General features: G+C 39.9%; 3 protein-coding genes across 5 annotated transcripts; all 3 read right to left on the bottom strand.

Moving 5' to 3' along the window:
- Window positions 1-130,236: 130,236 nt before the first annotated feature.
- On the bottom strand, window positions 130,237-136,558 carry FBXO5 (F-box protein 5). Its single transcript, XM_076333833.1, has 5 exons — window positions 136,516-136,558; window positions 133,843-134,579; window positions 133,433-133,523; window positions 132,045-132,206; window positions 130,237-130,488 (listed from the first exon to the last, which is right to left on the bottom strand). Exons 2-5 carry the CDS (start codon window positions 134,562-134,564, stop codon window positions 130,237-130,239), a joined length of 1,227 nt encoding a protein of 408 aa, XP_076189948.1. The 5' UTR covers window positions 134,565-134,579; window positions 136,516-136,558.
- A 2,054-nt stretch (window positions 136,559-138,612) lies between these two features.
- Window positions 138,613-154,045, bottom strand: MTRF1L (mitochondrial translation release factor 1 like). The gene is made up of 7 exons (XM_076333834.1): window positions 153,709-154,045; window positions 150,854-150,933; window positions 149,442-149,625; window positions 143,117-143,280; window positions 142,025-142,142; window positions 140,078-140,214; window positions 138,613-139,619 (listed from the first exon to the last, which is right to left on the bottom strand). The coding sequence occupies exons 1-7, from the start codon at window positions 154,010-154,012 to the stop codon at window positions 139,404-139,406; spliced, it is 1,203 nt and encodes a 400-aa protein (XP_076189949.1). The 5' UTR covers window positions 154,013-154,045; the 3' UTR covers window positions 138,613-139,403.
- Window positions 154,046-160,507: 6,462 nt separating this feature from the next.
- Window positions 160,508-235,049, bottom strand: RGS17 (regulator of G protein signaling 17). 3 transcript variants are annotated; one of them, XM_076333829.1, is made up of 6 exons: window positions 234,925-234,949; window positions 199,741-199,802; window positions 189,177-189,320; window positions 166,577-166,666; window positions 164,422-164,656; window positions 160,508-160,876 (listed from the first exon to the last, which is right to left on the bottom strand). In XM_076333829.1, the coding sequence occupies exons 3-6, from the start codon at window positions 189,293-189,295 to the stop codon at window positions 160,688-160,690; spliced, it is 633 nt and encodes a 210-aa protein (XP_076189944.1). In that variant the 5' UTR covers window positions 189,296-189,320; window positions 199,741-199,802; window positions 234,925-234,949; the 3' UTR covers window positions 160,508-160,687. The 3 variants fall into 3 exon arrangements, with proteins under 3 accessions (XP_076189944.1, XP_076189946.1, XP_076189945.1); XM_076333831.1 differs by lacking the exon at window positions 199,741-199,802 and having other exon boundaries at window positions 234,925-235,049; XM_076333830.1 differs by lacking the exon at window positions 199,741-199,802 and having other exon boundaries at window positions 234,929-234,988.
- Window positions 235,050-262,690: the final 27,641 nt, after the last annotated feature.

The raw sequence follows: 262,690 nt of genomic DNA, 5'->3' as shown, positions 1-262,690 counted from the left end.
TAGTATGGAACTGGAAATCTGCAGCTGATTCACTGTTGCTGTGAATCAGAATCTGGTTGTATTTTATTAAAATTGCAGATTTAACTAATTGGATCATTTTCTAAAGAATTATTTACTGTTGTAAGGACCGATAGTTCCATTGCAGTAAGGAAAGTGCGCGGTACTGCATGCACAACATATGAAATGCATATTCATGCATGATACCAGCCATAACACTCCCAAGACTCCCCTCCCACCTCCTAGAAAGAGATGAAATTCGAAGTAGGAAAACTTATCAGGCCTACTTACAAGTTCAATTTGGAATTTCAAATATACTTATACATATGCACACATAGACAGTGATAAAACTGATTTACAAGTTTAACTTCCAAGTTTACTGTTCTAATTTAGAAGGAAGCTTCAAACAGGATAAAATTTGTGATTTATGGAGACTAGTTCTCATAAATATGTAGCCTTCTGATTTGCAATTTTTTTTTAATATTGGCAACTGCATGTTAAAAGAAAACCAGCTTGCACAGATCAGATGCTATTATTGCTATTTCTGTCTAGCCTTGACAGAATTTATTTTAGCCTAAGCCGATGAATGGTTCACAAAAGTTAGACATAATTTTGAAGTCTTCTCTTGAAAAGTGGTCTTCTAATGGTGGTCCACTCTCAATTCCTATCACGATGAAAATTTGAGTGCAAAAGTGGCTTTGGAAATAGTTGAAGGATACAAACAGACTGATGCTATAGTACTTAACTGGAAATTTTCTTCAGTGTAGTTTGAACTTTGTTAGGATTTCTGTGATAAGTAATCTTTAAAAAAATAAGTGAAAAAAATTAACCAGAAGCAAAGCGGCATGTGGTCTTCATACACAGAACTGTTTGTTTAAATATACATAATGTTCATTCACTCAATTTAAAGTAACAAAATTGGAGTGATCAAACTTTTGACTCTACAATTCCAGAAATCTTTATTTTTTTTTCTAAATTTGCCTTCTTTTATTTATTTCCAGTTTACCCATAAGGCATCTGATGGAAGAACTTGTCTTCCATGCCTAATGTTTAATCTCCCCAATATTTCGTTCTTCACAGAAAACTGCAGAACCTTAGAACATGTATTTTCTCTGTTACAATGGAGATGGAGTGGGTTACAGAAAAAAGGGACGCTTATTAGGAAATCACATATATATATATATATATATATATATATATAAAATAAAATACAAAAGTAATATCCTTATTGTAATAGCTAAAATAATACCGTGATAGCTTCCTCAGAGGTTTAGCAAATAGACAGTCTAAAAGGCGTGCTAAATTTTATGTACATTTTAGCAAAACCTAGCACTGAAAGGAGAGATATTAACCTCCAGAATAATATAGCTGACTTGATATTTGTGTTACAGGATGGCTTTTAACTTGTCATAACAACTTTTGACATTCTATAGGAGATATAAGGCCCAATTAATACATTGAGACTAGTTAATTGTGGAAGATGTAACATTGTTCACCTCAACTCCACGGGCAAGTGGTTATGGTAAGGTTAAATGATAAAATTGAAGAGAAAATTGCAACATTTCATTGAATGAGACAAATTTTCAGTCTGTCAATGAGTCTTGACATGACACCAATCTTACAACCCATCTGCAAAATGTCATGAGTGGAATTAAAGTGTTGCATTAATTAGGAGAATGAAAGGGGCAGCTCCAAAGAGAGTGTCAAGAGGACTGCTAGGAGGAAAACAAATGCCCGGGAGATTTAGAAGAGCATCACTGGCAGAGAGAATGCAACCGCTCGGGAGGACGGAATAAAACTTAACAGTTATTGGGGTATATGTGAAAGAAACATCTCACCATGTTTCTCCAGAATTTCATTTCTAACCCGGGGTAGGAACACCTGCAATTGTAGAGGATAGAACTCATTGTTTTTTGTTTTATTGAATGGGGTTTGCTTTTCGGACCTACCCCATGGAGCTCTTAAAGAAAGGGACAGAATCACCTTTAAGTGCATCTTTACCAGCACCGGAAGGGGATATTTTCTGGTCCTGAATCCACAGGGGGGATTTGCATGCTTGTGTGCATCTGTACAATCATCACCCGCTCAAGAGCAACCCTCAGGATTATTTATAAGACCATGAGAATTACAAAAGTTGACAAAAAATTTTAAAATTTCAGCTGGTAAAAACACATTAAAAATGAATGAAAACCTAACAGCTCCTCTGATATTTTAAATGGGTTTGAGGACCTAGAGTATTTGTTCCACCTGAAAGTCTGAGACAAAATTTCTGCTTAAAAATATGAAAATGGGTAACCTGGATCCAAAGCAGAGGTATAACTTCATGTACAGGAATATTGAATTCTCCCCAAAGGCAGACCTTTTGGGAAGAGATGTATGTATACAGGAACAATATATTTGCTTGCAAGGCATTAGGGAAAGGTAGATGGAAAAGGCTGTCCATTGCCTTTTGTGATACTACCTATGCTTTCCACTACCTCTTTTATTTTTCCTTATTTCTTCTCTGCCTCCTCCACTTACCACAAGCTTCCCCACTCTTTGTTAATACTCTCACCTTCGGCTTGCAAAGCTAGCGTATGAATGTATATCTATGTTTGTGAGAGGAACAATTACAACAGACCTTAAATTTACGGTGCAGCAATCTAATAACTGCCAGCCTTGGTTATGGAGATGAGTGTTGCAGAGAACCTGGCACAACCAGATTTGCAGGAACAACCTGTCCTGCTCACAAACAGCTCCTGACTTCCCACTGGAGATTTCCCATTTGGTTTGTGACTGGTGCAGAAGGCTGACCTTTCCTTGGCTACATCAAACAGAACATGTGGCCTCCTGGGGCTCGCACTGGCTCAGGCAACTACAACATTTTCAGCTTTTCTCCTTTCTGCTTTGGAACCGTCACAGACAAATTGCTTGCCAAGTTGACAAGCTGGTTTAGGATTGGACGTAGGAAACCAGACACCGGTCTTTTTACATCAATCTTTTAAAAAGTCTGAAGAATAATTTGATGCATCTTCTGCTTCTGAAGTAAACAAACGGGAAAAGTTTTACTTCAGTTTTATACACAGATACATGCAGGCCACTTAGTAGGGGAGGGAAAAAACCAGCTTTCCCTTGTGAGGATAAGTATTTTCAATAACTTAATTATCAACATTTGTAAATAAAAATATGACTGAATATTCAAAGATTAAGCTGAAAGTGACATATAATGGTACAGTAAAAAAGAAAATTCTCTTACCTAAATATCAACATTGTCATGGTGAGAACAATATTTTCAATAGAGCGTTTTTTGGGGGAAGAATGGGGATTGTTTCAATAATGAGGGGAAAAAAGGAGAAAAAAGATCTTGTCCTTCCCCACTGAGTGAATTATTTAATACTAGATAGTTTTGCATAGGATAATACACTTAAAAGAGTGTACATGAGGTTAGTGCATAGATCCATTTTCTGGATCTTTTCTGGAACTGTCTTAGGCATTTAGAAGCCCTGTTTCACAGTTCAATGAGACCACAGCATCTAAGAGCCTAACTTATTTCCAAACATGGGATATAAATGCTTTTAATATGTTGATCCTATTACTTAATGGTTGTCAAGCCAGAATTTGCTCTTATTCAACACATATCCTCTTTTTGGCATGGGGGGAAAGCAGAAGAGAAGCTAAAAACAGTCACTGTCTCCTATGTTAGATGAGATTGATCAGTGAAGACCTTTCTACTTAGGGAATGTACACAGAGCAGCAATTTTTGCCAGAAGCGTATGAAATAGCCAGGCTATTGACTGGGTAGGGCAAAGACAGACCAGTCTCTAGTTTTGCTTGTAAAGTTACCTGATAGTATTGCCACTTGGCCAAATGGTAGGAGGTGTCAAGTTCTTGCACATCAGCTTTTTGATAGAGAAGAAATCATTTATACGGAGCCTGGGTGGCTCCCAGTTGTTTGCTTATTTTATATACCATTGAACTGCTTTTTACTGGAAGTTGTCACAAGTATGTTTGACAGATGCCTTATCACCATTTGTTGCTATTCTAACACAGCTCTTCATCTTTGTCTTTCAGCCAATCCCTCTTCCCATAATCACAGCTAGAACATCTGCACACTGTTTTAAGCAAGCAATTTTGCCTCTTATTAGGGAGTATAGAAAGCAAACTGCTGTATTCTAGGAAGACTCTTCATGACAAAGCTAGGGATATATAATTTATGCAGAAAGACTAAATCTTGGTTAAAAAGTAAGAAGAGTTTGAAAAACTCTAGATTTGGTGCCGATGGTTTCATTCCCATCTGGTGATTCCTTCCAGAACAATGCATTGTGCTCGGCATTACAAAGCCGGTGCCAGAGCTCCGGTCTTGAGAAATGAAGCATGTAGTAAGAAAGAAGAAACTGGTGAATGTTGAGATAAAGCAGGTGAAGACTGTGTCTTCAAAAAAGTACCTGGTGTTAAACCTAGTTTATATATGGCTTTTTGTTCCCTGTAGATTTAAGACTCTTGCTTTGAGAAGAAAGAAGGAGTCATCTCTTGCTGTCAGAGGACCTCACATCATGCAAGTCCATTCATTAACTTAAGAAACTCCATCAGGAGCACAGCTGGGTTGTTTGTCCCTTAATTCTGCTGCTGCACGGCAGCTTCTGGATCTAGTGGCTGTACTCGTTGGGACCCTTCTTTTAACTGGCAGCCTAAATGTTTGACAGACACCTTACCAACCCTTTGTTACCACCCTAATGAATGTCCTCATTGTAAGAGTACCATTACTCTTCTCAGGGAGTTGTATTCCTAGGTGTATTTATAGACTGCATTTCCCTCCCAGCCTTTGCTTTGTTAGGCTAAAGAAACAAAGTCTGTCTTGTCTCATCCTGTAAATGACTCTCCATTTCCGAGACTGTGCTGGAGCCCCGTGTGGTGTTAAACCCCAGTGGGGTCATGTTCCAGAGTGAGTTTAACACTCCTAAATTACAGTTTACCAGATGCAGCTTCACCTTCGAAATTACTAAATGACTCTGAATGTCTCTTCTTTATTGCAGTCATTTTGGAAAAGCGACTAGTGATTTTGAGGGCCCCTGTTTAGAGGGCCTTGGAAGAGCTGATTTTTCAGTCTGGATAATTTTTTTTGTTGCTTCTCAAACATTTCTGAGTTTCCAAAAGCTGAGGAAGCAGAATCACCAAGCACTTGAAATACAGTACCTTTTTTGGGGTGGGTGGAGGGGGATGCACTCAATCCAGTCTAATGCACATAAAGGAAAACTGGATTCTGAAACAGGCAGATGCCCAGGTTATTAGGTAGTTTCACCTAGTTCTCCAAGTGCATCCTTTTACACGGCTACAACCTGTATTTCTTAATCCAACTTCCTTAATCCTGCAGCCGAGGGAGATGACAAACACACTCCTCATGCTGTCCTTCTGTCATCTGCGATACTGGGCAGCCGGGTGACAGCAGCAGCACCCCTGGCCCTTTGCTGGCTTTTGCCAGCCTCAGGAAGGGGAAATGGAGGTCAGTTCACAGCAAAACCCTAGCAGGTTATCGAGGAGATTAGGATAAAGAGAGCTATATGTCCTTTGACTTGCTCTGTGAGTAATGAGTGGTATAGGTTACACACTGGCCTGTCAACAGCATTAGTTCTTCAAAAGGAAGAAGGAAGAGAGCCATGCAAACACTCATTTGTGTATTTATGTCATGCGTATTAAAATATTATGCTAAAGTGTAGTGCCAGTGATGATGAGGGGCTGAGGGTCTCCTTTCATCCATAGCTAAAGGATTACAACAGGGATTACCTTCTGGATCATTAGTCTACTGCTGTGCAGGAATAAAGAAATCCAGCTAAGTGGACTACTTGGGTCATCGCTCTTTGATTTACGATTCATTTTCTGTTCAGTACAGGTAAGAATATAAGTGCTTAATGTACCCTACTTTCATAGAGAAGGGGCTTGATTCTGTAAAGATCAAATTTAATTGGGCATTGCACGTTCTGTAACTTTCAGGCTCCATTTAAATATATTTTCCCAAAGAATGGCTAATTCAAAATTTCATTTCCCTGGCCTTAGCCCCATTGAATAGGTTTTGCACATTTATGATATTCTGAAGGGTTCTAGAATCAAATATGAGATAATTAGGTTGCTTTTCGGTGATGGAACAAAAAGAACTTCACCTGGTAAAGTCAGAATGACATTTCAATGGGACTTTTTCTTGGCTATTCTTTATAAATATGTTTACAGGATCTGATTAATAAATAAGTGCATGGCCAATAGACAATTTGTCTCTGTAATAAGGACTAATCCGTACAACTGTTCTATTTTATATTTCTAATTAAATTACTACTTAACAAGTCCCTGAGAGAAATCTATCAGAAATTCTGCTTCAAAGATGTACTGTGTTTTATACTAAATCTGTGTTTGCTGAATGATAAACTTCAGTGTAAAAACAGCATGCTACATAATTACAATGCATACAGATTATTAAATTATTTTCTATTAAAAAGTGAAGAAATCAATGAAGGAGTACCTCTCCTGCCCCAGCTTTACTCTGTAGCTGTAACAGTAGACCACAGTGGAAAAGATTATGGTTTCAAGGGCTTCTACACTGGCTCTGGTAAAATATAAAGCAGATTTTAGGCTGCTGTAATCTAGGCTGTTTGATTACACTTTGAAAGAGCTGTGCATCGATAAAGGAGCTCTGGCAGGCTCAGGAACTATGGTCTTCCAAATTCAACCCACGACATACATACAGCTTAAAGAGCTTTCTTTTAGCTAGCTCTGCACTGGTTGAGGACTTCTTTATACTGTGGATTTCCCTGAGTACCCACTATGATTTTAAACTTCTTTGTATTACTGGACATAAACAAAGGAATTTGAAAGAGCATCTCATTGTAACTTATCTGCATAAAACCACAGTACAAGTGTGACACTACAAGAAAGAGAAAACTTTGTGGAGTATTATTCATTGTGGGAGAATCTGCTGCTGAAAAAATAAGAACAATCCAAGTCAGTCATTTTTAAATCAAATTTGATACTTAATTTAAGAACTGTTAAACGTTTAGATATTTTTTCCAGTTTTTTCCAGTTTCTACGTTATCATCTTCAGAGGCCTGGCCAGGTCTAATTTCCTGAGATTTTCGGCTCAAATGTTGCAAAAAACTTCTGTTTTTTAATGCTTAGATGCACTAGATACATACTACAGACCTCTTGGAGTAATTATCCAGGTATGACATAACTAATAGGAAAAATTAATTCATAATTTTATTTTTGTTTTTTGAGCTGTTTCTTCTATAATGGCTTTTCAGAAATGTACTGATTAAAGAATTTCATTCAGACAATAATTTTAAGTAAATGATACAAATATTAAGTTACCGAGGACAGCTTGTCTAGCTGTCATTTTTCCTTTGCGTTCTGCAACTTAGATACAAGCTTAAAGTGGAACATATTGCTAATGTTTTGAACAAGGAAACAAAATAAAACCAAATAAAAGTAAATGGAAAAAAAGCTTATGTTCTATCTGTACTTGGTAGTGGTAAACTTTTAAGCTGAACCATTCAAACACACATACAAAAAATTATTTAGACTTTTTAAAGCTGGTTGCGCTGTAACCCAGGCAAACGAATGTTTTCAGTCTTGTTTTCCTTTTGCTAGTATTGACTGCCAGCAAACAAGAACTCCCAGAGACTGGGTTTTGAAGAGTGTCTCAAATAACTTGATTTGGTTAGGAGACAATTTGTTTAATTAATGAACCGCTCATCTCCAGCCTAGAAAATATTTGGAGAATGTGTTGCAAGCAAAGTATTTTCCAGATACACCATTATCTTTCTACTTTGATGAAGGACCCAGCATGTCTGTGACTTCTCTGAATTATTGTGGCTTACAGGACTGCATTCACAGCCTGTCAAAGGCATGTGGCACTTCTCTGGTGTTGAACAAATGTGACCCCTTCTCCAGTCATACAATCAATGTACCCACATCTTGGATGGAGGACACTGTTATTACTTATGTCAAAAATAATTGTGTGGAGGTACATATAATTATTATGAAGATTATGATTTCATGCGTTTCCTGACACTTCATATTCATGGTTAAATTTCTTTTAGTTATGGAGATCTTCAAAATATTTCCTTAATCCTATAGATGTAAGTAGCTGTGCCTGTAACTGTATGATGTAATCAAAACCACCAATTTTGTATTTGTTCACAAAGCCTCATATTAAGTACACAATGTATATATATTAAAAAAAGAGTAGCTTGGGGAATCGGATTTTTCTTTTTATTTATTTTTCTTTTAAATACAACTTCAAAATAAAAGGACAGCTTAAAGTTGATATAATTTCCTTCCATAATTTCCATAATTTCCTTCCATAATTTCCTTCCTTTCCTTTTTATTCCATCAGGGATAAACACATAGGAGAAGGAAAGCTATTTAAACAAAAAGGGGTAATGCTTGTGGGAGACAAGTTTGTGTAAATTAGCAAAGAATAAATTTAGGTGAGAAATGAGATGAAGCTTCTAGCTACCATAGAGCTGAAATTCTGGAAGTATGTTCCAAACTGAATTTTAAGCTGGTACTTCATAAATTTAGTACATTTATGAATTTGGTAATTTGATATGGTTTCCCGTGATAGCAAGGACTGGGTCTTGGACATCTAAGGGATCTGAGTGCTATATTCCAATTCAACATATGAGAGAGTCACATATCAGCAAATGGTAAAGCTTTTCATTATGGATGTCTGATTTGGTAATCTCTAACTGAGTTTCATTTTGGCTGGTTTGTTATGTAGATTTACACATACAGAGAAACTTAGGTGGTTGACAATATTGCAGCTGCATTGATTTTACTTTTCTAAAACTATCAGTAAATGCAGATAGGTAGAGAATAATTGATGTTTTGGGTCACAAAATACTTCCAGAGAAACTGAAATCTCATACATATAAAAATATCACTCAAAACTAAGGAAGTCTACATTTTTAGGTAGAAAAATGGAACACATATTACCATTTTCAGTGTTGCATGATAAATCAAATACCATTGGGAAAATGTGCTTTGCTGCATATTTATTAACTCACTCAATGTACATAACAATACATGCATGTATATTCCCACACACACTTGCGTACATAGCTGTTTGTCTAATTATTGGCAGGTTTTGGACTTTCCAGTGGAAATGACAATCAGATAAAAACCCTGCGGCATAAAGCATAAACATGATTAATCTAAACTTTGTTTCCTGCTACCTTCAGGTTCACTATATCATTGAAGTGTGTCACTATATCACTGGAGTTCACCTTTCATTACTCTTTAGAAAATTCCTTATAAAGAAATGTACAACTTTTTCGGATTTTTTGCCTTTGGGTTCCACAGGCAGGAATGCAACAACCGAGGTCTGGATTCTCTGTAGACTTCATAAGTCCTTGCAAGGTCACAGTTAGTTGTTGATAAACAAAGAATATATGACTGGCTCTGTAGATCTACAAAACCTGAAGATATATCCTGATCACATATGATATTGTTCCTGTGAACCCAAAGAAACCTCTGACACTTAAGAAATGGGGATAGATAGAAAGATGGAATAGAGCACTGATTTTACGGGTAAGCCAAAGAAAGGCCCATATAAGGAGAAATACTGAGCTGAATCCCATTCAAGACAACGAAAAATACTGTGGATCAGGATCCAAATGTGCCATTTTGATATGCTGAGAGTCTTCTGTAGAGTGCTATTCATGAATCATTTGCTAAACAATTGTATTGAATTAGTATATTAAAGAAAACAGATACCAGTTTTAGCCACACATTCTGCGTCTAACTGTATTCCCATTTGCATATTACAACTCCATTGCAATCACACCATATATAAATAATACATTGCGCCAAGTAACACCTTTAAACTTGAAACTTATGTCATAATATGACATGGTACAAGAAAAATAATATCCAAATAGTATTTAATCATAGCAGTCAGGGAGTTAGGTTAATTGAAGTCCATTTGATGGAGTTCTCAGATAATTTCAATACATTTAATAGGAAAGAAAAGAATTATCAGGTGAGTCAGTCATCTTAAATTATTTCTCATTTACAGCAGTTTAGGATTTAGGACATGTTAATTAGTTTAGAATGAAAATTCCTGCCTAAGAGCTAGTTGTTACACACAGCCTCTGGCTGTACTGAAGTTCACAATAAGTCCCTACCTACCACAAGATGAGAAATTATTCTGTATCTAAAATGGCCTCTTGACCTAGAGAAAGATCCCAACCATGTGTTTCTGGGATGATTCACATGCATAATTCAGAGGTGATTAGTTGTACTGGTTTCCATACTCCTCAAGGCATAGGAAAGAAATAGAGAAATTAAGGGAGGAAATGTAATTAATGAGCAATAAGGACTGTTAAAAAGGTAGGTCTGATTGTAGCAAGTACCTGGGAAATCTATTAAGATCACAATTAACTTGTTATTTCATCTGATCTGGAAGAGTTCAACTTGTTATAATGGCACTCCTGGACAAGGCATGATTTTACAGATGGTTTTATTACTTTAAATGTCAAGTTAAGCCCCCAAACTGAAAAAAAAAATCTAAATGCCCTTTCCTCAGGTGTTTTTCTCAAATTCAATTCCTACTGAATCTGAATCTTTTCAGAGCCCTCCAATATCTGCTAGCATAAAAATGCCGCTCAACCACGCATACAGATGCCTCCTCTCCTGCTTGGCAGGGATTTTCTTAGCAGGCGGGCCGAGGATAAATATCACCATGGCATTCCCTTAGGAACATTGCATTAGCGTGCATTACAAGACTTTAATGGAGACTGACTTGGATCCCAAGGGCTGCTTGCCTCCTTTGAGGTCATAAAGTACAAGAGCTGTGCTATTTCAAGGTACAGAAGAAATTATTACAACTCCGTTTGCAGATATAACATTGTCTACTCCATGATAATTCTTTGCAGAAACAGCATTATTGGATAAACACATCTACTAAAATTCCAGTGCAAGAAGGTTCTTGTTAAAGTTTATCTGAAATGTGGAACATGAAAAAAAAATTAAAAAAATGTGGAACAGCATGTGGTGGATTCAGCTTTTGCATTTTACAACCTGCTCTATATTTCTTACATTTAAGACTGTGTTCAGGAAAAAGTGGAAGGTTGACTTTCATTTTCTGAAGCCTCTATTTAAGCCTTTAGCTCCATCTGAGACCTTCCCATTAGTCTCAAAGTGTGGGTCAATGATTTTTACGTAGTGCAGAGACAGATTAAGGAACACATTTCAATTCTATAGAGAATATATCTACTTTTGCTTCAGTCAGCCTAGAAAGAAGGGGAATTAACAAAGCAAAAAAGATGCATTCATTTTCTCTTACAACATATAGCATCTGATTTGAAGGAACTTTATAATATTCTCAATTAAAATCTCAGTTTAAAAGGTTAAAATATATGATGATACTAAAATGCACTGATGATATTTTCCTTTGATAATCGAATGCATCAACCATTTTTGCTAACTATAGTCATTTATTCAGGTTTCACTGGTATTTTGTATGTAATACAAATGTGTTCTTACCTGCACCAGCATACTGGAAGAGGAAAGACAGAAAAAGTTTCAATCAGGCAGCAGAAAAAAATCCCTCCAAGCCTTCCACTTGACATCTGGCTCAGCGTTGGAAAGGAAATAAACATGTATTATAGACATTTGGCTAAATAAAGCCACAACTACAGCTGTTATAAAAACTTTGTGGAAACGATGTCTTTGGAAATTGTCAAATCTCTGTGGCCAGAATCCAGGAATTTTGTATTCTTACAAAATGCACTTACATGATCCCAAAAGTTTCTTGGCTTTTTCTGGTTCATACTTTAAGAAAAGCTTGAGTCTGAATGCTTTTCCATGTAAAGTGTAACAGTTGATCTATTAAAAGGTATTGTTTCTCCTTACAAACCTGGCTTCTCTTACTTCCTCAGTCTGTTTTGGTTGTAACAGCTCTGCTACCAAGATTCTGCAGATGAGTTAACCAATGTGGCATAAGAAGTCAAGATTTAAAATTAAATATTTTGTAAGATGTCTGTGGGCCAAACCTGAGATATTTACTTAGTTGAACTTCTCTAAAGTAGGACCAGGAACTTACAGAATGAAATATAGAATTTAATGATCGTTAAGCTGGACAGTTATGGAAAGTCTACAGATAAACATTTCCCTTTCAGGTATCATATAGCTGTAGTTCAAAATGTATTTTATAATAGTAACTTCACTTGGTCGTATTCCTAGAAGGAATATGATGGTTCTTAATACTGTTCTACTATCTGAATACATTTTTAGCTCAGCAGCTGCTACAAATGCAGGTTGTTGATGCGCAGTGTTAATTGGTAAGTACTGGTGAAGAATACAGAGAAAAAAATAAGCTTGCATGAGCTGCCTAATAAAGCTGCATTTGCTTCTTAATGTGAAGGGGATTAAATAAGCAATTGCAGTAATGAAGGTGTCAGATGACTTATAGAGAAATCATTATTTTTACTGTTTACAGTCTATCAAAAACAACTGTTTCCAACTGCATCTGATTAGTTTTCTTTCCAACTGTTGCCTTGCCACAGGAGGCTTCCTAGCACTCATTCTATCTTTTTTTTCCCCCCGTGTCTCAATACATTATTGCAATCAAAACTTTGGTACTCCAGTTCTATGCTAGTTTAACACCAATTCCAATTCACAGGGATTATACCTGTGTGAAACTGCAGTTGTGCACCAGTGAGCTAAGCATACCAGAGGCAAATTTTGAATGTATACTATATGCACTTCATGACCAGTAGTAATGGGTTAGACCCTTGGCATACCTTCCACAGCTTCAGGAGTTTCGATCTAATCCATCTCTTATAAAGCTTGAAATAAGTTTTTATTAGTTTTACTTTAAAAAGTACAGGTATCAAGGGGCTGGTGGAAAATTTCAGCTCCTTTTCCTAGCAGTCTTATACTGTTTTTTTTTTTTTTCCAGGGCAAGGCAACAAATTACAGTGAAAAGAGTACAATTTTAAAGGACACAACACTAATATGTATACTTGAAAAATGATCATGATGTATGTCTTTCTGGTATCACAAATATAAAATGGAGTTGTAGACCTATAATGGAATTCAGCTTTTTAATGCATAGTCAGCTGGGGAAGGAACCATGACACCTTCTACCTCTCCAACATCTGTCCCATAGTTTGGAATAAGTAGACTTAAAATGTTGTAAAAAACATGATTACATTATTCATAGCTAATTGCTTTTATACATTCAGCATGCTGCTGGCGTTTCCACTGTAAGTGGAAGGTATATTAAAAAGTCAAAGAACAAATAGGAGCATCACTATTGATAGCTGAACTCCGACATTTTATTTGATATGGGAAATCTGTGTCAGTTTCAATTGGGAAAAAGGAATATATTTTAACACATTGAAATATATTTCTTCTCTCTCAGTTTCATAAGAACTGAGATAAAGTTAGGTGTATAAAACCCTCCTGGAATTTATATTTGATATAGGGGTTTTGTGTATATGTTTTGGGTGGGTGGAGTTTTTGTGTTTTATTATAAAGATGTTTATTACCTTACTATAAAAATAACCTTCCATTCATAGAATCATAGAATCATAGAATTATAGAATGGTTTGGGTTGGAAGGGACCTTTACAGGTCATCTAGTTCAACCCCTCTGTCTATTTATTCCTAGAGTAAAAGGTTTCATAATGTCATTCTTTTGCTTATTTATACAATGAAGAATGGTTTGAATATGGTTGGTGTCTATACCACAGCAGAACCCTGAAGAGGTGTTACTGTACCATCTTACATAAATTGTAAGATATGCAAAAATGTTTTGCTCTGAGTCATGGTCAGTTGCAACAAAAACCAAAAATAGCCTGTTGTAATCCTGTTTCACATCATTAGACCTCCATTTTGTAACTGTACATCCTCTAGTATCTCCTCTGTCATGAGCTCTGCTTGCACAGAAAAGCTAGAAGAATTATTTGCATGGAAATAAGATTTCCCGCTAAGCAAGTGTTACCTGCTAGTCATTAGCAGTATGGAAGTGAATCTTATTAAACTTTACGCAAGAGGTATTGTTAATTCTGGTTGCCAGAAAACAATGTAAGAAGCTATCACCTCAAAGCATGAGAAATTTTTCTTGAAAGAAATCTGTTTATCAGAATGTTGGCTGAGCACATCATATATATAGGCATATAAACAAGGAAACGAATTATGATGTATAATGTATCTTAATCACAAACCAGTGAGCCTTATTTCATGGAAGACAAAACTGCAATTTGATTCCTTCAAAAGAGAAGAAATCTCAATCAAACACTATTGTTTGTGGTGACTGGTGACACTTACTACAAAAGATTAGTGAGCTTGATGTAAACTGGTTCTTAGACTGATCACACGTTGCAAGGAGGCGTGCTCATCGCCAAGGCAAGAGCAGTGGTGGGGATAAGGCATCTTTTATGGACCCTGCCAGGGCTCAGGGTCTACAGCATTACTAACGTCCTATCCTCAGCAGTACAGGATCTCAACAACCTGTAATCCTGGTGAGCGTGTTTGGCAGCGTGTGCTTTTATTATTTTCTACAGATATTTACATATGCTTTTGAAAAACAGAGAAGAGTCGCTTTTGTGGAAGCGACAAAATCAAGACACAAAGGCAGCCTGGGTTAGCCATACAATAAGTCCGTGTTTCCTAGGCCCTTCTCTTACACCTTCATGGTAGATACTCCTCACCATTAACTGTATAACCTGAAAAAATGACAAATCATAATAGTAATAATAATCATTGAGTTGACTTTATAACGTTTAGTTACATTAGCTGATAACAATGATAGATAATAATACTGCTAGATTCTCAATAAAAATAAAGTTCTATTAAAAAGACTGACATCTGTTTCAGGAGAGGCCAAAGTATAGTTCGTAACTCATCTGCAGATCCCGAACAATGACAGCCTGAGTCCTGCGCTCTGGTTTATCATGGGGAAGAAGCTGTGGTGAGGGAGCTGCAGGGCAACTGGGTCCCTCACTGGGGGAGGATGGAGAAGGACAGCAGACGCAGAGGTTTACCTGGAGCCGGGGAGCCGTGGATGCTGCTGCTGTCCCCACAAGCATGTTGGAGGTGCTTTCTTTTCAGGTCTCTGAGGTCAGTGTTATAAGCCCAGTGACTCTCAAGTGACTTGCAATGTCAGGATAGTTGATCATCATGCTCCATTTTCCCACCAAAACACTCCTTTTCCTGAACAACACCAACCGTTGCGTGCCATGTTATTGCGGCACATAAAGTGCCAATCGGACTTTTTTCTGCCAGAGGTTTAACATTTACTTTGAGCGTCATATGCTGAATGACTGATAATATTAATTAAAAGCAAACAAGGAAATTATCAGTAGACACCGAAAGTCTGATGCAAGATGATGCTCTTGCTGAAAACAAGCTAAAATAAACGGCGTCTTACGTTTTCCATCATAACAGGGAAAAACAAGTAAAGGACTAGATACAGTGAGGGTAAAATATTTTAAGTTTAAAATGGTCAACAGCAAGAATAATTATATACATACATAATGTATAATAATTATGTATTACATATCATTATTTATACAATATAGGAAGTAAAAGTAAAATTAATAAATATTACATAATTTCTTATATAAGTATTCAAAAGACTAATCATAAGGCAGTTAACACTGGATGAAACTGAAACAATGCTGACAAATACTGAGCTCACTGTATTAATTCACTAGTTTTTAAATTTAGGCCTAAGTCCCCAAAACTCATTGATATCTGGGCCAGAAAGTATGTGTAAGATGGTAGCCATTAAAAAAAAAAAAACAACAGAGAAAAAAAAGCCATTTCCACTCTTGCCTGACCCTAAAGAAACCTAAAGACACCTAAGTAATGAAAATTTTTACGTTTCCTCAGATGTCTTAAGTTCTGCTGCTGGAAGAGTCCAGAAGCCCCTCGAGCTGCAACAGATTTGATGCTTACATCTCATCCATATCCACAGGGCAGATGTGCTGCTGCCTGTTGCATCTGGGTGTGTTGAGCCGGGGCTGTTCTCCAAACTCACCTACACATCAGCATCCCAGTTTTCTTCCTACATCCCCAAGAAGTGGTGAATTCCCCCTTTGCCAGCAACCTAGGGGTGTGAGCACTTAGGGGTCCTCAGCCACTGCCAGAGCAGATTCAAGCTCATCTTTCTAGTAAATTGTGCTAACCAGAGGGATGTACGTGTTCAGGCAATGGCCAGGGAAAAGCAATGTTCTTGAGCCCTCCTGTTGAAAATGCTTTGTTATAAATGGGCTCATAAAAACTTCATGATGCCAGAGAAACAGCAAAAATGAGTGAGGATGGGAGGAACATGGATTCTGGGTACTGCTACAAAGACTTCATATTTATTTCATGTGTGTTTAATTAAAATACAGACTCATTCAGTTTTGTAAGAAAGGGAATTGTACAGGCATCTATATCCTGGAATATAAGAAAAATAAAGAAAATAAATCCTGATAGTATTCGGAAAAGTGTTCTAGCCCTTGAGATATCCCCCTGAATTGGGATGGCCTAAATTAGGAAATGCCTTGGTCGGCACATGCAGGTTTTGCAGATGCTCTGTTGAGAGTCCTGCTGTATACAGGGCGCACCGGCACTCACTGCCAGCAGTTTTTGGACGGCCATTTCCATGTAAAGGTGCTGGCAGTCATGTTTTCATGTTTTTTTCAACCAAAGAGCAACAGTGGAGGCAGAAGTCTTTCAGTGCCCATCCAGCAGTGTGCCTCCCACAGGAAGGCTTTATTTAAAGCATGACAACATCAGTTTTCTTTCCGTGACTGCTCGTAACTCTAGCACTTCTGCTGAAAGACTATTAGGAGCCAGGATTTAACACAAGTGTGACAGGTACTTCTCTGAAGTCTGAAGGCCAAGACCGCGGCAATCAAAACATCTTCATGACTCCATTGGGTGGCCATTAGGTGACAATGACTTTTGGCCAATCTGGATGTGAGTCAGTCTCAAACCGAGAATCTGAGGAAAACTTAGTTACATTTTAAATTACATTTAATTAGTTACATTTTAAATCTGGAAGCAGTGAAAACTGTACTGAACAGCCTTGTCTGAGAAAGTAGTAAGAAGGCCTTAATTGACATGAGCTTTTGTGAGAAGCATGAAATTCACTTTTCATAAAATTTGCCCATGTGGGAGTTGGACTTTTTTTTGGTCACCACCTCAGTGATGAATAATATGTTACTTATTAAAAAGAAAATCTCTGACGACTATTGAAATCTCTGAAAGGAACAGAGCTTTTTATCAGAACTAGTTTAGACATGATACATAAAAATAGAGTGGAAAAAAATCTTCAGTTGAAAACTCTCTTCCTCTAGGCAGGTACGGGTATAAAACCGTATTATCTGACATGTAAGCTGCTAACAGAAGACATAAAATTCTATACACTATTAATCTTGTTATTATTAACCTTTTGGGTAGTCGTTGTTTCTCAAATCTAATCATATTTCATATTGATATTACAGTGCATAGGTAAGGAGCTCAGAACACTTTAAAGATATTAATTAAAGCTCATCCACAACACTCCTGGGAAGCAGAGCTAGAATCATTAAAATCATCTGACAGAGGAGGAGGAACTAAGCAGTAGAGAATATAAGTGACATATCTAACATCCCACAAAGCCAGAAATTAAATCCAATATCCTCAGTTGTCAATTCATTGTTGTAGTTGCTGGGAACCAGCCTTTTACATTTAAAACATGTTAAAAGATCAAAAATGTCCACTGAAAGCCCAGCCCCCTTACTGCTTAAACTAGAGTCACAAGTGGACAGGTCCTGCGGAGCAGTACATGGTGTCAACACACCGGAGAGGCATCCTGTGACACGGCTCCACTCCTCTAGCTGGAACAAAAGATAAAAACAAGCTGCAAAATGCCGATTCCTCGGAGTCGATGGCTGCAGCATGACTTGAAATGCAAGGCACCATCCACTTATTAAAATACCGAATTTAGCAACTAATCCGTAGGGATAGTTCACTTAGTGCTCATATACTCAGTGTACGTTAAGGGAACATGGACTGCCTTCCGTGTCTCAAGGTGACTTGCAACTGTTACAGAAAACCACTGACATTGATAAAGTCTGAGTGGAAAGGATTGTAAAGTCATCTAATCCAAGCTCAATGGATTAAAATATGAAGTGTACATGATATTCACAATGAAAAATGAAATTCCTCAACACTGAGTTTTGGATATTTCAATTTCCTTGAAAAACCTACACATTCTTCTTTATGTTTTCTGTTCAAAACTACACTTTTAATAAACTAGGTTCAAATGCCTACAATCAGAAGCGATTAAAAGTCTACCAGAAATGTCTTTCAAAAACTAAAACCAGATTTACACCATTTCAGAATGGTATTCCAAATGAAATCTTTATTTTGGTTTGTTTAATTGTTGCATTTTAAATGAGAATCTTTTTCCAGTAAACCACACACAAAGAGCTACACAGCATTTCAGTCTTTTAAAACACATTTTTAACACACATTTTTCATAATCACATAGATCGCATTTTTATAATGCCTTTAAAAAAGACTTATTTTTTCAATTTTAAATATTTTAAATATTTTTTCTCAAAAAATACAATGTTTCAAAAGTAATTTTTTTCTAAATTAGGAATTTTTACTAGCACTTCTGAAGACACAAGAGCAGACTGAATTCAGGCAGTTCTAGCTGGAACCATCCTTACCAGTGTAAGAAAGTCTGAAGTTATTTGTAACAGAGATATTGAAGTTTTCCTTGTCTTTTATCTTTCCCTTTGCCATTTTCACTTGAAACTGCTTTTTGGTGTAACAGTTTTGTGGAAAAGGGACCTACTCTGCAGACTTTTTCACCTTGTTGTCTGTTATTAAATATAAACGGAGCTAAGTGGTTATGCATTACAAGCCAGATTTAACAATCAGTTTTGTTATTTTTATTTCTGTTGACTGAAATGCCAATGTATCCTTTTTTACGTATTCAGCAGATCAGTTAGTAATATAAATCTTTGAATGATTATTTCTGTGCTAATATTTTGTGGTCAAACTTATAACTGGATTCTAAATATCCGATGAACCTTGACTGTTTACTAACCAAAGAAAACAGCTTTACAGCTTTCTTCAGCAAAGTTGTTTCCAGCAAATTGTAGGGTGCCGTAGATGAGGGAACAGAAACACGAAAAAGATTATGAATAATATTGAAAATAGAATACATTTTTGTGAGCTATACAGAAAGCATACCTGCATCACTAAAAGAGTAGGGCACAACACAGTATCTGTGCATGCTAACATAAAGACATCAGTAGATGCTGGGTTTCCCACAGTTTCTTTCTGTAAGTCAACGTAGTCCCCCCTACTGAATGCATTGGGAAGTATACAAACTCATGTTATCTGGGAAACCACACACTTCTAACTCTTTCTGCATAGCTGTTCTCCCTGGTTTTGGTTTATAAAGAAAAAAGCAATATTCTCCATAGGATGGGCCAACTGAGCAAAGTTATAATAGGCTGAAGAAGACAGGAAATGTTATTTAACTCATTCACTCAAGAGAGCTAAAAAGATATAAACAAATTACATTTGAAATCATCATAATAGAATATCAGTGAATTATCTTTTGTCATAATTCTACAGCAAATAACTCAGATATATTTCATCGAAGTATAAGATACTAGCAAACCAACTTTAACAGTAGCAAACCCCTGGGACTGTGCAAAGTGCAAATTACTTTGGAAAACACCACAGTGATGATTTCAGATCAATGCTTACTGTTATCTCATTCCTTCATCAACGTATAACTCACCTCACTGAGCCTCATAACAGAAGCTTTCCCTTATGTCCCACTGAGACAATAAATAAACAAATCATCAAACAAATAAACTTCAGTATCATGGCTGACCCGATTTGGTTCTTGAATCTCTGTGCTCTTGAATCCTAAATATAGTGTGCTTCCTTAGTTCTTAAGAGCTGGAAATCTCTACATCTTTCTACATCCTGCTAGGTTAAAAAAAAAATCTGGGATGCAATTTATCTGTATCTGGTTCTATGTGAACTTTTATCAGCTCTAATTGCTTTTCTGCTTTGATGTACTCATAAAGTCTTTCAACGCTTCCATTCCCTTCCCTCCCACTTGGGAAAATATCCCAATCCTCAGAATCTGACCTTTGGCTTATTTCATGAAGACGAAAGCAGAGAATTTATTCAGGCTCAGAGCAATACTAACGTCATTAACTAACTTCCCACTTTCTGTACATCCCTCAGTGGCTTCACAGAATACTTGATTGGCTTTTTGCTTGTGTATTTAAATGACATAAGACCAGATTTTTGCTACTGAAGTATCTATTTCCTTTGATTATTTTATTGCATTTGTAGCTTTACCTTTTGCTGATATTTTTTAAATTAAATTTTTTTAAATGCTCATTTGTTTATCTGGCACTCTGCTTTCCAGACCAGTATTGGCCATTTCCAGCCCTCCTTCCACTCCTCCTTCCAATCCAGTTCTCCTTCCTCTTCAGCAGCTGTGGAAAAATTGTGTCACTCTGAAGTTAGTGTGAGCTTTGGCTACTGATATTAACAGCACCAGGAAGGTGTCTTATATGGCATTCAGAAGGTGTCTCACCTGAATGTGTCACCTCTGAGAAGCTAAATTTCATTCTACCATCTCTTATGTCCTTTGGCTTCACAGCAGTATCTTTGCTACGTTTCCCAGAGATATTGCGACCCCAAGCGCTGTAGTATCTTCTGAAGAGATTTTCTGTGCCAATGTAAGTAGCAATTTTGGGCAATATGAACTCTGAGAGTTGAACTGAAACCCTCTAAATCACTTCACATAGGTTGGCAAACAGCAACAGTAGTTTCTATGATGGCTTTTCTGGAATGGGAACAGGCCTCAGTTTCACACCAACCGCATGCTATAAACTGTCTCCCTGTTGCAGTCAATTTTAGTCTTTTTCCAGTTTTGTTGGTATGACCATCCTAGTAGCTCACCTACTATGGCTGGCTTCCATATTTTACTTTTTTTAATGAACCTGTCACTATAGCAATGATGTGCTCTTCCACAAAATACTATGATTTACCTGTTTTAGGCAGGGTAAAGCAGGAAATCCTTTCACCCTCTCCCAGGTCTGCAGACATGTTTAGTTCTTTCTACACTGTCCATGAGAATTGTCCCATGGGATAAAGATGTGGGTTTTTCTGTCTTAAAATGCTCCAACAGTTTTCTCTCCTTTATGTTTGATTTTTTGGCTTTGTTAGTATGGATTGGACAAATAGCTTTCTTCCGAAAGTCCAGGCAGTTGCTACACTGGAGGATGGTAGGGGAAGGATCCTGAGACATCAGCCATGATTCTGACTGAAGGAGGAGTCGATTACATCAATACCGTCCCTGACCGATATTTGACTAACCAATGCTTTAAAAGTTCCAGTGACGAGGATTCCACAGCTTCCCTGGGCAACGTCTGCTGGCACTCAACTATCCTAATGGATCGTTTCCCTGATATCCAACCTAAGCATTCTTTGCTGCAACTGAAGTATACTTTCTCATATACTTCATACCCTTCTCAGTAGACGTGGAGAACAACTTACTACAGTACTATTTGACTTTTTCAAAATCAGCATTTATATTTTATAGATTGTATTTCATAAATAGCTAGTATGTCACTCTTCAGTTTTCTCCATGCCAGGTCTCCCTGTTTTTCTGTGTCAATTATATTTTCAATATCTCTGATCATTCTTTTTGCTCTGGATTTTGTTTTGTGGAGTTTACAACTCTGATGTATCTTTCTTGAAATACAGAAAAAATAATCCATGTGAATTTTGGTAGATTGAAAAGACAACTTCAGACATTTTTCATATTATATATTTTTACACTTATAATTCACTTCCTTTTATACATCTCAATATCATGTGTTTTGTAAATTAAATCATTATACTATCCAGAGCTTTTTCTGTATAATTGCTGCTTAATCTGTTGACCCCCATGAAGTTACTGGAGCTGACTATTCCTATTTAATGTAATGTTTGTACTTGTTCTTAAGTTATATGCTCTTAATTTCAAACCTTTCCTCCAATCTGCCAAGCTCATTTTTCATTCTATTTTTTTTTTCTTCCAAAGTGCTTGCAGCCCCTTTGCCTCTAATCCTATTTGCAATTAATAAGAAGATTTTCCATTCTGTCCTTTCAGTCATTAAGGAAAATACCCCATCCAACATAGCTCTCCAATTAACGGTGGCATACTGACAATGCTACATCAGATACAGTTTTTCCCATGTGCATGGATCTTTCCTGCTCCCAATGTTTTTGTCCAAACTTGTATTTCCATAGTTTGTTTACAAGACTGTCATGGGAGACGGTGTCAAAGTCTTACCAAAGTCAACTAGTGCTTTCCATATACCTCTTCCAGCTTGTCTGTCATCCAGAACTTTCTATGCCTCAGAGCAGATGAACACATCTGTAAGTAACATTTCTTCTTTTCCTCCCTCATATTTCCTTCACATAAGTTATCTACAAAATAAAGAATTATAAGCAAACATTCCAGTATTGAATCACAGTTCTGTTATATCATTTAATGTGTAATTTTTATTTTAATCTAAAACATTTAGTTCCTTTTTTGCCCTCCATCGCTTTTCCCCCTCTATTCTTGCTTTGATCCTAATATGAATTATTATGTCCCCTCCCCCATTTTAGTATATCTGTCTTTATGTCCAAATTGCTTATACCCAGCCTGATGTTGTTTCTACTTTGAATAAAAGGATTGCAAAACCTGACACTCAGAGGCCTACCCCACTTTCAGAATTCAGGAATATCTTCTCAACAGGGGTCCCAAATCCTGCTGGCCTGTGCATGTTTTTAACCATATTTACATGTCAGTATTCTCAGTTTGGCTTGAAAATGTTGAAAGTAGTCTAACCTGTGACGTAAGAAATATGTGACGTTCTGGAGACAAGGCCTAATCATCTGACACAGTAGTTTTCAGACTGTTCTCTACTAACATCTTTAGCATATCTAGTAAACACAGAAAAAGATTACATTTCCCACAGTGTTTTTTTTTCTACATTAACTTTTCTTAATGACTCTGTAATGATTGTATGAAATTACTGTCCTGCAGGTGGTTTAAAGGCAATTTCTTTACATCATTTTAATGGTTCAGAACAGATGTGCATCTTGCCAGCTAGGTGCTGCTGTGATGTCTGTACACGACAGTGCTTTTGACCATGGTCTGCTCTCTATTTCCAATTAACTCTGTGGGAACTTTTTTACTTAAGTATGAGCAGGATCGGGCCCTCTGCTGTTTAAGTGGCTTGAGAGAAGCACAAATACCCTTTCACTGACAAAAATCAAGAGAGGAATGAATAAGCGTCCAGCCCATCATTGGTATCATTAGGAGATTGCCTTAACTTAGCAAGATAATAGTTTCTAGCTTTTACATGAAGGATAATATTGTTATTGCAAGGCAGAGATGATGTATGGTTACCCCTTTAATAGTTTTAAACTGTAGAAAGAAAAAAAACAGTGGCAGAAATTTGGCATAATCAGAACAATTACATGTAAGTTGTTTACATGGCTTACATGTTACTTGGTTCAAACAGGGAAAGGGATTTTTCAATGAACTTTCTGCTACCCACATTTTCCCACAGGTTGGGGTTCAGCAGCTCCTTAATAATGCCTAAGGACAGCCGTGACTCTTCCCAGGCCATTACAACTTGGCAAGGTGTATGTAAATGGAGCTGGAGCTCTTACAGTGAGAAAAATAAGAAGCTGAACACCACACTTGATTTTCTGAGGGATAGGGAACAGAAAAATCAGTTTAAAAGACTAGACTTCCAAAACTTATTGATTACAATTTTAATTATTTGGTATAAATGTTAAAGGTCTTTTTCGTGAAAAGTCAAAGTTCCAAGATCAGATCTTTTGTGGAAGATTTATGCCGCAGTAGCCTGTGTGTCAGAGACAGCAGATCAGAGGGCTGAAGTCCATTCTATACAGCAGCAGTTCAGTCCAGCCCAGGTCACCCTTTCCCATGGTGCTCTGGCTACACATCAAAGACCTCGTTTGGGGAAGAACAGTTCTGGAGGTGGTTGCTCTCCTTCTGTATTCTGCTACGGGCAAAATTTTGGGGGTTCAAATGTTTGGCCTTTATTAAAAAAAAAAAGCAGCAATGCTTTACAGGATTTACATAAATATTTTAAGTGGGAAGTCCAAAGAAAATTTTAAAATATTTTCAGAATTTAAAAGGTAGGTTTGAATTAGTGGTAGTGTTGGTGCTAGGCTCAAATATATATGATATACCGTTCATTCAGGTCTAAATGCAAGAGTGTTTCAGATTACAATGTTGATTCACGTACTGAAGTCAATACTGGAAATACACCAGCCTTCTTCCAGTACTTTTTAATCAACAGTCATTTCCAAACAATTCAATAAATGACAAACTATCTTATTTAATTTCTGTGATTTTATTCAAAAGGAAGTGAACAGACAGCTACGGTCAAGTCTTCATCACTTCCTAATACCATAATAACAATGTTTTTAACTCAAACCAGCCACAAATATTCCAGAAGACTCAAAGCAGAAGATGAATTAGACTTGAAAGATTGGAAAATTCATGTGAATGTGATATTAAACTCAAGTGTCTGGTCTGTGGACAGGTTGCACTTGGTTACTGCTACTGTTACCACTGCTACTGAGAAGGTACACAGTCCACTATAACACATCCATTAAAACAGCGGTCTCCAAAGTATGAGGGGTGTGTACACCCCAGGGGGTGTGCAAAACAATCCATTGGGGTGCAGGAAGAAAATATTTTTTGTGCCATTAATAAGTGATATAGAAGGTTTTAAAAATTAAAAACAGTGTTTATTTAATCTTTATCTCATCCTTTTTTAAATTTCTATTCTTGTGTATGATTTATAATATGCATCATATATAGTACAATAGTACATGCATATAATTTATAAATAAATAAAGGTAGATATATTAGGAGTGCATACTCAAAAGGCTTTTCCTCGATCAAAAAAGCTTGGAAATGGCTGTACTAAAGGACTATTATGAATTCCAACCACAGGAATCTAAAGGACATGCAGCGCACTATTCATTCAACAAAAGAGTTACAGTAAATCCGTGCCAGGCCTGTCCCCTGCAGCAGGAAATGTGCTTTTGTTGTCTTACTAATTCAGTGCTTGTCTCTAAGGAAAGAATGAGAAAAGTGAATTACATGCACGTGCAAGGGAGTGGTTAGGCTTTGCTCAGAGAGTGGCTTATTGGCCCAACCATTGTATTTTAAACATTTATTCTACCTCAAAACCACCACTCAGACATGTACAGACTGGTCCAGCCCTTCACCCTCAATGTGGGAGACTTCAAAACTGGAAATACTGGTTTGCCAATGAATATTAAGTCCTGAGGAGCTGTTTCAGCCTAATATAACGGCACATGAGTTCTCTTCCTTCCCCCTGCTGCTGTGGGCCCTCCTGGGGGCTGGCTTAGGCACAGCCAGCGTTTGCTCAGCGAGGGGTAGAGCTCTCTAGAAGAGATTTGTATGGACCTGGGGTATCAGAAAACAATCTTCACAGGGCCTAGCAGTCATTGGTAATAAAGATAATAATTTAATTGTAACTGCCCCTTATTGTGTTGTGTCTTTTATAATAAAAGACGATACAGTAAAAGAGAATAAGATGAGAGAAAATCCTTGGCTAACATAAGTAGGTATAACCCAGTGTAGGGCAGAGGAAAGATTAAGAAACATTGATGGAAGGAAAAAGGCTGAACTGATTTGTCACTCAGTACTTAGAAGATGTTTAAAGTCTGTTTTTCATATGCAACGTACACAGAATATTTGAAGATTTGTGTTCTCTTGTCTGAAAGACTCTGATTTCGCTCTCCTCTGCCTCACCTGCACTTCCCCTCCATTTGCAACTTCCTTCACTACTGTCTCAGCAGTTAGGAGCAAGCAGTATAGCTGCAGGTTCTGACCTTGACAACTACACCAAGATATGCAGGAAAAGAATTGTTAAGATTAGGAGCCTTGTTTGATCTCAGGCTTCGATGATTTAAAGATGACAGCTAATCTCACTCCTGTCAGATGAGGACTCTGAGGGTTTCCAAAAGGACACAGACACCCAGATTTGTCATTCACATGAGCTTAGGCTGTATTATGCAGCTTTTTTGACCACCATCTATTTGCTAAGTCCTTTAGAGATCCTACTAAAACTACAGAAATGCAATGTCCTCTTTAAATCATTGACATGAGAAAACTGAAGGACAAGCATTAAACTTTGACATCCACCTGATTGTTGTTAGTGTTTTGTTTTCTTTCAAGAGACAGGAAAATGTATTCCTTGGAAAATTATTATTCTAGCTATTGCTTTTGGTAAAGGAGCTTCAAAAGCGGAAAACAGTTCAATGAACTTAATAAACTCTTTAAATTTCTGGTTTGTTTCAGGGATTCTAAATGAGAGATTGTTCATCTACCATATGATGCCAGACAATATCCTTCTTCAACTAGCCTGAAAAAAAAAGATATTGCTCACAAACTAAACAACTCCTCAGGAGTAGGAAAAAATCTAAAAAGCAATAATTTTAGACTCAGCACTGTGAAGTTAAGAGACAAAACTATTGTGATGACCTTAAGCAGAGGAAAGGTGTTTAATGAAGTGGGATGTATGTGTGGGAGGGGATTAATTGTAAATTCAGCGTTTGGCTTTAACTAAAGAAGTTGGATTTGAAGATTGTTTTTTGTCAGAACTTCATACAAAACAATTCCTATCAGAGATTTATATTCATAGTGGATGAATTAGTTTGATATAAATTCTCAGCCTGGAAATGTCACTGAAAAATAGATTAATCCCACACCACGATGTAGTGCTATCGATCTGATCAGGAAGGAGGACACAAGAAATTGTTAATCATAGAATCATTTAGGTTGGAAAAGATCATCAAGTCCAACCGTTAACCTAGCACTGCCAAGTCCACCACTAAACCATGTCCCTAAGCACCACATCTACACCTCTTTTAAATACCTCCAGGGATGGTGACACAACCACTTCCCTGGGCAGCCTGTTCCAATGCTTGACAAACCTTTTGGTGAAGAATTTTTTCCTAAGAGCCAATCTAAACCTCCCCTGGCACAACTTGAGGCTGATTCCTCTTGTCCTATTGCTTGTTACTTGGGAAAAGAGACTGACCCCCACCTCGCTACAACCTCCTTTCAGGTAGTTGTAGAGAGCGATGACGTCTCCCCTCAGCCTTCTTTTTCTCCAGGCTAAACAACCCCAGTATTCAGCTGGCTGTTGACCAACACCCCCAAGTCCTTTTCCACTGGGCAGCCTTCCAGCCACTCTTCCCCAAGCCTGCAGTGTTGTGTGGGGTGGTTGTGACCCAAGTGCAGGACCCGGCACTTGGCCCTGTTGAACCTCATACAATTGGCCTCAGCCCATCGATCCAGCCTGTCCAGATCCCTCTGCAAAACCTTCCTACCCTCGAGCAGATCAACACTCCCACCCAACTTGGTGTCATTTGCAAACTTACTGAGGGTGCACTCAACCCCCTCATCCAGATTGTTGATAAAGATACTGAACAGAACTGGCCCCGAGGTTCAAATGCTGAGGTTCATAAAATCTGTTGGTTCCTCTGTAGTAGAAATGAGAGAAATGAAAAGAAGCAGGAAAGAGAAGGGAGAAAAGATAATTGTGAGCATGCAGACATAGAAACAGGAAAAGAGGAGAATGGAAGTATCACAACAGGGGGAAAAAAAAGTGTGAACATAAGCAAAAAATTAAAAGAACAAAATCAGATTAAATACCAGGAAGAAAGAGAAAAGACCAAAGGAAGTTGTCTATGCTAGAAAAGGATATAGTTTGATAAACAGCAGAAGGCATCAGATAACATGAGCAACCATATGAGGTGGAAAAGACATATACCTAACCAAATATTTGCATGAGAATGTCAGTAGAGTTACTGTGGTTTAAACAGGATGAATGTGGTTGGCAGATAGACTAGGCACTGGTGCTCTGCAAAGCCTGGTACAATGGGAAATGTCCCTGAAGTGCGCCTTACGGAAAAGAGGAGCTGCCTGGCATGGTGCTGGTGAGGTGAATCTCCTGAGATGCCTGCTCGGTCCCCAGGGCTTGCAGGCAGCCAGCTGGCACGAGTCCTTAAGAATAGCAGGTTTTTTTCATTTCAGAGCGAAGATTGTGACTCTCTGTGGTTAGGAATGAGTCATGTGACTACACCACCTCCAGGTTTGATTATCACAAAGTTTCCTATGAGACACTCCCTAGCCATCTCCTGCTGCTGCAGAGCACAGCTGCCCACAATTGAGCTAGGTTTCCAGACTGGCAAAAAAACATCTTTGTGAGAATACCAGTTAGTCTACACTTGGTCCTTTGCCTCCCCTGGCAGTCTAAAAGACGCCCAAGGAGATGGAGAACATGGGAGCTGTACATTGCAAACACAGTTTTGAAAGGCAAGGCTTTCTGAGGATAAAATAGACATTTTTTGCAACAAATATGCCCTTTTCCATCTCTTTTCATGCTATCTCTGCAGCCTACATGTACCCCATGCCATAAACTAGAGAACAGAATGGGTCTTGTTTTGAGCTAAAACAGCTGACTTTACTGCACCTCACCTGAGGTTGCCAATTGACTTTGCACCCCCCTCAGCTTACTCCTTGCACGGGACTGATAAAGGTAAAGCACAGCATAGGGTTCTTTTGTGGTCCTAAGCTGGAAAAGACACCCTAAAATCTTTGTATTAGATTTACCATGCTATTGTAGTGAGCTGTAATGGCCAAAGCAGGAACAAAGCTGGTGCTAGAACCCCTGCATCTGTATTCAGATGAGAATGTCACATATAATGTGCCAAATTAGATAACAGTCATGTCTCTTCAGCAGAGAATTAAACTGACCCGTGGTATTCACTTATGTCCTTGGGAGGTCTCCTAGAACTCAACCTCAATCTCAGCACTCAATTACTTGTGCATTTTATATAGTCTGCACTGAGGGCCTTACTTCTGTTCCAATATCATACTGAAGTTATTCTACACTACTTAAGGTCTACTTTCTGCTTTATGATGATACCACTTCAATCATTCTGGGAAAGGCTGGTTGTACAATTATAAACGATTGAAGGGTAAACAAAACATTGGTCCAGAAAATATTTTTTGAGGTAAATTTTGTCCCCCAAAACTGCTTCTGTTTCTACCTAATAGTTTGCTTCATGAATCGCAAGGTAAAGCGGTTAGAAAATGCAACATATTTCCCAAAGATGTAGATGAAAATAGATACCAGTAAAAAGTCAACCGAAAACAGCAAGATCTTTAAAATCACAACCACACTTGACTGAACAGTTACAAACGTCATTTTAGTCACCCTAAAGCTTCTTATTTCAAAGCTGCAAAATAGACGTATTGACAGTTGCACAGGAATGAACTTTAAAGATACATAAAGGCAGCAGAGGTCAACCAAACTCTGCATAAATGTTAAAGTGCCAGAGGCTCATGAGGAAGTGCAAGAAATTCAGGCATTGCTGCTGTCCCTGAGACCAGGAGAAAGAATTAACAATACTCCAGATGCGGTGTCCTGAAGTCGGAGCAAAGGGATTCCAAGCATTGTCTTGTCCCAGGAAAGGAAGAAAAGAGGTCAGTGCTGCCCAGCTTCACCACTAGTGCCCCAAGGGGAACCTCTGCAAAATCTTAGCTAGAAAAGGAAAGTCTACAAAGTGTCTTCAAATCCTACCAGCCACAGTCTTTTTCCAAAGAAAGGGGGAAGGACTGTATTTTTACCCTTGTTTCCTCATCTGTCTTTGCAATTATTTGTACCTTTATACAAATTGAATAAGTGTGTGCGTATATATATATCCCTTATGCTTTCCAGCAGCAGAGACAGCCTTGCATTTTGCAGTGCCCTCTTGGGAAAGGGAAGCTGCTCCGGCAGCTGGCCCAGGAGCGGGTGCACAGCACACCCGCACACTGCATTTCCCGCCTTCCACAGACACATTCAATGCATGGCACCTGCAACTGCATGGGCCACCTTTTGACTTGACAGCTACACTCCTGAATGACATTTACTTGTGGAAGGGATCTGGCAAGTAAGAGATCGAAGCGGTAGATTTTTTCCTCAGCCTGTTGCACATAATGTTTTATTTTCACTTGTTCTGAAGTGAATGAATGAATGAATGAATGAATTCTGAAACAATGCCATATGTTTCTTCTTTAGATAAAGCTACAAAGCCAGATGGTACAAATAAAATACATAACGAGACTGTCTGCCCTTGTGAGAAGAGATCACATCCTAACATTAGGAATTGCTAACTGTAAGTAGATGCATGGAGCTACAGAAAAAGAGATGGATGCCCAGAGGGATCCAGTTCAGTGCAACACCCGAGGCAGGAAGTTTCTACCCATCAAACAAAAGCCTCTTGGCATGTAAGACTGTCTCATTGAGCATGCTGAACGGCAGCATTAAGGTATGTCTGCTGTGCAATTGCGAGGTGTGACCGCAATGTGCATAAGAAGGCTTATCATAAGAGTATGTCTGCACTGCAGCTGAAGGCATGACTGTAGCATGAGAAGAGCACTGCCACGCTAACTGCACGGGTAACAGTGGTGCAAACGCTGCAGCACCACTTTCAGGGTGGGTTGGGAGAACTTGCATCTGTATACTTTTTGCTAGCTTCCACTAAAGTCTGCGTGCCGTGGCGCTGTTGTATTTCATACACGTACTAACTAGACTGAAAACGGCTGATACGCCTTCTTATGCTGCACTCACACATCCCAGTTGCACAGTACACATATCTTAATGTAGCCATTAATTTTGCTCAGTTGCATGTCCTTCCTGCAGTTTTGACTATTCACCACAACACTTACTTATTTCTAATAAAGTAATAACACTGCACTTTCCACTTTTCATTTAATATGATTCAAAAGCTGTAACTCTTCTGTTGTTTATAGTCATCATTGCTTACAAAGCTCAGCTTAGCAAAGACTAGTTTGATATGTGAGGTTTCAAATCCTAAAAATGGTTGCTACTACTACTAATTATTATTATAAATTATTTGTTCTTTTTCTTTACCTTCTATGTTACTCATCAGACTTGTGATAAAGTCACCTGGGAAGGCAATATTGTAATGATATATAGCAAAAGTTTGGGTTTAAGGACAGATTTGTGTGTTACAAATATAGATATGAAGTAAAAGAAAGAGGGAATTTCTTTGGCAACCCCTCCACTTTGGGATGTGCAGACTACTGCAATTTAGGTTCTATCACAGGGATTTCTCATAGGGAAGATGCTGTTATAAAATGCTAGCTTCTACATTTTATTTCACTGTGTGTTCCCAGCTGTGCTAATGAGAGCTTTGAGCCTGTGTGCCTGTGTTTAACTCAATTTCCATGAAGTCATTGCAGTTCATCTTATGGTCCTACAGCACTCCAGAAATTTGTGAAAGTGTTCATTTAGATTTGAAAATGCCATAATTTCTCAGCCAGAGCCTTTCTAAGAGGAAACAGTCTTTTTATTTCTCTAAACATTTAGTTAGCTGTCCATGATTTGACTTCAGAGGTCTTGCAATTACCAACAGCTGAACAAGAGTAGAAAAGTACTTCTTCAGGTGTTGTCAGTAAGAACACAGTGAGTGAAGGGTGGCTGGAACGTTACTTCAAAACTGTTCTCTTCTTTTGAGTCAATTTTTTGTTATCTAGTTACACTGTCCTTCACTCTTCAATACCAATGTTCTACCACTGAAAATACTTCTGAGCTGACTGACCTGTGGGGAACAGTTGTTCTGTGGGTATTTGACAGGATGCTAACAGTTTGATGCAGAAACAAATTTAGGAAATGTCTTAATTTAAGCACGTCCCAGATAGTTGTTACATCATAGTGATGTGAAGAGCCTGCTTCGTACTGCCGTACAAGTATCCTTGCCTTCAGAACAAAACATGCTACGCATGAATTTTATACTGTGCAGCTCAGAAAGAGACTCCTACAACCACTATGGGAAGGGCAGATCTCAGTCATGTGTAGAAATGATACCTTGGGTCATTGTTTCCCTCATCATCCAGGCAATGTCACAGGAGGATGTGAATGCTTTAGTAGGCAGGAAGGTCCGCTTCTGTAATGTAAAATTACGCAGTTTTGTTTAAACGATTTTTGTAAATGAGATAACATAACTGGAGCAGAACAATCCAAGATTGTTTTTCAGATCAAGAAGTCAGGAAAAGTTGTACATATGTCAGCAACTGCAAGAGAACTGAAGTCAAACCATGGACAGCTAACTAGATGTTAGCAGGGACAGAAAGACCCTTTCCTGTTAAAAAGGCTCTGTCTGGGAAATTATGGCATTTTCAAATCAAAATGAAGAGTGCATTTGGAACTATGAGATTAATAAAATTTGTTACTGCTTCAATGTGTAAACATATCTGAGGCTTGCAGAGTTTCTTCATCCCTCAGTGTCCTGCAGAGATACTCCTTCTCAAGGGTTTCTTTATGGGAAGATAGAATTTAAGCCTCTTTGTTATTCATGCTGTTTGCACTTCTTGTATTTTCCATTCTTATGACACATCTTTCCCTCCAATCATCATATCCAGCTGTGTGTATTTGAGCCATGAGATGGTATAGGCTAGTTTTAGGAGCTGCCGATTTCACGCAATGAATGTCTAACGATTTGAGTTGCGTTACACATTTAGTAGTTTCTAACCTTGTTTTAGGAGGGTTGTTACTGCCCCTTTAGTAGGGCAGATACTAAGTTTAGTAAAATTTCTGCTTTTGACCAACACTTGAGGAATATTGCCCCAATGTTCACTTCTTGTTTACGCAGACTGAGGAAGTGGAAGTAGAATTCGGCATGAAGGTTTCACATTGAAAAAGGATGGGCCGTTGACTTGTGAAAATGCTTAACCAAAATATCTTTATTAAAATACAAGAATCTCATTTATCATTTCTTCGTAGCGAAGAAAAGTACGAAAGATTTGTGCATTATTTATTTATACAATAAATTAACCCAGTAATAAACAGAAATACTTGCCAGCCATCTAGGGCCTAAGACAACACTCCTTTAAGTATTCCAGTGGATCACAAGAGATATATTCTCATACAACTAATCCTCTGATGACACATTAATGGGAATGTTGTAAACATCTACAGAGAGCTCACAGATAAAAGAGGCAGCTTTAAAGATATATAGAAACACAAAAGCTGCAAACGTAAGCTTTGCTTGGAATATTAAGACAGTTTTTCATACTTAATATAAGGTTGTAAATATTTCCTGATGTCACTAGCAAGTGAAATAAATTTGATAAATTTGTAAATAGATAAAACTTGAGACCACTGTGCTATTCCATTAACATGAGGGGAAAGGTCACCAGCATGCACCAGGTAAAGTGTAAGAGCGATCAGAAAAAAATGGCACTGCAATATGAACATTTATAGAGAATTATGAGTATAGTTATTACAACCTCAGAATGTAAGGGGTTATACCATGGGGCTATAGCTGGTTTATATCTGTACCAGTGCTGTTGGAGGCTAAATTCTGTTGGAGCTTTTGAGTGGTTTTATGGATAAATGTAAACTTTTACCCTCTGCAATGCCTGGTATTAGAGGAATAAATTGTAGCACTATGTACTTAATATTAATCTATTTAATGTAAAATAACATTAGAAAAAATTTCCCCTTCAGACAACATTGAAAAGTTAAAAAGATCCTATAAAATGGGAAAAGCATCAGATATTAAGCCAGGTATTATCATAGAATAATTCTCCTGAAATGTGGTTTTCCAACATATATTTTAGGTATACCAGGTAACCAGGGAATCAGCCTTATTCAGAGTAGACTGGACAATCTCAACAGCCAAATGAAAACAGAATTCACATGCAAGAGCACCGCAAAGGAGTGTGGTTGTGCTGTCAGTGTACAGAACAGAACTCAATAAAATGTCAATTATTTTCTTTCCATACTACGTTTGAAAAGTACTTAATTCTATGAAATTTTAATAATAATTATTATTATTATTATCATCATGCTAACTAAATTTAACATCTTATTTCTTTATAATTTTTAGTTTGAAATGCTTCAATTTCTTTTCCCACCTCCTGTGCACATTGCAAGCACTCTTTTTACAGGATTTCCTCCTTACTAGCAATGAGATTGTCTTCATTAGGTTCAGAATATTTTGCCTTTTCAAAACTCTCTCTAAAAAGATTTCCGCTAGAAACCCAAACCAGATAATTGTCTTTCACATTTTCTCATAAATTGTTTGATAAATTTGCCATGGAAACTAATGTGAAAATTCCACGAGTTTTCCTGGGAGTAAGTTCAAATTTTTGTATGGCTGTGTGGTGAAGGACAGAGAGTAAAACTGGAAGAATTGCAAGTATTCTACAGGAGCATAAATAGAACATATTTACTTTGTGAACATGTTAGCTAGCTGTAAAAGTTCAGGAATTTTTTAGCTTGGGAATTATATCTGGGCATAATTTTCAAAGGGAAAACACTAGATTAGCCCGTTCAAGCCTTCTGACACATATATGTCCCTCTATAATTTCGGTAGTATTCTATAGTAAAAACTAATATGGAATTAAGATTAAAGCAGCAGTGTAAGAAAGCAGAATGTTTTAAAACAAGTACATAAATTCAAGGTCAGTCCAGTTAGGGAAAGGAATGTTTTCCAGAAGAAAGGATGTGTCCTATCTCACTAAACCCCATACAAATCTGATCTAGACACTGATACTCCTTTTGGTTACAACTGCCTTTGGTTGATGAATTAAGCCAGTTGGGCTACATCTAGATAGAAAGGATCTACCCACACAGATCCAATTGTGAGACTGAGATCTTTGTTGTAATAGAGATCATGAAGAGATACAACTATCACAGCACTAGTGTTAGTTGCCTGCTCAGCCAAAGCAAAGTGCCTAGATACAGGCACCGTATTTCAAGGGAGATGTGAATAAACCCAAGGCCAAAAAATTAATTTATGAGGAATGGCTGAGCAAATTAGATGTCAGATTAGAGATGAAGGGCCACTGTGCTGCTCTTCAGATGAGAGGGCGCTAACTTTTCAGGCAGAGATAATCTTTTCTTCCAAGTCCACTATGGGTAAAATCAGTTTAGTTTTGCTTTTGGAGGGATCCATACAATTCTACTACATCATGTTGTCAAAAGGTTGTCTAGGGCCACATCTTGCCACAGTCATAGCTTAGCCATAGGTGTAATTACACATTCAGCTACTCTCCACTGCTTTTTTCCAAAGCTATCCTGGGATCTTTCGTCTGCAACCTGTGGGCATAAAGACATCATAACCGTCCTCCACAGAGTGAAAACAGTAGGAATTCAGCTAATATATTTCTTATAAATGGCAAGTAAATTCATTTTTTAAAGCTTAAATTAAATAAAAGAATCAGTATAAATCACCTTTATCTTTGAGAAAAGAGTATGAGAGGTAAGAGTTAAGGAAAAAGAGCAAACACAAGTGATGAGATTTCCCTTCCACCCTTTCAACAACAATGAATATTTTATTGAATTCTGGAAGGCATAAGGGAAGATTCTTTTTTTATTCTAAGGAAGGGAATTTTCAATGGGATTTTATATATTTATTCTAAGAGTAGCATTTATTACAACTGCTTTATTTTCTAGTAAAATTTGTTAAAGGCTACAGAACCACATCCTCTTTACATTATAAAGTGAAGGTGACTATTTAGGGACTATTCTGTTCAGCTGCCTTACTGTTGAGCTACCTGGTCTGAAAGGGTCATATCTTTGCCAGTATAACTATCTTTTGCTAGTGTTAGTTCCAGTGAAATCAAAAGAGGGTGTTGGGTAGCTCTAGCTGAGGACTAGATGAAAAGTTGTGTAGATTCTCAGAACTTGCACAACTCAAGGAGGCACAGCAGACTCCAGGCCCTGACATTACCATTCTCTTAACTGTTACGTTATGATTTTAAAGATTCAAAAAAGAAAGACAACTATGCTGAGAGAACACATTTTTTTTCTTTTCTTTTTTTTGTTTTTGAACTATCTGTATGCAGACTCCCTCCAGGAAACGATTTAAAGCTTGTACTTTTGACCATGCTGTTTATTTCCTTGAAACAACTGTTTGTTCTTGCACTAAACTCAACAAAGGCTCATGAGTCACTAACTTTGAAATTGATTGGGCTTTCTGGAGCAAGCCCCCTATGTATTTCTTCATTTGCTGAAAGGACACAGGCTCACAAGATTTTCAGTGCTTCTGGTAGCCCAGGGGAGAGCTCTTTAATTGGTGAGTGTACCAAAAAAACCCCCCAAAACCCAAAAAGGAAAGATTCCCTTGTAAGGGAAAGATTCCCCTCTGTGGATGCTATGCTTTATTCTTTTATCTGGGTTGAGCCTGTAAGCCGCTGAGCACCTTTAATTCCCTATTGAAATCTGTGGGAGCTGCTAGAATTTCTTCACCACCAATTTGTTTCAAAAGGAATTTAGGGAGCTTGGAACTTCAGAGGGCTGAGCCCTTATTGAACTGGTCAGCTATGGTCCAGAGCAGAAGTTCCTCACCTGGGGGAAACTGTAACTGCTCTAGTGCTGCAGACCACCTGATCAGGGTAAGGAAGTGGGTAAAGCCTTTTTTAACCAGCTCAAGAAAGTCTCTGCATCACAGATCCTGGTTCTCATAGGGAATTTTAACTCCCTGGCATTTGCTAGAAGAGAAACATCACAGGATGAGGGCAGTCAGCAAGATTTCCAGACGGTGACTGGGAATAAATTCTTGATACAGGTACTGAATGGGCCAAACAGATGACACGGATCTGGCTCTGCTAGTCATTGATAAGGAAGAATCAACTGGAGATGTGGTAATCTATGAAATCCCTGTCTGTAGTGGCCATGAAACAGTGAAGTTCAATATCGTGAAGAGAGTGAGGAAGGAGAGTAGCAGACTACAGACCCCAGAGTTCAGGAGGGCAGATTTCAGCTTATTCAGAAGACTGGTAGGTGGGAGCACATGAGAGGCAGCTCTGAAGGGCAAAGGATCTCAGAAAATCTGGAAGGTCTTAAGGACAGCATCCTCCAAGTGCAGGAATTGTCCATCAGGAAAACAAGCAGATGTACCAGGAGACTGCTTTGTCTCAGCAGGGAACTCATGACACAAGCCTCAGTGCAAAAGGGAGGTGAAAGCAGAACAGGCTTTGGAGGATGAATTTAGGAACATTGGCTGACCATGTAGGAAAAAGTGTCAGAAAAGCCAAAGCTGAACTGGGGATCAGAGTCTCAGGGGACATCAAAGGCAAAAAGAGCTTCTGTCACTGTGTTAGTGGTAAAAGGCTGAACAAGGAAAATGTGAGCCTACAGGATGGTTGATTTAGTGACAGCAGACACAGATGAGGCTGAGGTACTCAGTGCTGTCTTTGCCTCAGTCTTCATTGACTAAGTTTCTGTGCTTAGTGAGGGAGGACAACTGCCATCAGTGGATGTGGATTGAGTCTGGTTTTACTTGCAAGAATTTGACCCCTACAAGTCCCATGGGAGAAAATGGGCTTTATCCAAGGGTGCTGAGTGATCTGGCCAATACCTCTGCAATGACTATCATCTTTGAAAGGTCATGGGGACAATGGGAAGAGGGGAATCCTTGATGAGTGGAAGAAGGAAAATGTTGCACCCATATTAAAAAAAAAAGACAAAAGGACAATCCACGGAACTAAAGATTGGTCAGTCTTGGGAGATCATGGAATGAGTCCTGTTGGAAGCCATTTCTGGGTACAGAAGACAGAACTGAGTGATCGGTTACAGTCAGCATGGATTTACCAAAAGTAAATCATGCCTGACCAACCTGACTGTCTTCCATGATAGAATCATTGGATTTGTGAGCAAGGGAATGTCATTTATTTTGACCTTAGCTTTTGACATTGTCTCCTACAATACTCTTGTATCCAAGATATTCCAGTCTGGATGAATGGACAATTAGATGGGTAAAAAGCTGGTTGGATGATTGGTCTGAGAAGCTACTGGCTGAGCCAGTAACAAGTGGAGTACTTCAGGGTTTTACTTTGGGACCTGTCCTGTTTAACAGCTTTATTATTGAGTTGAAGGAGGCAACGGAGTGTACATTATCAAGACTGCAGACAACACCAAACTGGAGGTATCAGTTGATACACTCAAGGGCAGAGCTGCCTTCTGTGGGGACTGAGACAGGCTGTAGGAATGGGCAGATAAGAACATTATGAAATTCAGCAAGGACAAGTGCAGGGTCCTGCACCTGGGAAGGATGAGTCCTCTGCAGCGATGCAGGTTAGTGCTTGACTGAGGGGAGCAGCTTTGCTGAAAAGACCCTGGGGTGTTAGCAGACAGGGAGCTGAGCATAAGTCAGCAATGTGCCCTGGCAGGAAAGAGGGCCAGCAACATCCTGGTCTGTATGACCAGAATAATAGCCCAGAGATGGAGCGAAATGATCATCTCCCTTTACTCAGCACTCCTTAGACTGTATCCACAGTATCACGTTCCATTTTGGGCTCCCAAGTACAGGAAAGATGAATGAACTGAAGTGAGTTTAATGGAGGGCCACCAAGATGGTCAGTGACTGGAGCACTCACCCTGTGAGGAGAAGTTGAGGAACCAGGGCTGGTTGAGCCTTGGGCAGAAATGGCTTCAAGAGGACTTAACAGCAGCTCACCAGCACCTCTGGAAAGGTTCAAACTGTGTATGAAAAAAATCCTTTGCCCCATAAGGACAGTCAGTCACTGGACCAGGTTGCCCAAAATGTTTTACTGACTCTGTCCTTGGAGGTTTTCAAGACCTCACTGGATAAAGCCCTGAACAACTGAGTTTGACCTCACAGCTGACCCTACTCTGAGCAGGATATTGGACTACAGACCAGCTGAGATCCCTTCCAGATTGAATTTTCCTGTGGTCCTAAAACTCCTCTTGGTTTTAGAGAACAACAGCAGAGTTCACCAGCTGCTGGGTAGAATCTGCTCTATATCTAAAATTCTGGGATAGGTGGGACAAAGAGTTTAATAGCCTTAGTTAAATATTAGAACCCTGAGTCATGTTATTCTTTTGGTTTTTGTTTTAAATTTGTCCTCAGAATAATTTTTATCTCGGGAGGAAAAAGAAGAAAGAGCACACTAATGACCTTTATGTTTTGAAAGAGGTGAGTAAAAAGTTATTAAACTGCAGTCAGGTAAAGCTCTTTGCACAGCCAGACAGGGAAATATTTGCAGAGACTACAAGGTGGGCTTTGGGCAGGAAATGGTTTGGATTCATAAAAGTGGAAAAGCGTTTAGCTAAATATTTACCTTGTATGCAGCTTGGAGTGGTCAAGTGAAAACAGAAGGTCTGTATATGACATTTGCAGACATCTCCAGATAATACTAAATATAGGCAGAAGTTTGCCTTTGGGGAAAGGGACCTTTACACTGACATAACATTACTTTTAGAATTTACTTCTGACTCCCACAACACACCTATTACAAGTACTTTACATTAACAGACTATAGGTATGAGACTCAGCTATGCAAACATAGTAATTTATACAACATACAGTATATTTTAAAATAGCACCATGACAGTTAATGAGAATTTCTGAAATGACCAGGAAATATATTAAGTCTTGAACTGGAGAATGCCACTAAAATGAGCAAGAAACAGTTTTGCTGCAGTGTAATAATATCAGAATGTCTGAATGCTAGGTTCCTTTCCTGTCTTATTTTAAAAATTATTTTTTAAGATTGGAATCTATATGAAGATTGGAAGGCTACTCTGATAATCTAAGTTTCTAAGGGAAATGAATTTGCATTCAGTCAATAACTATGATAATTATAAAACATACATTACAGCTAACTTCATAATCTTTAATGCGTTTATCCACAAAAAACCACCCTGTCATGAAAAAAGTATAGTTATGCTCCCTCACCAGTAAAAAACTGAGTCAGCAAGACTTGAAGACTTCAACTTGAATGGCATATAGGTGAAATTTTACAGTGGTTTTGTGGGACTAAAATTAAACAAAAGCCACTCAAAACGTTTAGGCCACTAAGTACCTTTATAAAATTGGCCAAACACTGAATAACTATGGCAATGCATAGATAATGTTGACCTGCATCAGCATTATAACTTCGCATTACAACCTAAGCTACTACTGTAACCGCTCGTACCATCCAAAATTTAGAATGAATTAAATGTCTTCCCAAAGTCCTGGACAGGCTGAATATTGCTGACTAGACAACAGCTCAGGGCACCCTCACAGAGGAGGATGCAAAAGATCAAAATATTTTTGTTGATCACACCCTTCCTTGCTACCATTCACGGCTGAGGTCGCTGATCAGCTGGGGAAGCACCTTGCCTGTGGGGCCTGAACCTGCTTCCTATAGATCCCCATCAGCTTTGGACCTTCTCCCAAACTCAGCCACTGCTTACGTGTGCATCTCCGGCTGCCTGCTTGTCGTTAGACTTGGGGTACTCCACAACTCAGCTGCCCACACAGAGAGCTCTGGAGCCATGTGCCCTAGTGCCACCTGCGGCACTCATGTGGGCTGTCAGCTCCAGCACAGGAGCTGCAGGCTGCTTCAGAACTGGGTCCTCCTCAAAGTGGGAAGTAATTCTGATGCTCTGAAGTGAATTTTTCAGCACAAACCCTTCTCTGGAAGGGCCTGGCTTCCCCTGCTGTCTTTAGGAGGAACATGGTTATTTCATACAGGCCCTAACAGTGGGATTCAGTTCAAAACAAGTAATTTATCTGACCACATTTATATGTCAAAAGGCCAGCTGGAGCCCAGGTCAGCTGCCCATGTACATACTTGCATCCTATACAGCCGCACAGGACTGCCACATAAATGCTGCAGGACCTAGGGGAGATATGTACCCATTGGATCAGCAGATGGAGGCTGGGACTTACACCTCAGAGTGCCTGTCACGGCACAAGGAGTTGGCATTTTGGCAGCTAAGCCAAGCCCACTGACTGGAAAGGGAGCAAGGGCATCTGGCACTCACCTAGACTCCTGCCTCCAGATGCCAACTTTTAGTCCCTCCTTAACCTGAAAATGGATTCCAGCCTGTATTCTTAGATGGCTGAAGTGACATGAGAGGCTGGATTCAGTTGCCTAAAGAAAAGATTTCATGCCATTTTAGGCACTAAGAGTTGTCTTGCATAGCTTCTATCTGCCACTGATGATCCAATTCAAATGACACCAGGGCATCTTAAATGATGCCAAGATCCCTATATCTATTGAATCCCACCCAAGATGGCATCCAAGATCTAGATCTAGTAAGCATTCAATGTTTTAAAAGAAATAGGGAGAGAACCAGGATATTTGATGGATTTGTTGCTAAAAGCTGTGAGGAATGAGGATGGAGAAGGAAAAAGGATGAAAGGAAGGAATTATGATCTCAAACATTTTTTGTTTGCTTTGAGTAAGCATTCAGGATTTTCAATGTTTATTTGCAACAAACATCCAAAGCTACTTAGATATACCTTGAAATTCCTGTTGTTGGCAATCCTTATTTTCCTCTTTGACCTTTGCAATGACTGTTAACTACAAGATAGATCTAATAGTGTCAATAGAGTACAGTTATTACACCTGAAGTTATCAGTAGTAAAGGTCTGCCACTCGGCAAGACAGCTTGTACTCCACGTTTTAAAAAAGACAGTAATTTTTTTACTTACTTATATACTGAGTTGTTATTGATAACAATATAGCAATGTTGATAGCAATCAAAAGAAAGAGGAATGAAAACAACCCTTTTTAGCAGAATAATGTTTAATAATTTATACTTTGAGATAGGTCTTTTTTATTCCTCTTCCTGAAATTCCTTTGTGGATGTGCTGTATCTGCAGTAGTTGATTAACTGACAGTAAATCTAATTATGCAATACTTACAAAGTCTAATTTACCTTTACTTTCAGCTAATTGGCCAATTAGCTTGATTTGGGGAATAATCAGTTTACAGTGCTGAGCACACAAATGGGATTTGGCAAAGGGAGGACAAAAGTACTGAGCAAATGGTGGTATACAGATTTATTTGTAACACTTCTGAAGAAGCTTTGCAGTGGTGCCTGCTAGATTTGAATCCTTAATTATTAAATATCAAACGAAGTGCTCAATATGTTAAAAACTTACTAAATCTACCCCCCCCCCCCTTCCATATATTACTTAGGTGATGGAAAAACTGCTATAGGTCAAGTTTAATCAGGTAAGTAAGCCAAGCCTATGTCATTTTTTACATTCGTGGAACGGTCTGAAGCAATGCGGAGTTTACCTACTATTTTTACACTACAAAACAAACATGCAGAATACCTGAAAGCAGCTGAATCTTCAGTGAGTACAAGTCCCTTAACAGAGTTGGTTATCCAATTTATTTGACTGCACACTAAAAATACTCAGAGTTCCTGCAAAAGGGTGCTATTTGACAAGTTCATATCACGACCATCAGAAAGAGCTCAATTTTCTGCATTTTGCAAATTTTAGCTCTGTATAAAACCAGGACAATTTAATATTTTTCTTCTCTCTGTGATGCAGTTTTCCTCTCCCTCACTCCTTGCAGAATGAGGAACTGTAATTGCAACCTTTTATGTTCAGGCAAATACTATTGCATGTTGCTGAAAGCCTCCCACTGTCTAAAAAAGTTTAATCAATTAGTATTTTTATGGTTGATTGTACTCTTATTTACACCCCCACTTTAGGGACTGGCTAGTTATTGTATACATCATCATTATTATTATTATTATATTTAATAATTTAAGAAAGCAGTCATTTCGCCACTGACTTTGTGACTAGTTTTTGCATGGACACCCATTTTTCATGATCTAGCTGCTGGGTAATAACCTTGTAGAACTGCAATTTGGTAAAATAAAGAAACTGTATTAAGAGAAACATTTTAAGAGATCCTGACATTAACGCTCTGGACACTTCAAGCAAGTTTCTGGTGCTGTTTTAAGCTGATGATTGATTTCAGGAAATAGATAAAAAAACCTTTTCCTCCTCTGAAAAGTATTCATAGAATCATAGAATCATAGAATCATGGAATAGTTTGGGTTGGAAGGGACCTCTAAAGGTCATCTAGTCCAACCCCCCTGCCATGGTCAGGGACATCTTCAACTAGATCAGGTTGCTCAGAGGCCCGGCCAACCTGACCTTGAATGTTTCCAGGGATGCAATCCAGACCAGAAGCACCACCAAGCAGTGGAAGCAGCCTGTCTTCTCCTAATGGTATATATTACATGCCATCATTAGTTGCTGGATAGATAAACTGCTCTGTTTTGGCAGCTCCAGGGTTCCTACAGCCTGGCTGGCAAAAGGAAAGTAGTCTGTCCTGTGTTATGTTAGAAGTGCATAGTATTTTAGAAACAGTGTTTGGACAGACAAGCAGCAGAAGTATATAGCTACTGCTCTGTTTCAATCATATCAGTAATTTGAGACAATTATACCATGAGCTGTGTATCATCAATTGGGTTATCTGCTGCAGTAAAATATGATTAAAAAACTGCACTCAGATTACCAGTCTTTGCTGCAGGTTTTCTGCTGTCTACTTAAATGTTGCTTTTTAAAAGTTATTATTATTTTTTTTTAATTTAGGAATGGATTGAAAATTTCATTCTAATAACAAACCACTTGAACTTCAAAAGCCTGCCTCCCTAACAGCTTGACTGAATCCTTTTTAAGTAAGTGGGAGTCTTTCTAATCCTTTCATTTGGGATTCAATTGGATCATATGTTAGGGTATATGTTTTATTGCCTTCTTGTTAATATGTTAATATTGTTTTAAGAAATGTATATGGTCAGTATTAACTCTTATGAATTCAGCAATAAAAACTAATTTTCATACAAGTTGTTCGATGTAGGATAAAGGACGATGTTCTCCTGTCAACTTATTCCTGAAGAGCAACTACTGTTCTCCTACAAAGGACCTTTTCACTTGACAGAAGTGATTGCATGTTTTTCATTCCGTAACATTCAAAGATGAAAAAGAAGACTGTGTCCTTTATCAGCCTTTCCAGTGCAAACATGATTACTACCACCTTTTTTATTTGTACAGATAATCAAGACATAAGTGTAGATATTCATCGTATCTAGTCAAAATTCCTATCTTTTTCTTACAGATGATCACAACATTGTTGTCCTCTACAGAATGATATATTATTAGTTTTTACATTTTATAGGACTGTTCTGCTAGATGCTGACAGTCAGTGTACTAAGTGTCATTCAGAAGTATATAGAATAAAAAGACACTCCTCAATCCCAGACAAGACAGACTGATAAGCTAGTCAGCAAGGCTGGTAGTGATGTCAGTGCAACTAATTCTTGCCTACTGAGGATTTGGGGAGAATTTAAGATAGGGTATACTATAAGGTATACTTTCTTATTATTTTCTTCAAAAATAAGCAAAAGTGGACACAAGAAAAAAAATAAATGAAATAAGATGCAGAGAAAGTGATTATAAAACGTCAATAAAAAATAGAATAGTCATGCTGCCATGTTATTAAATCAAATACTGAGCCTACTACCTTTTTCCATCATAGGAGCAGTGCTCACAAGCTGCATCTATGTTCACATTTTGCTTCGGAGCAGTAGTGCAATTCTGAAGCAAGTCTTCCAGTCATCCTGACCTGATGGGCATCGGTTCAGTCCAAAGACCAGCTTTGGTGCACACAAACAAAATTCCTTTTCTGAAATCTACATATGAAGATTCACACCATCTACTGACCAAAGAGAAACTACATTGGGAAGATTTATTCCAGCTCCTTCCCCATCCCTAATGAAAACAGAAAAGCCCTTGCAGCTTGTGCACGATGAACATTTGGTGTAAGGGATGTGGCCAAGTCTACTATGAAAGGACATCCCTTCTCAGACTCTCCATATGGAGACATAAATTATAACTGATCTGCTTCTGCTGTGCCAAATTGCTTGCTAGGGTAAGCCTAAGAAATATCTTTATTCTACAGTGACCTACCTTCTGAGTAGTGAAAGGTCTTCTAGAATTTGATATTTCTTCCACAAGAAATAAGGAACTGAAATGAACTGTAGGAAAATGCATTTAATGAACTCAAAACAAGCTTCCATTTATGGTTCCTCAAAAAAAAAATGGGTGAGAATTCACAGCTGAAATGCATTTATATTCTACCCAAACTCTTCTGCTTTTCTCAATCTCCATTTTCAGTAAAATGTCATTAAGACCTACATTTTTAAATAATATGTGGAATCCTCAAAGATGAGATGAATGAAATGTAAAACTCTGTATCACCTGACTGAATTACTCTTATGCAAGCTATAGGGAAGCATTTCAGGTTCCCTGTCTCCAGCATGGCTGCACATTCATGTGAAGTTTTTTTAGCTACAGTAAGAATTAGAAAACCCTGCTGCAAAGCTACTAAGAGAAAAGGCATTCTGCATTCTCCACTCATTTGTCAGCAGTGCAATGCATCTGAAGTATAGCCACCATCTAAAGACACAACAAAAATGGATTAAAGAGTCTGAGTTTTATAAAATTGTACTGTGTCATCAGTACATTGTCACTGTAATAAATACTGGACAGACTGATCTTGCAATTATTAGAGCCGTATTTTCAGTGAACATATACAGATGCTCCAGTTCGAAACCTGCTACCACAGCTTTGACTCATGGCTATTATTACTGCTTTCCTTTCCTACTCTATGTGAGACAAACACAACAGAAATTCTGCTGTTCAACACCTTATTTTAAACTAAAAAGTAAGGTTTTCCTGTATTAAAAGAGGTACCAGTTTAACTTATATTACTTGAAAGAATAACTTAGGTATGCACACACAAAGCCTGTATGGATACATGTATTTAAATTTCAGACTAGTTTACATCAATTAATTTTAAATAAAGAACTGAGCTAATGGACCTTCATATCTGTCATGTTGTGACTAGATTAAGAATATCCCTAAGAACACTATCTTGTTTGAAGTCATGACATAAAGTCAAACCTTTGTTTAGATTGACTCAACTCTGAATAGAGATGAGGCATTGAAGTTATGTTTTAATAGCTTTTCTAGGTCTCTGGCACATTCTCCTGCTTCTTGCAGACCTAACATTAACTACATATACTGAAGAACTGCCAGATTTTGTATAGCAGTGTCAAATGGAAACTACAAACATGATTTCTAGCTCCTGCCAGAAACCAAACTGCACCCAGCATGCACAGAGGGTGAAGAAGGAGATGTGCCATGCTTTGAAGACCACAAAGTAATTTGCCATGTCCTTGCATATGGTCACATTCCTGTTACGTGGTCCCAGGCTTGTGTTCGTTGACCTGGGGACTCAGACCAGACTTTCTCAAGGTGCTTGCCCTTAAGTTGTCCTGCTCTATTGTTTTCCCTTTCCCTACACCAAATGCTAAAGCTGGTGTCCTGACCAGAAGCCTGATGCCTTTCTGCAAGTTCCTCTGTGAGTGCTGAGAATTGCTATGAAAGGAACATTCAGAGTCTGTGTATTTCAAAGAAGGAGAGAGACACGTTTTCTATTTCTCCAGAAGTATTTGGGGAAAATTCAGTGAAAGCTGGTTTTTTTTTCTGCCTTTCAGAGGTACTGCTTGTAAGGAAAGAATGATCCAGCTTGTTTTAGGTATTTATCCAGAAGTTCAGAGTTTGAGAAAACCACCTTTGAGTGGAAAACTCGAGTCAGTCGTTAGCTAATTTGCTGTAAGCCAATTGGTTGCAGTTAAAATAAGTTTTCCATGACTTCTTCATCTAATACTATTCCAGAGCTACTTGTTAATCTAATTGACAACAGTATAATGACTACAATAATCACCACATTGCACTCGCCACGTTTCAACAGTTCAATTTTTATCTCGTGGTTCCCTTTCCTTTTTCCCCTTGGGCTTATCTATTTTTTGACATGGGAACTTCTGTGGTCTTCAATTTTTCCTGAAGAGACAATCTTCAATATTCATCAAGGTACAACAATATGTCATATCTTTCAATCCATCAGCATCATTCCTTGTTCTGGCTGCTGAATATAAACTCTTTAATGATCCAGTTCTTACTGGCTCACAAGATATAGTCAGTCACTTCAGCGAAGCAATGATCTTTTCACCAAGCTTGAAGTAGCTTGGCACAGACATCTTTTAGTGCATATACTCTAAGATGCCATGAAAAAATAATCAGGTATACACCTCACAGCTGGAATTGTTAGCTATCTAAAACGTAATAGGTAAGTTCAAAATACATTGGGCATAATTTTTAAGGGAGCTCAGCACGTTAAAGAGTCAGGCTATATGTTGGCTTATTTTTGTTATTTAATATTGTCATTAAGTAACATCAAGAAAACAAAAGTGGGGGTAGCATTGAAAGAAGCAGTGACAAGATCTAGGTTGTGCCTGTTATAGATTAGTTAGCTCTTCTGTTTTCATTCCAGTCAAGAAGCCTGCCAAAGAAAGAAAATGTTACCTGGTCTTTTTGTGACTGTAATCAAGAGGATCAATTAACAAGTCAAGCTGCAAGTGTAAAGAAGAAAATCCTATTTAAACTCAAATAGATATTTTTTTTCCTGTTTTGTACTCGCTTGGGCTACAATTTGGCTTTTATTCCCCTCCATATTTCCATGAGGTTTTGGAGCAAAGTTTCCTATATCTGGTGCAGTAGCATTATATATTTAGCTTAGCTTTCTTTTTCCATGTAAAACATCAGACTACAAGGAAAAAATAAGATCACTGCAATTTTTCAGATAGGGATGTCAGTCATGTGCATTGCTTCCATCTTCCTCACTATCTGGTATTGAAATTGAGTCTGCGTTGTAGCAGGTTTCATTTCAGATAATAAGGGAAGTTAATAATTAGCTGGTGCTCCTGGATTCACTGAATCCAACCTTAGTTAAGCAGCAGTTTCCTGTATATTAATAGATTTGAAATTATTCAGGAAATTGCTTGAAAATGACAGAGTCACTGAACATTATTTTAATGTCAAATGACTCGAATGATTCTGTTGGAGTCATCCAGAATGCAGAGGTCAATGCTGCACTGCAGCATGGCAGCCGGCGTGCCTCGGGAGCTGAGGACAGTCAACTCCAGTCCGAAATAATTTATAACTGGCAAAGATAAAATGGACCACAGCAAGAAAAGCTTCTTTTAAAAAGCTATATCTTGTTAGCATACCTTAAATGTTCTTTCAAATTCTGTCCAGGTTCAAGTGTGGTTGAGGAGTGATCTGACTGCTACATTTAAGGCCATACTTAAATCAGCTGGTGGAAAGGATTCCTCTGTTTCATATGCAGACAGGCTTTTCTGTTTGAGTATTCATGAGTCTTCTTCATGTCCTACCATAAAGTAAAAAAAAAAAAAAAAGACAAAAAAGACGGTTAGCCATCAAAATAAATTATTGAGTGATACTAATAATATCAAAAGTTCTCAGCACAATGCTTATTCCCACAGACTTATATAAAAAGAAGCTTACATTTCAGATTTACTGATTCATAGTAGCTGAGAAACCAGTTTGTCAAGTTCAATATTAGTTTTAATTCTGCTGTATGAATTAACTGCTAATTAACTCTGAAGAAGTAGGAAATGTAACAGCCTAGTTTACCAACATGTGGATTTCATGTGGAAAACCTAATCCACTGTGACTGTTTTGTAATGAAAAATAACATAAATAGGAACTCAAACAGTGAATTCGTAGACATACCCAACTGTCCAAGTAGTATCACCCATATTTCAAATCACTTCTCCTAAACTGGAAGAGAAATCACAGGCTTGTATGGAATAAGAAGCATATGCTTGTTGAGTCATAGTTGACAAGGTAGAAACTATTGTACTTTCATTCGTACATACTTATTAAAAGTGTCTTTCAAAATTTTGTACTTTACATAGATGATATCAGAGAAAACTTCTTTCATAGAGCATATTTTTCTGAGAAACCTGGCCATGGAATTCAGGATGTGTGCATAGTTCAGCCTACATCATTTAAATGTAATAGCCAAATGGCTGACATCTTGAAAGTTTTTATCACTTCAGCAGATCACTTTCAACAGTACAGTTGCAGCTGGATGATTGTTACAAAGACATTACCATCGGCCTGAAACATAAACGTACAGAATTCCATAGGCTTGTGTGACAGGTAGTCATTTACTTGTGGAACTGGGCAATCTTCCTAAACCTGAGAGATAGATCCTAAATCCTGGCAATGCAGAGGAAATGATATGATTTTTGTCCAGACTCATTGCTTTGTTCACAAGTGGAAGAGTTTTGTTACCCTAGTGTCTTTTATTAGCCTTAAATTTGCCTTCAGAATAGGAAACAAGTGAGAATGCAGTTGCTCCTTCCATGGAACATTAAAACACTATTTAGCTTTGTCTAAAATTCTGCCTAGCTTTGGAGACTCATTTTCAATGGTGTGTAAGCAAATTGTGTAAGCAACATTTTTGTTGCAATGTATTATAACTTTTTGATACCATGGTACATTTACATACCATTGTTTTACATATTATTTATAACGTTCTCTGGTAATCAGTTTGAATTCTGCATTTTCCTTTGCTCTCCTCCCAGTTGTTTTGCATGTTTAAAAATAAGCAGTGTGTATACATCTCAAAACAGCTGCTGAACTTATGAAGACCAGGGCTACTACAATTGTAGCATCTTTTCATTCCAAGCAGATACTGTACGCAGAGTAGAAGGAAAACAGATTAAGTTACTGGAACATGTGCAAAAGATCTATTATACCCAGCATCTGTACCAGTATAAAAAAATAGACTCACTTAGATTTGCAGTTGGTGAAAACTGGCATAACTGATGACAATTCATCTGTCTTTAACAATTTCTTTGTAGCATGACTTCGGACGTTCAGTTTGCTTGATTTCTTAAACAACTGTTTTAAATACTACTTTTTTTGTATCAACTGCTGCTCACAGACCTGGGTGATCCCAACAGGACTGAAGCAACATGCCTAAAAGCCAAAAGGATCCTGGGCAGGGAGACCTGCACCAGTGACTCACCATAGGATCCCTCGGGCAAGCTACTTGTGTTTGAGTTTACCCAGGTGGAAGACTGAGCAGAACAAGAAAAGGGAGAAGGACCTCAGTTAAATTCTGCACCTGAACTGAGCATTCAGCCTGTATATCACAAATACAAACCTCTGCTTTTTTTTTTTTTTTTTGCCTCCAAATAGAACCAAATACAATCTAAGTTGTTTCATTTGTGAATGGGCTTTATTGTAAGTTTGCCATGACATGTTCTTCCTCCTCCCCCCACCACCTTTTTTCAGTCAGAGGGATTTGGAAGAAAACTGTCTGTATGTGGCAATCACAGAAAAAATACTGCTGCTTCAATTTCTTATGAGCTGCAATGTTCCTTTAAGTCACTGAAGCATTCACAAAGCAAAATTTACATGACAAACAGGATCTGATCTTTCAAAGTCAAGATAAAAATATACATTATATAAAAATAGTACCATAAAATAGGTCTTGTCTAGAAGACTGTAATTACTGGCCTAGGACAATATACTTGAAGATGCAATGTAGGCTAGGCTAAGATTCTTATTAAAAGTTGATGTTGGCAGTTCATGGTCAGAATTCACATGCCTGTGCCACATTTCAGATATGTAAACTTTGTACCTTCTGTATCAATGGGAAATATCGATCAAAGCAGAAAGCAGTAAAAAACCCCAGAGGTATGACAGTCCATCTGAACATACTATATTCTTATATCTTAAATAGTATTTGAGGGAGATATGATTTCTGTATAATTTTTATTTATTTATGCTCTAACACTGCCTAGAAGGCCTAATTCAGATTAGAGACTGATGCAAAACACTGATAACTATGTGTTGCCAAAAAAAGTGAAAAAAACCCAAAGCTAAACATTTTTACTTTTTAAGGTAAAGGAAATGCAACAAAAGACCTAATTAAGTAAGCGGTCTGCTCCAAAATGCTGAATGTTCACTACATTTTACTGAAGCTGCATCAGATGAGGATTTCCCTCCGGTTATTCTCGGAAAACACACCATCCCTCCTGCTCACTACTCATGTTCTCACAAAATGATAGGTCCCTCTCCCAACACTGCATGTCTAGCAAAGCATACTGACAGCGCTTGTAAAGAAACAAATCCTAGTACCTTCATATCGCAGGGACTCCGGAGGAGCTTTGGACAGAGCTCCTTCACTAGGAGATTGCACTGAGGACCTGAGAGCTCCTGACTCTCCTTCCCTAGGAGAACTTCTTCTCTTTGTCAGTTATCATCTTGACTCACATATTTCTAGTATTTTTCCCTTTTCCATGGTCTTTAGTTTTAAATTCTTTCTACTGAGGTCTTGCACTAACATTAAGAAGTCCAATAAAGTACAATTAATATATAAAAGTCCTATAACACAAATCTGTCCCAGAGCTTTCTTTCACTGAAGGTTTTCTTTCATTTAAAATTCCCTTGACACCTGATAGGAAACTCTAAGAGGTGCCCTGATACTGCAGCAACAAGAATTTTATAAAAACATTAAAATTGCCACAGTTGCAGTTCAGAGTATGTGATTTCTTCTTGCTTTGTTACAGATCAAGTCAATCACGTATAATTTGATAATCACAATCTATACTCTTAGTTTTCAGCATATCAATAACTATGTAACCTTACATGGTTGAACGCTGTATCGTAATGTGGTTACGCTCAGCTTGCTGTTCAAACATTCTTTTAAACATCTGCTTCTCCGTGCAGGAGGAAAAATGATTATAAGCTTACAGCAAGCAGGTATAGCCTGTTAGGTATAATTAGCCAAGGTACACAGCCTGAGCTCGATAGACCCCAGAAACAGCCATGTGAAAGATAAAGAAAACTATCTTTCTTTTTTGGACACAACTGACTACATTATTTACATCTCCAAATGCTTACAGGTGTTCTTACTGAGCAGTGCCACTGGCATCAGTTGATAGAGACAAAGGCTTGAAAAGCAGGTGACAACTTGCAGTATGTAGTTCATGGTATTCTCTTTTTTCCATCAAAAGTTATATTTAACTTCATGTGTATAAAAGAATCAATTGGCAACAAATGGGACAACCAAACTCATATGATTGTCAGTTGGTTAACCAGTATCTCTGCAAATAATACCCATTTTGGTCCTTTTACAAAAATGAAAGATGAAAGATTGTCCTTTTGAGGAAAAAAAATTACAAAGCTTTGTAAACTCTAGAGGACGTACTTAGTGTCTCTTGCCACAAGTGAGCTGAAAGGAAAGAGTTTGTTAAGCCAGAAGACAATGATTCTTTGAAGTCACCTGTCAGATCCTCCAGTAGGTATAGGTTGTGTCCGTGTTGCTAAAAAAAATAGAGCCGGAGAAAGCATTTAAGCATCAGATCTCTGATTGTCCATATGGCTTACTTCTTAAATTATTCTGCAGAATGTTTCTCTTCAGGACGTACTTATGTGCCAAAGAATTCAAACACTGTCAGTCTGTCTGTATGGTAAGGAAGGGCTGGACAAACTCTAAAGCCTGCACTCTTGATCTGAAAACCCTATGTAAACTTTTCAAATTTGCCAGTGCAGCCTCTCAAATGCTAGACCCAAGAAAATCCTCATGAGCTCGCTGGTGTGCTCTGTGGGGTGTCAAAACAGAGTGTTACAACCTCATGGGCCTCTATGCACATGCGACCTCATAGAGACATATGCAGTACTGCGTGCCAGCTGTTTAAAACTAGTGGTTAACGTGGTTAACCTTTTGGGGATTGCAAGGAACAACTGATAAATCAAATCAATTTATAAATAAAGATAATGCATTTCAGACAATTTATTTCTGTATATTTATTTGCTTTTTCATTGTTATATCAACTTGACCTCAGTATAAGTATGAATGAATATATACATTCTGAATAGTAATCTTAGCTACTGTTAAGAACCCTGAAAACCAAAGTATACTTTACCCGGTGACTTCATCGATATATTAACCTAAAAGAAATTTTATCATTGCCAGGCATTCAAAGAATATTAAATATTAAAACACTTCCATATATGAATAAATTCTAATGACATGCTGTGTTACAATAAGAACAGCTGGACTGAAAAAAAAAAAAATGTTTAAAGTACTTTGTTTTTTGGTATTTCAAACATTTCATATCAGTGTTACTTTCCTGTGGCATTTATCTGCAATGTGACTTTCATGCATGAGAATGAGAATGTAGGAGAATTTTGTGGTTCCATTTCTAGCTCACTTTCTATTCCAGTCCCAAACATTGTCTGAATACTTTACAGATTGGACAAAAAGCAAAAAACACCACAGCATCTCCTAAACTTGTATCTTGTCTTTCCTCCATTGTAACAATAAAAGATTTTGAGCTTTGGGGACTTGAATGAGCAACAAATTGAGACAAAGTTCAGAGGCAGTCTGGCGGTAGTCCTTGTGGAAGTAAATTTCGTCACAGAGCACGTACTTGGCTGCTCTGGCTGCTGCAGGCATGGGTCTTGGGATATCCCCAAACCAGGATCCAGGCTGTCATTAGCATGTTACAGATGGGATACTCAGTGTTTATGCTTCAGTTTAGGAATTACCAAAGGGCGCTCGCCAGCCCCATCTTTTAAAGTGCTTTGCTGTAGACAAGACCGAGAAGTCTTCATGAGTTGGAAGATGGAGTGGCTTACTTGAGAGGTTATAGCTCTCAAGAAGAAAACACTTCTCACCCCTGTTTCTCCCAGGACCTTAGAGAGCAAAATCCAAGACTTTCACCTTAGCCTGAGAAAGGGAAGATGGAGAGCTTTTCCACATGCCTACCTGAGCTGAGATCTCTTTCCCAGAATGTGCAGTCACAGAGGGAATGAGTGGACCCTTTATTTGTTCTTTTGTACTGAGCTTTTAATGATAGAATCCCATCTTCAAAGAAGGTGATAAGAAAATGTACAGATATAATAAAACCAATTAAAAAGAAAAACACGTGTATGGTTTTAGCATATATTATTGTTCTCAAGTCAGCAACTTTTCATGCAGAAAATATAAGTTTTGAAGAAAAAGATTGAGTGGAGAGGATCACAAATTGATTTTAAATGGTTCCAAGAACAAAAGGTACTGTCTGGCTGGCTGGATTTTTTTTGTTTTTAAAGCTTACTGTGGATCAGGCAAGATCTAAAAATAAGAAAGATCTAGCTGAATGCAAAACACATACTGTGTTCATGAGATGAATCTCAAAATGAAATACAATAAAATTATCAGCTAGTAATGAAATAAAGAAATATAGATCTGTGCCAGCTGTTCAGAATGCAAGAAATTGAATCATGACTAGGTTAAGTGAAACAAATATACCAAATTCCTCCAGAGGACCCTGTATATAAACAGTTAAAGGAATGGCATGTGGAGTGTTCTACTGTAGGTTTTCCTAGATGAAAGTAGCATAGCATATATTTACTGTGATGCTATAATACTAAGTGCAATTTGTGAACTAGCTCAGTTTTTCTGATTTTGGGTACAGATAGCATACCTTTTTGGCTTGCAAGTGAAATATTAAGAAACAGAAACAGCATTTAACAGTTAAAGGCCTTCAAGGGGTTCAAAATTCATTTGAACGGTCCTGTCAACAACACTGAGAGTTTACCTTTGATATGAAAGGATCAAGTCTAGAACATACGTATGATAATAACACGACTACGAACACATTGGCAAATTAAAAAAAGCACCCTTTAGGAACCAAGGTTCACCTGGGCTTTTCCAGGTGTTGAACTATAGCATTTTCTTTCATCAAAGGCCTGATGGAGTGCTAAACATCCATAATTGTGGCCAGAGGAGGGTATTGCTACCTGAGAAAATCCAGGACTGAAATTCAGCCACTCCTTCTCTGAAGTATCATGTGGGGAAATGTCACAATTACAGTTATGTGGGTTTTTGCATCTTTTGTTTATCTCAAGAGCACGCATTAGGTGAGAGGTGCAATTTCAGTATCCCTGTTGCAGGTGACGCTGCCTGATCACAGCAGAAGAGGAGCTGTGTGCAGCCAGCTCTGCTTCCTACCTCTCCTTCCAGCACTGTAACGCAACAGAAGCATGTGGCAATGACAGGTACATCTGATAAACCCAATAACATTTGATTTCAGAGGCTCAACACCAGTGTCTGTGAAGCAAAAATGTTGTTTATAATGTCACTCTATGTCTGCCATGCATAAAGCAAAAGGATTAAAACAGCAACGGGCTTCATACTCAGCCCCAATCTTTCCTGGCCAGTTCCTCTAAGTTCCTCTAAGCTTTGTCCACCCAGTTACTTGCTTCCTGGCCTTTGTGAATCTGGCTGCAAACTGCTGCAAACTTTCACTTGCTCCCGGTATCTGTCAGCATGTTTAAAACCCCCTCTCTCTCCCTCCTGCCTACCTCAGCATCTGTAAGGTCTTAAAATTTGTTTTCATCCTAAATTCAGGGATGATGATGCTGCAGGCCACTAGCTTGTTTGGACGCAGGTTATTCTGCTTCTGGTCCGCACTGTTCTCCAGTGCCACTTGAGGATAAATAGCAGCTCACCTTTGTTCTTTGAAGGACCTGGTGTTTGCAGCGGTTTTGTTTTCTGTTGTTTTTGCACTAACAGCTTCCTCTGATTTAGCTCTCTGCATTCAGGTAGGATAATAGCGAGACAGTCTGAAGTCTGCATATTTATAGGAAATAAAGCAGATATCTTCCTCATTCTGTAGAATATATAATAAAGCAAATAACTAATAAATGCCTAACAGCTTCTTGAGTTTCCAACCTTTGGCATGGCTTACTCAGATTTTTATCCAAGTAGGAGGAAAACACTGAATGGAGATTCATTTTGAAAAGAGAGTTCATTCAGTTTGTATGGATCTCTGTTTTTCTGAAGTGTTCGTGTTCTTCAGAAAGCACATTTTCTATATCACTCACTAAGCAAATAAAATAAAGACTCTTGACCCCACACTGTTCTTCAGATGTGAAAAGGAAATGAAATCACACCTCCTCAGTTTTTTGTAATTCAAATTCTTCCCCTGAGGGCAGAGCTTAGGGAGAAAAGGACCTACATACTCTGCTCTCTCCTACTGATGTTACACATAAATGAAATAAGCTCTTTCATTAAAAGCCCACCCAGCATCCATGGAATTGTGTACCTTGTTTTCTTTTTAGAAATTTTGTTGGTATTTTTTTCAGTGATTAAATCTCACATTTTCTCAACAATCCTACTAAGGAGGAACTAGGAAATAAAATAAAATAGCTAAAATAAGAAAAAAATCATTTAGTGATTTTTATTCTCTAGCAAGGAGGGGATCATTGCTATGATACTGCAGGGGATACTGCAACTATTCTTCTAGGTAAACAAATAATAGAGTTGTCAGTAAAAAGATCAGATGAAAATGTGCTAACAACCTAACCTAACTGAGAAACAGCATCCAAGTCAGAAAGAGCCTTGGCATTAATTGTAACAGAAAGAAGTCCAAGGTTGGTAAATTCCTATTGTGCCTTTCTTATAAGCTGCATCTGCAACTTCCCTCGTGACTGATCTAACATGACACCCTGATGAAATGATATGAACTTTAAAGCAAAGACCAAACCTTAGAGTACTGGCATGATTTTCTGTCCTAGTTGTCAAATCTTGGATGCTGAGAGCGCTTGTAGAAAAGTTACATGTCTGCATAAAGATTTACATAGCTCTTGTCTGTTAGAATGTGAAATGAGATATTGAAAGATGAGTTTTCTTGGGTTGTAGGGTTTCTAATTAGATTACATAGACATATATGTTACAAATCATAACAATTAAAAAATCAGCAAGTAGACATCTGAACAAAGCATGCATCCTGGACGTGGTAAGGATTATAAGTAATCAACCACAAGCCAAGATTTTTGAAGTTGCCTAAGCTGCAGAAACGAGGCACCTTGTGATGTTCAATCACCCAAAGATGGACTGGACATCTACCCCAGGAAAGTGCTGATCGGGACGTTTCCATAGTTGTATTTCTTGCCTAGATCTCAGACCTATTATTTTACGTTAAACTTTGCCTCGGCAGATGGTCTCTAGTCTGCGCTTTCTTCAGGTTAACAGTATTATACCTAAACTCTTAGCAGATAATAAAGAGATCAGTTGCCACAGGAACAGAAACAAAACTCTAAAGACCAATCTTGATAACCCTAGCTATACATTGGTATAACTTGAGAGATTTCAGGAGAGTTCCTTCTAATTTCTATGAGAGTAAATACAGATTCAAACTAATCAAATTCCTTCAGTAATATGATTCAGTGTATCTGAAGTCAGTGGAGGTAGATGAATTTATGCCAGGTAAATATCTGACTGACTTCTTGTCTACAGAAAACAAACAGTGTTTGTAACTTCCTACTTCAAAATGTTTCCTGAAAGTTTTCTGATAAAACCAAATGTTTTTGAGGTTTAAACTTATTTGGTTATAAAAAAAGATTGAGAGATAGAAACTGAATCTTCTATTGACGGATTAAAATAAACAAACAAATGAAGTTAAGCTCTGTATATAGTAAAGCTTCCTAGAAACAACTTCATTTTGGGGCACAGCTGAAGTTTTGCTCTCTGCTTACAAAGATGCAAACTCTCTGTGAATGCAAAGGAATCAAAATCGAGACATTCAAGACTTGGCTATATTAAAATGTAGAGAAATGTAGCTTGATGAAATAGTTCGGGACTTTCTGCTTCATGCAGTGTTAACATACCCTTCTCCAGGCAAATTCCAAGATGGCACCTTTGACATAGGTTTCTCCATGAGGCTTAGGTGATGACACATATAATCTGTGAACCGCATGGTATGGGAAGCTATGATTTCCCATATACTTCCGTGTACCGATAGAGCCTCCCGTCCCCATATCACCTCTCTTTCCCAGCATGGCAACCCCTAGCTGGTAAGATGACAAGGAAGGTAGTAAGAAAGGGAAAACCTACCATAAAAGTTTTCAGGAAGAGCTCATGAAATTCAGAACTAATTGTGGAAGGAAGTACTAAATTTTGGACAGATAGACTAATGCTTGCTCTTGTGATGCTTTGGTGATTCGGCATGTGGAATCTTCTGTCCCAGGGTGCACATCTGTCCTCTCCGTCTCTTAGAAATGAGAACAAGCAAAAAGAAAAGGCAGCTTATTTGGGAAAGGCTTCTTAAAAAGAAAGAAATAACTTTCAAAGCTTTGTTCTTTTTTCTTTGGGAAAACAGAAAATCCCCAAAACTGACCTCTAGATTTGAAGGTACTTGGTTTCTTATTACATTATACTACCCATTATATTAATTAATTTGCCATCTCTGATGGGCATAGAGGATATGAACTCAGAAAAGATGCTGAAAAGTAATTGCTTGCAAATACATTGTCTGTATTGAAGAGCACAGATATCACAGCTGCTTCCCTCACTCTCCTTTTGTGCAGTTTCACAATGAGCTGACTAAAGGACATGAGGTAAATGTAGGATATAAACTGCAACTCATTTTGGTGAAACGCGGGGACTAAATTTAATATGAAATATCAGCTGGTAAGGGAGACCGGCTGCTGGTGAAGAATGATTACCCAAGCTCTAACTCTACCTTCTACCTCACTAAGTGACTCAACAGCTACGAATCCTAAGTACAAGTTGACCTCTTATAGTAAATCCCTTTAACAACAGTAGGATTTATACCTAAAAATAAAGCATCAGTTTCTTAGCTTTTCTAAAGTATGTTTTACTATCCATCCAATTTTATACAGGAGGAATTAAATTGTTTGAATTAAGACCAGTATCTTCAAATATGTGTGCTGAAACTCTGTTAGCGTCCAGTTGGTAACAGCCACTGATAAGCACTGTCCCCATTTTCTACTGTCTACAGTTAGATGAAAAGGGTCTGAAAGAAAAGCTGGAAGACTGAGGCCCGAGGCTAACAAGATCCATAAGTTCATAACAGTTGCAATTTTATTTCTCATGAAGCTCTAGATCAGCACTTCCCAAACACACTGTGCTCAGGTGCCTCCCTTAGAGAGAGAATGGGGACAGCAGCGGCCCCTCTGTGCTCTGTGCTTAGCTGCCTGCATGGGCAGGAGGAGACACGTCTCCCGACTGCTCTCCTCACAGATTTTTCTCTGCATAGCTCTCTGGGGTAGCTTTTGTTGCACTGGGCTCAGAGTTGCTGCACAATGAAGCAGTTTGCAGGACCAAGCTTATTCTTTCTTCCCAATACCTTGATTCCTCTGGAACCCTTTAGACATGTTATTGCCTCCACGTACCAGTATTTGCAGTTCAGTATATTGTAATTTCCCAGGACACTTGAAAGTCACTTTTTGCTTTTTTCAAAAAATTAATGATGCTTTATCACCAGAATAAACTGATGTATTATAAATTACTGTAGCTGAATGGGTTGGATGTCTTTACACTCTATCTTTGAACCTGGAACTCAGTGCAAGTTTGTGAGACCATAGGCACACAGATCAAAATGTACCCAATGGGACAATGTTTGTGTTTATATATACATATATATGTGTGTGTGTGCGGTTTTATAGATGACTTTGCAAATGAAAGAATGAATTAGATTTGCTAGTCCCCAGATCCTTGTTGTTATCTCAAATACCACAAAAGTGAACAATTTCATTATTTTCTTCTCCTTCCTGTACCACATGCTTTTTTCAGCCAAATTGAAACTGTTCCTTAACATAGTTCCTCCAGCTCAGAGGAGGTAAATGTACCAGGGGGAGAGGGGAGCTGGGACTCCTTTGTATTCACCCTGTTCTATACTTGGGCCTGTGAATCTCAGAGCAGCAGGAATCAGCTTATCTGGCCCAAGCCTTAGTCGGTCTATGGGTGGGACTGACTCTGCCCACCCTGGACCTGGGAGTATTTCCTCTGTTTGTTCCTCGATCAGGATAGCCCTTCTCCCCTACAGAGGAGGCAAGAGATAAAACAGAAGATTTTAAATCCTCCATTTTAAAGATGAAGGAGCAATTGCTGGGAGAGCAGTCAGAGACGTGGCCTGGGCAAGGGATGGGTAGGACAGGAGGGTGGGCTTGGCTGCGCTGGGCTGCGACACTTCGTTTTTGTCATAGAAAATGCTCTCACATTTGTTACAGACTTCAGCTAATCAGTTTTTATTTATACCGCTTCTCTATAATTGTTATACAAAGCGGGGGTACAAATGGGGTAAAAATCTCTAGGTCATCATTTCAGGACCTACTCATGTGTTTTCCTGAAACAGTGGATCTTAAGTATGTATGCAGGGAACTTTCCCAGGTGAAGATGGATGCAGACGTGACTTTGAACGCTTTTGGGAATCGGAGATAACATGCCTATGAATAAGTTTATTTTTAAAATTAAATAAACAAATATATATAACTAATTCAATGTCTGGGAACTGTGACTACAGCTGTGCTTAATATTTTGTTGCCATTTTGAGCTTATCGAAATAGACAATTAACAGGTTGTCCCCAAAATCTTAGTGAACTTCTCAGCATTCAGTTTTCATTTGATAATTATTTATGGGTTTTGAGGAAGATTTTTTTCCTGAAAGATATAAAAATGTATCTCAGCTGTAAAAGCATGCTTGCTAGTTCAACTTATCTCTAGAGAAAATTTAAGGTCTTCATGGTGAATTCTTCATGAATACAACAAAGCATTTTTGCATTAATTTCCCCTTACCCATTTTCCCTGCTGTCTTACTGGCTCAACACTATTTAGTCTTAGTAAAAAAATTAGTTTCCACAGCTAAAAGTGACAAAGATATCAAGCTCTATCATACAACTTAAATTGATTTAATTACTTTTTATCTTACATTAACATTTGTAGTATGCAGTAACTATACAGTATTATTACTGGGGTAGTTTTCAAATTCATTCTCTTACGGAGGATGCCAGGTAAGTGTGTCACACCAGCTTGACACATGGAAAGAGTTATAAGAACTGGCCTGGATTAAAGACCAAGTTTGGAAAGGGATGATCTTTGCAAGGGTTTCATTTTCTTTTGATGTTGGTAGGCTGACATTGGTAGGTTGAGCATGTGTTGGTCGAAAAATCCTTGCCAGCCAATCTTTCCGCTGATTTTAGTACATACACATAATTTTTCTGCCACATGTCATCAGCAGCAAAGGCCATAGTTAATTAGTGAGAGTTCACTCCTAAAGACTGAAGAACATTGCCAGCTTCCTTTCATGCTTTCCATAAAAACGCCTTCTCACCTGCCAATACGGAGATGCTGTACTACACTATTTTAGGGACCAGGTGGACAAAACCTGTATAGAGGCAAACATCACAACAAAATATTGGAATAAGAGAAATTTAGACCTCAGGAGAACATCTACTCCAGCCCTGTGCACTGAAGCAGCATCATGTCTCCACAGAGATTATAACTAACACAGTGCTTCGTGGCAACTTTGGCAGAAGTCACTAATTCAGAGTGTGTGACCAGTAAGTGTCCACACATGCCTTGCTGTCCATGGCAGGACTTCCATTAAATCTTCAGAAGACACGGGCTGGAAGTCTGTGTGGAAGGACCTTTTGTGTCCTGCCAGAGACTCACCTCATTTAACCCACAGGGGTTTTAGGTTTCCAGTTGAATTAATTCAGCTTTGCCACCATGCTCCCTGTTTTCAGTAAGGGGCTGTTTGAGGAAATGCCTGACAGCACAGGGTCCTGTGGGAAACGGGGTCAGCCGCCTGCAAGATCCTTGGGCAGAAACTCCCATACCAGGGGTTGGCTTCTAGCTCTCAGCGAAATAATCAACCTACACAGTCTTGAATTGGTGTTTCATTTTGGCGATTTCCCAAGCATAAGCAGAATATCTCTGGGTAAATAGCTCTTGTACCCAAGTTTGTTCTGTGGTCCCTTCCCTTAGTCACCCAGAAGTGGGAGCAGAGAAAGCTCCTCCCCAGACTGCCAGGTAAAGGACACTCAAATACAGGGAGGGTGAAGCCACTTTGCCACATCTCTGTGTACAGCCTGAATATTTGGGCTTTATGCTGGTGACATACAAGATATTCAGAAAAGTGGTTATTTATTCTTTTTGCTCAAAAATAAGAAATCTCTAGGCTTATTCAAGAGCTTTCAGAGCATGAAGAGACTTCTGCGCACAGAAGTGTAGTGGAGAAATCAAAGCTAAATGCAGGTAAACAGTTTGAAAAATTTCAATTAAGTTTATTTCCTGTATGTAAAATAAAACTTAGCTTACCCACTTTCTTCTTCTGTCATCACCCCACTGCTTTCCAACCCCGTCCTCAAGTTTCACTTGATCATTCATTTCTTTGCAGTCTGTTTCCAAGAGTGTAGTAATTATTTTGCAACATGGCTGTAATGGTAGAACATTGGACTGTGTGAAATGGGCTGTCAGCAAGGTACTGCTCTGAAACACTAGGGACAAAAATATCAAGGAAACATACATACTGACACAGTAGATATGATTTAGAAATTAAATTAATAGAATTAGCAACTGAAAGGGATAATCAAAATCAATATTACCGCCGATTTAATTTTTTGTGGTCAAAGGTTTAAGCTTTCTTTATCAAATCGCAAATTTGTATCATAAAAAAGGGGAGTTTTCTTGAAAAGTTACAGCTTTCTAGCTTCAAATATGTAGGCTTTAAATTATCAGTGTTTCAACAAACCTGCCTCCCCAAATATTTCAAAGAAAACCGTAAAGAAGAAGGAAAAAAATGGAATAATTTCAATTTTTACAAATGAGAAAAAAATGCCTGGGATTCCAGTGTCCTAGGAAAAGAGCGTAGAGGCAGCACAATATACAACAGCGTGCTTGTTCAGCGCGTCTCCGCAGTGCCTCCCTACAGACCACAGAGAAATTGTAGACATTGATGCTAATAGATAGGGGGCCTGTGTTTACGTGAGGCTGCACTCGCTACAGCTGTTATACAGGTTCTTCGACTGCCCACCACCTCCTACCCTGAACAGCACATTGCCTCCAGGAACCAGCTCACTTCTCTCTGTGCAGCTCTGCCATAATTAGGTCCAGCACACTACTGGAGAAGTAAAGCATAGGACTTAATGTCTGTGGCAGTTCAGATTAGGGTGGATATGTAACCTCGACTGAAAACCACATACAGAAATAAAGGCAAAAGAGGAGAAAAGATAAAAAAGCTTCTTACTCTTAAGAAAAATCCAACTCTGCCCAGCTTTGACAAACATCCATTTATGTTTCTATTGCAATAACTCTTTTAACTTGCTGCTCCAAATAAATATCTTAACACTATATATAGAAAATATACCGATCCACAACCGATCCACAAGAAGTTTCTCTCTTTTCCAACTTCGCTGCAGTATTTTTCCTCACACATCTCTTTCACCAAAGATATTCCCTTTTCTAAATATCTGAGTTCACTGACAGTAATTTAAATATCTCCAATCCTCATTAATTTGCAGTTAGGAAATTAGGCCAGATCTGTATTCCTACTAATGTAAAAAAAATTGCCTTCAGGAAAATCAAAAGAATTTTAATGACATTTCTTTACGTAAATAAAACAGTCATGCAGTTCTTTTTTCCTGTTCTATTTTCATTGTGCTGGTTAAGGAGTGGGAATATACCCCTACAGTTGAGCATGTTTTATATAATATGCTAATTCATAAGTGGTGGCTCATCATCAGCAACGTGAACTTTGAGAACTCTGTAAAGAGTGCAATGAGGACAGGTTTTTCTTGTAGGCTTCCAGTGCACTCCACAAAGAACTGTGTTTCACAAGCATTTGCAGAGACAATGTGCTGCCTCAGCCATGCAAGGCTGGTTTTCTTGCCTGTGCAGACAGGAATAGGTCTAATAATCTTATGGAGCTCTTTTAAGTTCACATCTATAGTTCCAAGACCTATGTATATTTGGTCATAATATTTTCATAATACCTCTTTTTCTGGTACATATGGAGAAGAAAAAAAAAATTTCATTTTTTGAGGAAAAAGAACACTTTAAACCCAAACTGAATATAGGAGGGAAGGAGAGTTTTGTGCTGAGGACTCAGCAATTTAAGCTAAGTACTCAGTAGGATACAGAATTAATGAGTAGCCTGAAGCCTCAACGCTTCATTTGTCAAAAGTGTATAGGTGTCATTGCAAGAGAGTATAAAATGGCAAACAACATTTAGGCAACTGAATTCTGCCCCTGGTCATGCAATTCAAAGGAGCATATGGAGCGACGCAGCTTGCACAAAGCTGGCCAGCTGGTGGCCAGCTGGATCGCTCTCTACACTCCACCAACCATAGACTGGATCTACATTGGCTGTAACGGGAATTTGGACACATATAAACATCACCTTGCAGAAACTTTTAAGATTTGCCTTAACTTTTAAGGTTTTCCAGCCCTTTTTGATGTGCTAAAGTCAGGCAACCTGGCTCCCTGTGCTCTATTTTCCTTATTTATGAATGAAGACAGCAAGGACTACTGCAAAGCAGTGTTGTAGTCTAGTTCAATTAATATTTGAACTTCTCTCTGTGGTAAGTAATTTCAGTAAAACTCATGTTCTCCTCTGCAAAAACATTCTTCATTGGAGGAATTCCTCTCAGTCTCCTACCCTGTAAATTAGTGTCTCAGTTGATGAGGAAAGAATGAGTCCTCCTTTCTGAGAATTAGGCATACTGCCTTCCCCACGCTGTACAAAACTCTTTACATAAAGATTTTAAACTTAGCCAAACATTTTTTTCTATGCAGCTTTTAAGTATCTTTACTATTGTAATGGGAATTTTTTTTTTTTGTAGTGAAATACAGTAATACTTCATACTTCAACTTCCCCGTCTCAGTTTTGTTTTAAAATGCTTTTCACATCTTTTCTGTTTAACTGCAATCATAATAATGAGAATCTTTTCATCTTCACAAACATTAGCCTTCCCCAGTTGCTTATCAATAGAAAGAATAGGAGGGAAAATTTATGATTGTGTGAGTTATCCTAGAAAGAAATATGCCCAAGGAGCTATGATCAAGACAGAAAACCATCATAATGCCGTGTTGCCTGTGTCGGTATCTTGCTAGAAAATTAATATACCACAGTTCAGGTAATTATAGCATCTGTGTGTGATCTATCAAGACACAGTGATTATAAAAAGCTGCTGTATGGAAAATTCCCATCTTCTTATTCCTCCTCCAATTTGATTCCTAGTAGAAAGCTAAATAATTTACACAATTGAAAATTACTTTTTTTTAGATTTCTTTTCACTAAAGTACCATGTCAAGAGATATGATTGGTACACATCCCTCCAGATTAATCAAATTGCAGTGATCTCCAGGATGCTAAGATTTCATTTTCTTTGACTGCTGGATTCCAACTATCAAGAGATTAATCACTGCAAGTTATTCACTTGCAAACAAAACAAAACAAGATGAAAACTAATAATGATTTAAGATATCTGTTCCTAAACAGATGTTTGAAAAACTAACAGCTTCATTCCCCACCCCTTCATAATGCTGTCCACAGTTTTTATAGTGTCATAGCAAGACTCTGACATGTTGGCTTGCTGCAACATGCTTGTTTAGCGTGTACTTGTTCTGACCAAAGCACAGGAGTTTGACTCTGCTGGGGCAAAATACACAGGTAACTGAACACGATGCTTCAGCAGACTTTAAAAGCTTATGCTGGCTACACGGACCGCTCTCCTCTTGTTAAAGCCAGGCCATTGTGTCAGAGGGAATTCAACATCATGACGTTAAAAAGATGGGATAGCCTCTACTTTGTACAAGTGTTACTAAGGGTGTCAAAAGGTTGTTGGAGGCCTACAATTCAAATTTTGGGAGCATATTTATTCCCCTTTCTTGCTCCTGTTTACTCTCTGCTCCAAAGCTCTGAGAAGTTAAAATGTTTCCCAGAGCAGGCAATACTTGCAGTCACTTTAAATTGAGCAGAAAAAAACTGAAATTCTCTTGTGTCAGTGAGTACCAGCGTTCTCATTCCCAAGTGTAATGAGAAAAATCCTGCTGTACATGCATATAAACAGTTTTAATATTCACTCTGTCAGCTTAACTTTTGTCCCTCATGCTCAGCTTTAGATTCCAAGCTGACACTATGAAGATACCAGTTTATCAAAATTTAGTTCAGATGTTGTTGAATTACAGTTTCTGACTGATGATAAATGGACAAATCCTCTTCATCCCTGTGGCTCATGCACATGGACATATACAGACAAGTGTTTGAGATTAAACTTTTAAAATCAGTTCCCACCTAAACTAACATAAAATGTGGAAAATTTCTGCCCCTAAGGAATTTGATACAGTTATAAGCAAACAGGAGGAAAAAAGTTGCATTGCAACAGCAGAAAAAGGCATCTCTAACCTGTAACACTCACTATGCTTGTCACTGCAGAGATCTCAAATGGAGTGAAGCAACAGGCAAGTATATCTTAATATAGGAAATGCAAATGTGTAAGGATTATAAAGTTCTGCTTACCATATTCTGAAAATCATCCTCCCCCCTCTAGATCTGTACTGCATTCAATGCTCTTGGGGAGTGTCAGGCAATTTATAAATCCCAAATGGTGTTAGGCATGAGGTAGGTGCTGCAGTGCTCAACTTCAGCAAGATAGCAATGCTTCTAGGCAGAAAGAACAGCAGACTCTTCAGCATTTACGCATATTTATGAGTTAAAACTTAGGCACTACAGCATACCCAAGTGTGCTAGGCAGAAGCTTGAAGTTCTGTTAATTCTGTTAACATGGACTATTGTTCTTAACAGCCCTATGTATCTTAATATTTGCTTAAACCACTATCATTTATCTCTTTAAAACTGATATGTTAAGTAATGCAAGCAACATGTTTCAGGAAGAGTTTGTTAATACATAATTGCATTTGGTGCTTCAGCCAAAAATCTGACAACTACAGAAGGGTAGACAATTCCCCCCACACCCTCCACCCCTTTAAACAGAACTAATACACTGAAGTCCTTTATCCTCAAAGAAGTCAGCCACATACTCATCCTCCATACAGTTTTTCAGACTACAGGCTGACCTAATGAGGGTGCAGTGGTCAGAAAGCAACAGAGACACACAAAGCAATGTGTTTAAAAGGCTTTATAGACAAAGCAGACTCAGTGAGATGGTGACTGTGCATTCTAAATAATACAAGGCTGTCGGTGCTGCACATGCATACGTGTATATTGGGAGGCATTATCAGGCAGGCTGCAACAGCTGAAGTGCTTGTCCACTTCAATTGCTGAAGCTCTTATACTTCCAGTTTAGCCTGATCAGATGAGGAGACTATTCACCAAAAAGGGGATTCCAAACTGAACCAAAAAATATTAATGCAGTTTTGTCAAACACAGGAAGACTGATGATATTACAAGTTACATGATCTACCCTAGAGGCCAGAAAGAGTTTTCTACCTTGAGCATGCCTTCTTCACTTTCATATAAGACCTTCAAGACTAAAACCAGAGGAAAAAGGCTCACAGAAAAAAAAAAATTCCTGTCTCCAAATGTGTAATTCAGGACAAAAAAATGTCCAGCGGACTTCTTCAATGGTTGGACATCAAAGTCAAACTGAGTATATGTAAAAAAATAGAATTTGCCTGAGGCAATTCAAGGTGCCAAGCCATGGAGCAAACATTATGAGCAGCTCCCTTTGTGTCAGCTTACTGGAAAGTATTGTGTGAGCAAAGTTGCTTACTGAATTGTAAAATGATATGTGCACTCACTGTTACTATTCACTTTGCAAAATTATGTGTATTTTGGCCCAATAACTTTTGCCATCCAACAGAAAACTTCTAAAGTATTTGTTATGCAAGTGTGGGCCAGATGCCTCATTTATCAATAAATATGAAAAAAATTAAAAAATTAGGAGTATATTTCTTAGAGCAAAGTTTTATAGATATTTGAGGACAGAGTGTGGTACCTACAATTTACACGTGGTGCAAAAACTACAAGTTATTTTATTATAAATCTTTATGTGAATGAAAAGAAATAGCCACATGATGGCAGCAGAATACATGACATGAGGAAGGGCCTGGTGCCCCTTTTCATGACCAAATAGGAGAACTTGAGGGAAAGGCACGGTGTTCCCTTCAACCGTTGTTTATAGGGAGTGTTCTCTTACTTGCCTAGTTTGAAACAGGAGCAGCACCAAGAAGAAAGCTGTAACCGTGAACTTAAGAAACTACAGTGTTTGATGTAGTAGTTCATCGAGGATGTAGTTGTAGTAGTTCATCAAGGACCAATAGATGTGAAAAGTGGAGTGTTTGCAAGCAAGAAATAACATGTCCTAAACATCTTGGTACACATCTGGTTGTAAAAGAGTAGGCTAATGAACCAAATGCTGTCCAGTTGTGAAAGACATCAGAGCTACACCTCAGTGTTCCCAAATCCTTATTGGTCCAGCAAATAACAAATTCACATTATATGCTGTTGCATAACTAGGGTTACATGGGTTACTAGTGCATACACAAAGACTGCTAAAAAAAAGGACACTGGAAAAGATGGATTTTTCAATTAAGGGACAGAAGAAACCCTCAGATTTCTGGTCTTTTCTGGATGGACATGTGCGAAGAAATATCTCAAATGCTATCAAAAATGGATACATCTTACTCTATCATTGTTTGTTGTTACAACTTTTCTTTTTCTTCTTCTTCTTCTTTCTGTCTATGCTCAGTAGCCTTAACTTTATTCCTTGCCCAGCTCCTACTGTCTTGTTTCTTCTGACCCTTAGTCAACATGTTTAATTGCTCCAGTCTTTCACTTCTGCAGGCCTATCCTCCTAGTGATAAGGAACCTCAGTTGTATCATTCATACATGTTATACTCATAACAAGAAGTATCAATCTACCAACAGACATTTTGACGTTGCCAAACTGTTTTGCTGGATTGGGATAGGTTCAGTGAGATATGGGGTGTCTGAAGTGCTTTATCCCTCTCTCCTTGCCAGTCTTCTCACCCTGTGCTCTCTGCACCCCTCTCACCTCTAGCTCGTCTGATCTTCCTGGGAGGCCAGGAGCTTTTCTCCAGTAACTTCACACAAGGTGACACTGGGGCTCTCTTTTCTTCCCCCTTCATATCTCCAAGATCTGAGCAACTCTGCCATCTAATAATCTTATCTGGTATCACCTGCCACTGTAAATCACAGCACCACTTCCTGTTACTCACTGGTCTTGCTTGCAGTTGCCCTCAGGTGCTGCACAAGTGCTACATTGCCAATTATCATGAATTTGCAAGACAGCCTTGGGACACGGCAATTCCAAACAATCAGAAAGAGAGTATTTGTTACACAATGCGCAAGCAAGGTGACAAACTCTTTCCCATGGGATGCTTTGGAGGTTAAAAGCTTACATGGGTTAAATACACAACCGGCCAAATTCATGGAATAAAAAACCATGAAGACTATGAAATGCAAAGGCATCACCTCAGCTGCAGGTCGCTGGAGAGAAGGTGACAGTCTGGAAAATAATCACTCTGTGGTTACCCTGGTCTTATAATTTATGAAGTTCTTATTAGCCAGTGTCAGAGAAAGGATGTTGGACTAGGTGGACCTTTGGTCTAACTCTGCATGGGCATTCTTATTTTCTTATAGTCATATAAAATACTTGGGATTTTTTTTTTCCTTGGAAACCCAACTTTTGAAAGTTCTATGTTTGCATATTTTTACTGTAAGTTGTAGTGATTAGAAAAAAAAATCTTTAAAAGGACTCAGAAACCTAGAGGCCATGAAAAAATGTGAATTTAGTGGTTTTTGTCTCCCGATTTTTTGGTAAAGCTCATAATTGGCACTGATGTTTTGTAATGAGAATCACTGGTATAGGACAATGGCTTAAGTGAGCAAGCAGGAAGAAAGGATTAAAATCAGTCTATAATTTGTTAACTGAAAACACTTTTTATGTTTAAAAACACGTGAATCAACACACCAACTTAAATCTCTCTTATTTGAAAACATAATGGTAAAGGGCATAAATAGGCAGCCCAGTTTTCTCTCATACACAACTTGCTTTCTTGTGCAGGCTCACCAGCTTTGAACCTCTTCTTCCCTATCAAAATGTATTTTAAGGATTATCTTTGGAGAAGGGATTTCAGACAAAGAAAGTAGTGTGTGTTTGGGGAGCAGGGGCCAGGGGTTAAACAGTCAGATATGACAATCTAAAAAGCAATTGCTGACATAATTCTTTCTGTACAGAATATATCTGACAACAGTTCCTAAGGTACTAATGCGAGGGTGCTGTGGGTTGAGGCAGCTCAGTCCCACGCAGCTGCTTGCTCACTCCCCTCCAGTTGGATGGGGGAGAGAATCAGAAGAGTGAAAGTGAGGAAACTCGTGGGTTGAGATAAAGACAGTTTAATAGGTAAAGCAAAAGCCGCACACGCAAACAAAGCAAAACAAGGAGTTCATTCACTCCTTCCCATGGGCAGGCAGGTGTTCAGCCATCTCCAGGAAAGCAGGGCTCCATCACGCACAACGGTTACTTGGGAAGACAGATGCCATAACTCCGAACTTCCACCTTCCCTTCCTCTTTCTTCCCCCAGCTTCTATTGCTGAGCACAATGTCACATGCTATGGGATATCCCTTTGGTCATCTGGGGTCAGCTGTCCCAGCTGTGTCCCCTCCCAACCTCTTGTGCACCCCCAGCCTGCTCGCTGGTGGGGTGGTGTGAGAAACGGAGACCTTGGCACCGTGCAAGCACTGTTCAGCAATAGCTAAAACATCCCTGTGTTATCAACACTGTTTTGGTCACAAATCCAAAACATAACACCATATGAGCTACTGTGAAGAAATTTAACTCTATCCCAGCCAACCCAGCACAGAGGGACACCATTGTCATACTTAGGAGTGGTGGGGTTTTTCTCTTTTTTATTCTAGAGACAGGTTTTCAGCGGTATGATTTTCTTTTTTATGGGCTGAAGCGACGTAGAGATTGTTTTCTCTCTTTTTCCCCCACAGTAAGGACATGGACGTTTCAGAATTTTTATTAACTGGCTTCAGCAGTTCCAATGAAGTGAAAGCACCGTGGATTCAAATGCTTATTGGGCCTGTTAAATTGCACTGTAAATCTCCCAAAATATTCTACCAAATCCAGATGATATAGAGATGACTTATTGATGTAGCATATCTAACCCAATGTCTAAGAACCCACCTAAGGTGAAAACACCAGGCTAAGATCTATTTTGCTATATATATAAAATGTTATATACATGATATAAATTTTGCTGCTAGTTAGAGCAGTCAATTAATTTCTCTACGGAAGATGAATAAATTTGGAACATCAATATATGCAAACAACACGCACATAGATTTCCATTAGAAAAATAAGTTAGTTATTAAGTTCAACTCTAGGCTGTTTATGAATACAGCGGATATTGTCTCAATACCTGAATATTTTCTTTTAATGAGGGACATTTTTGTTGAGAGGAAGATTATGAGTATATCCAATACAGAAGAGTTCAGCTTGCTAATGCTTATAGTTTTCAAATGGTCTGTTCATATGTCTAAGTAGATAATTAATAAAAGATGAATAGCACAATATCAAAAGACATCTGTGTTAGCTGCAGAAATATAATGAAGGCAATTTAGTAAGTTTCAGAACAAAACCCACAAATATTTTCTCAGTTCAAAAGACCCAACTGAATCTTCAATAAGAATCTTCTTAACTCACTGCAGTGGTTTGCACATATGGTACTTTCTACCCACAAACGTCTTAAAATGCTCCTTAGGGACATGGATTGTACTACAGGTGTATTTTTAAATGTCGTCATAAAAAATAGGATAAACAGCTCATCAGTCAGCCAGAACAGTGAACAAAAGGGTCTTTAGTTCATGGAATGATCTAATCTTTAGGTGTCCTATTTGGCAAGGGCATATAGGACTCTATCTTTGGTTGTGAAAACATGTGAGTCCTTTATAAAGTCAAGGAAAAGGGATCAGTAACGGGGGCTGCCTGTGGTCATGGTGCTGCAAACTAGTAATGGGCAACTTTGGCAAGGGGCCCATTCGTTTCTGTAAAACTCAGAGAAAGAAAAGTCCTTTGCTTACTCTTATAATGGATCAAGCCTAGTGTTTGACTAGAGATCCATTGATTTTGGATTTTTATTAAAAGAGTTTCTGATTTTTATCTGGCTTTTCAGCACTTGAAAATCTTGCAGCAACATGTCTGTACAGAATAACTTACCAGTTATTTTGCAACTTTTGTCTCCAAATTGGTTCAGAAAATTGAAAAAGAGAGGGAAAGATTCAAACAAATTTAATTTAGGTAGTAATCAGCACTCTAGGACTACATTAATTGGCTTAAAATATTTGTGTAAGAGTATAAGATACTGTGTGTTATGAAGAATGTCTTGTGGGAATTAGTGTTCATCCTGAATTATAACAAAAAACCCAGAGAACTGCACTATGAAAATTAAGAGGTAGCATATTGAAAACCAATAAAAGTGAATACTTTCTCATGATACCAATAATTGAACTGCATGACTTACTGCCAAAGGAAGCACTGAAGGAAAAAAAAGTAATAGTGAGACGTAACAAGAAATTGTACATTTACACAGGGAGCAAAAATTCTAGAGTTATCAATGTTATTGCTAAAAATATATTCTGAAAGAGATATTAAAACATGCTTCGGGGCTCAAACCAATATCTCACTAATAAATAACATGATGAAACTTAATGTATGGGGGCTGATTATTCTTCCAAAATATCTAGAATAGCCCTCTGTTAAAAGCTATAGATTAAAAGGACTTTAAGTTTTACTAAGCATGACAGTTGTCAAATAACCAAATGTAACAACTGTTTGAAAACCAGCTCATTGTTTCATAGTGACAGTTTTCCATAGGTGACATTTTGATATAGATTTCTCCTAGCTACAAGGAGAGGAGAGGAGAGGGAAATATAACAGTCTGTGGGAGACAGTCCAAGGTTAATCCAACTCTAGTTTTACTTAATTATACATTTGGGGGTGTGGGTCTTGGGACTGGGTGGATGCCCTTTATAGAAATAGCTTGAGAGGCTCTGACTCACATTGTTGTTCTGAAGTCACAATAACACTGGCAAGGACTACTAATTAGTTAACTATATTAATTTTGTACAAAAGCAATAGAAACATGATAAAATACATTTGTGAAAATAGCATAAGCGTACAAATAATACTTTAATGCAAATGTGTTGCCCTATACAATCAAATAGCATAAGCTGATTTTAAAAAATTGGTCTCAGGCTGTTGTTTGCAATGAATGCAATCTCCTTGATGGGTCCTGATTTGGAGCTATTTAAGTTGGTAAATATCCTTCTAGGCATGATGGGTCCAGTGCAAATATTTCTGAAATAAAATGGTTCGTTTTGGACATTTTAAAGTACATTTTTGTTGTTGTTTTGCTTTTTCATTTAAAAATTAACCTAAAAATGTAACCATTTTCTCTTATTTTGTGAATAACTCAGAGAACTAGATATATAGCAGGGAGTCCAGTATAAGTTTTAATATGATGTAACGTGATGAATGCATTTTCATTAGCTGGAGGTGAATTTGGAAACTCCTTAAAGAACATACAGTTACTCAAGAGAAAGAAAAAGTATCTGCAGTACCAGCAAATCATTCCTGCATAATCAGAGAAAGTTGGAATCATACTCAACCCACCTGCTCTCAGTCTTCAGGACTGCTAAAATGGCACCAAAATCCCCAGCTCCCTAAGCTTATAATTTACTTTCTCATAAGTTTGTAGCTCAGTAGTCTTTAAAACTGTGGCTAGAATCTGATATTTAAACAAGGTTTATTATATGAATACAAATATATATTATAGAAAGAAAGCTGGAACAATCTTGGATTCAGATTCACATTTTACTGACTGTTAAAGAGCAAATAATATTAATTTAATCTTATTTCATGTTAACTATTTTTCAGCCTCATGGAAGTGCTATTAAAATCAGATTTGGATTGTAGTAGTCAGTGGAATACCTAACTGATCACCAAAAAAATCAACATTAATTACGCAGCTAGTGCTTGAAAAGTGATTGGAAAGAGCCTTAGAATAGTGATTGAGGCACTTCTGAAGTAAATAGGACATTAAAAAAGGTAATAAATATAATTTATTTTCCAATCTAACTGTAAAAAGAAGAATTGCCAAACAGAATTTCTTAATTAGACTCATATTGGCCCTCCAAGCCAAAATACTTGAAACCGGAGGTAGGCTGAGAAGGCATATAACTAGGTGGCCTCTGATGGCCAATGTTTGGCTTTAATTTATCCATTTATTTAAAATAAAAAGTTAATCTTTCCCAACCTGAGAAGAAAAAAAGATGTAGCACAATAATAATATTTAAAGCATTTCTTTCTTTCAAAATGCAAACTCTTCTACCACCATCTATGCAATTAAATTCTCAAAATTATTTTCTTCACTCCATTTCTGCAGGATTGAGCCTTGAAGCTAGCTGTTGGGGGTTTCCAATAGCTAGCTACCATGGCTGGTCAGATGGCTGGTCCATCCTCTAGGGCCTACATTAGAACATGCCATGAAACTGCACGCTACGCACACATCACAAGGAGCTACTAGCAGATAGACAAAATCAACCATCTGGAGAAATGAAGGGATGGTAAGGCAAGGGAAGGCAAAGAAAATCAGACAGCTGAAAATTCTTCATTTGAGACACAAGCATAAAAATTTTTAAAAGTTTGCAGAATAAGGATAGGATTATTAATAAATAATAAAAATTAATAAAATTGCGGTATTCTAATGTGATAATTGGAATTAGAAATGTGCAAACCCAGAACTCTGTCATGAGTACATCATTTATGTCGTGACTGTATTGTGAATATCAGTGTTATCACTTGATTTGCAGAAGCTAAGACAGAAGGTTTCCTGCACAAGACTGTGCTCTGACAATTTCTTGTGAGAATACATGCAGGTAAAGTGCTTCATCTTCAGCTTTTTTTCCTTGATATTATTGTCAGTCATCAAAAGAGTAAGTAGAAATCGTATCATATCCCTAGGTTAATCAACCAGGGAAGAAGAAGGAACAAATAAATTAAAATGAATATTTGTAGAGATCATGAACTATGTATGAAAATATGGTCATAAACGTGTTTTTCTGAATTTCAGACAACAAAGAGAAGTCAGTGAATGTTATAACTTGTTGGTGAAAAAGAATTTTCAAGTTAATACCCTCAGCAAATTACTGACAATAACTGAAAACTGATGACCTGAAAAACCTGGGGAAGGGGACCTTGATATTCTTTGTGCAGCATATTAAGTGTATAATACAACCATATTCTGTAAGGGAGGTGACTGGTGTGAAGGAAAAAAGCCAGTATGTGACAAGACAAAGCAGTTTTTAGTTGAGATAGCACAAGGCAAATGTTTATTTAGCCAAAGCCCTGATCCAATATCCAGTGAAATGCTGGTCAGACCAAATAAATAATTATGCTGTTTCACGTTCATGTGGCAGTTTCTACCATGGAGTGATTGTCTTCTGTGCTGAGAGGACTGAGACAATGGAGGTGGCATTGGATGTTGTTCACCATGACTTTATCAAGGCCTTTGACACTTGCCCGTAGTGTTCCTATATCCAGATTGGTGAGATACTGGCTGAAGACATGGACAATAAAGTGGGTGGAAATTGGGCTGCACTCAAGGGCAGTGATCAGCAGTGCAAAGTCAACTGACAGCTGGTTACCAAGGACATCCCTCAGGGAGCAAATACACATCAATATTTTTATTAATGTCCTCGATGATGGGACAGACAGCACTCTCAGCAAATTTCAAGTTTTCAGCCCAGCTGAGGGCTGTCAGGTCTCCAACCCTGTCTCTGGCCCTGCCTCCTGGATGGGTCTTGGCCTCGCACCTCAGGAAATTGGTCCTGGATGAACCCCTTGGACACATGCTGTGGCCTTGTCTCCAGTCCTTTCCCTAGCACCATTTCCAGGGCCGGAGCTCCTGGCTGGGCCCAGGCCCAGGTTCACCTCCTTGCATATCTGGGACTGTCGAAGGACCCTGTTTCCCAGCTTTTCCCCTTGTGTTTGGGATCTGTGGGATAGTGCCCATGGGTGAGGACACAGCTCGCACTGTGGTCGCCCCAGTGTTTGGCTCACCTGTCCTCTGAGAGCAGCCGGCCCTCGTCATGCCCTGGCACAGAAAAAGGAAATCAGTAGAAGGCAAATTCAAGAAGAAGGCAGCAACAACTTATACAAAACTGAAAATACTGGCATTTAGCAGAGAAATCAAAGAGCAACAAGACCCACCTTCCTTTGGACTGTTCCTCAGAATAACCTATATGCTTTTTTCTTCATGAACTCCAAGAATAATGGCTTCTCATTGATGCACTGGCTGCTTGCACAGTCCTGGAGGAGAAGCAGGGTACATTTTGGATCTCCCACTGTTGTATCTCCTACTGCTGGATTCAAATGAATTGCTCATAGTACAGACAACTTTCTCATACAGGTAACCTGCTTAGCAGCATGTCACAAAACTGCAGCCATCAGTAGCAAGCAGAACAGGAGACAACTTAGAAAAACTTGGAAAATAAGCATGTGAAATACTATGGCTTTTTATCTCTTTTCACAAATCATGAACTTTGTAGCATGTGTGACAATATCCTAAACTGTTACATTTATATTGTTCCAGTTATAAGACAAGAGGAAGGATAGGGTAATATTTCCTCTAAAGCTAATGATGTTTGAGTGAGAAAATGAAAATAAAAATGACTTTAAAACTATGGTAATTTTTCTTAATGTAGCCTATCAAAAGATGTACCTCTGGGAGAACAGAAAATATTTTAAAATCCTGGGTTGAAATTAGGGAACAGTTTGGAGAAAAAAATCACATTTTTGCATAAATAGATATTGATAAATACAGTAAATAAATACACTAAGTATTCATTTAGTATATGTACTTTTCAAAGATGAACAAGTTTAATAAATAGAGCAGGATCAAAAAACTCCAAAGAACAAGTAATATTTTATTTTAGGAAGAATGAACTCCTACTGTGTGCTGGTTTTGGGTGGGAGGGTGCTGGAAAAACACAAACTAATAGTTGTTCATTTTTTGTTTCAATAGTAAATCAAAAGCAAGATTTAGTAATTATCTACACAATTCAGAATAGGCATTTCAATGATTGAATACAGCCATCTGTGAAGGCTCTTAAGTTACCCTTTTGAGTGTTTGATTAACTCTCCACAGTCCTCAGTCAAGTTTATGACACTAATGCAAAATTAAGAAAACCCCTTTCTGTCCCGAAGAAAACTGCAGAAAGTAGGGAAATTAAAAGGAACATAACAAGTAGTAAGAGGAAAAGAGTAGTTTGGTACTTTGATTTATTATGCCACTTGTGGTTCCAAATGACCAGAGAATTTTTAAAATTGATAAACTTGAATGAGTTGTTCCCTGGCCAGAACTCAATGAGTGATTTAATGTCAGTGCGAAAGGGAAATGTGCCAACAGAACTGAAGAAGAGGAAAGCAACATGAGTACAGATTAATTTAGAAGTGATATGCTCAGATAGCTGCAGGAGTTAAATTTCTTACTTTTTCTGACAGAAGACAGAAAACAATCCAACTTTCACTTCCAGGCTGACGTAAGAGCAAAAGAAAATGTCTGTGACTTTTCCAACTTAGGAAACATTCTGATCTATAGAAAGTGACACAAATTTCCATAACTGAAGATACAAATCACTTTTACTGGATTTTGCAAAGTACCTTCTTGGAGCTGTTTCAAAACTTTTACATTGCAGTAAACAAAAATGGGTGTTCTTTTTTTGTAAGCTGCAGGACCAATAAAGCCATTAACCTAGTGACGTAAGTTCCTTCCCTATTCCTTGTTTTCTTCCTCCACTCCAATATCCTGATGTGTCCCCTGTCTTCCACTGGAGTAAGGGTATTACCCTTAAGTCTCTACAATGTTCTTGGATTTTCTCTACCTGTTCAAGCTCTACCCTTGGTTTTTTACAAGCACACTCAATTTTCTCTGTGTCCTAACATTTTTCAGCTGTAGCCCTCCCTGAAACTTTTCCCCTTTCAGCCATGGCCCTTCCGAACCACCCTCTCCCTCTTGAGTTTTCTGTCCATACTTGGTCTGCCAGAAGGGCATCAGCAATGCTTGCTGTGGTGAGGGTTGACTGGTTGTCTCATGGGAGTTAGTGTCTGGCTTTAGATCCTCTTTTTCTCTGCACCTAGGCAGCCAGACAGGAGGGATAATGTTGAGTTACAGCCATCTACTTTCACAAAAGGCAAAGGAATTGAATGGCTTTGAGATATCTAGATGTTGTCAAGTATAGCTGAAAATGACCAAAAATGTATTTAAAAATTACTAGGGAAAGAGAGGGGATGAATGCCAGTGAAACAATATGTTCACATAAGCCTGATTTCCTTAGGAAGCCAGGCTAAAAACGGTGAGTAAATGAGAACAGTATCTGGCCATCTGAATTTAGTATGTTCAACCACTGAGTAATTCAAAACCGTGGAAAGACAGTTGAAAGGTTACTGATCCCAGAGCTATAGATTTGCTGCATTCAGCAAGGCAATTAGAACAACTACCAGGAAGAGTAAAACTTTCATGCTCAGACATGAAACAGAGATTTGCTAAAAATTGATTAATGTCATATCCTTGTAGTATTAAAGATAGATGACAAGCTTCTGGCTGCACTGTTTAAAATCTAGCCAAAGAACATGCTTGCTGTCTACAGAGCCACTATGTTTTGTGCAGAATAAAACAAACAAACAAAAACCTTTCACATCTGACCCACAGGCTAATATGACAGATGGCTGCAAAATCATTCGTATAATCTGTTCATGGTTGTTAGACATTGTACTTTGTTTTGTCACTGTCTTGGGGTACAGCAGTGTTGTGATGCAGATCTCCTTTTGCTCTTCTCAGTTGGAGGCAGGAGCACCGTTCACTCACAGAGCTCTGTCCACATCTTATTGAGCACCCAAGGTGGTATCTTGCATAATTTATAGCGGAAAGAGACAAGAATACAAGGGTTGCTAAGTAAATAAGGTAGATAAAAAATAGAACAAAGACAAAAGACAAAAATGACAAGTTGAGAGAAAACTCAGTTTGTTATTTCCTGTAACAATATTTAATCCAATGCAAAGTGTTGATAGAACTCAGACCTCTTAGTTTAGTAATCCACTGTGAGCAAAGAAAGCATGACATAGAAATGTGGTTCTTCAAAGTGAATAAGCTGGATTTTTCAGTGAAATAGCTAGCCCATATCTAAATGACTGCACCTTTATATTTAGAAAATGTGTCCACATTACAACTGAACTCAGACAGACCTACTTCTTAAAAAGTACCTCAGAAAGGAGTGAGCAGCCCAGGGATGGGCAGTGGATTAGCCAGGCCATTGTCACAGCTCTTTAGTCCCAATTCACAAAGGTGGAGAAGTTTTTCAGTGCACACCAGCGTACACTATGCGTTTTTATATAAAAGTAATGCACTGAGAAATCAGAACTAAAAGTCCAAATGAGCACTTCATATGTTGAACTATCACTTATGGTGGCAGCTGATTTTATGTAAACTCAGTGTGTAATTGTTGTCAATAGGTTTTCAACAGCCACAAGTCTCAAGGAAGAGGGCCCATTTTAGGAAGAACCATAACACATTTTCTACAAACTAAACTATGTTAGGATGTAGCTAGCTATAATAAAAGATTCACTTTTGTTATGTCCCTTACAAAAGATGCAAATATATTGCAATATTTCTTTTTTCCATGTGAGAACAATATGTGTTTCCATATTTAGACCAAAAGTATCAAAAACCTATCAACTACCATGCTGGCAACATGAACACTGTAAATGCAGTATGGTCATGCAGTCTAACAGGGGTTATATATTTAGGGTCATTCTGAAAGCTCTGGTGATAAAAATTTAGGCTATTTCTGAATTGAGTAGTGATTGACAAAAAAAAGTCCATATCTTATATACATCTTTTGGCTTTGGAAGTAGACTGTGAAGGTTTTGTCATATTTTATGATGGGCTACGTCATGGAAGAACCCACCCAACGTATATGAGCAGCAGGGACATTTTGCTCCATCAATTAAACACCAACCATTAAGGCTCCTAATTTTGGAATAAACATCTGTTCCTTTATCAAACAGCAATATTTTAGGACCCTTGGAAAACTGTAGTTTTGATGCTGAGGATGATCTTCCAAAGTCTGGGGCATAAAAGATTGCTGGACAACTTAAAATTGTCTCACCTTATGACTTACCCAAATTCAAACAAAAGTGAGGCCTTTGTATACCCTAATGAGCAAGATGCTTGCTCCCATAGAGAAACAGACCTAATTTTAACTTAGCCTTTGTTTTGCCCAAGTTAATATTCTTATTTAAATAAGATTCTTTCCACAGAAAAGCTTGTTTCATGTATCTGCCTCTGTTTAATGATAGGAGATATGTTGCGTATTCAGCTAACAAAATGAAGTATTGTGCAAATTAACATCAAGGAAGTCCTCAAGTGAATTAGAGGGTGGACTGCATAATGAGGATCTGAGATCAAGGGCCTGAGCTGTAATGGTTCTCTTCTGAGGGCATATTTATGCTGTATCTGTGTAAAGCAGTAGAGAATGTTATGCTAGAATAAATGGCTGTGATGCAGGAGAGGATCCTCACTGAGGAATCAGAGGACAATTTACCTATAATACAGAAACCCACGGTTGCATGAAATAATGTTCCACATAGAGATGGAAGAATAAGGCTGGAGATGCATGAGAAAATAGGAGCTGCACATACAAACTGGGCAGTTAAACTTCTCAGGATGGATCACGTTAGATAACAATTTGGGGAGGGTTAAAGTGTTTTTCAGTGCAAAGAACAGCTACAAAAAACCTCTGCAATCACTGTCCTTTGTACACAAATGCAAATACTTCCAAAGAGGAAGCAGACTGGTGCTGATATTATTTCCTTTTAACGTGCCAGGGTATATCATGGGCAGATTAACAGCTTGCTCATGTTCCACTCAGAGATTCTGCCACAAGCATAATAATTTCCATGGTTTAGAGAGCTCTCCTCAGCTAACAATGCAGTAAATTACCTTTTTGAGGCAGGGCCGGTGCAGATTTATTCACCTCTACAGGTAGTTCAAGTATTTCACACTCTCTTCTTTTACTAGTGATGTTTTTGCTTTAGTTTTTGTGACCTCAAGTTTGAGTACTAAGGTAGCTGCCCAGAAGTTCACGCCAAACCCCAGTTTTTGGCAATGAACTCATCATGTAAAATACTTTCCTTTTTCCTTCTGGAAAACAATTCTGATTTTTATTTGGACTTGTATGCATAAAAAGTCAAACTTGGAATAGAACAGCTTGATGCTATCAGAATGAAATATTTTCCTTGAGCTGAAAAGACATCTTCCAAGAATATTCCATTGGCAGTTTACTTATTTATTTTTTTTTTTAAAGGGCTTTTTATCATTTGCAGAGAAGATCATTTGCCAAGACTGTGGCAGCTGTCCCTACTAAGGTCAGCAAAATCCATACTTCCACCACTTTACCATGATCTGAAGCTTTAACAAGCTATTTCCAAGAAACTATGAGAGAGTGAGAGGTAGCAGGTGAAAACTCATTCTGGGGAGAAAGCAAGTCCATCAAGAACATGCCTGAGCAGACGGGCAATAGCAGCACTTGGCCATGGGCTGAGGGGGCACAGCAGGCACCAGAGCTGCAACTGGAGGGTGCGGAAGAGATACTCGAGGTGACAGGCCCCAGGACCCAGGAGGCATTAGGGCATGAGGCAGAAGACAACAGGGAGGAACCAGTCTCACTGCAGCTGGCTGAGACCTGCTTTGACTGTGACAGGAAGCTAGCTTCTCTGCTTATTGCTGCTCTCATTACACCCCTGGGAGGCATATTTGCCCACATCCATGTCTATCAGTTTATGGACATCCTTGTGCTTTCTACTTCATAATGAAAGTGTCACAGAACACTTATGAAATAGGGACTCTCATTGTTTACTGACCTTGAGCGCAGAGCTCCTTGCGTGCATAAACGTATTCGTTCCCATCCCCTTCCTCAACAAGAAACAGGCGCTGAATCATTCTCATCCAAATGTCACTGAACTTCTCCTGGTTTAGGCTGCTGGCAGTTCAGCTCTCAGAGCCAGTGTCCAGGGACACACAACTCTAATAAATTTGATGGAAATAACACTGCCACTTGACTGACGCAGACAGTGACAGCAGGTATCAGACTTACGGTCCATATGACTGCTTAGTGCAAGCTCAAACCCTCAAAAGCTAAATACTATCAGATCAAAGAAAGAAATCCTGTGCTTTTGACAGTTTTTACTGTTCATTTCGGTTAAGTCTGTATTTTCTTTTTTAAAACAATTTATTGCTGGGACTAAACAATATATGCAATCGCCTGCTGACAGATTCTATCTGTCTAGCTCCTCTGATATTGTGGAAAAAACCACGGAAGATGTGGGCATTCCTGTTACAGCTGTAATGCATTACCAATTTTATTTTGGGTATAACAACGGACACTTAAACTTTTGTGAGCAACAAACTGTCACTAGGGCTTCTGGGTACTACGCAGTACAATGAGTCCTTGGACTCTATATAAAGACTTCTCTAAGCTGCAGAAAATTCCTTTGACATCATGTTAAAAAAATACCTGTCTTTTGGGAGCCAGCAGTGGCTGTCACATTCTTCCTACAAAGCCCTTCAGCAGAAAAGGGCTGAAGCATTTTCAATCAACCCAAATCAGCCTGGTTACGTGTAATGTGCAGCTGAAGACTTTCAATGCTTTATCAGTTATTCCTGGGTTTTATACTTTTGGGTTTGTCAGTTTACACATCCATGGTCCTCTGTAAGCCAATGTAAGTTACCCCAAAATCCCAACGCTAGCCAGGAAGGTCATTCATATCTTTCACTAGACTGTCAAACACCTGATCAGTATTTATGGATGAACATGTGAAAAGTCTGTCTTTAGCATGCAGCTGTCACTAGCTCTTGTTCATCATAGTAACCCACAGTGTGTGAAGGCCCCATCAGGTTTTGGGGGAGGGCTACTGAAATAATTCCATAGATCAGAACCAAAACTGAACACATTTTGAATAAAATTTGGGCTGCGCATGTTCGAGCAGCCTGACCTCTTGCTGCTTATGACAGTGTTTGGACAGGCTTTTCAAGGGATTTTTTTCAAAGCCAGTAGCCAGGATGACACTTGCGTGACTCTAAGGGTCTGAACAATCACACTGATTTCTAGCAGCCAACCATAAGCTCTAGATAGGAGAGCTCTGAAGTGCTTTGGTAAATTGGGCCAGACTTCAGAGGTGTAGCAGCAACACTGTAATGCTGGACTTGTTGTGTTGACCCATAATGTTTTGAACACCTGCTGTTGAAATATTTTTTCCTGGATTATAAGATTTTGGGGATATGAACCTCCTGTTAATTCTGCATTCAAACAGTGGTGGGGAGTAGGCAAAGAGGAGCTAGCTAATGGATGGGAGTAACCGGCGATGCTCCCTCCTTGTCCCTGGTAAATCTACATCTAGGACTTCCTATCCTGTAACTGGCTTTGAATCCTTTATCATGATAACACATTTCAAATAAAGAGGATTCTTCTCATTTGGTTTAAGAGAAATCTATCCAGCTCTGACACTTGATATATTTTTGTCTATCTACAGTACGGACATCTACACCTGAGCTGCTGTCCTGGTCTTCTTTGATAATCATTGGAGAAATATATGCATTTCTAAGGTATCTTAAGGAGATTTTTAAAACAAATTAGGTTCCCTGAAAAGCTATTTCTTCCCAATGACTATAAAGGGATAATAAAGTGAATACATCAGACACAGAGGTCTGCATTTTGGATATCTAATGTTAAGGAAAAAGTCCACTCAGTCTGCCTCAGATTCTTATCTGCAAAATTGCTGCTTCACGTATTATGACTTATCTTGAAATGTTTGATCTTTTAAGCTTAGTGTTCTGCATTTCTCTTTACTGAATTGCATCCAATTTATTTAAATGATTTCCCTAATTTGTCAAGATCTTTTTAAGTCTGTCCTCATATATGTTTACAGACCCTCACAGCTTGATGTCATTGGAAATTTAATAAGCACACTACACTATTTAATCATTGACTACCTACTCAATGATTCAAGTCACTAATGAGAACATTGATGAGAACCGGGCACAAGACTGATCTCTGCAGAACACTACTCAATACGTAATGCTAGCCAACAAAGAACCATTAATAACTACTAAACATGGTTTCCTAACCATTTGTGTATCTGCCTGATAGCAATTTCATGAAGACCTCACTTCCCCATTTTGTTTATGAAAACGTCACACGAAACAGTTAAAAAACTGTAGTGAGGTCAAGATATACAATATATACTGTTCTGCATACTCAGTACTTCTTATCAACAGAGAAGGAAATTCAGAGGGAAATTCATATGTTCTTGACAAAATTATATTAGTTGTTACTCATCCTTTTGCTATTTTTGGGGTGTTTACAAAAATATATATTTTCATATTTTCATTATTGCAGAAACTGAAGTTAAGATAACTGGTCCATAATTTCCATTCTCTCTCCTACCCCTCTTAAAGATAAACTTTATATTTGCCGTCTTTCCCCCAGGGGCTTGCTCTAGATTAAGCAGCACTATCTGTCTGGGTAGCCTTTCTAGGCCTTTTTCTTATGGAAACAGACATTGAGGAGAAAAGTAGAAAATAAACTTTTTGTCTATCTCCAGATCTTGCCCTGATGTGGAGGTATACAGCATGAAAATAAAAAGCAATAATGTCAGTCTTGTCTAAAGATTACTAGGTGAGCCCCATCACTAATGATTGGAAGATAATTTTTATTAGCTCCAGAAAATTTAAAAAAGTTTAATTTAATTCAGTAGTCTCTACCCAGTTCTTCTCTTTTGCTCTCTGAGTTCTTGCCCCTTTACCAAAGGTCTCAGTTTTACTACACAAAACCACATATGGGATATGCAGAGGAAGGTTTTCCATTTTATAATGCCTAATAAGGTCCTGGTCATTGGTCATTTTAAAGAAATATGTTTATATATATAATGGGATTGATTTTAATTCATCCTGGGAAGGCAGCATAAACTCAGTGAAAATTCACACCAAAGTCACTCTATAGTAAGATATATAAGGTCCATGATGACTTTGTCTCAACTAAAACAAATTTAACCCAGTCCATTCTTTTTATAAATGAAACAAGTTTTGTCATTTAGGGTATTTATAATACAGTTATCGCTTTACTATTCATGGAATGGTGGTATCTTAACAACTGCAGTGAAAAAATTTCTACTCTGATGTCTGAAAAATTCTCTATAGCACCGGGTGTTGTTCGCGATGATTCTGTATGTGATAAAGGCTTCTAAAGTAATCTGAAATAGCTCTTTATAGAACATTGTCAAAAACTTTTCAAGAGGCGTCAGATACCATGAGGGTATGGGAGTGGTCAAGCACTGGAACAGGGTGCCCGGGGAGGCTGTGGATTCTCTGTCCTTGGAGAAGTTCAGATGGGACTTGGAGATGTTCAGACCGGACTCAGCTGAACAGAGCCCTAAGCAACCTGCTTTCACTGGACCTGCTTTGGGCTAATCAAAGTCAAATGAGAAATAAAGAACATATTTTAAACAGTGAGATTAATTAGCCAAACTTAGATTTGTTTCCATCTCTTGATGTCTGAATACTATTGCAAAGGTATGATTTTGTCAACAAATGACTGATCTCAACAAACAAAACTGAATAATATTCTAGGGATTGTGTTGTGCTCAAATCAAGATGAGCTTTTGGTTTCTTTTGCAGAAAATTATTTTTTCATTAGTCTCAATTTTCTGTTGAAGCAGACATAGCACTGTATTCTGAAAGAATTGCCTTATACTTTTGATTTCTTATTTTGTCTAATCAGTTGAAAGTATTTTCCATTTACATTTCTGTTTACTTTTCCACATGAATTGTTACTTACAGAGATTAATATTGAACATTATCATTTCTAGAAGTATACAGTTACTTCCATTTACAAGAAACATTGCAGAAATGTTGAATCATATTTCCTGAACATAATGAAAAAACAAGCTATCGTTTAAGTAACATTACATTTGAAGAAGAGAGGAAATAATACAGGAATAACAGGAAATTCTGCACTGCCATTTTTAAACCTCCAAATAATTTCCCATACCACTTGGAATTTACCTTATAATAAATGAAGTCACTTTCTATTCTTCATCACTAAAAATTCTAGAGGGCTACTTTTGCTTCTTTTCTTTTTTTTTTTTTTCTTTTCTTTGGTATCACTATTTGTATTCCTGGGAAAAATAATTTGACATTCATGTCAGAAAATGAATATGGAACAATTTGACAGATCTCTCTGGGAAGATCAGAGAAGCTCCATTACATGAAGAAAACAGAGATAGGACAAAGACCAGAGTTACTGAGTGGAGGGAAAGAAAAGACAGGTTCTAATTACTCTGCAATTTCTTAGGCTACACTTCATTTTGTATCTGAAAAGTAAAGCTATGTGCTGATCCACATAATTTGTTAAGTCAAGTGGAGTTTTTTCAAGATCTGATTGCTTTAATGAGTATGTTATTTCATTCACAGCTCCATCTACCTAATAAAGCGCAAGAGGATGATTATTTATCTACTGTTTAGAGGAAAAATCATGTTAAGTGACAAAATTCTGTGATTTTTTACCTTTCATGTAGGAGGCACATGTGAGGGATGGTTTGCCTGTTCAGGTCAGCTTGTAGGATTCTCCTTAACTAATTGCTGTTTCAATCTTATTGGCTGACTAATTTCCTTCTTTTTTATGTGCCTGTGCCCATTAAATTTTGAAAGCAGCTATTGCCTCACCTTGCACAAGCGGTATCTTGAGCACAGAAAGTTGTTCCAAAAACTTTAGGGAAATCAGCTGGTACCTGCAGTGAGTCACAAAGCTGCATAGGAAGTAAGTGCGTTCTTCTTGTGTTAATTTATTTACACTGCAGAGTTTATAGTGGTTTATGACATCCCACTCAGCCTACGGGATATAGTGAAGATACTAACCTGAAGGCAGGGTACCTGGAAACCATCAAAAATCAGTGTCAGAATAGGCGCTGCAGACATCCGGTAGCTGGAAAATCTGACTGAAACGTACTGTTCAAAAAGGCCATTTTTTCTGCCTGGGCTCTGAGAGGCAGACAGACCCCGTACAGGAGAGTTTCCGAGAGAACAGCATAGAGGTACATGCGTAGCAGATGTGACTCAACGTGTCTGTTGCCAAAGAGGTGCCATTTAGCTCTGACTATGAAATCAATTCCTTCTATCAGCAGCCTTACCAGAAAGCTGGCTGCCCTCTCTTGAAGATAAGTGCTCTCACCAGTTCAGCAGTCCCTGTAGGCAGCGTGAAAAGACCATGTACATGGGAGTTTCAAAGAAAACATAAGCAGAATTGTACTGGCCAGTTTCAGTGTGACCAGTGTTGCCTTAGGTTATGGCCAAATAAACACAAGGAAAGAGACACCTGGGTGTAAGAGAGTACAATTTTTCTGTCTGTCTTGCCAGACATAGCTCCCAAATGCACATTTGCAAGCAAAGATTTACATAACTTTTACCAGCTCTTTCCAAAGCACTTCTAACCAAGATGGGTCCCTGTAATGGGGAAAACATCTACTGCTTTTCAATTTTTCCTCTTTCTCCTTCTGTAACTTTTTATAATTTCTTTACCTTAGTATAAGTTAGAAAGGAAAAAGGACCTTCTCCACCATTCCTATTTTGCATCAAATCTCACTCTAAAGATACTCTGCATCTTTATGAACAGAAATTCATCAAAATAAAGAATTCCATAAGTTTTAAAAAAACACGAGACACAGAACGAATGTATATAAGGTGCATGACTTAGCCACATATAGTTAAGAGAATAAATACTTAACTAAAATAGATCAGTGTTATTAATCACAGCATAATAAAATCAGTCATTTTGAAATGAAGCATTACTCATATGATACAATGTATGATAGATTTTAATATACCGATTTCTTTTTCCTCTTTATAACTAAATGTTCACTTTTAGCATTTAAAGAAATCAACAGATACTTACTTCACAACTGTCAGTGTGAGCAAAACATGCCCTCTGAGACAAGTTTATGTAAAATAGTAGACCTGTGTAACCAGTCCAAAGGTTGTTTCTTTAAATACTGGAGAGCTAGGTTATGCTACTGAATGTTTTCTGGAGCAACATTTTAGATCTTTCAATTTCAAAAAGAAGCCAAACTTAGATTTTGAGAAATAAACTATTATTTGAGTTAGTTATTAGATTTTTTTTTAAAAGCTAATACTAAAAATCTGTGGTCTTGTTCTTCAGCTACACAAAAAATAGCAGAGAGATTAAGAAGATGGGGCCCTAGAAAGCAGGGAACAGGAAAAGTGTCACAAAAATGAGAGAGGGGAGAAGAATTTAAATTGTAAAAGAGTCAGGGATATCATCTGAACATCCCAGATGATGGGCAGAATCTTAGAGTGGGCTTCTTCCCCCTAATTTTAGCCACATGAAAGTCAAGTGCTAAGACAAGTCATCCAGACTACCTTTATTGTCAATGAAGAGACATAGGCGTATTGAAAAGATTTATCCTACTTGACTTTGATTCTATTATGGAATGAATTTGCTCTCTAAGCAACCTGACTTTCTTTTTTGTTAAAGGGGGTTGGCTAGATGAATAGCTTAAACTTTAACTAAATGAATAGCTCAAATAAGATGTCTAACTTTCAGATGAAGTGAGATGAAAAATGCCCCACTCACAGCTGAAACAACAGAACAAACAAGAGTAAGACAGTTTTCTGGCTAGCTCAGTCAGTAGCACGCACACTTTTAATCTCAGGGTCACAGGTTCAAGCCCCATGATATTCTATTATTATTACTACTATTACTATTTTACTTTATTTTATTTCAGTTATTAAACTGTCTTTATCTCAACCCACGAGTTTTCTCACTTTTACTCTTCTGATTCTCTCCCCCATCCCACCAGGGGTGGGGAGTGAGCGAACGGCTGTGTGGTGCTCAGTTGCCAGCTGGGGTTAAACCACAACAGTCCTTTTTTGGCACCCAATGTGGGGCTTGAACAGTTCGAGATAACAACAGATTTGACTGGAATGCGCTAGATCAAATTTATGGCAGTTACTGCTGTTTAGCTATTAAACGGCAGGCTTCTGTGCTTGCCATGGGGCTTGCTTGCCTTATTGTATATTAGAGTCTAGTGCTCGTTAGTGGCTGCTTTTTGCTTTCGCTGCTTGCTCTACTGCTGCACTGCTTATCATCTTACTGTACTGTGCCTGGGAACATTTTGATAACAGCAATGGCAATGTGCCTGGGCTGGCAGATAGCCAGGGCATCGCTGCTGTTTCTGTGCTGCTGTACTGGAACTCCAGTATGAACTCAAGTCAAAGGGACTGTGACCTGTGGATGAGTACATGCGGGAGCAGGACACCCTGAAGCGTCTGTGGCCGTGGATAAGCCCACGCCAGAGCAGGTACATCTCGAAGCGTCTGTGGCCGTGGTTATGTCTGTGCTGCAGCAGGTATACCTCTGAAGGGATTGTGGCCCAAGGATAAGTCCACACTGGAGAAGGTACACCTCAAAGCATCTGTGGCTGTGGATAAGTCCATGCTGCAGCAGGTACACCTTGAAACATCAGTGGCTGTGCATGAGGTCATGCTGGAGCAGCTGAAGGCGCGTGGCCATGTATAAGCCCCCGACAGAACAGGTACGCCCCTGGAGCGACTGCAGCCATGGGTAAGGCCACGCTGGAGCAGGTATATTTCTGAAGGCATTGTGGCCCATGGAGAAGGCCATGCTGGAACAGGTGCACCTCAAAGCGACTGTGGCTGTGGATAAGTCTATGCCACAGCAAGTATACCCCTGGAGAGACTGTGGCTCATAGATAAGGCTCCACTTGGAGCAGGTACTCCCCTAAGGGACTGCAGTCTGTAGATACATCTAAGCCGGAGCAGGGGCAAGGGGAGGAGTTCATTGTAATGTTAAACCCAATGGTCTGGTCCAAAGGGATCAGGGGTGGAGATTGTAATGGAAATACCTTTAAATTGTTGTAACCCGGGATTTGTGTTGCACGTTATGGGAATTACTATAGCAAGAACCCCTTGTTGCTAGCCAGGCTAGGAGCAAGGGGAGGAGTTCATTGCAATGTTAAACCCTGTAACCTGGTCCAAAGGGACCAGGGGTGGAGATTGGAATTGAAATACCTTTAAATTGCTCTAACCCATAATTTGAGTTGCATGTTATGGGAATTACTATAGCAGGAACCACCTGAACCAATGGAGGACAAGTCTCACAAGAAGCAGTGCAAGTGCAGCAGTGACCAAACCTGAGCTGGCTTTGGTGCCCAGTAACTCCACGCAACACACCACCTCTCCTGTCCTGAGTGACCGCCATAAGAGATGGAGCCCAAAGTTGTGGACTAAATGAACTCAGTGGACATTTTGTGAACATTTTGTGGACATTTGTGACCATTTTATGGACATTTCACAGGGGTGGTCCATAGGCTAAGGGAATGATATCTGTGTATTATATCAAAGGATGGGAAGCGGGGTGGTGGGTAATGAGAATATATTGGATAGTGTGAGACCTGAGCATGACGTAAATGGTATGGAATAATAATAACGGTATAGAATAATAATAATAATAATAATAGTAATAATGGTATGGAATAAATAGTGGATACTGTCCTGGTTTCGGCTGGGATAGAGTTAATTTTCCTCCTAGTAGCTGGTACAGTGCTGTGTTTTGAATTTAGGATGAGAACAATGTTGATAACACACCAATGTTTTAGTTGTTGCTGAGCAGTGCTTACACTAGTCAAGGACTTTTCAGCTTCCCATGCTCTACCGACTGAGAAGGCTGGAGGTGCACAAGAAGCTGGGAGGGGGCACAGCCAGGACAGCTGACCCAAACTGGCCCCAGGGACATTCCATACCATGTGACGTCATGCTCAGTACATAAACTGGGGAAAGCTGGCCGGGGGGGCCGCTGCTTGGGGACTGGCTGGGCATCAGTCGGAGGGTGGTGAGCAATTGCATTGTGCATCACTTGCTTTGTATATTCTTTTATTATTATTATTATTATTATTATTATTATTATTATTACTACTACTACTATTACTATTACTATTACTATTACACTTTATTTTATTTCAATTATTAAACTGTTCTTATCTCAACCCATGAGTTTTCTCACTTTTGCTTTTCTGATTCTCTCCCCCATCCCACCAGGGCACGGGGAATGAGCAAGCGGCTCTGTGGTGCTCAGTTGCTGGATGAGGTTAAAACACGACATAAACAAATAATAAAAAATAATTAAAATAAGCAAATAATCAAAAATCAAACACTGACTTGTTACGATCACTTTGTCCTGATCAGTAACATCTGTGTTAACAAGCAAATATTCCTTTTAAAATATTAAAAAAAGGAATGCAAATATCTGGTCTTTGCAAATTTAATACTATCTTTCAAAATTGGTCATTAATGGAAGTATTAACTGAATAAACAAGCTTACTAACATATTCAGTTTTTTTTCATATAGATCCATTTGTAGTAAAAAGATTAAAAATGTAATTAAATTAACACAACTAAATTACATTTGCAGATTTGGCTCAGAGAATGAGTTCTGTAAAAAGATAATAGTCATTTAGTATTTAGTTACTTCAGATAGACTGTGGATATACACAGAGAAATTATTTCTATCATACTACGTTGAATATCACTGCTTGCTGAATATTCAGTCTCCGTTTAAGATTGACCCAGAACAGAAAACTGATATAGCTGACTGATTTCTCCATTTGAATTAAGTGTTACAGATTCATGACAGGGCCACTTGGGATCTGTGCATGGAAATAAAAATCAGTTCAACAAATTTGCACAAGTATACAACTCTGTTTTATTCCCTTTTGCAACAGAAGACATTTTAGAGTCCTGTGATGCTGAGCAATGGACATTTTATGTAGATTTACAGTCTGGACTTATCCAGGTTCTGTTTTAAATATGACCTTATATCACATTTAACACTGCCTGAATGTCTCACACACTTCTTAATTCATTTTTGCAGCATTCAGGTGGTATTAACAATGGATTCTTTTTCCTGTGGCATTTCATTAAATCATATAATTATCTACCTCAATTTCTCTGTCATCCATTGGGTAAAGCTTGGTAGTACTAATAAAAGAACTGGAAAACAGAAAGGAAACGACTGCTGAGAGGTTTCCTCCTCTGTTTCCCGTTTCAGGACAGGATAAACAATGACTAAAGCAGGTGTTTATTTCCTGTGGTGCACCAAAATAAGGAAAAAAGGAAACAACTACAATGACAGAGCCAAACAACATTGCCCTAACCAAATTATTGTAATTTGTAATAAATTAGTTAATATAGCCTGATTTTAAATGTATAATTTCCCACTGATTAACTTAAAGTGTGGTCCAGCTGGTGGCCTGCAGATTGGATCCAGTCTGTGAAATTTTCTCCAGCAGACTCAGGAAACCAGATTTTGGCAGTATACCTTACCTGTGCTTTCAAACAACGTAAGATGCTGTTGCCACCATTTCCCTTTAGAAAGCAGAAAATGAACCTGCAAATAACGCTATGTCAGCACAGCAATGGCCAGCATGGAGTAGAAGCTGTCAGCAAAACAAGATCAGGCTCTACTGGTTTCAGAAGTTGAACTATTTGGAGATATAAGACTACTGTGTAAGGCACTATTCAGAAAGATGGAACAGATGAGGGCTTTATTTTTTATTTCAACAGTCAGCAGTAAAGTTGATATACTCCATAATTGGTATCATGTTTGGTGAAATCTTTCTCTAAGGTTTTGGATATAAAATACGAAGGAGGAGTATCCATAAACACTAATTGTTACAATTTCTGATTCTTAACCTACCATTTTTGGCACCAGTGAAAGTGTTGTACACTTGCCCAGAGCATATAATATCTGCAAAGTCTTTAGTAGTAATGTCTATACTTGCTTGGTACAGGAATATATATGCACATGTACTTGCAGTCTTGTGTTAATGTCCAGGGTCTCTGGTTTATTAGTATTGACTCAATCACAGCTATGCATGGAATAAATGCCTGAGAATGTGAAGTTCTCCACAGGCTTTATTGGAAAGTGGGAACTATGGAATCAGTTGACAAAGACAACCTGCCACACACTTTCCCGCATGAAAAAAAGACGAGGGCAAATGCAGTAATATTTCACTCCTGACAAACTTTAAATATGACCTTATATCACATTTAACACTACCTGAATGTCTCACACACTTCTTAATTCATTTTTGCAGCATTCAGGTGGTATTAACAATGGATCCTTTTTCCTGTGGCATTTCATTAAATCATATAATTATCTACCTGTAGATAATGTAGATGAGGCGCTTAGGGACATGGTTTAGTGGGCGTGGTGGTGTTGGGTTGACGGTTGGACTCGATGATCTTAGAGGTCTTTTCCAACCTCAATGATTCTATGATTCTATAAATCCAATTGTGCTTTAAAGTCTTAAATAGCCAATAATCTGCCAGTCTGTCTCTACAAAGCTCAATTTCAGAGCCTGGTGCTGAACATGAATCTCAAATCCTTTAACATTTCATGTTTACTGTCTGTCTTCATATCTGATTTCTGTAACACTGAAAAGCCTGAAAGACTGTTAAAAAATTGCAGAGACAATGTTAAAACATGCATTCCCTACATAAGATGGAAATAGATCAGGGTAACTGGGCATCACAATTAACCTTACACTGGAGACAATTACAGTGAACGTTCAGGACATGTCAGTTCTAAACACAATTCCATGAGAACTTCTGTGGCTTGTGATCTGAATCTTCTCTCAATGTTAATACTGAATCTGTCAAACGGGGGAAGTTACAAGCATCAAATCTAGTCAATTAACTTAAACCCCCCCCCCCCCCCAAACCCAAAAGCATGGAGAAACATTTCTGAGAAGCACCTAGCTGAAGAAATAAAAATTAATAATTAGACTTTGTCAGGAGCATGAGAAACAGTGAGCTAATCAGGGTGAGTAATCAAAACGCAAAAGAAGAACTCAAGAGGGATAACAGCAGAAAAGCTACACAGATCTTTGCAAAGATGCTTCTTATAGAAAGCAGAAATGCTTTCTACATCATAGGCATTCCATACAGAATTGTACCAATTTACATGTAAATATAAGAGGTTTCAGAACAATGTAATTTTAACAATATTCCTATGAACTGGAAAAATCTTTTTTCCAGAGTTTGAAACATTTTGATAAACAATTCCCCGCCTTTAAGTATTTTGAGTGGGATCAAAAGCAACTGTTTGTTCGTTTGTTATTTTACCCAGAACTTAATAGGACAATATATGAGGGGGTTTTTTATTACTATGCATACACTCACACAAATAAAAATAATTGTAATTATGCGAAGGAAAATAAGCATAACAACAAGTCATGGTTCATTTATTATAACCACTGTCCTAATAGGAGGAAGTGTCTTTACTTTTATGGTTAAGTATACACTTGATGGAAAAATTAGAATATAGAGAAGCCAAGTGAGTTGCTCAAAGCAAAGCAGAAATTAGAAAGCAAGTAGTCTTAGAGCCCAGGGCTTCTAATCTCCTAGTCTAATTCCCAGTCACTCTTCCATCGAGAGTCATTGTTCTCATTTCAGAGAGATTTGGGTAAGTGTCTGTCTGTCCCCAGGATTAAAAAAAATAATTTCAAGAACCTCATATACACAATGGAAGTAAATCTGAAGAGGAAAAAGAAGAATGTATAATGCTAGAGTTAACTCCAGAACAACAACAAAAAAGCAGTAGTAATGATCTATCTCATAATAATGTCTGCCATCCTTGAAAACATTATTCAAGGAAGTTAGAGGGAATTCAAAGGAAGTGATTGATCGGTCATGTTTACATACTGGGTGAATAAAAGTGTTTTCCTTTCACGCACAAGCTATAACCACTGTCTACCGCAATTCCTGTCTTTTCCTCAGGTTGCTTTTGGCTTATACGAAAATCTACCAACCCAGCCCCATAGCTATGGCTGTAGAAAACATTCCCATCACATTCAGCTTCTAATCAGCAAAGTTTTGTTACTCCAAGTCACCCCCGAACCCTGCAGAATGCATCCTCCATTGCTTCAACGGACAACTTGTGAACTGAAGCTACCCTAGTCCCCATGACTGCCGGTTGCTTTGTTACCTAGTGCACTAGCAAATTCCTTGCAAGCAATCTGTGAAGCCTGGGCTACAACCGGGTTTTTAACTCCCTGACAGGTGTGATCACAGAATTATGTTTTTATTATTTTAGGACATGGTGGTATTTTGAATAGGTGTACTGAGAAAAGAGTATATGATAACACGCATATGTATCAGATCTCATAATTTTTCAGAGGTAACCAAAATTCAGTCTCTGATTTAATCCACTGTTAAGCATATTCATTACATTTCTTTTTACTCAGTAATTAAGCTTCCCAAAAGCCTGAAGAAAAGTGGCACTATGGCAAGAACAAATTAAATCAGAACATTCGTAAGTTCTGATCCTTTTTTTCATTAAAGGACTCACCTTCAACCTGCTTATGTTTTAAGCTGTATTTCTTCACCATTCGACCAGTTACAACAGTTGGAAAAACTGTATTTTTTGCAAGTAAATGGAATACAGGCATATTTTTTGTCTAACTGCGTCTCTGATAGACCACAGTCACATTGCCATATTTGTTTAATTTTTTTCTAGGAAAACCTGTCCTAGTGCCAGAGATAAGTGTTACCATTTCAGTCTTTCTCCATGAAGATACTAAAAGCATCTATTAAATATTTTTTAATAAGGACTTAGCAGACACTGCTGCTGGGGTTTTCTCTTTCTCTCCCTTTACAAATCTCTACTCTCCAACCACACCAACATCACTAGAGAGCTGGCATGTGTCCCAGGAGCTCTTCATCCCGTGCTGGAGGAGTAAACAGTGGGCTGCACTGGGTGCAGACCTGCTCCTCCCTGCTGAGTCCCATCCCAGCACAACCACCGTTTTCCTAGGATTCCCCTGAACTTAAACACTGCACCTCTGGTCTGCTCCAGCACTTCCCAAAGTAGAAGGGACAGACCTCGCTTTTAAAAAGAGTGGAGGCAAAATGAGACCACTTTCACCCCTCTCTGTGGTGATGGAGAAGCCATGAAAATAGTGTTAGTGTGGAAACCTTGAGACTTCAACATAGTAGTACTAATAATTTGGAATCATTTGATGTGTACATTTAGACACAGAATTCTGTCGTGGTACACCGTCTGTCCCTGATCTCTACAAGATCCATTTACGTCCTCAGTCATTCAAATCCAAGTGGTGTTTATTCCGCCTTTCAAAATAGTCTTACTTGTTTATTGCATGGATATAGGAAAGCACAATGTTGCATTTCTTCCTGTTTCTCCAGTCTGCAGCCTACTTTCTTTTGATTTGGTAATTTCCATCTGTACATTACAAAGGAAGACAAATATCAGAACTGAAGTAAGAAGACAAATATTGAAAAATATGTTTCTTTGAAATTTAGCTTAAACAAAAAATCAAGCCCAATATATTGATGTGAAGGCTGTTCCTGGGACTTTCCTTCTTCCTCGCTCTCCTTTTCCTTCTTCTGTTTTGCTATTAATACAGGACAGAACAACAGGACAACTATTAGGAAGAATGTCTATTAGTTTTTGTTTCCAAAACTGAGAAATGTTAAAGTAATCTTAAACATTAAGAAAGTGAAATACTTATTTTTATAAAAAGAATTTTGAATGAAAACTCCAACAAACTCTAATCACATCCATAATTTGCATTGTGTAGCTGGACCTCTTGAAATGTAGAACAGACAAGAAACATGCTTAAGAATGTATTGTGAGCTTATGGTAAGAACTTACGTCTCCTGGTACTGAAAATTCACCCACTCATCTACTCTTCACATATCCACTAATTTTCACATTAATCAGCCTGAGAGGTGATCAGGTGACCAGGTCATTGAGGAGTCAATGAGGGGAGTTGCTCTGCTGGATCTGATACTTAATAGACCAGGAAGAACTGGTCGGAGATGTGAAGGTTGAGGCAGCCTTAGCTGCAGCGACCATGAAATGGAGGACTTCAGGATCCTGAGAGAAGGGACCTCCAGGAGTCTATACTACATCCTGTGCTCTTTAACATCTTTATTAATGACCTGGATGATGGGACAGAGTGTATCTTCAGCAAGTTTGCAGATGATACAAGAAGGGGGCAGTGTCTGATACACCAGAGGGTTGTGCTGCTGTTCAGAGGGACCACCAACAGGCTGGAGAAATGGGCTGACAGGAACCTCATGAAGCTCAGCAAGGGGAAATGCAAAGCCCTGTGTATGGGGAGGAATAACCCTGTGCACCAGTATATGCTGGGGGCTGACTGAGTGGAAAGCAGCCCTGCTGAGAGGGCCAAGGGGGTGCTGGTGAACAACAAACTGACCATGAGCCATGCACCCTTGCAGCAAAGGAGGCCAACAGCCTCCTGGGCTGCATTAGGAGGACTGCTTCCAGCAGGTCGAGGGAGGTGATCGTTCTTCTCTACTCAGGCCTGGTGAAGCCGCACTTAGAGTGCTGGGTCTAGTGCTGGGCTTCCCAGTATAAGAGACATGGACATAATGAAGAGAGTCCATTGAAGGGCCACAAAGATGATGAAGGGACTGGAGCATCTGTCCTATGAGGAAAGGCTGAAAGAACTGGGACTGTTCAGCCTGGAGAAGGCTCAGGGGGGGATCTTATCAATGTGTATAAATACCTGAAGGAAAGGTCCAAGGAGGATGGAGCCAGGCTCTTTTCAGTGGTGCCCAGTGACAGAACCAGAGGCAATGGGCCCAAACTGAAGTACAGGAAGTTCTGTATAAACATGTGAAAAAATTTTTTTGTACTGTGCTGGTGCTCAAACAGTGGCACAGGTTGCCCAGAGAGGTTGTGAAGTCTCCATCCTTGGAGATATTCAAACCCTGATTGGACACAACCTTGAGTAACCTGGTATAGGTGACCCTGCCTGAGCAGGGGGTTGGACTGGAAAGTCTGCAGTGGTCCCTTCCCACCTCAGCCATTCTGTGATTCTTTGTAAAAAAAGACACTTAATAAGCATAACCTATTCACAAGAAAATGATTATGAAAACTATTATGATCTCTGGCGATTTAAGCATTTACTTTAATGCGACAACAATGTTTAACAATTCCTGTCAAATTGTCAGAGGAAAGATGAAAGGTTAGTGTGTAGAAGACACAAGGCTCAATTAATAGCTAAAATTCCTGGTTGCAGCCAGCCTGTAATACCCTAGAGGGCAAATTCAGACATGTACATAGAAACCATGTAACTGCAAACCATACCCAGTGTTTAACACTTTGGTGAGACAGAATCGAAGCCTGCCAGGCTGTTCAGAGACTGGGAGAAAGGAAAAAGGAACATTACCTGATCTCTGCTACAAAGTAGCTTAAAAAGCCATTTATATATGATCAGCCTGAATAGGAAAGGCTAAGCTTTTTTCATTAGCTATTATTTTAAAAACTATTTTACAGAAGATATAAACCATTATGTCTGACATCTCATGTACTCAAAAATCAGATCCGAACACTGGGTTTCTTCTTCATATGTGTGTGTTACTAAGACTTTATCTCATGCTTTTGCCTCTGGCATATGACGGTGACTTTTTGGCATTTTCTTCCAGCAAAGGCAACACCACCACACAGCAGGACCTGGAGTTCAAAAAAAAAAAGATCCATTAAGAGGCATTCTCTGCAGCAACACCTGGCACCATTATCCCTCCTTCCTCACGTATGGCAATTCTGCAAAGACCCTGTCCTGAGGCATCTAATTCATTGAGGTATTGAACACCAGCAATTATCTGATAGCAATCAAGACTCAGTAGAAATTCAGCTCCACAGTCACCAAAACCACCATATTCTCTATTTTAGAAACCCAGATCTTCTAACCTGTTCCTTGTCTGAAGAACTACCATTTGCTCATGGCAGTAACTGATGTGCCTGTGTGGGCTGAGGAAACTTCTTCCTGCCAAGTAGTTAATAGTGGGTGGAAGACAAAAGTAAAAACAAGCTACAGCTATTCATAATTCTCAACACAGGAATTTCAAAAATAGGATTCTATATTTACCAACTTGGTCTTTTACATATGAAATGTGGGGTTTTTTTTAGAAAAGAAATATACTTGCTTTAATACTTTAATCTTTGCCTGAGACCTTGAAATCTTCCATCCTCCTCTCTACCTACTGTCACTGCTAAAATAGTCATTACCACTGGCCATGCGCTAACAACTCTACAGTCCAGGAGTAGCATTTCCATTGGTTGCGTTGTTTCACAAATATACCTGTTACTTACTCCATTTTCTTCACTTGGTTTGATAAATTGCCATTTAATTACACTGGAATTCAAACAAAACATGGGCTGGAGCTGACTTTCGTGCATCCTTGGTTTGGTGTGTTGCCTTTGAAGAACAAACGGGTGTGAAGAGCAGTTGAAGTAATTTCATTCGCTGAGGATGGTAGGTATGACATAACTATGTTACCAAGATGATGACTGAAAAAACTGGTACAACAGCATTTAGTTCTTATGCAGCTGTTCTTCCCAGCAGATCTCAAGCAGTTTGAAATGACTGATTTCCGCTTACAGAGACTAAACCAAAGTATGTAGAAAGACAATGGCTTGCTTAAGGATAAGCAACCTTGCAAGGTTGGTGGCAAGGGAGGGATAAGAATCCAGGTATTAAGCATCCCAGACTGCTGCTGTCTCCAAAAATAAACATTTTTTTTAAATTCAGAGGTACAAATATAACTATACAACTCCAGCAGAATAAGTAACAGAGCTATTACTTACCAGACTCACCTTCAGCTTGATACAAAGTATGTTTCAGTCTCTCCATAATGAATACATACCTTTCCTGATTAACAAATCATGTATATTCTTAACAAAATGTTCTGTCTTTCTATGTCTGGAATAGACCTTATCAACCGGAGAGAGCTGATTAAAGCCTATGCATGTACAACATAAGCAATGCACAGTAAATCATTGTAAAGCCGAATGCTATTATAATGGATTGATTTCATGCAGACTGACTGAATGTAGAAAAATGATGAATTTTAGAGAATAGGATTTGATTGTTATATTACAGAGAGGACTGGTGTCACAGGCCAAACAGAAAAGAGCACTCTTGTCTGGATAATAAGGTGGGATTTAAGGAGAGACAGGGAGTGATTTGCAAACGACCAGTTACTCGCAATAGAGGCCAACTGAGAAAAAGAAAAAAACTGAAAAAATTAAAAATTTCCTTGAATTTCAGCAATGTAGAGATCAGAAACACATGCCAAGGTGTGAAGGTCTTGGGGGAAGATTCCTAGGGCAGAAATGGGCATGAAGTCAGTGAAAGGGGCTGTGCACGGTGAGGACAAATGGGTGTCTAGCAACACAGTTGAGAACAAATATGTAAAGCTTGACTTGGACGGGTTTCATACAACTCCCGTTGCCTTTCCGCCAACTATGGTGGCATCTGGCTCAGACCCGAGGGCAGCACGCTATTGATGGGCACATTTTACAGAACCTCAGAGGCTGACAAGGAGCCCAGGTTTGATGAGTTCTGGTACCATAAAGAAAGAAAAGTGCAGAGGATGGATACTAGGCAAAGCTGTCAGTGGAATATACAGTGGGTGGTGACTGAAAGTTTGTGTAGATGGTTGCAGCTTGTCGGCTCTTTAGAGCTGGAGCCTTAGAGCCAAGAAGAAACAGAGGGAATGGGACAAAGACTAAGTGTATTTGAATTACTTTAACATAAATGGAAGATTAAAAGAGAAGAAGAATTAAACAAATGAGAAAAAACATCATTTTAATTTAACTAATTCTTTATATGAAACAGGAGATAAAACAAACATCAATTATTCATAGAGAGCCACATCCATTGGCTTAGATTTTTCTTTTCAAAAATATTAATGAATATGGCTTTTACACATTTAAAATGTTTATTTAATGAAAATGAACCATGTGATGCATTAAGGGATGATTATTTAAAAATAGCAGCACTTTATGATGCAGAAAAAAGGCAGAATCTTAATAGCTGCTTTCATTTATATTTTATGTGCAAAAACTCCAGCATAAAAAAATTATAAGAACCTGACTTTAACTAAATCAAAGTTATTCAAAGAAATGCTGCTTTCTCATTTTTTAAGAACTTACTCTTTTATGCTAAGAAAGTATTATCTACAGGTGAGAGCACAAGACTGCAAATTGAAACACATGGCTGCTCTGTCACTTTATCACAGATTCACTCTTTGGTATAAGGAGAGATTTTATGGCAACTTCACCTCAGCCTCTGTTGACTATTAGCAGAACCATGTGAGCTGACCTCCCGTGAAAAACCAAACTTCTAACCTGGTATTTGTCTAAACACAGAGCTTCTGCACCCACTGTGACTCACAGACAGACACAGACCCAGAGCTTTACAGTTCAACCTTTCACAGCGCCCTAGAGGGAGCTACACAGAGAAGAGTCAGGTGAGCCTAAGCAGGGTCATGTCTGCACCTTGCCTTGGCAAGGGCCTTTAAAAAAAAAAAAAAGGTATGAAGAAGGTTAGCATGTAACTTCTCCAACCAGATCTGACAGCATTACTGACACTCTTTCCAGTCTTCATGCCACATCCCAGAGAAAGCTGCTCTACCCCATGAAAAATTTCCTATTCTGACCCCAAATTAAATAATAATTATAACAGAACATCAGTAAATGAGCCCACTCCCCTGGTTTTGCCCATCTCTAATGCAATTATTTGTTCTATATATTTTTTTTAATGTAATAATTACATTGGCAATTAAGCATCAATGAAAGAGATATACAAGGAAAGTTCACTATACTGTGCCTGCTCATGCATTTAGACTGCAATGTCCTGGTGATTCAGGGATTATGTTCTTTGTATGGCACATTATAAGTTACTATGGACACTTACAGGGTTTAGAACAGACTAATGAACTGCATTACTTTCACTGGTTTATTATTAGGTGACAAGGTTTTTCTAAATTAACTGATACTCACGCGAAATATTTCCTCCCTACTTGGTGTGCAGCGTGTTTAAATGAAGAGAGAAGCTTAAAATATAGCATGCAATCGTGGTCAGAGATATACTCTGCAAATTGAGAAGAAAAGTGACAAGTGTCCCCCCACACACACACTATATGTAACACAACAACAGACACAAGCTTTTTTATTTGTTGGTGCTCATGACAAAGAAGCAGAACTGAACCTATTTCCTGTGCACTCACTGGGCTGCATTATCCATGGATCACATTTAAAGTGGAACTAATAATTTTAAAGTAACTGTCATAACTGTGTGATGTCGAATTTGGTGACATGTACCCAGGGATGTGATTTGCAAGAAGCATCAAAAGCACCAATAGTTCATGGTTCAAAGACAGCTGCTCTCAGACCTTCAATGGCTAAAAAACCTGACATCACTGAGTGAAAAGAAGCAAGGTAAGAAAGCAGCTACATATAGAACTAACATTTATGCCTAACTAGAGGCAGTGGGGACGTAATAAAGCTGGTTAGCTGATGAGAGACCCTACAGGAGTTTTTCACAAAAACAGGAAAACAGCATTAAACTGACATTTACTCAGCAAGCCACCAACCAGAAGTGCTTGGGGGACCCCCTACACTGAAGCAAAATGCCAGAGCTGTATAATGATTAGACTTTGATGGATCCCACTGACGTCCCAAAGGCTGTTCTGTTTCTATTTTTTGTTTCTTTCATCTGATCTTCATCCATAATTTGACAAACTATTTTTAAGTGTCTATTTTCCTTGTGATTTATATATTCCAGGCTCGCCAAATTAATTCAATACTTCACCCGATCACCGACTACACTTATCTCTTGTTTAACTCTTCAGGTGACACCATAATCTGAAACCTGGCCTGTTTAGAAGTAGTGACAAAATCTGATCACTTTAAAAGTAGTGACAAACATATCCCTTCAGCCGAGATCTCCCCAATTTGTGTGCTCCTAAAGTCACATTCTACCACTGTTTTCTTCTACTCTCTGCATTAAGCTCCAGTGACTGAAATAGGAAGAGACATGAAAAAAACAGTAACTGTGAAAGGTTTGTGCAGAATTCTTCAAAATGGTTTTCTGGGCACTGAGAGACAGGCAGTTGGCTGGTATAAATCAGTATATGACCCCCTGTCTTGGTTTCGGCTGGGATAGAGTTAATTTTCCTCCTAGTAGCTGGTACAGCACTGTGTTTTGGATTTAGTATAGGAATAACGTTGATAACGCACCGATGTTTTAGTTGTTGCTAGGTAATGCTTACACTAGCCAAGGACTTTTCAGCTTCCCATGCTCTACCAACTGAGAAGGCTGGAGGTGCACAAGAAGCTGGGAGGGGGCACAGCCAGGACAGCTGACCCCAACTGGCCCAAGGGACATTCCATACCATGTGACGTCATGCTCAGTACATAAACTGGGGAAAGCTGGCCGGGGGGGCCGCTGCTCGGGGACTGGCTGGGCATCAGTCAGTGCGTGGTGAGCAATTGCACTGTGCATCACTTGCTTTGTATGTTATTATTATTATTACTGTTATTATTATTATTATACTTTATTTCAATTATTAAACTGTTCTTATCTCAACCCATGAGTTTTCTCACTTTTACTCTTCCGATTCTCTCCTCCATCCCACCGGGGGGCGGGGAGAGCAAGCAAGCGGCTGTGTGGTGCTTAGTTGCCGGCTGAGGTTAAACCACGACACCCCCTCAGTCAGGGAAACTCATCCCATTACTGAGGGTGTGACCCAGTCTCTGCCCGGATGAAACTACAGTATGTTACTGAGACTCACCCATGCCAAAGCTTTTGTGCCTCCCACCTCCAGGAAAGTACAAGTAGAAGAATTTTCTGCAGGACCTGATAAAATGAGGCAGTATTTGACTTCTGAGCTCCCCCACTGCCTTGCATTGCTGTGGGTGGTGCACTGGTAATTATTTATTTAACTGGAAGAGTATTTGTATTAAATTCCTAACTCATTTATTGTCTAACAGCAGTATGGGCAAGTCAACAACAGTATAGGTAAGTGAAATTATCTTTTATGTACACTGAAGAGAGCCAGGTTAAACCTAGTAAATTATTGGTGACCTACTTAGCATTTACAAACGTCTTGTGTTTCAGTCTGCTGCTCCCTCACTGCACTACGACTTAGAGCACCTCCAGAACTAACAGTTTTAAACAAAATATCATCCAGTCCTAGTTAAATCATAGGCAAGGCATAAACTTGAAAACTCCCACTGCACCATTACTACCTGAGGAAAAAGATGGCCTCTCAGACAACCCAGGCCCAGCACACTAGAAATTATTACTATGAGAAGTTTGAAGGGGTCTCAGAAATTAATCTCAGCGAATATTCCTCAAAAGCAAAGGCAGACAAAGAACACGTATCTCAAATGTAGAATCATAGAATCATAGAATCATTGAGGTTGGAAAAGACCTCTAAGATCATCGAGTCCAACCGTCAACCCAACACCACCAGGCCCACTAAACCATGTCCCTAAGCGCCTCATCTACACGTCTTTTAAAAACCTCCAGGGATGGGGACTCCACCACTTCCCTGGGCAGCCTGTTCCAATGTTTCACCACTCTTTCAGTAAAGAAATTTTTCCTTACATCCAATCTAAACCTCCCCTGCCGCAACTTGAGGCCATTTCCTCTCGTCCTATCGCTTGTTACTTCGGAGAAAAGACCAACACCCACCTCGCTACAACCTCCTTTCAGGTAGTTGTAGAGAGCGATGAGGTCTCCCCTCAGCCTCCTTTTCTCCAGGCTGAACAGTCCCAGTTCCCTCAGCCGCTCCTCATAAGACTTGTTCTCCAGACCCCTCACCAGCCTCGTTGCCCTTCTCTGGACACGCTCCAGCACCTCAACATCCTTCTTGTAGTGAGGGGCCCAAAACTGAACACAGTATTCGAGGTGTGGCCTCACCAGTGCCGAGTACAGGGGCACAATCACTTCCCTACTCCTACTGGCCACACTATTTCTGATACAGGCCAGGATGCCATTGGCCTTCTTGGCCGCCTGGGCACACTGCCGGCTCATGTTCAGCTGGCTGTCGACCAACACCCCCAGGTCCTTTGCCGACAGGCAGCTTTCCAGCCACTCTTCCCCAAGCCTGTAGCGCTGCTTGGGGTTGTTGTGACCCAAGTGCAGGACCCGGCACTTGGCCTTGTTGAACCTCATACAGTTGGCCTGGGCCCATCCATCCAGCCTGTCCAGGTCCCTCTGCAGAGCCTTCCTACCCTCGAGCAGATCAACACTCCCACCCAACTTGGTGTCGTCTGCAAACTTACTGAGGGTGCACTCGATCCCCTCATCCAGATCATCAATAAAGATATTAAACAAGACCGGCCCCAATACTGAGCCCTGGGGAACACCGCTCGTGACCGGCCGCCAACTGGATGTAACTCCATTCACCACAACTCTCTGGGCCCGGCCATCCAGCCAGTTTTTGACCCAGCGCAGAGTCCACCTGTCTAAGCCGTGAGCCGCCAGCTTCTCGAGGAGAATGCTGTGGGAGACAGTGTCAAAGGCCTTGCTGAAGTCCAGGTAGACCACATCCACAGCCTTTCCCTCATCCACTAGGCGGGTCACCTGGTCATAGAAGGAGATCAGGTTGCTCAAGCAGGACCTGCCTCTCATGAACCCGTGCTGGCTGGGCCGGATCCCCTGGTTGTCCCGCTCATGCCTTGTGAGCGCCCTCAAGATGAGCCGCTCCATAATCTTCCCCGGCACCGAGGTCAGGCTGACAGGCCTGTAGTTCCCCGGATCCTCCTTCCGGCCCTTCTTGTGGATGGGCGTCACATTGGCAAGCCTCCAGTCTTCCGGGACCTCCCCCGTTAACCAGGACTGCTGATAAATGATGGAGAGCGGCTTGGCGAGCACCTCCGCCAGCTCCCTCAGCACTCTCGGGTGGATCCCATCCGGCCCCATAGACTTGTGAGTGTCCAGGTGGCATAGCAGGTCATTGACTGCTTCCTCCTGGATTACGGGGGGTTCATCCTGCTCGCCGTCCCCGTCTTCCAGCTCAGGGGGCCGAGTACCCTGAGGATAACTGGTCTGCCTGTTAAAGACTGAGGCAAAGAAGGCATTGAGTACCTCAGCCTTTTCCTCATCCTCAGTGACAATGTTCCCCCCCACATCCAATAAAGGATGGAGATTCTCCTTGGCTCTCTTCTTGTCATTAATATATTTGTAAAAACTTTTTTTGTTGTCTTAATGTAGATGATCTCTGATTCAATGCTCACCATCACCATCATAAAGGTCTTTCTTTAGTGGGATACAGGACCAGGGGAGAAAAGGTGCAGTGAATGTTTTTGCTGTATTGAAAGATGTGACCAACTGAAGAGAATAAAACATCTGGAAGATGCCATTTATGAGGAAAGATTTTCAAGTATTTAGACCGTTCGTTCAAAGAAGAAAGGAATTAATTGTTGGGGATTTTTTATTTGCTCTGAACAGCATAAGTAATGAGTTTAAATTGTAGCAGGAGAGATTTAGCTTTCTAATAGAATAGATAGTCTATGGGAACTGCAGCATCTCCATCATTTAAAGGACTACAAGAATAAACGTCTATCAGGAGCAGTTTAAGTGCAGGTGAGTCTGCTTTGGGGACATGGAAATAAACCAGGTGAATTTCTGTGGCCGTTATTTTTTAATTCCATTTTGCAAAAAGCCATTGTCAAAAACCTCAGAAACAAAATTAGTTTGTGGGAATCCTAAGTTAACACAGAGGTATAATCAGTGAGTTTACAGTGAGTAATACAGGTTTATCTACATTAAAGAGCAGATTGATTTAATGAGTAGGTTTTATCTGTCTGCACGTGCGCTTGGGCCATGACCCAGCTGTTCAGACATAGTAATTTAGTGCCTTTTCAGCTACTTCACGGTACCCCACTTGCTGCCTAGTTGCTGCTACAGAACGACACATCTCTCCCATGGATCTGTCAGGCCCACACACATCTGGGACACTGACGGTGTCTAAGAGGGAACCCCCTGTGGGGGATAAGCTGAGAGCCAGCACAGCCCCATGCAGTTAGCCCCAGAGAGGCAGCTAGTACCCTTTGGCATGGCCTGGCACATCCTCCCATCCCTCCAACCGCTGCATGAGAAGGACGTGGGTCTCCTCAGGGCCCTGGGTGAGATAACCCTGGAGCCTTGCAGGTGGTACTAACACGTCCAGGCAAATGAATCGAGCTAGTGTTTAATGCAAGACTGGAGCTAGAAAATGCTGCCTGATGCCTCTTGCTATACATATAGCATATTTTGAAATCATGCTATTGCAACCTCCTCTGAAACCATGCAATAAATTATACTTCAAACAATGACCAGCTCTGTTTTAAAACAATTTGGATATGATTTTCCCAACTCCTCTGCCATTACCATGATACCTTTTTAGTGGCGTTAATTTCCTTTCTGGTAGACTTTTGTTTGCACAATAGATCATTAGGAAATACTTGGTTGAAAAACAGGTTTTAAAACTATAAAAGCAGTGGTAAATTATTAAAGCTTAATAGGGATATGCTGAAGCAAACATATAATGGGCAAAGAAAATAAGAAAAAAAAAATTGAACTGTGATTTTTGTAGGAAACCACATACTTTATGAGATGCTATACCTATCAGTATTCAGAATCCTATTCTGTCTGCTAGTCAGGGGAGAGATGAGGAAAGATTATAACTTTTTGTTATAATAGCATTTGAACTTACAGGTCACTACCTACTAAGGTTAACACAGATTTAACCCACTAACATTAAATATTAACGTTTTATCTTTCTTTTGCATTTTAAATCAAAATTTAAAAATCTATTTGTTCCCAGAAGCTAACCACAAAGACTGGAAACCATTTTTTTAAAAATAAAGCCATTTTTACTAATTAACAGGAAAATCTTCAACATAATAGTTTTTGGATTCCTGTAACTTCCAGAATAAGAGCAGAGATAATTCTCACTGAGCTCCAACTGGCTTCTCTTGGAACTGTTTATTATGAAACTACTCATTAACAACAGGACAAACAAAACTATGTCAGTGGCTTTTTTTCGTAATTACCTGATCCTGGCTGACAAAAAAACATGAAACAAATAATTAGTTAAATTGTCTGTAAAAGAACAAATCTGAAGGTCTGTATCCGTACATATTTTTATTTTTTTATCAGTCAGAAGAAACAACTTCTACATCTTAAGTGGTAGTTTGGAAATATTAAGTCAAAAAAGAAATTGCAGCTCCTAGATTTAATTTTTCCTATCTCCTTTTTCAAATATTTTCCAGTATTTTCTGAAACTCTCCTGAAGACTTCAGGAATTTAAAACTTAACAAGGAGCTGATCTTGAGATTACATAAACAAAATTATTCCTCTACTATTCCAGAGACTTATTAGATCTCTGGAAGTTGAAAATACAATGAAATCTCCTTCAAATGTTGGAGAAAGTTGAGAATACTGGAAACAAGGGTGTGTGAGTTAGCCACAGAATCATGTAGGTTAGAAGGGACCTCCGGAGCTCATCTACTCCAATTTCTTACTCAAAGCAGGTCTGGTGAAAGCAGGTTTAATCCAACATGTCTGTATAAAGGGCAGCTATTTGAAAATGTTCAAGCTTTGCAGTCATTCTACAAAAATATACCTCTTTATTTTAAAGTGTTTATGAATAGCAAAGCAAGAACATATATAACTAGAATGTAAAAAGTGATTTATCTTCTTCAAGAGATTAATTTCATGCTGGAATGATCCAATGTACTCTGTAGAAGGAACATGAAGGCAACAAGCACAGTAATAACTGAAGATTAAAGCTTTTGTTACCTTGGGCAGGTTAGAATGCACTTATGCAGGTTCCAGTAATATAATTATAATTACACTGCATAAAGGTGTGAGAGTTGAAGTACCATTGTATAGTACTCGTTGTTTGAGATGATGGGTAATAGGCAGTTAGCCTCTTTTTGCATCCTGTTTGAAGATTAAAGCTTGGATAATAAGAAATAACTCTTGTTTTCTTCCTATCATACACTGGTGAAACAAAATAAAGCTTTAACAATCAGAGAAATGTTCAGAAACCATGATGAGCATGGTCCAAGGAGATTAATAAACTAGACAATTTGGTAAATTTCGGCTTCCAAACCTCAGCAAAACTGTAGGCACAAAGGGGCAAAGAGGAATTTTCTAAGGGAAGTTCACATTATCACAACATACCTGCTAGTTTGTGAATAACTTCAAGGTGTTGTTAAGGAAGTCATGCATCCATCAGAGAACTGGATTTACACCTCAGTAGAGCATTATAGACTTGCATTACATTTTTGAGTCAATGATGACTTCTACAATAGAAGGAAAGGTGCTTATGTGGGTTTGCCCTGCCTTTTTTGCAAGATCCCATTTCTTAGCTGTGACTGTAGGCAATGCTCAGATTTGGGGTATGCGTATTCCGATGTAGTAGTCTGTTACCCAGGAAGTGTTAGCATAATGTTTTTAAATCAATCACAGAAAGAAAAAAATTCTCTCAATTGAGAACTGTTCTTCTAAGATTAAACATTTTTTCTTTTTAATATTTTGACTACCCTATAGATTTTGTTCTGAGGAAGATAATAGAAAGAGAGAAATTTGGTCTACTAATTGAAGGATACATGCTCAACTCCCTGAAGCTGTATTTCTGTTTCTCCAAACACCACAACAGGCTTTTGCTTCTTAGAATTAAAAAAAAAAGCATGGCCCTCACTTGGAAAGTCCTTTGAACAAATCAGTTCTACCAAAGCTCTGTAGTCCGGAGGAGGTTGTGCTTCCTGTGTCACGCAGGTGAGTTTTATAAACACCCTGAAATTTAGCACAGACTGAAGACCTGTTGATGCAACCAGGCAAGTGCAAGGTCCTGCACCTGGGAAGGAAGAGGTCCCTGCAGTGGTGCTGGCTGGGCTTGACTGGGGGGAACAGCTTTGCTGAAAAGATGCTGGGGGTGTTGGCAGACAGGGAGTGAGCATGAGCCAGCAGTGTGCCCTGGCAGCAAAGAGGGCCCACAACATCCTGGGCTGCATGACTAGAAGAATAGCCAGAGATGGAGCAAAGTAATCATCTCTCTTTACTCAGCACTCCTTAGACTGCTCTACAGTACTGCGTTCCATTTTGGGGTCCTGAATACAGGAAAGACATGAAGAAACCAGAGCGGGTTTAGTGGAGGGCCACCAAGATGGTCAGGGACTGGAGCACTCATCTTGTGAGAAGTTGAGAAACCAGGGCTGGTTCAGCCTGCGGCAGAGATGGCTTTTAGGGTACCTATCAGCAGCTCCCCGGCACCTCTAGGAAGATCAGTATGAAGATGGAGCTGGGCTCTTCACAGCAGGGCACACCAGAAGGATGAGATATAATGGGCAGAGATAAGCCTGAGCAACCTGGTTTGAGCACACATCTGACCCTGCCTTGAGTAGGAGGTTGAACTAGACACCCACCTCTCAGTGTCCCTTTCAGCCTGATTTATCTTGTGATCCTATATGTTCCCAGAAAAGAAGCCGAAGGGTAGAAAGGATCACAACTAACACGAGTTAACAATGTTTTGCTGTTGCCAAAGCAGCAAAATCATCCTGGGATGAATAAAGAGGAGCAGACGTGCAAGACTTGCAGAAAAGAAGGGAATAGTCTGCCCTTTGCTTCAGTCACGAGTAGGAATAGCCTTAAATTGTAGCAATAGATTCAGTTGCCATGTGTTCCTCCTTTCAAATGATATTGCTTAGACATTCCCTATTCTGGAGTACGTATAAAACCTCATTTATAGCTTTCTGTCTCTTTATTTGTGTTATCTTTCTGGTATTTTCTGTCCTGTTTATTCCTCCAGACATTTGAGATAATAACAATAATAATAATAATAATAATAATAATAATAATAATAATAATAATAATAATACCAGCTTTTATTTTACTCTGAAACATTGGAGGTGTGATAAAGGGTGGGTGAAGAAAAAAGGGAGTCTGAAACAGAGAATTCAAGCTTTGATTTTTGTTGACAACGAAAATTGTGGTGCTGTTGAACCTTGGTACTGACAGAATATGCTTGAAATAATTTCAAAAATGCCTATAAAATTAATGTCAAGATAGACACTTCTGTTATATTTAACATAAGATCAAAAAATGAGGAGGAAGAAAATTAGCTGTGGATCATCAGAAGAACTGTTCTTTCTTTTTCTTCCTCCATCTAGGTCTGCCAATTCCCACCACACTGCTTGCATCAGGAAGGGGATGTGACTCTGCTCAGGACTGAGGAAAACTGCTCCCAGTCCCTTTCTGACTCCTCTGAATTTCCCAAGCTTTACCAGTCAATACCACAGCCCATTACAACCATTACCCTGGAAGCCAGACCGCCTGCTCTCCTAAAGAAAATCTGAGGGCAGAGCTGGCAGGCAGAGGAAAGGTGTCTCTGAGGTCCCAGCTAGGTGTACAACTGATAAGCCAAGGCTGGAAAAAGAAACCACTGAGATCCTGGAGAAAAGGAGCTTTCTCACGTAGGGAGGCAGATGCCGTGCTGCAGAGGAAGCTCTCCCGCCGTGGGGAGAGCCTCTTCATCGGTTGTCTGTATTTTCTGCTAGATAGTTAAGCATCAGTTAAGCATCACCTGACAAATGCTCACACAGGCAGCTTTAACAGTTAATGTCGGTGCATTTCTGACTTGAGAACTTGCTTTGCAGTTCTAAATGCCCGTGTTTGCATATTTGCTGCTGTCAACATGAAGAAAGCAAAGATCCTTACCAGGTTTATGTACCTCTACTACTGTAGATAAACCCGAAACTCTAAAAAAGGTTGGTTTTTGCTCCTTAACACTGGGCTTTTCTGAGTTTCTGTCTAATCTTCTGCCAGGCAAATCAGAGTGTGTATATTTTAAAAGGGACAAGGAAGAATGTCACCATATATACCATGAACTGTTATTTGAAAAATACCAGTTCAGATGAAAAAAAAAAGCATACTGGTGCTTTATGATATAAGTCCTAAATTCCCATTCACTTCTTCATAAGGAATGAGAGAAAAATAGAATTTCTGATTTTTTTCTAATTGATCTAAGATGTGGTGAATAAAAATTGCACAACTGCATCTGAATGTTTTCTTTAATTCTAATTTGTAATGAATCCCTTTATGCTTCCTACGTTGTCATCTGTCTCAACAATATTAAATTCTAATTTGTTGACATCTGGTCCAGTCCAAATCAAATCAAAGACATTTGACATTGCAGAGCTGTATTCAACAAGCTTTCAGACAAACAGCAGAGGTTGGACAGAATTTTTCAAACACGGCAACAGAACTCCCTCATCCTCAGTATATACTGAAAAACAGTGTAAGAATCAAGTATCAGAAAAGAAAGAATCAAGAATTAGAAAGGGATGTCTGGTTCTTTCCAATTTTAGGTAACTGTAAACTAGAATAATTCCACTGAAGTCAGCAGAATTGTGCTGGGGAAAAAATAAATAGAGAAATTATGTTTTCTCACTTTGAACAAAAGTTGGCTGATTTTAAGTATTTGGATGAGTATTCTTTATTATTCACAAATGCATCATTCTAGTTCCTTTGTAATACAGATATAAATAAGCTTTCCCTAAACTTCATCTCCCTCCACACAAAACCTATCTAGCTGAAATTTCGGCTTATGTAATGAATAGAACTTTCCTCAGAAAATCTGCAGCAGAGTCAGTAAAGCAACTCGGAAACAGGAGGTTTCAAAGTAGGAAATGATCTCATTTCTTGCAGATTGTCTTAATTCCTACTGTCTTACTAAAAATCTAAAATAGATTGGCTGAGTAATTTTTAAGTCTGTAAGTCATTAAAATGACCAAAATATTTGCTAGAGTTAGTGGACATGGAGAAGAACCCTTTTCCACAGTCAGAAGTTATTTTGTTCATTGTTTCTTGATTCAAGCTTTCTATGTAAATCGTCAGAGCCTTTATGAAATAGCGTTTTAGTTCTAGAAAGAAGAGACAAAAATAAAGGGAATGGAGCTGTATAATGACTAAGATGAGGACAGGAGTCAAGCATTCCTGCATTATAATCCTGGCTCTGAAAACAGTTTGAAGTGAGCTGTTGGCTAGTTATAAGTTCTTGCTTCTGCTTCTTCATTTGTGAAATGTAAATAGATTATAAGTTTGTGAGAGTTAGTATGATTACACAGTGCTTTAAAATTCCTAAAGTTAATACAAACTCAGGATGTATCCATCAAAGAATGTAACAAGAAAGATAATTGCACAGGCAAGGTCTAGGAAGTGCAGGATTTAGGTGGCATCAATGATTTCATTCCTTCCAGTGTGGAGCTCCTGAGGAAAAACGTCTGTTGTGTATCTCAGTAATGTAACCATCCCCTCTTGACTCTGCAGCCCCTTTTAGGCTATCCATGTCTACATCAACCAGAGCACCATCCAGAATGACTTTTGGTCCCTTGCTGTATCCCCTGGGTTAGGTCTTGCAAGGGAATCAAGCACTGTAAGCTTTCCCCAGACAATTATGGAGGTTTAAGAGGCAGCATCCAAGGGCTGCAGTGAGAGCTGTTTTCTTGGATTGTCTTTATACAATATAATTTCACATGTAGTTTGAGCTCAATGGTCATCATCCCCAAATGAGTGACTGCAGCACTTCACTCTGAAAGATCCTTTTCAGTATATGAGTTTACGTTAGTCCACAATACACAAAACGTTTGGTTTGGGGTGGTTTTGGTTTTTTTTTTTCATTGAAGATTTCTATGCCAAATAATTAGCTCAGTAAATGTAAAGATCTCCCTGAGATGAAATGATGATAATGAAAACATCGGCCTAGTGCTAAATACTGTCAACAGAAAGACTTGTGTCCTCACAAAGGCCAACACCATTTATCAACACATTGTAAAAAGTGTGAACACACCCCGTCCTCAGTTGGACATGGCTGGGTGATTGAAACCAAACTATCACTCCTTTCGTCAATACATCTGTTTCACCATCAAAAACAACTCACAAGAGGATGTTAACAATTTTCCCCCAGCATCCCAAAATGTGCTGAGTACTTCATAAACAGAAAGCAAACAACAACTGCTGCAGCAGCAAAGCTCGGGGTCAGGCTGGGGAGGGAGGATGAGGACAGAAACGAGATGATGGGTACCTACAACAGTGAGTTAGCAAGGTTAGGTATAACGTTGAGTTGGCCTATAACTATTTCTACAGAAAACAATTTTTATTTATTTTCTGTATAGATAGATATATCTACTGGATAGAAAATGTGACCAAATCAAAAAGGTTTGGGAAGAAGAGTGGGGAAGAGCGCTGCTCTAGAGCCACTGTCATTCAGAGGTGCCGCACACCAAAGCTGTGCAGCAGCCCTGTATACCCCGGGCCTATTAAAGAGCAGCTGCTATTCACTGCACTCAGTTTCTAAAACCAAAATAAACAAATACAAAACTGTAACACAGACTTACCTAGCAAGAAGCGCTTCACGTGAGGGCCCTAATGGCAGCAAGCTGTGTGAGGTGGATTCATGGGCTCTGAGCAGCCGCAGGCACCTGCTGGCAGAAGGCCTGTGTCAGGACCAGAGCCTCTCCTCGGTCTATTTTTCACTACAAAAAAGTGTAGATATGATTCAATGTCACACACCTCCCCACTCCCTCTCTCTACCTGTTGAAGAAAGAAACTCATCCTGTACTCCCCCACCTTCCTCTCCACCTCCGGGTGTTTTGAAAGAGCTGCCTGTCATATTTTAAAGCAGACCCCACCTTGTGATGAATAACAGCATCTAATAAAATCCTAGGGCACCAAATCTTACTGCTGGCTATGAACCCCTGAGGCTACTGAGACCTCTGCAGTTTGCCTGTGGGGGAAGGGCGAGCGACTCGGCAAAGCTACCAGCTGCTGGGTCGCGGGTAAGGGAAGGGCGACCATTTTCTACAGATTCTCCGGGCAAGACCCTGATACCAAAGGTGGCCTCCTGTAGAAATGTCCCCGTTGCCTTTGCTCCTCCAGTCACCGGAGGGAGTTACTGCCGTGAGGGGAAAAGAGGAATGAAATAAGAAGGCAGTCCTGACAGCCTGCTTTTCTTCCCCAGCCTCCAGGCTTCTATTTTGGGCAGAATGGGCAAATCCGCCGCTTCTCCAGCTGCGCAGCTCCCTGGAGCAGCAGGGAAGAGGACAGCTGGAAGCACAGCAGCCAGCTGCAGCCTTCTGAGAAGAGTCAGCTCTGAGTCACCACACCATCACACCGCATCATTATCACCACTTAGCAGGCACGATGACCAACGCCTTCCACAAATGGCTAATAAATGGCTATTACTTCTATTTTAGCCTTTTCCTCTTCTTTTCATTGGGTCCAATTTCTCATGCCAGCACTTCACAAGCATCTTGAAAAGCAATATTCAAAGTGTCTTCTCCCAGGCTCTCAGTTATACACATTAAAGTGAATTAAATTTCAGACAGTAGCCTGAAATTCATCAGCACCAGGACCATATCCCAGCTGAGGGATGTCTCTCTGGGCTGGCTTGCTCCAGAAGCAATTCTACATGGTGGAGCACACGGAGGTGCAGGACAACACCTGCTCCCCTTCCTACCTGCCCTCCTACAGTGACAGAGGCTTGCCCTCTTGCCTTGCTGTGCTGGGGCACTGCTGAGTGGATGGCTAGGACTACCTGCATTACTTGAATAACCACTCCTTTGAGGAGAGGCTGAAGAGCCAGGCAGGAGTATCCTGGAGTCCAAATCCATTTTACATGTCATCAGCTGGACTGTGCTGCTCTAGAAAATTTTTTCTCCTTGTACAGGCAGAAATGCTAGCTGTTAGCAGTACAATAGTTGCAAAAAATACTCTGCAAGGGAACACCAGTTCTAAACACACTGTTATTAAGGAAACATCTCATAAAAATCTTCCACGGATCTGATGACAACTCCTTGCTGAATTATTCAAAGCAATAACATCTCATTATATTTTTAAGAATATTACATGTGTTCGCTTGCTTTTCTTTTCCGCTTGAAAGAGGCCTGTTGTTTTCAATAATGTTCTCAATATTTCAGCATCATCAATTAAATCAAATAACCAGTGTTTTCCTCTGGAAGAGCACTAAAAAGACAGAATCAACATAATTTATTGTGATTTAGCCACAAATTTATTGTATGATTAACACTATGATGGGTTCAATTTAACATGACTATCATGGACCTAAATATATGCCTGGTGGGTTTTAAACTTGACAACGATAGCAAGAAACATAACATGACCTGGCATTTACATCTTTGCAATGCACATGTTGGAGCTGATTCACCTCTCACTCAATGATTAAATACTTTTATGTTCTCTGCAGTTATTCCAAAATTATGCTGGTATAAATCACAAGAAAAACAGGCCCTAGCATCCTTCTCATATAACAGAAATTATCCATACACAGTTTGGACTGGATCCTCATATGCTGTGAATCATGTAGCTGTTTTGATTTACAACAGCTGAAAAAACTGTCCCACCAACCATAAATTACAGGCTTCATCTGGGAGGTAAGTCCCTGGAAGCTTCAGCTGACGTGGAACCTATGTGCTGCTTTCACATGCAGAGTCTGTATATTATCAGTTAAAATCTTTAGTTGCTGAGTATTGCAGGTTGTACTCAGGCATAGCTAATGCAAGAAGTCCAGTGAGTAAAGCCATACTTTCAGCTCTCAGCCGTCTCCTTTTCTTCCTAACCTGCAGCAGGGATTTCAGAAAAGAGGCTTTCTTTCCACTTCCTTGACATTGCTCAGGACTGGAAGCCTTTTCCCCCTGCCTTCCCACCATGGTACACAACCCTTTTTACCTCTCTGCTTCCTCCTTCCAAGACAGGACAAAACCTTTTCTTTCCACGTGCCTGGGGCAAAGCAGAACAGAGTCCCTTCCACTCAGCTCAGTTATCTGAGGATGTGTACCATTCCAGTACTTTTCTTCCACGGCGTTGTTAGGGGTCTGCATCTTTCCCGAGAGGTGGGTCAGATCTATACATAGATGGTAATTTATTCGCTATAATTGCTTTTTAAGTTCCTGCAATCCATCTATCTAGCAAGTAGATAGTTTCCCTTGGGAAACTACAGAAATTGCATACATTGCTTACAACATTAGGAATGTGCATAATGCATTTTTACTTCTCTCTTAAACAGGATTCGGTCACTGGAAACAGGAATAAGATGAGGCAGTTTGCCACAAACTGCCAGGAGATGTCTTGACACCCCAATCTGGCATTCTCTCCATTGTCTTGCTTGGGTTCCAGCGATTTCCCTAAACTTTACCCCTTTGGTTAAAGATCTGAATGTGAACTGATTATTATCCAACAAATTCTCTCTGCCATAAATGTAATTAAGAGTGTGGGCCAAACTCCAATCACTTTTAAAATGTCATAGTTTCAATAAAGTTCATTCTCTACTCTAAAAGCTCAACTGGTGGTGTTACAGCAGCTTAGCTGGTCCACTGTGGCTGCCTCTATACAAGCAAATTACAAGTTATCTGAGAAGTTACCTGGGCACTGGAACACTGTCTTGTAGTGTTAGAGCCATGTCGTTAGCCTGCACCAACTAACTTCTTCCCAAATAATTCCTGGGTACTGTTCAAAAGTTAACACTGGATGGAGATGAATGCCTTGTAGTGTAATATATATTGCTGTTATGGTGACTATTATTTCATGACAAATTAAGCACATACTCTAGTTAGAAAGCCTAAGCTGGGACAGTTAGAAGCTAAGAGCATGGCTCTGCTACATAAAGCTTGAAAAGTATCTAGTATCTCACTTTTAAGTAAAGGGATGAGTATGCACATGTAGTCTGTGTCTGCAATTAATAATGTAGCAATGCCATCATGGACAACTGCATCAATAGATTAAACCACCCCCAACCTCATTGTAATTCAACACTGTAGGAGGAGAAGGTCATGGCTATATTCAGGGGTTAAAATTAAGAGGAAGATTCATTAACTTTGAATCCAGCTCATCATGCCTGCAAGACTATATACTGGGCAATGGCTTTACATTCTTAATAAGACAGGAAGCACTAGAAACTGAAAGGCTGTCAAAAATAACTTCGGTGAAGTAATGTTTAAAACTAAACAGTATTGGCTATAAAACAAGGTGGTGATTCAAGAAATATGTGTGTTTTAAAAAGTATTGATGAATACATCAATAAACAGATAAATTCAATTACATTTTCTCATGTTGAACTCTGATATCTTTCTCAAATGACTTTTGGAAATTAATGATAATCAACAATATAGGAACACTGTGCTGGAATTTAGTGCAAAATAGGAGTTGAAATCTTTATGCATGACAAATATCTAATGAAAGTTAAAATCTTTGGTACTTACTTTATTTCAAGACCTTTTCTTTGCCTTCCTCCTCTTTAGCAGAGGACCCTTACTTTAGATGTATGCACGGGTACTGGTATTGTTGTTGGCATCATGGAAACTGTCAGAGTTACCGAGATTAGGTCTGATTTTATATGCACTTATAGCAGTGCGAAGAAAAGAGCATAGACATAAAGATAGCCAAAAGTTGGATGGCTAAATTAATATGATAGCAGACTTGAAATCAGGGCCAAGTTTAGTACCAAGGATATGGGATGGCACCGATGACATGAACTCTAATGTTTTCTACAGCAAACCTTGCAGCAGGAAAGAAGAAGCTCCAGTATCACTGAGTTAGCGTAACGGTTTCTGTAAGGTTGTGTCAGTGAGTGTTTCCACAAGGAAGGTGGAAACTCAACTGAAATCACCGAGTTCAAACTCTGCATTGGCCAACGATCAAGAACTGTACGTGCATGTGCTTCCACCTGCTTGTTTTAAATCCCTGCAGGCAGCAGGTAAGAAGACTGCTCTGTCTTCTCTGCTCTGATGGTAAAGTGCTGACTAGGCTTCTTTTAAAAAGGGGGAAAGACTGTGTGTTCACTAAGTATTTTAAAATAACAAGCCTTTCAAAGGAGCAGTCTCCAGCTGCTTCAGAACATGGGGCGGACACCATGGTTCCACTGGTGTGAAGGTGGGTGGTTCAACTTCCCTCGCTGCCAGGGAGAAAGCAGCTGGAGTGGGGAAGCGCTGCTGGGGGTCGGTTTCTACCACACTGCCTGTGACAGTGGTGGAAAGCGGCACCGTTCCCTGCCAGCCTGCTCCCATCTGCCTCAGGGTGGCCAGAAATGGGGGAGTACAAAGGTACTTAAAATTTTCTTTTCAAGTTTGGCTCCTGTTTTCTCCGAACACAATTCAGTCCTAGAGGGGAACCAAGTCTTTTATCACCCTCGGTCTTTGATGAGACTAACAATAGGGGATGTTCAGTGTTCCTGCCGTAAACTTTGTATGGTAGGGTGTTGTAAGATGAGAGCAGGAGACTTGCGTATTCAGTGCCTGTCTGTGTGAATGATGGGACAGGAGAAAAACAGGGGGTGCACATGATACGCATATTCACTGCAGTCTCTCTAGTGTAAAGAGTAAAACCAAGGGGCAATCCTGAACTCACCAGCATGCATTCAGGACAGTGCTAACTCAGTTACATGCCTGTTTTTGGATAGGACTTGTCATGCTTCCTGCTAGTTCAAAGCACGGGCAGAGAAATCACATCTGCCTGGAAAAATAAAAAGAGAAAGGCTCTACGGACACGCCCTCATCACATACTCATAGTGAAGGCAGAAGAGCTACCTGAGGACTCATTTTATAAGCAAAAAGAATCTCTTGGACAGTCACTTACTAGTTAAGGAGGGATCAGACCTTGACTCAGGACTCTTTCAAGTCATACTGTGTTTAACATCACAAGCGTGTGTGATGTGGAAATTACACTGACAGATGCACAGTAGCAAATACCAAACTTCTCGGTTGCGACTTTTGTTCCATTTCATCACCATTTCTGCACTCTCTGGGGTGCAGAAAGGTTTACTAAAACTTTTCTGTGCTGTCGCAAATTAGTTTTTTTGCTTTGCAGTTGTTCCCCAGCGGTCGTTGAGTAAGAGGACCTTGTGAGAGGTCGAGTCTTGCTGACTCAGAAAGTCTTAGCTTGAAAGACAGCGAAATATTCTTGAAAGTATTTAAATTTGTCATCAGCATTGCAGGAATAAGGTGATGGAAATCACCTTGCAGAAGACTATATTAAAATTGCACAATGTTTTAAATCAACAAATCTATAATTACACAGAGCACATAAAGAAGACAAGGAAGTCTCATTAAAAGCATGTTCTCCACTCCCTGAACTAAATTCTATGATCTCTCAGATCTACCAAATGATATATTCTATGTTCCTTTCATGTTGGTTCAATTTTAGCGTAAATAAAAAAGCTACATGCTACTACTACTCTGAATTCAAAATGAACAGATGCTAACTGAGATTTAATATAAAAATGATGAAGATGCTTATTCATCTTCCTCAGAGTTAACATTTATTACCTGCAAAACACATCCAGACTAAAGGACATTGAAAATACAATCAGAGAAGTGTACTCCTTTACAGCAATTTTGCAGCAGCTGCTATGGCAATACAGCAGCATCTCTAAACCAAATTCATATAAAGGATATATATAGTGCCATTGAGTGTTCTGAGTTCACCAGCAGATGAAATCCATTTTTCAGTAACACAAACACTGGCTTAATTTACAAAGATTAATGGATCAATTTCTTGCCCACAGGCTGTGTATCACAGTCCTGTATTGAGCTTCTTTCATGCCCTTAAGGGCAAGCTTAAGGAGAAGCCTTTTGGATCGTGTTTCCTGCCATGTTAATTTTTAAAATGACAGGCTCTCTTGCTGGCTTTGAACAAGTCTTAAAAATGGTAACCAAAACAGATGATAACTTCTTTTAATTTCTAATCCTTCAAACTTTTACTGCCAGGTATACAGCTTGCTATCAGCAAACTGTGATATTTGTGGTGGCCTAAAAGGGAACGCTCTGCTTTCTCTTGCACACCAGTTTAAAATATGAATTTTTTAAGCAGCTACCTTTTATCACACTGAATTAAACAATTCCCCAACTATTGTAAGCTGCATAATAAATAATAACTATGTATTTCCACTGTAACACTAGGAGCTCAGATTGCAACCTGAAAGCCAAATCACATTATTTCTAGTTTGTATGTTCTTTACTAGAAACAAAGACATGGCGTACATATTTTATTTTTCATTCTTTCACCATTTTCTGGCCACAAGTTTATATAACAGATGTGCTTTCAGCATAGTTCCCAAAGAAATTTCTGTTAAATTCTAATAAAAATGGAAGACGGATTGAACACAGAGCTGGCATAATATTTCTCCTCTCCCTTTCTCTGAAGCAGTCTGAGGTAAGGGGAAAAACAAAAAAAGATGCTAAAATTGCTTTCAAAAATGAAACTTATAAAATAAAAATGTATACCTGTAGTTATTATTCATGTTTTTATGTATTTTAAAAGTTAGCAAGACAAATATTTGAAATTGAAAATTATATTTTAATAAGGTTAGAGATTAAAAATATGTTTTAGTAAAATACACTTTAAAATATGGAAAAGGGAGCAAAAATATCACCTTAAAATTAGGCAAATTAAAAATAAACTGACAAAAAAAATTATATGATCTCTCTACTTTCGACTAGCTCCTATCACAGTAGTTTACAGAGAATAAAACATAATATTTTATGTCTAACATATTTTGTTTTAAAATTGACTAAATTATCTGTGGATAAGCACTGTAGTTACATATACAGATAACCCTGGAGTAGGCGAATTCTTTAACCTTATCCACTGAATAAAAATTTAGCTGGTTTATAATAAAGAATTTCTGTGCATATGGCAATGAAAACATTCAGAAATATTTTTGAACTTTACAATTTTATTTAATGATTTCTCTGGAAAAAAATCTACTAATTTAAAATCAAAGGAACAGAAATAAATAGTAATATAGCTGATGGCTTTTTCTTTTCAGCTTATAATCCTTGTAAACCTATATTAAATTACATACTTAATTTATTCAGGACAGACAGAAGAGGAAAAGCTATAGTTACCCTCTACCGTCTTCTCCATAATTAACATGTTTTATCCTTTGGCAGCCTAATCTACAGGTCAAGTCACAGGTATTTCTTCCATTGAATTCATTTTTTTTTCACTTTGAGTGACAACCATTTCAGCCTAGTTAGCAGTGCTAAAAGTTTATCCTGGTTTTATACAGGAGCATAAACTTCTATTTTCACCAGCTGCACAAACAATGAATATGTGATGTAGACTTAGGAGGGCTGTACAAGTATACATCACTTACCTGCAGCAAGGAGTTGCTTCAAAGGGTGAGTTCTGTCTCAGAAAGAAAAATAAGGACATTTGCTACCTCTGATCTTCACTTGGTCTTAAAAGTGTTTGAGGCTTGAGCTGAGCCTGGTTTTATCATTTCAGACAACCTCTTTTGTATATTTTTTTCATCAATATAAGTAATGCGGTTTCAAATATTACCAAATTAAAGCAGTAATCTTTCTTAAGTAGAAAAGCCCTCACATTCCTAAAAGTTTCATTGCTTGTTTGAGCACCAAGTATCATAAAATATAAAGTGTTTCTTGATTTACCACTTTAATTACTATGAAAAGCAGTATGGACAGGAGAAGACATAGTCCCAGAATTTGGAGTCAGAAAGTCCAGGCTGTATTTGTAACTGAACCACTGCATGACCACGGACCAAGCATTTCGTATCTCCTTTGCTTTACATTTAAAATAGAATAACAACATTCATCCCACTTGTGACGTTCTTCGCAACTTGCAATAAGAAAATGACATGTGATTTAGATATCGTTATGTCCTATTCTATGTCTGGTTTATGTTCCAATAAGCTAAGAACATTCTAAAAACTATTTCTGAAAAATGTTGTGTTGGTCATGGATTTGTTTTGCTTAATGTGAACGCTCAGGAGGAAAATGTTTCATGAAGATCCAGCTACCACCTTCAAGAAAAGATCATGGAGTCCCTGAACACTGTTTTTCTCACATCATGCATTGGCAAAAGAATGAGCCTGCAGGTCAAAGAGCTGCATCTCCCGGAAATCAAGTTGTTCTTAGTGCAAGAGCTACCATTAGCTGCCCCACAAGTCAGTGTTTTGCAATAACATTATTGCTACTTAGTACATTGTAACAGTTTCTTTTTCCTTGAGTATTCCCAGAGGAAGGAGCACATATGCTCTAACTGCTTAAAACATGCACAACCGGTACCTTTGATTTTGGTCACCAGAATTTAAGAAATTGGTATGGAAAAGAATAATTACAGGCATTTAATTTGCTTCAGTGTCAATACGTATGGATAGGAAAACTGAAAGCATTTTAATCATATTCAAGACTGGCAAGTAAACATAAAACAACATACCGAATTACTGTCTACTCCAGAAACTTTGTGAAAACCTTGCTATAGTGAGGATAAAGCTGTTCCGTATGAACAATGAAAACCTTGCTCTTGATTGAAACTCCAAGGGAAGAGAACCTTTCTTCTGTTGCGATATGCAAAATGCAGAAAAAGGGTTGTCTTCACCTTGTTAAGAAAGTCACCCGTCAGGGTATAATCTATTTACAAGAGTGCTGAGAACACTGAAGAATATTATGAGTACTAACAAGAGATTAAGTACAGTGAGTATTAACACGCTGAGAGTATAAATAGAAATATTAAAAAGTGTGCTCCTTATCTACTTCATGGTTAATTCATAGCAGAGTGGTGGGACTGTGGTAGTGGTGTAGGACACTAAGACATCTTGTTTTATGTATTTTACATTTGTATATCATGTACAAATACTGAGAATATAACTGCCATTTAACAGAGGTGAGGAAACCAGAACAAATATGAACTGCTTACTTTTCCAAAGCTCTTTCTAAAATGTATACAGTGAGACTGGAAGTCCTGCGGTGCTCTTACTGATTTACTTACCTTTAACATACAACACCTTGCATTTTTTTTTACCCTGTTTCAGTGGGCTTTTCCTACTACAGTTTAACATCACGACTTATTACACAACCACAATGTGGCATAAAGAATGACAGGGGCATGGAGCAACTCACAAACTTTCTGGCCTTCATACTGGTACCCAGATTTTTTATCTAGGGGTACATAAGTAAATGGTTGCAGAGAGTAAATTGTGCTGCCTGTTGCGAGTATTTTTAAGGCAACACAGAGCTTTTTAATTTAAAAACATTATGTGTATTTTTTACAAGCAGCTGGTGTTTAAAGTATGTTTGTAAGCAAATTGCAATTGATGTCTTCTCTACTAATTTGGTGTCCAGGGACAATCTTGGAAATTAGATCTACATATGACTAACGAAAATCTGTTGTACAATGTAATTAACTGAGCCGAGGTAGACCCTTATAAAATGACACTAAACATAAGAGGTAAGTCTCAGAGGTCTTGTGTCATCGTGTTTGCGTTATGATTCATGCATGAGCCAGCTACCAGTGAAGCCCCTGGAAGGAGCCTTCGTCCCTGCTGAGAAGGGGCACTGCGCTCTCTGGTGGGCGTACAGGAGACACGGGCAGAAAACAGCAGTTTCGGGAGGCGGCCACCAGTGAAACGCCACCGTAGCCGTACCCATCCGAAGTCTCTCATGTGAAGCTGTAGCCGCCGTGTGTTAGCCCTGGAAGAGCTATACCTCCTCCTGAAACACGCAGGTGTCTTCCAAGCCCGGTCCTTCTGCTCAGCAGCTGAGGACCGCCTGAACTTTACATGCCCACAGCAAATACTTTTGGTTAGAGCCAACTCCGACCTTCACGATGCTCTCGGTGCAGGTCCAACATGGGTTGAGGAAGCCAGAGTAACTAGGCCATTTAATGCAACAGCAGCATTCACCATTGCTATCCTGGTTTGCCTACAAGGTAGCATCAAATGTCCAGAGGCCTTTGCTTTGCAGCAAACACACACGCGGATAACATGCTGTGTTAGCTACTGAAAGGCCATAGTCCTACACAAAGACTGCCCCCCACCCCGGGCCTTACAGCCACCCCAGCTGACTTCCCCAACCCTTCCTCTGTTCCCCACCGTGCCCCAGCACAGCCCCTGCTCCAGCATCAGCCTTCCTGCACCCCCTTGCCAGGCACAGCTGCACCAGCCAAGGGCAGCAGCGCTTCTGGCGCCTCCCAAAAGTTAGCCCAGCACTTAGGAGGTGCAAAATAGGGCAGAGGAGGGGCAGGGTTCCCTCCCTTTCCCCAGCCATGCCCCTGCTCAGCCAGGGGACATCCTCAGGGCTGTCCCTGGGGCCATGGGCTGGCCCTGACACTGCAGCTGGCTGAGGGCTGTGCAGGGCTGCTTGTATCCCCCCAGCACCAAACCAAAACCTACACAGCAGTCAGCAAACATAGGGAATTGCATTTTTTTGCATCTCAATTTCTCAAAAGACCTCCCAAGTCCTTGGCTTGTTTGAGTGCTGTACTGAGGCACCGTGAGGGCAGTTCTGAATGCAAAGAGCAGAGCAATACGAAACCTTAAGGGACAAACCCTCAGCTGCTGAACCATCTCAGTGGCCGTTACAAGAATGTCTATTCCTTCATTTGAACTTTGCAACTATTTCTGCATGTGCCAGCAGGCTCAAATAGACCCTGGCTGCTTTTATTTTGTGCTAGGAATGTCAGCACTATGTTTTTCCCTCTCTCCTTATGTTCCCCTGGACTCCTTCAGAGAAGAAACCACTCCGACAAAGTAACATTAAAATTGAGTGGACCTGACACGACAATTGGTTCATCCTCAGGTAAAGACTTACATTCCAGCAGTTGTCCATCTCTGTAAATCCTCATCCTCTACTCCAAAGTTTAAATGTATTAGAGGGGGAATCTTTTCTATCATGGCAAGTGTATTCCAAAATCAAGCATTTATCACAGCAATTGCCCGGTCCATCCTTCCATTCAGGTAATGGCATTTCAGCTCAAGACACCAGCTCCTCCTAACCACAGCGGAGGCCCTGTATGAGAAGTTGCCTTACATATTCATGCTCTGCCTTTTAGATATTTTGCAAGTCAGCACCATCAGCTTCTGCCAGAAGACACGTCCAGGTCACGCCACAGCAGTCGCGCAGCTGAGGTGTTCACCGAACCTCAGTCGATCAGGAACACGACGTCCGACCCCAGGCAAAGCTCTGTTTGCTGCTTGCTCCAGACCCGCGCTGAGGGCTTGATGGGACGGCTTGCACCACTGCTTTGGAGTGGTGGCTTTGCTCTCCACTTGTCACTACAGGGGCACAAGGCGGGCAAAACAAACGTTATGTTTTTAGGGCAGTCAATCACTCCTTGAAGAAGGCATGTGCATTTAGCAGCAGGATAAAGCTTTTATGGAAGGCACCTGTATTTTTTTAAGTTTAGCAAACATACATATCCTACACAAATACATTTGAAACAAATGTTAGAATCAGTAATTGAATTCAAGGTTTGGGTTTTGTTCTTTTAATTGCAGATTTAATGTGATTACCCTTGACTGTAGTAACTAGATGGATAACTACAGTCAGCAGAGGTGGAGGAAATATACCCTCCATGAACGCAGCAAGAAGGAACTCAATGAATCTGGCTTCATGCAGTGTTTCAAGAGCACCATCTTGTGGTTTTCCCTTTCCAGAACATATTTTATTTTTTTAAAATCTCTATACAACAGCATAATTTCCTCAAAAGGGTTGTCTGCCCTTGGCGTTAGGAGTAGATATTTTGGGAGGTGGGGAGGGAATTCTTATCAAAATCTTAATCTAGATTCCTTTTTTTAAACTATGAGTCAGGGCAGACTTTGTATTTTTACCACTAAATATTCCAAGCTTTTTTGAGAGTGATCACTGCTCGAACTTTGAGTTTTAAACTTTTTTGTCAAACAAAACATTCAACATGCTAAAATGTCACTTCTTTGCGGTGGAGCCTTTGGCTAGTGACAGCACATCTGACACATGCTGCAGTTTTGCCACACGTTAGAAATCAGCCTCGGAGGTGAACAGCTAGGCTGTGTGCTGTGCTAAGGTGCCAGCAATTGCAGAGCTCAAGTAAGAGGGTTTTTTTTTTCTGTTTTGGTTCCTCCCATCCTTGGGGGGATAAGACTGTCCCACAGTCCTCAAAGCACAAAGGCTGCTGCTGGAGGGTAAATTACACTGATAAGTGCATACAGACTCGTCCTTGTTTTTACAAGTGATTATATCATCAGATTAATCATCATTATCTGACACTTCTCTCCAGCTTCTCTGGCCGCTGTGGTGGGACAGCTGAGATGATTGCCTTTAATGCTTTGCAGAAAGACGTAAGCATCTCGAGCAGCTCCTTGGGTTTTTCAGGACAGCATTGTAAGTGCAAGAGAGAAGAGCTGCAAAATGTGGATATTCAATATTGATTTCAGAAAGTCCTAAACCCCTGCCTCTGCCTGCCTCCCAGCTAGGGCCAGGACGAAGTTAAGGAATATTCTGGCTCCATAGTTGTTCAGGCCAGGGGGAACAGCCGCTAGCCACGGCAATTTACAGAGCAGAGAAACATCCCACCCTTCTTCACCATGCAGAGCCATGCCTAGAGATAAGCAAGTAACTGGGAGAAATCTGTACTCTTGCACCAGCCAGACAGGGGACTCTGTCAGCCTGCTGGTATTTATCATGCCCCGTAGATCTCAAAGGCGTATGTAATGTGAGTAAGAAGCTTATCACGTTCCTGCAATGTGACTGGGGCTGCCAAACGTTGAGTCTGAAAGTGGTTTTGACAACCCAGCTGTAGTAGTTGGGGACAACTCACCTCCATATGGCAAGTGCTATGCTCTTGCGCTAGGTACAACTCTCAGGTGATTACATATCAAAGGCATGTTCAAGATAGGCTCAGCACAGACATTAACAACAATTTGCACGTACCACTTTGTTCCCACCTTTGGCACATAAATCACTCTCCTCAGCACTGGTTGAGGCACCTGCTAGTACTAACATCCAGCACCCTCACCCTCTGTAAGGAGCTGCTTTCTCGCTCAGCAGTAGATGCCAGCATGCCTGGGTGGGGACTGATTGTCCACTCTGTTTTTTTCTGCCGTACACCATTCACTGAAGCTATTTATGGGGAGACCAACAATCATGTGGCTTTCAGTAGGATGCATAGTTTTTATTCAGGTCCAGTGCTCAGCATTGTTGGGCAAGGTTTCAGCTGTTGGGTAAGATTATCATACAGGAAGAAACAGCTGTGTGGCCACCACAGATCCCCATACTTCTCTTTAGAAATTTTGATAAGAAAATTGCAAGCATTGTTAACAGGTCAAGGTCCTTAAGGAGCTGTCACCCACCTGTTGAAGGCTGCGATCTTGAATGTCTATTCCGATTATTAACACTAAAGCTGGTAGGCAAGGGTCTGAGGATCAGGATAAGACAAAAATGGTTGGGCAAGAGGAAAGAAACAGCCACAATGGTTTGCAGCAGACCCATTACAGCTTGGCCAAAGCTTCATTAGAAGTCAAGTAATCTGACCTTTCCATCAAGGTTTCAGGTAGAAGGTAGTTGCCTCTTATCACTCAGAAGTTAGTGAAAAATGTCTGTTTCTTCATATTGTTCATCTCCAGTTGTGACCACTGAAACCATGTAGTCCAATTCTTCCCCCTTATCTGGAGGTAACAAGGAATTTTCCCCAAAATTCTAAATTTCTACAGGAAACAAATGAACAAGCAGCTGTTCTTCACTCTCTCCATGTACAAATTGTTAGGCTTACTAGACAGTGGCTAGTTCCCCTTAGTAAGCTCAAAACCTGAAAAGGTAAACCTGCTAAGTTTGTAACATCCACACAAATTTTAATTCAAGATGTATCATACTCTGCAACACCAGTCCGAGTGTGGATGCCTGTGCCACATTTCTCAAAATCAATGTACAAAAGGGCAGTTCTGTCCAGATCACATTAAGGTATCTGTGCTCTTCAGGACACAGGAATTTCAGTAGACACAGGTGAAAATTTTCTAACAAACTTTTGCTTATAATATTTCTTATCTATCTCTGCTTAGCCTACAGCCTAACTGTGGTCGCATGCGTATTAAGCCCCTGACCACTGCCTTTTCCTTGTCTCACAAAATGCTGGAGACACCAATATCCAGTAGTTGAGGGCTGTTACTTCCTATACAAACACCATTCTTCTTCTGGCCTGCAGGACTGGTTGGTAAAGGTGGTATGGTCTAATTACCAGAATAAGGTATAATAGGATGGAAGGCTTCTACCTTTCATTCTCAGATCTTGAGCACATCCATAAGTGGACTTAAATAGACAAAAGATTTATAGAATGAAAGTTCTTAATATAACTCAGCCAGCCTATTATTTTAAGTCTCAGGTTTAGGTTAGGAGATTAAGCTCGCCACATAAAAGCAGAATGCTAGAGGTCCTGCTCAACTGTTTCTACCACTGCTGTCACAAATAGAAAATTAACAAGTGCAGGAAAAGTTGCCATGCAGTATACAACTGCTGTCCCAGTTCAAGGAGCAGGACCTACAATGCTGCCTTCCAGTCAGTTATCTACCTACTAACGGGGAAAAAACTACCCAAACCCCAAACACTTCCACAACCAATCCTTTTCTTGAAAGCTTGCCTTTCTTTGCTGTGGAATCACCAAGACTTTACTGACAGTGAGCTAGTTCTGCAACAGCAACATAAATTCAGCCAATAGAAAATTTTCCATTGAATGCGTTGGTTCAGAAACTGTCAGCAATTACTGCTAAGAGCCTTTAGGTAAGCTGCAGGAATGCAGCACAAGAATGGATTCAGTATGTTTTACACAAAAACAGGAGATGTGCTCTTTGTTAAATCAACATTTAAGAAGCACATACTAGAAAACTTGAGAAATGAGCATGAAAAATAGTCTTTTAGGACGATAAATAGGAAGTCCGGATTTGCCAACCAAGTTGTTGAGAACAGTAATTTATTTTCACATTTACAAGACAAACATGAATAATATTTAAAGTAGTATTTACAAATATATACAAATATAAAAAAAATTATCTTATGATTTGGAAAAAACTGGCAAAGTATTTTTTTTTAGCAGTATAGCCAAGATACAGTACTTTTTTTTTTTTAAGTTGGAAGGGGTATCACCTCAGTTCAAGGAAAACCTGCAGTTTCTGAATGAAGAAGGAAGAGCAACAAGTTAAGATTCACATAGGGTAAACTATCAGAGAAAATGGTATTATGAACTGTCACATTTTAAAATTAAGGCAAAGCCTTGGAGAAAAAAATCATAAAATCTAGACTCCCTCATAATTCTATGTTAAAAGGGATTTCACTCACCTCACTTGACATTTTCACTATAAATGCTTTTAAAAGACTTTTGACCAAGAGTAAACATTTAAATAAAACACAGTTTACGCTTCCCCCTTCTGGCATTCAAGAATTGCTAGGGTTACACATGGAAGACTACTTGCCAAAACTTTTGTTTTGTTCAATATTATTGTGGGGTGTTTTGAAGACTGGAACACAATAGACAAATTGTCAAGACAATATTTAAAATGTTATTAGAATCCATATCCAGAATTTTCTTTTAAATTTATAGATAAGACTTTTTTAAATTGATATTTGTGATGTTTCCTAGGAATTTCAACACGACCAAATAGTACAGAGGAATAATAAAATTAACCCTTTTTTTAATATAGAATAGCAGAAAGCATTTTCTTGTTTGATTTTCTTTGTGGATAACTTCATATCCTAAAAAAACTTCTTGGGACATCTGACAATCTGTATTGGGAGGGATGGATCACAATCGCCGTAGATTCTGTTTGCTTTTCTTAGTCCCAGGAAGCGGCCCTAGCTTAGAGTTGGGTTTCACTGGTTTGCAACTCATACAGTCACTGGAGCTGTGATAGCTGCACATGCACTTTGTGCAAAAGTCAAAGCCACAACTTTCACGATTGCACGTCGCTCTTTGTAGATAGGAGTCATACTTTGCAGGTGAGCCACAGCGATGGCAGACTTTAAGGCTTTCAGTGTTTTTCAAGGTCTTCGCAGCCTGTTGGAAAAAATGTGTAAAGAAAATCATGAGTGGAGGGTAAATACACACCCCAAACTCTCCCTGACGTTATGTAAGTGCCACAAAATGTATTATAACTTCTCCTACTCTAGAGACATAAATTGCAAATTTAGCCTAATTCTGGTTGTATCAAATTCTGATGGAGAACAGGAATAATCAGTATATAACTGCGGGTACTTTGGACTGGAATAGAGGTAGCCAATTTAAAATTCTTTAAAATTTAAAGTTAAAGGACAGACAGACTAAATGCAAAGCAGTAAGAAAAACAGCCCTCCTGAATCCTCCAAACCTCATCCAAGGATGGCGATTTAGTTAACGTTAATTTAAAAAGAGAAAATCAATCTGAATTCCATTTAAATCATTAACATTTTTGAAAAGTGAGCAATGCTGTGTCCAGAAATCTCAGCTGTGGGACTCTTGGCTTGAGATACCCAATGGAAGCAATTCCTACTTCTCTCCAATGAATTCATTTTTGACACAAACAGATCCACCATTCAAAATCATTCAGCATTAGAAAATTATAGACCTGTATAACACCTTATATCACTCAATTGTTAAAAGCAAAATGTTTCTATAATCTAAATGTGTGTGTATAGACATATATATATTTATAAAAAAAATTTAGACTGCTACTTCACTGTACAGTTGAACTTTCAGATTCCTAATGCTACAAAGTACTATATAGTAGTATTAGAGCAGCTTGATCATACTTTCCAGTGCAGTTATATCATCTTCTCTTATTGCACCAATTTGCAGAACATGACTTTTGAGCTTGAGTATAAAAACTTTTTCTAGTTAGGAAAATCTGTTGCTTATTAACAAACAACAAAACTTTCAGTAAACATTTTTAAAAGTCTTATAAGACACTCGCAATGTAGACCAGCACCAATATGTGGGGAAATAAAAAAGCTTAAGAAAAACAACAAGGTGAAGGGAAACCTAGGCTGTTGGCAGTTATCAGCAACTCCAAATGTGTGACACACTACAAATACATAGTTAAAAAAAGCTATTTTAATGTCAGATAATTAGTTGGGAAAAAAGCATATAATGAACAGGAGAAATATTCATTTGTTTAATTTTTAAAAAATAAGAACTATTTAGTCTTTGGTCTTTTTTTTTTTTTAAATTGCCCATCAGTGTTGAAGCAAAATTGACAGTTTTTGTGGGATTGCTTATCTGGAAAACATGTGATTCGTTATAAGCCCATAGCAACTAAGAGGAAATGATTAAACATTTTCATGCCTAATCCAAGCCAAAATGTAAGCCAAAAAAAAAAAATCACTAAGCCATGTTGAGGGTACCTAGACACCCGGAGGGGTGGGGAAAGATGTAGAACATCCCAGTGTATCAATATTCTCCACTTAGTTTCTGACATTGTCTTAAAATAGGCTCAATAAGCAAAATCTGGCAGCCATACTAATAAGAGTTACAAGCACTTCAAACTGGAGATACTACTTTCAGAAAAATGCTTTACAAGCTGATCGTGTGCCAGACAACATGTGAGAAATTAAAGATGAATGGAAACCACCAGTTACCTCAGAAAACTCCATATGCCTGCTGTGATTCTTAGATGCTTTGGATCTGGTGCCTTTTTTAATCATGTTGTTTGGTGGGGTTGCTTTCTGAATGGAAGCTAAAGCTGCTCGGTAGAGAACATACTCCCTTGTTGCAGCATCCTCTGATGCCTTAATGCCATTCTAATGAAAAGAAAAACAAGAACAAAATTTGAGAAGAGACTTATCTGATACTGACTTTTTGTTTAATAGAAGTCAACGACTTATTTTTGATCCTTCCTTCTGGCTAGAAGGTTTCCAATAATAAAGCGTCATACCAAGTAGTATGCTACCAATTTTGTCTTAGCTTTCTCAGTCACTACTGTTATAAATGCGTAGAACAGACCCCTAGTTCAGACCATCAAAACCAACCATCTTCTATTACATAATGCAACTTATTTTCATATTAACGCATCGTAATTATTTAGGCAGAGCATGTAACCTAGTCACTGCAATGTTTTAAAGCACAAAGCAATATTTCTAATTCTTTACGGTGAACAGGGATGCTTGAAGTTTTCCTTCTGAGAAGTAAACTCCTCCCGCCAATTTTCTAAGTTTGCAGTTCAGGTTAAAAAAAAAGCATACAATGGCAGGGAGGAAATCAAACTTTATGGGATGAATGTTCACTGGTGTCCAACTGTTTCATCCCAACAGGCTAGCACTGTAAAATACTACATAAAATTCAAACTAGTTGACTACCTTATTCTGTGGCAGATCCTAAGCCTTGTTTCATTGTGTCTCCATCTCTCAAGGAAGAAAAACACCCCTGATGTTTTAAGAGAGTCCTGCCTTGGTAAAGTGCAATGCTAGGGTGGTTGGATCTTGTATTTTTTATTTCATAGGACAAATAGGCATCAGGAATAGCTCACAGTGCAAAAAGCTTTTCAGTTTTCTGTAGCCAACATGTTGCACTTCAGAGACTGTTGCTAGAAAGCATGAGCAGAGAACCTGAGTCACACAGTCAGCTGAGTGGTTTCTCTCAGTCTCTCTCCCTTCTGGATCAGTGGGGACGCTGAAGTAAGCAAGCCCCTCCCGAGAGCCTCTAGGGCTTGCCCAGCAGGCAGTGCTGGAACTGACCCTCTCCTTCCTGCCTTCCTCTGTAACACAGGACATGTGGAAGCTCTTGAGAACATCTGCATCTCTCCTTGGGTAACCTTCTCAGTCAACCTTCCTCGGGCTCCAAAGACAATGAAGTGACTAGCAACAGCTGAGACAGGGCATCCTAAACAGAACAAACTCAGACACTCCCGTGATAACATTTTCAATCTAAGAAACTCTTCTGCGATCTCTTAAGGCTGGGAGGAGTCTCGAAATAGCAGAAAGACACTGCTGGTTTAGGCCCGAAATATCTAACAAGTGTGGAAACTTACAGAAAGGTTTTTCACAGCTTTACTATACGTTTGGAAAATCCATTTATCTTCTTGTAGAATCTTCTGCCATGTTGTGCTGACTTTGGCAAAACTGCAACGACAATGCAAACATATCAGTTACCTCCTAGGAAAGGGAAAACGTTTTTAATAGTGGGAATAACCATGTAATCTTTTTCTTTCATGTAGAAGATGGGATATGTTCACAGTTGTAGTCTTTAATTTGCCTTCTAGGGAAAAGATGCATTCTCCATATATATCGTGGCTTACATTGACAGTTTATGTTTTACTATATTAATACATAATACTAACCATTGAGTAAATGTCACCAGCCCCATATCTAAAACATTCTTAAGCCATCTCATTAGTTTGTTTACTTTCCCAATGAAATACAATGAGATCAATATACTTACTTTAGTAAATCCATTTCACCAAGATGCCTTAAAATGTTTGCTAATATATGCTTCAGGTTCTTTTGGAAGAGTTCAGCAAGAATGTCTATTCTATCTAATCCCATTTTCTTTCCAATTAGGTTACAAAGTTCAACCTTTCCCCTAAAAACAATTCTGTCTACGGCAGCCCAAGACTTGAGATTTCTTTTACCACTTTTTTTCAAAGTTGAGCAAATCATTTCTTCATAATGGATTACTGGCAACAAAGTCTTCTTTGAAAACTGTGCTTGGTTTTGGTTCTTCATGAGGCAATGCTTTGGTGTGCCACAGAGATTCCCAGCCAAAGGTATACTATCCTCGTGTTCTATTGCATCAGCGTATTGGTTACTTAACATAGATGAATAACCACTGTCCTCATTAAATTTACTGTTTTCCAGTGCCTCCATTTCATAGATACCTTCATCAAGTCTCTGGGTTACTTGTTTGTTTTCTTTGTTATGTACAGGTCTTCCTTCATCTTCAAGATCTAGATTTCTGGTGGCCGCATGGTATGAGTCACTAAGGAGTATTTTCTGATGCTCTTCAGCACAGCTTTTACAAAAGCCTTCCTCATAATTCAAGGGGCAGGATTCTTCCAGACTTGTTTTCTCTACAGCAGATTTCAGTGGTGCAAACCCAGCGTGAAGAGACGTACAATCAAAATCACATTTCATTTTGAAAGAGTGGTTAAGGTTTGATTTCATTATTTTGTTTGTATCCTGCAAGAAACAACAAGGACAGTATTACAACACAGCATAAACTGCATCAGAAATTCTTTTTCTTATAAAGAACGGATCATGCCTTCCTTCTGCATTATGAATTTTAAGCTTTTATCTAACTCACCCTCTAGCGTCTAAAACACAGGCAACTAGTGGAACTAAGGATTTGAACAGCCACACATTAAATCTATGCAAAATCTTCTCAAAATTAGAGCTTTATGCTGCATATAACCGGGGCGAGAAAACTGGCTGGGTGACTGACTTTGTCACTGTTCCACCAGTACAGATGACTTTTAGACACACCAATGCCTCCACTTCCTACCCTCAATGCAGCAACATACTCGGGACACTTGCGGCGCCTGCAAGGGACGCCAGTGGCAGAGGCTCAATGAGTGACAGCAGGCCCCTGCAGGGGTATAAGCCAGGCCAGAGCAGCCTGAAGTTTGCATCCAAGGCCAGAGGCAATGCTGCCAATGCAGCCAGGTAGCCGGCATTTTTAGAAGGGGAGGAGGCTGGGTGGCACAGGAAAAGCTCGAGTGCTCACATGCGTGTGTACATCACAATGGCAAGCAGCGACCATTAAACAATGGTCAAAGTGAAGTAAAGGTTACTTACAAGTATGATTGTAAGGGGGTGGGAGGTCGGTAGATATTATAGGGAAATTGAGCTTTTCTGGCCCCGTTTCTTTCCCCTCCCCCCGAAGTGCGGTGCTATCTATATTAACAATTGCGGGGGGATGGGCGAGGGCTGAAGGGGAGAAGGAAGCCATCTCTGTCGTCTTAAATCTAAGGGGAAAATAATTTTCAACATGCTTTGCGATGCGTAGGAAAAATAAGCTCCTCCATTTAAACTAGTTTTTTAAGGGATTCAAGCACTTCCAGCAGTTTCGGAAAAAAGTATTGGAAAAATGTGTTTCATGAACGTTTCAGAGAAAAAGTCCCTTCTTCGTACCTACGTTGGGTGGAAGAAAGGAGCAAAACCGCTTATGGCTTTGTACAGTGTGAGTCGGGGGAGAGATGCAAGCCCTCGCTAAGCCTCCTCCTCCCCCTCCCCCTCCGCTTGCGCGCCGCGAGCGAGCAGAGGAGCTTTTGGGCTGAAACCCTGCAGAACTGGGAAACGTCCCCCTCCTGTTTCGGGGCGCCAGGGCCGGCCCCGACCCCCCGGCGGAGCGGGCTCAGCCGCGGGCCCCCGCGGCGCTGTCAGGCTGCTCCCGCCCAGCGCTCAAGATGGCCCGGGTCGGCGGCAGGTAGACCGGCTCCCGGCCCTGCCGTGCCCCGCGGCCCCAGGAACCGCACCCCGCGCCTTCGGGGGTCTCCGCTTTCCCCCGCGTTGGAGGATTCCCCCTAAAATGGTGGCGGCGGGGCGGGCAGGAGCGCGCCGGGGGGATGCCCTCCTCCGGCGGCGTCGCCCGGCGGGCGGAAGACAGCGCGGCGCGGCGCCTCCCCGCCCGCCGCTGCCCGCCGGCGGGAGCTGCGCTCCCCACCCCGGCTCGGCCCCGGCCCCGCTAGTGCGCGGCGGGCAGCGGGGCGCGCCCCACACGCGGCTCGGTGGCGGGACCGGGGCGCTCGGCGGCCGCCTATGCGCCGCCGTCCCATCCCGTCCCGTCCCGCCGGCAGGATAGCTGCGGGGCGAGGCTGGGGAGGGCGGCGGGCCGGGCGGCCGCCGGGGATCCCCGTCCCCGGTCCGCCTGCCGCCCCTCGCAGCACCGCCAGCGCCCCCAGCCCCGCCACCACGTACGCCGGCAGCCGCCGCCGTCCCGGCCACCGAGCCCTCATCGCGCAGCCCCGCCGCCCCGAACGGGCCCCGCGACAGAGCCCCCGCCGCCCCGGCCACCGAGCCCTCATCGCGCAGCCCCGCCGCCCCGAACCGGCCCCGCGACGGAGCCCCCGCCGCCCCGAGCCGGCCCCGCGACGGAGCCCCCGCCGCCCGCGCTCACCTGCAGGGCTGCGCCGCCGCGGCCGCGGGCAGTGAGTGCGCGGCCGCCCTCGCCGGGTACTTTTAAAAACTTTGAATTTGGTATCCAAACCCGCGCCGGCCAATCGGGCGCCGGCGGCGGGGGCGGCGCGGCCAATGGGAGGCGGGCGGAAGGCGGGGGCCAATCCGAGGCGCCGCGGGCGGAGCCGGCCCGGCTCACATTTTCCCTCCTCGGCCGGCAAGGAGCGAGGCGAGTGGCGCGGAGGTGGCGCGCGCGCGCGCTCCGAGCGGGGCGGGGGCGGAGCCTCTCCCGCCCGGCGGCCCGCCCCTTCCTCCCGTCCTCCGGCACCCGAACGCTCTCACGGCGCTCTCCGGAACGAACAACCGGGTTCTGGGCCGCGGGGGTGACGCACGCCTGCGCGCTGCCTGGCGCCCAGCTACGTGTCTGCGTTTGCTTTTATAGACGGATGCGCCTGGGGTCCTCCCGTCGCCCTCGCACGCTCAGAGCGCGCGCTCCAGGTGCGCGAAGCTCCTCTACCGGGGAAGGATCTGTTAAGTCCGGCGGCGGATCTCACATCCCAGTTCCTTCCCGAGGAAGAATTGTGTTTATTTTAAAGCATGATCAACATTACTAGTAGTTGGCAGAGCGAGGAGGAGGGCTACCGGGAGCTAAGCAGGCTGGGCGCCCGTGCAGGGATCCCGCCGCTGCTGAAAACGGAATCTTCCCACAGCTCAGGGAGGTTGCGTTTGTAGCGGGACGACTGACCTTGCACTGGAACGAGTATGGAGCGAGGAAGGGACTGGAAGTCGTTATGCAGTAAAGCTTGCCATGGCAGACCGAGGAGGTACCACTCAAGATCGTGAGGCCCACCTCGCATGACACTGCCAGATGCCAGTTTTGGGATACCTCTGTCAGCCTCCTGCCAGGACCACGTGATGCCTGGCTTTTCTCACGCCGGCCGGAGGCTGGCCGCTTGCAAGGCAACAACACATCTAGTGTCTGTTCGGGAGCCAGGCAAGAACAGGGAGGCGGCGAGCCAGGCAGGATCTGGCCAGCCGGGCTACCAGCTGGAACATCAGGGAAGGTCTAGGGTGACAAAGACCTGAACGCTTGTGTAAGTTTCATGCAGTAGTCCAGTGCTTAGACCTGGCTGATGGCCCTTATTTGTCTGGAGGAATATGAAGCTGATGTTAAGAGAGAAGGAATCGCAAACTCCATCCGTCACTTGGTATAAGATAGCCTGGCTTTAAGTGAAGTCAAGACGACTGTCACAAGTGCTCTGTAGTCTTTCGTTTACGGTACTGATCTGGTAGGAGTAAAGACTTCGATCCTAGTTTCTGCTCCAATCAATATCTAATTATTGCACACACAAAATGTGCCAATGTTTATTTTTACTTTCTTATGTGCCAGTTGGGAGTTGTAGATCTGCTAGTAAATCTAGACCTAGGTCTCACACTTACCAGCAGGAAATATGTATGCCTCACCTTATGCATACAAGCACTCTGACGTCTGAAGTTAATGTATGCATCTTTAATTAAAAGACTTGGAACTTAATCATAGTTACCATGCAGTATTTCCTAGAAAACAAATAATCCTATGTGTTTTTTTGACATTCATTGGTTCAAACTGCAGTCTCAAATGTAATAAGAGAAGATAATAAACTGATAATAATCAGTTGATTTTTATATAGGATGTTTAAATAATGCATTTCTATAAGCCATCTGTAGCGAACTTACTTTGTTCCTCTTCTAATTGCTTACACTAATTTTAATCAGAAGTCTGAAAGTAAACACCCCTATATTCGTGGTAACATTCTTCCTTAGGTTCCAATTTCTTATTTACTGGTATTTGTATTTCAAATACATTCTGTGTGTGTATACACACATGCATAGGTGCAATGCACGATGGGATAATGTGGCATGGAAGCTGCAGGTTTTGTATTGCTGTACGTATTTGGGATTGTAAAATGTAGTCTAAAATAAAGGTTAAAGGTCGTCTTTACCCACAGATATAAACGTGCACATACATCAGTAGATTAGAAAGGCAAAAGTTTTACTTTGCTTTCACAGATCAAATGTTTTATATGATGCTGTTAAATAAATAAACAAACCAGTAAGATGCCATTCATACCATGTAATGTTTAGAAAATCAATAAACTGGAGCCTCAGTTAAAAACATAAAGGAGAAACTGAACTGAAGCCAAATGGAGACTGAAATATCAGCCAAACAATATTGTAATGATTCTTTTAACTTTTGACTCAAGAACAGAAACATCCTTTTCAAAAACAATTCATGTAACTTGTCACTTGGCTTCCACAGCTTTTTTTTTTGGAACAAGGGATATTCCTACACAATTTTTTGTGTTTATTAATAAGGGCCAGAAGGCCATGAAAACATGAAGATAACACTTTGACTCCCTCTCCCATGCCACATATAAGTGATTAACAAATGTGCAGATTAGTAGCAGGGTCATTTATTTATCACTTTCTTCCAATCACTCAAACAAAATAGGATTCTTTTGTTCTCTCAAGTAAGCTAGTTGACATTGTACTGATGTTTAAACTATTGTTTAAATGAAAACTGGAGCTAGAAGTAGGCCATTTTTTAATGCGTACCTTTCGAGAGTGGTGTATCAGTATCTTCTCAGTGGAGAAAGTTAAAAACTGCAGTTACTTCCGGCCCAGCCAAATTTACTTTTTAAGTGGACTGCTGCAGCAATAATGTCTCATATGAAGGTAATAAAGTCTTTTACTCAGCAAGCAAGAAAACTGTTTATCAGTCATGAGGAAAACAAGTTGTGGTGTCTTTCATGATCTGAAAAGCAGTTGCATTTTCTGGGTGGTGCTCCAAGAAGCTCCTTTGCAGACACATGTCTACATCTGTTGTAATGGGCTGACAAAGAGCAACGTTCAGGATAGACTCTTTTCTTCATTTTCTGAAATAATTTCCATTAAAGATTCATAATCAGCATATTCTTTCAGAGTTTGTATCATTTCATCTAGCATTTCTTCCCCTAGCATGAAACACTCCATATGATGCATTGATCTGCTTATCCTGTGGTCAGTAATCCGGTCCTGTGGAAAGTTGTATGTTCTGATCTTCTCCGATCTTCCTTTAGTTCCAATCTATCAAACAAGAAGAATCAGTTTATCATCATTGTCTTTTTATAAAAAGGATGAAATGTTGATTAAGCATCTAAAGCAAAAGCTTTCTCTTCCTCCCCCACGACTATCCAAAATTTGTTATAGTTACATAGTACTCAGACCAGTTCAGTAGTTGCAGTAATTGTTCTCAAACGTAAAAGAACAATTTTACTGTATCTTTTTCCAATACTATTCTGGTTCTTCATGCTGTAATCCAGTTTGTTTCACTACATCTCTAGAATTTACATACTACTGAAACTTTAAGTCTGGCTAATATATGACCCTTATCGCTGAATTAAAATGTAATTTTTTTGCCTCATGTAAGTCCTTCCTGGGCTGCTGTTCCTCTGTATTTCCATTTACTATTTGCAGTTCAACACAGGAGTTACCCCGAGAACATAGGCTCGTACAGAATTATATCTTCACTAAGTGAAACTTACTTGAATCTTTCGAACACTGTTTCTCTTTTTGGTTTCTTCTTCCAGTTTGGCGTTGTATAGTTTAGCACATAGCATTTGCATAGCCTTCTCTTTGTTTCTAATTTGAGATCTTTCCTGCTGACATTCAGACACGATCCCTGCCAAAAATATCATGACATTTAACACTTAATAGTAACACATACTAAAAGGGTTTTGCAATTTCTAGAAGAATTTTATTATGTTACAATAAGCTGTCTCTTTCTTCAATAAATATTTTGGACTGGGAATGTAAAAGTCCAGGCTTATTAATGTCTAATGATACATTTTGGGAGAGAAGTGCAGGCTGAGTTGTACAGGTGCTTTAAGCCATAAGACAAGAAATCTAATTCAGTATGTTGGACAACAGATAGATCATGAAATAAAAGATACGTGATGTGATCTGACTTACAGAAGACACATTTAATACTTGTAATTTTTGGCCACAGTTCCAGGAAATTTAGGATTTAAGGAGCAGTAAAATACACAAGGTAGTGAATATATAGCATATGATCAGAATATACAAAAGTGGGCACTATTTTCTTAAAAAAAGTGTGGTTTCTCCCCCCAAAACATACAATTCAAGTTAAGATGAGAAGTGAACAGCTTAAGAAAGGAGTAGGGAGAAGAAATACAGGAAGAAGACAGCACAAGCTAAGTTGTTATTTGGATTTATTTTAAGTAACTCTGGTAAGATTACAGTACGCCTTTATAAGATTACATAGTATTACTTTACGAAAGACTTGTTTACAAGCAACTTTTTTGGATTGCAATGAAGGTTTATAGAAAGAGTTAGGATGAGAGATATAGAAGTTGTAACAGGACAATTGTAAAGGAAGAGAGATCAAGAGGAATGAAGAAGGGAAAGGTGGAATAGGAAAAAGTCAGGAGATATAAAACCCCCTATGAACCATCTCTAGTGCATAACCACAAAAAAAATTGCAATACATTTTAAGATTTCTGTAACAAACACTAATGACTGCCTTCAGCAAAAGCTAAGATCATTTGCTGGTTTCAGTTTGTGGGTTTTTTTTCCAAACATGCAGGCGATCCAAAACTTTTTGAATCTGGAGTACCTTTTTGTCACCGTATCTTGAACAGAATTCTATCCTCTCCACTGTTTACCTTCTGCTTTACTGAGGTGATGCAACAAATGCAGAATGGATTAATGTCTTCAATACATATGAAGAAACGGGTGGCAAAAATCTGGATACGTGAAGATAAAGAGCACTCGGGATTACCCTGAGGCTGTAAAGCCTGACTAATGTTTGTGGTAGAGAAGAGGAAAAGTTAAAAAGCGATGAAAGTCAAGGCAGCTGTTGTGGATTGCTCAAAGGGAAGTAAAAAGTTTAGGAATGGCCATTAAAAAAAGACACGATAGCTAAAATCAGGTAGCATTTGAGGGTATAATCTTATCCCTCCTACGTTTCCTAACCTGAGACCTGGGGCTGGGCCTCCTAATTATGTGTGTAATCTATGGGAAAGGAGCCAGCAGACAAATGGAAGCTGGCATCCTGAGCAGACTCTGCAATTAAAAGCAACATTTTAATATGGAAATAGAGCAATCTCGCTTTTGGAGATTAGTCAAGAAAAGGCAAATCATCAGATTTTAACCTACTCTGTTTTTCAGTTTCTTTTCCATTATGTGAAAGCTTAAATATAACTTTTTCACAGAAACTGATCTGGACGCTTTTAGAGTGTCATGCTTAACGGCAAAATGGATAGCTTACCTACTGAAGCCAGTAGTCTTCACTATTACAAATTGGAGTGGGCACAGGATGGTGCATTTAGGGTACTATAAACACACATGAAAACTATATGAAAACTCTGCTCTACTGTTGTCCAGGTTTGAAAATAAAACCATTGTTTCCAAAGAAATTCTGACAGCAGTTTTGCAATGTACATCTTGTTACTAAGGAAAAAGTGAAGCACCTGTTGGAATATGAACTATCCGTACAGCACTGTCTGTGGTATTGACATGCTGGCCTCCAGCTCCACTAGCTCGCTTTGTTTCTATCCGTAGATCTTTTGGATTAATTTGCAGCCTCATCTGTCGTGGGAGACAGAACACACCCCCCCCCGCAAAAAAAAAAAGAACACATTTATGTCGTTTCTTTCTAGACAGATGTCAAACATGCATAGTTAGTTTATTTTATAAGGCACATTCAGGCAAGATCAAACTTTTTAAAGCTTATGAGTGGTAGCTCGCATCCACTTATAAACATATCAACAAATCGTTGTAGCCAGATTGGAATGTGACACGATGGAAGCCAGAAAATCAGACAAATAGTAGCTTAAGGCATAACCATCCCTTAGCACTAGTCTTCCCCCTCTTCTGAAAGCTCTGCACCCTCTTCCAGCAGAGTTAACCAATATTTGAACTTGACCAGACGTTTTTTAGATAAAATGGAACATACTCCCTTTGCTGGCTCTGAAATGGGGCGATGGTCTCTGGGAGGAAGGAGCGAGACAGCTTTGGGAGAGAACAGGAAGGAGTAACATCTTTGACAATTTGCTAGGTCAACGTGAAACAAAGATCAAAACAAAGCTTTATTTCTTAGCCAGTTGTTTTTAACCAAGCAAATATGGCAAGAATGAATTATCACCCGTACACTTTGGAAGGGGAAAGCGAGGACACTACAAAAATGGGGAAGAGGAGGTGCTAAAAGAAATCTCTATGAGCTCTGTAAACTAATTCAGTCTTCTGTTACTTTGTAAAAAATGTAAAGTTTTCCACAAAACATACAAGACAGTCACAGTGACTTTTCAAGTTCTAGTGAAGTAAACTGCCAGTGACTTTCTTGAGATTAGGATTATGAGGAAATCCAGAAATTCTTTATTTCACCCTCCTAGACAAAAATAAAAATAAACAAACAAATATGACTTAGTTTAAAACTAAGATTAAAAAAAAAAAATCATTAAAAGAGAATAACAAGAGAGACAGAAAACACTTGGGTATCAGCAATAGGGCATGTAAAAACATTGCTCATGGTAAAGTCTGTTATACTAAAAGATAAATATTACCTCGGTGGGCTGGGGTAGTATTGCAACAGTCATTGTGCTGGTGTGAATGCGTCCTTGTCTTTCTGTCTTTGGCACCCGCTGAACACGATGCACTCCTCCTTCAAATTTCATGTACTTGTAAGCCTCAAGACCTGCTATACTGGCAACTGCATGTCTTAGGCCACCTTAGATACAGAAGAAAAACAGTTGTAGAGCTGTAAGAAAAACTGTTGGTACTATGCTGTTATATTTCAAACAGTGTATTCAGACATCATTGTCATTTGTTTCTTAAAATTATGAATCTACCATTTAAATACTTAGGCAGAATTATACCAAAAATGAAAGAAAACTCTTAAAAACAAAGCCAGACATACATACTCACACACTGTCTCAAGTAAAGGACTGTCAAATTCTTTTTTATAGAGTACAATTTAATTTTTTATATACATAAAAAGATTGCCTACGAACCATGTACATACATGTACACATACAATCATAAACCGTAGTAGAACTCTAACACCAGCAGTAAGTTTACATAAAGATCAAATTTTGAAAGCCACCTTCAGAAACTACATAATTTTTTTTATTGTTAGTTCAGAACCTTATAATTCGATGGGAAAAACCCCAACTCTTTAATTAAAGGATGAGTATTATTCATACTCCTCTTCTTATCCATTCTCCTCCGTGCCTCGTCTTTGCTCTTTCATTTCATTTGAATCTTTTGCTCCCCTGGAGCAAGCAGAACTCCACTCCTGCCCCTCTTACCAATACATCCAGCAAAACATGTGACAGCAATGTACTAAAAACTAGCATTGAACAGCTCGGAACTTGGAAGTAAAGCCCAATACGACAATGGTTTCGTGACAGAAAGAGTTTGTTGCAATACTAGTTTATGGCATTCTTGCTCGTCCTTGTTTGCTAGCGTGCAAACCCTTCAGTCGTGCCACTATAACTGTTTGAAGGATCAGAGAAGTGATGGCACTATAAATTAATGTAGTTTTTCACCCATTTTGGTTTTTAATCCAGCTCAGTTCCAAGATCCCATTCTCAGCACAGTGGATGGTGTGCCAAGGGAATGATTAAAGAGGAGATAGGCGGCCTTGAAAGAGTATTGCTGTTGAAGTCTTGCAACATGAAACCACAGCCGAGGAAAAGAAGAGGCACATACTTCTCAGAAATACTGTTCTAGGCTATCTCTAGACTAAGGAAATCAACCATAGGGACAAGGTAGCAGCTTTTTTAAAAAAGGAAAATTAAGACAACGTAGAATCTGAAAATGCCCTGCAGAGCAGGAAAAAATCATCAGCCAGAACGTAGGCCAGGTTTTTCACCTCCACAGAGAAGGTTTGCAAATGTTTTTATTCTACAGAAATTTAACATTTCCTCATAACTTTACTAAAACATATTTCCTTTTACAGTCACGTTTGTGGAAAATAGCCTAAACTGCCTCTTCCTTTCTCTTTCATCTCATTTTTGTCCTTCTGACTTTTAAAATTTTTCTCCTACTTGTACAAATCTGTACCACTTTGATTCAAATGCACTGTTCAACATACCTAGTGCCTCACTGATTTAATTTATAGCCACTATCTACTATCAATTCTGTAAGATAAATCTGTCATGTTTAGAATAAATCTCACCACAAAGCATGTGGTTTAACAAATAAGAATATCTGTCAAAATCTTCAGTTTAGATCAATACGTTTCATTCTAACAGGTAGTGTGAAGTCTTTCTACTGCTATGCAAACGCTATTCAAATGAACAAAAGATTTCTTCCTTTACTCTAAAAGAATCTTATATAACCTAAAATAATTAATGTAGTTGAGTAATAAAACTTACTCCTTTACATATAAAAGCAAGTACTAAAAAAATCATAAGCAACCTCTGCACATGAGGAAGAAGCCAGGCTATGTCAGGAGTAAAAACAATGCGAATGTCCACAAGGCTACAGCACTACTGATGCCTATTAATTACGTGATAAGCAGTTCATTGCGAAAGCTAATGTTCTGCCTTTTCTCCCTCACTTCTCCTGGCATTAATATATATACCACAGGTACAGCCTGTCTCTTTGAGCTGCAGCCACATCTGTGACACGTTCAGGAGAGTTTAAAGTTTGTAGTGATAAAGGTATGCCTGTGGCACCATAGTGCTTAGCATGAGATGACCAAGAAACTGGTTCAAAAGACAGGTATTTAGGTCATACTGCTTCAAATCAACTATTACCAACACAGGTTTAATATGAAATGCAGCCAAACCCAATGAAATCTCAACAAACCCTTTACCCTGGCAGACATGTCATAGGCCTGTCAGATATAGTTAGCTCTTACTAGCTATATGCTTGCCCCTTTCAATTAAAGGTCCCTCTCTATCCTGAAAGCTGATGCGCACAGAACAAGGGTGTGAGTTTGCACTCGTTTTTTATGTGGCATCTCATACTAAATTGAGACAAAGTCCCATATCTGTGTCTCTGCCTGCCACTACAGGGTGAGAGGCAGTGGATAAATAATGACGTGGGTTTGTGCTTTAACGTGCGTGCTAAATCTTGAACGTGCTATTTTTGCACAGTGGCATCCCTTGCGGTAGGTCAATAAAGTCAGTTAAGAGTGGACTGAAACCAATTCTTGATTGTAGCTTTGTTTAACATTCACCTTGTTCACACATGCTCACATTCAGATTTCAGCCAAATTCTGGAGCTCTCTGAAATGAGGAAGTATGACGTTTTAATGTAGGACCTTGCTTCTGCTCATGCAGTCCATAAAAATGGAGCGTGGATGGGATGCGACAGCCTAGTGCCACCAGCAAGCATCCTTAACTCCATTCTTACTCAGCACAGCACAGATACTTTGAACCTGAGGGTTCAAACATGCCTTTCAGTGGCAGTGCCATCTATAGTACCTCTACCTCCCAATTTTTTTCTAGCTCCTCAGTTTTGATAATATGTGGTCATGCAAGCTAAGATCAGAAAAATACTGCAAGAGGCTGACAAAGGCTAGGGCTGCCTTTATTTTTCTCTAAATTTAAGTCCTACCTTCCTAAACATTCATTTCAGTGCACAGTCAAGCCCTCAGCAAGACAAAAGAGTTTAAAATAAATATACATCCATTAAAAACCTAGCAGTTTCAAAGAGAAAATACAGCTAATATATATAAGGTTAACATATTACTTCAATTTCCCATTTAAGGCATTAAAGAGAATGCCTCTGAGGGTGCGGTCTCCTTGTCCAAGGACTGAGCTTTCACCAAAAGGGTAGTCAAGCACAGCTGCCTTTCTCTTCCAATTACAGGACTGCAAATTACAGGACTGCAAGTTGAGTCAGACCTGACTTAAACTATCCAGTAACAGAGAGTTTTTAAGCCAAATCAGTGGATTGATCCAATTAACACTGTGGCCTCAAAATTGCTAGAGCTGAGAGTGAGAAGGAACATACAGCTGGCAGGAAGGTGGGACAGCCCTTGTTTAAGCTGACTGAAACAGGGCTCTGAAGGTGAAGTTGTATGTGACTGCTGGGGTTTAGCCCATCTAAGTCTTGCCTCAACGGAAAGGGCAACTCTCCTCTCCTCCTAGTACATGAAATAAAGAAGACCGAGACACTTCCTCCATTCTCTTTACACCCATCTAACCTGCACCATGTTTATTCCATTTACTTTGGAAAAAAAAAAAAGTTAATAGATTTCTGTCGGCTTTGAAGGCTGAACTGGCTCAGCTCCTGGCAAAGCGTTTGCCTGGTCATGAATGGGGATAAACATGACTCTCCTCTTTCAGCAACAAGCTGTGCTGTAACATGAAGCTGCTTCTTGTCCCTGCCTTCACTTGAACCATGCAAACAGTTTACTTGACAAATGAACTCTTGACCATAAAAAAAAGTTTATCAATAGTAACAAATTTAGGTAATAGACAATACTGAATTCAAGTGTCATTAAATTAAAAAACGTCTATTAATTGAATTGACAGCAGCCACTCTAGAAGGAGATTCTGATACTGTGAAAACCTGAGTTCATGTTCATCAACTTGAAATGTCACCTGCTAAGAACGCCAAAGAAAGTTATTCGAACATTTTACAGATATAACACTTTTAAAAATCAAATCCTATTAAAGATTTTAAGAACCCAGAAGTGTCAGTGAAATCCATAGTAAGTTAAATTTTATCTGCATATCTGAAAGGTGAAGACGTGGGCCTCCCTTTTTTGAAGTGTGAATACAGACAACAAATCAAGCCTGTACCTAGATTTTCAACTTCCCAGTTTGTGATGTCCGACTGTATTTCTTCCATGTCATCCAACTTTTGAACCTTCTTTTAATCCCTCAATATATAACAATGAATCAAAAACTGTACTTATGCAAGAAGGGTCTTAGGGCACAGAAAGACCCTCATTAGAAGGGGGAAGTAGCTCACTGACATGAGAAGCTCATTCAGGAGAGTTGTGGATATTTATTTTTTGTGAATTTCAACACGGTTGAAACAGAAAGAGTTCAAGATACTTGAAAATATCATTGAGTCCAAAATACGGCATAAGTAAACAGAAGTGTTAGAAGATGCTTCACATTTCTCAAAGCTTGCTAAAAGTCTCTCTGCAATTATATTGTTGACTGAAAAAAGATTAGAGTTTTTCCTGACAGACTGCATATCCTAACATCCTAGCTTTTCTCATTTCTTTTTCAAAGTTTCACTAAAAAATAAAAAAAAATGCTGATGAAAGTATGAAAGCAGGTAAAGTTTCACAACCAATCTGAGCTAGGAGCAGTAAGCTGCACAATTGCCCATCTACTGATCCATACCCACTGTGATATATACATTACCTTCACAGCAGTATGTAAGCAAAATGTGGTGGCTTTACTCACAACAGCATAAGTTGTTATGATAACAGTAAGCCTGCAGATCTGTTAACATAGACAGACTTAGCAAATCTAGCCTGCTGAGAATCATGGCTAGCAATCTGTCAATCAAAACCCAAAATCCCTGCCACTGGTTGGGCATGTTTTGGATTGAAGTTTCACAGTTGGCTTAAGCTGACTGAACCGCTTGCTCCTGGAAGGAGGTCCTAGTTTTCTCACTGCCACCACCAGCAGCCACACACTTCTGCCTCCGCTGCCCCCATGAGCATTTGTCCTCTACTCTTGTGCTGGATTACCTGAAAACTAATCGGGGAGGGGGTTGTGCTATTTTTCAGTTGGACTGACTTGGTGATGAGACTCTGAGAAAATGCATAATCACACGTGCCAATGCAAAGAAGTCAGCAGCAACACAGGGACAGCAGCCTGATCTTTGTGAAACAACTTTACACACTAACTGGATTAAGCTAAAATTAACTAACATGTGCTACTGACTCAGTTTGTTGTGTAAGCCTACCAATCCCCATCTTTGCAAAGACGCTGTTCCATTAGATGCAGTGAACCAACTTCACAGCTCATCATCACCAGAAGATCCAGTTTTTCCACCTCCTTGCATTCAGCCCCGTGTTGCTGCTTACCCTATGCTAGCTCTAAGGCTCATGAGAACTCACTTAACACATTAACTAGGCAAAAAACTATCCCAGTCGTAAAAAGCAGTCTTTGCCAGTTTAAGTGAAAGGACATGAAAACAGCCCCCTGCAAAAAAACCCAGCCAAAAAGGTAAGACTGGTCAGACAGGCAGAGAGGCAGTAAGGAAGAGGGGAGAAAGGAGAAACATCTCCTTTTACTAGCATCAAGCCGTTAAACTGACTACCTGTGAAATTTTACTTGAAGACTTTAACAAATAATCAGATATCCTATCTCTCCTCTCAAAGTTTCAATAATTCCCCCACTTTGCTCATCCATTAGCTGTTACAGATGAGCTATACCCAAACACCCCCATTTCCTTATAATAATCCTCAAATGACATTATTTCAGATAAATTCAGAATGTTCTAGATTAAACCTCAAGAACAGTTTTAATTATACTGATCCCTCTCTGCCAAGGGATCCCTAATAATAAACAGACTTTCAACCTGCCACCAAACTGATCTAGAAACATTAAGTAACTAAGCAGAACAGCATATACAAATAAAAAGTATATGTAACCTATATTTGCAAAAAAATAAAGCTAAACAACAATCTGCATCACTTTCTGAATTTTGTTCCACCAAGCACTTAGTTTCATTTCTACTTTTTGAAACTACTGAAAGACAAGTTTTATTTTTTAGCACTTTAGTATTGAAATGGAGTTTCATTCTCAAATACAGAAGCTGAGCAAAACTGTACTCAGACATTCAAACAATCTTCCGCTTCTAAAATTGTGCAAATTAGCTTCATGTAGTCAGGAAATTCAAGTGTCATATGAATGAGTGTTTCAACTTAAAAAGTTACAAAGATTAAGTATTTTCATTACTGACCTATTTCACTGGGAAAGTATTCTAATATTTCAAATTTCCACTTTTTATAGGCAGCATATCGTTGATACATATCAAATATCTCTGAGGTGAACAACATGGCTTCCTGTCCTCCGATTCCAGCGGTTACTTCCATGACAAGATCACTCTTGTCTGTTTCTTCTGAAGGAATCAAAAGCAACACTATCTGCAAATAGAAAAACACCCAGCTAAGACTTCCCCCTGACACTGCTATCCACAACTGAGATAGTATAAAATGCCAGACAAGTCTGTAATCAATCAAGGCTGCGTCCTCCTGCACTGACTCGCTGGTTGCCCAGAGGACAGGCTTCTCACGCCTCTTGCAGTGAAGAGGCAGCAGTCGGGAAGAGGTGGGGGGACACGCTGCGTTGCAGGAAGGCTCCCTGTGCCTGTTCACAGTCGCAGGAGCTACATAGGTCTCTCTCAAGACCTGTGAAACCTCACAGAAGTTTTCACCCATCAGGAGCGCTGTGACGTCTGGACACCACAGGATACACACTGGTTCTTGCAAGACAACGGAGCATCTCCCTTCCCATCAGATTTCCTTTTAACCCGGTCTCAACTGCAGAGCTAAGAAGGTATGGATGTTCAGGAGGACAGTCCTTCAACAACAACTCAGCCGTATTATTCATTTATTTATTTAAAAAGGGAGAGCCAGCCTTATACTGACCTGTAGAAGAAAGACACACTAGAACAAAAAAAACCTGTACCACAATTTTGCAAGCTGGATCAAAACTGTGGATGATTTGCAAATGCTTTTCAATCATCTTCCTTCACTAGCATCAGGTGATGTTTCTTTCCAGACTTCTCCTTCTTTTGGCAAAATCGTAAGTATTTACAAAAATATTTATAAAGTGACTGTTGTATTGTTGTTGAAGGAATAAAGACAGTGAAAATACCAGCTTCTACTTCACCAGTAACATTAAGAATATGTAACAGTTTGTTTATGTAAAGATCATTATTTTTATGTTAAGTAACATAGATACTACGTAGAACCTATGTAAGGTAGCAGTCTAAAGTAGTTACATAGTATTAAAACTATTTTTTTCAAAACCACTAGCGTGTGTGATACTACGCAAGTTTAATGTTTCCAATAGATAAAAAGCTGGACATCCATAAAGGTACACCCAGGCAAGACAAACTATAGCACCTACTTATAAAGATGCATTGATTCAAACAATTTCAGATACAAGAAGGCACTTACTTACAGGCTGTCTCTATACCATCTGCGTTTTTCATTTTCCTTAGATAACAGACACTAGTTGAGGAGTGTAATTGGCAGGGAGGGGAGGAAGAGAAGAGTTTATCATATACATCTTATTTTGATGAGAAGACAATTTGGCTTTGTTAATTTAAGAATGGCAAGGAAATAGAGGCTCTTAAGGGGACCTAACCTGGTGTTTCAGTTCAGCTATCTCTTCTTCACAGGAGGCAATCTCTCTTTCTGCAAGCTTCCGGAAATCTTCACTCTCATCTGGAATATTTGAGCATGGTTAATCCTCAGAACTATATCAGTGCCACTCTCAGAAAACCTTCTGAAAAATAACCACATGAAGAACTTACTCTAAAAAACCAAACCAAAAAACCAAAAACCACCACACAACCCCCCCCCGCCCCAGCACACTAAACTTGTCAGAAAATGAGATTAATAATAGGATACACAGTACATATTGAGTGTTTTCTGATATTGTTTGAGACGGAAAAATCTGAAATACAAGAAGGTCCACTTACACATTGAAAAGAAAAAAAAACACAAAAAAACCCCAACCCAACCAAAAAACCAAACAGTTGCTGTGCTGGTGGTCAAACAGTGGCACAGGTTGCCCAGAGAGGTTGTGGAATCTCCATCCTTGGAGATATTCAAACCTTGACTGGACACAACCTTGAGCGACCTGCTGCAGGTGACCCTGCCTGAGCAAGGGGGTGGACTGGGCGATCTCCAGAGGTCCCTTCCCACCTCAGCCATTCTGTGATTCTAAGAAATTACTTTCTGTATTTCAACGTGACAGGAACATCAAGGATTTAAAGAGCACAGCAGCCCCACAACTGACACTCTTCATTAAAAGGACTATCACCCCTATCACTGTATGCAAAAATTTGAACATAGTAGAAATAATTTCAAGTATTTTATCTCTGTCAATTTATTCCAGAACAGCTGCAAAACTTCTAACACATCACTAAAAACAAAGGTATGGAAGAGCTCTTGCATAATAAGAGGAACTTGTAATTTTAAAGTGTTACTTGACTGATCAACACTCATGCTTTACAAGTAAGACTTGTTTTTCTGTACTACAGTTTCGATATGTTAAAGTGTTCCTTGTTTTTCTGGTCAATATCAAACTTCACACACACCCACGTAAAAAAATAAAATAATAAAAAAAAAAAAAAAATCAACATCTTAAGCAGCCTCTGATCCACACCTATTCAGCTCCCTCACCCAGAAGAAAAAAAATATTACCCCAAAAAGGAGAAAATGGTACACACAATGAAAGAGGGGGAACTGGGGCAGGCACAGGGACACGTAACTGCACGCTCAGCAGCAAGAGAAAAAAAAGAAAGATGCTAGACTTCTTTTTTCTGTGTACAGCAAGCTTTTAAATGCTTTCAGCTGAGACAGGAGGTGCATTCTTACAGTAAAGCCACACCTTTTCAGCACTGTAACTGCATTTAGTCACTAGCACAATTTTAAATGAAACTTTTTGACTTTACAATTTAGGTTTGATATTGGTGAATTAACCCCCCCCATCACTTCTGTAAGAAGGAAATTAAAAAGATACTCATGCGTAAATTGGCTTAAGTAACAACCATGCTTTACCTACAGCTGGCTAAGAGCATGCATGGTTGACTACCTAACTGTAACTCTTTAAATATGTAAACTTGATCATCTGTAACTATCTACATTTCTTTACAATAACTACTGACTGATCAAGGGCTCGTCATTAAGGCCAACAGAAGGAAGGATTAAGAATTAAGGAATTACAAATCTATTAGAGTCAAACCAGCTACTGATAATGCAGTTATTATGCAATTAAGAAATAATCTAATATAAAAATTAATAGTAGTTGCATACTTTAAGATGCAAATGTAATACAGGCTCTAAAATCAGCTTAAAAGAATATATATAAATACTTTTAAAGATGAACTACAGAAGCGCTCAAAGTTACTGACTAAGCCCTTGTGATCACTTCACTTTGTTGAAGTTCTAAGCCCGGTTTTGATGACACTGGCTTCTTCAGCAGGTTTTGAAAGGAGAAAAAAAAATATCTTCCATTCCATTTCATTCAGTTAATTTGGGTCAATGACTAGTTTGTTCAAAGGAACCATTTCTCCTTTTTCAGTCTGAGGTAGGAGGGAATGAATGGGGGGGGGGGGGGGAATCATTTGCTTTTAGACAGCACTTGCCACATCCGTTAGTCAGAACAACTGACTACAGTTAACACTTGATTAATCAGTATTTAGCAAAGTAGTAAGTATTAAATGATCTAGGGAACATTTCGTGATCTAGCGAATGTTTACTCATCTTAAAAGTACTCCTTTCCTGCACTTTGGTTTCTAACTGCTATCAAAACCAAGTTTGATTGGGGGTAAAAACCACTGACTATTTGGCAACACTAAAAGCGTGCAGCTACTAACACAACGCAAAGTTAAGTCGCAGGGCGGAGGCAGCACGAACAGGTGCTAAGGCCTCTGGCTGCTGGAACGGGTGCAGGCAGACGGGCCTGTCTTGACAGCGCGGAAAAAAATCCACACACAAGAAGAAAAAAAAAAAATGAGACGTTTTCTGCCCCCGATTAATTATCTTTATTTCACATGAACAAGGTGCTATCACGCTGCTCCGCCCTCACCTATCGGCGGCTCCCAGGCCCGCGGATGAGCCCTTCCCGCTCACTCGTACCCTGACCTCCGCTCAGGAGGTTTGCCCGCCTTCGGCGACGGAAGGCCGGAGGACACGGCCCCGGCCCTCCCTAGCTGGCGGGTCTGTAACCCTCCCCGCCCGTCACCGCTCTCCCGCCACCGGACCGCGCCCGCGCCCGCGCCCCCGCCCCGCGCGTACCGCCCCTCCCGCACGCGCAGCCGGCCCCCTCACAGGTGCGCGGCGCCACGTGGCCGCCCCCGCCCGCCCCCTTGGGGCGCTCCCCCAATCGCGTCGGCATATGCAAATCGCCCCCCAACCCCCCCCCCCCCGCGGTCGGGGACGCCGCGGGGCACCGCCTCCGCCCCGCCCCTCGCGGCCCTCACCGCCCCGCACCTTGCCGCGCCAGCTCCCGCGTGTCGCGCAGCTCCTGCTCTTTGTCGCGCAGCCGCTGGATCCGCGCCGCCAGCTCCGGCCCCGCCCCGCCCCCGCCCCGCGCCCGCGCCTCCAGCAGGCGGCGTAACGAGGGGGCGGTGAACAGCTCGTCTAAGCCCGGCCGGGCGCTCAGCCCGCGGCGCGGCTGCAGCGGGCGCGTCCCCGCCGCGCTGCCCCCGACCGGCGCTGCTCGGAGGCTCCGAGGGGGCAGCGCGGCGGCCCGGCAGCCTTGCGCCGCGCGAAGAGCTCGCGAGAGCAGCCGCATGCCCGGCTGGGGCGGGAGCTCGGGCGTCCTTCCTTCGCCAGCCCTGCCGCGCCGGAGGCACCCGAACGCGCTCGGCCGCCCCACTTCCGGGTTTCCGGAAGCTGCCGAGGAGGCTCGGCGCCGATTTCAGGCGCAGTCGGAAATTATCGGGGCTCCGCTGGCGGAAACGGACGAAGGGGTTCGGCTCCCTTCGGTTCGCGGGGCGGTGCCCGGGGGCGGGCGCGCTCTGACTGGCCAGCGCTGGCAGGGCGGGGCAAGGGGGTGGGGCCCGGCGGGGGCGGGGCCCTCCCGCGGTGCCGGAGGCGCGCGGCGGCGAGTGCCGCCTCGTGGCGGCTCGTGCCCCGTGTGCCTCCCCGCGGGCCCCGGGGGGCTGCTGCCGGCACAGATGACGACATTTGGGTGTTCTTTTGTTCATTCTGACCAAAAAAAAAGCGCCCCCAAACCTCGCCGACTCCTCCGTACCACAAGTTTAAAGCAGGGCTCCCGGGGTAAGAGCCCGCGGGGGTGCTGGGGTTCCCGCGGGGGCGGTTTAGCGTCCTCCTGCGCTGCGGCCAGCCTCCAAGGCTGCTTTCGTGGGAGGGGACCCGGGAAGTTTCAGGTGGGGGCTTGGATGTCCAGGTCACTCTCACAGGTCCCTTCCTCTCACTCCAGAAGAAATTTTCAGAATTAAAACACCCCGAGGAGGAGGGGGAAGTTGCAAATACTTGTTGACGGATACCTCCACAGTAAAAGCAGGTGCAAAATTAAGCATTTAGAGGAGAAGAAATGCATTGTCAGAAGAATAAAAAAGGGCAATTGAAAGAGCCTGTACGTCAGAGGTTAGTGGTGAGACTGAAAGACTACCCGTTCACAAAATACAGGTCTGAGTACAGTGTCTTACGTCAGAGTTTTAAACTGGAAGGCAGTGAAGATGCAGTCATTTAGTAAATGTGATGTGATGGGTGCTGTGGAATGATCTTGACAAATCCCCTCTGGTATGCAGACAGGGTGGCATAGTGACCTTGTTTTAGATAACATTGTTAATGAGAATCTTGGCTAAACTCAAAACAGTTTGAAGAATATACTTTATTAAAAAAATGTGCAACTATCCATAAAACTTTATTAGGCAGTATTTTATATTACAGTCGTTGGAGGAGTCAAAGTCGGGTCTTTGCTGTTCTTCTGTCCTTGTTCATGTCTTAACAGAACTAGGTAATCATACTTTACAACTAAATTACACTGGTGGAATAACAGTAACTTCCATAGGATACATTAGTAAATTGTTATTTTCATGAACGTTATATCAAAAGCAAGAGTAATGCTTGCACACCCAAGTAGTTTTGGTAGTCAGAAAGGAAAACTTGGAAGTTTTGTTCCATTGTGGAAATCCAAAGGCAATACGGTCAACGTGAGAATTTGTTATTTGGAATATTAAACATTAAAATGAATGGTTGGATAAAAACGTTTTCCTATGATTGTAAATGCATCACTTTGAATAAGCAAAATACACTGTAGCAATAATTTATAAGTAAAATCACACTCGAAGAGCTTTGTGGAGAGCATACAGTCTGTGCGGCTAGTCTGGCGCTGACAAACAGCCCAGGCCATTGCTTATGAAATCTCACCCACCGAAAGCTTCCCTTGCACTCACTGCTGCCTGCCCATGAAGCTCCCTGAAGCCTTCTTTCAGAGGCGTAAAGGAAAAATGACCAAATTTATGCTTTTAATAGACCAAGTATTTTGGTGTTCTGTAACGATGAAAGAAATTATAAGCGTCTTAACAGCTGTGTGAAACCTGCTTCTGAGGGAATTACGCAGAACTCAGGAAATTTAGAGTAAGGGGTGATTTAATGTAAAGCTTTTGAGAAGAAAAAAAGGTAGTGTGAGTCAATGACTGATAGTCAGCCTTTGAATCACCTCAATTGTGTCCCTGTTTTAAATCGGAAGGATGGATTTCCACAGAGTGAGTGTAAGGATAAAGGAAGGGGCAAAATCTGGCTTTTGGTAGAATGTTAGTCATATGCAGACTATGTTTATGTCACCTTTTTTTCCAGCTGATTTTGGCACCATTATTGCTTTGTTCTTTCATCCCACAAACGTCACTTCTACTGCTGGCAGAAGTATTCAGGACCTATGTGAATGGGGCTTATGTTTTGTCACTGCAAACGTACTCGGGGTATTGGTGAACAGGACTGGACCTTTGTCACTGCAGCCACATCCCAGGATGTGCTACAGTGCTACTCTTGGGACTCTCCAAAAATAGCAGCATTATGGGCTGAGAAAAAACCTATTTTGAAGTTGGTGATTACACATGGTTCAGATCAACTTGGCGCAGACATTGCAGCTGTCTGTCTGTGTGCAACCTTAATGTTTTGCTTTGTTGGATTTGATAAGGACTCAGGCTGTTGTTGGCTGGGTTAACACTGCCGGGAGCAGGCTCACAGACATTGTAGAAGTGTGAGCTTTACTCCTTGTGGTGTAGAGAGTCGCTGAAGTTAAGAGACTTTCTTGTATCAGCTTTGATTGCTTTTGCATTGGTGTTGTGGAATACTTACGCTAAATGGCTTTCGCAAGCACTTACTGCATACAGAAGCTGCCAGTTCCTGAGCAGGCTCACAGCGTGGTCAGTCCAGCAAGCTGCTCTCACCAAAAGAGCCCCCCACCTTTTTTAGATACTGGTTCCATGGGCAGATGCTCATCGTGATCGAATTTGCTGCCTAGGGAAGCAAGTTTGGCATCAGGTGACAGCTTAAACCCTGGCTGTTTAAGGTAGAACGTAGCTCTCCTCTATTTGCTTGGTTTAGACCACAGCGTGGCAGACACTTTAGCATGCTTTTAATTTAAAACAGAGCTATTACTAGCTTAAGTTTGGTTGGTGTCCGCTCTCTGTTGTCCTGCGAATGGTTTATGTGGACTCCACAGGTGCTCAAGCGAGTTGTGGACGGGCTGTGGACCTGGAAGCGCTATGGCCGCACTTCCACGGCACCGTGCCGCCTGGTCTCAGCTGGTTAACATGCAGCCCAGCCGCCTGTGTCACTGACCTGTCTTTTCTCCATCAGACCTTTAGCCTCCTTCATACCATATGTGCCTTCAGTCTAATTTAAATACTCTTGATACTGTCTGCAGGTTTTGTTTTATCCTGGGTATCCCAAACTACTTTCAGCTCAGTTATGTGAAAGTTGACTGTAAACAGGTAAGTTGAACACATGCATAATACTATATATTCAGTTTCTTTGAAACCTAAAGGTCAGGAGCGTACACAAGTGCTCTGCTTATTTGTGGCTATTTGGTGTTAGGCTCTATTTGACAGAAAAGATTAAACACCGGGCAAAAGTGACAAAAACATAACTCTCTGTAGTGCACTTGCTATATACATTCTCATGAAAAACTGAAATACAAGTTAAATACGTACTTAGTTTATTCCAGGCTATAGAATAAGTGTATTTAGGCAGTTTTTCAAAGTGTATTGTACACTGCATGCACAATAAATCAGTTTAATAGCTTGACTGTTTTACAATTTGCGTTCAAAGAACTGTATGATAGGCAATGAGATCATGTTACGGCATGACTTGTCCATTTGGACCACATCCATTTTTTCATTAAAAAATTGGGGAAACCCAAACTGATAGATGAAATGTATATTAAACATTTTAATATGAACGTTTGCTCCAAGGAAGAAACTTCACGTTATGTTCAGTTTTTAAATCCCTCCAAATAGAGGATTTAAGACAAGACATTTTGAACGTGATTTCATTGCAGTATTACACTGAAGACTGGTGTAATATTTTTCAAAATGACGTAACAGTTTCCAAATACAGATTTTGGAAGCTTATGCTAGAAATCAAGATAATATTTTAGGGCCCGCACATTTAGCTTTAAAACTGTCCTTGAAAGGATGACTTGTCTATGTTGACAAGAACTTCTACCTGTGTGAAATATCTTATAAAGATAGCTTATGACTAGCAGGTCACCATCAAATAGTAACATTAAAAATATTCAAGTCTACATTTGTAAAGACTTATGCATGCAGTTTTGTCTCTTACACATTGTTTAGATGTGTGGACTAAATGTATTGTGCCTCAAACACCAACAAACTTGAAATTACACTATGTAAATATATACATATATGATGCTGCATATGTTTAGTACCACAGTAAATATAACTGTTATCAAGTGATACTAGACATATGTAGGACCACAGTTAAGAAAAAAAGCCAGAAAAATTCAGTTTTTCTAACAGTATTTCACAGTAGAAGGAGGCAGTCCTTTCTCACTGAATTTCCCCCCCTCAGGATTTGTAAACATCATAGCTATTATTCTACCAGTATAATAATTGAATATTTTATTCATAATGGTAAGTAGCTAACCAACATGAATAAAGTTGTCATAACACAATAACACTTTCAGACAAAACAGGTATTTATTAAAAGAACATTTATAAATATTTTGTCTTGCATTTTAAACTACATTTTCATAAATAACAATATTTAAAAGTGCTGAATACGGTAGGATAGTCAGCAACGCCACTGTAAACAGATTTGTTTTCCACTTTGCAGATTTTTTTTTTAGATCCCATTTTGTCAAACACTACAACAGTTAAAATATTTGCATAGGGAATAGAGAATAGCCCTTTTAATCATCTCCTGAATTCTATATAAATTACAAAACCAAATGAGTTTAAGAAACAGTTCGTTAAATTTTTCGTATATATATATCCAAAAAAAGCACACAGGTTTCAAGTAAAAAGAATGATTAAAAAATTCCCCAGACTTGCTATTTGAAGCATGTTCAATAAATTAAAAAAATGAGAGGTAGTAAAACAAAGGAGAAAAATAAGCCCCAGAAGAGAAACTAAGAGCTGCATCCTGCCAGTTACTGTACAGCAGCAGACCCACCTCGGCAGCAGCGGCTCCAGCGAGAGCCAGCACCGGAGGCTGCCTGCAAGGAGTAACTGGGTGGTTGGAGCCAAGCGTGCTGGGGCTAGATGCCGCTCAAGGACGCAACTGCCAGACCTTCCAGTCCCATCGAAAGCAAAGGGGTTATGCCACGTTTAGTCCTATGTAAGCGAGAAGAACCTTGCCTCTTAAGTCTTAGTATAAGACCAGAGTTGTCAGTATTAAATACATATATATGTACATACATATACATATATTTAACAAGTATTCAAAGCCATTTCTTGGAATATCTTTAGCAGTTTGTGAGGGATGCTAACGCTCATTTTGCTTGTGTATGGTAGGTATGAAGATGGGGTTTTTTTAAGTTCCGAGTCACTGTCTCTTTAAACATCAAAATGCATCCTAAAATTGGACATTTTTTGATAAAAAGGCCAAGCAAACACCTATTAAAAACACCATGGCAGCCAAGCGATGGGAGTACCATGCTGCCTTAGCTCTGATTAAGGGCTCAGTACAGGATTCTTTACCCAGGAAAGACACCGGTTGCGTTTCCGTAGGCGTTTTGCTTGGGTAAGGACTGTAGGTTTAGGAGCCCTTGAAGTTTGGTTTAATATTACTCTCCAAACCCCTCGTTTTCAAGGAGTTCCTCAAAATCAATGACGCTAGAAGCTAACATAAGTCTTCTTTAACCCGCCACCTCGTAAAACATTACTTTGTTTAAAAACATTTTTTACTGGATTTAGCTTTCAAAAAAAAAAATCTTACAGGACAGATGCAATTCATCAAAATGTTCTAAAATGCTCTAAAATGCTACATGTAGGCAATCTTTTATTAAATTTCTTTATTAAAAAAACTAAATTATCAAGCTTCTTGTTTTTTTGATTTTGTTTTTGTTTTTTTTTTTTTGCTGAAGTACATAACATTATACAACAGTGTTAGAACTGGATAGCCAGTCTTTAATAAATCAATTACAGTATCTGACATCTGAAATGTACATTGAAAATCTTTGTTCTTTTAACAATTAAACAATATCAGCGCATAGATTGTGTCACCCAGATATGGATCCCTTTAAGTGGTTTGTGCTTTTTTTTTCTTCTTTTTTTTTTTCTTTTTTTGACATTGCAAACTCTGTAATGAAAATGCCACAGTTTTGGCAGTCAACAACCAGAGGAATCCTCCGCTTGATTTATTTTAAATAAACAGTGATAAATAGCTCTTTTTTTCTGTACAGAAATATTGGCTTCAAAAAGTCAGTGTATTGTACTCAGTAGAGAATGTTGAGTAATGCTACACCTTAAAAATTGGCTTTTTTCAGTTAGTGATGTTAAAAAATGCAAGCCTCTTTCTGGTTTGCTGCAATTGTTTCTATGTACCATAAGACTGTATTGCACAAAAAAAAGTTCTTAAATACAGATATAATTTATGTTATTGGATTAAATATTGCAACAACTAAGTGGTAAGTGAAGCAGTTTTACCTTGCACATGCAGTGTGAGGATACACAAGGAGACTGTTCATAAAACTACAAATACATCATTGCAATCTTGACTGCAGTAGGGTGAAAGGAGTGTGAAACAAATGTATTTTGGCAAATCCATTGTTCCCCTCCCACGCCATCTCGAGCAAGGAGGACCTTGGTAAAAATGTAGACAGAGACCATAATATGTATTTGTTTTCTTCACAGTAGCCTGAGTAGTGCTAAACTGTAGTTCTCCAGGAACCCAGCTCCAGATGTTATTAAACTACTTTTCTTCCATCCCACCCACCCGCAAAAAATCAAGTTATTTTGTCTGAAAATTAAAACTAAGTTTCAGAAGTAGAGCCCGTAATACTTTCAACAAGAGACTTATAAATCTGAGAGTTCAAAAACCTTGGAAAAGAGTCTCTGTGCATTAGGGTGTATATCTGGAGTTGGGCATCTTCATACATGTGAGGGCTGGGATCCAACAAGTTTCTGTTGATCACTTCTCTCACCCGGGAATCAAGACTAACCTGAAGAAGATGAGAACAGACTAATATTAAACAGTAATATCGGAAAGGCTGTTATACGTATCTTTTTTTCTCAGGGCTCCATTGAACACGCCGAGTTTGTCAGTTTATTCAAGTAATGCTCTGTGCTTCTTTCAGAGCCACCACACAATTACAGACTGAGACCATCGACTCTATTTCAGTTTTGACTTGGTCTTTGCATCCATCTTAAGATCTGTAAGATGAAATGCAGCTGTATAACAGAATAAATACAGTGCAACTAAATAAAGCTCTGCAGTAACCTGGATTTCCCAAAATATGTTATTTTACCTTAAAAAAAAAAATTACATATTTAAAATCATTTCTCTGAAATGAATGTTGAATGACTCTCATTCAGGGAGCTGAAATGTTTCTTTCCTGACCATTTGTGGTTAAATCTTCAGAAGCTTTCTGTTCAGCGTTCTCATCTGGCTGCCCTACGGGGTTTTTTTCCCTTTTTTTTTCAGGCACTACACTTGTTACTCACAAATTACCCAGAGTTTTTTATCGTTTTTATCGTGTTAATCTCCCCATTAATATTAACTATTTCAGATTTGTTCTTTTCAAGACTCTCTAACATCTGGTAGTTTATATTTTCAGGATATCATATGTCCATATTGAAGTTGTTAGCAAGTTTCAATTTTAGCTTCTCATTTACTTTCCATTTGTAATAAACTCCTGTGCCTAGGCAGAAAAGGATATATTATGCTTGGGATGAATGCACAGTTGATTTTAGAATATCATTTAGAAATTTGAGTGAATGTACAGCTTATCCACAAAATGCTCTAAAACCAGTAAAATTAATGCCTTCCGGATGAAACGAAATGGCAGTAGCAGGAAAGCCCACTGGGGCCAGCAAGGGTTTACTCAGCTAAGAAGAAAAAGGCTAAAACACTGAGTAGAGAAATACCAAGCATGGATCAGTTAAGCTACTGTGATTTACACCAGGCTGCAATCTGACCCTACTACTCTGCAACCATGTAAATAGATATTCGTATCGTCTGAAGGATTGAGTTCAACCCTGGAAAGCTCCACGTACCAAGATACCTTGATATGTGAAGGACGCTAACTGAGATGGAAACTCAGAACATGTGTGGATGTGTGAGCTTGTGTATTTTTGTATGTGGTGAAGCAAATGCAGTGGTATGGTGTGGTGCTGAGGAGTAAACACACATTTTCATTATATCTTCAGTACCAACTGTAGAAGCTGGCATTGTTGGCTTGTTGGCATATTGGAGTATGTTACTGCCACAGCAGGCAAGCTCTTTCTCCTCCAATATTTGCTGTTACTTGGTTATCGGTCACGAGGCACAACTATGATGCAGCCTAACTGTGAGTAAACTGTTGCCTATTCATGCTAGCAAACCGTACCTATTACTCAAGTACGCTATCTCTGCAGAACATCCATTACGCCTGCTTAATGCACACTCTCCACCTAAGTGCTCACTGCTACGCCCGCACGCAGCACCCCGAGGCGCAGCAGGCGTCCCTGCTGTACGCCTCCCTTACGGATGGGCAGCGGTGCTGCGTCGGCTGCCATGAACAGCCTCCCCACGTTCCCACCCTGCCGCTTCCCCTCCCTTGTGCTGGCACGGCTGTCTGGGCAGCCCCACAGCTAGCTGAGTTAAGGAATATATCCATCTGAAAGTGGCATTTCTTTTCTGGGCTGTTTTTCAACCCAGGCATTTTTCTGATTGAATTCACTGCCTACCTAACGTAGCTGTGCAAGCAGACCGGACTGCACAGCAGGAATACAGACCGGTGGGGCTGCTCGGCCCGTGACTCCCGGCTTTTAGACACAACAGCATGCAGGGGTGCAGTGTTATGGTAGTTTTGAGAAGCAGTGGTGCAGCCATGCGTCTTCGGAATTTATTTGAATAGATTTCAATCCTAGACCATTGCATTTCTGTAGCACTGAAATGACACACTAAGGTGTAAGCAATTCTCCCCGACACACATGCGCACGCACATATCTTAGCAAAAACAGTTTGTGCAGCTAGCTAACTGGTTCTTCATTATCAACTATAATAGCTGGGATAAAAAGCTCAAATTTGGCAGGATGGTGGGGCTTTGTGCCATTGAATATAGTAAAAGTTAATTGCACTTAAAGAATGGAAAAAATTTAATTATGGAACTATTAATTTACATTGTAGTTTTTCAGTGACTCACTAAAGCCAGATGGCAAAACTAGCTGGAATTACTAAAGGTATTTCCTTGCTAAACAGATGAATACAAGGTATCTGTTCTTAACAGATACCTTAACACTACGACCTCTGCCTCAGTAACTTCATCCCTGAACAAGTGACGCTAAATATTTCAGCTCTTATGCCAAAAGATAACATCTGGAATGGGATGCCTGGATGAACAAGAACTTTTCAGCTCCTGTGCTGATCTAAAGTGTTGCAAACAGTTCTTGTTTGCCTCATAAGATTTCCAGTAGGGGCAGGAGCAACTGGATTGATGACATCCGCACATGTCCAGTGCATCAAGTTTGTGAGTAGTTTTGTTAAACCCTAAGTCAAACAGCACTTAGCGTTTGAATTTTAACTGCTGGTTGATCTTAGCTTAAAAAGACAACTGCACATTCAGCACATATATATGTACTAGAGATATTATATTAAAAGAAAAACTCATTATTAGCTTGCTGTACTGGCAGTTATCTCACTCCAAAGCAAAAGGATACGCTATGGCACAAGAGAAGATAATGGAGCTATAAATTGCTGTTGGCTTCATTCATATGAATGAAGTTGCAAATTACTACTGCATGCAGTGCAGAAGTAAAATGTAGGAAGCAAGGTCCACAGTGAACATAAATTAGTATAACGCCATTGAGTAGAAAGTCAGATGCAATGCACAGAGACAAGGCAAAGGAGCTAAAGGTGCATGATGTGGCCTAAGACTTTTCTATAGTGCTTATATATTTATATATCTCACTATTCCAAAACATGGTTTGATAGGGGATGCTTTTTCTTTACTCCAGGTGAAGATCATTTCAGAATTTGTCTAATTCAGTTTAAGGGTTAAAAAAAATCTTATATAATTTCCTAGATATTCTTATACCTTTCATTAGAGAAAATACATGGTCTCCATTCCTGGTCTCTCACACAGGAATATTCAGTGCAAATTTGGATTTTCTCCCAGACAGCTGTTGCAGCAGATAAATCTATAATGATTCTGATTTAAATTCCTTAATTTTGGTGCCTTTTCTCCACAAATCCATTTGCATTACTTATTTCCTGTCTCTGGCAGGCATGTAGCATTTCAAAAGAAGCATACCCATTTCTCAGCCTTCTCTTACTGGAGTTTCTTGAGTCTTATAGAGAGCTTTGAGGTGTTGTGGCCAGTGATGCTAAATGGCCCAGCTCCTGTGTCTCTACTTTTTCTGTCCCTTCCTTTCCTGATTTAATGTCCACACGAAGACTTTCATCTGACAGATCAGGCAGACTTTCAGACCCCGATCTGGCAATCCAGGGTATAACATTTCTGCTCTGGAGTAACAGAAAATGCAAATGTAACATTTACAGCTTTACCTCTTTTGGTGATAGTATAGAAATGTAATCTTCATATATAAGTCTTGCTTTTTCTTCAATAACTTTCTTGTTCTGTTCCTTCTTTAGATCTTCACATGCAAGCCAGAAAAGCAGGTTCTCCTCACTATACTCTGTTCGAAGAAACTCTCTGAAAAGGTTCCTCCCAGCTGGTGTTTTCATCATCTTGTCAAAATTCTGAGCCCAAGACAAAATTTCATCTGCAGTAGGGTTTTGGCTGCAAAAGCAAAGTATCATTACAAATATGCTTCTATTTTTGTAACAGTGTTTTCGTACAATCGCCCAAAAATTCTCCTTTCAACTGCACTTTCGTCCAGAGTGAAAACTGGAAGCAACAAGGCTTCAGCAGTGACAGCGGAATTTTGTTCACTCTTCACTTGTGCATTCATTATCTCAATAGCCCACTAAACATGTGTAATGTTACGAGACATGCACTTGGCTTTCTACAAGTTTTCTACTAGTGTTGTTAGCCATCAGACTCAAAGACAAAATCCCACAACAGCATTGAATTCCTGCCTCTGCAGTTAAAGGGGATGTGATTTCAGGGAGCTGGCAATAGACTCTCTTTCATGAGGGGTTTAGATGACACCTGATGTCCCTGCCTACTTCTGATGGTGTTTGGCCAGTCACTGGCTGCCACACAATTTGGTTCAGGAAGGACAAGAAAAACAAAAGGCTTGGCAGCCGAGAGCATACTAATGAGGCCCAACAAAATAGTAATTCAGAGAGCTTTTAAATTAGCATATTTCTCTGTGCTTGTACCTAAGGGTTGCTAAGCTTCCCTCTGTTTGGTGCTATTGACCTGAATGATGATCTATTGGCACAAGATGTGATGGATGTTGCTGGCAAAACTGGAGAGAGAAGAAGTGGGAAAAAGACCTTATTCCTATTTTCTGAAGGAAACTATTTGTGGCTTGTAACAGTGGACACACTGGATAAGTGATCAGAAGACTAACTTGCGTCACTAATCCATTAATGTACCAATGAATAGCTTGAGAAGGTAATATTCCAAGTTACTTAACAACAATTAAATATAGTTTCAAACTTAATTCTGAGCGCTCACCCTCCCCTTCCTGATAGGATCCAACACAAGAGCTTTACTAGCTGTTGTTAATAGCTTCTGTGTAATCATGTTGCACAATAAGTGACATTTATCTACAAGATTTCTCTTCAAGTCCATTTATCAACTCCTACTCTGCATGCAAGGCAAACTGGATGATGGGAAGCTATTTGTGATAACTTTTCGGCAGTCCAAAAGATCTAATAAATGAGAAAGTGTTTAACATTTAAACTATCCAGCAAAATAATTGCAATCTGAACCAAAAAGTATAAACATACAGATTTGAAGGTAAGTCTTCTCTCTGAGGAGAGTGAAAAGAACCTGCTGAGGGATGGAGCTGACAAGCGACCTGTGCTCCCTCGTTGTCTATTGGGAAGCTTTCTTCACTACAGTATTTTGTGGAAATTTCTGACATTGTCCTCTCAGAAATGACCATGAGTAGCAATGACAACAATGAGTTGTTTGGGTTGCTTTTACCATCAATCATATCCTCCAGAGTTAAGTTTGAATTAACTTTTTATGGGATTAGAGAACTCAAGGCCACTGATAGGTTAGCATTTTTCCCAACACAACAAACATGGGCCCAAGCTTTAGACAGAAATAGAAGCTCAGACTTTCAGTGCGTGTTAGCCCGTTTTTCAAGGTATGTGTTTCCTTGGTTAATTCCAGTGAAACCATAGTCCAAGCTGTTTTATGAAATGTAGCCATGTTAAAAATCTGACTGTGAAGTACACTGGTGCCGTTAGTTTTACTTCTTGTCTGGATAAACAGAAGAAAATGATCGCACAGGTAGCAGAGGCTTCTTATAGAGACCCACAGGTCTATGGAACCATCCATGCACTTCCCATTCCTCCCCACAGTTCTTCCCCACAAATAGGAAACTCTAAGTAAGCCTGACTTATGAATGTCTCTGCTGGCATTTCATTGTCAGGACAGATTTTGCTTCCTTTTGTATAGAATTTTTTTGAGGAAAAGTAATTAAAATGACATTCCCGAAGCATAAAAACCAAGGCAATTCTTGGTATCAGTTATAGGCAAATTAAAAACATTTACTAGACAACAGTTTGACCAACTTACCTTTCTTCTATGACTTGGATACTCTCCATTTTGGTCGTATGTGTTGGCCTTCCTGCATTGTCTCCTCTATCTTCATTCCTAACAGTGAGGCTGCAATGTAGTACAACACTTTATTTTGTCTAGAGAAAGTTAATTTAAAACAATGACTATAGTAATGCAAACTTTTAAAAGATATAAACCTATGTAAAGTGTCATTTTTCACTCTTGCCTCTAAAATTTTGGAGAGAAATTTTTGATAACGACTTTTCCCCTTAATTCTGATGAATATTAATTAACAGTTGCTATTAGCATGTGTAATTTTTTGCAAGCTCACAGTTTATCCACTGAAAGATGGGCACAAACTTAGAGGTCACTTTTGGAGTGATTTCACTTAGTAAATTGAGAATATTAGTAACAATAAGGGTAGGGGGGATAAGGATATCTGAATTGGACATCAGTGAGGCTTTGGTGCCCCACCAGTTCTGGATGGTTGTTCATTCTTTATGAACGTTCCCTTTTTTCTCTCCAGGATACGGTGGCAGTAGATGGCTCAGATACAGAACTTAGTGTGTGGCAGCTCCTTATGATTTCCTCCTCTGACCTAAATTTGGTTTTCATTCCAAAAAGTAAAACTTACTGGCCTCTCAACAGAAAGGCATCCATTACCGTCATAGTACCACAAGCAAGGAAAAGAAAGACTTCCTTTATGTAAGGATGTTTTTAATTTTTTTTTCTTCTTTTTTGAGCTGGTAACTATCACCACTTATTTTTCTGTAAATATCTTTTTAACCGGCTTTGCTTTAGTGGTAGCGACTTCCTCTGCGTGTGCTCTCTGTGAATGTTCTGGAACATGGTATTGCCAGCAAAAACACAATTCCTGATAACTACTGAAATAAAGCACATTTTGAATGACATAAGTATTCATACAGGAAACCTGGTTCCAATAATTAAGCTTAAGAAGTGGAATGTAGTAAGGAGACGGAGATTTCCCTTTATCAGGTGTTCCCTGCATGTCCAACTGAGAGAAAACAAGCAACCAAGCAAAAAATCCCCCCTCCCAATCCCAAGAGAGCTCATATTCTGAATATGGAGTATTCACCATACAATGATGCTCTCGGTCATCCTAAGTGGCGATATACAAAAATATGTTGGTAGCATAAAGCTTCTCCCTCCCCCACTAATCTGAATAACTTCTGCTCAGCTCTAAGAAGAAATCCCAGCTTTGAGACATTTTTAGCACAAATAACCGTTCTTTCTAGTCCCTCTGCATTTATGAGTTTCTTCCAACATTTTTTCAAGCATTTGGCAGAGTTAATAGGTGATCTCAAATACTCTTCCGAGAACTGGAAGTTTAAGCTCCCAGGTAAAGCAGAGCACATATTAAGACTTAAACATTACAAAGACGTACACTTTCAAACGAAGCTGTTTGATACTGGTTGCTCCTTCACTTACCTGCCAAGACCTTAGTTCAGGCCCTTGGTCCTGCTTCCCCTGTTACAGCGTAGGAATGCAGCTCCAGTGCTGCTAAGGTGTTAGGGTGTCATCAACTGCTGCAGGAGAAACAACACATCCTGAACTCTGGGGTTGGCAGGTAAAAAGCCTTTCCGTCTCCTCTGACCTGTTGCTCGTCAGTCTATAGAGGGAGCACCCAGGAAAGCCAATGGGAGTTCCGTATACAGGAGGAGAAAAAGGACCATCCACTTTCTGTCTTGTAATCTTTAAGTCCACACATGTAACTGCTTAGGGTCACCTTGCATCTGGCCGGAGCACAAAGTCGGGGTGAGGGAGAAGCAGGGAAGGCACAAAGCTTCTCTCTCTCCCTCCCTCCCTCCCTCCTTTGCAGTCCGTAGGTAGAGCAGCATTTGTCTTCTCTGCTGGGTGCAGAGAACTGAGTGTCCTTTGGTTCCATGGAAGAGTAACACCATGGAAGGAGGAAACAGCTTGTGTAGGTTGGCAGTGTAACAGGGTGTTCACCCGAGTCCGTCCAAAAGAGAATGAAGCTGCCTGTTTTCTTTCCTCCATCACGTGAGCAGCAGCTAAGCTGTACTGAGATAATTTACTTGTCGGGCAGTAGACATCCAGAGGTTTGGATGCGGAATCTTACTGGAAGTAGGTGGTGACTCATTTGACAGCAGTTAATCTACACTGCTAATTTAATTTGATGTCTGGGATCAAATACTGTTTGTTTTGCTCATGCAAAATCTCTGCTAAACTTAGGAAAACCAACATGGGCTGATGAAGGTGGAATACAAGTAGTGAGTGGTGAGTAAGAAAGAGAAATAGGAAAACAGACAAGAAAGCCATGTTGACTTCATTGCACTTTTTTATCAGAGGAGTAATGGGTAGGCCCTATGCATTTTGATTTTCTACAAGACATCTCAGTAAAAAGTTCAGATGGTGGGCCCAGAACGTAGCATGCAGTTTTCTGGTATCTATACCAGAGTGACAATGCGAGGTACACACTTGGCCCTAATTCCTTCACCTCACCATTCATAATTGGAGTTCAGTGGCTGAAGTTAGTCAGAGTTGCAAAACAGGGAAGACTCTAAAGAAAGAAGTGTTATACTTGGTTGGAACAATTTCTCAAGTTTGGGTATTGTATTTAAAACTGTGATAAATTTATAATACATCTTGGCCTAAATTCTGCATTACGTTTCCAGTGACAAACACTAGCACTACATTTCAACTTTTATTTATCTACATCTGTCAAGGCTGGAGTTCCATCAGATACATTACTTGTGATATGTTTTTCCTGTGAAAGAAACCATCATTTTTATGCAGAAGTACACTCAATTCAGAGATGTTCTGTTTTCAGTCAAGGAACTGGTTCCTCTTCACTTAGAAAAAAAATTAAATATTTACACATTTGTGACTGCAAAGCTAATTTGAAAGCAGCCTTTAAATAACTCTGATCACAATAACAGATTGCTACCTTTTACCTCAAAATGACAACACCGCATTGCTATTTTCTATGTTGCTATCTTCAGCTGAAAATACCCTATCTGTTCACATTTCTCTGTGGAATTCAAGCAGTCCTCAGCAGCAAAGGCACCCTGCATACCTGGAGTTGGTGTCCTTGATACATTATTCCATCATGGAAGCTAGCTGATTATGTCAGAAGAATTATGCTGTATAGTGTAAAACTAAACAGAGTAAAAGTAACAGGATAAAGATTAACAAAATGATCTTTCTTAATTAAGGCTTTAAGAAGAGGAAATTGCTGATATGCCTTATCAAAAAGTAGTTAAATGAAAGGGAGGTGTTCTGGAGAGACATCTGATGTAAATTAACATATATGGTGCCATTATTATTTATTAGTTGGAGTACATCCAGCAGATATCTTTAAAATTTAGAGATGTAAATTACGCATGATAAAAGCACAACAAAATACTAATGGCTTAAAAAGAGAGAGTTTGGCATGTCTAAAGGCAGAGTTTAAGTGGAAAGCACAAGCACTGGTTTGTTTTCTGTTCCTATGGAAGGTTTGTTCTGCTCACTTTTATGCTGATTTTATTGCTCTGGAGAGTATGGTAAAAAGTACTTCAGTAAACCCAAGTGGCCTGAGCTTGATGTATCTTTCAAATATATCTCGGGTTCCTGACTCCTACAGAAACAATAGTTTCTTTAACTACTGCAACAGTATTATTATGAGTAATTTCTGTTTGGAGTGAGTGCATTTCTGTTTTGCAACTTCACAGACTTTATAAGTAAAAATGTTAATGACCAGGGACTACTTGAAGAAATACACAAATTGAACAAATTACCACATATAAGGTTAAACTGGCCCAGGTTTCTAGCTGATGTGTTTTTGGAGGAAGTACTGGGATTCAGAAAACCAATCTTTATTTATTTAGCTACTATTATTTGACCGTTAATATTCATGTTCAGCAATTAAATAATTGTTCTGTTGAGTAATTACTTAGCTAAATCAGTATTGCAGGCCACTGGTGCATGGTAAGGTAAAAAAGCCAAGCTAATTGGATAAAATCATCAAGAGAGTTGGACTAATTTAAGAGCAAAAATCTCACTGACTCTTCCTCCAGGTGTTTCCAGCTGGTAGTTTTAGCCGTTTTTTTTTTTTTTTAAGTTTTTTTTTTTAAAGTTTTTTTTTTAAAGTTCCTTAGCATCCCTACTGCTGCACTTACCTTCTACTGCCCTTAAGAAACTGAAAATCATTTAGAGCTTGGACCTGATCTTTCATTCTCTGTATATCCAGTGAACAAATAGTCTTTAATTGCTTCCCAAGGGTCAGATTCTCGTGTACCAGTAGCCTAAATCTGGTGAATCAGTGAAATTACTGTTATCACTATGGCAAGAAAACTATGCCATGGTGACAGGTGCTAAGATTGATATTCTGCCCATGCATGGCTAACACCAGTTACTATTCACTCAGGTATTTTCTCAGTTATGTGCATCATATGCAGTACATCATCACAGTATTTTGCAATTATGTCCGGCATTGAAGACAATGTGATGATTAAAGCCTCTTGCCTTAGTGGTGTTTTTTGTGCTGCCATGAAGATAAGGAGTAGAAATCAAACGGCGACACTGTGACCTAGTTGGTAGGCTACTGGGTTGCCATTCAGGAGATCTGTGCTCAATTCCTAATTCTTGGCTGAAGTTTGTAGATGCTAGGCCCTGCAGGGCAATGATTACATTTTAGGCTGAACCTGTGTATGTCACATAGTAGGGCCATGAGCCTTCTAGCCACCGCTGTAACAGAAAAACCTTCCTTATTCCAGCCCAAAGGCCACATGAAGTCAGTTGCACATACATAATCTAAAGGCAGAATTTGGTTTTCAGATGAAAATCAATATTCAGTTAAGATCCTCTGGATAACAGATGTTCTGACATGTTTCTTTCACTGATCTACCCTTTGAGACAGTATATCTCACTGGCACCACTCTTCACCCTACCCTACTCCTAAGAATTTTTATTATCATCAGATCAAGAGACAAAATATTTTTAGGTCATAGGTCCAAAAGCCAAGACGGATTTTTTTGATGCTTAAGTCCAGCTTCCAGTGCAAGCGAGCTACAGGAAGGACTGGCATAACTTAAATAATGGTGATTTAGTAGATGTGGATTAAGTGGAGGCTTTCTTAAAAAAACACAACTCCCTCCCCCCAAAAAACCACAAGAGATGAAGATTTAATTGTGATTTTAAAATTCCACTGGTAGATGATGTAAAATGGCCATTTACCTAAAATGTTGACAAACACAGGCTGAATTTACCAAATAGATTCAGATAGGAAATATTTTTTCAGGGTCATTGGAGGAGGAAAAGCCCTCCTTTAAACAAACAGGTTAGTGCACTCATTCAGGATTTGAAACACCCTTCCTGTGGGACTGCGATGGGGTAGACATCTTTCAAGCCGTTCTGCTGAAGCTATTCCACTTTGGTGAAAATAATAGAATACTCATTACACAAGACAGAAACAGGAGACTCAACTTAATGGCAAATCATCGTCTAATGAATACTTTTAAGCATTTTATATAAAGTACAATATTTTATACATCATTGAGGGGAGAGCCTGAAAACAAGAATGTATGATTAGTGCATTTTCCTGAAGTGAGGGGAAGGTGGTTTTGAAAGCTCTGAGACAAAGATGGGCACCAACCCTAGATCTTTCACCAGCTGGGTAAATACCTTCACTCTTCAGTACAAAGTGGTTGTGTCCCTGCCTGTCTCCAAGCTCTTTGATTCCTTTACTTTTATTATAAGTGTCTGGCTTAAAACGTGCTATATGAACAGGAACGTATTTTTCCTGGTTTTAATTTGGATGCAGAAAAAGTGCATGCCAGTATCTTTTTCATTTTGATTGTGGTTCGATCTGACCAGACTGTCTTCAATACTGTGGTTCAACTGTCAGTCATTGAAAAATCAGTTGTTTGCCCAGCTCTGTTCACAAGTTCACTCCTACATGCTGAGGCAGGCTCTGGTAGAAGTCAGAGATGGATGTGGTCCCCGTATGCTGTATGATAATGCAACAGACAACTATACTGGCACTCTTTAATTTCTTTTATAAAACCAAAGATAAAATTCTTTTCTGACACCTTGTTTTCCTGACAGCTGGAATATTTAAGCCTGAGGGCAGTGAAAACTAGTTAGGGCTGTGTTTGTTTATGAACAGAAGAGCATGATGATTTTGCTATACTGTACAAAGCAATAATAATGAAAAATAATTTCAATACTATCATGATCCATTCATAAAGAACAATGCAGCAATGTTAATCTCAAAATCACTTAGGGTCTAGTCAGTAATGCCATCTTCTGTCTACCTTTTAATGGCACAAAAGTAGGCATCCATGAGAATGAAATGTTACATGAACAATATTATCCAAGGATAACTTTTTTTTTTTTTTTTAAGCTGAGTAAACGGTAAAAATCTGCTTTTATCAAAGTTAGGAAAAGAATTCACTTTTTGTTACAGTAAGTGAATAATGTCCAGAATAATTATTCTGAGAAAAACTAGAGCTAGAGTCATGATTTTTATGAAGAAGTGATGCCTTGCACTAGGTATTTTCATAGGTTCAGATAAACTAGCATTACGTCCTTCAGGCCCCTGGCTGTATTAGAGAGAAAGGGGATGCACCAGCCATCAAAGCCATGCGTTGTTGTCTCTTATCTCTGACCTCTGAGAATTTATCTCCTGGTAAGAACAGCAAGACAGACTAAAGCACTTAGACTGTTGTAATAATACCAGTATATGCAAAACATGGAAGTGCAGAGCAAACTTCAGCCAAATTAGTGGCACTAAATGAATTCTAGAGTAGAGGTTTGCGTGGACCCCTGGAGGTCTGCAAGGCCAGCATAAGTGATGTGCAGTTCATCCACAGGAAGACGTGAAACAGTAAAAATTGCAAACTTGGTATTTCCATATGTCTGCATTGGTTGTCTGCGAGAAACTTTGGAGGGGAACGGTGGTCAAGAGTCTTTGGAGTCATTTACTTGAATTGATCAGAATCTGGGCTTAAGTCAGTCAGCAGAACATGATAAATTTTGTTCCAAGGAAGAAACAGATCAAAAAAATGTGAAGGATTTTTTTTGGAATTAGTGTCCATCCTAGTTCTTTAATGAGATAAGATTTACAGATCTTCACTGAATTCAGTAAAGAAATGTAGGATGTAAAATTTTATACTGAAAACAAGTTAGAATTTTAGTGAAAAATAGCTACATCCTTCTCTGAGTAAAAAATGAATTGTCTTGTGCTTAAAACTAAGTGATGGAGATTGTGTTTAGTAGACTGACACAGGAAAGCAGTCTGTTGGGGAAAAGCCAACCATTACCATACGGTTATAATCAGCCTACTTGGCAGTGTCCACTGAAACTATAAACTCCTTTCAAAAAGTCCAGGTACCTGTGGTGCTAAGTTTCCTGAGTGCCAGAGTTACATTTGCCTTAGGTGAAAAGATGGTGCAAGAGACATGTATAATCCAAATTGTTTTTAAAAGAAAAAAACAAGCAAGCATAGACTCCAGCTTGGACTCAGCTGTTTTAAAGTGAAAAAATATGTGTTTGCAAGAAGAATTTATAAACTTGAGGTCTGGTTCTGCAAGCCTTACCTCATGTAAGAAAAAAACCCAAACAATTTTTTTTTTTTTTTTTTAAATAATGCAAGTATTTGCAAGGTTAGCATCCTGGAGATTTTGTATTAGAGCTAAAAACCCTCCAATATTTCAAAGCTTCAGATGGGGGAAGGAATGCGGAGTCACAAACCTCCCACTTCTTTGTTCATCTTACACTGTGGTTTCATCATTTTGACCTGTAACCATAAAAGCCGCAGTGATAACTGGTCTTTTTTTTTTTTCCCCTCATAGGTCACAAAAAGTAAAATAAAAATGAAAGAAATTATAAAAAAAGATGCTGTGTCTCTTCCAATGGCTAAAAAACATTCAATTTCTTCCTTTCCAGTTTTCCTTGGTGGTATTTTTTCCCCTCGATTCCGTTTGCTGTGTTGTAGTGCGGTGTACTTCAGAGTTTTTCCCTTTTTTCCATCTCTTTGTTTGAAGAGCGTACAGCTGAGAAACAGTCTGTAACAGACGGTTGGGCACTTGTGTGTGCCGTGAATGTGCTTTCAACTGAAAAGCTTAGTATCTGCTCAGGATCCAGTAATAGTAAACGCAGGCAGACTTCTGGCTCCCATATGCACCTTTCTGCATACCATAAATCCTGTGGGCCAAGGGGGAGCTCAAGGTGGAAATTTTCTGGTCTGATTTTTGCTACCCAGGATGGGTGCAGAAGCTGTTTCACAGGCCCTTCCACTGGCGTTTTATAGAGAATGCAGCTGACTGGAACTGAGTTTGTGTTCCGCACAGATTTGACAGTTAAAGATAATTTACTGCTGAATTTGATTTTCCACAAAATAGTGTTTGTGGAAAAGTTTAAGATTAATGACATTTCATAATTTGTTTTGATGGTTTTAAAAATAATTATCATAACATTTTAAAATGAAATAATCAGTTGTCTTGGTTTCATTCATTGTTAGTAACCATTATTCTAACTAGTCTTTTGTAAGTGATTCTAGTTAATGTCATCGAATAATAGATTTAAATGAAATATTGTGCTTTAAAAAGCTCTTTATAAAAATTACGTTCTGTCATAGTAGATGTTTTTCCCAGTAAGCTTTCTGATTACAAGAAAAGAGATTTTCTAATAAGAAAACAGTTCATCAGGAAATCCAGCAGCTATAACCCTTAACTCCATGATACCTGGAGTTTATTAGAACCTCATCTCTCAGAGTCCTGAAAAGAGTCAGCAGCCCCACCTTTCACTCAGAATTATGTTCATACTAAGAACTGTGGAGAGAAGCTTGAAGAGCAATGCCTTACAGCATCAAAATCCTAAAGCACAGCAAACCTGCATTTGTTTTTTGGGTTATTTTGAAGTATCCTTGGTTCCCTAAACCAGTCTTGAGATTTCTAGAAGAGTGGTATTGACGGTATGGCTGTGGAGTATGTGGACATAGGAATAAAGAGATGTGGTCAAAACCCCCTGTGCCTACACACAGGTATCTTGGCCTGTTCGCTGCCGTATTTCTGACACCTATGCTGTAGCAGCAATCCAGGGGCGACTGAAGGAATCGCTGACAATTCTCCTGTCTTTGTTCTGTAGTGCTGCTCTTGCAGTGCTATTTAGACTTTTCTGTGTGAAAGAATAGCTTTTAGCCCTGTGAGATATTTGAGAGTTTAGAAGGAAATACACTTAAAACCACTACAGATGAACAGGGTCCTACCTTTCTTCCTTGTGAAAACCTGGACTAAGGTCTGTGAATTCTTTTGTTCAAAGGCTTATGATAAGGCCAGCTCATCATTGTTCAGAGTTGTGAACTTCCCCGTGAAAAATAAGAAACTTCTCAGTTCATCTGAGATTGTATGTTTCTGCCATACTTTGAAGGTGAGGGAGAGCAGGCTGAATTTCTTACTGCTTTTCACTTGCAGTGCTTTCTTAATACTGTACTGGATTCAGCGTAATTGGTCAAAGTCATTACACATTCAACTATAAACCATAAAAGAAAAAGGAGATTGGTGGAAATTAAGGTTTAAGATATCTGGAGCATCTCAGGCTATTAAGGTCTAGTCAGTTAAGAGATTTAGCTCTGTCCTGATAGTCTTACTTATGTTGTGCTATTCCTCAGCTTGAGTAAAAGCAGAATTGAACCCAAGTGATCTAGTGCTTAAGAGTATAATCATCTCTTTGTTAATTGAGAAGTCTTGGCCAAGATTTTGGAGTTTATGTAAGATCGTTATATAAGGTTATTAAATTGCATCCCACATGCCACTGTGAAGGTAGATCATCCTTACTGAAATATGAATGCAAACTTAAGTAAGTCATAGAGGGTTGTGCTCAGTAAAACAAGTACCTAAAAAGGTTTTAGCAAATCTGCAGTGTTCCACTCTATTCCCTTTCCTGTATATTTAACGATTTAAAATGGAATAGAGCTAAAATCTGGTAACCTTTTCTGTTCATAAGGGACAGTCGGACTAACAGTCTCTTTTTAAAGCCGTGAGCCATACAGCCTCTTGCTGTATTTTCCATAAAAGTTGAATTCAGTATACATTTGGCAGACAAGCTTTCAAATTTGTCCAAACTCTGCATTTTCCTTTTGGACCCCATGAAGAATTTGAAAGCAAAGTCTTGTAGAATCAAATATCCACGTGTCAATACATCTTCCATCATAGATTGCTATTTGCAATGTGATCTTTGATGTAATTTTTATACTGATTCTTTTTTCTTTTAGAAAATGTTCAGAAGCGGATTGGTAGTGGAAAAACTAACTTGCTGGAAACCCCCTGACAAAAGGGACATTCTCCTAAGATACCCACAAATATATCCGGAAATGTTTTGCAAACATTTAAGATCTGAATTTAGTCTTTGCCAAGTCGAACACAGAATCACAGAAACAGAATCACAGAATCACAGAATGGTTGAGGTTGGAAGGGACAGAGCCCTGGAGGTCATGTTGTCCACCCTGCTCTGCTCAAGCAGAGCCACCTAGAGCAGGCTGCCTAGGATCAGATAGGTTTTGAATATCTCCAAGGATGGAGACTCCACAGCCTCTCTGGGCAACCTGTGCCAGTGCTCAGTCACCCTCACAGTAAAAAAATGTTTCCTGATGTTCAGAGGGAACCTCCTCAGCTTGTGCCCGTTGTCTCTGGTCCTGTCACTGGGCACCACTGAAAAGAGCCTGGCTCCGTCTTCTTCACACCCTCCCTTCAGGTATTTATACACACTGATAAGATCCCCCTGAGCCTTCTCTTCTTCAGGTGGAACAGTCCCAGCTCTCTCAGCCTTTCCTCACAGGAGAGGTGCTCCAGTCCCCTAATCATTTTAGTGGCCCTTTGCTGGACTCTCTCCAGTATGTCCAGGTCTCTTGCAACGAAGAGCCCAGAACCGGACACAGTACTCCGGGTGTGGCCACCAGTGCCACAACCAACACATTTACTACAATCATATTTAAAGAAAGACTGCGATTGAAGGATATTTTTGGGGGCTACTTAAAAAAATGTAATTATATTTACACTTCAGGATGACTTCAGGGTGAAGGAGGGAAATGCTCTCAAGGTCAATGCAGGCTAAAAGGTACGTGAAAGAAGACTGGTCGTTTTAATGGACAGCCTTGCTGAACTTGCTTTCCTCCTCTGTTCTTGTGTGACTGATTTAAACTACCTAGCTACAGATATTGCAGCTTAGCAGACATCCAAAGACAGATGGAAACTACCAGTGTGCGCTGTACTTGAACTTCTGGAAAAAAAGGACAGTATCTCCCTCAAACTTAGACTAGCACTGAGCAAAAGTTGTAACTGTGCAAGAAAGGAAAGAACTAGCAATTTAAAGCAATCTGACTTTCCTAAACTCTCCTTTTTCTCAGATGTATTTTGTTCTTCTGAAAATCTGTAAGAAAATATGCTTTCTGCTGGATTCTACTTTAAAGAGATTATATTACTTTTACATAATGATAGCCACACCAGAAGCTATTACAACTTTTGGAAGCTTTTAGTCCTTTCTAGGATAAATTTTTGAGATTTTTGTTCTCAGTTGTGGAATGTAATTTCTGTATAGGTAAGAAATCTATGGCTTGTCAAAGTTTGCTTTCCAATGGTTCCTAATGGAGTTAATCTAGCTCTGTTTCATTACTGTAGAGCTGGTTTCTGCTTTAGGCATTATTCAACTCAAGGGTGTATTTCTCTTGTCAGGTCACCCAACAGATCACTAGTCTGGCTGTCAGCTTCATTTCTTCCTTCAGAATAATATTACCATTCATATTCCATCTTGTACAACAGATACATCTAATTACTAGACAATCCGCAGTGTCCTTACTCCTGGCTACAGCTATTTTGCAAGCAATTCCTTCATATATTTGAGGCAATTAAAAGTGGCAGTTGTCTAGTGTTCAAAGAAATACAAATTGTATTCTTTGAAAGGGTAACTGGATGAATAAAAGCCCTTCAATCCACTAGCAAGCAAGCCTAATGGTCTCAATTAATTCTGATAAATGGGCCTGGTCTCAGTTTCCCTAGTGGCTTTTTTTATTATTCTTAGTTTGCAGAGATGAAAATAGCAGCAACAGTAAAGAATTGAGCCTGATTAGGGCCACTCCTTTGATTCCATAGATTTAGTTGCAGTTTCCAAATGGGAAGAGATGCCTGGGAAGATTCATACTAAATTCACATTTTTTCTTTTGATAAGGTGTTGTAAAGTTCTTCAATTAAAGAGGGTTTTATGTATTTGTAAAGTGTAATTCCTACCATGATGTTTACGAACACCGTATTTTATGAAACTGGCCTGGACCAAACTAGTTTACACTTATCCACATTACAATCAAATAAGATGGGGGATCTTCCACTTAACATCTGTCCAACTAACAAACAGGATTGAGAACCGCCATGCCAGTCTGTGTATATTACAGGCATCTGTTCTGATGGATGTTGGTTTCCAGATTTTCTGTTAGACAAGGCCCTGAGCTGGGAAGCACTTTCAACATGGATGTCAACAGGAGCTGAAGATATCCATTGCTCCATAATGGATGCTCAGCATCTGCCAGTATCAGGCCCTCAATCAGCTACTTCAGAAGAGCCAGAGTTGCCATGTAGACAAATATATATGCTATGGAATTATTGAGGGTGAGTAGACAAGATTCACATCTCCTTTGCCTTTCTGCCTCACATAATGAATGTCTGACCCACTTTTCTAGTGAGAGGATCTCCATCTTATAAGTGTTATCTACTAGGGGTGCAGACTCTTTTCCATCATACATTCTCTCATTTTTTCTCTTAAAAAAACTAGACATTTATTCCTGTTTTAACTGACATTTTAAACCGATTTGGAACGATACATGGTTAAAAAATAAACTTTTGTAAGATGGAAATTTTGCTGCTAACAGATTTAAGTAGCCTAATTTTTTTTCCCTTTTGGCTTGGAACTACAGACTGCATTTATTCTTGCATCTAAAACAGACTGGGAGAGTTCTCTGGCCCTGAGGCTGACTGGCACCACGTAGCCCCAGTCCATAAAGCCCATACCCAAAACAGGGTTTCTGCACCTGCGACAGGTCATTGCCTGAGACTGTGCACTCTGGCACTGGCCAAAACTCTGCCAGGGAGTTAACACTTGTTAACAATTTAACTGTACGGCTGATTGCCTGAGCCCATGTTAGACCCTGGCCCTGCTTAGTTTACTAGTATAGACACTGCCAGCATGTTTAATTTGGATAGGATTTTTTTGTTGTTGTTTTTGCATGTTAAATATTTAAGTTTTTATTATATTCCATGATGAATAAAGTTTGGAGGATTTGCAAGGCCGCCTTGGCACCTTTAATATGACACCATCTACCAACATGCCTTACTTCAGCTTATATTTTGATCTCAAACCCATTTTGACCTTTCACACACTTAATTTCTGTGGTTTTCCGCAGACTCCTGAGTTAATGCATCTTTGTGTAAATACATAATTGTCAAATTTGCAATAAGGAAACAAAAAAACAGCCCAAATCCTATCGGGGGAGATTTCAAAGCCTCCAAACTCATTAACAGCTGATAATCACAGTGTAAACTGGACTCAGGCATCCTCAGTACTCTTGGTTTTTTGTTTTTTTCTTTTTTCCACAGCAACAGTCAAGCTGTGTGCTGGTGACAGAAAATCTGTCATGACATTACGAATCTTCCTTCAGCCACTGTTCCGCAGACACCAAGCTGAATAGCATTTTGGCACAGGCGGGTGGGAAACGGGCATGAGTGGCGAGGGAGAGCCAAGATGCTGATGCTCTGAAGCAATCCATCTCTTAAACAGCCTCTGAGGAGACATCAAGCTGCTTTACCCCAGTGGAGGTGGTTCTGCTGTTGCTTTCTCTCCCTCTAGTCTCCTCAAGAGCAGCTGTCCCTGAATACACTCCGTGTGCTGTGCCAGGGCAGAATCAAGATCATTTTCTAAAGTTAACTAGATTTAGTGTGCTATCTCCTTCTAAGAAGCTACTGTCAGCATCTTGTGCGCAGCTGAATTAGAATGAGCCTTGTATAATCCCAAATCCCCTCTGAGCATGTATTTATTCTTCAATTTAGGAGGATTGCAGTTCTGATTTTTTTTTTTTTTTTTTGCATTCCAATTTTCTTTACAGAATTGTTTGCTTGAAATAGGACTATTTTCTGCAGTTAGACTGATGAGGGTTTCTTATCTTAGCAGTATTATACACACAGGAATCTATGCATTTGGTTTGTGAAGCTTCAGAAACATTTATCAGAAATTTGCTAATATATTATGTTTATGTTCTACCCATTCTCTAACCTGCTTGTGTTATCACAGGTGGGTAAAAATGTCAGTAAATACATGAGCGTCCATCTGTTCCTCAAAATGAAATGAATTTTCCACGTTTAAAATATTAAGGATAAAATCCTGATACTACGAAAGCTTGGCCCAGAGAGCCCAGGGCTGGTTTTGATGTTAATGAGGATTCTACCACTGGCTTGTGATCAAAGTTAACAGACCGGCTGCATAAGAAGCTATTGCTCCACTCTTCGCATTAGCCTTCTAGTTTATTATGGGGAGGAACAAGTTTACCTCATACCTTTGAAAATAGAAACATTTCTCAGTTTACATGGAGTTAGACTCAGTTTACAGTGTTAAAGGTTTTTTCAAACCGGAGTTCTTGGTTGAAAATTAATTTAAAATGATTTATGTATGCTGAATGTCTGTGTAGTGTCTCGTGTATCTTTGTGCTTCCACCACGATTTCATGGTAGGCCAGCAGCGCCTTAGTGACTACCCCTTTGCAGACACTTGCCGAAATAAATGCAGTGTGTAGCTTACAGCTTTCTCCTAGAGAACTGCATGATTTTGATTTGCTTTGTATGCCCCACAAAGCAATGACCTGCACCAAAGCCACCTGTGCATGGCAAGTGACCTGTGGAAACCCACTGCTGCTGTGGGAGCTGGTGGCTCACAGTTCCTCCCTCGGCTCCCAGGCTGCGCAAAACCTTGTGCTTCCACAGGGCTTTGGAGGTAGGTGGCAGGGGGCTGAGAAGAAGAAAGGAGGATGATAAAAGGTGGTGGATGAGCTTGGAAATAGGGATTTCTGGGCTGCTTTTTGATGAGGGGAGATGAGATGTATTTGATTAATTTAGAACAGGGCTCCACAGCGACCAAGGCAGGCTCTCATAAGATTTAGCAGGTTAATGTTAAGCTTCCTTTAGTTGTTTTTACATTAAATTTTGCTTTTTGTAAATTTTATTTCTATAATCCTTTTGGTTTGCTGGTAACATTTTGATTTCCTGCATCTTACTCTTTAGAAGTAGATGCGGGAAAAATTATGGAGGAGTAGTTTGCTGCAGTTAGTACACCTGAGACCTCATCTAGCATACCTTTGCACCTTGTGGCATCATTTATGTAGAAGAAATGTGCTCCCCTCTTTCAAACGGTAGCGTTTCACATCTGCTTCACAGGGAGGTGCAGGAAGTGGTCAAAGCTGCCTTTACTCGCCACCTCTGGAGCTCTGGGATAACCTGTGTATTGAGTCACATCTGAGGTGTTCTGGCTCAAGGAGAGAGCAGACTTCCAGGAATTATCAGGCTAACACTGATAATCTGGCCCAGTGTCACGGAAGAGCACAAGCCCAGAGGTTGGCAAGTCAGGCTGTGATGCCCTGGGAGAGTTGTGTAAACAAGTATGCACAGAGCCACCTGTCCCCAGCCTGCCCTGAGGACCTAAACATCCATAAAACTCCAGCAAAATCACTTGCCGTGTCTGAATTACAAAGCAGAGTGAGCCTATTAAATATCATACCCATTATGAAGACATGCTTCTCCCCTCTGATTTTTTTAACTTTAGAGATCGTCCCTTTCTTTTGCTTTAAAGGGCAAAAAAATGCTTTACTTGGGTATTATTTAATAAGTACTGTTAACATAACTTACAAAAGTATGAAAAAAATACTTGACAAGCTATTTATTTTTATAGTGTCTTCTGCTTGTTTTTCCAAATGCTGAGAATTTAAATTTCTTATTTTAAGTAGCTCAGGGAACCTTGAGAGGCCCATTTCTGAGGACTAAATATCTAAATCCTTACCCCACACTCACCCCACGGTGCATTCCAGTGACAACAGGAATGTCTGCCGGGCAGCTTTCTCTCACGGCCTCAGCACTGAGGATATGTGGACTTAAAGACAAGGTGATTTAAGACTGATTTTCTAGAATATCACATTCGGTAGCTTGCGTGACGGGTCATATAATGGATTTTATCCAGCTTTAAATTCTACCTGTCAGAAGAACTGGTGCTCCTTTCCTAAGAAAGCACCAGTGCTGCCCATTGCGCTGTGATGATACAGATGATACTGTCCCATAGATGCATAAAGCACCCGTTCCCGTGCTAGCTAAGCCTACTATCGCTTGGAAGAAATTATTCTCCAGGAAAGAGAGGGAATGTTTTCATCTTTGACCTCTGCAACAGCAAACAATAAAAATGTAAGGAAGTCCTGTGATGTTTTAAAGTATGAAAAGGCTCAGAATGGAACGTCTTTTCCCATTAAATATTTTTAAAAATATCACCTTCTATTTCAGTACATAGAGTACAGTAGCCTGCACTTCTATATTCTGCACTAGAGTACAATAATTCCCGATGCACTTTTCCATATTTGCTTTTCTCAGGTGTGATGTTTTGAAAAGGTAAAATGCAGAGAGTTGAGTACATCTGTTTCAGATGTGTTGTCCTATGTGTCCAGGGAGGAAAAGAAGAATTACAAAATCAGGTTTGTAAAAAAAATAAAATTGAAAGCCAAAGATATTTTTCAAAAAGAGTGCTTTTGTTTCAAAGATCAAGATTTTCTTTTCTTGCTGAAAGCTTTAACAAAATCCTGGAGCCTCGGTGACTCTTTTTGTACCAGCCCACCTCTAGTCTACTCCTAGTATACAAGTTCTGCTGCAGACAGGCATGGGAAGCAGAATATGGATTTTGTTTTCCACATATTTCAGAACACGTGGCTATAATTCATTGCATTAAATTGTTTTTTGTTTCCATCCTTTCTTTGCTTCCCTCTCCTCCAAACTTTCTACCATAGTTAAATAAGATAAAGCAGCCATGACTATGACCCCCCAGGAATATCTTATGTAGTCATGCAAAGCTTAGACAAGATTTTTTGATGGCAAACTAACACTGAATATGCTAGAAAAAAATTATTCATCTCAAAGCACTAGAGGGGTGGGAAGTGCAAAAAAAATTGGTTTTGTTTGTTTTTTTCATTTATAGTACAATGCACACTATCTGTTTGTTAGGAGGACGAAAACATTGAACCCCATAGAGAAAAAATATTAATATAATTTAAAATTGTCCTTAGAACTGTATCTGTCATCTCATATTCATGGCACAAGTGACAGAAATATCTTCTTGTAGGCCCAAGTCAACTGCTAAACCCATGCAAGGAAAATGTTCCCTTTAATAAAGAAAAATATTTGTGTAACAAGGTCATCAGGAAGAAGTTTCAGATGTAACTCACAGCAGTCATAGGCAAGTTATAAAAACTGGAGGAGAAAGGTTTCTTGCCAAGAGCAACTCTTGTTTACTGCCAAGCTGGCAAACACCCTATCTTCCTTAGCATCTTTTGGGTGTGGGAAACTAGTTATGGAAAGGTCACAAGAAATCGAATGGCAGGCATAGCTTTTGTACAGGGCACAGCTCGGAGCTGCTGGACATGAGTCCCTTTCCCTCTTCCACAAGAGTCTTCAGCAGTTGTTTTAATGGTTCCTTTTAAAGTAAAGGCCTTCCAGCTTGCACGTTTGAATCGAGCTACAGAACCAAGTGAAGTTGTGTGATCATCTTCACTTATCCCCTGGAAGCCTTTTCATGTCCACCGGACTCCCATACTGCTAAGGTCTCTTGCAGGGCAGATGTTAGATGCCTTCTGAGCCTTCTGTGTGCGGTAAAAGGAGAGGGATTATCAGGCGTCAAAGTGTCCCACAGCTTTAAAATTCACTGAGCACCTTGTGAAAGGAAGAGAGGATAAAAAGATATGACTCCTGCTCTGGGTGGGAGACAAAAGAGGAAGCAAAATAAAATTGGCAGAATAGCCAACCTGCCTGTGCTAGCGCCTTGAGAGTTTTTTTGAAGAATGTGATTTACAAGTGTTTGCAAGAGAATGACTGGCTTCATGTCCGCTCAGGAAGCTGGAGTAATGGATTGCTAAATAGGGTCGGGGAGGTGAGATAGCAGGCTTCTACCCTTACCTCGCCACGCTGAGCTCAAAACTGTAAAGCCATAGCACTAAATATTAAATGTGCAGCTCTCTGGAGAAAGTGTAATTGAGGAAATTATAGATTGTCATGTTAGGAGGCTTCCTACAAATTTTGCAACTCTCCGGCTACTGGAGTCATTGAAATTACACCTAGTAAGGAAGCTTTTCTTCTGTCCTCTATAGGAATGGTGTTTTGTGGAAGCTTAAGACACAGGGTGAGATTCAGTCCAGCACCTTAGGTACCTGACTGGTACTCATCTGTTAGATGCTTTAGTGAGGCAGTCTTCCTGAAGTAAGCGCCTAAGGTCTGTATCTGGTCAGTGGAGAGAGGAAGGTCCTATAGAAAACCTCCAGAGGGATATATCATCTGCCTCTGCGGTAAGTGCACAAGCTTTTCCTGTTGGGAACTTCAGAAGCACTTTATTTTCTCCGCTGAGGAAGACTGTTCCTTCACTACTGATGCTCAGGCACTAGTTCAGGGCTTAAGCTAGTTGGGCAACATCCTGACCATACCTATTACAATAAAATGGCCAATTTAAGGACCCTGTTTATCTCCATCTTTTCCAATCTGAGCAAACCTTGGTAATCAAGGTTTTTGATTACCTGCTTTGTCCTTGTAAACTGAGGAATTTACTGTCCTGACAATTATCAGGGCCAATATATGTACCAGGTCTGGCTGGCATGGAGTTAATTTTCTTCATAGCAGCCCATATGGTGCTGTGTTTTGGATTTGTGACCAAAACAGTGTTGATAACACATCAATATTTTAGCTGTTGCTGAACAGTGCTTGCACAGTGTCAAGGATTTCTCTGTTTCTCACACTGCCCTGTCAGTGAGCAGGATGGGGGTGCACAAGAAGTTGGGAGGGGACAGAGCTGGGACAGCTGACCCAGCTGACCAAAGGTATAGTCCACACCATATGACATCGTGCTCAGCAGTAAAAGCTGGGGATGAAGGAGGAAGGAGAGAGGTTCAGAGTTGTAGCATCTGTCTTCCCAAGTGACCGTTAGGCGTGATGGAGCCCTGCTTTCCTGGAGATGGCTGAACACCTGCCTGCCCGTGGGAAGCAGGGAATGAATTCCTTGTTTTGCTTTACTTGTGCACACAGTTTTGCTTTATCTATTAAACTGTCTTTAGCTCAACCCACGAGTTTTGTCACTTTCACCCTTCTGATTCTCTTCCCCATCCCACCAGGCAGGAGTGAGCAAGCGGCTCACAATGGTGTATATATTTGCCCATGCTGTTATGCAAACAGAAGACTTAATGCCTATTCTGATTTTAACACAGGGTGGAACAGAAGAAAACAAACATCACACGATTCACAAAAGATATTTTTAGAATTCTAATGATTTGTTTGGATATATGAACTGTTGAATTAACTCTTCAAACAGATAAAAGTGAAAGCTTCTTACTAAAAGCTGCATATACCGCACCTGACCATTTCTATGAATGGTGAGGGAGTTGAGGCACTAAGAGGTTAGTGATATAAGAGCTGTCCTCAGTCACACAGGCTGGTGGAAAAACAGAAGAAAAGTCTCCTAATCTTGATATTGACAGTTAAAGCACTGTCATCACCATTAATGAATCCAGCAATATTTCCAGACACGTATCTCGCGAGAAATTCACATTACTCAAGTACAAAGACCTGTGGAACTAGGGAAAGCATGCAATTACATTCGGTCCAGAGAACCTGTTACAATTATCGATTAGGCTTTCCTATTACAGAGAACTACCCTAGAGAATTACCTACCTAGAATCCCATATATAATGAGTGACTAGTAAAGTTTGTTACGTTTTGGGTTTTTTTCATTATTTTTGTAGTTTTTTGGGGTACACAACTGAGGCAAGAACAGTAATCCATACTCTACCTGGACAGTTCAAATTTACCAAACAAATTTGGCACCAGAACCAATTACTTCATTTTAACCGAGATTCTGAAACATTTCATATTCCCTTTTTCAAAGTTTTGTCCCATCTCTCCTCTAATGGAGTTGTTTCCACTATGGAATCACAGAAGATAGAGCTGGAAAAGACTTATTACATCTTTTGTTCTACCTTTTTGATTTTAGAAAATGCAAGTGATGGCACTATCCCATTTGACCCATTCTTTTACTTAATCCTGAAAACTAGCTTAAATTGACAGGATTTCTCTATGCTCAGTCTAGTCTACTTTACCAAAAAAACCCCTCAACCCCCCAAAAACCCCAAAAGACAGGATATTGCTCTAATTTAGATTTAATATGCATAAGCTATTCAAATATATAACGGTATTGCATTCTAAGGAGTGGAGGCACTCCAAGGGTCACAAAGCTCATGAAAGCTTCAAAATAGAGTATAGCTGTCAAATAAGAATTCTAGAGCTAGCATGCTTAAAAAATAAAATCAGTTGCCTTTAAGTTTTAGAAATTAGACCATGGCCATTCAAGTTCCAGTATGCAAGGCAAAAGCCAACCCTAGCTGTACATGCACAATGATGGGCTTTATTTCCATTCAGTAAAGAGATGTAGTCATGGTGGATAATTCTATGGAAACATCGTCTCAGGGAGTTGTTAAAAAGCAAGCAGAGTGCTAGGAATTAATAATAAAAAAATCAAGAGCAAACACAAAACATGGTGCACTCATGTCTTGACTACTGCAACAGATGTAATCACACATCTCAGACAGGAGATAGAATAGGAAAGGTACATAGAGAGACAGAAGGTAGGTGGATAGATAGAAGAGAGATAAGGATAAACCACGGTCTGGGTCAGTTTCTGTATCACAGAGATTAAAATAGAGAAGACTGTGGAAGAAAAGACAGCTAAAGTGGGATATGAGAGAGCTCTATAAAATCTTGATCATCCTGGGAACAATTCATTGTTCTTCACAATCATAAGAACAAGGAGGCATCAAATGAAATTAACATCTAGTAGGTTAAAACAAATAAAAGGAAATAATAGTTCACAGCATGCACAGGTCCATTGTAGAATTTATTGCTACGGGAAACTCTGGATGCCAAAAGTTTAGATGAGTTCAGGAAGTCGCTTCAGATAATGGTTTGACAAATTAATGAAAGAAAATTCCATCAAGGACTACAAAACACACAGAAATAACCTCTGGGCCAGTAAGTCCCTAAGTTGCAGACTGCCAGAAGTTGTGAGGAGTTTTGCTGTGGGTAGGTTGAGGAGGTGCATGTCCACTTGTTTTATCCTTTCCTTGTGGCATCCACTACAGGTCACTTCCTGAAATAGGATACTGAGCTAAACGAACCTCTGGTCTGTAACAGTATAGCTAATCTTACATTGTGCCCTTGTCACAAAGCAGAGATAACAGTGGCAAAACATCCTCCCTTTGCTTCCCATTTAATACGCTTCCACCTCTTTGCTGTGTGGATTGAACACATTGCAAAGTAACTTTGTAAAAGCATGAGCTCTTGCTCATCCTTGCTCCAGATACCCTCTGCCTCCAGGAGAAATTGGAAGCAACAGCCAAGTCAGGTCCACCCTGGTACTGCCTCCAGGATGTGGCATCTTGGACAAAGCTGTCGCATTTCATGCCTGGTGCATACGTGCTGGTATGTATTTTTAAATACATAATCTGAGGCAAATAGCCTCAGATTTTAGATTGGGGCCAGATGGCTGATTCGAGTGAAAATAACACAGATACACAGAGGAACGGTCACTCCCAAAAGACTGAACTGTGTACGTAACAGGATGCACAGGCTCCGAACAGTACTGCATGTCAATTACTTCATATTTCAACACTAACTGTGTTCATGAAAATAAGAAGTAAAGACCTGATGCATCTCAAGACACTGAGAATTTAAAGCTATTTCTGAAACTGGCTTTAATTCTTTGACTTTCCAAGTGAACTCTTTGTTTAGGAAGAGACAAGCAGCCACAATTTTTGAGCCTTTTTTCCACTAAAATTACACCACACCGCTTAAAAGATAAAGTGGAATTTAAGGCTTGTGTTTTCAGATTTACAGAATATATATTATTCAACAACTAAGTAGTAAAACAGGTCACCATATATTCACATTTATCACCATCTCCCTTTTACCCTCCTGAATGCAGAGAACTGCAATATCAAAAGTACAAGCAGAAAGAAAATGTTTTTGAATGCAAATTATAAAATGTTCAGTATCAAGTCTCTCACTCACACATACTAGTTTTACAACTGAAATTTTCTCATTTAGTTATGATTTAAGTAGGGTAAATATAGCTTGAATTTACTATTCTCTCCTCTTCCCCCTCACAAGATGCCGAACCAAATCAGGGAATTGTTTAATCAAATTTTTAAGTGAAAAGTTAAATTTTGCCTCTTGGCAGCAATCCTCTCCCGGAAGTTTGCATGTTCCCAGTGCTTGGCACTTTCCATTCTCATTGTTTACCTGTGGTGGATATAGAACCAAATATACTACAGGACATACCATGAACAGCTGCAGCAACAGCACCAACAAAAGCAACATGTGTTGTTGGGCCTTTGGTTTCCAGGTGCTTGAGACACAGCTGATGTTCCTTCATTTTGTGGCTGCTGCCTCTTTCTCATTTCAGCTACTTCAGTGCCCAAGTGGCTATAAGAACACAGACATAAAAGATGTACAGAATTACTACAGACTGTCATAAAGTACATTCACATTTCTACAGCAATCTCTGATTCTACTGATTCTCACAGCTCATGGCAACAAAAGCATGTGGCCATCAACTGTGCTGGCCAAGTAATAGTCCTATTGTGTTAAAAGCAGTTTCCAGAAGACCACATTTTAGTGACACGCTTACGCTACCGTGCCGTTGAATCACGTCTATTCTTATCGCTTTGGCCAGACTAAAATGACTGTTTATTACCCTTTTGAACAGCAAGCTACACAGCTTGTGTAGCACTTGGTAGAGACTGAGTTGTTCCTTACCATATGACTATCACAGCTCTTTCCATTATACTAAAAATACAGCGAGATGGTTATTCACTTTAAACGTGAGCTGGAAACTGATCTTTTTTACTTTTTGACTTCTCTGGTCAATGCTGGACCAATGAAATTGATATAAGTGATATATCACGGGCACTACTAGCTGTCTGTTAAGAGCCAAGATTATTATAAGTGTCATAACTGGGAGGTTTGCTACTTAAGATTTATTCTCTGTAAATAAAATGAATAATAAATACGTATTTCCAAAATACTTTTCCAACTTTGGGACTATTTTCTGGTCACAGAAGATTTTCTCTTGCTCATTGCCAGCCTTTCCTAGGTTTTATTAGGCCAAGATATTTTTCTTTCCAGTGACTTGCAATATGCAGCTGGAAGTAATATTCCGTGCATTACTTAGTTTTCAAAAGAAGTTAAAATTGCTAAGTTATGTTATTTAGGAAGGTTTAGATGTCAGGATCCTTCTAATGCTTCACATCATCTTTGTACAATAACTGTAAGTTTCCCAGAGTAATGGCTATTACAAGCATATGTAAATTAGAATAAATCTAGTACTTTTGCCTTTGAAAAAGTACAAACAGATTACTGTGGGGAGGAGCCCAGTTTAAAACAGAAGTGGGTAGAAGATGGCCTGGTGTGAGCAGCATGTGCTGTGCTCGACACCCCCAGGGCATCTTGCTGCAGCCAGGAGTGCTGGGGAAAGGCAGGCTCTGGTTGATTTGCCACCTGGATACATCATGCACAGCCAACCGAGAGATGTGCTGCTCCGTCTACCTGCATCCAAGCAGCAGCTGTGAGAGTTTGCATTTACATGGTTGCTAAAACTCCTGAAGTTCTTCTGTAATAGTGTCCTTATAGACAGTTTACACACAACAACATGTAGCAAGGATATTAAGCTTCAGAACTCGAACTCATGCTGCAAAACTCAAGGTTGGTGATTACTTCAGCTTCTTGCATAGCTAACTTTTCCATGTACACTGTCACTGAATAGAATCAAGTAATTTCTGAAGTGTTTGGTCAAATTAAACAATGAAGAATGATTTAACTACCTGTGGTGGGGGCACCTGCTTATGCTATTGATATTACTTCTTATGGTTTATAGTTGCTGAACTCTTGAGGATTAAAATGGCATATTAAAAAACCCCCACACCTCTTTTTTATCAAATGTAAACATGTGTTGTTAACAAGGAATACTTTGACATAATTGAAAAAATGCCCATATTTTTACAATAGATAGGAAGGAAAGGAAAAGCGTTGCAGCATGATACTCAACTCAGTGAGTGACAGTATGGAGTCACTTTCTGCAAATTACAGTGCTGAACTTCTGCTGACTGCGCATGATGCGGTTAAATTATTTCATAGATAGCTGTGTCATGCTGTGAATGGTACTTGCTTCAGCAAGTGCAATGACTATGGTGAAAGAAATTAAAGCCAGATACTTTCACAGGGAACGTTTGCTTCTTGTAAGATAGAGATTCTAGAAACATTTCTACAAAATCACAAAATTTATTCATTTCAGAAACCAGTGAAATTACCCATACTTAGGTATTTGTAGGGCTGTAATCTCGGAATGAAAACATCCCATGCATTCCACCTGTGTAGCTAAAATTATGCATTTCTTACTATAGAATTTTAGCTATATATAAAAAATGTACTATGGCTAGAACCTGTTGCACTATAAATACAAGGGGGCAGGATGGAGGTTATCCATTCAGACATGATGGTGACAGTTGGTGACTTTGCTATACTTTCACAATAACTTTAACACAGCACAAGCTGCCGTGCCACTGAAATAAATGTCTCTCTCCCTTTTCTCCTGCACAGCTCACAGTCACTCATTCCCTCACCTGAGCTGTCCCCTTCTCTGTGCTGGCAGCAGCATTTGTGCAGGTACTTGGTGAATTGGATAAAAGAGTAGGCGTGATTTAAAATTAATCCAGAGGGGAAAGAAAAAGATAAAATTACTTTTAATTTGGTTCAAGTCCCAGTCTTGTTCACCTTGGGAAGATGTGAGCGCTTGGGCCAGAGCAAGGGAGGAAACAGAACAGTATCGTGCAAACATCAGGCAGGCGAGGGGAGCGTGGGTACCACTTCCTTCAGTCCCTGCTCGTGCTGGCAGGAACTGATGGTGCAACGGATGGGAGTTGCTCAGCTGCAGAAAGGTAAAATCTGCGACTGTAATTCCCAACACACAGCACATGGCATGTCTGGGGGGCAGAGTCAGAAGTGTGGTTTCATAGGAATTGTCCACGTCCTCAGCCCTGCCCAGCAACTTCTACCACTGAAAATGCTCCAGCAGTCCCCTCTCAGTATGGACTGCCATGGCCAACTGTTTTGGAGGTTTGCAAGTCTGGCAGTACGTGGTAGCAACAGGAGTTGTGAGGAACCATGGGTCTTCATTGTAGAGCATTTCAGGAGGCATGGTTTCCTCCAAGGCTGCTCAGCGCCCACAGGCTAGCCAGTCTTTAGAGTGGGACTGCTTGCTTTGCTATGGTCTTACTCTGCTCTGGAGTATAGGGCGGAACATGACCCATCCCTTTCCTGACCGTGCATTATCTGGAGGAGGAAGAGGGCAGTCCTCAACTGCAGGTACAGGTACATTTACCTATTTAGGCTGTATCTGAAAGAAGAAGAAAAAAAGAAACACACACCCCCCCCACCCCCCCCCCCCAACCCTGTGTACTTACATCCAGGGATAGTTTGCATTCTAGCCCTAATAGAGTATGTTTGGCTGCTTGAGGCTAAAGCATTAATTATGATGCTAGGAGAGTGCTGCAAGGGGTTATATTTTGAAATGGGTTGATAACATGGATACTGTGTAGTGGGACTATCCTTAGCTTCCAGCTATAATGGGCAAAGATCTTACTGGCGCAGTGGGACAGAGCTGTATTTAATCCATTTCAGATTCTGTCCTTTCCACAGCTGATGTTGGTGTTCACTCTGAACCTTGCTGTATCTGACTATGCAAACTGTTATTTAGCTTGGTGTGACTGGCATGCTGATCAATAAAAGCGCAAGGCTGAAAATCCAAGCAATGAGACAGTGTTCTCAGTGAATGCATGAATGATGTTCACTCATCTGGCTTAACCACTGGCTGAAGTCAAAGTTATCAGCCCTTTTCTTTTGCAAGTGTTACATACTCTTGGAGAGCTTCTAAGCCAAAGTCTGTAATAAATATGAAAAATCCACCCCGTGATGCAAAACAATAATATGTTTACTGAGGATGAAATAGGATGGGTGGAAACTTTAGTTTCATGCTTATTTTGGTTGGATTTCATGTTTCATGTTGTATTTGCAAATACCAGATGTCATCTACGCAAACCCATAATTGATTCCATTAGATTATTTAGGATGCAGAAGCAGGAATATCTTAATTCTTGGCTATATTTAGAGACTGACTGTAGACAGAGGGTTTATATTTGGTGCCTTGGTCCAAGGCATGAAGAAGAAATTTAGAATCCTTAATTCAGCAAGTCAGTCTGATGAGATAAATTATTTTTCTGTAATTAAGTGTGAAAGTTAGTACATAACTGTGAAGGAGTAGAATATTGTGAACTAATATTGAGCAGACCTTCTAGGATAGTGATACAAATTGCACACACTGTCTTCAAGATCTCAGTTTGCCTTTTAGCTTTTCCAACATTTTCATTCTTCCCGAGACCCTCTAGCTTGGCAAAAATAGGGGGTAGTGAAGGTGGGCCTTTGTCCAATAGAAATATTTCTCCTCGGTACTCTGTATGATCTCTCAGACCATCACAACACAGGTATAAGCTTCTTCTGCCAGTTTTGTGTCTGGTTCTTTGCCTCCATTTGGTGGCTTGGTTTACTAACAGTGTTATGATTTCCATTTGTCCTGATAGGAAATAGGAATAGTATTCTATTTTGCTTGACTGACTCATTCTCTTGGGAGTGAGGTATTATGGCCCTCTGAGCAATCCCATAATCATGAAGGATTTCATTTTGCAGAACATCTGCTGTCCCTACTCTGCAGCTGAGGAAAGGAACCCAAGGGTACAGCAACTGTTTATTACACAAGTCACGAGACAGGTAGTTCATACAAGCTGCAGAGCAAGAAAGTCTGTACAACCCTGTGTGTATCTTCAATCTTGCAGTGCTAGAGGAATATGAAAACTAAAAAACCCTTAGAAATTTGGAGTAAGGCCTCCCGTCAGTTGTGGAACCAATGACACAGGGATCTGTTTCTATGTTTAGACAGTGTAATCACCGCTTATTCCACTGGGTACTCAGGGGTAATTATTACAGAAATCCCCTTGTGCACAGAGCAGTATCTTGGGAAAAGAGCTCAAAAAGCTCTCTCTCTGATGGAAGAATCATTTGGTTTATTACATTTATACCTGGGAAGCCCTACTGAATACTGACTACAGTCATTTCAAATTCCACAGAGTGTCTCTAGAAGATGAAAAGAAAGTAATTTCTGAGCAGTTGCACCTCCCTGACTCTCCACCTCCTGCAGGACTTGTGCTAAAGTTTTAGAGTGTTTTCCCCAGAAATTCCCAAGGTGTTGGACATGGCACAAAACACAGGATGCATAATTTCAGTCATTTCAGTGGCTCTATTGATGTCTATCCTCTGATGAAGCAAGAGCAACCTTTTTTTTTTAACTCCTTTATTTTTTTCCTGGCCTCAAAAGCCTGTCATTACTGCCCCGCAAATTATCCGAACTTTGGCACTGTCCCATCCAGCCCCCTCTGCTCATTTTGGAGCTTCCCCCTGCACATGACCTTCCTGTAAGCATTTCTGTTCCCCTCTTGGGATCAAGAGGGCATTCCCTGGAGAAGCTCATGCGCTAGGAAGTCATAGAAATATCTTGAAACTCCATTAGGGATTGAGAAATTTTTATTGTATCTTCTGGAGCCATTCCCTAATGGCTGTTTTGAAAGAGAGAGATCATATAAGGGTGTGGATAAACACACACCATCATTTTATACAGCAGGCAAGTGGCATTGTGTCTTTTGTTGCAGGTAGGACACATAATGGCTTAGCTTTCAGGACAGAACTGGAGCAGAATCAGCTAGAGCAATCTGCCTTATTGCAAACTTCAGCAATAGGCAAGAAAGATCACCTTGCATCAGAAAGGAGCAGTCAATGACTTAAGGGTATCGAGGGTGATTTACTCTGCAGGCAAGAAACTTAGCCCTTAAAATACTTTCTTTTCTGGGTGATCTATCACGTCAGCTCTTTTGCATTGCTTTGCTTCCTTTAACTTTGCCAATAAAGGACCAAAACCTCAACTGTGTAGCTTACATAAATTAGGTCCTTATACCAGTTTATACCAACCCCAGATGTGACTCTCTTGATCTCTTAACCATACTTCATGTTTTCACTGTCTTAACTGGTGTTCACTTGGTACATGGATTCCTAACAAGAATTGTTTTTAAGTTTAGGGATGCTGGAAGCCTTCCAGCCCTAAGCATTAAAGGAAACACTGCCCTTATGACCTCGTTCAGGATTCACTGTAAGAAATAAACGTACACTGAGGAAGGCTTTGTATACTGTGGATTCAAGACTTCCAACTATCATTTTAGATTTTCCACATATTTGGAAATCTCAACATTTGTAAGAACAGAGTTACATTAACAATTCCATGATCTTTTGAACTGGTTACTTGGGGACAATTAGAGTGATCTTTACAGGATTTTGATTGGTTGCTTGGGTTTTAGTTTCCTAAAACAGTCAGTGGGAGAAGTGACAGAGATATCCCTGAAATACTATTTTTTTCAGAGGAGTTAGGTGCCTTATTGATTTTTTAATATCTAAGACATCTTTTAAACTCCAAACACTAAGCAAAAACCCTCAGAGAATGCCATAATATGTTACTTCTAATGATCTGTAATATGCTATCTGTTTTAAAGCCATAGTTTTTTTAAGGACAGACTTACTAGCGTACCAGAACAATGCAACACAGCTTGGATGCACCTGCCAGTTAAATAATCTCACAGATGCATGTAAGAGCACAGCACATGTGCTGCTCTTGCAATGCAAGGACATCCCTAACACACCACCAGTCTTTTCTTTGTGCTGTCTTCATTCATATAGAGGAGTGTCTTAAGGGTACCGCAAACTAAATCAAGACAGACCAAGAGATTTTATCAGATGTCTGTGAGCTATAAAGATTTCCATACACCCCTTGCAATGCTGAGCGAGTAGTGAAATCAAGACAGCAGAGTGCTGCTGACCACTTATACAGACTTCGTAGAGCAATGGCATTCATACTAGTCACTCTGCCCAAGAGAAACCTTGACACGGGTACATTCTCTCTTTTGCCACTGAGTCCTGAAAGCCATTCAGTATTTCACAAATAAATTCATGTAAAGTAATAGAGAAGAATAAGTCTACCAGAAGAAGAAGAAGTGTAACTGAGTTATCTTGGGCTCCATTTACTTATTTCAATGTATCTGTAGTCTATTACAGAACAATTAGAAGCTATTGGCAACAATGGAACCTTAATTGCACCTTAATTGATTTAAATATAGCCTACATAGAAAATTTCAATTAACTGCAGCAGTATGGAAAGTTTGAAATGTTTGCATTTTTAAGAATTTGTGTTTTGGAAAGAAAGATCAATGCAAAAGGCCATTTCTAAAAAGTGTTCTGGTTAACAGTAGTCATGTCAGAATTTGAATTATAACTCCAAATTTTAACAGATTTGTTTTTCTGGGTTCTTCAAAAACTATATTTTGCACCATGCCTAAGTTCTGAAAACTTGTGAAGAGTAAGAAGGTCTGAATCAAAACAGAAGTTGACCCATGTATTTGTAACTAGACCTTCATATTGCATACATACCCCATGTTGATGTGCCATACAGGCCAGTGCACAGATTCTGTGTTCTATGTGCTGAGTTCAGCCAATAAAGGGCATGCATGTATTACAGCTTTTAATTTTAAAGCCCTGGCTGCCTACATCGAGCTGTATGAACCATTGCTTTTAACTTTCATGGTCCCATCCTGATTACCAAGGTGGCAGAACCACGGAGGGAATTTATTTCTCTTAAGTAGCCTGAAGTGCCCAAGACACACCATGGCCTCCATTCTGTCATTCTTCTTCTATAAATGGCAGACCACCTTTTGGTAGTAACTTTTGAAATTGTAGGGCTTGAATACTTTTTGGCTCAGAGAACAGGTTATTGCACCTACTGAATTTTTCTTTTGGGGAACTGAAGACTTGAGTGTCTACAGCAAAACGTCTTGCTCTTCTATTAGTTACTGCAACTCAGCAAAGAGTTTCAAGACATGTACACCTCTACCATACAGACATCTTTCTCCTGTCAGGTCTTCTGCTCTGGAGAGGTTTGACTCTTTCTAAAGCCTTTCAAAGCAAGCCCTGAGAAGGTCATAAAGTGGACATTCTGTCCATTGATGGAATAGGAAGAAAAAGAAATTGTGTGGACCCTTGGCAGAAAGTGTTCAGACATTAAACGTTTTATTAGGATAGAACACTGCTATGTGAATATTCATTTAAATTGAAACTGTGCAATTCGGCTGAACATTACAAAATCCTTGCCTTGTGTACAGTAATATTCTTTTTATGGCTTTGCCAGACAGCTTCTGTGCTCATAAAGGATGTCTGAGATTTCTTTTTATTGTTTTATGGTGAACTTAGTATCCTGAGGAAGCCCTGCTTAAATCTCTGCATCATCAAGTAGATATGCATTTGTACTTCTGAATCAGACATTACTGCTCAGTAACAAAACATTAAGCCTGACAGTAATGCATTATTGAAAAGTTTGAGATGCCTGCATGTGGTTTTTAAGGACCTGTACTAAAATTATGATTAAGAGCACTCTGCAGTCTTCAGGAACATTTTATAAAAAGCAAAATGTAAAACTCATCAGGAAACCTTTTATCTTTTTTTAAGCATATTGTTTTTATTTGTATGTGTTTGTGAAACATCTGAGAATCCCATTTTACACTACATCTATCTACCTATTTGTTGTGGCTAGCATGGCTGCAGCTGACTTAGACACATGAAGCCACTACACTTTAGAAAGCTGAAAAGATACTTTCCTCACAGGGGGGAAATACAAATCTTGCCATATTGCTGGAAAATTAAAGAAGTGTTTGTTAAAGTCCATGACATTCCCATAAAGAAGACACCAAGAAGACTCTTGAGAACACAGAGAGGTTTACTGCATGCATTAGCACTGTAATTTCTAAATAAGTTTCCCTGTGCTCAAAGCCATTTCTCTGTGTAAAAAGCCAGATATCATTTGGGGGTTACGTGAACTGCACAGATTCTGTACAAATTTCAGCAGAAATTTAAGAAAAATCATAGGGCCAGCACAAGAATTTGTAGCTAGCGTAGGGTAAAAAGATTTGCAAGTGCAATTCAAGCATCAGACAAGCTTTAATGTTGGTGAACTGCTTTTTCTGCCCATAAGACCATCCTGGCAAATTTTCATCTGCAGAAGTCATCCTCAGCCACCCTCAAAAGTAAAAAAAAAAAAAAAAAAAAAAATTATAATAGACAAAATCAAGACATTAGTGTGGCAGGGAGAACGTATTTGGGAGAGGGAGAGGAGCAGAAGGTGGCATGAGGTAGAAACAGGCTTAGGGTCTTTTTGGATGGCTTGGAATAGTGGGAGAAGGTTAATCCAAGCACTACATGCGGACAGGCTTGATCTAAAACCAAGCTGCTTCCAATAAGAAAGGCAGGGGCAGGGATTGTCCAGGTACCATGCTCTGCTCACATTACAGTCTGTATGAACTTCATGACCGTAGAACTAAAGGAATATTTACCCTTGACAGATGGTGGTCAGACTGGGCACACACCCATTAGTAATGAATCTCCACTTCCCTCCCACAAGCTATGCTACTTCTGTCAAACTCGTAGCAAGCTCCTGATATTTCTGCTCCTCTAGTCAGCGCTAATGCTTGCTGGTCTGAGGAAGGGAGAGGAGACCAGTGTCTACCCTGTGCAAGGCACGTGCTCTTTCCCACCATGCTGGCATTTGGATTGATAGCAGTCAGTTTAAAGCCTTGACTCTCTCTAGTGCACTGTGCTGTTGGCAAGGTTCTTGCTTCCACCTTGCTATTTCTCTGCTCATTTACCTTGCTGCTATCTCCAGACAACACATCTACCTTATCACTTCTGACTTCTTCCTTAGCTGTTAACTGAGGGTTTTCAAGAGTTTCCCCAGGATTTGTATGTCAGCCTATGACACTTTCTACTACTACTCCACAGTCACCTTTGGTTTCCTCTCCTCCACTCTCACCCCAGGTCTGTAGCTGCTTTAAGTGACCTGCAGTCCATGGCAGCTTGGGGTTTTGGTTTCCTGCCTGTGCTGTGGGTGGCCATCTGCTCACCTGCATAACAGGTTCAGATTTGTGGCGCTTTTATTCCTTAGCATTCCTATAATGATGTCTGTGTCATGTCAAGCATTTCTCTTTGTGTTTGACTCTAATAGGCAGGTCTTTACCTATCTGTTTGTGCAGGGTTATAATTAGCGCCTGATAAGGTACAAGGGATGATTCAGCATGACATAGGAGGGATCCCTTTCCATCCATTCTTTATCCTCTGTCAATCTCGGTTATCTTTACTGCTGACAAGATCTTTCCATTGTTTCATGACTATCGGTAGAGATAATTTGTGCTCACTGGTACCAGGACTGGTGCTATGCCATGGGTGCAGTAATATTGTTGTATATGGTAAGAGCATAAAGCATCGAGTACTTTAAAAAGAACAAACTTGTAATCATAGTTTTGCCTAAGTATCTTCCAGATTGCCAACTCAGTTTTGGGATGTGGCCTAACAGTCATTCATATAATTAAAAGCAAACAGTTCTTGACTTCTTCCAGGTTTGTCTGCAATTTCCTTAGTATGTCTTTCTATTTAATTGCTATGTTTTTATCAGGGCTATACAGATCATTAATTTTTACTTTAGGCAGATATATTAATTATTCCCTGGATGGTTCTGCTGCCATGAACATTTTAGACTGTAGCTTTAGAATGAAATCTACTATCCCCACCCAAATCTTTGTTACAAATTGTAATCAAATGTTCCCCAAGTTGTGTGTTTTTAAATTACGGAATCTTGAGCAATTTCCAAAATTACCACAGTTCTCATAAGTTCTCGTGCCAGTCTTCTTGTCGTGTAAGTCTGTTCCCTCTGTGCTCCTAGATAAAAAAAATTAGGTAAAAAAAAAAGTTAGGTAAAAAAAAAAGTAAGACGAAATAAACCTCTTCCTCTTTTTTACTGTTACTCAGTATCTACTGTTTCTGTATTTCAGGCACTATTCTTGACATGGATGTCTTAGTCTCTTTCCATCTCCCCTTTCTCCTCCCCACATCATAACAAAGCTTTACCTTCATTTCCTCATCTCTTTTTACAGAAGCAGCTATTGTTCCCATGCTTGGAGAAGGTTTGTTGCCTGAAATCCCGCATTTCCACTGGTCTGACTCTTTCACTGTACTTGCTTGTTCTGCGTTAGGTGCTGCTTTGTCTACCTGTTAGTCACACGTCCCGTGCAGCGACTCTCACTTTTCCATCTGCTGCTACCAAGCTTCCTGTCCTTCACGCTGTGTCACATAAGAGGGTTCCCCACTTATAAAATGAACGTGGCCCTTTTGTTTAGTAGCAGAATGGTTTGTGGAGGTGCTGTAGTGAGCACTGTGGCCACGTGCTTCCTCAAGGTTTCGTCACATCCCTGTAATTGGTGCTCTCCCCTCCCCAGGCTCCGTGTCCCTCACTGCTGGTTTTGAGACCTGGCTGGGGCTTCACCAGTGCAGAGAGAGGTGGGAGCCACTGATCACAGCCACAAGCACAGGACAGTCACAGGGAGGAGCTATCAAGGGCTCTTTCATCCCTTTCTGCTATTCAGCAAGTTACCAGGAAAAACAGGCATGAAATAAAAAAAGGCAGCTGACAACAGTGGCAAAATGGGAAGACAACAAACAAATACAGAAGACAGAAGACATGGATTTACCTGACTAAATCTTGGGTTAGAACCATTTTGGAGCAAGAAATTAGAGTGGGTGTCAGAGAGGTGACAAGCTTCAAAATTTTAATAGGAGGCTTTTTTGAGATATAGAAGAATAGACACACAGCTTTCAATTTCTGGGTGCCTTGAACTGTGTGTGTATATATATATTAACACAGTAAACATTTCAGCAACAACATTTATTTTGGTCAAAAATATAAAAATTCTACCTAGATCTCATGGAAAAGTCAAGGCACACCCCATGCCTAACACATCTTCGGGCAGTGGAAGCCACTGAAGCCACTTCAGGGAAGACCCTGAAGCTGTTTTCTTCTAAGATTCCCTGACAGCAGAAAAAAGCATCAGAGAGTTTTTAAAAATGATGACACTATGCTCTTCGAGCTTTGATTTGCATTCACCTGCAACAACCCAGTGCAGTGGTACAGGATGCACTCGGACGATAGCAGAGTGACAGACTTTCATGGGACCATCTGCCGCCTCCTGATTTGCACCAGTGTCTTAGCTCAGCTCCCTTTCCATGGCCTCTTTTCCTTCCCACTCCCGAGGTCACTGGCTTTCCCTGGCCGAGATCTCTGTCAGCTCTGCTGTGAAACCGATAACCTGCAGAGCAATAGGGCAGGCAGATGTGTGTCTAATGCTGCTGCAGCAAGACTCACTACGACTCCTCTGTCAAAGCCACTAGGCAGCACAGGAAATAAAAGGGGACTTGTGGAGAAAAAGAAAATCAGACTTCCAGGTTAAATCCCCTTGCCATCACAAGAGCTTTCCAGAACTTACTTACCCACTGTCTTTTCAGTGAGAGAAAGCAGGCTTTCTTTCCTTTCCCTTGTCCTTGTTTTATCCCTTCCCTTGCTGGAAGGATTCCCATGTAGAAAGCTGCAGCCTGCTTTGTGTACCTCATCACTTGAGCATCTATCACAGCTGCCTGAATCCCCAGTAGCGTCTTGTTTGTTAGCTTGCCTGGAAGAATGTGTTTCTCCAGAGCTGCTCACAGGTCACTTTCTGACTACCACAAATTTATGTGGCTGTTGGTACTTTATAACATCAGGTAGTGGACACTTGTAGCACAGTCTCTCTCTCCTAAACATAGAGGTATGATGCAAGTGTGCAGCAAAAGAAAGCCATAAATGTCTAAATTATACAGACAACACCTAACAGTCAAAGTGGTATCTCTAAGCTCATAGAGATTCCCAAAATACCACACTGAGGCAGAGGGCTTGAGATGTTTTGAAACTAGTGTGAGGAGTCCCTAAAGCTAGTTAGCATGTTGTGTGTCAGAAGGGAGGTATGGAGTTTCAGAGAAAGAAAACAAAACCAATTATGATTTCTTCTCCTCTCCTTTCTCCTCCCATGGTCATTTTTTAATGTGTCAGTTTTAAAAATACGGATTTCCAACCATCCCAGTAAACAAATTTTTATAGCAAGCTGTGCATGTATTCTTTCATATTCACCAACAGAAAAGAGTAAATTATGTTTTCCTGCAGAATCCGACAGCTATTGCACTACGGAAAACTTAGCTATTAAAAACCAATATAGCAGTTTTTCTTCCTTTTTTTCTTTTTAATCCTATCAAGCATGTGAGTTAACCCTTTTAGCATTTCTACAAATGCTAAATACAAATTTGCATACAAAGAATCCACCATTTTTCCTCCTGGGAAAGGATATTTTACTTTGGAGGAGAGGCACCAATAGTGAGTAATATTCCAGAAGTTCATTTGTTCCCCCTTTTCTTTGTATGATGGTATACTTGAAGCAGTATGTGCTTAGGGAGGGCTGTGGTGCCCTTTTTTCAAAGCTTAAGAAGAGAAAAAGAATTGCAAATCATTTGCTGCCCAGAAAAAAAGAAAATATATCCAAATGCAGAAAAACCTTTTGAAGACCACTTACAAGTGAATTACAAAAATGTCTTAGAGAAAAGGTCTATTTTTAACACCTCATTTTTATAAAGTTTAAAGGATGGAACTTGAAACTACTTTCCCATAATACAAATTTCATGATTTTTCATAATCCAAGTCTATTTATTGTACCAATATTAAAAAATCTACCGTTAAGATGCAAGGGACTGAAAACATGCTGTGAAAACTTGAAACCTTTGAAATCTCTGGAAACATGCAAATTTTGGTATGAAAGTGTTGCATCTAGTCAGATGTGCACATTTACAAGCTTTCTACTCTTATGCTGAGCATTAGCACAGATTTACAATCACCAGCTCTGTTACTGTATAGCAAGGCATTAAAGTAGCTCTTCCACTTGAATATCCAATGGGATAGAGTGAACCAATTTAATTTAGATAAACAGATCCCTAAAGATCAGCAGGCGAGACCTCTTGGAACACTGTCTTCACAGATTACTGAGTGAAGCTTAATGTGAATGCCTGGTCTATCACCCCTCTTCCGATAAAAGCTATGCTCACTGGCAGTGCAGCTTGTCTGATGTCCTTGTTTACCGCCACACAGACTATAGGCTCCATGAGGGAAGTTCATCGGCATCCTTTTATCCAGTATTTCAAAATGTTAAAAAAAATTAGAGCGCTTTGTGTAAAGAGCTATATTTCCTCTAGCCAGTGAAATATACTTAGGTAGTTTTCTTGCTGAATTTTAGAAAAAATTATGTCTACAGTGATAAGAGGACAAGGTAATGTTTTAATTTAAAAAAACTGTACAAAAGCCCTGGGCAGCCTGTCGACTGTATGTTAAAGGACAGCATTAAGTGGATTAAAAAGAACTATGGGCACGGCGCAGCTGGCCCAGCCAGCTATCCGCAGCACCACCTTCCCCACAATTTGCCCTCTCCCAGCCATTCAGCTGTATTGTGCCTTGGGCATTGACTTCTGTCCCAAACTCTTTGGAAAGTAGGACCTTGCTGTGAGATCTGTAAGAGGATGGGGAATGAGGGAAGCTTGGGAACAAGCTTGGGTACAAGGCCAAATTGTACTGAGACCTCACACACCGATTCTCTCTGAGGACCTTCTCAGTGAGCTGTCACAGCAACTCTTCCAGCAGCAGGGGTTTATATCGCAACATCGTCTGTGTTGGCCAGTATAGGTTAAGCTTGCAGACCAAATCTTCTCTCCACAAGAGCTTTAGTAGGACCTCTCTCCTTCACTTGGCCGCTGGGTTTTTTTCCATGCACTTGGGTTAATTTTCTGTCTTTGAGATTGTCTTTGAAAGTTTGACCTGTTGTTTGGTTGAAATGGGATGACATACATGAAATTAGTTGTTTTTCCTACAACTGTCCCTGAGAGGGACAGACAGGCAGATACAGCAAGGTCTCACAAGCATCATCAGCTCAGGAAACCGAAACGCAAAGTCAGAAACCAGATGAATGTGAAAAGCTTTGAGCAGTATGGCCTGGAATAGCTCACCACTGAATAATAAATTCCCGTTCATCCAGCCGCAGCTGTGATCCAAGAGCTATCTTCAGTCATTGAGGCAAAGGGTGAAGGGTGTTGTTGGGGAAGGGCGTGGAAGGAGAAGAGAAGAACAGTGATCGCTGTCTAGCCCAGCTATATTGAGTAAAGCAGAGCCAGACCCCACTGTGGTTTTATTTTGTGTATCGGGAGTATTTAGGCTAGATCCAGTCCCACCAATTGTGCAGCTTCATCACATGCTTTGGGGACGGGAAAAAAGTTACGCAATAAAACTAGAAAATATGATTGAAGCTACCAAGCTTCGCAGTAGGCTAAGGAGGAGGTTTAATATTAGAAACTACTTCAGTCTGTTTTTTAAAAAGGCAATAATTAGAAAGAAGGTTTCTTTAGACTTTTTTCTTTTAGTCCCATAAGACATAAAATATTGAAAAAATATTTTTATTTTTTTATTTATTGAAATAAAATATTCAAAATATTCCAGCTGAAGGGCCTTATCTAGCTCCCATTTCAGGTCAAAATTTTTATGTCCTGTTTTTATTTGCCTCAGTTGATTCTATTGAGGCAAAGGGTAGAGTATGTCATTCTATAATACTTATATGTTATTAGAAATAAATATTGAATCAGTTGCTTTAAAATCTCTACACTAGTTAATTATAGTATCCTTTCTTCCAAAACCCTTTACAACAAAAGAATAATGAAGCCTTTTTGAGTGAGTAAGCTGGAAATTAGGGCATAATGCTAGTAGCAAGTAGAGCTTGTTATGGGCCAACACATATCTTTCCTCTTATGAAAAACACAACATGTTCTGTATGATAGGACTTTCAAAAACATCCTGTGGTTGTAATATGCTTCATCCACTGAACCAACTGTTAAAAACTTCTCTAATTTGAAGCAAAGTGAAGATGAAGCTCTCACCCTGAAGAAGGTGAATATCTCTGAAACATTTTTACTCTTAAAACAAAAGATTTTGGGGACAGAATCTTTAAAAAAATGCATAAATCACAGAAAACTGCATGGAATTAATTTTATTTACTGCAAACCTATCTGTGTTTTAAGTATTAGACATAAGGTTGCTTCATACAGGTGGTTTCTAAGGTTGCATGATGTGGATCAGAGATTCCTCTGACATTCTAGCTCTTTCACGAAGCAAAAAACATCACACTTGCTACAGCTAAATAAATCCTTATCCTTTGAGGCAAAAGATGAATATTTAACACAACTCTGCAGCCTCAGAGATCTACGATATGTCTTTCCTTGTTGATACCTGAATGGCGTGCAACTAAGTGCAATGTAAGTAAGAACAGAGGCTTCACAGAGGGACGTTAAACACAATATTTCTCAATAAAAGAGACCGCTGCTTTGTTTCAAGAGCCCTCAACTAAATGATGCTTTCATGTTGTGTTTTATATTTGACTCATGCCTCTTGCAAAGTTCTGGCACATTGAGTGAATGCACAACTGAAAAAGCAAAAGTCAGCACTTCTTCCCAGCACACTTGACACAAGTCAGCATGCCTAATGCCAGTCTGTCAGTCCTTGCTAGTTCTAATAAATATCTCTTGAAGTGGCTTCATTCCACATTATAGACAAGAAGAATAAAAAAATCCCAGTAGAGTTACTCAGTTATGCTTGGAGACAACTGATGGAGAAGAATTGCCCTGTGCTGCACAGAGGAGTTCACAGATGTGGAACAAATGAGGCTGACGTGGCAGGCACCCACGGCACCCCCAGAGCATGCAGGGGCAGAGGTCTCTGGACCATTCCACTGGAGGCCGCCTGAAGCCTCTTCTAAAGGGAGGACAGAGAAGAAGAAAAGATATAACAGATACTAGCCCTAACAGGAATACTTTTCCCCAGTAGCACTGCAGGCGTTATCTTTTCCGTTTGTTATTTAGCTGTCCTCTTGTGGGGGAAAAGTGACTTTGAAAACCCTATTCCTGGTTACCTGTTACTATCTGTTGCTTTTCTTTCTGAGATACTGTCAGCACTTCCAGCACTATACTAACTTGTGAATCAGCATTCAACACTGGATAACTGAGCATTCCATGTATCTGCAGTTAATAATCCAGTCATCTTTTATTCCAGGGCTGTCTCAGACTGTTAGGAAGCATTCTTCTGTTCATCGACTTTCCTGAAGTTTGCAGAGTCTTCCTAAGGGCATATTCCAACACAGTTCCTTCAGGTTTTCCACACTGGGCAGCCATACTTGTGTTGTTTGCAGGGTGCTGCCTATGGTGGACTTTGAGTTCTGAATGCCGTTCTACTTCAGGTCTAATTTTAAATGCGTTTTATGTTTGTCCTCATTAGCCACAGTATCAAAGACCTGTTTATTATTCAAAACTTCAGGCAGGGGCACTTCCTTTGCCCATCAATAAACATATTGCTAAGAGTTAATTCCGGATCTTTCAGTAGGCCAAGGGCTTTGCCTCAAATTGCAGTCCTAATCTGGTTTTGTATCTGAACTCACCTTCCCAAAATTACCTTTGAAAGCTAGACCAGTCATTAATTCCATTTTTACTTGCATGTAATATCTTGCTAAAAAACACATTGTTTCTGGAGCTCATTTTTGTGCATTGCTCATATTTTGAAAATAGCCTGGTGGTTAACCATCTCTACTCGAGTTAGCAAAAATCATGAAAACCAGCAGATTCTTCAGTACCGTCTACTGTCAGAAACATGAATGCTTCTGCCTGTCTTCTTTTTTGAATAGCACTGACTCCTGCCAAAATGAAGGAATGTCTGAAACTTCTCCATTAGCCTTCCCCATTTCCAGAGTTTCAGCTCTCAGTGGAGGATGATCTGCTCCTTTCTTCCCCTAAAGCTGGGGTAACAGTTTCCATTACTACTTTGGCTGCTCTGAACCGGTGCCTGGCTGCGGTCGGCGTCCCTTGCGAGGCTGCTAAGTGACCTCCCTCCTCCAAGCTGAACAGTGCACGGCTCCATCTCTGGTCCCAGCCCTCCTGAGGACGCTGTTCTGCAGAGGGAACCGCAGGAATAAGGTCCGCCAGTACGGGCTGAGATAACTCCATAAGCAATTCTTACTGCAGGAGGAACATGGCAACATGAGGGAGATTTGTTTTTTCTGTTTGTATGTAAATACATCTGCCACTCTTCCCTCCCATGTAAAGGCAGTACTTTTAATGACACACAAGCAGGAAGTGGTTAAAGGCATGTTGCCAGGCAATTTTTTTCAAGTTGATTAATCATTACAGATAATCTGAATGTAGTTAATGAAAGCGATGAGAACCTAAAAGTTGTGTACTCCATTGATACCATGTGCTCCGACATGAAAGCTAATTCCACTGAACCAAAAAATGGCTTATGAAAAATTATACAGGTGATGTAGTTGGCCACTCTTGTTCAGGCTCTCGTGAAGTTGCCAGGTATCCTACTTGTGATTTATTTATCCATAAACAAAACTGCTCTATCCTGAAACTCTTGTGAATTACTCAATAATATTCACAACTATGATTGCACTTTTTTCCCAGAAAGAGACTCAAATTAAATGCTGATGATGATAGCAGATAGTAGACAAACCTTTTCAGAGATATTTTCAAGTTATATAGTTTAAAAAATGCAAAAGATACTGCAGAAGCAAACAGTTGTGTCTTGCTGCAAATTACTGAACAACACTTAATCTGGTTCTGCCAAGGATTAATCAGAGTTTCCTTGTGACTGCTGGAAAACGGCATTTTTGCAACATTACAGGTTTCCAGGGGTGTGGTAGTGGTGGAAAGATTTTGCTGGTTATGTTCTAAGTTTCTGGTTGGGGGAATCCCCCCCCCTCCCTTTCAGATTTGTTCAGTTCAACATTAGACTGTTTCTGTCACCGATGCCATGATTCATCAATTTCCCAAATGCTGGGAGCATTCGCTAGATTTATCTCCTGTGATGCACTGTTTTCCCCTCACTGCCTAAATCCCACAATGTATCACTGAAGTCCCATTACTGGAAGTGCATCATGGGAAACGGCGGGTAGGGAAGATCTTCGTGCAATGGAAAGGTGCTAGTCTGCAATTAATGCCTGAAATGCTTTGATCAGAGTTGTTCAAATGATGCTTTGGTATTTCTAAATTGAAGTTCAGAAGTTTTGCAGAGTTATTTCAATCATTTGAGATGAACACAAATATTTAAATAAGAAAGATTTCCATTGGATTGATATTCTCATTTTTGCCCAAGTTAATTTCTGTTTTAGAGCCAGAAGGGCTGAAAAACTCCATTGGCATTTCTATCAGCTTTGTGGTCTTTTCAAATTCAAATTAATACAGAAGAACAATTTTGCTGGAGTGGGTCCTTTCCTACTCGCATCACTTATTATTTTAATTGCCTATATTGAAACTATTATTTGTATTCATGAATTGCCACTTCAGTGACAAAAGGCGAAATTCTGATCTCCCTGTTTAGTGGTAAACGCGACTACTCCGTTGACTCTATTGCCGGTGTTTTCCTTTGCAAAGGTGTCGGCGAGCCTGGGTTTTCTTGCACAAATCAGGAATGCCAGCCACTCTGGCACTTCTAAAGACTCCTTCTCTGTGCCTACCTACTTCTCATTCAGCAGTTCAAGACCGCAGTCTCCATTTCAGTCAGCCTTTTGGTAGACTGAAGTAAATCAAGCTGGAGCCGGGTCAAGTAATTTATAGCCATTACACTCCTCTTGTTCTTCCTTCCCCTTCCCCTCACCATTCCTACTGGCACATGTACACACAAGATGAAGTAAAGAAGAATTTTAATCAATTTATGGGCGTTACAAGGGATTCCTGTAACAGTGACATTCATGTCCTCTTTCTGTCCTCAAGTCCTCAGGAAAGGAGGGTAGTAACACCCAGTGTGCTCATTTACCTGTTGAGGTTGAGACAGTGATCTGTTGTCCTCTTGGTATGTCTAGGGCTTTGATGTCAGTGAGGCCTATGCAAAGGTGACTATTTTTACAGTTAAGAATAAGAAGAAGAACTTCTGCTGCTACACTAAAAACCTGAGTATCTATTATCTTTTTGTTTTATCGTTCTCTAAAATTCTCACTAAAGACTGGCTGCTTTAGTGAATTAGGTATCTTAGGGGGTCTCTGTCCATTTTGTCAGTTCTGCTCCAGAATTATACATGGTGCATTCCCTCTCAAGGAGAGTTTGTTTTCTTCTAAATGAAGAATTATTCACCACAGCTTCCAAACATCATTTATTCAAACTCTCTTGAAACATATCGATTAGGATGTTCGAAGTGAGTGATTTGTAGCAGTGAATAAATCTCCCCCTGGGGAACAAAGGTGTCTGCTGAAGATGAGACTTGGAGAGTATCCCAATGCATTCTCAAGTGCATGAGGAAAAGATTAATTATTTCTGCCCCCAAAATGGCTGTGGCTAGAAAGCTGGAATTGCACAGGGAGACTGTAATCGCTATTGTCCTGTTGTGCTCTAGCAGAAAAAAAAAAAAAAAGAGGATTTGATTTGGAGGAATAAAAAGGTTTTGAAATCTCTCCAGCATCTCATTTCCTCTCCCTAGGAGTGCAGAACTTCCCACTCATCCTACCTGTACCCGATTCTTTTGATACTGCTTTTATCATTGCACTTTTTCCACCTCCACGGGTACAGCTCCTGCTGCAAGTACCACTGCTGTCTCAGTGCACCTTACCACCTCCTCTGCTAGTGAGGCAGTTGTGGTAGTAGCAGCAGTAACAAAGGTGGTGGGAGGTGCAGCAGCAGCAAAGAACCCCCCCTTTTTTTTTTCTTGAAAATTTAGCCTAAAAATGTGGAGATGCTTTATAAGCAGGGTTAATCTGTAATTGGCAAAGTATTCTGTTAAGGTATTTCAACAGGAACATGAAGCTCTGCAACTGTGTGCACGTACAGAGTTTTCTGTAGTCCTGCAATTAGCAGAACGTAAGCTGTTTAGTGGGCATCACCGTCACAAAGGCTATTCCATGGAGTAAAGGGAAATCTAGATTTTAATCTTTTTTTCATCAAAATGAGATACTGATGACTCCCATTTCCTGTGAAAATTTCAACTTTTTAACCACTGGCACTGTGCACGTTGATATACTACTGCTATGTCCTGCAGAGGACATATTAATAAGTGCAGATGCTTTCCACAGCCAGGGCATGAAGCAATCCCAATTTGGTCATGCTAGTTCCCCTTGCTGTCACAGCAAACAAAATCAGTAATGCTTTCTGCTCACTATGAGATTTTTCTGGGAAAGAAGCTGCCTTATATAACATTACCTTAATTTTATGCCTTCACTCCCCAGCTTGCTTTTCTTCTTTGGGCTATGCAAATATCATATTTCTTTTGCACAGTGTCCAACTGCTGGCCAATTCCCACGTCAATCTAGAATAGGCCTGGTCAGGAATTTTTCAATTAAACATTAATTAGAAAAGTCTATGTTTTTCAAAACCAAAACTGACTGCTGAAGCAATTGTTTTTGACAGATGTCCTCTTAAAAAAAAGTATTTTAAAGAAAATTTGGAAGTTGCCGAAGTATCTCACTGAAGTGGTTTTGTTTTGTTTTGTATTAATGGAGGCCAGTTTTTCATTTAAAGAAACCTTTGGTTTGAAATGAATCAATTTATATTGGGAATTGAAATAAAGGAATTCCAAAAGCCCGATGTTTTAATTAATCCAACCAAATTTCCACATTTGCTATTTAGGAAGGTTTATTATGTTTGAGAGACTTTTTTTCACTATTCAGGGCAGGAACATTTTTTAAATGTTAGAGATGCTCATGGGACAGGACAAATCTTTCTGTCTCTGCCTCTAGACTGGAACTGTTCAGGGCTTTGTGTCAACTCATTCCTAGAGAGCCCAGCAAGTTAAAAGTAGAATACAATCCTTTTATGATAATATCAATTTCCCACTTGCCTATAAACCACTAATTTTCTAGATTTAAAAGTTGTATTCTCCTCTGGAATCCAATTTATCTTGTTTTCAAGCAGTTGTGCTGAAAAAACCGAGTCCTTCCACATGAATAGGGAAAACTGCTGTGGTACGACTAAAAATGGGAAAACAATTCAGAGGAGAAATCAGAGCTCAAGTTACAGAATTTGTAAATAGTTGGTTGGGAAAAAACCAAACCACTATTTAAAGACTACATTGAGAGTTCTTCCTGTATCCAAACCATGTTTGCTTGCTTTTTACAGTGTGAACAAATACCTTAAATTTGGCCCTAATTAAGTGATTGCTACTGTTTCAGTAGGGTATACCTGGTTATTTTACAGCAGAAAACAGTGTTCCCTCATAGCAAGTTATGTATTTAACTTAAAATAAATACTTACAAAAGCTTTTTAGGTTGCCAAAGCTTTTCCACTTAATAAAACAATTATACTTGAATGGCAAATAGTACATACAAAGGCACTGGGTTGTACTCTTTTCTCTAAAGCAAATACATAGTGGCTAGAAGCAACTTGGTTATTTTAAGCATCTGACAACGAGAAGAAAAAAAGAATATTTAGAAATTTTGACAATTTAATCTCTTCTGTTACAGCCATCTAGGCTACCTCTCCTAATTAGCTCATCCCCTTTTGAGTACACCAGTAGACAAGTAGATGATTGAACTGAAGGAATGGGATCCTCTGGGCATAATGGGTAAGAAAAGCTAGAGCTTTGCTCAGTCAAGTAGTGTCAAATAGTCAAAGAGTATGCGGAGAATTGTAACATTATAATATCTGATATTATATTATAATAATTATAATACCTGATGTTTAAGGTAAACCTGTGCAAAAAGAAATCTTATATGTGAGAACAGTAAGTTGTCATATAATTACTCTTAAAGGGGGCTTATAAGAAAGATGGCGGCAAACTTTTTAGCAGGGCCTGTTGCGACTGGACAACGGGGAATGGCTTTAAACTAAAGGGGGGTAGATTTAGACTAGATAGGAGGAAGAAATTTTTTACGCTGAGGGTGGTGAAGCACTTCCACAGGTTGCCCAGAGAGGTGGTGGATGCCCCATCCCTGGAAACCTTCAAGGTCAGGTTGGCCGGGGCTCTGAGCAACCTGCTTGAGTTGAAGATGTCCCTGCCCATGGCAGGGGGGTTGGACTAGATGACCTTTAGAGGTCCCTTCCAACCCAAACTAGTCTATGATTCTATGAATCTGCCCATGCCTGCAGAGATTGAGTGACGACAATAGAGATTACTGAATATTATAATATAGTATTTAGTCCTGATTGCAGCTCAGCACATGAACCGTCTGGAAGGTTTCCTGTCTGGACAACTGAATGGGTCACGGATGCAAAACTGAGTGATACACAGTGACTGCTGCCTGAAAAGTTCTGCTTCAAAGATTAAGAAATTTCCCTGGTACTTCTTTCACAAGACAGGTATCGATTATTCGCATAGCTGCTTTCTAGAGGTGATGAATCATAAATACATCTAGGAATTATTAGTCACCATTTACCATCCCTTTACTCTTATACTGGAAAAGCTATATAAACTGGTATTTTAAAATGAGAAACTGAATAGCGAGCAGTAAGCTTTACATGAGCTGTTGGAGAAGAGGCATAATTTAAAGAGCAGCTGTAGTGTACATGAAAGAGTAATCATTTTAACCAGTGACCCAATAAAGCTGCCTAGATGTATTTCTGGTTTAACTCCATCTTAGCTATTGTAAAGCCACAGTTTGGTAAGAAAGCAGCTTTATGCACTTGCATAGAATTTCCATCAGCCTCCAAGTGCCTGAGATATGAATCAGGTCCCAAAATAACCCTGAAAGGAAGATGAGTTTTGGTTTCCTATAACAGGTCATATAAACATAAAAGCAAGCGCATAAAGGTTTGGTGGGATTTTTTGCAGAGTTATACAGGAAACCACCAAGTGAGGATTTAGAGCACAAAGTTTTCTTGAACCCCCCAGATGTCCCCAGTTAGAATTGTATAAATTTCATATTAGATACAGTTAAAGGGCTACTTTTTTTTTCTTTGTTTTTTTCCTCTTTTCATTTTATGACGGGAGGAATGAGGGACAAAGTTCTTAACACAGAATGGATAGCCCTTGTGTTTTTTACTCCTGTGAAGAATGAGGGAATGGTACAGGACCCAGATTTTTGCCTTATTGGCTTGATAGTCAAGAAGCTTGATACTGAGAACTGAGATATCAAATTGCTATAGAATAAGCAGAAGCAAAGTGACTATTTCTATGAAAAGCCAAGCAATAGCTTGGATACACTGTGTTTCCTGAATGAGTCAGGATTACTCCTGGGCAAATGCAGAGGACAATTTACTCTCTACTCCTTGCTCAAGAGGATGACATATGCCACGATGCAGGATTTTGCAGGTGCTCACCTTGTTTTCCTTTACAAAAGCAGTTCTGTCAGCTGTCTCAGCTTTTTCTGGTCCCTTTCTCTGTGCTCCATCCTCCCTTACACTGCTTCATTGTTATTCAGTGAGTGCTTATGCTTCAGCCGCAGAGATATCTCCTGTAGGGCTCTAGTAGTAGTTTGTAGCCACTTGGCAAAAAGGAAGATGGTTTATGTTCTATCATCATGTCAGGAAACTGCAGTTTGAGTCAGTGAGGTTCAGAAGCCATGTAGTTTTAACAGACTGACCTCAGATTTCAGGAATAATCTCAGTCTCGTTTCGTGCTGTAGCTATGACTTTCTAGTAGCTTAGCTCTGAAAGTCCATTAGCTCAAGTAAGTTTATGGAGGCTAAGCTGCAGTCAAGAGAACAATACTTTGGTCTTCAGCACCAAGTCAGATTCTGTCACCAAAATGATAAGAAAGAGATTCAAAGTTTTCCATTCCATGCTAAATGGTGTACACTGTTGCTCGCTCGAACATTTTCTTCAGTGACAGCTGACATTAATCACCCTGTTAGCACACTTGCAGTTTACATGGGTTACTTTGGTATGCTTGCTTTGGGAAAGGTAGCAGGACAATGTTTAAAAAAAACCCACCACCAAAACCCCCAACCCAAATCCAGCAACCAACCTCATATACCATAGCTTCTTGAAAAGCTGAATTTCTCTAAATCTGGAGTAACTAATCCATAATCTCCCAACTACCGTTATACTAACCTGGATGCAAACTAAACATGAGCCTCCTTCAGATACGGAGGCTATTTTTGTCAAATAGGGGCAATAAATTACTTTTTGATGTGATACTCAAAACATAAACCAAAGGAAATCAGAAACTGCAATAGATGGAGAAATTGAAGTAATATATAAACAGTTAATCATTCTTTAGACATCCTTGGCAAATTTTCCTGGCAAGAATGCTATCATTTTGGAGGATAACTTAATAGACAGACAGGACAGGAAAACCAGTTTGCTTCTAATGGCATTGCTATGGTGTAATGGGGCTGAGATGGCTATATTCAAGACAGATGCTATTATTTGTTCTAGTTTTACCATAAGTGACACTATGATATTTCCAAAATCAAGCCTGAAAGCCCATTAAAAACATCTTGCTGGCTTGACTCATAACAAAATGTAGGAATTGTTTTTTTGAGTCCTGCTGAATGGAGAAGCTTTCAGAACACTCAGCCTGATGATCCCTAGCTTTTACAGCGAAGCACAAGGCAAACTTAGCGGTCTAGTGATATGCTTTTATCACCCTGTCTCTTTTAATGGTGTGTCCTTTTCCATCTAAGTTATTGCAGCAATGGATAGAAATGTTGCTTCCCCATTTATTCATTTATTCCTGTTTCTGTGCATTTGTGTCACTTTCATGGAAGGCTTAAAAAAGTTGGTCAGTCTGTTAGTCTCACAGAAATATACTTGCATGCTTTTTAACTGAAGAAATGACTTTGTGCTCCAGATGCAATCCTGATAATTAAAGTTTAATTTAGCATAAAACCTTCTCTCTTATTACACTTTGGTTTTAACAGTGTTCCCTTACAGTAAGCCATTGTATTCCCCTAACAGACCACACTGATTCTTTATCTGATTTGTCTTCAGTGTTCATCTTCACTGCTCTCTCATATCCTAAAATCTGACAGTGTATAAGCAAGACATTCCTTTCAGGAAAAAACAGCAGTGCAGAGTTAATGTTTACAGTCACTAATTAGAAAATCTGGTGATGGGAGATGAGGACACTCTCTCAGTGTGTCCAACTCTACATAGAAGGCAGCAGGCAGTCGTGCTATGATTCACATCTGGCAGTGTGTCAGTAGATGAGCCAGAGGCATTTTAAGAGTAAGTGTTCAGATTCCACTAAAGAACATAAGCTTTAAACTCTCTACAACAGCCATTCACCACAACTTTAATCAATAGTTAATAAAGGAAGTTCCACTTGTGCCCAAGTCAGGCATCATACTCAATTGATCAAAGACAGTCAACAAACTGGAGAGGAAAGATGATCCAGTAGCTGAGGGCTATCCTAAAATTTAAGAAGCCTGACTAAATTGTTGCTTATTGTCTTTTAGTAAGTTACTTCTTTCGATAGTAGTTGGAGACTACAGGTTGTGAAATGATGTATTCCAGTTATTCATGTACAAAATAATTTTTCCATTTCATGAAACATATCTATGATTCGAAAATCTTTCCAGTTTTGAGTCGAGTGACTCCAGACTTCTCACTTGTGCATAGGTCGCATCAAAGGGGATGTTACTGTTAGCAGATACAAAGCTAGGGGATGCAAGAGATGCAGGTCCCTTTTCTGCTCATCGTAAACTTAAACCTTGCTTTCTAAATCCAGGTGGAAGAACATGTGATTGACTATTGGATGAGCAGAAAGGAGTCTTTTCTTTTTGACTAGACAGTCAAAGTCGAGCTTGGACTTGAGACATAGATTTTTAAGATTCTGAAGCACTTGGACAAGATGATAGTGAGAGATAAATAAGAAATGTAGATAACCAGAGAAAAACTTTAACTTGTAAAAATTTGCTATTTGCATTTCTCTAAGCTACTGTGTGGGGCCACAATAGTGGACCTGTCTGCCTTAAGGGAGACCTGTCTGGAATTACCAAAGGTGGTGTTCATTATTTGTTTCAGTCCTACAATCACTTTTAAACAACAGCTTTCATTTCCCATATATGACTCCTGTCATACTAATAATTTCATGGACTAGGGGAACATATAGCCTCTTGTCTCTTCCACAGGTGTCTGGAGCAGGGACTGACAGGTAATTCAGAAACGTTAAGTGGAGTTTCCTAAATCCATCCACATTCTGCCTCCATCAGCATGGGTCCTGACCCCAGGAAGTAATTTCCTTACAGTCTTGTTTGATGTCCCCATGGCATTTGAAAGATTAAAACCAAATGATCTCTTTTCAGAAAGCAACAATTTCAAAATTGTCTGACGCTACTCCCAGAAGAGCTCATCTATGCCCAGACCAAATGCTGTATCAGAAGAAATGCTTAGAAAAGGTCTACCTTCAGTGCACTCTTCACCCAGGTTTGGTGAATATCTTCACCCAGGTGAAGGGTGAAGTCACCCAGGAGGCTTGACTATAGTATAAATAGAAAAAAGAAATGAGAGAGAAACTATGGGGTAGAGGAGAAATGAATTTGCTAGTTACGGTTCCACATAGCTGCAGAACTTCTATGCAAGGATAAATACCTTTTAGGATGTCCGGTCAGGTTGTACATCCACTTAATAATAATTGCAGAACTTTGAAGATAACTTGTCAGGCTATTTGTTGTATGTAACATTTACTGTAGGTTTAGTCTTTGTCCCAAGTAGGCACTCAGACTTTGTTGGTTTTAATGTGCTCCCTAGTTACATTTTTCCATTTGTTTGAACAACAGTTCATAAGTTGAACCACCTTCTTTAGCTTTTGATTCAGTTATTTGTTATATGTTAGTCCTATTGTATATGATCATATTTTTGTAAGATAACAAATATTAAACACAAGCATCACCCCAAAAGTTAAAAGTGGAGCCAAATAAATCTAGAACACCAGAAGAAGAAAATTATACAGTTCACCTGGGCACTATTACCAAGATGAAGAAATGAGAAAGCCAGCCTGATGCTCCTTCTGCTTCTAGTGCATTGTGGGGAGCTCTGGGTTTCCCAGAGCTGGCCCCGCTCAGCTGGCTTGCAGGTACCAGACCAGACAACTCTGGCTGCAAAGAGGCAACGAGCCATTTGCTTTTAGAGGGTTGGGGGTTTTGCCTCCTAGAAGGGAACAGCCTTGTGTAAAGTACCTGGGCATCTGCAATACCTTGACAGGAGAGACACCTCAGAATGAATTCCCAAAGGCAGCACCCCAAGTATGAAGCTCCTTGGCAGCTTTGGTCAACTTAAGTCCAAGCCATCGGCCCTTCGACTCCTGCTTGTCGAAGCATCTGGTGATGTGTTTCTACCATGTGGTAACCCAAATCCAGTAGGTGCTGTGGCAGAAAACTAACTCTGTAGAAACAAATGATTAGTCGTCAGATGGATTAAGTCTCTGAACTGATTCACTGCGGTCACTTAAATGAGGCAGGGAGAGAGGAGCAGCAGTTCTGGCTTAGACTGGCTTAAGCTGCTGCACAACCAGGAGTGGAGGACTGGTGTCCAAGAGAGTGCTTTACCCTGTCCCTTCCTGGGATTGAGAAACCCAGTCTGAATTGCAGAATGACTGAGATTTGCAGCCACGACCCTCTCCTAGATTTAGGACCCTGAGTCATCCCTTTTAAAAACACATTAAGGACTAGGATATGCTTTGGAAAAGGAAACAGTGGATTTGCTTTCTTGCTTTTATTCAATATTGCAAAGATTAAATAATGTGGCGCTCACATTCTTTAGTGCTTAGAACAGAGCAGAAATCAAGGTGTTCCTGCTCCCAGCTGAACATTGTAATGATGGGTACTTTGCTGCCTCTCTGGCTAATTACTCTTTAACTGTTTGATGGGGTTTTGGGTAGGTTTTTTTGCAAAGCAGCATAGTGTCAACAGGAATAGCGGAGACTGTTTCTCCCTTTGGATATCTTCAGGACACAAAACTGGTGATCAGGGCAGGCTTCTTGTGATGGGGAAGGGAAGGTCTGAACTCCCTCAGATTCACATGGGATAAACCCAGGTATCTCACATCCCGGCCAGAGCTGTCCCTTCTGCTTTGTTTTATGAAAGAAAAATGGAGAAAATGGCAACAGTTTTGGTGAGGGCAGGAGGGATGAAACGACCACAAAACTTACTTCTGACCAGCCTCCTTCTCTGGCTGTGTTTTGGAATGACTGTTCGTTTGTGTCTTGTGCTTTGTGATGAGCTCAGCTCTTTTAGGAAATGAGAAGCACACTCTCAGCATGTCTCCTGGACCTAGCTCCTCTGGGATCTGAGGCAGAAAATGTGTCCTGATGAGAGCTGGTTGTGACTTAGTTAGCTGGAAGCAGGTCCAAGCATAAGTAACAGGCACTGAAGGCACTTGACTGGGGAAATTTGGGTACCTAAGGGTGTGAGGGGAATTGGATATTGTGGGTTCTTAGATACAGAGGACTAAGAAAGTACAGAGGACTAAGTCCTAGTTTGGATGCCTAATCTCTGTAGCAGATTGGGGCCAAGGTGCATACAGCAGCTACTGTCATCCCAGCTTGAGTAAAGAAGATAAACTCTTCCTTGCCTATCTCCATGCTAGGCCAGTTCAACCTGTGCACAAATACCTCATCCTGGAAGGCTGCATGTAAAATGTGAAATATTTTAATTACACTTTTTTGTTTCTCCTCTGTTTAAAAAGTATGTTTTCCTCAAAAAGAATGACAATTAGTAATGCTTCTATCCCTAAAAATATGGAGATCTGATCCCAGAATGTATATTCAGACATTATTGAAACAGCCACTTTCTGTTTACCAGAGGGTTGGTACTAAGGACACCAGTGTTGCCAATAACTATGCTACTGTAATATTTATGTATCTTCCATAAACAGAATTGATGAAAAATAATATTAGGGAAATTCTGGATGGCGGGAAATGGCTTTTTTTAAAAACAACGAAACAAAGCCAGGTTTTAGATGTTAAGGGTATTGATCAGGATACAATGAAATTTTGAATTATCTCTAACAGCAATAAAATCTTTGGGAGACTTGCAGTTAGCTCAATAGTACCTTTTTTCTTAGTACCTTAGTCCTGTAATAGAAAGCATGCTGTGGATAAGAAAGGCCTCCAGTAGATTTGCCACGTAAAGCAAATCTAGGAATGGCATGAACTTTTATTGCTGTCAGAAGTTGTCTGCCTTCTTCCTCTTCACATGCAGATCTCCAGATCCAAAGAAAGCACAGCTTTGGAAAAGTTGATCTCCTTTCTATTCAAGAAGGTCGTCTGCTTTTACTTAGCCAGAGGTGTCTTACTTATTTTGAGTGTGGGGTAGGATCAGAAAGGAGGAGCGGGAATAGGGTGTTAATCTAATTGTTAGTTCTGATCTACTGTTATCTCCAGATCAAGGAAATTTAGTTGAATGGCACATAGTTTTGAGTGCATCAGAAAGAAATTCTAGCTGCGGATAGCAAAGGAAAACTGAACCTGGTTTTTGTGGGTTTTTTGTTGTTGTTCTGGTGTTGTCCATATGTCATTATTTATTGCATATAAAGGAATTATTTTAATTTTTGACACTTTTTTTTAAAGCAAGACTTGAGTAATATCTTTCTTAATATTCAGGCTGAACAAACATCTCCTTATAAAGACTGAATTCCTCAGATGCTACAAACATCATCTAATAACCAAAAGCTATTAGAAATCAGCTTTTTTTTAAAAGAAGTGACTATAATACATTTCTTCCATTCCCCTCAGTCCTTACTACAAAATTCTTCAGCATCTCCTGCTTCTTTTTCTAGTTCTTTAATGCTGGTTTTCTTTTTCCCACAGCATGTTCCCCTGTGGACTTAAGTCTACACTGGCACCCATGTAGTCAGTTTAGTGTTGGTGAGATCTTGCTCTTTTCAGCCTCTCACCCACTGGGGAATGGCTTTCTTCTCCTTGATGTTGCACTGGCAATTTCAATTCATTGGACAGAGAGAAAATGTCTTTATCTCCTCTCCAAATTTTCCTCTCTGTTCTGTACCATAATCTTTCAAATCACCTTGTTCCCAACCTTTTAAACTTTAGTCACCATCGACTCCTCTCTCCTTCATTTATCATCTCATCTGTTGCAAAATACTGTTATTCATTTTTCTGAGCTCTAAAATCCATCTCTCCTTCCCATTTCCATAGCAAATAGCCTCCCTCTGCCCCCTGACCTTTACTTTTCAGCATCCTACTCTCCTATTCCATATTTCCAGGATTATATCGCGGTAGCCATTTAATTCACCTTTTCTTCACTAATTTCCTTTTTTCTTCACTAACTAGTATCCAGACTCATGTTCTAACTTCGGTTCCCTTCACTGCTATCTACCATTACAATCTTGATGTCTATTATGCCTGTTTCTTGCCCTTTTACATTTAAAGGTCCTTTTAACATCTCTGTGTTCTCTCAGTCTGTGCTGGTTATTACTTCTGTTCTTGAGATTTGTTCCTTTTCCTGGAAGATCTGGATAGCCAATTCTGAGGTGTACACACTCTCTAAAATTTTCTGTAGGCAATCCCTGTCATAATTCAGTCTTCCTGCTCCTCAAGTTCAGCAGTTCTTGCCTCAGGAAGTAAGCAGGGAAACAGCTGGAGAGCCAGGGGCAAAAGGCTCACAATGAGTATAAATGTGGCATAAAAAGTTCTTTAGATCTTATGGAAGGGCTCTATGGAAGGCAGTGAAACAATATTTAGCATCTCAATAGAAGATTCATCCCACTTAGTGAATCGGGTAAACTTCTGTTCTCTGTGGAGCTGACTCAAGCACTTCCTCCTGCAGGAAAATTTTTTGTAGTTTTGTGGAAAGAGCTAGTCAGAATTAAATGGAACCGCCTGCATGTTTGGTCACAAAGTAAGATTTTGCAGATTTTTCTGCTAGGGTGGAGGCTTGTGTTCATGTTCATTGTTCCATTGTGTGGAAATGTAGGAAGGAGTTTTGCCTTGCAATTATTGATTCAGACTAACATGTTTCCTCACTGGGATAGACCTGTGGGCAGGTACTATGATACTTTTGTGGAGAATATTTTTTACTCCATCTTTCAGAATGCAGTAGCACCAAGCACCTTAAGAAAGTATATGTCTTCTTTTACTGTCAGAAACCATCCCTGGCCACTGATCCTCTATACTACTGCGAATCTACTTCTAACCTTCCCATTCTCATTAATATTCTGGAAGAAGTTATAGATTGTTCTCAAAGACAATCTAAATGTCTCAAAACTTCTTGAATTTTCTTTCTCTGGCTTCACCCTAACTTACAGCCTTATTGCTATAATTGTGCTATGACCAATGACTTCTGGAGAAAGACTGACAAAGGTTAGCTATTCTTGCCAACAATATTCCGTCTAAATCCACACCTGAAATTTTTATTTTGGGGAGTTGCAGATTAGTTTAGAGTCCTAGCAAGAATAAACATGTGCTGTGGAAACTTTCTGTCTGCCTTTGAGAAGCTTTGCTTACAAGGGGACAAAAACCACAGGTCCCCGCCAGCTGTAAGCATGGCAAGTTCCCATGGTCCATCCACATCGCTGCCTTGTGAACAAGATGACAAGATTCCTTGTGCCTGTGTGTGGCATCACGATAGCAGCAGGGCCAGGGAGGCTCAGGCACTCAGGCCTGTGTGAGATGTGGGGTGCCTGATGGAGTAACCATCCACTGGACACTCAAAAGATAAGTGCTTATCACTTGGGCACCCAGACCAACTTAGTGTTGTCCCCACGTTTGTTGGGGGTGTCTGAGCTCCAGACTGGCCTTTAACAAATGGTGTATGCATACCTACAACCTCAGGGTAGCTGCTTTTTCTGATCAGGGGACTGTTTTCTGACACATGTCGATAATACTCGTGACACATGTTGCCCGCTGGTATGTCACCCATGCGACATCTTAGGAAGGAGATGTGGATGGCAATGTTTTCAATGTGCTAACAGCACCGACCTTTATATTTCCATTATACATCGCTCACAAGCAGTGACAATGCCTTCAAAATCTGAAACAGTCTGGAAGCCAAATTTAGACGGTATCTGAATGGCTTTATGTTTATTTGAACAATACAATTTTTTTAAATATAAAATATAAAAAATAAACTGAGGTCATGTTATAATTGCATTTTTTGGGGGGGCGTAGCTGCCTGCTGATCACATCAGATGTTTGGTCATTGCTCAGCATTTTGGGTGCAGCCAAATTTTGTTTCCTAGTGAGGTCCCTGTCCTGAGATAGGGCTGAGTATTTTTCTCAGTGCATAGTAACACACAGGATGATAGCAAGCAGAATAAAGGATAAGGCATGCTTATTGTCAGTTCAAACCTCTTCTTGGGTGTAAAGACAACTTTTTAGATGTGAGTGTGAAACCATCATGAAGCAGCATCATCTGTTTCCGTTCAAGTCTGCAAGTGGGTCAACAATACCTAGTTCATAACAGAACTGAACTCGAAGAATAGTCATCAGCCAATTCATCCTAATGGCCCAGATTCTTCATTTCCTTGACAAATGTTTAATTTTCTCTTGTGATGTGAGTTTTCTTTTGAAAGTGACTCATGCAGCAACAAATCAAAGCGATGACATTTTTGTTTGTCCTGTGCAATCTCATGTAGGTGAACCAAAGCATTTGCATCACACAGTTGTTATTGCTGGAACCCTGCTCTTCTAGACCAATATCTAAGTGTCTACATTAATATTTTGCTTATTTATCTAGTCCTACAAGATGCCAAGATTGAGAAGCACTTATAAGTAACTTAGAGAAGTTTCCTGAAAAAGCCATTTTGTCTGAGAAGAGAAATTATACTGATACTGAAGCTTTCCTGTATCCAAATCAACATGGAAATGTATCTTGGTGACAGAGGAAAAAAAAGACTTTTAGGCCCCCCGCCCAAGTTTATGTAGGTGAGTCTTTTCTTACACACATGAACTCACGTGTTTTGCTGCCACTATTCACAGCAAGGATCGCGCTGTGTCACAGCACTGCAACTCAAGCAGCACACTTCTAAGATTTCTTTAGGTGTTAGCTGCACCTTGAATACTCCTTAGCAAGTGATCCCTTTTACGTAAATGGGGTGAGAGGATGCTCATGGAGTAGTCACGCAGCCCACTGTATTCCTACTCCAGGGAGCTCCACAGATGAAGTTATGAAGGGAAAGGGCTGGAGGAGGGGTTCTGCGATTGGAAGGAGTGCTGCTGCCATGGTATTTGAGGCCCCTTTCTTCACAAGATACAAAGATTTTGCATTCTGAGGGTTCCCTCCATCTTCTGACATCTGTTTGATCTAAAAAGCATTACTGGGACAAATATTTAAAGGGGAGGGAGATGAGTGTGTCAGGTGGACAAATGGAATGGAGGGAGACCAATTTAATATGGATGATTGCACAAGAACAAATGAGGAGAAAGCTATCTTTGAATAAATGTGACTGGAAATGAGAAAAAGGTTTTCAACAGGAGCTCTGGAACAGCCTTTGAGTAAGAACAGATGTAAAAAACCCTTCCTGCTTTTAATATTAACTTGATCCAGAAAAGGAAGGAAAGGTAAGAACTGGTTGCTGGAAACAGCTGGAGATTGGGATGCAATTAGCCAGGGTGTTCCCTCCAGCCTATGTTCTTATTTTCCAATGTTCCTAAAACTACTACTAAGCCACCTGCTGGAATTGGCCATACTAATGAAAAGCAGTCTAATCCAGAATGCTGCTGAGCACACGCTGCCAGCCTGGTTCGATAGCAGTTGATTTGCTTGGCACTCTGCTGGATACACTCTGTACCTTAGGGGACAGGACTGTAGCACAATTTAAAACAGTCTCTCACCTACATAGCTTGGGGTTTAACATAGGGAAAAAAAAGAAAGTCTGCTGTATGACTAGTACCCAACTTGGTTTTAAAACATAAAATACTGTCTTCAGGTGATTCCAGCCAGTACCTCACAGCATAGGGTGCAGTCAAAGTCAAGGTGTCTCTGGCATTCGGTCCCCTTGTTGCATATGATCTCACTGTCCAGCAGAACAGTTTCTACTTAACAGAGCCTAAATAGAGCCTCAATCACATTTGAAATATGACTGATGGCTAGCATTGCATGTAAGAATAGTTTCTGCCATAGAAGTCCCTTCAAGTTAATGGAAAAATACCCTACACGTTAATAGCTATTCAATTATTTGGAGTCTTAAAACCCCTATGAACCTTAAACCAACTGAATCCCATCTACAGCTGGGTCTGCAATAAATTACACTTTCAGACAAATTTAGTCTTCTTACATTAAAGTTCTTTCAGACCATATTTACTTGAATTCAAAGAGACCTTTCCCCCCATCTTTAAAGGGACGTGCAGTAACTTCTTTTCATTAAGAAATAAACTACATTGCATTTACTTGGGCCATCAGCATACTTCAGGGCAAATTTACTGGAGGAGTTGATTGGTGGTAACTTATGCCACAGCCCAGGGATGTGTTCGCTCACTGTGGTAAGCAGAAGGCAATTAATTCAAAGTATCTTAGGCTAAATTACGAAGAAATATATATAAGCATATATAAAGTATATGCTGACATAGACTGATTAAAGCATCTCCCCTAGACCAAGCTCTGATCAAGCCCAAGAATGAAGTGGTGTTAAAATTCAGAATAATCTGGGGTTAGAAAAGGTATGCTGCATTCATTACTAGAATTAGGCGTGAGTTGACTAGTTACTCCACTCTCTGTTATTACGTCTAAAAACATTTTCTTGTGCGTATTATAACTGTGATCTTACAGGATCTTTTATCATCAAGACTAACAACCAAGCCAAAAGAAATGTGCGCAGAATTTTTTTATACTTAATTTGTTAAAGCTAGAACAGGTGTTATTTGACTGACTTGACTGTATTGGAGTTACCTCATTTTATGAGGATGACAGATCTACAGGTAATGGTTTAATGGATCACAAAAATCCCAGATTGTTTTAAAGAACTGACGAGCTGAATGTCAGGAGATATATACAGAAGGTATCATGCTACCTGCTATATGCTTCCATCTTCTCTTTCTGATTTTTTAAATGTAGGGCTACATTGCTCAACTATCCGAAGTCCTCATGTTTTTGAAGTATTTTGCTTACTGAGGGGTTTTTTTCTAACATGGCCATAACTAATACTTTTCATATTGATATTCAGGTTCTGTATTCAAGGGAATAGTGTAATTATATTGGATGTCATCTTCAGAATGTCTGAGAATATTTGATCAGAAAAACTAACTTCTGATTCAACTGCAAATTCCCATTTTTGTCCTGGAGATTTTCTGGATCTTAAGCTCTCTCTGATGTTTTATATATGAGCATTACTTTGGTAAAAGGGAAGCTGTCAAGTGGAGTGGGAGACAAGATTCTTAATGTTAAATTTTGACCCTTGAAATCAACAAGAATTTTGAATTTTGCCCCTTATATTTAATTTCTGCATCTGCCACTATTTTACTGTGTGATCCTGTAATCACTTAAATGACATGTTTCTGTATTTCTTTTCTGTGAAATAGCAGTGCTGTTGTCCCAGCATGCAGGGGTGATGTGGTTGTTTGAAAAGTGAGCTTATAGAAAAGATGGCATGATGGGAGAATTATCTTAAAACACTTACTAGGTCTAAATCCCAGAAATCTGGAAAGACAGTAACAGCCTTTTCATAATGTGTTCTGTATTTGTTCTCAGTACTTACTAAATTGTCTAGATTCTCAAGAAAATAATAATATGAAGGATAGTCCCCTCCTCTTTCACTGTTTTGAACTTTCTGGATTCTCTATTTTCTTAAAAGCTCCTGAAATGTCACCTGCTTTTACACATTGTATGAAACCAGGTCACAGTATTTGTCACAGCATTATATGCCTGACCAAGAAAAATGCTCAGCAGAAGTCAAGTCACACAAGGTACGTAATTTTCCTATTATATCATGCACATGCAGATATGAGCCACTCCCCTTTCCTAAACTCTACACTTCCTTGCTGAATATGCTTGAACAAGTCTCTCTCCTGTTATGTATAAAAGAAATGAATTTTGAACATAAATCATACCTACCTCATCCCACAGATTTTAGAATCTTTTTTTAGAATATTGATAGTAATAAACACATGAAGGACTTGAATGAACTCAATATCATTAAAGCCATTCAATATGAGTTATGCTAAATACAAATTTAAAAACTATATATATTTGAGATCAGTATGAGATGGTTATATTAAAATTTTATATGATTACCAATTTGATGGCCAAAGTTGATGGCTATATTGTCAATATAAATATGTTGACTTCTGTGAGTAGTGATTGTAGAATTGTGATTGTAGAATAAACGTGATAAAAATCAACATATTAAACATTAAATGTATTAAAACCTGATAAATCTTGGTCTGAAATTAAAAATGGGGAATAATTATTAAGCAGGTGTGTTTCTAACTGGATCCTTCAGGAATATGTTCTTTTATACAACTTAATAACCTTCTCCTCTATTGTGAAGGAAACAGAAGGAACCATAAAAATCGCTAATGCTATTGTTTGTAGTAGGCGAATACCAAGGGAACAATATAAGCTAACAAGGACAAATCACTGACTTAAGGTGATCTGGATCCATTGGTAAGTAAATCACAGCAAACATGGATTTCCTTTGGTTGAATCTAATATCTCATGCCTAAGAAGAAAAGATGGAGGCCGAAGTCAGAGGCTATATCCTGAAGAGATGTGATGTGTCTGTACTGGAAAGCTAAGCAATTCCAGGGCTTGTTCTCTGGCTCTGAGGCCAAATGGCCAATTTAGTTATATTCATATAATTAGACTGACCTGCTCTGGATAACAGGACAGCCTCATACAAGCATTTTATTGGGAATGGTCCCTGGACTGTGGTAACCTTCCAGCCAGGTCTGGGACCATTCTAACGATTTAGTGTGTAGACGACCAAGTTCTGGTGCACAAGCTCAGGCTTTTGTTATTTTACAGAGACATAACCTGGGACTCTAACAAGAGCTGAGAGTTATGGCAAGGAAACGAAGTGCTCAGTGCAATCCTGCACCCAAAAGAGCTGTGTTACCTTGGCTACATAAAGCTGAAATCTTAGACAGCCATGTGAAAGCCATCTTACTTCTGCATTTTTCACTGACTGCTACCGAAACAACAGTTGTGATGTCCTTAGATGAAGAGGGTTATTGATCAGCTGAAGCAGGCTTAAGAAGAGCTAAAACAATGGTTGAAGGAGTATGGAACATATTTAATGGTAATGGAGCCATTTAGCTTAAAAACAGAAAAATTTCAGGAGTGGATTTCTCAGTTTCTGAGTGGTCTATACTGCAGGATGCAAGATGACATACAGATAGGAGAGGTAAAATAAGGTAATTTTCTTGCATAGGGTTCAGTGCTGCTTTAACTAGATTTTTCGAGTGTCCAACCTTTGTCAGATATCTCTACCCTACATTGCAATTCACAGTGCAGACATAGGCTTTGAGACAGATACTTGATACGGGATGGTTTTTCTGCAGAGAGAGCTTAGGACAAATCCAATAAACAGTCAGATTTCTGTATAGTGAATCACTGACCAATGCCCCGTCCTACATGAGCTATAGGCTCAAAGCTGCTGCTTTCATAACTTCATAATTTATGAAGTTGCTGCATTCACTGCGTAGAGGTATTCCCTCTATCCTTTTCAAGATCCCCGCCACACGAGTACTTCATTTTTTGTGGTAGCTCTATGACTTGATTTTACATATCAAATAATCAGACATAGAATTTGAAAACATCCTTGTCTATTCTGGTCAGCACGATGCTTACCGTACAGCTGAGAGACTCTGATTATTATTATCATAATCTTTTTTTTTTTTTTTACATTGTGAAGGTCAGTAAGTGTTTATAAAAATATTTGGGCACACATAATAGTGAAAAAATGCTATGAATTAGACTCCAGTTACCAGATTACCAGATATATCAAGCTGATATATCTGATTATCAGATATATCAAGTTAGATTATTAGACCATTATACGACAACTGCATTCCAACAAACTAGTTTAGAGTTAAGCATCAAAATAATTTGTGGATATATTTTTAAACTATTCTATCTGAATGATAAAAAATAACATACATCTCACTCCTCTCTTCCCAAACCCATCTTGAAAGCTATGAAGTATCTGATTAATATTTTAGGACTTTGTAATTTCTGAAGATAATAAGACTTGGAAATAAAAGTACCTTTTGGACACTGAGTAATTAGGACCACACTTCCCACCTACATTCATTAAAACAGGGCTACTTGTGAAGCCCTTGTACAGGAAGTTATTACTCACTGTTCTTGATTTTCATATGATGCAAATCACTGAGAAAGTAGCATCTACACCACCCAAAGGTCTGGTGCAATGTGAGTATCGGAGAGCGCGTGCTGCCTGCAGTGCTGTCATAATAAGGTGGATTGGATAAGAAATTCCTTACTTCAGAAGGTTGCTCTCATTACATAAATGATAAACAGTAACAACGGTATTAAAAATTTACTATACACTTCCCTCTAGTTTAGGCTTTTAGGAGATCAGTGTGTATACGGTGATACCAGCCAGCCGGTGGTACTGTGAGAAATGTAAGGACTTCCTGCAGCTCCTTGCCGCGGCTGCGATGTGCCTAGGACACGTTGCTTCTTGGGGTGCCCAGTGTTTTGAGCTCTCTCGTTCGAAAGCTGTCTGAACTACAGTAGGCATAAAACTGCTGTGCTAAGGATACCATGACAGCCTTCATCCATGATTCCTGTGGTTTAATTGCCTTATCCCATAGGATTATTTCACTGTAACTGACATGAGTTGCTGATAAATGAAGACATTGTTACAGCATACCACAGCACAGCAAAACACAACACAGCAAAACATAACACAGCAAAACAGCCCAAACCATATTCAGCCTTCCTAAAACAGAATAAGACCAAGTCTTGCTTGGATTTGCACCTAACTAAAATTACAGAGCAAGGTGGCATAATCAATTGACTTTTATAGCAGGGAGGTGTGACAGAGTGGCAGTCTCCCTTTAAAGGCAGCATTACTCTGGTATACTGTCAGCTAGTCCGTACGTATAGAGTTAGGGCTATATAGAGGGGTCCAGCTTGTAGTCTCTCTCATCTTTCAGCAAGCACAGAGCTGGCATCACTGGAGAGAGGACCCAAGCTGCTTTAAACGAAGCTGCTTTGCTAGCAGAAGTTGCATAGCTGTGTTAATGCATCACTCACTGATTTACTCCCTTTCTCACTGAAGAAACTAGGCTACATACATAGTATTTTTGCATGAAGAAAGATTATGCAGTGCAGATCTGGTGTTTAAGATGTCTGAGTGTCTTTAAGCAATATGTAATGCTTGGCTTTAGGATTTAAGATTTTCTTAACTTTTTATTTCTATTCCACCTCCCTACCTGTAATTCCCCACACACATTCTGTCTAGAAATTCACTGATTTCTAAGAACTTACTGCCATTTGCTTACAAAGTAAATAACGTACAAAAATTTCGATTGTATGAAAGGAGAAACATTTCATTCATATTTTATAAACAAGAAACTTAAAGACAAAGCTGTCACTCAAAACTTATATGAAGATATGATAGTCAGTCTTAAATTTATTGCATTACTTTTATTCTTTTTTTTTTTAATTTAAGCCCAGATTCATTAATATACCAGAACAGCACAAATTATTCAAAGCACACCCATCATTTGAATTGAGTTTACATCTATTTTGCATCACTGGAGCAGTGCAAAGCAGATAAAGCACACTAGGGAATCAAGCCCCTACGTTGGTTTGGAGGACCCACGTTTAGCCGAGGCCCAGGTTACATGGTGGCTGGGCAGGAGGAGCAGTGCAGACCCTGCGTTCATCTGGTTGTGTGCTTTAAGCGTTCCCCTAGGTTCCTGCCACAGTCACACTGCATGGCTGCTTCCTTTGTGCACGTTAGAGACAGCAGCAGTCCCAAGGGAAACCTTAGAATCATAGAATCATAGAATCATTGAGGTTGGAAAAGACCTCTAAGATCATCGAGTCCAACCGTTGACCCAACACCACCACCCACTAAACCATGTCCCTAACTGCCTCATCTACTTGTCTTTTAAATACCTCCAGGGATGGGGACTCCACCACTTCCCTGGGCAGCCTGTTCCAATGTTGAACCACTCTTTCAGTAAAGAAATTTTTCCTTACATCCAATCTAAACCTCCCCTGGCACAACTTGAGGCCATTTCCTCTCGTCCTATCGCTTGTTACTTGGGAGAAGAGACCGACACCCACCTCGCTACCACCTCCTTTCAGGTAGTTGTAGAGAGCGATGAGGTCTCCCCTCAGCCTCCTTTTCTCCAGGCTAAACAACCCCAGTTCCCTCAGCCGCTCCTCAGAAGACTTGTTCTCCAGACCCCTCACCAGCCTCGTTGCCCTTCTCTGGACACGCTCCAGCACCTCAACGTCCTTCTTGTAGTGAGGGGCCCAAAACTGAACACAGTATTCGAGGTGCGGCCTCACCAGTGCCGAGTACAGGGGCACGATCACTTCCCTACTCCTGCTGGCCACACTATTTCTGATACAGGCCAGGATGCCATTGGCCTTCTTGGCCGCCTGGGCACACTGCCGGCTCATGTTCAGCCGGCTGTCGACCAGAACCCCCAGGTCCTTCTCTGCTGGGCAGCTTTCCAGCCACTCTTCCCCAAGCCTGTACCGCTGCATACCTTCTGAGTGCAGATACCCGACTTCGGGTTGAGACACAAAATCTTTGCAGAAAAGAGATCTCGGAATTGGTTAACTTGCCAGAGGATCGAAGTGAGATGTGCATGCAGCTTCCTACCTCAGACCTACTGTAGCCAAGACCCACAGAGGTACCAAGCTGAAGGGCTGAGCTCCTTTGGAGGGTGCAGCAGCCCCCCAGGGGTTGGCAGCAAAGCTACTCACACAAGCCTGCTTACAGCCTGTATAGTTATAGCCATTAACCATAACCATGAATAGATAAACCTAATTACAACTTAATCTATTCATTTGTTTTTATACCCTATGCACAAGCTTTTTATTAATTAACAGTATGGAAAGTTTGATTGCGTTATTTCATTATTAAGACTACTTAGGACAAAGAATAGGTCAACAGAAATGCTAAATTTCTTGAAGGAGTTAGTTTTTAACTGATTTTAACTCAAGCCAATTAGCACATGAATTTTCTGTTCTTAGAAAACTCATTCTCTATTCACAGAATAAGCACTACAAGTATGGTGAGGATATATTTTTCATTAAAAAAGCTGAAGCTGAGACCTTGGTACAAGTGTGAAATAAATCCCTACTTGACATCATGGAGACATGATCAGGAGGGAGCTAATGGAACTGTGATGAACATCTCTGTAAGAGCTAATACTGTTTCACTTAGTACACTTCTAGCGTATTCATAAGAATCTCCATATGTCTCATACTTAAAGGCATGCGTGTGAAGCATACAAGTAAGAAAGTGCTATTTAAAAGATACTAGGATTGTAGAATTTATTTAAGCTAATGTATTTTCTGTGAAGGAAAGTTTATATACTCTCTATATATGGTTTGCCACATATATATACACACACATATATACACATATATGCCACTTATAAGTGGAAAATCATTCTCACATTTAGTTTGAGACTGGCTTAAGTCTGAGACTGGCTGACATCCCTCCTATCCTGTCTTCATAACGATACCACTCAGTCTCTTCTTCTTTTAGTCTTTTGGGAGATGAGGATTACAGCATCTGAGGTTCCCAGTATTTTATTTTTTGTGAAGGATTTCACAACTCATGTGGGTTTCTACCGTTCTCCACCTGTCCACGTTCTGCTGTGGATTGCGTTGCTCCAAGATATGTCTGCAGCTGATTTCAAACTGTGAGAACTTCCGGGTCTTTGGGTCCGGGTTGTGCTTTTGTACTTCCCTGGTCTCTTATTCCTCTATTATTCTTGCGAGGAAATCAAAGCGGGGCTACCGGCGAGATCAGGGAAGCTTTCTGTGATGTTGGTCTGATCAATGCTAGTGCTCCCCAAGCATGATTCGAACTCAGTAGTGCTCTTGGGGAGAAGAACTTGTGTCACAGCTCCTTCCAAAGCAGTCAGATTCTATGGGACATTTAAACTTTACTTTTGAAACTATGCATGTTGTTCAATATGCACATCCTTATAATGAACGTTACACAGAACAATTAGAAGCGATGCTAATTCAAATGTACAGAGTTCATAGATATATGTCCCTTGACATATAGCTTGCATTTTGTATTTAGTATACTTCTCAAAAATGAAGAATTGCAGTTTGAGAATAAAACATTTCATATTTTCAGGGTAGGTAGAAAACTGGATTAGGATAGGGAATTTTTCACCAAGCTGTCAGTCAGATTTCGATTCAAATCAATAGCGCAGGGAGTTAATCTTCAACAGACAGCTTTTCAGTAGCCTTCTGAAATGAGTTCATGGGTTCAGGGCAATTCTTTGTGCACAAGTGTCCATGTTGCATAACAAGAAAAAGAATGACTATTCTTATCCGTAGATTTCAACATGAAGACCGAGGGCTGAATATGGCTTTACACCTCTAGGCAGACCTCTCAACTCAGTGACAGATAAAATGAAGGGACTTGAACTGCCAGCGCTGTACCTGCTCTGGTGTCAGGGGACACTCCTAGCACCTTGTACAGACACAGTATGTGCTCCTTGTCACATACGAAAGCCAAGGAGCACTGAATGCAATTATCAGGCAGCAGGTTCATAGCAAACAAAAGGAAGTACTTTTTCACACAAATCATAATTAAATTGTGGCACCCGTTGCCACAGAATGTGGTTGAGACCAAAATATAAACAGATTAAAAAAAGGGAGTAGAGAAATTCAAGTGCTTACTAAATATGATGGTCTGGGAGCAAACCCCAGTTTAAGAAATCCCTGTACTACGGTTTGTTGGAACTTGAAAGGATATACCAGGAAAAGATCTCTGTATACCAACCCTGTTTCTTACGTTCTTCTCCCTTCAGCATCTGCTAATGACTATAGTCAGAGCCAGGATATTGGACTAGATGTTCAATTCACTATAGCAATTTTTTTGATCGTATGCTTTTAATCAAATTATGTTCTTATTTTGGCTACTTAAAAGGATCTAAGGCCCTGATGGAGAAAGGCATTTAAATGTCTAACGCTCACGTATTTTAGGGTGGTAAGTACTTGCGTGTATCATAGCCTTCGCATCTTAGGCCGTAAACTTACCAGGGTGGGGCACATGCATCTTTTATTAGGACTTTGCTTATTCTGAGTATGAACTCAAATAAAAATATATATTTGGTAACAGTGGTAACAGTGTGTAACACTGTTTCTCTATAGAGGTTAAATAATTTGCTTGCCTAAATGGCTTGTGCCACAGGAAAATTCCCTAGTGATTTACGTAAGGATGATGACACTAGCATCCACCGATGTGAAAAAGAATTAACTTCCTTTATAGAACTCCCCACATTTGCGATGCACAAATATTACATTCGTAGAAAGCTATTTCTCACCTGTTACCCTTAATGGTATTGCCAGACGATATGTAACTTACTTACATTTACCTAGCAGGGTATTTGAGATTTCATCCATTTTACAAAAGCATCTGCCTGCAAACCTATGACACGCGTTGGTGAAAATCCAGGTACGGAAATCAAGAAACCAAATACCGAAAATCCTAAATTTTACCCCTGCCAATTCTAAGTCTGACAGTGCGGGTCAGGTTTCCTTCCAAATCAACAAGAAGAGGTAGCTATGAATTGTGCAATATAGGATCGACAGCTGAGCAAGCTAGGCAACCTCAGCTTTCTTAATTGCGGGCGGTTTCATCCCAAGGAGAGGTGAAGAACCGCAGGAGCAGCACACCGCGGGCTTCGGCGGCTGGGCGGCATTACAGCATCCCCCGCAGCACCGGGAAGCGGCGGCAGCTGGTGTTTCCCTGGGCGCAGGGAAGCCCCGCGCTGCTCGCAGCCGTGCCGGCGCTGCGCTGTCCCGCGCTGCTCGGCACCGAAGCCGGGGCCGGGGCCGGGGCCGGACCGGGAGCAGCCCCTGCCCCGCCGGCCGCGCCCGGCCACCTGCTCCTCCCGGGGCCCCCGCCCGCATCCCGCCGGCATTTCCAGGGGAGGGGCGGGAAGGAGGCCGGGGCAGAGGGATGGCGGTGCCGCAGGGTACGGCGGGCGGGGGAGGCTGGGTGCCGCCCGGGGGCCGCGGAGGGCGGTGCGGCCGGTGCCCGCGGCCCCGGGTGGGGGCGGCCCCCGCCACCTCCCCTCGCCGGCGCGGCGGGGGCTCCCTGGCCCCCGCCCGGCCCGGTGGGGGCAGCCGAGAAAGGGGGCCGGGGGGAGGGAGGGATAGGAAAGCAACTCTTGATCTTAGAGCAACGACTCGTTTGTTCACCCTCACCTTCCGCCGGCTCCTCGGATTAAAATAATAACAACAACAACAACAACAACAACAACAACAATAATAATAATAATAATTACAACACCTCCCCCCCCGCCAAGCAGACCCCGGTTACAGGGAGGGGAAGGTCAAGATGAAAGGCAGGAGCGCTGCCTTACCCGCGAGCCGGCGGCTGTCACACCGCCAGCCCGTGCCCCCGGCTTCCCCGGGGGCGGCCCGGTCCCTCCCCCTCCCCGGGCTGGGCAGCATCGCCCGGCGCGGCGGATGCCCCGCGGCATCGCCCGGCGGGGCCGCGGCACCCCAGACGCAAACCGGGGGGGGCGGTGCGGGCAGAGCCCGGCGGCACCTCTCCCCACCCCTTTGTGCATCGCGGGCAGGGAGACACACACACGCGCGCACACACACACACACACACCCCCCCACCCCACCTTGCAGCCTCGGCGCCGCAGCCGCCCGTTGTTACACACACACGCACACACACGCACACTGACACACAGCCGGTCCCCCCGGTGAATGCATTTTCTGTTGCACTCTACCGCCCTCCATCCATCCTCCCTCTCGCCTCCCTCCCCGCTCTTCCTCTTCCTCCCCCCGTTTGGTTGGTGTTTTTTTTCCCCCCACTCCGTGCATCAGTATAAAGCAGACATTTTGATGCCGTTTAACACGGTTCAGGCTTAAATAAAAGCGGAGCGCCTTACCCACCCCCGCCCGGCTGCGTGCAGTTGGCGCTGAGCGATCCCGGGAAGGGCTGGTGCGGCTCGTCCCTAGCGGAGCGGGTTTGCTGCCATCCGCCCAACTTCAGCACCCAGCCGGCAGGGAGAGGCAGGCAGGCGGACCGGCAGGCAGCAGGCAGGCAGGGAGGGAGGGAGGGAGGGAGGGAAGGAAGGGAGGGAGGGAGGGAGGGCGGCGGAGAGGGAGGGAGGGTGCGAGGAGCGGCGCGGAGGCAGGGAGCCTCCGCACATGCGCTCTGCCACGGGCGGCGGAGCCCGGCGGCAGCGGGAGTTTCCCCGCTTGGCCCCGGCGGGTGAGTCACGGCCCGCCCCGGCCCGGCAGCCGGGGGTGCTCGGCCGGGCTCCGCCGCAGGTCCCGGGGAGGCTCCCCCGGCAGCCATGGCTCCCTGCGCGGCGGCGCGGCGGGGCGGGGCGGGGCGGGCGGGGGGTCTCCGGGGGCCGTGAGAGCGGCGGGGGCCGGGGCCGGGGCCGGGGCCGGGCAGCGGTCCGCCCCGCGCCGGGCGGCGGAGCGGCAGCAGCGGAGCCCGTGGCCTGGAAGTGTGTTACGGCAGGAGCGATACGCCGCGGTGGTAAAAAGTGAAACGCTAGCAGTGCTGGGCTCCTGCTTGTTTTTATTCTTGCCCCCACATCGGTATGTCCAAATAGAACAAAAATAAAAGGTAGGTGTATAAACCACTGTCCAACTCTTCCTTCTCCCCGTGCAGCCGAGAGAGAGGCAGGGATTTAGTGGCTGAGTAACTTTTTGACGTCGGGCACCTGAAGCACGATGCCTAAATAAAGAACCAGCGTGGATCTGCCGTTTGCAACTGTGAGAATCAAGATCAGGACGTTCTGAAGATCTGGCTCTGAATCCTGAATCCTGCCAGGTCTTGCCCATTAGTTTGTCCCAGCTTTCCAAACTCCGGTTTCCAAATTTTGGCTCAACAGTGAACATTATTTAGCTTCCCTACTGCACCTTAAAAATCTGGAGCCTGATATGCCTCAAGGCAACAGCACTGGAAAAATACATATTTGGCATCTGGATCCTGTCAAATCATGCCACGAATCCAGAAATGTTAATATCTCAAGAGAGAACACATTGCTGCGTTTACCACTCCGCCAAAACAATCTGGCAAGATGGTGCAAAAAGGCACAAGGCTGGATTAAGGTGGTACTGTGCCTTGCTAACAACCCGTATTAATTCTCTTCGCAAAACTGGTCTAGGCACCTGTGTATCCCACCTAGATCCCAAAGTAGAGTGCTACAAAAACTGAAGCCAAAACTGCACGTATGTTAGTAGGGATGAAATTAAAAGGATTGGAAGCAGTCCAGAATGGCTAGCTTGCATGAGAGCCGTAACAGCACAGGCACATCAAAACCATCTTGGCTCCCAGGAATCTGTATTCAAAACATAACTAATTTAACAACATGGCAGTAGCAGTCATGGCTGTATGGCTTACTTTTTGACTTCCGGGACAGAAGCTTCAAATTCTGAATCATAAGAACCAAAGCCAGTGTTCACCTCCCTGAAAGTCACTCCCCACGAAACCATCACTGCTGTTTTCTTCTGATCTTGATCCTCGTGGAGGAGAAGTCCGAGAACTGGAAGTCATAACTCTGCTTGATACCAAAGGTTATTGGCTAACCGAAGACGCTTGTATCACTGATTTTATATCACGTTCTGTCCAAGCAAAATGTTTGCAGTCGGTCTCCTCTTTGTCTTACAGTTGCTCATACCTTATCACCTTTTCCCTGGCAAACATCCCCCTCTGCTCCTTGTGTATCAACAGACTTCTCTTGAATTGTTCAGCTAATTTAAAATAATTAAACTGAGAGCAACTGATATTTAGCTTGATGTTTAAGCTTTTGTTTAAGACTTTAAGAAGAGCTTGAGGGCCTGAAAGATTGTTTTTTCCAACTATCCCAAGTGTCCTAATAAAAATGCTACCTACACAAAGAGTCTTGCCCTCAGAAAATCAGGCCATTTTTAGTTACATACCTAAACAAAGATGTAGGTGTAACTCCAAGTTAAACATCTGAGCGCATGGCAATTTGGAAGTCTGTATGGAAATTTAGCTTACATTCCCTTTCTTTAGAAATAGTGCTCAAAAGAGTATTAAAAAGGAGAAAACGTATTTATGAGGTGTTAGCAGTGGTTTTATTTGTTAATTGCAATGCTTAAAATATTGCTTGGGTATCTTCCTACAGCTTTAAAGAGCACCAGTTCTATTCTAAGGCAATTCAGAAAAGCCTCCATGTTTAGGAAATAGTCTTTAGACTTGTTTAACTTTAAGCTCTTATGTTGGAGCTTATTGACTTCATACTGAAGACAGTAAGCCTTCAGTACCTGCTTAGTATTAGGAAGACAGTTCTACTCTGACAAAAGCTATGAAACCGATCAAAGCAAGTGTCTTCTCCTAAAGATTTAGTAGGTACATAGAAAGGATATGCAGCTGTTCAACCTAAAAGGGAGACTGAATAATGAGTAGGAATAAAAGGAAATAATTTTATCCATATACCAGAAAAAAAAAAAAAATTAAAAATTTTGTAAGTTTGAAAATGCTATGCTTAAAATGTTGAAATGAATAAAAGACTTCAGCTTTTTATGACTCCGCTAATGTTTCCCACAGCTCTGAACAAGCCCAGCCATTCCTATTTACCATACTTTCCTGCACTGAAGCCGTTCCTTGTTGTTGCTTGAACTCCCGTTTATAAATCCACTTCCTTTCAATAGCTATTCAGCCGCTCTGTTCTGACCACTGCCTAATCCTTGTGCCTATTTTAGAGCCCTGCAATTGCATTCAGTGACTTTTTCTTCCAGGCCTTTCTATCCTTTCTCCCTGGCTCATGTGTCTTGTTCCATGCTTCTTTGCACTCCTTAACCCAAACAGTTTCCTTATTACCGTGCATTCATTGTTTTTTTATTAAAACCTGTTGTCATTGTTTTTCCAATGAGTTGTCACTGACTTTTGAGAAAAGAGAAATGGATGGAGCAATACATTAAAAAAGGGCTTGTGAAAATCTAGAACACTGTGTACATGAGAAGGCTTTCTGGTACAAAGAGTCCATATAAGTCTAATAAAATTATTTTACTTCAGCTTTGTGATCTTTAATGTCTGGATTCCTATTCACTTTAGTGCACATGAAGTTAGGTTCCTTATTTTCCAGTATTAAGTCTACATAATTATTAGCTGACTGTATAATTTCAGTCAACTTCATATTTTACCTGTAGAATACAAGACGTTTAAAATTTGTCATGGTCAAACTCTTCAAGGTTACATTCGGTTAATAGCAGTCTCTGCCTATCTTCAACTTAAAAAAAATCAAAGGCTATCATGAAATCAAATCAATAGCCAAAGACTTCAAATTGATGAGAAAGTCATGATCTTCTTTCATGCCCCCAGCATTGCTTCAATATGATACAAAATGAAATATTTAAAAAGTGTTTGAGCCACTGATCATATATATATTTTTCTCTGTAAGCAGCAGTATTGAAACAGTTTAAAGATGCTTACATTTGTAGCATCAACGAGGCAATGGGTTAGAAAAATGTCCTGCACTTACAGAGATGACTGTATATTTATGGTCTGCTTCATGCAAAATACTGCTTTGAATCTTTCTTAGCTTTGTCCGTGCAATACCATGGTCCTTTTACAGCTGTGGCTGTTTATAACTATCAGGCTGTCTAATGCTATTTGACACTATTGGGAAGAGTTTAAAGAATTAGATCGACCTTTCTATGCTGCTATGCAGAAAACCATGAAAATTTATAAAAAACCCAACCACCAAACCCCCAACCTAACTCTTCCTCTTTGGCACAAAGCAAATGAGTTGAATAAATGATCATCTTCTGTTGGCTGTTTGGATGGAAAGCTGGCTTGCAGAACGTGATTAGAGCTACAGCATCTCAGTGTTACAGAGATTTATTTTTGCAGTAGCAACAAATCAAACAAACACAGAGTCTGTTTCAGAGTCCAGTTTCAGATTTCCCCAAGCGACGTTTATAATTTGGCTTGTTTATATGCAGAAACAAAGGCTTCAGAAGTCCCCTTATTAAAGAACTGCTCTATGCAGATGGCAGTGCACTTGTAGCTCACTCAGAGCAAGACCCAGAGATAATGACATCTTGTTTTGCAGCTGTTTCTGTTAACTTTGCCTGAGCAACCAGTATTTCAAAGGCTGGTATTATGTGCCAACAGCCACCAAAACCCAAAAGTCTGTTGACTCAAATGAGGAGAAAAATGTCACTGGCACTAAACTGATGAAACCAGACTGAACTATAGCTCTGGTGCTTGAGGTAGCTTCCTATGGGCTTGAGCTACCCTGGTGGTCTCTTGATCCTAGCTCAGTAATAAACTGGTATCATCATTTTACCATTTCACCAAATATATTCTTCCATCACAAGCTAGACAAAGATTCCTAGCACTATTCCTAGAGCTAAATATATTTTATCCCCCTTCTTTAGCAGCTAGAGTGAACAGATTTTAAAAGGTTTCATTGCACAGAAGTGGGAGATGGAGATTCACTTCAGTAACCAGGTGATCTGAGCACTCTGCAGTGAAACACTTCTGGTCCTTAAGTGGAAGTGAACAGAAAGGACCGGTAGATGGTAAGTAATTTTTTAAGGCTAGTAGTCATAAAAGCCACTTATATCTCCCCAAAAATGACATTTGGATGGCAAGTAGTATGTAGTATTTTGAACATGTCTGTTTCTAGTGAATGATAATCCCAAGGTTATGAGTCTTGATAAATTAACAATAAATTATCAAGATTAAGGTTCAACAATGAAGTACTAATTTTTACTTAGCTTGGTGATCCACAAACTCTTTAATGTTTCTCTTTAATGATGACATCCCTGATTACCCTTAAAAGTGATAGGACATACCATAATGCCATTTCCCTAAAACTTTGTTTTGTCTCAGTTAAAAACAAGTACTAGTTTTAAAATTTGATCCTGATTCAAGAAAGCCTTTAAACACATACTTGCTCTCAGTAAATGGGACTTAAATATAGATGTAGAGGTAATTCTATACTTAAGAAGTTGTATAAGGATAACACATACTTGATTGCTTTCTCAAGTGGGAGTTTGTATTTTCTATTGTGTTTTACACAGTTTATAATCTCATATAATTTGCTGAAGGTAAAATGAAAGCACAAAGACTTGTGCTTTATATATTCTGTTTCTACTTAGTTTGTCTACTTCATGTTTCCATGAAAATCTTAATTAAGCTGAAGTTAAAGGTCGGAGTGCAAATAATAGTAGGTAAAAAGCCCCAAAGCCCCTCCACCTCCTAACACAACAGTGGCTGTAAGAGTTTACACTGTGGAAATTCAGAATGGTATGGTTAGACTTAAAACCTCCAACCATTTGAAACCAGAGAATATGGGTGAATACAAGCCCACCTCTTGAAACAGGCAAATATTTCAGGCGGAGAATTGTACCTAAATATAGAACAAGGTAGATGTGCTGGAATAAAATTGGGTATTTTGTTTCGTGGAAGAGTTTGGGTAGTATCTGTTCTCTATTATAAGTACAGGCAATGTGTTCAGTATAATGTGAAGAAATTAATTTTGTGTCTAGTAATTAAATTAGCCCATTTCTTTTCATTGTTATTTTTGAAATATATGTAATTCTTCTGCCAGAGTTGTTAGCAGCAACCAGAGTTGGTATTGGAAGCACACATAAGTGTCCACTTGGAGTTTCTGAGAGAACCAACAAGAACTTTCTTCAAGGGAGAAAACCCATGAAATACCACGAGATTTCTGTTATGGAAATAAAGGGTAATGATATCTCTTAGAAAGTTGCTTAACTTGTAGCTTTTGAAATTCATGTGGGTCTGATTCTGTATACTTCTATCTATGCTCTGCAGCTGGCAGCAAGGCGGTGAGCATCTGATCTGTGGCTGAGACCCTCCCTTTCCTCAGCACCCTGTGAGGCAGGTTTTGCAGCTGTCTGCCTCAGAGATTTTATTATACAGCCAAAGGAGCAGGGTGAGCAGATTCCCGTGCTATGGATGGTGTGTCACCCTCTCATCCATCCCCACTACATTTGGCAGGAGTTTATTAACTCAGCCCAGAGCCTACCAGCATCAGAGAGGCAACTTTCCTGCCTGGCTCTGGTGCCAGTCACAGGCTGGTGCCAGTGATTTGTATGTTCCCACAGTCCCCAGACATGTGCGGTTTCAGGCAGCCGGGAAGTGGCCTGCGCTTGTTGCTTGCGGCTGCACCCCGTAGCCCACCAACAGGGATTCAGCTTTGGTCCTTCTGCTGCTGCCAGCCTTGTTGGCTTCAGCAGTCAATGCCGTATCCCCTGGCGAAGGCACTTCTCTGTCCTTGTTTCCCTCTTTGTCACTGCGTATTGAAGAATCCTCCCAACATCATATGGGTTTTAACGGCTACGAATCAGCATCTGATAGTAATTTGAAAAGATTCCTTACTGCAAACTAGACACCTTTTTCCTCTTCTTGGATCGGCGCCACAGCCTGTACACTGCACATGTAGCTGCGGTTATGGTGAGTCCCAAAGCAGTGGTGGGAACACCCTGGGAGAAAAGCTTACATGGATGAATCTCTATCCATGCTCCCCTGTCTGTCGTAGCACAGCTGTCCTCCCCCTTGAAGCATCTGTTCATCTGGCTTTTGGATCAATGAAGAATCCAGATGAGTCTCATCTGGCTGCCCTTCCTCTCGTTCACCGAGAGATGGAAGCAGAGCACTCCCTCTCCGGTGGCAGGCCACTGCGCTCTACCTGTGCACTTAGAGCCCTTCAGATGGGGGGAAATAATTTAATGATATGATTCAACACGGTAGATTACTCAGTATTCACAAACACACTCCTCTTTGTCTTTAGAGGATGTCTGGTCTTTCTACCGATATTTGTATTTGCACAGAGACAACACCGTTCTCTGGTTGGTACTTGCTATTTCCTCTTTGCGATGTATAAGCTGAAACTTTTTGAAGTAGAAGGGGTACACAGTCACAGAGAGTCCACACAAGGTGACTCAGGTAAGTAATCATTAGCAGATGTAACCAAGAGAATAGGCAAATGTCACTAAATTGTCCTTGTGAATGATGTCTCAAGTATTCTCTAACACATCCTTCTGTGGTATCTCTCTTCAAACCAATAATAAATGGAAATATGAACTTCATTCTTTGTCTGGTAAGCCTTCTACAAATACTTTCAGAGAATTTAATGTGTTTAAAGTACTTGTCAATAAAGTCTGACAAATGTGATTGGAGCTTTTTCCAAAATCAGAACAAATGGCCTCAAAATGGATTGCAAGGGATTATTTAGTCTGTTTCCCACAAGGAAATTTCAGGCCCTTCTTGGGTCATTTTCTTAACTAATTGGTTTTGGCTGTATCTGATCGCTTGTCTGAATATTTGAAAAAATGTGTCACATCAGCATTTGTATATGATGTAAGAACAATGAACTGGTTAATGCCCTGGTCAGAAAGCCTTAAATTTGCGTAATACAGAAGTAATACTTTTTATTTGAAAATAACCTTCTAATAAAAGTTATAAAAGCAAAATCCATCAGTCCTTACAGGTCAATGACTTCGTGATCTTAAGATACAACTCACAGGTTAGCTAGCCAACAACAGACTTTGTAGATGGGCACGGATTTGGCCTTGTGAAAGACTCACAGGTAGAGCAGAAATTTTTCCACCTACTTGAGAGAGAATATTTCCAGCAAATTTAATCCCCCTCACAGAAGGGATATGCCATGTGCAATTACCGTGGCTTTCATAGCAGTTGTACTCCAAAAACTCTCGGGCCTGTATTTTTTCAGTTGTCATTCCTCCTCACCCACTTTTTTTTTCTTCTTTTTGCTTTGACTGAGAATAACTGCCAGTAAAGTCAATACAAAGCAAGCTTTTGTCAAAGCTCCACTAAAATTACCATTTTGCTTCAATTTAAGTTTTCTGCAGCAAAATGGAAACTTAGTGGCAATTTCCTGATGTCTGAAATGTTCTCCTGAACAAATCAAGAGACAGTTTCCCTGTCAGATTTACCTGCATGATCAATTTAGCCTTTAGTCTGCAAACAAATGGCTTGATCCAAACGCTGAGAGATCAGAACGTCTGTCACCTCCACGTCCTTCTCACAGAACAATAGAATGATGTTGACGTGCGAGGGATATATGCAGCTGATCAGAGGATGGTGCTTCTCAACCTTTCCTATTAAAGACCATCTAAAATTTTTTTGAAAACATCCCAGTGCCTGTGCAGTGTTTCTACACTCAGCTCAAAATTAGCATAAATTCTGAATGCTTTTATATAGCTTGCTTTATCCCATTTTAGTTTCTTTTCTCAATTGCAGGTGTTAGGGTATGTAGGACGTGTTCTGTTTCCTTTCTCCCCATAGTCATTTTGCGAGGCCACCCCAAGCTGGGAAGCAGTGGCATATACCACACTCTCCTCTCCCAGCATCACAGTTGCAGGCTGCATCAAGTCCAGTCCAACAGCATCACTCATGCTTTGAGAGATTTGCAGCAGGTGAAAAATAGGGCAATGGGTGTAGGTCCAGTGATTTGCAAAACACTAATTTGAAAATATGCTGGTTTGTGCAAAATGGCTTTTTTATGGCTCCATTTGGACTTGTTTAGCTTTGTGTTTCTGTTATTACTCTTGCAGTCTTACTGACCTCTGACTTTACGACTCCTTTTGGAAGACTGGAAACTGCACTCGAACTAACAAGAGAAGGTGGTGGTCCTTTATTTCAGCTATCATTTTAAATGTAACCAAAGTCCTGAAGCAAAGGGGTAACAGCAGCCATATTCAGGGGCCTCTGCCACGCGGTGACAACTGTAACAAGGCTGAGCAGGGCAGCGTGGTGGTTGGCTCCTATGCTTTTAGTCTTCATTCTTCATTTTTTTAGAACTATTTCATGTCCTAAACTTATCGTTCATTTAGAGGGTAAAAGAGAAAGGTATTTGCCTTACTTGCACATCTGAAAGCATTTACATTTGAGTTTGTCATAATCATGACATCAATCCAAATTATAAGAAGACCTGTAAATTTGTCACTCAACTAGGCACCATGATTTAATGAGCTGAGTACGTGACTGGAAGCTAACAGGCTGCATGTAGTTACTATTCATATATGGTTATTATGTACCTGTCAAAACTCACTTCCCTAAGCAGACTCCTGGATTAGTCTTTATTTATTTAAAGACTTTTAGACTAGTCTATATTTATTTAAACATGATAAAGCAATTCCAAAGTTATACCCAGACAGCCACGTAAGCTCATTATTTCATTTTTAGCCTCCCTCCCTCAAAAAATTTCCTGTATTTATTATCTTCTTCTGTTGCTCTTGTTTTGAATTAACATGTCATTTCTCTTAAGCAAGATTCCATCTTTATTTTCTAACACATATGCCTACAGCACTATAAAAAAAAGGAAAGAGCTTGCCGTTTTGTCAGTTTTTTAATATTGTACTGTCTGATGGATCTAATCCATAAACATGACTACAATAATATTGTACAGAGAAATATCAACTCACACTCATTGTTCAGGAAGAATCACTGTGAGTTCCTAAAATGAAATCAGCTAAAACCCTCTCTCCCTTTTGAAATTGTTGGCTATAATCTAATCTAGGGCATATTACTGTAAATCCTGAGAAACTTTATTTAATTTGATGCAATCCAGAATGATAGTGTGGTAAATTGTGAATGTATCCTCTATAATAAAAGTTAATTGATAATCGCTAGGAAATTTGTATCTGTATGAAGTCAAAATCTGCCCACCAAGTTTCTTCTTCTTCCCCTCCATGAAACCCAACATCTTGTCAACTCTAGTTTGTCTCAAAGTTAAGAAAGATGGCACTATAAACACTCTGTCGACAACACCACTGTTTGCATATGTAAAAATCCAGCTTTTTAAGATCAATCACTTGTTTGCTAAACTTGTCTGAAGCCTAATAATTCAATAAATGGCATGTAGCTGATATTGCCCGATAAAATACTTGAGACACAACAAACAAGAGGAAATGGAGTCTTTTTGAGAAGAATGATATAATTGGTTTTAAGAGCATTTCAATGCCTGTGACAATTCAGAAGGCAACAGACCAGAACATGAACAGCAAACTTAGCCTGAAAAATGAATGTATAAAAATGGCACCCTCTAACCAAAAAGGCCTGTTCCCAAGATATAATCAGAGCTATAGTGGAGGGAAAGCATCTGGAAATTTAATCATGCTAAGGAACACTACAAAGAATTCCTAAGCACCACTTTATGAATCAAATCAAAAGGCGTAAAATGAAATAACATCAAAGCACCTTAAACTGTAGGGCCTCTTTTATACTGACCAACTGTTATTTACAAGATCCAGGCAGTTCTTACAGCCGGTATGTCGTCAGAGGCAGGTAGATAAGGTTGCCAACGTTAAAAAGAATCACTTTTCAGAAATGACTCATTATTTTGGCTCAACAACCTGAGACACCCCAAAGCCTCTCATTTTTAGAGAGAAGTCAGGGAAGAGGAATGGTCTGCTCTTGAGTTTCTGAAAGGCCGGCCTTCTAGAAACATCTTAAGTTGGTCACTCTAACTCACATTTTATAAAAATCATGGTCACAGTTTGATCTCAATTATAATGCTATAAATGAAAAAAAAATCCACAAAATTTAATAGACTTGATTTAGCAGTAGCGCTATGTTAATTTAGATCAGGATAGGATTCACAGGACATTTTAGATCTCATAGGCAGAAATATGAAAACATTCCTTTTTCATATAAATCCCTCAGTGGATGAGGACACAATCCAAGAAAGGGACCTTTGGTGTACAAGATTTTTTTTCAAACAAACAAACAAACAAACAAACAACAAATAAAATATTTTCTCTCTTAGTAGTAGATTTGTGATACTGCCAATAGTAAGAAAAGAGGACTATAAGCATTGCCTGTGTATTTTAAAAGTAATTTCTGCTCTGTTTGTCATAGTGTTACATGCAGAAGCAGCCTCTAAGAGGCATACTTAATCACTCGCCGTAGGAGAAAATAATGCAAATGGTATTGTACATGAATGCACAGATACACAATGCCTTTGGTGCTGTGGGCTTTCTGAGAAAACATTTTGATGAAAAAAATGACTCAAGCAACCGGCCAGGCCATTCTTTTAATAGCCCTTTATAAATTCAGATCTTGGATAAAGTTGTGCTTGCAGTTATACAAGCTCAGTCTGGAAGTCACTCGGCAAATTCAGATCTGCTTCACAACAGGGTAGATGAAGAAGCAGTTCAGTTCCTCGGGATTGGGCAAGCTGCTTTATTGGTCTGCTTTTGTGCCTGAGATCTGCTCACATTAGAAGCCGAACTGCCTTCCAGACCTCTTCTGTTTATTGATAAACCCCATCTCCCCAGCTATGACCAGGCTTGACCTTGTCAGTGACTGTCTTCTTCGACAGCATCTTTTAGAGGCTGTTAGACCATATGCTATTTTGGAACTTAATACAAGGAAATGTGTCTGACTTTTCTGGTGATGCTGGCAGCTAGAATATAATTTGTAAGAGTCTATGCAGCACCAGATAATCTGCTTGTGCATACAGAAAATGGCAGGGAAGTTTTTAATTACCAAAGCTCTTAAGCCCTGGCCCCATCTATCAATTTGCTGTGAGCAAAGGTAAGTCCAAATGTAGGGGAATATGAGAAAATCCTGACAGTGAAACCAAAGGCAATTGAATGTGATTCCTTTATAAAATATGTATGGAAAGTAAAATGGTGGCTCCAGCTAATTATACTGTTAAGTGAGTCTGGTATTTCATTCCTTACCCACTCAAAGCTCCCCTGGGCTTTGCTATAGAATTATTGTGTTGGAATTGGAAATGGAGTTTGTGTTTCAAAGTAAATAAAAAGGGAAGGGTTGAGAACATCCAATTTAAGAGAATAACAACACGACCAACACATAACAAATGCAATTGTAGGAGTGAGAGAATTTTCATAGAATCATAGAATAGTTTGGGTTGGAAGGGACCTCTAAAGGTCATCTAGTCCAACCCCCCTGCCCTGGGCAGGGACATCTTCAACTAGATCAGGTTGCTCAGAGCCCCGGCCAACCTGACCTTGAATGGTCATTCATCCCTGGTCTCTTGACCAGGGATGGGGCATCCACCACCTCTCTGGGCAACCTGTGCCAGTGTTTCACCACCCTCAGCATAAAAAATGTCTTCCTCCTATCTAGTCTAAATCTACCCCCCTTTAGTTTAAAGCCATTCCCCCTTGTCCTGTTGCAACAAGCCCTGCTATAAAGTTTGCCGCCATCTTTTTTATAAGCCCCCTTTAAGTACTGAGAGGCTGCAGTAAGGTCTCCCTGAAGCCTTCTCTTCTCTAGGCTGAACAACCCCAACTCTCTCAGCCTTTCCTCATAGGAGAGGTGTTCCATCCCCCTGATCATTTTCATGGCCCTCCTCTGGACCTGCTCCAGCAGGTCCGTGTCTTTCTTATGCTGAGGGCTCCAGAGCTGGACGCAGTACTCCAGGTGGGGTCTCACCAGAGCAGAGCAGAGGGGCAGAATCACCTCCCTTGACCTGCTGGCCACGCTGCTTTTGATGCAGCCCAGGACACGATTGGCCTTCTGGGCTGCGAGCACACATTGCTGGCTCATGTCCAGCCTTTCATCCACCAGTACCCCCAAGTCCTTCTCGGCAGGGCTGCTCTCAATCCCTTCATCCCCCAGCCTGTATTGATACCAGGGGTTGCCCCGACCCAGGTGCAGGACCTTGCACTTGGCCTTGTTGAACCTCATGAGGTTCACACGGGCCCACTTCTCCAGCTTGTCCAGGTCCCTCTGGATGGCATCCCATCCCTCAGGCGTGTCGACCGCACCACTCAGCTTGGTGTCATCTGCAAACTTGCTGAAGGTGCACTCCATCCCACTGTCTATGTCATTGATGAAGATATTAAACAGTACTGGTCCCAATACGGACCCCTGCAGGACCCCACTCGTCACCAGTCTCCATCTGGACATTGAGCCGTTGACCACTACCCTCTGGATGCGACCATCTAACCAATTCCTCACCCACCGGACAGTCCACCCATCAAATCCGTACCTCTCCAGTTTAGAGAGAAGGGTGTTGTGGGGGACAGTGTCAAAGGCCTTACAGAGGTCCAGATAGATGACATCTGTAGCCCTTCCCATGTCCACTGGTGTAGTCACTCCATCATAGAAGGCCACTAGTTTAGTCAGGCAGGACTTGCCCTCGGTGAAGCCATGCTGGCTGTCTCGAATCACCTCCCTGTCCTCCATGTGCCTTAGCATAGCTTCCAGGAGGATCTGTTCCATGATCTTGCCAGGCACAGACATGAGACTGACTGGCCTGTAGTTCCCTGGGTCTTCCTTTTTTCCCTTTTTAAAAATGGGGGTTATGTTTCCCCTTTTCCAGTCAGTGGGAACTTCACCAGACTGCCACGACTTCTCAAATACGATGGATAGTGGCTTAGCAACTTCATCCGCCAGTTCCTTCAGGACCCACAGATGGATCTCATCGGGTCCCATGGATGATGAGGAGGAAAAAAGGAGAGGAAAAATCAGAGTAAAATGTGTAAAACTTTATCAATTTGAAAAATTTCTTAATCACATTTCCAAATACAGACATTCTGTTCCTTGAACATTTTGACATTTTACTTTTCCCCTCTCCCTCCAGAAGAAAGGAACATGAAGCTGAGAACCCAGCTTTGCTGCTGGCAGAGAGCTTAACATTTCTGTGTAAAGGAGCTACCAGCACAGACCATCGGGGCAGACAGCTGTGCACATCCACACTTGTCTTATGGAAAAAGGGTTGTAATTACTGAAGTCAGGGTACCCAGCACTTAGGAGTCCAGTGGTTAGTGTGGTTACTGAAACCAGCTAGAGCACAGAGTGTGTAACTGGGGAAGGGGCTGTCTTATTTCGCTTTAGGAACTGTGTAGCATCCCTGCTTTCTGACTAGCAAAGACAATGCCATTTCAATATAATTAGATGTTAGCCTAGATCCTATTTAAATGTTCCAGCATTCTTGGTAGAGATTTGTTAGCGCAGCAGTGAGAATTTGTATGTCTGATGTGGTAATGTGCATTGGCCAGGAGTATGTCCTTCTGGTCTGTGCACTGCCTTCTCCTTATTGTGTGATGTTAGCCCTTGCGCCCACAAAACTTCTGCAAGTCTGCAAACCAAACTGTCTATGCAAGGACCATGTCAACTAATTGATACACAGGAACATTGAAATCAGGGGATGTATAGTAATTAACATAGCAGAAGATTTGGACTTGAGGATGTGTAACTCCTCAGTGTAATTGGGATGGATGGCTAGAAATGCAACTGCCAGGATTTGTATCTGCATTGTTGTCGATGGCCCCCAAAATGAACTGATGCTCCAGAGTTTCCCTGTCCTATGGATTACTGATTATTGTTTGTCCTTTAATAAAAAATATAAACAATATCACTGTAAATTTTAGTAAATAATTCAAATTATTAGATGTCCTTCGCATTCATTTTTTTCTTTTCAGTGTATAATAGTGATGCTTTCCACTGATAAGTCCACATTGTTAGCCTTCCCTCATCTTGACCCCAGTGTTCATTACTGAAAGTTTACAGTGAATGAAAACTGGGTCTGGGGTTTGAAAATCTGTTTCAAAGAACAGTATGTCAACAAACTAGAAGCCTTTCCAGTTCAATTATAAAGCTCGTTTATTCAACCTTTTCTTTCCCAACAGGCAGTAAATAAGCATGTCTGCTTTTTTTTTTTTTAATATGCATTTACCTTTTTTGTTTATGTGAATATCACAATATCCCTCCTACACAGCATTCACATAACTTTTCTCTGTGGGGGAGGAACAGAGAGGAAATTTCACATGACAGACATTAGTCTTCTTTGTTTAGTCTTAATTTGGGAAAGTGCTGAGGTGCTGTGATGATTGGCACAGCATGAATAGGAAAGGACAACAGAGTAATTCTGCTTCTCGTGCCACCCTCTTACTCCCACAGAAGTCCATAGGGTCTAACTGAGGGCAAAATTTGTCCGACATTTCCTAAAATGAACTTGGATCTTCCTCCTACTAGACTTCATTGGAGTAGGACTGTGACCTTAATTCTTCACAGGATGTGTTGTAAGGAAATGAGTGCTGTTTCCATTTTACAAACATTAAGGTAAGTAAGTTGCTTACCCAAGAATGCAGAGGTAACACTGCTAACGTCAATATCAATAGGTGTGCTCAGTCCATTAAACCACAACATTTACAATTTTCCTTCAATCCCACTATTAATTTACAGTAAATTTCAATTTGTTTGTGAAATCCTGAGCTCTCATATGTTGTGTTTGTGAAAAAAAATGGTGGTTTAAGAGAGTAGTGTAAGGCAAAATAAATCCCTCCAGGCATACCTGGAGTACATCTTTTGCTAGATTTTAGCCACACTAACTTTAGGAAAAAAATAGTAGATTCAATGCCTTCTTGTTTCAGTTTGGGTTTTACATCTTCATCCTCCTTCCGTATACAGAGAGAGAAATGCCAATTGCTTTCTCACATGGTAATGCCCTTAAAAATCCTGTGTGGAGCTATAGGGCCTCTGCCAACTTTATAATAAAAAATTGTAAAACCAAATTTTGTAATTACATAGAACACCTTGGACAATCTAACTCAAAATCTTTTATAACCCATTTATGTTCAGCGTGGATGTCAGATTTGCCATCTGCATCTTGGTCTTCTTGGACTATGAAAGTGAATACATGAGAGTCCCTTCAGTTTTGCTAATAGTTATGTTCCTACACTATTTGCTGCAAGGCATTCAACATTTAATAGCTTCGTCCTGCAAGGCACCAAGTGCCTCCTCCAGGGTCCTAAACTCCTTAAAGTCCTGCAGTAATTTGAAGGAGTAAGGAGAGAAGCTGGGAAATAAACAGGGTTCAGTTTCTTGGTTATTAAAGCTGACTTCTTCTAAGCATTATATAGTAGGTGCTGCATTTGATGTAGTCCTTGCTGTGCTTCTAGGGGTTGTTGGTGCTAGTAAATCGATCAGGCTTTTACCCTATGAATTAGCAAAACAGTGAGGTGGGAGAAACATGCGCTCCCTATTAAAGCCGTGTCCCTGAAAGAGCCCCAGTACCTTCAGAAATCAAGCCGAAAAGCAGACTGAGAAAAATGAGTGAAAGCAGCAGGAATTTAAAAAGCAAATGCTACATCAAAGGGACAGGAAGGAACTGCAATAACACTGCTGTGATTGCAACTGGGCACAGTCCCAGGACCTTGGGGAACAAGCACCTTCAATAAACAGAGCTGTTTCTGTACCAAGTACTTACGAAGGCTTGGTGAAACATGGAAATATGCTCAGTAAAAGGTGATGAGCATGCTGGTATTTCATCTTCACAGGCATTTACTCCTCAATCATCAGCAAATACAAAGCCCAATAAGGACACATCTTGCTGCCAGCATATGAAGTCTCTGTGAACCCCAGTAAAAGGATGCCCCCATGAAATCATACTCTGAGAGCTAACCAGACAAAGGCATTCAGATGTGCCAACGGGCCCTGTGTAAGAGCTCAAGGGTTTGAAATGGATTAGGAAAAAAAAATGCATCAGGCCTTTTTGCACTTTATTTTAGCTTAATTCCTCCCAACTGAATGAAATGACAAATCCAAGGGTAGTCACATTGACTGTAGAACACCAAGGCAAATTACTAATTAGCTATTCATTCTCTGCTGAGTACCCCAAGAAAAGGAGAGTGTTTAATTCTGAGAGTCACCATCCAGTCCTGCCTTGCACCCTGATGACCACAATGCAAATAACCACTGCGACTTGGAATAAGTTACTTGTCCCACTGTATGCATTCCCCAGTCTCAATTTGAGAACAGAAGCACAGGAAGAAGTGACTGCTTTTCTCTTTTACTGAATAGGTCTGTGCCTTGGGATGTGGACCACTCCTAAAAAGTAAGGAAGGGGAGCGTCTGATGGCTCCTTATGTGCCAACTTGTATGGCTGCTCAGCAGGAGCCATGGGCAAGCCCCCTCTGGATTTATGATGTGCACACTGAAGCCGTGATTCTGCAAAAAGTTATGCCTATGCTTTATTTTATGCAAGTAGGCTATTTCATATGTTTGATTTTACATATATGAGTGGACCGTCTGTGTCTGTAAAGTTTAAAATGTGCAAAAGAGAAAGAAAGCACAGGATTATTAAGGGAAAACAAACAAACAAAAAAGCTAAAGCCACCACCTCCAGAATAATAATAATTAAAAACCAAAAACAAACCCAAAAAATTCACTACTCACCGGCATAAACGGAGGCTTCAAATGCTTTGGAAGGAACTGAACTGAACAGGAAGGCCATGCCTTTAATTTTCAGAAGAGCCAAAAAGGACTAATTGCTAATTGACAACCATGTGGTAGGAACAGACCCGCTGACATGTGAGAATTTAGAGTGCCGAATGGGAGCTAATGTGGGATCCTTGCATGGCACAGCATAGCTTGCAGAGACAAAAGGGCAAAAAGAAGCTCAGTGTTGATCTTAAGCTTTATATACTCAAGTTTCCCATCTGTGAAGGGGATAGCAGAATTTTTCCTGCCTCACCAGAGGGAGCGTGATAATGGAAGCCATATATAAGCACCATGATAATGGAAGCCATATATAAGCACTTAATGGGCTGAAAAATGAGGTTCTGTGACCCAAAGCACAGTGATGGTTTCAGATATTCCTTGTGTGGATACATATTTTCATGCCTTTTCAGCTATCTTGTGATCGAATTAGAAAACAGAGGCAATAAAAAGTTTGCATGCTAGCTTTCTGAATAGCCAGCAGATAAAACTGATAAGGAACAAAAAGTGAGTTTTCCCATAGGAGCTTATTGAGCTACCCTGTTTTCAGAAGCCGTGTTAGTCAAAGACATAAAGGACTAATTCAGTACAACACAAGAGTACTGACCAGCAAAAAAAACAACATTCTCCTCTTTGATCTGTCCTCTGGATCTTTTATGTGCTGTTTGGATATCAATCTACAGCACACCCTGCACTTATTTGTTGTAGAATATGCAATGTACTGTGATTTGTGATGCTGATCAAAGCGGTGCCCTGATTGGGATGATTAAAGTAGGAAAGCAGACGCATGTGTTTCTCTTTTGCACAAGTGCACACAAGGGACAGAAATTAATCAAAAACAATGTTAGGAGCTGAGGAAGCCTCATACCACCTACCCCCTTTGGTCTGCAGGACTGACTGTGAGCACAGAAAAGGCTCAGGAAAGAGAATGTATGCCTTAGACCATGCAATTCTCTTATCAGATGCAGAAAAAGACTTGCCATGTGGATCATAATGTAGGCAGGACTGGGTTAGTACCTCCAGGTAGGAATCCTGTTTTGGATTCCTTTGATGAAGAGGTCTGTGATCAATCGCAGCATCTTTCTGGAAGCTAGAATTACTGAAGAAAACTTTAGCTTCACGCATCTCCTGATGCGTTTGTTCTATAATTCTTGGAAGGAGGTTGTTTTTTTTTTTAATATGTTTCTCCATATAGCTGCTTACCTTTTGTTGTGTGGTATCTTCTCGAGAGATTTGATATCAGGACATAAGAAATGTTCTGCAAATTCTCCTTGATCTCCTACATCTCAGGGAGCTCCTTGACATCTTAACCTCTACTGTGCTTCACAGCAGCTAATGAAGTTTTTAGGAGCTGAAAGTGACCTTCCCCATCACTAAGCTTACCTCTGAAAGTGCAAAATCTATTCAAAGAGCTGTATGCAGGCATCTCACGTCCTAGCTCCTTACAATCATTTCTTCCAAATCTATTTTACCTTTTTTTTTTAAAGGAAAATGTGAAGTTAATTCAATTCAGTTGTGGGCACAACAGTCATAGTGAGAGCTACCAGTACTCAGGTTTGTGTCTGCAACTGGGGAGTACAACAGAGGCATCCTGGGCTTACGTACGGCGTGATTCCCATAAGATGTGGGCAGTCTGACAGACACTTGTGCAACTTATAGATGGTCTCTGAAATTCAGATGTTGTATCGGGGGCAGAAAGACTGAAATAAACACTGCTGGTCAGAGTGGCTAACACTAATTACACTGGTTGACTGAAAATGGAATAAGCGTATCGGGGCTTTTTAGCCACAGTAGTATTAAAGACATCATGACACTTTTCACCCAGCATGTGCTGAGAGAGCTCAGGTCTCCCCCTGCCTTCTTCTACTGATTTACGTTTCTTCTCAACATAGAGAGAAAAAATGACCTCTCCACGCATGGGCATATAGGCTGTGTTTGGATGTAATTTTTAAGATGTTCTGCAGTGGCTCCTGTCCCTAGTGTGTACTCACATTTTCTTTGCATGAAAATGAAGGTGTGTGAATACGGGTGGGACTTAATGATGCCCAGATCTGCCTCCAATACAGGATGACGCCAAGAAATTTATTTGGATCTGGAAAATGGGAGGCAATTCTGGATGCAGTAAGGTGAATGTGGCCATACAGATCTAGAAATTCATGATATCTAGCTGGGTTGCAGTTTAGCAGCACAAGACCATGTAAATGTAAAGCAAAGTCACACCCACTAATGTGCTTTAATCTTTTACACTTTTCTATCCCTTTTGACCCTACAATCTCAAAATTCTTAACGGAACTATGGAAGTGTCTCATAAATCTTATAAATTAGCAGGAAAAATTAGGAAATATTAGAACAAATTAGGAAGTCAACATTTTTTGCACACATAAAATGTTTCATTGCACAAGGTATTTCACAAGGCACTTTTGTAGTTTTGGGTTTTGGATGAAAAAAAACAAACCCAAGCTGTTCACAGTTGCATACATCTTATTATTTTTAAGATGTAAAATAGAAAGCATAGACATAAATAAATTTGTTTTATCATCTAGATTAAAATCACTCAATTGTTTCTAACATACTATAGATCTAATTTCCCTCTATTAGAGCATAGATTAATGATTTTCAAGTACTTTAGGAAAAAATCTAAAGTTACATTTTTATCGAGATTTTTCTAGTGAGTACTATGTTGTTACTAGATTATAAACTGGGTAGAATAGTGAAGTGTCTTACCGTATCAATTTTGTGCCAACACAGTCACTGCTTAAAAATAAGCAAATGTATAAATCAGACACTTACTTAGTCACATTAGATAACATCTGCCTGAGAATAAACAGGTCATCATTTGCAGGTTGTGCTTAACAGCATGACTTTGAATAACATATTTTTTTAAAAGTGCTGCATGCAAATTTAACTGACACACAGAAAACATTGTTTTATTCATTTATTTAATGGCATGTATTAACCAGCAGGAATTTTCAGTTGTGTTTAGATCTTGTAAACACGTTGAAAGTTTTTCCTAAAACTTATGGGATGTTTTTTTCAATGAAATGTGAATCTTAATAACACATTTTCCGAAGAACATGAAATTCAGAGACTTCTGAACCTCTTAAATCGTAAGCAAAGCAACATAGAGAGTGTAACCCTCATTCTATTCACTGCACAAAGGTAATGCTGTGTTACTGTATAAATTAAGAATTAAAACAAAAAACACCTTGATTTCCATTCTGAAAGGTTAATACTGATTGTAACATAATCATAGTTAAGCTACCCATTACATGTTTGTTAACAAAATGCAAATCTGGCATTTAGAATGGAAAGAAAAATTCACAACTACAACTAGACCCTTTTCTCCCAGAGGTTTGTTTTTTTGTTTGTTTGTTTTTGGTTTTTTTTTATAGCATCTGTTTTCTTTGACTGACCAGCAGAATTTCATTTCAGGTTAATACATTCTGGTTACAGTTTTCTTCTCCAGCCCCATAATTTAATGGAACAGCCTTTCGGAAGTTCAGCAGAGACAATATTCCACAGCGTGAGGCACCCACTTGTAAAATCAGATGGCTTGGAAAGCTCACTCATCCAAGCGCTCTAATTGGTTGAACGCTCTTGAGCGCTTTATCACATTATTTCCAAGGGCTGCCCTAAATGCTAGGAAGCGAGCCATGGTTCCGGTGATTAGTGCCAGAAAGCTGAATGTTAATTATTGCTGGGCTACATTAGTATAGCGACTGATTATCTGTAACAAATTTCAGAAACAGACTATTGAAAGAACTAATTAAAATCTAATTATTTATATTATGATTTTCTGATCAATTCAATATAAAGGTTGATCACACATTCTTTTATAGTTGTTCAGAATAGCATGGAAAATTATCAAGTTGCTATTAAGATTTTACCAATGCAACAGAAAAGACTGTGGTAATGACATTACATAAGATGGGAAAAAGAAATAAAACTTTATCTGAAACAAAAATTTTTAGTCCGCAGGCATTAATTTAGTTTCTGCGAAAGCAGAAATTTCAGAACAAATTTACTTTTCACTTGCTGAAAGATCAAGGTTCTCTGAAGGTTGACTTGTTCTGACAAAAGCAATCTGAATACATTTGCAAATTTCTTCCTTTTAAATTGAATTTTATCAGTTTGCCAAATTGTTACTGCAAATTAGTATATGTATATTGCCAGATATATTGAACAATCTAAGAATATATCTGTTAATTTTGAATGTGTGTATGCTCTAAGATTGACTACCCACTCATATTACTTAAAAAGTTAGTGATGTGGATAAATGAGGTACAGCTTATCTGGATTTGGCTGCTATTTTTGCATCGGCAAAGACTAGAAGTCATACTTACATCCTCTGCACTGTTAGCTTTCTCTGTTTCATCATAGAGTCAGGTTTCTTATTGGGTATTAAACTTTCATTCCCAGTCCACCATTTCATTTTCAAGTGATTTTCAAAATGATCTGTGCATGGTAGTGGAAAGATAGGGACTACAAAGGGTCAAATCCTCAAGCCTCTGTTTGGGTGACATTCTTGTTCTGTTCCTTTATACTCCCACTAAACTCAATGGGTATTCACTAGCTAAAACAAAAAAAAATCATAGAACCATAGAATCATTAAGGTTGGAAATGCCCCCCCCCAAGAAAAAACCCCAACAGCGTGAACAGTTTTTATTTGTAAAATGCATTTATAAAACATAATTTTGAATTTATTTATTAAGTCCGAAGAAAAAAACCCACGACATAAAACTCTGTCCCAGAGTTTGGACATCTCTGACCAAGTCTTGTAACTTGTACATCATGAACTCAGCGGCTGACTCGCTGAGGCCAAGACCCCAGCAGTAAAACAAGTATAACAAAAATGTAACAGTAAACCCCCTCCACGTTGCTAACTTCAGCCTTTCACCCTAGCATCCTTTGGGCAAGGGAGAAAAGTTAGACCCAGCAGCGTATCTTAAGACTTACTACATCCAGTACTTCAGGCACCTAACTGGGAAGCAGCTTCCAGAAGCAGGATCCTGTCGGAGATCAGCTCCCAGCAGCCCTTCCTAATCTGAAAGAGGCAGGTGTCTTTTCTGATCTCAGTTGTGGCAGTATCCAAGATAAACGAGCGCCAGACAGAAATACTTTACACAAGCAAACCCTGTGCTTTATTCTGTTTGTTCCTTTTCTTTATTTTCCTACCAGTTAATTAATATGTCTTCTAATGCTAGATCTAATGAGGACATCAATGACAAGGACTCTTCTACGGTCTTCAGGCAGGTTTTTCTGCAATGCTATCAAGTATACTCAAAATGCAAATCTGATGAATAAGGGCTTCAGACTGTGGCCTTTGCTGCATTGTTATTCAGAAGCAGGACTGAGCAGACCAACAAGTTACTTAGAAGTGTGTTTAATTCCTAGATGGAAAAAATAGGAATGTATACAGTGTACATCTGTCCAATAAGAGTTTTGATAATTATGAACACTGGTTTCTTACAGATAAGTAAAAAATACGGTTCTACATCACATCAGACAGGCATTTCTTTGCAATGTTGACCTGAACCATATCTCAAAGTTTTAGTAAATAAAGCTCACAAGCTTTATAGAGTTCTAAACTTTTCTACAGTTTGACAAATAGATTAATGGCAAGCTACTGTTACTGAAGAATTAGACAATGCATATGTAAACATTTGTTAATATGGTGATAAACCTGCTATTGGATTCGTGATGAAAAATATTAAAATTAATGCAATCAGGAAATACTAGTTAAAGATACAGGAATAACTACAGGTAACTGGATTCTAAATTGGTTCATCTACCTGGATAAACACAGAGGAATGAAGTTCATATTTATACTTAATGAAAAAGAAAGAAGTTAGCTTCTGGAAGAGACAGTAGGCAAATTCCCTGTCTTTTTTTGATAAAAGCTTCTTTCTTAAAAATAAGTCTGCAAACTAGAGGAATTTAAAAGGAAAAAAAAAGAAGAATAGAAAATATTTCTTTCTCTAGTTTAGATCTGAACAGTGGAAAAAAAGAATTTGAGATCAATATCAAATGATTTATTTTATAGATTGATGGCTAAAAAACATAGTAGAAAAAGTTTCATTACTAACATTTTAAGCTTTAGTAAACATTTGTTAAAAATGAAAATAAAAGTAAATTATAAATAAGATATCTTTTATGTAATGCATTTTAAATTGTTTGCTTAGAAAAGAACCATGGCATCAAGCTTACTAAATTTTCAGCTTTTTTTTTTACCCTAGAAATAAATTTACTGAAACTAAAACTAATGCACAAAAGTGCTGCAACTGTCTTCAATCTGAATTTTCTCTTGAACAAATCTTCTTGCGGAAAAATTTCACTCACTTTGCCTAGTATTTCTGGCATGGAATTTTCAAAGCAAAGGAAATTCAAACTGATATTATCCAGTTATCTGGGTTATAGATTTTTCCTGACATGGACATCTACAAGCTTTTTCTGCTTAGCCAAATGTTCTTGACAGAAAATACTAGCAAAATGTGTTTCCTTTTCTCTTGCATGCCATTTGGCGTTGCTTTTTGCATCAGTCTTCCATTGGAATGCAGGGCTGGATATTAGTTCCTAAGTGATGTGGTATTTTCTGTTGTGATTAATAATATTTTCCTTATAGTATGATTGTGTGTTTTGCCATGATTTCAGCAAAATAAATGATCTAACCTAGGGATTAAAGTAAAACATGAGTTATTAATACTAAATAACTCACTCAAACATTTTATTCATTTATATTTACCAGTGTTCGGGCTAAGGAGGGTTTGATCAGGAAATATTAATGCCTTTGCAAAGAGAGATTGTGTGCTTGTCTTTGAAACAAAAATAAAACTTAGCGGAAATAACAATTTTATGGAGGATTCTGTAGTGTCATGCACAAATAAGAAAGTGAAAACTGGCTCGGTCTGAGGAGGCTGGCATCCTCCTAAGGTGGAATGGAAAGAAGTGGGTGTTGTATGCAAAGAGCCCTCAACCCACTCGTATTCACAAAGGGACCCAACTTTATACAGTTTAGCACCTGGTGCAATTCACTGGATTCAGACTGCTGCAGAACAGAATTTAATATCATGGTTTCTATATACTTGGTGTTGCCTGCGTGATTCAGATGGCCAGGTCAAGAGTGATGTATGGTACTTCATTTACTAACTAGTGATTATTACCCCATTACATCCCTGTCATATTAATGACTGTTAGAGACTTAAATTCCTTTGAGGATTAGAGTGTAAAGAACGTTTGAAAATAGGATTTAGCCTTCTAAGTTGGTGTGACCTGCAATGATAAGAATAATGCCCAAATGTGTTTAAAATAAAGATATATTTATTATACATTTATGAAGATATAAATTAGTGAATTGGCCTGTATGACTTCAGAATAACGATGACTATTGTGGAAGTGGATGGTTTATCAATGCAGCTTATATCAAGCCGCTGTGCCAAATGAGTCATTCAATAGACTAGACTGAACAGTCACCTACTACCTTCAGCAGAGTGTTTAGTGGGTCTAAATGGGGCAAACATCAGTGCTTTCACTGTCAAGTACTGTGCAAGCACAAGGTGCTATCATACAGCTGTAGATATGAAGACAGAAGTTAGGCGACAAATGTGTAGTACATAAATTAGAAGATGAAACACATTTTATTTGGTTCTGTCCTTCCTTCTGTGACACAGTGTGCTTTCTAAATAGACCCTAACCAATACTAGTTGAGATACTTTGAAAGTCTTCTTGACCTAGTTGAGAAAGCCACAGTATAATGTTACCTTCTAGAAGATGAAATCCAATGTATATACTGTAACTAATATAGTTTGAACTCGAACACATATCTTTTATGGAGAAATGTTCATGATTTGAACATTTTCAGTGATGAATAATAGACTACAACTGCTCAGAGATTTTTTGATTCCTTCTTTTTTGCACATTGGTGAATTTCTCTAGCTGCTTCTTCACCCAATCACCAAGCTTTGCTATACCTCATTCTGCTGTTACAAATGTTTATAGCCAAAAATATTTATAAGAAATTATTATCAAATGCCTATAGGTAATTTTATTCTGTGATAATATTACATGTCCTAATTTCATCTCATCTTAATCCTTGATGAAAACGCTTGTTTCCCAGTCCTTTAATCATCCTTGTGGATCTTCTAGAAGTTTTCACCAATGTAGCAATATTCTCTCCTTGCACTGCGACTGCCAGAAGCTGAGCACAGCGACTGTATTGCAACAACATCACTGCTAAATACAGAGATATTATAACCTTTCTAGTTCTATCTCCTTTTCTTGGAAATTAACCAAAAAGTGGTACCTTTAATGTACTATGGGCCACATATGAAAAGTACAATTGAAATAGTTTCAGAAACAATTTCCATAAAGCGCAGCTTCAGAAAATGCCCTTGACTTTTGTTGGAAATTAACAAATCTGCAGAAGAAGGAGAAAGTTTAGCAAGGGGAGAGCAATGCATCTTTTGTCCATGCAATGCCAGAGGACAGCCAGCCGGCTGTGACAGCTGTTCCTCTGTATTAGACTTTATGTATGGCTGTTGCCATCTACCGGTATAATCAAAACTTGTAATTTTCCTTTTTTTTTTTTTTATGAACCACATTGATTAAACCGCTGACCTTTTTCATTAGCTGAGTCCAGCTTGGACTGTTCCATTATATATTTGGGAACAAAATCAGACTGACAGACCTATCACTAGGTGGATAATTTCTATTTACACTTTCTGAGTATTGGCACAGCATTGTTTTTCTTCCAAATCTTTGGAATTTGCTTTTCTTCTAAGACTTACTGAAAAATCGGCATTTGTAATTATCAAGCTTCTGGGCCAGCTCTTTAAAAACTTTTTAAGCCTACTGTTCCAAAACTATTATAAATATAGCTACATGCTAAATGGGAAAAAGTCTATCTCCAGAATTTCAGGCCATTATCCTTGACAATTAGAATTATTTTTTTTTCTCATGTGACTCATATTGACTTAATTGCTATCATCAGATGACCAAAGACATTGTCACAATAAATTTATTTCACAATTCTGGAAAAATAATTGTTTAGAGGAAAGTCATCTCTTTCAAGTTGCTTTCTGAAATTAATTCTCACAAGAAGTGATGTTAATGCCACCAGAATTATGAAAATGACAGCATTTTTCCATAACTGAAACATTTAGTCACAGAAATGAGTGGAAATTTACCTGTTAAAAAGCAAAGACATCAGATTTTATGTGGAAAAGAAAATCAAATCTAAGACATTGACTCAAGTATTTAACAAAACTCATGCAGAATTTAACACTAAAATGTGTAACACAACATATTCACAGGCATTAACAATTGCCACAGAAACATAAAGCTGCCTCGTTTATCATCATCTAAAACCAAAATATTTAAGGCTAAAGCTACAGTTTCTTAGCCAAAGTTGAGACAGATAGGATCAGCTGTACATCACATTTTTAACAACACTGAAAAGAGTGGTCCAGTTTGAAAACATCCCTTAGAAACTATGTCATGATCACTTGTAACTGAGTATGTTTACGTAACAGAATACGTCAATTAAAAGTATTTCATAGAGTGTTTATCATTTGTATTGCTCTGAAGATCTCAGCAAGCCAGTTAGCTATAAACACAATGAAGATGCTCTTGAAATCTAGCCCAAGTTACCGTACAGTGACGCATCGAGATCGCTAACTGCTCTTTACGCGGTCTCCTTCTGTTACTCATATATTGGAAAAGTTTTTTGCTGGGTGACACAGAAGAGCCTCTTAGATGCTAGACCATGAAAATTAGCTTAATTCAGCAAGTACAAGATGCTTACTGGGCTCCTGAATCAGTATTTGTAATGACCAGGATTTGCAAAGGTCTTCTTTTCAGTCAGATGAAAAACTATTGTAGGGACTTACAAGTTACCTCTGTATAGCTGTCACTTACATAAACATATACACATAGCATCAAAGCTTTCCTGGTAATCCACAATGAAATCTTCTTAAGGGTCATGAGTAACGTACTGGTCTGATTTCCTCTAAATCAGCAATAGTTGTTTAAGAATTTTTAAATCTTAAGTTAGAAGATGGAAAAGAATAGGAGGATCCCAACTAGATAACTAATAAAAATAATTAATGATTCAAGCTGAGCACTTGATACTCATAGTCTGCCCTTTTAAAAGCAAGTTCCTTCAGCTTAGGAAAATTCAGTTATGATACAGGTTCACACAATTGTCTAGGTATGAAAATATGCAGATAGGTACCCACTAGGATTTTCAAGAGAATAAGAGTTAAGTGTGTAGAGGCTCTTGCAAATACCAACGGCAGCATATTTCCAAGGAAGGTAAGCACATTTCTTATGAAATTTAGCTCTAATTGCTTAAGTGTCTTACAAAGCTGAGCAAAGGTACAACTAAAGCTGAGCAAAAATTATCTTCAAAAACCATTAAAAGCCAATCTTTTGAGTGGAGTGGTAAGTAGACTCAGCTGAAGCCACTTTAGGTCTCATTCTGC

The sequence above is a fragment of the Aptenodytes patagonicus genome, chromosome 3 (assembly GCF_965638725.1).
Source record: "Aptenodytes patagonicus chromosome 3, bAptPat1.pri.cur, whole genome shotgun sequence".
Lineage (NCBI taxonomy): Eukaryota > Metazoa > Chordata > Aves > Sphenisciformes > Spheniscidae > Aptenodytes > Aptenodytes patagonicus.
The sequence above is the reverse complement of the archived record's forward strand: the minus strand, read 5'-3'. Positions and strand labels throughout refer to the sequence as shown.

Coding starts and splice junctions, on each gene's coding strand:
- FBXO5 (XM_076333833.1), bottom strand. CDS start 134,564: ATGAAATCAAACCTTAACCACTCTTTCAAAATGAAATGTGATTTTGAT. Junction 133,524..133,842: donor GGTGAAATGGATTTACTAAA/GTAAGTATATTG, acceptor TTGTCGTTGCAG/TTTTGCCAAAGTCAGCACAA. Junction 130,489..132,044: donor GGCATATGGAGTTTTCTGAG/GTAACTGGTGGT, acceptor TTTTTCCAACAG/GCTGCGAAGACCTTGAAAAA.
- MTRF1L (XM_076333834.1), bottom strand. CDS start 154,012: ATGCGGCTGCTCTCGCGAGCTCTTCGCGCGGCGCAAGGCTGCCGGGCC. Junction 149,626..150,853: donor TAGCTGAACTGAAACACCAG/GTTAGGTCCCCT, acceptor TTCTATTTGCAG/ATAGTGTTGCTTTTGATTCC. Junction 143,281..149,441: donor ATACTTTCCCAGTGAAATAG/GTCAGTAATGAA, acceptor TCTGTATCTAAG/GTGGCCTAAGACATGCAGTT.
- RGS17 (XM_076333831.1), bottom strand. CDS start 189,295: ATGAGAAAGAGGCAGCAGCCACAAAATGAAGGAACATCAGCTGTGTCT. Junction 164,657..166,576: donor ATCCAAGTCATAGAAGAAAG/GTAAGTTGGTCA, acceptor TTGCTTTTGCAG/CCAAAACCCTACTGCAGATG. Junction 160,877..164,421: donor CTATACTATCACCAAAAGAG/GTAAAGCTGTAA, acceptor CATCTTCTTCAG/GTTAGTCTTGATTCCCGGGT.